The following is a 288,358-nucleotide window of genomic DNA, read 5'->3' as shown; positions in this document are numbered from 1 at the left end:
AAGTCTGCTCTCATGCATTCATGACGTATGCAGAGCTGACTTCACGGACCTCTGGATATCCGGCACGCCCCCGGTGTACTCACTGCACCTAGGGACGGGTGGGCTAGCAACCCTCCTCCTGAAATTACTTGCTACGAATGGAACTGAATATACAGCCTCTGATGCCCAACCTACTCTCCCAATTGGACCCATGCCTGCCAAAGGACGTACCCCTTTGAACATCGTTGACCAAGGTGGCATTAATTTTGCGACCTGGAATGTCCTGACGCTGTACCAGCCTCGTTCTAAGCTTCTTTTAGCAAAAGAACTAAGAAGTTTTACAAAGTGACGATCGCAGGAATAACAGAAACTCACCTTACGGGAAGTGGCGAAGAAGATATTGGAGAAGGGCGGACACTGCTTTGGTCTAGTGGACCCCAAAGAAGAGTTGGCCTTGTTCTCAACAATTTCGCTCGGAAAGCCTTTTTGTCATTTACGACTATCTATCATGTCTGAGAGCGAGAATTGAGGGCAGGCACGGGAAGATAACTGTTCTTACCTGCTATGCACCGACAAATGAGGCCCAAGATGAAGATAAGGCCGACTTCTATGCGCTAATGTCCTCTGAGCTCTCATCCTTACCACCACACGATTACCTCTACGTCCTATGAGACTTTGACAGTAATTTGGCTAACAGACTTTGTCTCTACGATGCTGCTGTTGGACCTGTGGTAGTTGACGATTTGAATGATAATGGTGAGCGGCTGCTTAATTGCTGCATCACCCATGCTCTATCAATCACAAATACCTGGCGTTTGAGAAAAAACGCTGCAAAGTACAAATGATAGGGCAATGGCGGCAGGGCAAAAAAGATGCTTGATTTCGTAACTGTTCAAAGACGCAGGCTTTCATCTGTCCCGAACTACCGCTCATACATAGATGCGAAGATTGGCAATGCCGACCATCGTCTCGTCTCTGCAAGGATAAAACTCCGGCTGAGAGTCAATAAGAGCAACTCCTCATCCACCTAGAAGATAGACACCTCTTGACTGAAGCAGGATCCCTCGGTTTATGAGCTGTTTATGGTAGAAGTCTCTAACCGCTTCGAGGCTCTCCAGCTATGTTCAGGTAGCGGGTCAGCATAAACCACTTTCAAAGACAATGTTCTCAGAGCAGCTATCGATGTTGTCGGCTCGAAGCCACGAAAGAAGAAAGAGTGGATTAGCAGCCACATGTTTGAAATAATTGAGCAGAGACGGACAGCGAGATTACTTGCTTACTTTTTACTTTTGGCGGGAACCAGACGATGAACTGTCCTGCCCGGCACCAAAGGATCTTGGGATGACTTCCGACGACCACTTGGACCTGTCGGCTGCAGCTTCTCCGGTGATTCTCAGCCAGTCTTTGTCCCATCTCCGACCGTGTCTCCTGAATCCTCTCGACGGTTCCAGGTCCTCCTTGAATTTTCGCCACAGGTTCTTCTTTTGTCCTCCTGGTTTACGTTTCCAGGAGGGGGCTTGTTTGCACACAAGGACTACTTGACACATCGTGCCTTCGGAACGGTGCAATGGGGGGCCGGGAAGCTTCAGGTGACATTTTTAACTTATAAGCGATAGCTCTTCTGATTGGTCAAAGCGACTCCTTACTTCATTATTGGAAATCATTTCCCATCGCTTAATGCGGAGGATGTAACGAAGGCAGCGGTGGTCGAACACGTCCAAAGTTCTCGCATCTTCAGTCTTGATCGGCCATGTCTCGCAAGTATACAGTAGTACTGCTCGAACAGTTGCACCATAGATTCTGACTTTGGTTTTGGTTGAGATCTCCCTTCTTGCCCATAGTGTTTTTTTCAGACTAGTAAAGACTCCCCAGGCTTTTGCTATGAGGGCAGAGATATCACTTTCAGCTCTGCCATCTGGTGTTATGATAGAGCCAAGATGCTTGAATTCCTCAACGCTTTCTATTGGCTCACCGTCGAGGGTAACTTGGCAAGGAGCAGGTTTGTTGAGAGCCAATACTTTAGTCTTTGCGCCGCTGATGGCCAGTCCGATGCGCTTTGAGACCTCATAGGTATCGTCGATCATGCCTTGTAAGCTGTCGGCGGTAGTTTCCAGCTCAGCAACGTCGTCTACGAAGTCCAGATCTGTCAGGGGCTTGAGGAAACCAGCTATTTGTCCGAAGACTATTCCGCTGTGGTTTCTCATTGCATTATACATGATCCAGTCTATTGCGTAGTTGAATAATATAGGCGAAAGGGGGCATCCCTGCTTTACCCCAAATTCCACTGGAAACTGAGGGGTGTCATTGCCGGAAACACGGACGCAAGTCTCAGTGTCCTTATACGCACTTCGGAGTATCTCAATGATCTCCTGTGGCGCACCGTCTTCAGCCATAATTCTCCATAGCTCCTCTCTGATGAAAGAGTCGAAGGCAGCTGCAAAGTCAATAAAGGCGATGGGAAGGGGTAGATGAAACCTGCTGTACTGCTGAAGGATGAGGCGAATCGTCAATATCTGTTCTGGACAGCCTTTCCCTGGTCTGAAGCCTGCTTGTTCAGGACGGGTTAACTTGTCTCGTGCGTCTTTGAATCGATTCAAAAGAATGACGCAGAAGATTTTCGTGGCATGGTCGATCAAGGAGGTACCTCTATAGTTTCCGCAAATGGCCATATCTCCTTTTTTGTATAGGGGAACGAGGATTGGTACTTTCTAGTCTTTTGGGAAGGTCTTCGTCACCCACACCTGGACAAAAAGGTCGGTTAGGCGGCATAGTAGAGTTGGTGAGGACTTGAACATTTCAGAAGGGATCCCATCCTCTCCAGGAGTTTTATTGTTTTTCATGCACTTCAGTGCTTTTTGTATGTCCACAATACTTGGCGGATCGATGTTTACTGCGTAGGGCTCTCTAGCAGCACTCGAGAAGGCAGGTAGATCGCACGGGGGTTTGACAGGGTTAAGTAGCTCAGAAAAATACTCTCGCAAGCGTTCCATGCATCCTTCTTCTGTTCGGATGAGTTCTCCGGACTTATCTTTCAGTGTGTCAACCGTTACAGGAGCTTTTCCAGTCGCTTCTTTTACGAGTTTGAACGTTTTCCTGCTGTTATGGCTCTTGGACACTTGTTCCAACTCAATCGCCAGATCTGACCAGTACTGTTGTCTGTCCCGTTTCAGTTACTGTTTAACTTCTTTGCGGGCTACTTTTAAGGGTTCTTTTACACCTCCCACGAGCGGTCGCTTCTTCTCAACTAGTTCTATGGTGTGGTCAGAGATCCAGGTTCGCTGTTTTCGTTTTGTGTGGCCAAGCACCTCCTCCGCTACGTCCTGTGTCGCAATTTTCATCTGCACCCATTCTTCATCGACGAGTGAGAGACGATTCAAGGCTTGGAACCGGTCGCTTAGCTTTAACTCGAAGTCGGCTTTGATTTATGGGCATCTTAGTTTCGAAACATCGAAGCGCATCCCAGCCTTCTGTCGCTTCTGCCTACTAAGGCAGTGACGGACTTTGCAAGTGAGGAGATAGTGGTCGGATCCATTTAAAGATCCTGTGTTTGCTCCTCTGTATACCCGGGCATCTGTGCAGGAGCTCCTCTATCTTCTGCTGACTAAGATGTGGTCGATCTGGGCTGTTGTTACACCGTCGTTCGAACGCCATGTAACGAGGTGGCGTCTTTTGTGCTCAAAGAGAGTGTTTGTGATGCATAGGTTGTTGTATCTGGCTAGCTGTAAAAGCCTTTCTCCATTGATGCATCTGTCACCAACGGTGTGGCGGTCAATAACTGCTGCTGTGTCGGGGTCTACTCTGCAAAGCCGGGCGTTCCAGTCTCCAGCTACAAAGAGCATGTCACGCCTTGGTTTCTTGTCGATGATTCTTTTTAGGTCATAATAAAAGGCATTTTTGACCACGTCACTACTGTCCCTTATCGGAGCGTACACGGCGATTATGGTTATTTGGCTAATGTGGCCTCTCAGTCTGATCATGGCGATCCTTGGTGCACTGGCTCCCAAGAGGAGACGCATGATGCAGTAGGACCGTCTATTAGGAAATCAACTCCTTGCTGGCCGCAACCATCATTGGGACCCGAGTTAGAGAACTGGAATGAGTCAGATTCGGAAACGGTAAACTTTTTGGACAGAACATCATTAAGTCTCGTTTCTGACAGACAATAAATGTTGATTTCATACTTCTGAAGCTCCCTTGCAAGGAGCAGTTGCGTGGATTCCAGCTTGCCGCTGCGAACATTCCACGCGCCAATATTCAGATGTTTTCTTGATCGGGCGGCTTGCATACTCTTCGGGCCAGGCACCACCCTGACCTGGTCCGCGTCGGCTACCGCGAACGCCGTAATAGTAATATCTCTCTGCATTTGATCTTCAATATCCATTGGTGTTTCATGGGAATTGCCTTGACCAAAGGCTCCCCAGACCCTTGGCACCCCGTTGCGTTAGCCATTCTATTTGTCGGGCTAGGCTACTAATAGAATGCTATACCACTCCACCACTGTGAGGTGCAACTTAGGGCTCTCCTCCCGGCTCGCTAGGGACGGGGGCGTGAATCCTCGCTCCGAGGCCCCAACCATAGCTTGGGAGCACTCGTGCTTATCAGGCCCTGATTCCCACTTAGGAGGTCGGGAGGTTGGAGCGAGATTACGAGGACATATGACACTCTACAGACAGCTCAACAAACTACAAAACTCCTTGCTCCACAAGAACAACAAAAACCTTATTGTGGGTAAAAGCCACTGAGCTTAATTCAGTTTCCAGAAGGAAAGACGTAGATGCATTATTCAAGACCCTATTAAAGCTGGATGGCCAAATCGTCATGACATACATAATCCTGAATTCAGCAAATGGAGAAATTATATACGATCATTCTCAATGTGTTGGTCTCTGGGAGAGACACTTTAATAAGCTGCTAAACTCAGATCCATCCGACAGCATTGACCCAGTGCTTAATGCCGCAGATGCAGAAGCTACCCCTGCCCGGCAGTGCCAAATTTTCTCCTGAGGAGATTAAATCGTCAGTGAGGAAACTGAAAAACAATAAAGCAGCTGACACCTGTGGCATTGCTTCAGAGCTACTTACTACGGGCGGCCCTGCAATGATACTTTGGCTGTAGATAGTGTGCAGCGTAATCTGGCGCACTGAAGTTCTTCCGTCAGACTGGAAGAAAGAAATAGTCGTGCCAGTGTTTAAGCGCAAGAACAGCGAGACAGGTTATAAGGCACAGTGACGTACCTCTACTCTCTGCTTCCTGAAAACCCTTTGTAATACACCGGATGGAAATAGCAACAAGTATTCTTCATGCTTTGCACCGCCCCCAGTAAGTCGGATTCATGCCAGGAAGACTGACGGCTGAGCAGGTTTACGCGACCAGAAAAATAGTTGAGACGGCGCTGGATTTCAGGATGAAGATTTGCTATGATTTTACTTGTTATTTGTCTGGCTTTGACAATGTCGATCGACAGTCTCTTTGGGTAATCTTGAAAGCTGTTTAAAATTCAGAGAAAGTGGCCAGTTTTTATAAAGAGCTCCCCCACAGTATCGAGAGCGTTGTCTTTGTTAATAGCAAGCTTTCTTCTTCCTTCCCCATTAAAAATGGTGTACGGCAAGGATGCGCTGCTGCACCTGAGCTGTTTAACTGCATCATCGATCACATTTTGAGCAAGATACAATTTGTATATCATTCTGGCATTAGTTATGCCGGGAGGACTTTGTCTAATGCTGGCTTTTCCGACAATTTAGCTGTCCTTACTAAATATATCGACCGATTATATCTTTAATTGCTATAATCTCGTCCACTTCCTTCGCAGTTGGGCTGCAAATCCAATGGAAGAAAACAAAGATCATGCCCATAGAAAAGACTGCATCCTGCCATTTACCCGTGCCCCAGTCATTTAAACATTTGCCTCTCAATTACTTGGACTATCTGTCTTGGCTTTTCTCTGTCTACAATTACCCAGCCCAGTCTTGATGCAACCTATGCAACATATTGCCCAAAATCAACAAGACCGAGTCCGTTGATATTGAATTGAAGTTATCAAGTATTTTGGGCAATAGGTTGCATAGGTTGCATAAATTAATAGCCGTACTAAAACCCATATCTACAACTCCACAGTCTTAAGCATCATGCTGTACTCTTCTGAGACATAGCCGATAACCCAAACACAGCTAAGAAAGGTTGATGCCATCCAAACTATACACCTTGCGTCGAGTTGAAGGCTTCAAATGGTATGACAAGATCCGCAATACTGAGATCCTGAGGACCTTCAAGTTGGTGAACCTCTCCTCCCATGTAGAAGCTCATTCTCTAAGAAGGTACGGCCAATTACTCCGCCTTCTGCCAACTACCCCTGCAAGGATCATATCGGACTTCAATCCCTCGATTGTCTGGAACCGTCCTCGAGGGAGGCCGCGCACCAGATGGGCTGATGTTATAAACCGACGCCTCCTCAACCGCAACATCGACCCAAATGAGGCCCCATCCTTAGCCCTGGACAGGGCTACTTGAAGAAGACTGACAGCGCTGTCAACCAGTTCCCTCTACGCTGGCGACCCTGCTGAGCAAGAGCGATAAGTCAAGTAAGTCAAAAAGTATAGTAAAGGACAAATGACGCTCTAGCCTTTGAAGAGCTGAGGAGTTTTAGCCTTGCGCATGTTTATGGTAATCTTCGTTCGTTTTAAGTTTGAATTGCTCATATGTTTTAATTAAAACTGTTCGTTTTTCGTCTCATTTATTTGTTTTGAAAAATATTTTTGTTTCTTATAAGCGTGAATTATCATTTGATTCTAATTATGTTCGTCCTTGGCTTAATGTAGCTATTTACTTTTATCTTAAGAGCTTCTTTAAAAAAAATGTTTAAATTAATTTCTGTTCGTATTTAATTGACTTTAGTTTTATATCAACAACCTTAACCGTTCCTGAGATATTGTAGATGCTTGCTTTTGACAACCTGGGTGCACACGAGTAGGTTTGATGTAGTTCAATAATCAAAATAAGTTCAATCCCATGAAGGATTAAACTTATCACCCTTAGCCTTTTCTTAGATATTAAAGATACGTCATTGTGACCATCTGCATTCACATATTATTTTGATCTAGTTCTACATGCCCTGGAAGTTTCAACTTAATACCCTTAATTCAGACGTTCCCAAGATGAAGCAGAAACGACCTTTTAACAACCTGGATGCACACAATGTCTTTTGATTTAGTCCTACGCTCTCGCTATTTCCTGAAGTTTCCGATGAAATACAGTTTACAGTTTTTGAGATATTGCAGATAAAGCCTTCAGACAAACTGCACGCAAATAGTCTCTTCTGATTTAGTTCAAAATACCCTGAAAGTTAGAACTTGAAACGTTTGTCAATTTCTGAGATTGTTCAGATGAACACTTTTGACATCCTGGATACACACAGTGTCTTTTGATTTATTTTGACATCTCCTGAATGTTTTAACTTGATACCCTTGGTTACTTTGGGTTATTATAGATACGTTCTTTTGACAACCTGAATATACATAATGTCTTTTGATTTGGTTTCTCCCCTCTCTCCCCCTCTCAAGGCTCCCTGAAAGTCTCAACTTATCTCCTAATCACTTATGAGACGTTACACTCACGTCTTTTTGACAACTTGGATGCACACGGTGTCTCTTGATTTAGTTTAATATCCCCCCAACATTCCGTGAAATTGTAATTTAACACCCTTACTTTTTCTGAGACATTGCAGATATGCCTTTTTGACAACCTGGATGTAGAAAATGTTCCTTCACACTGTTAAGCCATATCCCTTTGATAGCCTGGATAAATGTAGCATCTTTTGATTTAGTTAAGCATCCCCGTCAACATGAATTAAAATTTTCAGCTTAATGCCCTTAGCCATTCGTAAAATACTGGAGATAAAAAACTTTTAATCAACCTGGATGCACATTGTGGATTTTGATTTAGTTACACAACTCTCTCAACATTGAAGGTTTCATCTTAATACTCTTAGCCATCCCCGGGATATTACAGATCTGGTTTTTGACAATTTGGATGCACGCAATGTCATTTGTTTAGTTCGCAACATAATCTAAAACTTTCAACTCAATATCCGCAGTGGTTCCTGAGGTATTGTAGATAACGGTAACTCCTTTGGAAAACTCAGGTGCATATAGTGTTTTTTGATTTATTTCAGATTCCCCCTAAACTTGCCCTCAAAGCTCCAACTTAATATCCTCCGCCGTTTCAGAAGTTATTGCAGATACACTTTTGTGACTATCTGGATACACATAGGGTCTTTAGATTTAATTTAACTTTCTCCTCAGCCTGTCCTGAAAGTTTTAACTTAATGCCACTTAGCCATTCCAAAAACATTGGATATATGCACTTTTGACTAAATGGATGCAACTTCCGAATTTCCTGAAAGTTCCACCTTGATCCACTTAGTCATTCTTTAGATAATACAAATGCGCCTTTTTGACAGCCTAAATGCCTATAGTGCCTTTGAATTTAGTTCAATATTCCTCTGAACACTTCCTGAAAGTTTCATCTTAATACATTTAGACATTCCTGAAACATTGCAATTATACCCTTTTGACCTCACACATGCGTACAGTGTCTTTTGAGTCGGTTCAACATCCCCCTCAAATGACCTCATAGTTTCAACTGAGTACACTTGGTACATGTTGACTTTCGCTTTAGTAAAACATTCCCCTTAGCCGTTTATGAGGCATTTCTCAAACGGTGGCCGGCGTTTACCCCCCAGAAGAATACCCCCCTCCCCCTGAAAATACCCCCCACAGAAAATATCCCTTGGAAAATACCCCCTGTGGAATCCCCCCCCCCCCACGGAATATTCCCCCCCCCCCCAGAAAGTACTCCCCCCCGTTGAAAATAAGGCTTTCCAAATTTGAGAATTATATTTGAGTTTTTTTTTTAATTTCCTTAGGGGGAAGGAATTTTGGCACTTGTGTATTATGCGCCCCTCACTCAAGCTTACGCTGTATAAAATTCGATGACACACCGGTTTTTTCGTTAGTTTCTTCGTTACTTTAGAAATAAATTTGGGCTATAGATTTGCACATTAGGGGGGGGGGGGTTAAAGTATAACGGGTATGTATTTAAAATATGTTTGGTAGAATTATTATGTGTATTAGATATATAGATAGAGAAGTGTATTTCAAATTCAAATATATGACCATGAACACATTAAAATAATATAAATGAAAGGCAGAAACAACATAAACTTTGATCAGCGATCATCATAAAACACTTAAATGAAACACTACATTAGCCTAATAATAGTACTTAATACTTGGGATAACGGTCATTGGAAAAAACAAAACATTTAACACTTAGAAAAAACATTTAAATGACACATTACATTTACTTTATACTGTTTTTTTTTTTTTTTTTTTTTTTTTGTTAACAAAATTTCCAGATACCACGCTATTTTTCTGTAATTTTAGTGGCCATATACCTAGAAAGAATTGTTTTCTGACTTTAAACTGTCCGAATACTAAACCCCCGGTAAAAACACCCTCCCCCCCCCCCCGTAGAGAAGAAGGATTTCCAAATTTGAGAATTTCATTTGAGTTTTTTTTCTGAATTTCCGTAGGGAAAGGAGTTTAGTGACATAATATATGGGAAATATATCATTTGGGCTATATATTTGCAAATAAGGGGGGGGGGTAAATTATTTGTATAGTTTGAAGTCAGAAAACAATCATTACTTCATAATATGCAAGATAACTGTACCTACTTTATCCCTCCCCCCCCTAATGTGCAAATATGTAGCCCAAATTTGTTTCTAAAGTAACGAAGATACCAGTTTGTTCTCGAGTTTTACACATCGTAATCTTGAGTCAGTATCAAACAGTTCGTGGTAACGAACTGTAAGTAAGGAGCGACCCGGCTCAGTAGTAACCAAAACTCTAAGAAACGGAATTTTGATACCAATAGACACGTCAAAAGAATCAGACTTTAAGGCTGATTTCAGATATACAAGTTTCATCAAGTTTAATCCTACCCATCAAAAGTTACGCGCCTGAGGAAATTTGCCTAATTTTCGAAAAAAGGGGAAAACGCCCCCTAAACGCAATAGAACCTTAATGAAAATCACGCCGTCAGATTCAGCGCATCAGAGAACTCTACTGCAGATGTTTCAAGCTCCTTTCTGCAAAAATATGGCAATTTTATATTTTTTGCCAGAAGAAAGATCACGGATGCGTGTTAATTTGTTTTTTTGTTTTTTGTTGTTTTTTTCCCAGGGGTGATCGTATCGACCCAATGGTCCTAGAATATTGTGAGAGGGCTCGTTCAAACGGAATTAAAAGTTCTTATGCCCTTTTAAAGTTACCAAAAAAATCGGAGGCAACTGGGCCCCCTCCCACGGTCATTTTTTCGCAAAGTTACCCGATCAAAATTTTGAGATAACCATTTTGTTCAGCATGGTCAAAATTATACTAACTATGTCTTTTAGGATGACTTAATCCCTCAAACTCCCCGGGGAAAGGGCTAATCGTTATGAACTTTACCCAATGTTTACACACAGTATTGGTTATTGGGAAGTATACAGACGTTTTCAGGGGGGATTCTTTCTGGTTGTGGGGGGTAGGTGGGTGGGCCGGGGGTTATGTGGGAGGATTTTTCCATGGAGGAATTTTTCATGGGAGATGGGACATTGCTATGAAGGGGGGACGGATTTCCCAGTATTATTTAAAAAAACGATAAGAAATTAAATAAAAAAAAGTTTTTTTAACTGAAAGTAAGGAGCAACATCAAAACTTAAAACGAAGAGAAATTATTACGTATATGATTGGGACCGCCCCTTAGTCAATACCTCACTCTTTAAGCTAAATATTTTTTAGTATTTTAAGAGGTCATTTTTAAAGAATTGGAACAAAACTCTAACTTCAGCGTAAAGAGCGAGGTATTGACTAGGGGGCGAACCCCCTAATATACGTATTAAAATTATATGAACATAGAAGTTCATTACGTAAGTTAGTTCGTAAGTTACGTACATTTATTACTAATAAAAACGTTCGTAAATAAAATTAAACAAATTTTCGAGAAAGCTGTTTAACCAAATAAAAGTAAAATGAATATGCACATTTTTTTTTAAATTATTCATGTACGGTGAGCCAAAATAAAAACCTGCATTAATTCAAAAACGTTCAAAAATTAAATAAAAAAAATGAGGTTTTTTAACTGAAAGTAAAGAGCGACAATAAAACTTACAATGTACAGAAATTATTTCGTATATGAAAGGGGCTGTCCCATCCTCAACGCCTCACTCTTTACGCTATAGTTTTTATTGTTTTTTTTCTTTTTAAGGTTGTGAGAAAGAGTCTAATTTTAGCGTAAAGAGCGAGGCGTTCAGGAGGGGACAGCTTCTTTCATATACAGGATAATTTCTGTCCGTTTTAAGTTTTAATGTCGCTCTTTACTTTCAGTTAAAAAAACTTCGTTTTTTTTTGTTTAATAACTCACAAGTATCGAATATTTTCATGGAGAGATAACCTCGACGAAAAGAGTGAGGTCTTGAGGAGGAGGCCACACCTTTAATATATGTAATAATTTCAGTTCGTTTTAAGGTTTGATGCTGCTCCTCACTTTCAGTTGAAAAACTTGTTTTTTTTTTATTTAATTACTTACAGATAGTATTTTTTAAATGGGAAACATAAGTTTTTTAAAGAAAAGTAAAGAGCCTCATTAAAGCAAAAATGAGCCGAAATTAAGTCAAGTAATCTTCAAAGTAAAAAACTATGGAGCATAATTGAAAAAATAAAATAAAAAGATATAAAATATTTTTTATATGAAAAAGACTATGCCAATAAAAAATGAACGGAAATTAGTATAAATAACTTTTTCCACAAAACAAGTTTGTCAAAGAATAGTAAACAGCCTCGTTAAGCCAAAAATGAGTAGAAATAAATTCAAATAATTTTCCAAGCGTAAAACTATCACAAATCACCATAAATAAATGAATTAAACCCAAAAAGAACAGAAATTACAATAAATAACCCATTCAAACTCAAAATAGGAACAATTAGCATGAGTAGAGCTGACAAGCCCCACACCTCCTCAATACCAGAACATAATTTGCACTTTACTGAAAACAAAATATATTTTAAATGTTTTCACTTTTTCGACTTTAACAAATAAAGAAGTATTAAGACTATAAGGAATTTATATCAGAATATGTATATCAAACTGACAATACACGTTTTTATTTTATTTTTTTTTTTTTTTTTTTTTTTTTTTTTAAGTAAAGTGCAAATTATTTTCTGGTCTGAAGAAGACATGGGTGTTGTCAGCCATACTCCTTTTAATTTTTGCTCGTTTTGAGTTTGACTAGTCTATTTATTGTAATTTCTCTTAGTTTTGGGTTTCATTTACTTGCTAATGGTGATCTGTGGTAGTTTTACAATTGGAAGATAAGATAAAACAAACTCGTAGAATTTGAAAACGCTTTCGTCGGTAAAAACTTAAAAATTTAGAATTTGTTGGTTCCCAAAGCCAACTATCCTTTCAAAGGATAGCCAAACCTTCTTAAACTTTTTGGTGCCATATGTTTTAGCTTAATTTTGATGATTGTTCGCCTATATTTTTTTTCTTCTTCATTTTTTTTTTTAATTTGGCACCCGCTACTGCCAAAAACTGCAGAAGTTCATATGGAAGTCTTTTCAACACAAATGGATTTGTGTTTTTTTTTCTAAGTTTTTAAGATTCTTCCTGTGTATAAATTTCTCTTTTTCCCGTTCCTTAGCACTTTTCAACGAAACTAGAAAAAAAAGTTTCAAATTTAGAAATCTTATTTTCCACAGGGGGGAAGGGTATTTTCCGCGAGGGTGTTTTCTAAGGAGAGAGTATATTCTGCGGGGGTTACTTTCCGTGGGGTATTTTTCGTGAGGGGGACATTTTCCGGGGGGATTTTCCGCCTTGGGGTCTTTTCTGAGGGGTTAAACCCCCCTCCTCCACTCACTGTATTCATTTATGTTATTTTACTGTGTTCATGGCCATATATTTGACTTTAAAATACACTTATTTATCTATCCATCTAATATGCAGAATAATTGTACCAAATACATTTTGCATGCAGACCCGCTATACTTTATCCCCCCCCCTCTAATGTGCAAATCTATAGCCCAAATTTATTTCTAAAGTAACGAAGAAACTAACAAAAAACTGGTGTTTTCACGGGTATGTTCAGACACTGCCTAAACTTGAGTGAGTGGCGCATAATATACAAGTACCAAAACTCCTTCCCCCTACGGAAATTAAAAAATAAAACTCAAATAGAATCCACAAATTTGAAAAGCCATATTTTCCACGGGGGTATTTTCCAAGGGGGGTATTCACCAGGGGGTATTTTCCGCGGGGGAGGGGGTATTTTTCGCGGGGGTATTTTCCGGTGAGGTATTTTCTGGAGGAGGAATATTTTCCACGGGAGGGGGAATTTTCTGGGGCGTATTTTCCGGGGGGTATTTTCTGGGGGGGATTATTTTCCGTGGGGTACTTTCTGGGGGTATTTACGAGGTTTATTTTCCGCGGGGGAGCATTTTCCAGGGGAGTATTTTCTGAGGGGTAATCACCGGTGGGGGGGGGGGGTAAATGCCTAAAACCTGCTCAAAATCCTTTTGACGACAATCCGGATACACATACTGTCTTAATTTAGGTTAATATTCCATGAAATTTTTAACCTTAGTACCCTTAGTCTTTCTGGACACTAAGGATCAAATATGCCCTCTTTGCAATAATAAAACCCTTGGGGCTGTGGAGGTCATCTGTTCCCTGGTAGCATAGCCCTTTTGACTATTATGAACGAAATAGATATATAAAAATGTTGACTGGATGTCTTTGGGGCTCAAGGGGGGAAGAGATGGTAGCTAAAGAGGTATGGGACGGGGGATGGTTGCCGTCCAATTACTTTTGATCCTTAAAAAGGGCATTAGAACTTTCAATTTCCAGCTGAGTTAGCCTTCTCCAAAGTTTTGACGACAACTCCTGCCCCACAAAGTGGGACAGGAGAAATGGTGCAGGTCAAAAGAAAAAATAAAGTATACATAGAAGTCAGTCGCCCTTAACCTTCAACAGATTTTTCTTCTACGCTTTCTTCTTTTTTTCTAAGATTTAAGCAACGCTATTGTACTGCCTATGACCAGATGCGTTGAATCATCGGATCAGATGTCCGCGTCAGAGAGGCTGTAGCCTCTTGTGTATAGCAAATTGTGTTCTGGACTTGAGAAGGCATAGGGGTTATCAGACCTACTCATGTTAATTTTTGCTCGTTTTGACTTTGACTCGGCTATTCATCGTAATTTCTGTTCGTTTTGAGTTTCATTTATTTATTGATAGGTATTTGAGGTAGTTTTACGTTTGGAAGATTATTTTACTTTATTTTTGCTCATTCTTGGCTTAATGGAGCTCTTTATTTTTCTTTGAAAAAGTTGTCTTGTGAAAATTTTTTTCTAATTAATTTCTGTTCATTTTTTACTGACATAGTCTTTTTCATGGACAATCCGCAGCCATTTTTTTTCAGTAAATTTCAAATTATGTTCTAGACTTGAAAACGTATGGGGGTTGTCAAAGACATAATTTCAAGACCTTTCAACTACGCTGAACAAAATGGCTCAAAATTTCAAAATTTCAAATCTCAAAATTTTGATTTGATGTGTTAGGAATTGATGGGCTTAGTGGAGGGGGGTTGTTGCCCTCCAACCACTTTTGACTAATACAGAGCGCACTAGCCCTTTCAATTTCCAAGCAAATGAGCCTTTTTCAAAGTTTCTACGACAAAAAATTTCCATCTCAAAATTTTTATCAGATACATTTCTGGAAAATATGGAGTTTGGCGGTATCCACCCTTCGATCACTCTCAATCTTGAAAATAAAAACTAAGACTTCTGATTACCAATCCAACGAGCCCCCTCCGAAGTTTATACGATTACCCTTTCTATATAAGCCTTATATGCCCCTAGGGCATAACTTACAGCCCTTGAAAATACGATTATGATCGTGAAAATACAAGGACGTGAGGGGGGGGGGTGTATCATCACCTCCAAAGTTTATGCGATTATCCTTTCTATACAAGCCTTATATACCCCCAGGACATAACTTACAACCCTTGCTCTGAGGGCTGTGGGGTGAACCTCAAAGACATAATTTATGGACCTTTCAATTATGTTGAACAAAATGGCTATCTCCAAATTTTTATGGGATGTGTTTGGGGATGTGGAGGGCGTGGGAGGGGAGTTACTTGCCATCCAAACACTTTCAACTATTAAAAATGGCACTATCCCTTTCAATTTCCAATCGAATCAGCTCTTTTCGAAGTTTGTACGACAACAAATAGCCATCTCAGAATTTCTATCAGATACATTCCAGGAAAGTACGAGGTGTGGGGGGGATGGGGGTGGTATCCACCGTTAGATCACCCTCAATCCTAAAAAGGGCACCAGAACTTATAATCACCAATCCGTTGAGTTCGCTCCGAATATTACAAGATCACCCTTTCTATATATTAAATAAAAAAAAACAAGTTTTTTTAACTGAAAGTAAGGAGCGACATTAAAACTTAAAACGAACAGAAATTATTTCTTATATGAAAGGGGCTGTCCCCTCCTCAACGCCTCGCTCTTTACGCTAAAGTTTTTTATTGTTTTAAAAAATAAAGTTATGAGACAGGGTCAAACTTTAGCGTAAAGAGCGAGGCGTTGAGGAGGGGACAGCCCTTTCATATACGGAATAATTTCTGTTCGTTTTAAGTTTTAATGTCGCTCCTTACTTTCAGTTTAAAAAACTTGTTTTTTTTATTTAATTTCTGATCGTTTTTTAGTTAATGCAGCTTTTATTTGCATAAAAATTTTACTTTTCTTTTGCTAAATGGATGTCTTTACAAATTAACTTACGTAACTAACTTCTATACTCCTATATTTTTCTTCTGGCAAAAAATACAAAGTTGCAGATTTTTTCAGATATGAGCTTGAAACCTATGTAATAGAGTTTTCTGATACGTTGAATCTGACGGTGTGATTTTCATTAAAATTCTTTCACTTGTAGGGGATGTTTCCCCCCTCCTTAAAAAATCGAGTAAATGATCTCAGGCTCGTAGCCTTTGATGAGTAATACTAAACTTAATAAAATTTATATATTTAGAATCAGCATTATAAACACATTCTTTTGATACATTTATTGACATCAAAATTCCGTTTTTAAAAGTTTCGATTACTATTGAGCCGTATCGCTTGTTTTTTTATTGTTTTCTTTTATTACGTGTATGTTATTATGTATATGAGGGGGTTCTCCCCTTAGTCAATACCACGCTCTTTACGTTAAAAGTTAAAAAAAATTTTGATTAACAAACCCCTGAATCACAAAGGCCTTTTAATTAGAATAGATAGCCCTTTTGAAAGCAATAAAAAAAAATTGTAGCGTAAAGAGCGAGGTTTTGACTTGGGGGAGAACCCCCTCACATACGTTATAATTTCTGTTCTTTTTAAGTTCTAATATTCCTTCTTACATTTCAGTTGAAATTTAATTATTCCGTATATGAAAGGGGCTGTCCCCTCCTCAACGCCTCACTCTTTACGCTAAAGTTTTTTATTGTTTAAAAAAATAAAGTTGTGAGAAAGAGTCAAACTTTAGCGTAAAGAGCAAGGCGTTTAGGAGGGGAGAGCCCCAAACCCCTGAATCACAAAGGCCGTTTAGTTAGAATAGATAGCACTTTTGAAAGCACTAAAAAAAACTGTAGCGTAAAGAGCGAGGTATTGACTTGGGGGAGAACCCCCTCACATACGTTATAATTTCTGTTCGTTTTAAGTTCTAATATTCCTTCTTACATTTCAGTTGAAATGTAATTATTCCGTATAAAAAAGGGGCTGTCCCCTCCTCAACGCCTCGCTCTTTACGCTAAAGTTTTTATTTAAAAAAAAAATTAAGTTGTGAGACAGAGTCAAACTTTAGCATAAATAGCGAGGCGTTGAGGAGGGGACAGCCCCTTTCATATACGGAATAATTTCTGTTCATTTTAAGTTTTAATGTCGCTCCTTACTTTCAGTTTAAAAAACTTGTTTTTTTTATTTAATTTCTGATCGTTTTTTAGTTAATGCAGCTTTTGTTTGCATAAAAATTTTACTTTTCTTATGCTAAATGGATGTATTTACAAATTAACTTACGTAACGAACTTGTATATTCGTATATTTTTCTTTTGGCAAAAAATACAAAGTTGCAGATTTTTGCAGATATGAGCTTGAAACCTATGTAATATGGTTTTCTGATACGCTGAATCTGACGGTGGGATTTTCATTAAAATTCTTTCACTTGTAGGGGATGTTTCCCCACTCTTTAAAAAATCGAGTAAATCTTCTCAGGCTCGTAGCCTTTGATGAGTAATACTAAACTTAATAAAATTTATATATTTATAATCAGAATTATAAACACATTCTTTTTATACATTTATTTACATCAAAATTACGTTTTTAAAATTTTTGGTTACTATTGAGACGTATCGCTTGTTTTTTTATTGTTTTTTTTTATTACGTATATGTTATTACGTATATGAGGGGGTTCTCCCTTAGTCAATACCACGCTCTTTACGTTAAAAGTAAAAAAAAATTTTGATTCACAAACCCCTGAATCACAAAGGCCGTTTAATTACAATAGATAGCTCTTTTGAAAGCACTAAAAAAACTGTAGCGTAAAGAGCAAGGTATTGACTTGGGGGAAAACCCCCTCACATACGTTATAATTTCTGTTCGTTTTAAGTTCTAATATTCCTTCTTACATTTCAGTTTTAAAAACTTTTTTTTTTTTATTTAATTTCTGATCGTTTTTTAAATAATGCTTGGAAATCCGGCGCCCCCTTCATAGAAATGTACCTTACCCCAAAGGAACATCCTCCACGGAAATATTCTCCAGATTAACCCCCTCCTCTAGCCCCCCCCCTCCAGAAAAAATCCTTCCTGAAAATGGTTGTATACTTCCCAATAACCAATAAATAATGCTTGCAAGTCCGGCTCCCCCGTCAGGGCAATTTCCCTTCCCCCCTGACAACTTCCTTCATGCACAGCTCCTCCAACATAACCACCGACCCACCCTTCCCTCCCACTACCAGAAAAAAACCCTCCTGAAAACTTCTGTATACTTCCCAATAACCAATACTATATGTTAACATTGGGTATAGTTCATAACTTTAAGCCCTCCCTCTGGGAACTTCGGGGGATTAAGTAATCCTAAAAGACATATTTATCATAATTTTGACCATGCTGAAAAAAATGGCTATCTCAAAATTTTGATCGGGCGAAATTGGGAAAAAAATAAGCATGGGAGGGGATCTATCTGCCCTCCAATTTTTTCGTTATTTAAAAAAGGCACTCAAACTTTTAATTTCCGCTCGAATGAACCCTCTCCCAATATTCTAGGACCACTGGGTCCATACGATCACCCCTGGGGAAAAAACAAACAAACAAACAAACAAACAAATAAACACGCACCCGTGATCTTTCTTCTGGCAAAAAATGTAAAATTCCACATTTTTGTAGATAGGAGCTTGAAACCTCTACAGTAGGGTTATCTGATACGCTGAATATGATGGTGTGATTTTCATTAAGGTTCTATAATTTTTAGGGTGTCTTTCTTCCTTTTTTCGAAAATGAGCCAAATTTTCTCAGGCGCGTAACTTTTGATGGGTAGAACTAAACTTGATGAAAGTTATATATTTGAATTCAGCATTGAAATTTGATTCTTTTGATGTATTTATTGGTATCAAAAACCCGTTTTCTAGAGTTTCGGTTACCATTGAGCCGGGTCGCTCCTTACTTACAGTTCGTTACCACGAACTGTTTGATACCTTATATGGCATAACTTATAACCCTTGCCTTGAGGGCTGTGGGGGTTTTGTTGTCCTTGAAGACATCATTTTTGGACCTGTCAATTACGTTGAACAAAATAGATATGTCAAAATTTTGATTCGATGTGACTTTCGACTATTAAAAAGGGCACTAACCCTTTTAATTTCCAATTGAATGAGCTCTTTTCGAAGTTTTTATGACAACAAATGGTCATCTCTTAACTTCTATCAGACATATTTCAGGATAATACGAGGTGTGGGGGGGGTATCCACCATCTCATCACTCTGAATATTAAAAAGAGCACTAGAACCTCTGATTACCAATCCAATGTGCCCCGTTCAAAGGTTATACGATCACCCTTTCTATAGGTACTTTATATGCCCCTTGGGCATAACTTGCAACCCTTGTCCTCAGGGCTGTCATCCTCAAACCCTTAATTTCTAGACCTTTTAATTACATTGAACAAAATGGCTATCTCAAAATTTCTATTGGATGTGTTTTGGGAAATGGTGGGCGTGGAAGGGGGGCTTGTTGCCCTCCAATCACTTTTGACTATTAAAATGGGGACTGGCTCTTTCAATTTCCAATCGAATGAGCTGTTTTCGAAGGTTATTCAACAACAAATGGCTGTCTCAAAATTTTTATTAGGTATATTTCGGGAACATACGAGATGGAGGAGGGAAGGGTATCAGCCCTTTGATCACTTTGAATCTTAAAAAATGAATCTTAAAAAATGTCCTATCGAAATATATTGATAGGAACAAAATGCATCAGTGATTATTATTATTGTAATTATGTTCAATAAAATTGTTTCTAAATCAATGATATTTTTTTTTCTTTCTATAGTATACTAGCGTATATTTTTTTGAGTTGAAAAAAATTCTGGTTAGTCTGAAGTTGGTTGTGAGAGAGTTAGGACTCTAAAAAAAAAATGGATAGATTCGAGAAAGATCGAATCATGGTGAATCTAGTTCTTATGGAAAAACGTTTGGTTCTAGATGACAATTTTCTAGAGCTATCTATTCAAAGGAATATATTTTCTCGGGGAATGCTTGTCGATATAATGAAAACTGATTCTCCATCATTAGACTATTGTATGAAGCTTCTACGTCGTGGTCCAAATGCATTTACACAATTTATTGATATATTAATCACACCACGGCAAAATGATATTGTGTATATGCTTTTAAACATTAGTTTATAAATTTATGACTTTTTTTAATGAGAAAGATGGCGCTCAAGGATGATCTACTCCTCTCTCTCTCTTTCTATCTCAGAAAATTTTTGTTGTTACTAGCTCAGTTTCATTGTAGCAGTGAGAGTGTCAACACTTGACAAAATGTTCCATACATGTCCATTATGTATGTACACACAAGGCAGCAGGTCATGATGTGAGCATTGCACAATAATAGATCAGTATGATGAAAAGTGTAGATTATACAACTCGTGTAAATTGCATAGAGGATATGCTGTACAAATTAAAGGTTGTAATTCCTGTCTTGAAAAAGTGTGTGACTCTCATCCTAGAGGGCATCTATGCTCCAATTGTCACTATGATAAATGTAAGCAGTGGGAGAATACATATCCCGGTATGATTGGAAAGAATCCTAACCGTGATTTTAGTTTATTGCTACGAGATTGGTATCGTAATGGTTTTAGATTGTTCTGGGAGGAGGAACCGGGCCAACGATTCAACTGTTGGAACAACAAAAGAATATGGTTTCTACTTCATTGTTGTGAAGACAATGGGTGTTATGATTATAAGCCCACTGATTTTTATTTGGCTTTGACGGAATGTGATTCGACACTTAAGGACACTGTTTATGAAATTGCTTCAAATAATCAAATTGAAACATGTGAATTCTATAGAATGAATGAGAATAGTAACATTGACTATACAAAGAGCTATGACAAGAGTGAAGTCACATTCTACTGTAGAAAAGGTGACCCTGACATTGCAGTACATCAGAAACAGTACATTGTGAATTCAGATAATCTACCTGCACTAGTTGTTGTCGACAAATACCTAGTAGTGGATGAAATCTAAAGAGTAGAAAAGTCGTTTTATCATGTATATAATTTTTTTTTTTTCATTAAACAATTTCACATACATTTTTAGAACATTTTATTCGTAGGGCACTAGAATCAATATTAAATACACTTGTAAGTATATTCTCCACTAGAAAGTCATTCAATCGAAGTAAGTCAACGTAGATGTTGAGAAACTGCTTGTAGGTGTAGCCACGACATCTGAACATGAAAAAGAGTAGTGCATGAAAGCCACATGTCTTAGTCGTTAAATCCTGTACTCTTCGTTGATTTTGAATAATGGTTTTCCCACTGCTTTCAATAAAGTTGCTAATGTATGGAGCGTAGAATTTATGCGATAGGCCAAGAGGATCAAAAAATTCAATGTTCTTCACTGTTTGAAAGATGCATAGCCAATGAACGGTCTTCAAAGTCGATGGACTGCTATTAACAATGATAAGGGTATTGTTAACACTTGGAATTTTTTCAATGAAGTCCGAAGGTATGCAATAGGACTTGTACTGGGACATGTATGGGTCCATACTAAATACGTTGATTATTTGGTTTGTGTTCATGGTGCTAGGTCTAGTAGAACACTGCCGTCGGGTGTGATTTCCCAATAGGTTTCAAATTGGCTCAATGATATTAGTATGACACTTTTAGCCAAAGTATTGGAATCCATACACCATTAACGAGTATCTTTTGTTCTTGCAGAGCCCATGTTCTGTGTGCCTGGCAGGTCCATAGCAAATGATCCGTAATTTTTTGAGAAAATCGACTTGGTTCGACCGTTCTCAAATAATGGAGTTCCGTGATCTAGGGATGGCATGGTCAACTCGTACAGAGTTCTATAGGATTTTTTGTCAAATGATAGAGTGTACAGTGGAATACCATTCACTTTGCACACAAGGCTAGATAGACCGAAAAAATTAAAATCATGGGGGGATTCAGTCCAGGATCCAACAACACTGCCACTCTTCACAAAAGTAAAAGCCAATTTTGATGGGATTTCTCCATTGATAAATGATGAATCGCTATAGTTACGAGAGCCGGTGGCAATGTGACGTTGATTGGTGATCGTATGGGGGACAAGAAGTTTAATGTTGTTACCATTGGCTCTTAGCTTTTCCACTGCCAATGCAACAGAGCTCATAACCTGTTGTTTTCGGACGTGGAGAATTGCCAATGTGATAATGACATTTGCATCGGGTGCTGCAGGAAGTGTTTTTCTCAAAATGAAATTCGTGGGGCCCAGCTGTAGCTTTATGTCAATCTTGGGTGACATTGGGAGGTAACCATTGAGAAATATTGAATATCTCATAATTTAATATTACAACCAAATGATACTCTTGAGTAACTACGATAGTCAACTCACCGTCGATATCAATCAACACCTGTCCAAAATTCATAGACTAAAGATCGACATGTCATCTCTTTATATGCCTTTCACTTAATCATCAGGAATGGTATGTAACTTGCATAGGTGTATCGAATGTTGCTATTGCTCGCGAATGTTCATTTAATAAATACATTAATTTTTTGTAACAAATTTTTTAGAATGCATTTTTCAAAGGAGAGACCATTGCCGGCATTTGGAGTTGTATTACCTGACTTTTTTTTCACCACAACATTTAAATCAATAAATGTTGACGACAAATCAATGAAATAGTCTTCATTGGAAAATATTTGAAAGTGTATATGGTCTGAAATGGGCTGTTGGGGATGAAATTGTTCATAGTAGCCATACTTGACACTGACATCAACATTTTCAGCATCGAATAGATTTAATGAGGAAGTAATTGATGGATGTGCTTCTTGTGAGGGAGATGTCATCTTAATAGAAGAAATCCTTCTTTGATCTGACAATCTTTTTCTTTTTCTTCTTCTGCTTATTAGCCTTCCTTGTTTTATTCCTCAAAGTCCTTGTTGATTTCCTTTGGTTCCTGCCTGGGTGGAGACTGATGAGTGAATGACGCGAACGCATCCTTTTCAATCCCTCCCCATTTTGTCGAGATTTTAGTTGCTCACCAACGACTCTCGCTGAAGATCTAATATTTTCCTTACCACTCTCCTTGAAATTCTTGCCCGACCCCCAGTCCTGTAGTGTGGAGGCAGCAAAATTTGATGAAGTAGGCACAAAATATTCTCTGGCAAGAGGTAGTGCAGAACAAAATAGCCAAGAAAACCAGCTACCAAGACCGTAGCCAGCCATCGTAGTACGCCCCATGCAGTACTCCAATCCAATGCCGAAATCATATGGACTCAAAGCACCAACATAACAATCGATATCGGGGCAGACAAATGGAATTCTTCAATTGTTCATTCTAGGTGATTGTGCCTTCGTTGACAATGGGTCGAAAATGACATGTAATCACTGCTAAGCCTTTTGTTATTGCTAGAGGATCACCCAATTCACTTCTTAGTGTTAACTGGCAGAGTTCCAAATACGAAGTGTTTACAGGAACATACTGAAGATGCTTTATATTATAGTGATGAACAAGTTCATGAGTTGTTTTTCGTTCAAGAACACGTAGGAGGGGTACATTTGATTTACCGACTCTTGACGTTTCCACAAAGGATGCATAGAGAAATATGCAAGAGTCCGAGGTGAAACCAGTTGGATAATCAGCAAAAATAATTTGACCCATCCCGTAAACGGTGCCAGCATTTTTCCCATTGATCATATTCTGTTTAAAGCCAAGAACGTCTCTCAGATTATAATTGAGAATAATTATTTCAGTGTCAAAAGGTGTGCTAATGTAAATCCTATCATATTCCAATTAATAATTAAAAAAGAATGTACCATTTCTACGATATAAGATTTTTCTATTGATTTCACGACACAAATATCCCATATTATCATATTCAATATATTTCAATTTGGCATGTGGATATTCACTAGATTTAAGTGCTTCCACCCATTCATAGTCAACAGAGCCCAACCCATTCATAATCCCATCGAATTGTATAAGTTTCATTTCATGCACTCGATCCTTTCTCAGGATGTCATAGGTATTTTTGGGAATACAGTCAACAAGAGCCACTTCATACGCACCGTCAAAATTTGATGGCGGGGGAGAGTTTTGTCCAAAAATCACTTGTCGTATTCAAGTCATTGTAGAGAGGATCGGAAACGTTGGACATGAAAGTTACATAGAAATCATTGGGCATTGTCAATATCTTCAACACCGATCCAAGAATCAAAATCAGAGTTGTATCCTAGCCATCGAACAAGTAACTGTTTCTTACCCCTGCGAGTACGTGTTTTTAATATCTTTTTCAATTTGATAGATTTCAGTATCATTTTTAACATTTTCTAATTCATATTCAAAAAGAACGCAGAGAATCTCTTTATATTTTGTATAACACAGGTGAAAAGTATTGTTAATAGTGTCTAGGTGTGATGAAACTTATAAAAGGTTGGTAGACAACAAGTAATTCACATTTTCAAAAACATTAGTTGTTCTATTAATTCGAACAATATCACCAACATTAAATTTATTTTCCTTCTTGACAATCGATTCATTGGAATATTGTTTAAGAAAGGTGTCAATTGTATCATGATAAGAATGATGAACTTTCGTTGGTGTAGAGTTGGAAAATGATCGATGAGGTTGTTGATTATAAATTAACATGATTTTATCTAAATAATGAATAAAAGCCGATGTATTTTTTAATTCACAATATCTTGAAATTAAAAGTCAAATAGTTCTTATCAATAGTTCGGCCAATGCGACCTTTATAGGAGTGTGACGATGATATAGCAGCGTACTATACTTCTCTAGTACTTTTGCAACATGGGGATTAACAAATTCACTACCGCGATCCGTTTGAATTTTTTTTATATGAATCCTGTTCGAGAATACTTTCAATGGCCTGAGCAACTTCAACACCCCTCTTTGATCGCAATGGAATTGCATATGCATAGCGACTAAAAACACTGATTGCAAGTAGAATGTACTTGTACGGTGTATGGTGACGTCGTTGAAGCTCATCTAGAGTCAGGAGATCTGCTTGCATTATATGCAATGGGTAAAAGGCTTTAGTTTTTCGATATTGATAGGCATAAAGTCTATGATTTCTATGCATAGTGTAACTTGATTCATTTTGTAGATGGTATTGTACACTTTTAGTGTGAACACCAGTGACTTTGGAAAGAGTGGCGGGTGAAATTAGACTCCCGGCCTCACCTATTTTGTCATAATTACCTGTCAGAATCTCAACCATTTTAAACGTAAACACGTTGTTTAACGTCCGCCACCCTTTTGAATACTGGCGGTTGGTGGTGGTGGTGGTGGTAAAGGTGACGTTGACTTCATATGTCTTCGCTTTTGTCTAGCTATCAGTGCTAGTATTTTCCAAAATTGATTTAAAATCTTCTTCTTCTTCATATTTTAATGGTGTCAATGTTGATGATGATGATGTATGTTCATTTATTTTTTTAAGAATTTGTCTATTGCTAATAAGATTTTTGGGGAATCTTAATGTATTTCTAAAGTTGTATAGATGAGTGTCAAATGATAATAGTCCTTTACGATTTGTAACCATGTCATAGATCAAATCAGGTAGATTATATCTTTTGCCTTGAATTATAATCCCTTCCCCATTGCTCTCAAATTGAATATGATCTTGAACACTTTCCAAGAGATAGGTTAGGAGTCATGTAATTTTTTCACGATATTAGTGGGGCCGTTGATTTCCAATTTTCAATACAACTGAATCCAATTCCTCCTTCTTTAATTGTGCTCCAGCAGCAGCAGACTCTTAAGGAGATGATTCTTTTTTGTGATCAATACCAGCAGCATTCGGCTATAACCGATATGACCTGTGCTTGTCCACTCGGTGAAGTGCATCTTGAAGTAAAAGCAGATTTTTATCATCCTCAATATTTTAATTGTCAAGGAATTTACTCAGATTGTTCTCAAAGTGTTTCATGGGTGAGCGAGCGAGTTCTAATGGAGTCAAGTTATACTATTTTGCAATCTAGAAAAAACTGTTTACAATGCCTGAAATAATTGTCAGTATAAGTGTGAAAAATCAACCGCCCGCCTGAACGAGTCGTGTACATTTCAAAATATTTGTATTATGTTTATATTAAAAAGTAAGTAAACAGGAAAGATTTTTCGTTGACTGTTTATTAAAAACATATTGCAATGGAACAATTAACACGGTCATAATTAAAAAAAGTTAATATATTATATTAATTAAATCACTGACAATACCATGTTTGAGCATTGCTTTTCTAAGCAAAGGTTTTGAAGTGCTTAGAACTGACAACCAATGTGTTTTCTCATGTAGCCTCTTCAGTGTTATGATAGCGAGTACTAAGTCTTTTTAGCTTGCATAGGGAGATATACTGTTGTTTCATTGTCGAAAACATCTGTGACTACACGCATATCCTCCGGTTTATTTTGATTAAGATCCAATATGATATAACCGTGGGGTTTATTAGTTGCCTGATTGTATGCTGAGAGCAGAAATTTACGGGCACCTGGATAGATTTGTTTATTGAGAGTTATTAGCGAGCTAGAATCACAAACAACTCTGTAGATGATATAGTAGGTGCAGTTAAATGCAAGTGTTCGCAAACATTTGCTCTGATTAAAGAGATTGTGTAGAACCAGAGTAACGGAAATCTGATCATGATGAGAGTGAACAGTGAACAAGTGCAGCATTTCCTGGGACCATTGTTCAATAGATTCAGCCAGATCGTTAATGGTCAGCCAAGATTTTGGTTCAATAATGTTGAAAACATCAAGTCCCTGTATGAATTGTATCTGCACCAATCCCATGGTGGTGGCAATCTCTTTTATTTTATCATATGACTCCTGTCAAATACTGTATAGATTTTTTTCGGCTTTTCCACAAACATTTTATTGCAATTTTTAATTATTTTAATTAAGAGTGTTGTTTTGCCCGAAGTTGACGACCCCCGCGGAAGCAATCTGATTTGTGTTTTAAGTTCATGAATGGTCCCTTCAACAGTTCACATAGTCAACTAACTGCAGACCATTATTGTCGAATTACTAAATAATTTTCCCTACTACTCTGTTCAAGAATAATAATAAGAAGAAGAAGAAGACGAACAAAGAATCATATTTCCTTTTATTATATGCATAAAAAAAGTAACAATACATTGAAAAAAGCACATTAAACATGAAAAAATACACTTCTTTTTAAATTTATTTATAATAAAAAATACAACATTTACATAGGCACACAGAGAAAAAACACTTAAATAAAATTTTTTTTGTTTATTTATAGAGGAAAAATACAACATTAGAATAAAGCACTTGAAAAAATATCACTTTTTTGAATGAAACATTTACAAAAAAAAATCTGCTCTAAGTAAAAAAAAAAGATAACTTTGATAGTGGCTGTGCGCCCCCCACTGGAGGCCGCCCCCCCCCCCGGGCCACGAGCCCCCCCCCCCCCCAAAGGCCGTGAGGCCCCCCTCCAAAGGTTTTAGGAAATAATTTACAGGACTTTATTCAAACCGAGACTTTTCCTATGGATAACACATTCGGCCCGGTCTGAAGTTAAATAGTGTCCAAAGGGGAGGGTTGTCACACCATCTTGACAAACATAGACCTTGTCGGAGATGATACTCATGGCAATTTTTTCTACATTTACAGTAAAGTTCCTGTATTTGAGGGAACGAATTGCCAGGAATTTGGCTCTTTGAATTGTATTTTGAACAAAATATTTCCTATAAATGTTCATTTCAAAATTCGTATCCACATAGCGCTGGGGTAATACTTTACAACGTTTCTTGATTTCCTCGTCATGTGTCTGTATAAAGTACACCTTCGGATTTACAAACACACCAATGGAAATCATGTCGCTTCCAGCTTCTGATTTAAAAAATAAAAGCTGATTTGGTGCCCGACGTTTCACTAGCTCTACGTAAAGACCACCCCAATTGGTGTAGTCCATCCGTGAGCTGATAATTTCACCGTGCGCCAAATCATCAATTAGATTTGGGGTTTTTACTTTTAACAATAGAGAATCCCTGTCCCCTTAGCAGACCTCTACTTCCCCTTTTCCGGCCACTGTACCCTAGCCACATTGTAGTAGAATTTAAACATGAGCTTCTTAGAGATATCCAAGATGGCGCTGCCTGCAGCAATATTTTTATTCAAGACAATGCGTCTTTTTTTCCTATTCAATAGTACCATGTCCGGGCCAATGATTGTGAAGGAAGTGTAATTTGGATCGGCAATAATTCGAGCACATTGTTTGGGATTAGTCACAGCGTCACAACAAGTTCTAGTGCAAACATTCAAAAATTTTGTCGAAAACTTAATTCAAAATAAGTTTATAAAGTTATTTTTCATCTTTAATTTAGAATACTTATTGACACTGATGCCAACAAATATTTCTAAATAGGGTTTTTGACTTAATTGGAGTGTTCTGTGAACCTTTGTGACGTTGAAAGCGTTGTTGCACATCCATTTTAAATCTACATGATGTACAACTATGTTCTTTTTTGGCAGAAGATCAGCAATAAGTTTTTGTTTTGAAGGTGACCAATGCAATCCGTCCACCTCGACTAAACGCCTATTGCGAGGGCTCAAAGAGTCTTTAGTCACAGGTCTATTGATGCACAGGAAAACAAAATCCTTTACTGAATCTTGAAGCTCGACAGGTATCTCCCCATCAATTTCAAAAAACCATCCAACCGGTCCATTCTCCTCAACACTGTCGTCGTCAATGTTGGGGAAATGGGGAGCTTGAGGGTCATTGAGTCATTTATAGTCACCGCAAGGTAGCGCATAAATGGACATGGCCGAGGGGTAGAGAGAATTCATATCAAGGAAAACTGCATCCGATTTTGTCCCCGTCTTCTCTCCTGTTGGATCAGTTTCCACTATACGATCCTCATGAAAAACAAATCCACCCCCAATTGACCTATCTATGAACATCTGCTAATCAGTGTCCGTGATTAGTCCATTTTTTTCTCCAATAATTTTTAGGATGAGGTCCATCACTAGACGAGGAGATGAAAAATAATAGCCCAAATCAAGATTAAATTCCTCATAGATTTTGTACGTCTTTTTACACAAAATGTCTAACAGAGTTAACACGTCACTCGACAAATACAGCTTGCAGTAGTCAAACCCATTTTTACAACCTCCCTCTGCCAACACTTTTTTGGCAACACTGTATTCATCGAGGGTGCAACTACGATCGTGAAGACTGTCGTAAAACGATTCAATCAAATGAGTAATTTCCTCTGGGAATCTCGACATGGAACAATAATAGTGATCAAGGTTGTTGCTCTTTGCCATTAACAAAACGGCACAATAATATGGAAATTTTATTTTCAGATGGGTGGAAGTAGATCTACCGACGTCGTTTTACTGTTACTAACTATTTCGCTCAACGTGCTAGGGAAAAAACCGTATGTCACTAAAATGCAATTTTTATTCGTGTCCTTAACATTATCTTTAGTGAATGTTCACATAAATTACAAAACAAGCAAGTTTTCTGCCGATTTAGGTATGATTTTGTAGGAAAAGCTGTCTATCACCCACGCCTCATCCACTCTTCCATTTCTTTGAAGATGTGCCAATGCTGGTATCACCTACTTTAGATAGTAAATAGAGTTATTTATAAAAAAATGAAGAAAAAGGTGCCGTATGATTTTGAAATTACATGAATTTTCGGCCCACCTCCAGAATATACTTTTTCCCGTTTACATATGGTCAATAAGTTGATCGTGGTACAGCACTGTCTCTTTTGGGGTAAGAACATCCCTACAAACCCAACAAATCGTCTCCTTTTCTAGTGCCAGTTGCTCTTTATCTGACAATATCACGGGGTAGTTGGTGTGACGTAATCGTGAAATTGCGCCATTTGCTGTTTTTATTAAAGATACCAATAACTTTTCCATGCTACCCTCCTCATCCATAGACAAAAAAAAAACTCTTCCAACTGCATTTTATTGTTGGAATCGTGACGGGCGTGTGCGTAGGAACACGCAACTAGTTTGTGTTCTTTGACTATATTTGGCATTGATGGGTCTGATACCTCAACCAGACTTGTTTCACAATCTAAAGATATTTTATCAACTTGTAGCAGGGAATTTTGGAAATTTTTAAATTGTAAAATATCTTTGCCTTCTGCCGGCATTTCAATTCTTTGATTGCCATGAATTTTGCAATGGTTCATGTGGTCCGAGAATGTTCGCTCAGATCTAAAGGGGGAAAGGCACATGGGGCAATAGAGACGTTCCCCTTTCTGACTGCCTTGAGATAGGAGTCGACTTATTGCTGTAACGGGGAAAAAATGACCATAGGAATTTAAAATCTTTGGGAGGCTCATAAATAATCCATACCCAATTTTTAACATTTTCCACCATCAGTGTCCTCACTGAATACAAAACCACTTTTTTATTTGGTTTTTTCCCCCATCTAAAAATTCGGTGCCATACTGAAGAACGACACTCCCCACCTCCAGATTATAAGTTGCTTTCTATAATATGCTTATTTATTTAAAAGACACTGGTAACTTTCACTCTAAAAAGTCAAAATTTACTTTATGGAAATTTTTTCCACCGTTACGTGCAAGTCCGTCGAGATTTTTCATTGTTGAATCTTTGTTTAATGTTTTATGGGCTGCTGCTAAAAATGCATATTTAAAGCATTGCAGCCCTGTGTCAAATCTGAAACCTTGAACCCCTCTTGTAGCCGACAAAACTGGGTGGCAATTTATTCGTCGACTACCTCTCCCCGCCCCCCTTAAAATAAAGTTTTTTAAATCTACTGAGATTCAGATCCATGTGTTCAATGTATAAAATGGTGGACCCACTTCCCCTCTCATTAAACGTGTCCAAAGTTGATATCAATTTATTTACCCATTTGAAAAAGTAATCCTCAAATTCATTTAGACCTGGGTAAAAAGTCTGGTTGCCAGTTGAAAAATGAAAACAAAAAATATCCCCAGATGTTCCCTTTTGTAAATAAACTTTTTGATTCACTGATGCTTTAACTCCCCCTTGACCCCCCCATTTCTGAATCTGAATCTCAATTTGTGCTCTAATTCTGTCGATGTAGCTATGGACGACATTCACAGGGTCTGTTAAAATAATTCTCCCGTCAATCGCGTTTTCCTCGGGAGGGTTAAAATCTACCCTATATGTTTGTATGCGACTTAGAGTAGACTCTAAAAAATAAAATTAACGTAATTCCGAGAACATATCAATATTTTTATATCCTGCACCTGTTTGCACAGGACTCAATTCACTAATAGTAAAGTTGTCATCAAAAATGTCCCCGGAAGAATTAGGCCCAACAATTTGCATTGTTGTTGCTGTATCATTAAGCGAAATGGTGGGGGATGACATAGAATTGTCAATACCCCCCGTTTGTTCAACTGCAGTGGTTGGAGATGACATGAGGTCCCCTAGTACATATTCCAAGGTGTTTGGGGACAATTGATCGGGCCAGCCTGCATTGTCCTGTAACCTAATTTCTTTATGAGGACCCGGTTCGCTTGCACTAGTAACATCGCCTAAATGTTCATGCATAAATCTATCTACCCAATCCGAATCCTCTATTGTATCATTATCACAAGTTAAATCGTCTAGGCTAGCTATATCCCCAAAAAAAACATCGTTAATAAAACCCCCTTGCCATTCCTTATTATCTACAACTAATGTAGGTTCGTCTCTGAACTCAATTGGTGGTGATAAAATTGGTCCTGAAAATTCAGATGTTTCATCATCCAATAGCTATGCTATTTCATTAATTTGTCGAAAAAAGGTTTTATTTTATATGTGAAATAAGTATTATTTCATAAAGTTGAAAAAATAACGTTCATTTTAGTTGTATATTTAGTTGAATGAGAGCTGGATGATACTACTTAGTGCCCCGGGGAGGACCTTTGGGAATCTGGAGCTTCCTTTGGGGTAGGAAGATTGGAGCCCTTTCGACTTGGGGTAGAGGACTTCACAACACTGTTCAAATAGAACTTGTGTATTATAACGACCCTAGAGTTTCAGCCTCAAATCCTTTTCGAAAACATATTCTAAAATCATCTTTTAAAATGTCTCTAACTGTTTCGCTGAAATGTCCAAAACGGTGTCGCCCAAATGATGTTTTTGATAACACTGAATTGTCACATTTTAGATTGTTAAGAATCCTTTTTTCCTGTGTTAATATCTCTTCATCCAAGATAAAAACATCCGGTTATTTGAAACCTACTTTGTAACGAGCGATTAACATTCAAATTATACCTGTTGGATTAATATTCAACCTTCCCGATCGCTTATTTTGATAAAGGATTAAATACGCACAAAGCTAAGTGCAAAACACATCCCAGTTTAAGAAAGTTTGTTCAACCGTCAACTGTGAAATAGTGATTTGTTTATATAGAGTTTGTTTAATGAAATAATTGAATTTTTTCATTAGAAAACATCTTGCTTAAAAGGGAAATTATCGGTAAAGTTTATAAATCTTTAGATAAGTATGATAAGCTATTTGCTATTTGTGTTTAAAAGCAACTCTTTTAAATACTACTAATTCTTTTAATGCTAAGGACAAAAACTTAAATAGGATTATTACATAATAGATTATAAACAAATTTAAGTTTTACTCATCAAAAGTTACGAGCTTGAGAAAATTTGCCTAATTTTTGAAAATACGGAAAGTAAAAAAATTATGTACATTTACAAATTCTGACTGCACTTGTACATCGAAGTCCGTGGCAAAGCATGAAGAGGAGTGTCCCCCCATCTTGATTGGATGAGATTGACGCATTATATGAAAGCATCCATTCCCTCTTGAATTTCCTGCCAGGTTGCATAGAAGTTTGTGTAGAGCTGGCACTTGGCTTGATTACTCCTGTCTCAGCGTTGTCGTGGGCTTCATTCAATTTTGCACGTTTTTGCTGCGATGATTGATCAACGGCATTCTAAAATATAAAAATCATTTTCAGTTTTCAAACTATTTAGCTTACGGGAGGGTACTACCCCTTTAATATCAAACCCCCAAAAGTTGAAAAAATGATTAGCTAGCTCAATTCTTACTTATTCAGAATATTAACGGAGGGCGTTAGGCCTTCAATTCCGTAGTATCAAACACGAAAAGTTGACAATTATATATTTTTTTATATATGCAAAGTTTTTAAAACTTGTATATTTAAATTACGAATATCACAGTACTAAACCCCCAAAATTTGAAATAAAAAATGACAAAATTTAATTAGCTAGCTCAATTCTTACTTATTCAGAATATTAACGGAGGGCATTGGACCTTCAATTCCATAGTATCAAACACACAAAGTTGACAATTATATATTTTTTTTATATGCAAAGCTTTTAAAACTTATATACCTAAATTACGAAATACTTAAAATCACAGAAAAAGGAAGAAAAAGACTCCTGGACATAGCCTAAACTAAAAATTATTGAGTATATAAAGGGTTCGTCCTCTAGCCTATATATCACCCTATACGCTTAAGTTTTTTTTTTTTTTTAGCATTTTCAAAAGAGACAGAATATTAACGGAGGGCATTAGGCCTTCAATTTCATAGTATCAAACACGAAAATTTGACAATTATATATCTTTTTTTATATATGCAAAGTTTTTAAAACTTATATACCTAAATTACGAATATCACGGTACTAAACCCCCAAAATTTGAAATAAAAATGACAAATTTAATTAGCTAGCTCAATTCTTACTTATTCAGAATATTAACAGAGGACATTGGACCTTCAATTCCATAGTATCAAACACAAAAAGTTGACAATTATATATTTTTTCTTATGCAAAGCTTTTAAAACTTATATACCTAAATTACGAAATACTTAAAATCACCGAAAAAAGGAAGAAAAAGACTCTTGGACATAGCCTAAACTAAAAATTATTGAGTATATAAATGGTTCGTCCTCTAGCCTGTATCTCACCCTATACGCTTAAGTTTTTTTTTTTTTTTTAGCATTTTCAAAAGAGATATCTATTCTACCCCTCTTTTTTGAATATTTACTAAAATTTAAATACATGGACTGTTTAATATTTAAAAGAAGGAAGCTTTTTAAAAGAGCTAACAGCAGAGTGAAAAAAAAAGCGTAAGCAAGGAAATTCTTCCTTAACTTAATGGCGAGACAAAAAAATAGATTTCTTTTTATTATAATAATGAGACAATTTTACTCACCAGAAGTTGCTTAGAATATTCCATATCTATGTAAATGATTGCAAAAATATTGCTACTGGTAGAATGAATGAACTATTCAAACTGTAGAAAATTCTAATCTGAAACTTGAATATATACGAAAAAAAAAATAATTGAATATATTGGCAGCTAAACAAGACGCTCCGGTTTTCTGACACGGATTTACCCTAAAAGACATGTATATCATGAAATAGAAATCTAGTCTACGTAAATTATGTCAGAAAAACTTGTCCTTCATAACATATTATGCAAGGTCCTAACTAGCACAAGATGGAACATAGTATAATGCCATGTGAGGGAGCTCTGAATCTCTTTGAAAAGGTGTAGAACTTCTATAGAATAACGTTGAAATTCCTATATGTCTCCGCAAATAACATGGTCCTATGGCCGTACGCAAGTAACATAGAAATTGCTATGGGCGTACGCAAAATGGTACCTCTTACTCTACTTATGATCTGATTTCCAATCCAATGAGCCCATTCCGAAGTTTCTACGACCACTTTTTCTATACAAACTTTATATGCCCCCAGGGCATAACTTACAACCCTTGCTCTGAGGGCTGTGGGGGTTTTTCATTCTCAAAGACATAATTTCTGGTCCTTTTAACTACGCTAAACAAAATGGCTATCTCAAAAGATGATTGGATGTGTTTGGGGAAATAATGGGCGTAAGAGGAGGGTTATTTGCCCTCCAATCACTTTCGACTATTAAAAGGGACACTAGCCACTTCAATTTCCAATCTAATAAGCCCTTTTAGAAGTCTTGTGTAAATTCTCTTCCTGCTTCCTGCAAAGGTGTCCCAACGTTCTTCTTTTATTTCTGTATCAATATATGGTATATTTATAATAGGATCTGTTGTCAGTTCTTGTGGCATATCGTTTCCCCTTAAAGGGTCTTTTCTGGGCATATCTACGTCCTCTTTGCTCTATGGCAAAGTAAAAGCTGGATCCACTTCGTCAGCGTATCCTCCTTTTTCACTATTAAATTCAAATCTGATTGGTTCCATCCTTGGTATAATTTCTTCTCACTCTGAAATAACGTGGCATAATCAATAAAGGACATTGCTATGTACTATACGCGGGGGGGATGTAAATAGCAGGGGAGTACAAATGTATGTCTCACCTTGCAATATGTATTTAAAACTCGTCCCCCAACCGTAATCGGGTTAGAGGAAGAACCAAAACTGGGTTTAGAAGATATAACTCACTATTATTGACCAACATAAACTTAAACGTGAACTTGAACTTGAACTCTTAACTATCACACTTGAACCTTCACTCATTAAAATCTGACTTGCTTTTTTTTTACTAGCCATAAGACATATAAACCCACAAAAAGTAAAGTCACCTCTCTTGCGGGCGTTGGGGGACGGCAACAAATCAGGGGAAGCATCGATCAACCAAACCAAAAATGAGCAAAAATAAAATAAAATAATCTACCAAGCGTGAAATAATCTACCAATCAGCATCGATAGGAATTACAAAACGAACGAACAAAACGACCAGAAATTACAATAATTAACCGAGTCAAACTCAAAACGAGCAGAAATTAGCATAAGTTAGTCACAAAACCCCTATGCCTTCCCTAGGCCAGAACAAAATTAGCACTTTACTTAAAAAATATAAATGTTTTTACTTTTATAACTTAAATAAATAAATTAACACTTTGATTACTAAATATCAGTATATCTATATTAAACTGACAATGCACATTTATTTGTATTTTTTTAGTAAAGTGCAAATTTTGTTCTGGCCTTGGGAAGGCATAGGGGTTTTTTGACCAACTTATGTTAATTTCTGCTCGTTTTTAGTTTGAATCCGTTAATTATTGTAATTTCTGTTCATTTTTGGTTTCATTTATTTATCGATGCTGATTTGGGGTAATTTCACTCTTGATAAATTATTAGATTTTTATCTTCTCCGTTTTTTTTTTAATGTAGTTGTTTAATTTTTTTTGAAAAACACGGTTTTTGGAAAAGGTTTTCAAAGTTAATTTATAGTAATTTTATATTGACATATAGTCTATTAAGAGAAAAATAAAATAATACTCTAAATCTTCGTTTTTTAAGACTTTATAGTTTGGCCTGCTATTTGTATGCTGGAAAAAAATTTTCAGCAATTTTTAACAACATACACCCTTTTAAAAATCTGGACACAAATAGTACTGTTTAATTTAGTTTCATACCACTTCTGGTTGACCTGAAATGGTAAACTTGATACCATTCGCAAAAAAATTACTTTCTTTGATAGCTTGGATACCCTTACGCTATTTTGATTTGGTTAAATTTTAAGAGCAGAAATAGGAGGGTTGGTGTGGGAGGGTGGGCGTGGGAGGTTGGGAGTGGAAGGGGGGTTAGTTGCCCTCAAATCACTTTCGACTATTAAAAAGGGCATCAGCCCTTTCTATTTTCAATCGAATGAGCCCTTTTCGAAAATCCCACTTTCATTTATTTATCGATGCTGATTTGGGGTAGTTTCACACTTGGTAGATTATTTGATTTTATTTTTGCTCTTTTTTTGTTTAATGGAGCTCTTTACTTTTCTTTGAAAAACATATTTTATGGAAAAAGTTTTTTAAATTAATTTCTGTTCGTTTTATATTGACGTAGTCTTTTCAGAGAAAAAGAAAATAATAATTTAAATCTTTTCGTTTTTTAAGACTTTATAGTTTGGCCTGCTATTTGTATGCTGGAAAAAAAATTCTGCAATTTTAACAGCATACACCCTTTTAAAAATCTGGATAAAAATAGTACTGTTTAATTTGATAGCTTGGATACCTTTGATAGCTACTTTCTTTGATAGCTTGGATACCCTTACGCTATTTTGATTTGGTTAAATTTTAGGAGCAGAAATAGGAGGGTCGGTGAGGGAGGGTGGGCGTGGGAGGGTGGGAGTGAAAGGGGGGTTAGTTGCCCTCAAATCACTTTCGACTATTAAAAAGGGCATCAGCCCTTTCTATTTTCAATCGAATGAGGCATATCTGAAGTTCTCACGACAGCTCTTTCGATACAAAGTGCCGTGGTCAAAACAACAACAACAACAAAAAATAATACATTATACCCACATCGATCTTTACACTAAAAATGTCAATCCTTCCAATCCCTTTCGACTGTTAAAAAAGGCACAAAGCTTTTTAATTTCCAATCGAATGAGCCCTTTTGGAAACGACAATGCTTCCTATAAGCACCCAATATGCCCCAGGGCATAAATTACAATCCTTATCCTAAGGTCTTTTAGGGTGGTTGTCATCCTCTAAGACCGAATTTCCTGAACTTTCAACTACGTTAAACAACATGGCTATCTCAAAATTTTGATTGGATGTGTTTGGGGAAATGGTGGGTATGAGAGGGGTGTTAGTCACCTTCCAATCACTTTTGACTATTAAAAAGGGCACAAGCCACTCCAAATTCCAATTGAATGAGAAAATTTCGAAGTTTCTACGACAATTTCTTCAATACGAAGTGCCCAGCTCTAAAGGAAAAAATTAATAAATAATACGTTGTGCCAACATCGTTCTTATATCACCCCAGGGCATAACTAAATACCCTTGCCCTGAGGGTTTTGGGGGAGTGTCCTCCTCTTTACTTAGTCCCCGTTTCTTGTCTCGTTCTCGAGTGTCCCCGTTCTTTACTTAGGCAGCGCGATCGTGCTGCCTATAATTTATACAACAACTTACAATATAAACTTTATATGCCCCCGGGGCATAAATTACAACCCTTGCACTGAGGGCTCTGTGGGGGTTATCATCCTAAAACACCTAATTTCCAGAACGTTCAACTACGTTGAACAAAATGGATATAAAAAATTTTGATTGGACAAGATTTGGAAAATGGTAGGCGTGAAAGGGGCGTTAGTCGCTATCCAATCACTTTCAACTATTAAAAAAGGCACTAGCCCTTTCAATTTCCAATTGAATGTGCCCTTTTGAAGTTTCTACGACAACGCTTTCAATAAAAACTTTATATGCCCCAGGGCATAACTTACAACCCTTGCCCTGAGGGCTGTGGGGGGAGGATTTGTCATCCTTAAAGACCTAATTTCCAAAATTTTCAACAACGTTGAATAAAATGGCTATCTAAAAATTTTGATTGGAGGTGTTTGGGGAAAAGATGGGCGTCAGAGGGGGGCTAGTTGCCCTCAAATCACTTTCGAGACTATTAAAATTGGTAATAGCCCTTTGAATTTCTAATCGAATGAGCCCTTTTTCAAGTTTCTAAGATAAAGATTTCAATAAAACCCTTATATGCCCCCAGGGCATAACTTATAATACTTGGCCTGAGAGTTGTGGGGGAGTGTCCTCCTCAAAAATATATTTTCTATCTGGATATCAACTACGCTGAACAAAATGGCTATATCAAAATTTTATTCGATGTATTTGGGGGAAATGATGGGCGTGGGGGGGGGGGGGGCTAGTTGCCCTCCAATCACTTTCGACTCTTAAAAAGGGCACTAGTCCCTCGAATTTCCAATTGAAAGAGCCTGTTTTGAAGTTTCTACGACAACGCCTTCTATAAAAACCTTATATGCCCCCAGGGCACAACGTAAAACTCTTGCCCTGAGGGTTGTGGGGGAATGTCTTCCTCAAAAATATATTTTGTATCTGGAAATCAACTACGCTGAACAAAATGGCCATCTCAAGATTTTGATTGGATGTGTTTGGGGGAATGATGGGCGCGGGGGGGGGGGCTAGTTTCCTTCCAATCACTTTTGACTATTAAAAAGGCCACTAGAACTCTGGATTTGCACTTGAGCAAGCCCCTTTTAAAGTTTCTATGACTACCCCTTCCATATGAAGTGCTTTGCTGTAAAGGAAAAAAAAATAAAAAAATATAGTACTTTGTGCCAACTTCCTTCTTATATGCCCTCAGGGCATAACTTGAAACCCTTGCCCCGAGAGTTGTGGGGGAGTGTCCTCCTCAAAAATATATCTTCTATCTTGAAATCAACTTCGCTGAACAAAATGGCTATCTCAAAATTTTTATTGGATGTGTTTGCGAGAACAATAGGCGTGGTGGGGGGAGGGGGTTAGTTGCATCCTAATCACTTTCGATTATTAAAAAGGGCACTAGCCCTTTGAATTTCCAATCGAATGAGCCTTTTTGAAGTTTCTACGACAACGCCTTCTATAAAAACCTTATATGCCCCCAGGGCATAACTTAAACCCCTTGCGCTGAGGGTTGTGGGGGAGTGTCCTCCTCAAAAGCATATTTTCTATCTGGAAATAAACTACGCTGAACAAAATGGCTATCTCGAAATTTTGATTGCATGTGTTTGGGGAATGATGGGTGTGTGGGGGGGCTAGTTTCCCTCCAATCACTTTCGACTATTAAAAAGGGCACTAGCCCTTTCATTTTCCAATCAAATGAGCCTTTTTTGAAGTTTCTACGACAACGCCTTCTATAAAAACCTTATATGCCCTCAGGGCACAACTTAAAAACCTTGCCCCGAGGGCTGTGGGGGAGTGTCCTTCTCAAAAACATATTTTCTATCTGGAAATCAACTACGCTGAACAAAATGGTTATCTCAAAATTTTGATTGGTTGTGTTTGGGGGAATGAGGGGCGTGGGGGGGGGGCTAGGTGCCCTCCAGTCACTTTTGACTATTTAAAAGAACACTAGGTCCTCCAATTTGCAATCGAATGAACCCTTTTCGAAGTTTATACGACAACTCCTTCGATACAAAGTGCCTGTCGAAGAAAAAAAAAACACATTGTGACTACATCGTTATTTACTTAGGCAGCGATAGCGCGCTGCCTAAGATATCTGTTCGTTTTGCGTCTCATTTATTTATCGATGCTGATTTATGGTAGTTTCACGCTTGGTAGATTATTTGATTTTATTTTTGCGCATTTTTTGTTTAATGGAGTTCTTTACTTTTCTTTAAAAAACTTATTGTGGAAAAAGTTTTCTGTTCGTTTTATATTGACACAGTCTTTTCAGAGAAAAAGAAAATAATAATTTAGATCTTTTCGTTTTTTAAGACTTTGTAGTTTGGCCTGCTATTTTTATGCTGGAGAAAAATTTTCAGCAATTTTTAACAACATACAACCTTTTAAAAATCCGGACACAAATAGTAGTGTTTAATATAGTTTCATACCGCCTCTAGTTGACCTGAAATGGAAAACTTGATACCATTCCCAAAAAAATCTGTTTACTCTCTTTGATGAATTGCATACACTTACGTTATTTTGATTTGGTTAAATTTTAAGAGCAGAAGTAGCCCCAAGATTATGAACATAATACCCTCAGTTGTTCTTGGGATACTGCTGATATACCTTATCGGGAATTAGCATTAACACAGTGCATTTTGATTTAATCAATTTTAAGGCAACATTTAGTTTTTAAACATAATGGCCAAATGGAAAGGTGGGCGTGGGAGGGGGATTAGTCACCCTCCAATTATTTTCGACTATTAAAAAGGGCATCAGCCCTTTCCATTTTCAATCGAATGAGCCCTTTTTGAAGTTTCTAAGACAAATCCTTCAATACGAAGTGCCCTGGTAAAAAAAAAAAAAAAAAAAAAAAAAAAAAAAAAAAATTTATACATTGTACCCACATCGATCTTTACTATAAAAATGTCAAGCCTTCCAATCTCTTTCGACTATTACAAAGGGCACTAGGCCTTTCAATTTCCAATCGAATGAGCCCTTTTTGAGTTTCTACGACAACGTTTTCTATAAACACCTTATATGCCCCCAGGTCATAAATTACAACCCTTACCCTAAGGGCTGTGAGGGGGGTTGTCATCCTCAAAGACCTAATTTTCTAATTTTCAAGTACGTTAAACAAAATGGCTATCTCAAAATTTTTATGTGTTTGGGGAAATGGTGGGCGTGAGTGGTGGGCGTTAGTTGCTCTCCAATCGCTTTCAACTATTATAAAAAGGCACTAGCCCTCTCAATTTCCAATTGAATGAGCCCCTTTTGAAGTTTTTATGACAACGTTATTTTATAAAAACCTTACATGCCCCCTCGGCATAACTTACGGCATAACTAAAGCATAGTTTCCTGAACTTTAAACTGCGTGGAACAAAATCGATATCTTAAATTTTTTATTAGATATGTTTGGGGAAATGGTGGGCGTAGAAGCGGTGTTAGTTGCCTTCCAATCACTTTCGACTATTAAAAAGGGCACTGGCCATTTCAATTTTCAATCGAATGAGCCCTTTTTGAATTTTCTACGACGACGCTTTCTATAAAAACCATATATGCCCCCAGGGCATAACTTACAACCTTTGCCCTGGGGGATCTGGGGGGTTTGTCATCCTCAAATACATAATTTCCAGAACTTTCAACTACGTTGAACAAAATTGCTATCTATAAACTTTGATTGAATGTGTTGGGGGAAATGTTGGGCGTGGTTAATTACTCTCCATTCACTTTCGACTATTAAAAAAACCACAAGCCGTTTCAATTTAAAATCAAATGAGCCTTTTTTGAAATTTCTAATACAACCTTCTATATAAACCGCATATACCCCAAGGCATAACTTACAACCCTTGCACAGAGGGCTCTGAGGGGGTTATCATCCTAAAAGACCTGATTTCCAGAAATTTCAACTACGTTGAGCAAAATGGATATCTCAAAATTTTGATTGGATGTGTTTGGGGAAATGGTAGGCCTGAGAGGGAAGTTAGTTGCCCTTCAATCACTTTAGACTATCAAAAAGGGCACTAGCCCTTTCAATTTCCAATTTAATAAGCCCTTTATAAAGTTTCTACAATATCGCTTTCTATTAAAACCTTATATGTTCCAGGGTATAACTTACAACCCTTGCTCTGAGGGTTGTGAGGGGGAGGGGTTGTCATCCTTAAAGACATAATTTCCAAAACTTTCAACTACGTTGAATAAAATGGCTACCTAAAAATTTTGATTGGATGTATTTGGGGATAAGGTGGGCGGGAGAGGGGGGTTAGTTGCCTTCAAATCACTTTTGACTATTAAAAAGGGCACTAGCCTTTTGAATTTCCAATCGAATGAGCCCTTTTTCAGGTTTCTACGACAAAGATTTCAATAAAAACCTTATATACCCCCAGGGCAACATTTAGTTTTTAAACATACAGGCAAATGGAGAGGCGGGCGTGAGAGGGGGAATAGTTGCCCTCCAATCCCTTCGACTATTAAAACAGGCATCAGCCCTTTCTATTTTCAATCGAATGAGCCCTTTTCGAAGTTCCTACGACAGCTCCTTCGATACAAAATTCTCTTATCTAAACAACAACAAAAAATCAAACATTATGCCCACATCGATCTTTACTATAAAAATTTCAAGCCTTCCAATCATTTTTGACTATTAAAAAGGGCACTATGCCTTTCAATATTCAATCGAATGAGCCATTTTGAGTTTCTATGACAACGCTTTCTATAAACACCTTATATGCCCCCAGGGCATCAATTACAACCTTTCCCTAAGGGCTGTGAGGGCGGTTGTCATCCTGTAAGACCTAATTTCCAGAACTTTCAACTACGCTAAACAAAATGACTATCTCAAAGCTTTGATTGGATGTATTTGGGGATAAGGTGGGCGTGAGAGGGGGGTTAGTTGCCTTCAAATCACTTTTGACTATTAAAAAGGGCACTAGCCTTTTGAATTTCCAATCGAATGAGCCCTTTTTCAGGTTTCTACGACAAAGATTTCAATAAAACCCTTATATGCCCCCAGGGCATGACTTATAATCCTTGCCCTGAAGACTGTGGGGGGAGTGTCCTGCTCAAAAGTATAATTTTCAGAACTTTCAACTGCGTGGAACAAAATGACTATCTCAAAATTTTGATTGGATGTGTTTGGATAAATGGTGGGCGTGGAAGAGGTGTTAGTTGCCTTCCAATCACTTTTGACTATTAAAAAGTGCACTAGCCATTTCAATTTACAATCAAATGAGCCGTTTTTGAAGTTTCTATGACAACGCTTTCTATAAGAAACCTTATATGCCCCCTGGGCATAACTTATAACCCTTACCCTAAGGGCTGTGGGGGGGGGGGGGCTCATCCTCAAAGATTGAATTTTCAGAACTTTCAACTACGTTGAACAAAATGGCAATCTCAAAATTTTGATTGAATGTGTTTGGGGAAAGGTGGGCGTGAGAGGGGGTTGGTTGCCCTCCAATCACTTTCGACTATTAAAAATGGCACTATCCCTTTGAATTTCCAATTGAACTAGCCCTTTTTGAAGTTTCTACGACAACGCTTTCTATAAAAGCCTTATATGCCCCCAGGGCATAACTTACAACCTTCGCCCTGAGTGCTGTGGGGAGTGTCCTCCTCAAAAAACATATTTTCTGTTTGGAAATCAACTACGCTGAACAAAATGTCTCAAAATTTTGATTGGACGTGTTTTGGGAAATGGTGGGCGTGGAAGGGGTGTTAGTTGCCTTCGAATCACTTTCGACTATTAAAAAGGGCACTAGCCGTTCCAATTTCCAATCGAATGTGCCCTTTTCCAAGTTTTTACGACAATTCCTTCGATACTAAAAGCCCTGGTATGGAAGAAAAAAAATAATACATTGTGCCAACATCGTTCTTTATTTAGGCAGCGCTACTGCGCTGCCTATGATAAGCCAGTGTGTTTTGGTCATTTTTAATATTGAAAAATTAATAAGTTTATAATTATGGATTAAAACACTTTAAATATAGGAGAAACAGGACAGTTATTAAACACTTCGAAGTAACTATTGTAAGTAAGGAGCGACGTGGCTCATTAGTAACCAAGACTCTGAAAAAACGGAATTATGGTACCAATAGATAAATAAGAAAAAATCGGCTGATTATGGTGATTACAATATATTTAAGATTGTTTAAGTTTAGTTTTACCCATCAATGGCTACGAGCCTGAGAAAAATTGTCTGATTTTCGAAAAAGGTGACTAATAGTCAAGAAATCTTAATGACAACCAAATCGTCAGATTCATCGTATCAGAAAACCCTATTAAAAAGATTTCAAGCTTCCGTCTTCAAAAATGTGGAATTTGCAATTTTTTTTTGCCAGAAGAAACATTATGGATGCGTGTTTTTCCTCCCAGTTTTATAGTATTGAACTAGTAGTCCTGGAATATTGGAAGAGGGCTCATTGAACGGAAATCAAAAGTTCTAGTGCTCTTTTTAAATGACCAAAAATATTGGAGGGTAACTAGCCCCCTCTTACGCCCTTTATTCGCTAATGTCGTTTGATCATTATTTTTAGATAGCCATATTATTCAACATAGTTGAAAGGTCCAGTAACTATACATTTGGGTATAACATGACCCACAACAGCGTCTGGCAAAAGGTCTTAAATTTATCAAATTTAGGCTACCCATTGTTTACGTATAGCCTTTGTTATTGGGCAGTATGCATACATTTTTCGAGTGGAGGGAGGGTGAATTTTCTGCTCGATAATTTTCTATGGGGAGAATTTTCCATGGAGAGAAAAGTTTCCGGGGGGTTAAAGTTTCAGGGAAAGTTTTGTAACGGGGGGATTTGCCAGAATTCCTATATGAAATTATTTTTATTAGTATTACTTTCTCTTTGCCGGCGCAATTTGACATGTGGGGATGTTGATGGTAATTGACCGTTAAATTTTCACCACGATTTAATTGTTTAGAAGATTTTTGTGTGGAGGGGAGCAAGTTTTTTTCAACTGAAACTTAGAAGCAAAATTAAAACTTAAAGCGAACATAAATTGTTGCGTGTGTGAAGAGGGTTTCTCCCTCCTCAATACATCGTTTTTTACGCAAAAGTTTGACTTTTTGTCTTTTCTTTTAAACCAGGGCGTTAAGAGCGAGGTTATTGCGTTATATTTTAACATTATTGAGGAGTGGGCAACTCCTCTCATATACGTAATAATTTTATGTTTGTTTTAAGCTTTAACGTAGGTCCTTACTTTCTGTTGATTTTTTTTTATTTAATCTGCTAATTATGGCCATGGACACAACACTATGACTACTCATGTATTCTAAGACCACACTGGCTGTACATGACGCAGGACTAACAGAAAAAAGTACAATAATAAAAAAAAGAATAGCCGAGAAAACGAGGGTAATGTCAGACAGTGGAGAAAAGAAGCGAAATGTTTTGAAGTAACCTCGAACAGAGCAGAAAAAACACCGAAACAAACAAACAAAAAGCCAAGCCAGAATAAATGAGAAGAATTCTCTGCCTAATGTTTGACTTGGCTTGCCTACTGAGTTTTATTAGTAGTGCGGTCAAACGATCTTGATCTAAACTAATGAAAAACGTTATCTAAATCTCATAATGTTTAGTTATCGTAAATTGGGTTTATAGGAATATCTCCGCTATATCTGTTTAAAGCAATGTTTCTGTATTGTACTCTTTGATTTCAATTGCCTTCCTATAAGAGTGTGATAAGTCGTTAGCTGTGGATATTAAAGTTGACTCATCAAAAAGAGCTAAATGATCTGGAATTTAAAACATGTGGAGGGCCAAGGCAGAATCAAAATCATCATTCTTATTTTCACATCTCAGAGATTTGTATATTGAAATCTTGTGTTCATGCAGTCGTTCCCCCAGCTATTGACAGGTCCTACCAATGTAAAACCCTCCACAAGAGAACGGGACTCTGTAAACACCACTACCCAGTGTAGAGTTAGTTTTATCTTTTCCATAATTGAAAAAACGGTCAACCTTTAGTTGATTTTTGAAAGAAACAGAGAGATTGTATTTGTATAAACTCTTCCAAGTTTGTCGCCGAGTCTCAGGATATAGCCTATGGTAAAGTGATAAATAAAAGTTCAAATAGGAATAAAATCCTTTTAATAGACAGTGATAATTTTCACAAACAGTGATAAAATTTCACAAAAAAATACTAGGTATTTCGGTCACATAAGCAGTGACCGTCATCAGTAGTAAACCGAATCAGACCGAAATCCTCAGACCGAAATATCTAGTATTCTTTTGTGAAATTTTATCACTGTTTCTGAAAGTTATCACTGTCTATTAAAAGGATTTTTATCCCTATTTGAACTTTTATTTATTGTCATGGAAAGGCAGTGTGGTCTCCGAAATTATATATGGTGAAGTGGTATGGTAAAGCTGATTTTCATATTCAATTAAAGTTTTACTTGTTTTAAGATTTATTTATTCGTTTATATTAGTACCTGTTGTATGTTTGTTTGCTATGATTGTTTATTTAATTTCTGTTCGTTTTGAGTTTGAATTGTTATTGCAAATTTTTATTTTTATTTTGATTGATTTTTAAATTTAGATTCGTTTTTATTGCCAAATTTTCACTTTTTTCAACATTTCCCATTTCAAAATCAATCACATCAAAGTTTCATCAAAGTATTAAAACTAGTATCAAAGTAACAATATCAAAGTAACAAAGTACCAAAGTAAAGGAAGTGTGGAAGTAAACAGAGCATCAAAGTAAACAAAGTATCAAAGTAACAACAAGCAACGTGCATAATTTAAAGCCCTCGCCAGAAAAATCAAAATTCCCCCTAATTCAGTAAATCAAAGTATCAAAGAAAACAAATTATCAAAGTAGCAATAAGCAACTCGCATAACCTACAGCACTTGCACCGGAGGCTGGGGGGGGAGTGCGGAGGTTCGACCCAGGAGCAATAAATATTTAGCCTTTGAACTACTTTGAACGAAGTGGCTATCTCATAATTTTGACCAGATGTATTTTTGGGAAAAAGAAGTGAGGGCTTGTTGCCCTTTCATTACTTTTGACTCTTAAAAAAAAACAAGAATTTTCAATTTACAATCGAATGAGCCGCCTCCAAAGTTAATATAAACACTTCTTCCAAAATAATCCTATATGTTAACAATTGGCATCTTGCATAAGTTACAGCCAATGCCCTGGGAGCTGTCCTTAATCCTTAACAAACCACCCATTCCATAAAACCTTATATGGCCCTAGGGCACAACCTACAGCCCTTATCCCAGGGCTCTGGGGGGTTTTGTCAACACTGGAGGCATTGTTACATGTTTTTTGGATCATTTTGAACAAAATGGCTAACTCACAATTCCAATCAGATGCATTTGGTGAAAAGAGTGGCAGTTGGGGTAAAAGGGCTAGTTGTCCTCGATTACTTTTAACTCTTAAAAGGGAACTAGAATTTCAAATTTTCAACCAAATGAGCTACCTTTAAAGTTCATCCAACCATCCATTCCATAAAAACATCAAATGCCCCCGTAGCATAGTTTACAACCCTTGCCCTCAGGCTCGGATGATTTTTATGAACCCCAAATGCCTTATTACATGATCTATGGACTATTTTGAATAAAAGAATATCTGAAAATTTCATTCGGATGCATTTCGTGAAAACATAATGTGTAGAGGGGGGGGGGGCTGCCTTCTGATCACTTTGAATCTCAAAAAGGCACAAGAACCTCTGATTACCATTCCAATAAGCCCCTTCCAAAGAATGTACGACCACCTTTCTCTAAAAACCTTATATGCCCCATGGACATACCTTAAAACACTTACCCTGAGGGCTGTAAGGGGTTGTCATCCTAAGAGACATAATTTCTGGACCCTTCAACTACGCTGAACAAAATTGCTCTTTCAAATTTTGATTTGACGTGTTTGGGGAAATGATGGACGTTGGGGAAGGGGGAGGGATGATTGCTCTCAATTCACTTTTGACTCTTAAAAAGGGCTTTATAACTTCCGATTTCAAATCAAATGAGCCCCATTTGAAGTTTATGGGACCAACCATTCCATAAAAGCCTTATATCCCCCCACGGAATAACTTACAACCTTTGCTCCAGGGCTGAGGGGTTTGTGTCAACAATGAGGGGTAGTCGGGGGGGGGGATAGCTACCCTACATTACTTTCGACTCTTAAAAGGGAACTAGAACTTCTAATTTTCAACCAAATGAGCCTCCTCTAAAGTGTATACAACCATCCCTTCCATAAAAACCTGAAATGTCTCTGTGGCGTAAGATCCAGCCTTTTCATATCATCTTTGGACTATTTTGAATAAAATGGCTATCTCAAAATTTCTATTGGACTAGTTTTGGGAAAATATGACGTGCATATATGGGGGGGAGGTAACAGCCCTCCAATCACTTTAACTCTTAGAAAGAAGACTAGAACTTCTGATTTCCAATCCAATGAGCCCCCTCCAAAGTTTATACGACCACCCTTTCTTTAAAAAACTTTATATGTCCTCAGGGCATAACATAAAACCCTTGCCTTGAGGGTTTTAGAGGGTTGTCATCCTAAATTATATAGTTTCGGGACCCTTCTACTACGCTGAACAAAATTGCTCTCTCAAAATTGGGATTGGATGTGTATGGGGAAACGAGAGACGTGGGGGAGAGGGGCTGTTTGCCCTTCAATTGCTTTCGACTATTAAAAAAGGCACTAGCCTTCTCAATTTCCAATCGAATGAGCCCCTTTAAAAGTTTCTAAGACTACTCCTTCTGTAAGGAATGCTCTGGTCTAAAAATAGACAAACCGAAAAAAAAATATATTTTGTGCCAACATCGTTCTCTATTTAGGCATTGCTATTGCGCTGCCTATGATTATGTCAAACCAGTGAGGGCAAGGTATTACTCCAAACTGGAGTGACGTCAGACCACTTTCTATAACCCCACGCCTATTTCTAGTCCAATCAGAGAGCTACAATGCTAACCGGAGTGACATCAGACCTGACTTCCAGGAATTTTAGCAATGATCTGCGTAATAGGCCCGAGAGGTCTTAGCAATCGCTCATAGCAACCTTAACTTTTATAAGGAAGAATTATTAAAACCTAGATTTAAGATGTTTCTATGTTGTAGATTCTATAGATTCTATTTTATAAGTGATATATAATTTAAAATTCTTTAGGACGAAATATAAATTCAGGAATTTACACAACTCTATTTAAATGTGTCAGTGCACAGTTGTCGATACACAAAGGAAGAGTCAGAAATAACTAGACATTTTAGGGGATTATTTGCGCGAAACTAATTGAGTCATCTTAGGGGATTCTTAGGGCGAAACAGATTGAGACATTTTAGGGGACTATTTGGGTTAAACAGATTGAGACATTTTAGGGATTATTTGTGCGAAGCAGATTAAGAGACATTGAGAGAGATTATTTGGGCGAAACAGATTGAGACATATTAGGGGACTATTTGTGCGAAACAGATTGAGACATTTTAGGGGATTATTTGGGCGAAACAGACCGAGACATTTTAGCGGAATATTTGGGCGAAACAGATTGAGCCATTTTAGGAATTATTGGGACAGGAAAAAGTTAGAACTTCTAGGTTGTGGTCGCTTTAAATACACAAGTTCCAATTTTCAATATAGAGGTTCCATTAAGAGTTATAAATGTGTAAGAAAAAGTTACTAGAGCTTCTTTCAGACCTCATCTTTTGAGAGTTGGACAAGCGAACAAGTTAAACTTTCAATTCTGACACTTTTTTGCTTAAAAAATATCAAATATGACAATTTAGAATGTTATCGTTTTAAAAGTTCCCCATGGCCTAAATGTTTCCTGATTATGACTTCTTTATTTACTAACCTTAGATACTTCAACTTCAGCTTTTATTGCAAAAATCCAGCAACAAAATCAATATTAAGAAGAAAATTATCACCATCCTTCAATCACTTCATCTTTAAATCTATTCAATGCAGAAAAAGCGATGCAGACTGAAGACGTTCGTGAAACACTGAATTGTTCTTAAATAATGGATGAACTATAGACACAGAAAACATCAAATTATTTCTTCTGGAATTTGACACGACATTCTTGCGTGCAAATAGAATTTGAATAATTATTTAATTAAGGACCTATATAGCCTTTTTGTACCTACAATCTGTTTAGAATGAAGTATTTTTTTTATGATAGAAATAAAGATTTTTTGCAGTCCTTAGCCATTACGAGATAGCCAGACCCCTAAATTAGGGGTTTATAAATATTTTAGGGGACTTTTTGGGCGAAACAGATTGAGGCAGTTTAGGAGATTATTTGTGCGAAGAAGATTGAGAGAGATTGAGAGATCTATTTGGGCGAAACTGATTGAGACATTTAAGGGGACTATTTGGGTGAAACAGATTGAGACATTTTAGGGGACTGTTTGGGCGAAACAGATTGAGACATTTTCTGGATTATTTGAACAGGAAAAAGCTAGAACTTCTAGGTTGTGATCGTTTTAATGCACAAGTTCCAATTTTCAATATAAAGGCTCCATTAAGAGTTATAAATGTGTAAGCAAAAAGTTATCAGAACGTCTTTCAGACCTCATCTTTTGAGAGTCGGACGCACAAACAAATTAAAGGATGAATTCTAACACTTTTTTGCTTAAAATTATCAAATATGACAATTTAGAACTTTATCATTTAAAAGTTCACCATGGCCTAAATGTTCCCTGATTATGACTTCTTTATTTACTAGACTTAGATATTTTAACTTCAGCTTTTATAGCAAACATCCAGCAACAAAATAAAAATTAAGAAGAAAATTATCACCATCCTTCAATCCCTTCTTCTTTAAATCTACTCAATGTAGAAAATGCGATACTGACTGAAGACGTTCGTGAAAAGTTGAATTGTTCTTAAATAAAGGGCGAACTCTGGCTCAGGAAAGATTTTTTTCGCAGAGTGTGGTTAATTGTTCTTAAATAATGCACGAACTATAGACATAGAAATTAAATTTTAGGTGAATCTACAGGGGATTATTTGGACGAAACAGACTGATGGTTTCCTTTTCTTTAAATATTCTTACTTATATATTTAACCCATTTATAGGACTCATATATCCAAGAATAAAGCTTCAAGATACGTCGGCTTTTCACTATTTTATTCCCTTCTAGTTATACATGGAAAGGTGGGGTCTTCTTAGGAATTATCTGTGTATAGACTACAAGTGGTAAAAGACATACCTATATTTTTAATTTATTCTTTTTTAAATTTCGGATAAATATATTAAGATATTTAACCCTTTATAGGACTCATGTATCCAACAATAAATCTTCAAAATATGTCGGCTTTTCTGTATTTTATTTCTTTTCAGTTATACATGGAAAGATAGGGTGTCCTTAGGAATTATCTGTATATAGACTACGAGTGGTAAAAGAAAAACTTTATTTTTAATTTATTCTTTTTTAAACTTTGGAAAAAATATTAGGACATTTAACCCTTAGTAGGACTAATGTATCCAACAATAAAGCTTCAAGATATGTCGGCTTTTCAGTATTTTATTTCCTCCCAGTGAGGATGTTCTCATAGAAAGGTAGGATGTTCTCAGGAATTATCTGTGTATATGCTACAAGTGGTAAAAGACAAAATTTATTTTCAAATTATTCTTTTTGTGTTTTGAAAAAAATATTAGCATATTTAACCCTTTATTATTTCTTTTCATTTAGACATGTAAAGGTAGGGTGTTCTTAGGAATTATCTGTATATAGGCTACAAGTGGTAAAAGACAAATTTAATTTTTAATTTATTCTTTTTTGAATTATTCTTTCTTGAACATAAAGTGGTGTACCACTCTAAGTGAACCTAAATTAAACTAACTTTTGACACTCTGACACTTAGATTTCATCAATGTTATCCGTTGTGGCAAAAGATGTTGATAAAGAATTTATTCCATCTGATACTTAGACTTTGTCAATTTAATTTGACTTATCCGACAAAAGATATTGATAGCGAATTTATTCACTCTGATACTTAGATTGTGTCAATGTTCACTGACATATCCGACAAAATATGTTGATAAGGAATATATTCACTCTGATATTTAGATTTTGTCAACGTTATCTGATGTATCTGACAGAAGATGTTGATGAAGAATTTAATCACTCTGATACTTAGATTTTGATAATGTTATCCGATGTATTCGATAAGAGATCTGTATAATGAATTTATTCACTCTGATGCTTAGATTTTGTGAACTTTTTCAGACGTATTCATCAAAAGGATGTTGATAAGGAATTTATTTACTCTGATATTTAGATTTTGTCAATTTTATCAAACGTATCGGACAAATGAAGATAATAAAGAATTTATTCACTCTGATACTTAGATTTTGTGAATGTTATCCGATGTATCCAAGAAAAGACGTTGATAAATATTTAATCACTCTGATACTTAGATTTTGATAATATTATCTGACATATCTGACACTAGATGTTGATAAAGAATTTATTCACTGTGATACTTAGATTTTGTCAATCTTATCCAACGTATCGGACAAATGATATTGATAAACAATTCATTCAATCTTATACTTAGATTTTGTGAATGTTATCAAATACATCTGACAAAGGATGTTCATAAGGAATTTATTTGCTCTGATACTTAGATTTTGTGAATGCTATGTGATGTATCCGACAAAAGATGTTGACAACGCATCTATTCACTCTGATACTTAGATTTTGTCAATGTTATCCTATGTATTCGACAAAGGATGTTGATAAAGAATCTATTCAATCTGATTATTAGATTTTGTCAATTTTATCCGACGTATCCTACAACGGATGTTGATAAATGATTTATTCTCACTGATACTTAGATTTTGTCAATGTTATCCGATGTATCCAACAAAGACGTTGGTAAAGAATTAATCACTCTGAAACTTAGATTTTGATAATTTTATCAAACGTATCTGTCAAAGGACGTTGATAAATAATTTATTCATTCTGATACTTAGATTTTGTGATTGTTATGTGATGTATCCGACAAAAGATGTTGATAACTAAACTATTCACTCTGATACTTAGATTTTTTCAATGTTATCCTATGTATCCGACAAAAGATGTTGATAAAGAATTTATTAAATCTGATTCTTAGATTTTATGATTGTCATCTGATGTATCCGACAAAAGATGTTGATAAATGATTTATTTAGTCTGATACTTAGATTTTGTCAATATTATCCGTTATAAGTGACTAAAGATGTTCATGAAGAATTTAATCACTCTGATACATAGATTTTGATAATGTTATCTGACGTATCCGACAAAAGTTGTTGATAAAGAATTTATTCACTGTGATACTTAGATTTTTTCAATGTTATCCAAAGTATCCGACAAATGTTCTTGATGAAGGATTTATTCACTCTTATAATTGCATTTCGTGAATTCTATCAATCGTATCTGACAAATGACATTGATACAGAATCTATTCAATCTGATACTTATATTTTGCCGATGTTATCCTATGTATCCAACAAATGATGTTTGTAAAGGATTTATTCACTCTGATACTTAGATTTTGATAATGTTATCCATTTTATCCAATAAAAGATGTTTCTAATGAATTTATTCACCCTGATACTTAGATATTGTCAATTTTATCCGATGTATCTGACAAAGGATGTTGATAAATGATTTATTCACTCTGATACTTAGATTTTGATAATGTTATCCGATGTAACCAACAAAGGATGTTGATAAAGAATTTAATTACTCTGATATTTGGATTTGGATGATGTTATCTGACGTATCTGAGAAAAGATTTTAATAAAGGATTTATTCACTCTGATACTTAGATTTTGATAATGTTCTCGGATGTATCCAATAAATGATGTTGTTCGTAAATTTATTCACTTTGATACTTAGATTTTGTCAATTTTATCTGATAATCTAATTTTATCCGATTTATCAATATCCTGACAAAGGATGTTGATAAATGATTTGTTCACTCTGAAACTTATATTTTGATAATGTTATCTTAGGTATCCGTCAAAAAAGTGTGTGTGTGTGTGTGTGTGTGTGTGTGTGTGTGTGTGTGTGTGTGTGTGTGTGTGTTTGTATATCTATGTGTGTGTTTATGTGTGTTTGTAGTTGCGTTCGTGGTTTTGTTTTTGTGTCTGTGTGTTTTTTTTTGTTCTTTTTTTTTTTTTTGTTTGTTTTTTTTTGTGTGTGTGTTTGTTATTTTGTGTGAGATATTTTTATTTTTTTTATTTTTGTGTTTGTGTGTGTTTGTGTATTTGTGTCAATATGTGGGAGAAAGTCAGTGAGAGTGTGTATGTAAGTATTGGTGTGAATGTATGGTTAAGATATTGAGTGTGTTTGAGAGTGTGTGTGTTTTGGTGTGTGTGTGTGTGTATGTGTATGTGTGTGTGTGTTTGTGTGTGTGTATGTATGTATTTTCTCAATTTCATCCGATATAACCGACAAATGATGTTGATAACGGATTTATCCACTGTTATACTTGAATTTTGTGAATGTTATCAGACATATCCGGGAAAAAATGTTGGTACAGTATTTAGGGTCAAATATGCTAATATTTTTTTCCAAAATAGTAAAGAATAATTTATAAATAAAGTTTGTCTTTTACCACTTTCAGCCTGTACACAGATAATTCCTAAGACACCCTACCTTTCCATGTCTAACTGAAAGGAAGTAATAAAGGGTTAAATATGCTAATATTTTTTTTCCAAAATTCAAAAAAGAATAATTTAAAAATAAAGTATGTCTGTTACCACTTGTAGTCTATAGACAGATAATTCCGAAGAAACACCACGCATTTCCATGTATAACTAGAAGGGAATAAAATAGTGAAAAGCCGACATATCTTGAAGCTTTATTCTTGGATACATGAGTCCTATAAATTGGTTAAATATGTAAGCGAGAATATTCAAAGAAAAGAAAACCATCAGTCTGTTTCGTCCAAATAATCCCCTGTAGATTCACCTAAAATTTAATTTCTATGTCTATAGTTCGTGCATTATTTAAGAACAATTAACCATACTCTGCGAAAAAAAAAATTCCTGAGCCATTGTTCGTCCTTTATTTAAGAACAATTCAATGTTTCACGAAAGTCTTCAGTCAGCATCGCATTTCTGCATTGAATAGATTTAAAGATGAAGTGATTGAAGGATGGTGATAATTTTCTTCTTAATATTGATTTTATTGCTGGATGTTTGCAAGAAAAGCTGAAGTTGAAGTGTCTAAGGCTAGTAAATAAAGAAGTCATAATCAGGAAATATTTGGGCCATAGGGAACTTTTAAATTGATAACATTCTAAATTGTCATGTTTGATAATGTTAAGCAAAAAAGTTTCAGAATTGAACATTTAATTCGTTCACTTGTCCAACGCTCAAAAGGTTAGGTCTGAAAGACGTTCTGATAACTTTTTTCTTACACATTTATAACTCTTAATGGAGCCTCTATATTGAAAATTGGAACTTGTGTATTTAAAGCGACCACAACCTAGAAGTTCTAACTTTTTCCTGTCCAAATAATCCATAAAATGTCTCAATCTGTTTCGCCCAAATAGTCCCCTAAAATTTCTCAATCTGTTTCACCCAAATAGTCCCCTAAAATGTCTCAATCTTTTTATGTCTATAGTTCGTCCATTATTTAAGAGAAATCAACGTTTCACAACCGTCTACAGTCAGTATCGCATTTTCTACATTGAATAGATTTAAAGATGAAGTGATTGAAGGATGGTGATAATTTTCTTTTTAATATTGATTTTACTGCTGGATGTTTGCAAGAACAGCTGTAGTGGAAGTGTCTAAGGTTAGTAAAGAAAGAAGTCTTAATCAGGAAATATTTAGGCCATGGAGGACTTTTAAAATGATAACATTCTAAATTATCATATTTTATAGTGTTAAGCCATAAACTGTCAGAATTGAACGTTTAATTCGTTCGCTTGTCCAACCCTCAAAAGATGAGGTCTGGAAGACGTTCTGATAACTTTTTTTCTTACACATTTAGTACTCTTATTGGAGCATCTATATTTAAAATTGGAACTTGTGCATTAAAGCGACCACAACCTTGAAGTTCTAACTTTTTCCTGTCCATATAATCCATAAAATGTCTCAATCTGTTTTGCCCAAATAGCCCCCAAATATGTCTCAATCAGTTTCACTCAAATAGTCCCCTAAAATGTCTCAATCTGTGTCGCCCAAATAATCTTTCTCAATCTCTCTCAATCTGCTTCGCACAAATAATCCCCTAAGATGTCTCAATCTGTTTTGCCCAAATAGTCCCCTAAAATATTTATATACCCCTTATTTAGGGGTTTGGCTTTCTGGTAATGGCTAAGGACTGCTAAAAATCTTTATTACTATCATAAAAAACACTTCATTCTAATTACATTATAGGTACAAAAAGATGTATATGTTCTTAATTAAATAATTGCTCCAATTCTATGTGCACGCAAGAATCTCGTGTCAAATACCAGAAGAGACAATTCGATGTTTTCTGTGTCTATAGTTCGTCCATTATTTAAGAACAATTCAGCGTTTCACGACCGTCTTCAGTCTGTATCGCATTTTCTGCATTGAATAGATTTAAAGATGAAGTGATTGAAGGATAATGATAATTTTCTTTTTAATATTGATTTTACTGCTAGATGTTTGCAAGAACAGCTGTAGTGGAAGTGTCTAAGGTTAGTAAAGAAAGAAGTCTTAATCAGGAAATATTTAGGCCATGGAGGACTTTTAAAATGATAACATTCTAAATTATCATATTTTATAGTGTTAAGCAATAAACTGTCAGAATTGAACGTTTAATTCGTTCGCTTGTCCAACCCTCAAAAGATGAGGTCTGAACGACATTCTGATAACTTTTTTCCTACACATTTATAACTCTTAATGGAGCCTATATATTGAAAATTGGAACTTATGTATTAAAGCGACCACAACCTAAAAGTTCTAACTTTTTACTGTCCAAATAATCCCTAAAATGTCTTAATCTGTTTCTCCCAAATAGTCCCCTAAAATGTCTCAATCTGTTTCGCCAAAATAATCTCTCTGAAATGTCTCAATCTGTTTCATCCAAACAGTCCCCTAAAATGTTTTAATCTGTTTCGCCCAAATAATCTCTCTCAATCTGCTTTGCACAAATACTCTCCTAAAATATCTCACTCTGTTTCACACAAATAGTCCCCTAAAATGACTCAATCTGTTTTGCCCAAATAATCCCCTAAAATGATTCAATCTGTTTCGCCCAAATAATCCCCTAAAATGTCTAGTTATTTCTGACTCTTCCTTTGTGTGTCGACAACTGTGCATTGACAAATTTAAATAGAGTTGTGTAAATTCCTGAATTTATATCTCATCCTAAAGAATTTTAAATTACATATCACTTATACAATAGAATCTATAGGCTTCATCTCTCAGCTTAGGTGAAGCCATAATCATTCCCTTCTGTATCTATTACACTTAGAAACATCATAAATCTAGGTTTTAATAATTCTTCCTTATATTAGTTGTGGTTGCTATGAGCGGTTGATAAGACCTCTTGGGCCTATTAAGCAAGTCCATGCTAAAATTCCTCAGGCAGGTCTGGAAGTCTGGTCTGATATCACTCCAGTTAGTATTGTAGCTCTCTGATTGGCCTAGAAATAGGCGTGTGGTTGCAGAGAGTGGTCTGACGTCACTCCGGTACGGAGTAATACCTTGCCCTCTACTCCAGTGTAGTAAAATAACTTATTTACAAACAGAAACACATTTATTTTTCTCGTTTTAACTGATAATAAAAAATAATATAGCTTCCACAAATTTATATATGACGTACTATTCATTCCTACGAGATGTATTTTTAACCAGTCCTTGGTTTGCTGCGCTTTTTTGTCTTTTGGCTTCGTAATTACTTTCTATCATTTCACTTTCATTACTACTCATCATGTCTTCATCCAGTTCATCCTCATAGCCTCCACTTTCTCGTGTAAATTCTCTTCCTGCTTCCTGCAAAGGTGTCCCAACTAGTTCACGTTCTTCGTTTATTTCTGTATCAATATATGGTATATTTATAATAGGATCTGTTGTCAGTTCTTGTGGCATATCTTTTTCCCTTAAAGGGTCTTTTCTGGGCATTTCTACGTCCTCTGTACTCTCTGGCAAAGTAAAAGCTGGATCCACTTCGTCAGCGTATCCTCCTTTTTCACTATTAAATTCAACTCTGATTGGTTCCATCCTCGGTATAATTTCTTCTCACTCTGAAATAACGTGGCATAATCAATAAAGGACATTGCTATGTACTATATGCGGGGGGGGGGGATATATATAGCACGGGAGTATTAACGAAGGTCTCACTGCACAATATGTATTTAAAACTCGTTTAAAAATTCTCAGACAAACCGTAACCGGGTTAGAGGAAGAACCAAAACTGGGCTTAGAAGATATAACTCACTATTATTGACCAACATAAACTTAAACGTGAAATTGCACTCTTAACTAACTCACTTGAACCTTCATTCCCTAGAATCTGACTTGCTTTTTTTTTTAACTAGGCATAAGACATATAAACCCACAAAAAGTAAAGTCACCTCTCTTGCAGGCCTTGGGGGACGGCAAGAAATCAGGGGAAGCATCGGCCAATGACGGTCCAAAGCTCAATTTGACAGCATCCATAAAGCAAAATCAATAAAAAAAGATTGAGTCAGCTAGTATGATGACAACCAGATATATCAATGCTATTAATTAAAAAAAACTGTTTCCACAAAATAAGTTTTTCAAGGAAAAGTAAATAACTCCATTAAACCAACAATGAGTAAAAATAAAATCAAATAATCTAACAAGCGTCAAACTACCACAAATCAGCATCGATAGGAATTACAAAACGAACGAACAAAACTAACAGAAATTACAATAAATAGCCGAGTCAAACTCAAAAAGAGCAGAAATTAACATGAGTTGGGCGCAAAACCCCTATGGCTTCCCAATGCCAGAACAAAATTTGCACTTTACTGAAAAAATATAAATGTATTTACTTTTATAACTTCAATAAATCAAATAATATTAATATTTTGATCACTAAATATCAGTGTATGTATATTAAACTGACAATTCACATTCATTTGTGTTTTTTTCAGTAAAGCGCAAATTATGTTCTGGCCTTGGGAAGGCATAGGGGTTTTAAACCCATCTCATGTTAGTTTCTGCTGGTTTTGAGTTTGACTCGGTTATTTATTGTAATTTCTGTTCGTTTTGGTTTCATTTGTTTATCGATGTTGATTTGTGGTAGTTTCACGGTTGGTAGATTATTTGAGTTTGTTTTTGCTAATTTTTGGTTTACTGGAGTTCTTTACATTTCTTTGAAAAACTTACTGTGGAAAGTTTTTTAATTAAATTTCGTTCGTTTTATATTGACATAGTCTTTTCAGGGAAAAAGAAAATAATACTTTAAATCTTTTCGTTTTTTTAAGACTGTATAGTTTGGCCTGCTATTTGTATGCTGGAGAAAATTTTTCAGCAATTTTTAACAACATACACCCTTTTAAAATATCTGGACACAAATAGCAGTGTTTAATTTAGTTTCATACCTCCTCTAGTTGACCTGAAATGGAAAACTTGATACCATTCGTAAAAAAATGTGTTTACTTTCTTTGATAGCTTGCATACACTTACGCTATTTTGATTTGGGTAAATTTTAAGAGCAGAAGTAGCCCCGAAAGTTTTAACATAATACCCTCAGTCGTTCTTGGGATACTGCTGAGATGCCTTATTGAGGATTAGCATTAACACAGTTCATTTTAATTTAATCAAACTTAAGGCAACATTTAGCTTTTAAACATACTAGGCAAATGGAAGGGTGGGCGTAGAAGGGGGACAAGTTGCCCTCCAATCAGTTTTGACTATTAAAAAGGGCACCAGCCCTTTCTATTTTCAATCGAATGAGCCCTTTTCGAAGTTCCTACGACAAATCCTTCGATACGAAGTGCCCTGGTCTAAACAGAAAAAAATAAATAGAAAATTATACATTGTACCCACATCGATCTTTACTATAAAAATGTCAAGCCTTCCAATCTCTTTCGACAATTAAAAAGGGCACTAGGCCTTTCAGTTTCCAATCGAGTGAGTCCTTTTTGAGTTTCTACGACAACGCTTTCTATAAATACCTTATATGCCCAAAGGGAATACATTACAACCCTTATCCTAAGGGCTGCGAGGGGGGTTGTCATCCTCAAAGACCAATTTCCAGAACTTTCAACTACGTTAAACAAAATGGCTATCTCAAAATCTTGATGTGTTTGGGGAAAGGATGGGCGTGAGAAGGGCGTTAGTAGCTCTCCAATCACTTTCAACTATTAAAAAAGGCACTAGCCCTCTCAATTTTCAATTGAATGAGCCCCTTTTGAAGTTTTTACGACAACGCTATTTTATGAAAACCTTATATGCCCCCTGGGCATAACTTACAACCTTTGCCCCGGGGGTTCTGGGAGTTTGTCATCCTCAAATACATAATATCCAGAACTTTCAATTACGTTGAACAAAATGGCTATCTCTAACCTTTAATTGAATGTGTTTTGGGAAATGGTGGGCGTGAGAGGGGGGTTCATTACTCTCCATTCACTTTCGACTATAAAAAAGCGCAAGCCCTTTCAATTTATAATCAAATAAGGCTTTCACTTCCTCACTTCATTTCAATCACTTCATACCTAAGGGTATGAAGTTGAAATTATCAAGGAATTTTGAGGGGGAAGGTGAACTTAATCACAACACGCCGTTATTATGCAGGTTGTCCAAAGGGTGTAGCAAAAATATCTTAGGAACAGCTTTGTTTGTGAAGTCGAGACTAACAGGGCTTGTTGTGAGGGATGTTGAACTAACCGAAAGAAAATACTATCATCCTAATGCTGCTGCATCTACTCATACTACTACTACTGTTACTATTATTACTACTTCTATCACTACTATTACCACTAAAGCTTAGACTGCTACTATTAATTCTACTGCTACTACTACTACTACTGCTATTCAAAATAAGGGTATTAAGGAAAAAAATTGTGATATATAGAAAGTGTATGGAACTAATTCGAAACACACTATGCCCAAACAGGTTGTCAAGCGGATGCATGACAAAAATGCTTCAGGAACGGTTGATGGCATTAAGCGGAAACTCTCAGTGTGTGTTAAAGGGGATGTTGAAGAAACCAAAGGTGCTATACGTACACTCCTACTAATGCTTGTACAACTATTGATACTACGCAAGCTAAAGGTATAAGTTGAAGCTTTCAAGGAATATTTATGTGGATGTTGATATAAATCAAAAATAACTATGAGCATTTGGGCTTTCAAAAAGGTGACAAAGCAATATCTGAAGAACAGCTTATATTATTAAGTTAGACCTTTAAGGGTATGTGGGGGGGGATTTTGAACTAGCCAGAAGGCACTGTGTGTATACTTTTAATACTACCTTTACAGTTACTATAACTAATGACACCTGAGGGTAATACGGTGAAATTTTTAGTGAACGTTTAGGAGGAGCTTCAATTAAATGAAAAAACTGTATGCTTGTAGGTTTTCTGCAAAAATTATTTATAGAAATTAATTTAAAAAATTAATTTTTTATTAGATATTTATTTTTTAAGTTTTGAAAATTTTTATTTATGAAAATAAAAAAGTGAAAACATTTAAAAAGTAAAACGTAATTTAAAACGTTTTCATTAACGCACAAATTATATTCTGGTCTTGAGAAGGCATGGGGGTTATTAGCTCTATTCAAGTTAATTAATTAATACAACCTTTTCCACAAAATAAGTTTTTCAAAGAAAAGTAAAGAACTCCATTAAACAAAAAATTAGCAAAAATAAAATCAAATAATCTAACAAGCTTGAAACTACCACAAATCAGCATCGATAAATAAATGAAACCCAAAGCGAAGAGAAATTACAATAAATAACCGAGTCAAAATCCAAACGAGCAGAAATTAACATAAGTTGGGCGCTAAACCCCTATGCCTTCCCAAGGCCAGAAAATTTTTTTAACTTTACTGAAAAAAATATAAATGTTTTTACTTTTATAACTTTAATAAATCAAATAATTTTAACATTTTCATTACCGTACTAAATATCAGTATATGTATAATAAACTGACAATGCACATTCATTTGTATTTTGGCACATTCATTTGTATTTTTGGGGACTATCCTCCTAAAAAATATATTTTCTATCTGGAAATCAACTAGCCTACGCTGAAAAAAATGGCTATCTCAAAATTTTGATTGGATGTGTTTGGGGGAATGATGGGCGTTGGGGGCTAGTCGCCCTCCAATCACTTTCAACTATTAAAAAGGGCACTAGCCCTATGAATTCCAAATCGAAGGAGCCTATTTTGAAGTTTCTATGACAACGCCTTCTATAAAACACCTCATATGCCTCCAGGGCATAAGTTAAAACCTTTACCCTGAGGGTTGTGGGTGAGTGTCCTTCTCAAAAACATATTTTCTATCTGAAAATTGACTACGCTGAACAAAATGGCTATCTCAAAATTTTGATTGGATGTGTTTGAGGCAAGGATTGGCGTGGGGGGGATAGTTGCCCTCCAATCACATTCGACTGTTAAAAAGGGCACTAGCCCTTTGAATTTCCAATCGAATTTGCCTTTTTTGAAGTTTCTATGACAACGCCTTCTATAAAAACCTTATATACCCCAGGGCATAACTTAAAACCCTTGCCCTGAGGGTTGTGGGGGAGTTTCCTTCTCAAAAACATTTTTTCTATCTGGAAATCAACTAGCCTATGCTAAACAAAATGGCTATCTCAAAAGTTTGATTTGATGTGTATGGAAGACTGATGGACGTAGGGGGGGGGGCTAGTTGCCCTCCAATCACTTCCGACTATTAAAAAGGGCACTAGCCCTTTGAATTTCCAATCAAATGAGCCCTTTTTGAGTTTCTAAGACAACACCTTCTATAAAAACTTTATATACCCCAGGACATAACTTAAACCCTTGCCCTGAGGGTTGTTGGGGAGTGTCCTCCTCAAAACATATTTTCTATCTGGAAATCAACTGCGCTGAAACAAATGGCTATCTCAGAATGTTGATTGGATTTGTTTGGGGGAATGAAGGGCGTGGGGGAGGGGCTAGTTCCCCTCCAATCACTTTCAAATATTAAGAAGGCAACTAGCCCTTTAAATTTCCAATCGAATGAGCCTGTTTTGAAGTTTCTACGACAACGCGTTCTTATAAAAACCTTATATGCCTCCAAGGCATAACTTAAAACCCTTGCCCTGAGGGTTGTTGGGGAGTGACAAAGCCTTCTATAAAAACCTTAAAACCCTTAAGAACCTGGCCTTGAAGGTTGTGGGGGAGTGTCCTCCTCAAAAAGATATTTTCTATCTGGAACTCAGCTAGGCTGACAAAATGCCTATCTAAAATTCTGATTGGATGTGTTTGGGGGAATGATGGGTGTGGGGGGCTAGTTGCCCACCAATCACTTTCGACTATTAAAAAGGGCACTAGCCCTTTGAATTACCAATCGAATGAGCCTATTTTGAAGTTTCTACGACAACACCTTCTAAAAAAACCTTATATGCCCCCAGGGCATAACTTAAAACCTTTGCCCTGAGGGTTGTGGGGGAGTCTCCTCAAAAAGATATTTTCTATCTGGAAATCAACTACGCTGAACAAAATGGCTATCCTCCTCAAGTGTCCTCCTCAGAGTGTCCTCCTCAAAAAGATATTTTCTATCTGGAAATCAACTACGCTGAACAAAATGGTATAGTTTATTTTGATTTATTTTAACATCCGCATATGCGTTTGGGGGATTGATGGGCGTGGGGGGGGGGCAAGTTGCCCTCCATTCACTTTCGACTATTAAAAAGGGCACCAGCCCTTGGAATTTCAAATCGAATGAGCCTGTTTTGAAGTTTCTACGACAACGCCTTTTATAAAAGCCTTATATGCCCCAAGGGCATATAACTTAAAACCCTTGCCCTGAGGGTTGTGTGGGAGTGTCCTCCTCAAAAACCAATTTTCTATCTGGAAATCAAGTAGCTTTCAAATAGGAAATAAAGTTGAACAAAATGGCTATCTCACGATTTTGATTGGATATGTTTGGGGGAAAAATGGGTGTGTGAGGGGGGGGGGCGGGCTAGTTGCCCTCCAATCAATTTCGACTGTTAAAAAGGGCACTAGCCCTTTGAATTTACAATCGAATGAGGCTTTTTTGAAGTCTCTACGACAACACCTTCTATAAGAACCTTATACGCTCCCAGGATATAACTTAAAACCCCTGCTCTGAGGGTTGTGGGGGAGTCTCCTCCTCAAAAACACATTTTATATCTTGAAATCAACTACGCTGAACAAAATGGGTATCTCAAAATTTTGAATGGATGTGTTTGGGGGAATGATGGGCGTGGGGGGGGGGCTAGTTGTCTTCCAATCACTTTCGACTATGAAAATGGGCACTAGCTCTTTGAATTTCCAATCGAATGAGCCTGTTTTGAAGTTTCTATGACAACATCTTCTATAAAAACCTTATATGCCCCCAAGGGCATAACTTAATACCCTTGTCCTGAGGGTTGAGGGGGATTGTCCTCCTCAAAAACACATTTTCTATCTGGAAATCAACTACGCTGAACAAAATGGCTATCTCAGAATTTCGATTGGATGTGTTTGGGGGAATGATTGGCGTGAGGGGGGGGCGGCTAGTTGCCCTCCAGTCAATTTCGACTATTAAAAGGGCACTAGAACTCTCGATTTCCAATCGAATGGACCCTTTTTGAAGTCTTTATGACGACCCCTTCTATATGAAGTGCCCTGCTTTAAAGAAAACTAAGCTGTACATTGTGTCAACATTGATCTTATATGGCCTCAGGGAATAACTTAAAACCCTTGCCCCGGGGGTTGTGGGGGAGTTTCCTCCTCAAAAAGATACTTTCTATCAGGAAATCAACTACGCTGAACAAAATGGCTATCCTTCTCAAAAGTGTCCTCCTCAGAGTGTCCTCCTCAAAAAGATATTTTCTATCTGGAAATCAACTACAATGAACAAAATGGCATAGTTTATTTTGATTTATTTTAACATCCGCATAAATATTCCTTGAAAGCTTCAACCTTTAGCTTGCGCAGTAGCAATAGTTTTACAAGAATTAGTAGTAGTAGGCTATACGTATAGCACCTTTGGTTTCTTCAACATCCCCTTTAACACACACTGAATGTTTCCGCTTAATGCCATCAATCGTTTCTGAAGCATTTTTGTCACGAGTGATGCGTCCGCTTGAAAACCTGTGTTGGCATAGTGTGTTTTGAATTAGTTTCATACACTTTCTATAAATCTCAAATTTTTTGCCTTAATACCCTTAGTTTTAATAGCAGTAGTAGTAGTAGTGTCAGTAGAATTAATAGTAGTAGTCTAAGTTTTAGTGGCAGTAATAGTAATAGAAGTAGTAATAATAGTAACAGTAGCAGTAGTATGAGGAGATGCAGTAGCATTAGGTTGCAAATATTTTCTTTCGGTTAGTTTAACATCCCTCGCAACAAGCTCTGTTACTTTCAACTTCACACACGAAATTGTTCCTAAGATATTCCTGTTACACATTTTTGATAACCTGTACACATATGGCGTGTTTTGATTCCGTTTGCCCCTCTTCAAAATTCCTTAATAATTTCACCTTCATACCCTTAGGCATAGTTGTAATAGTAGTCACAGTAATAGTATTGATATCACAAGTAATACTTTCGAATAGCGGCGGTAGTACTACTAGCAGCAGTAGTATTGACATATTGCCTATTGTTTAGTAGAACATCCCTCTCATCAACTCCCGGAAGTTTCAACTTAATACAATTAGCCATTGCTATCCATTGCTGAAATGTCCTTTTGATAATCTGTATGTTCATATACTTATTGAAATTTTCATCTCAATACTCTTAGCCTTACAATTAGTTGCAATAGAAGTAGTTGTAGTAGTAGTAAATGTAGGAGTAACAGTAGAATTAGCAGTAATGTGCACATTGCCTTCTGGTGGGATGATCTTCCCCCTTAAGCATTCTTTGAAAGTTGCAACTTAATATCCAAATCAATTCTTGAGATACGATAGTAGAAGGCTATCTTATACTCGTGTCACCCACCCCTGCTGCCACCTACAACTTTTTTTAACACCATATATTGGCACGAGAACCACGTGGTTTATGGTTTTTGTCAGTGAGAATTTGAAAAACAGGAATTTTGTCACATTTATGTATGTTTTCTTGGATGGTTATGTGTGTTGGTCGATTTATTTGATGTTTTTCATGGATGTTTAATGGTTTTTGTCAGTGAGAATTTGAAAAACAGGAACTTTGTCACATTTATGGATGTCAACAGCAATTCATGTCTGTTTTATGGTTTTCTCAGTGAGAATGAAAAAACAGGAATTTGCCAAATGTTATGACATTCACGGAAACAGTTAGATCACGTGTTTCCTTCTCAGCCAATCAACGAGTCGGTTAAAAACCCCTTATAATCAAATCAGAGACATGATGACATAAGCTCGGTGGTGGGACTATAAGGAAAAGGTTTTTTTGATATAGTTTTATTAGTATGTGAATAGAATTAAAAGGGGTGAGAAGAAGAAGAAGAACAGTTTGACTTTACTCATTTTGGATATATATTTGTGTTGACGATGACAATGAGTGGAATATTTACCCTATTAGAAGTTGACAGTGGAGTTGATGATAAGAGTACAAGAGCACCAAACAATGCGGTGGAAATCACGAAAGGATCACTGCTTTGTCTGGAATGGGATGCAGTATATGCAAGATATGTGATATCCTTGAGCAAATTTAAAATGGAGGATCAATTATGTTTCGCCGCTAAAGTTGATATAGCACACGTGAATAGACTTCAATGTGCTTTAAGTGCATTGGTGAAACATATTGAAGACAATAAACAGTATCGATGATTGTACTTGCTCTGTATTATTGATGTTGTTGTTGTTGTTGTTGTTGTAATTATTCAATAAAATTGTTTCGAAATCGAAAATGTTCTCTTTCTTTTCTGGTTATGGCTAACGAATAAGGATCAGTCTAGAGTCAGCAGTCTGAGTTAAAGGAATTAAAAATGAATAAATTTGAGAAAGAGAGAATTATATCAAATCTAGTGTTTATGGAAAAACATTTGATTTTGTATGATGATTTTCTCGAGTTATCTCTTCAACGCAGGATAGTCTCTTGTCAAGGAACAATTGACAATATAATGAGGAGTGATTCTCCCCCATTGGACTATTGTATGAAGCTTTTAAAATGCGACTCAAATGCTTATAGTCAATTTATTGATATAATAATTGGAACAAAGCAGAATCATATTGTGGATACACTTTTGAAAACATTGTCAACAGATTCAATGTAGATGGCTCCCCCATCATTCGAAAGAGGTAACGTCACAGAGCTACTTCTCTCTCCCACCATTTCCCTCTCATTGAATTTATCGAGTGAGAACGATCAGTTTCGTTTTAGCTGTGAGTAAGTTGACATCAGAAACCGAAAAATGTTCTATATATTTCCATTGTGCATGTACACTCTTGGTAGTTGGAATCAATGTGAGAATTGTACAATTATTGATGACTATAGTGAAAAGTGTAAATTATGTAATCCTTGTAAATTACATAGAGGCTATGCAGTACAAATTAAAGGATGTAATTCATGTCTTGAAGTGGTATGTGACTCTCCTCCTAGATGACACCTGTGCTCTAAGAATCTTAATGATAAATGTGATCATTGGGCGAACACGGACCCAACTCTGAGAGGACAGAATCCCACATGTGATGTCATTTTATTTCTATGAGAGTGATCTCGCAGTGGGTTTAAATTATTCTGGGAAGAGGAATCTTGCCTACGATTCAACTGTTGGAACAACAAAAGAATTTGGTTTCTACGTCATCGCTGTGACGACACTGCCTACTATGACTATAAACCAAGTTATTTTTATTTGGCAGTTACCGAATGTGATTCACCATTTGAAAACACTGTTTGTGATATTGCTTCAAATAGACAGATTGAAACTTGTGAATTTCATAATATGACTGCAAATAGTATCATTGACTATACAAAGAGATATGACAAGAGTGAAGTTACATTGTACTGTAGAAAATGTGACCCTGACTTTGCAGTCAATCAAGATCAATATACAATGAATCCAAATGATTTACCAGCATTAGTGGTTCACGACAGTTGCCTATACATCGAAGATGAAGAAATATAAAAGTGAAGATTTAACGACATTGTTGTATATATACATTTTATTAATAAACAAATTCACAAACATTTTTTAAGCACTTTACTCTTAGGGCACTGAAATCAATACTGTATAGGTCTGAGAGGATATTTCCACTAGAAAGTCGTTCAGACGGGGATTGTCAATATAAATGTGGAGAAACTGCTTGTAAGTATAGCCACGACACCGGAACACAAAATATTGTAGTGTATGGAAGCCGCAGCTTCTAGTCGTTAGATCATGCACCCTCTTCCGATTTTGAATAATAGTTTTCCGACTGCTCTCAATATAGTTGTTGATGTGGGGTGTGTAGAAAGTGTAAGGTAGGCAAAGAGGATCAAAAAATTCGAACTTTTTCTCTGTTTGATAGATTCAAAGCCAATGACCCGACAGCACCGCCAATAGACTGATATTAACAATAATTAGGGTATTGTTGGCACCTTTAATTTTTCATAGGAAGTCCGAGAGCAGACACTAGGATTTGTATTGGGACATGTAGTGGTCCACATTAAGTACATTGATTATTTGACTGGTGTTCATGGCGCCAAGTCTAGTAGAACACTGCCTTCGGGAGTGATTTCCCAATAGGTTTCATATTGATTTAGTGAGATTAGGGCAATACTCTCCGCCAATGGGTCGGCAAATGTACACTCTAAACGCACACTCCCCGTACGTACTATACTCATATCCTGTGTACCAGACAAATCCAATACAATGATACCATGTGTTTTAGCAAACATATCTTCGGTTATACCATTTTCAAATAGTTGCGAATCATGATCTAGGGTTTGCATGGTCAACTTGTACAATGTTCTATAGGATTTATCAAAAGATAGATTGTAGAGTGGGATGCCGTTTACTTTGCACACAAGAGATGAAAGTCCAAACATCTCGAATTTATGTGGACATTCTGTCCATGATCCTATTGCACTGGCGCTTTTTACAAATGCCAAAGCCAATTTCGAGGGAATTTCGCCATTGATAAAGGATGAGTCGGTGAAGGTGCGTGACCCCACGGCAATATGACGTTGATTGGTGATTGTATGAGGAACAAGTAGTTTAATATTGTTGCCATTGGCTCTCAGTTTTTCCACGGCCAAAGCAACAGAACTCATAACCTGCTGTTTACGTACATGTAGTATTGCTGAGGTGAGGGTGAGACTTACATCGGGATTACCAGCAAGTTTCTTTCTCAATATGAAATTGGAGGGTGCAAGCGTCAATTTTATATCCACTGTAACATTTGGCGGCAACCATTGGGGTATATTAAATATGTCGTGATATATTTTTCCAACTAGATGTAATTCACTAGTTGTAGGATTTTTAAGTGCATCTGTACTATCAGTATTAGTAATATATTCATAAACATTGGAGACGCGTCTCAATTCCTTCTATTACATGGGTATCATCAGCATGAATTGCATATAGCTTGTATAGTTGGAGAGATTGTTGCTTGTGCTCACCAGCGTGCCATTGATGTAGACACTAATTTGACGAAATAAATTATGTAATATACAATTTTCATAGGATATCCCATCGGCCCGAATTGGCATTGAATTATTGGATTTCCGGACTTTCATTTGCAAATCTATAAATTTGGAAGATAAATCTATGAAATATTCTTCATTGGAATAAATTTGAAAGTGGATATTATCGGAGAGGAGCTGTTGTGGATAAAATTGTTCATAGTATCCATGATCGACACTCACATCAACATTTTCGGCATTGAATAGATTCAATGATGCGGTGATTGAAGGTTGGGAATCCTTCTGCGGTAGGTAGGACATTTTAGGAGAAGAAATCTTGTTTCGATCTGACAATTTTCTTCTTCCTGGGGCTTCTGGTTACACTAAGTGTCGGCTTTTTCCTTCTTTTCTTTGACAAAAGGGATGTCTTACGTTTCCGACCTGAGCGGAGACTGATGAGTGATGCAGTGTTTCGTGACCTTTTTAAGCCTTTACCATCCTGTTTTAATCTCTCGCCAAGGGTTCGCGCACTGGACCTAAGATTTTCCGAAGCACTTTTTTTTAAATCTTTGCCAGAACCCTAATAGTATAGTGTAGAGGATGCTAAGTCGGTTACAGGCAATACAAGATATTTTCTAGCCAGTAGTAATGAAGAGCGAAACCGCTTAGCAAACCAACTGCCAAGACCGTAGCCAGACATTGACGAGCAACCCTTACAATACTCCTTTCCATTGCCCTGTTGTCTTGAGCCAAGAGTATTAAAATAGCAGTCAATATCAGGACAAGTGAATACCACTTTTCTATTAGACATCTTGCAGTTGAACGATGGGTCGAAAATGGCATATAATCACAGCCAAACCTTTTGAAATTGCTATTGGATCACCCAATTCAGTTCTTAGTTTTAACTGACAGAGTTCCAAAGAGGAAGTGTTTACTGGAATATACTGAAGATGCTTTATATTGTAGTGATGAATATGTTCTTGATTGGTTTTTCGTTCAAGAGCTCGTAGGAGGGGACCATTTGAATTACCAACCCGAGATGTTTCCACAAATGAAGCGTAGAGAAATATACAAGTGTCAGTGGAGAAGGCAGGCGGGTAGTCAGCGAAAATGAAATTAGTGTTTCCTTCACTTTTACCAATAATATTATTGATTTTAAAGCAAAGAACATCCTTTAGAATATCATTGAGAATAACCTTTTCACTGGCAATAGGTGAACTAATGTAGATCTTGCCCTCCTCCTTTGAATAGTTGAAATGAAAAGCTCCCTTTTTACGAGCGGAAATTCTTTTATTGATAGTACGACATAAATCATTCATACAGGTGAGTTCCTCGTAGGGTAATTCAATATATGGATAATCCATCCAATTGATTTTTTGAATTTGTTCTTGATTACCTGGTGGTGGCGGCCAATCATAGGGTCTAATTTTTATTTCATATTTACGATCCTTTCTCAGGATGTAATAGGTATTTTTGAGAATACAGTCGACAAGAGCCAATTCATACTTTCTGTTGTCTAATTCGATGGTGGTTGAGAGTTTCGTCCAAAAATCACTTGTTCTATTCAGATCATCGTAGAGAGGATCAGAAACATTGGACATAAAATTCACATAGAAATCATTGGGCATTATCAATGTCTTCAGCAATGATCCAAGAATCAGAATCCGAGTTGTATCCTAGCCAGCGAACAAGCAACTGTTTCTTGCCCCTATGCGAACGTTTCTTAAATATCTTTTCAATTTGATAACTTTCACTAGTGTTTCGAACTTTTTGAGGTTCATATTCAGAAAAACCACCGAGAATCTCATCATCTTTGGTGTCTCGCAGTCGATAAGTTATGGGTATGGTGTCCAGGATTTTGGACACTTTAAAAAGTTCGGTGCTCCATAAATAATTCCCCTTTTCAAAAATATTGGTGGTTCTATTAATTCGAACAGTATCACCAACATTGAATATATTCTTTTTTTTCTCTTTTTCGTCATTGGAGTCTTGCTATTGAAAAGTATCAAATGCATTTTCATTGTAGTGAACATACGGTGGTGTAGATTTGGACTGTGATCATGGGGGTTAATAGTTGTATATATGCATGATTTTATCTAAATCATGAATAAAATCCGATGTATTTTTAAAAGTGCAATATCTTGAAATTAATAGACGAATCGTTCTTATTAATCGTTCAGCCAATGTAGCCTTTATCGAGCTGTGACTATGATAAAGTGTTGTATTATATTTCAAAAGAACCTTTTGCACATGGGGATTAACAAATTCACTGCCACGATCCGATTGAATTTTTCTATATGAATCCTGTTCGAGAATACTTTCAATGGCCTGTGCAACTTCAACACCTCTTTTTGATCGTAGTGGACTGGCATATGCATAGCGACTACCGATACCGATCGCAAGTAGAATATATTTGTAGGGCACATTGTAACGCCGTTGAAGCGCGTCTAAAGTTAACAGATTCATTTGCATTATATGCAGAGGGGAAATGGCTTTAGTTGGTCGAGAGTTTGTACTGCGAAGCCTTTGAGTACGATGTTGCGTTTATCTCGTTTAATGTTCTCTAGCATATTTTAAATTTTCATTGTGGTGGTGGTGGTGCAGGATACTGATTTATACATAGTGTCTTTAGACCTTAATCTCCACAACTCAACAATATTAATATAAACCTTTCAAAACTTCATCAATTTTGAGCGTAAACATGTAGTGTAATGTCCACTCCCCTTTTGCACACTGGCGGGCGAATCAATTCGTCTTCGCTTTTGACTAGCAGCCACAGGTGTTGTAAAATCATTGCTGCTGCTGATAGTATATTCAAATATTGAATCTTCTTCTTTTTTAAATGATGGTGTTGGTGGACTATATTCTCTTAGTTTCTTTAGAATTTGCTTATTGCCAATAAGACTTTTGGGGAAGTTTATTGCACACAGAAAGGTGTATAGATTATCGTCAAAGGGTAAGAGTCCTTTGCGATTCGTCACCATATCACAAATTAAATCAACTAGATTATAACTTTTTGCCTGAATTATAATTCGTTTCCCGGTGCCCTCGACTTGAACCTGATGCTCATCACCAGTTTCCAACATGAGATATGATAATACTCTTTTACTCTGTTCACGATAGGTGAGTGGCAATAGGTTTCCAATTTTCGATACAAATGAATTCAAGTCCCTCTCCTTTGGTGCTGCTACAAAATCTTGAGATGTCTCCTGTTTAGGGGGATCGACGACGATGGCAGGTCTCTCACGATAAGGTTTATGTTTTTCCACACGTCGCAGTGCATCTTGAAGTAAAAGCAGTTTTTTGTCATCGGCAATATTCTCATCGTTAATGAATTTGCTTAGATTGTCTTCAAAATGTTCGATGGGTGAGATAACAAGTTCAAATGGTGTCAATTTATAGGGTTTTGCTATTCTCTCACTAAAGAAAACTGTTTAAAAGTCATGCAATTATCGGTAGTACAAGTGTGAAAAAGCTACCGCTCGCCTGAAGGAGCCATGTTCTGTTAAATTGTTTTAACTTTTTTTTAAAAGCCCAGGCGCGTTCAGTGGTACGATGTTGCGTTTTCTGTTTTATAAAACCTTCTGGCAGTTGAACATTGCCATCAGTTAAATTTAAACAAAGTTCAGATATTAGATTAATGAAATCATTGTCAACACAATGCTTGAGTATAGCAGTCCTAAACAAGGGTTTTGAAGTGCTTAAAACGGAAAACATATGCCGTAGTTCATGTAGTTTCTTCAGTGTCATAATGTCAACTAATAGTCTTCTCTACTGTTAACTGGACGATATACTGTAATTTCATTGTTGAAAATGTCGGTGACTCCACGTAGATCCTCGGGCGTGCTCTGATTAAGATCCAGCAAAATGTAACCGTTGGGCTAGCTAGTCGCCTGAGTGTACGATGACAACAGACATTTAGGGGTGCGTGGTTATATCTGATTTTTGAGTGTTCGGCGCGCGATCGAAACCCGCACGACTCGATAGATAATATAGACGGTGCAATTCAAAGCAAGGGTTCGCATACATTTGCTCTGATGAAACAGATTGTGTAGAACTAGGGTAACGGAAATGCGTTCATGATGGGAGCGAACGGTGAACAGTTGTAGCATTTCCTGTGAGAACTGTTCAATGGATTCAGCCAAATCATCAATAATCAAATACGAGTTCGATTCAATACTATTGAAAACATCAAGTCCTCGTATGAATTGTATTGCTATGGTTGTGGCACTAGATTTTATTTTATCATAGGACTCCTGCCAAATACTATATCAATAGTAGATTTTTTTCGGCTTTTCCAAAAACATTTTATCGCAATTTTGAATTATTCGAGTTAAAAGTGTTGTTTTCCCCGACATTGACGGTCCACACAGAAACGATCTGAAGGGCGTTTTAAATTGATACATGCTGCTGTTGGGGGCAACAGTCGGACTGCAACTAACTGTAAATCATATGTGCTCAATTAATAAGTAGTAATTTCCCCCATGTATCTTTCTATTCAACAACAAAAAAAAAAATATTTCATGGTAGCATTTATTTCGACACTACATGAAAACAAATATTTGTTCAGTCAATATACACAACAATAAAAATAATAATAACACTTGTTCAACAAGAACAGTTGACAAAATTTCTCCGATGGTCAAAATGAAAACTCTATTTGCAGTCAACATGAACAGCACAGTGCAATGATAACACTTTATAAATAAGCAATTATTGTATTTAAAAAAACTTTATGTACAATAAAAAAAAACACTTTTTGTCAATCATCAACAACAATTTTATTTACAAAACTTTTTTTTCTTTTTTTTTGTCAACTTAAACACTTTTATATACAATAACACTTTTTTTATACAACAGAAAAAAAAAACACACTCACTTGGAACAATAGCACAGTTGAACTTGATGAATTTAAAGGTGTGGGCCCCCCCCCCCGGGGACTGCGGGGCCGGCCGGCCGCGGGCGGGACCCCCCCCCCCTGGGAGGCCACGGGAAGGGCCCCCCCCCCCCCCCCCCGGGGGCCTCGGGGTGTAAAAGAATAGTTGCCATCACTGCTACTGCCAACTGGTAGTGGGGGAGGGGAGGGTAGTGGTTGGGTTCGTGATGGGGGTATATGAAACGGGTAGTGAGGGGCAGTTCTGTCGAGGGTGAGGTTAGGTGATGATCGTTAGTCAGGTTAGGTTAATTTATCCAGACCAAGTTGATTGCGATATTCAATGCATTCAACTCGGTCTGAAATACGGTAGTGGCCGTGGGGTAGAACACTCACACCATTCTCGAGCACATAGACCTTGTCGGATATACATGACATTGCATTCTTCTCCACTCTCACAGTATAATTTCTATACTGTAGAGAGCGAATTGCAAGCACTTGTGCTCTCGGCACTAGGCTACTTTCTACACAGTCTCTGTACACACTCATGTTGAAATTGTTCTTTACAAAATGTGTAGGCACCCCTTTACACGCCTTCTGTTCTTCTCCACTATGAGTTTCAACGCAAGAGACTTTGGGACCCGGGAAGACCCCCCTGGATATCAAATCACTCCCCGTCTCTGATGTTAACATGGATAGTTGGTTGGGGGCTTGACGTTTCAGCAGCTTTGGGTAGAGTGATGGATTTCAGTTGGTGAAATCCATCCGCGAGCTGATGTGTTCCCCCTTTTGCAAATCACCCAATAAATCCAAATCTTCAGTCCCATTTACCTTTAACAGCAGAGAATCTGTATCACCATAGTAAACTTGAACCTCCCCCTCCCGTGGCCATTGCACCTTGCACACATTGTAAAAGAACGACAACAGGAGCTTTTTTGAAATTTCCAGTACTGAACTACCGCCTGCGATATTCTTGTTCAGTACTACATTTCGCTTTCGCCTGTGTAGAAGAACCATGCCGGCCTCTATGCTCGTGAACGATGTAAAATTGGGGTCGGCAATAATTCGTGCACACTCTAGAGGGTCAGTCACGACGTCGCAGCGAGATCTGTTCCGTACGCTCTCACACATTTTGCCAAACGCTGAATTTATAATGAGCTTATACATTTCCGTCTCCACCTTTGAATTTGCTCTAGATCGTTTAGCGACACAAGTGTCAACAAACGTTTTCAAGTAAGGTTGCTGATTGAACAGTAGGACCCTATGTATTTTAGTGATCTTGAAAACATTGCTCACCAACCAAAGCAAAAGCACATGGTGAACAACAACATTCTCCTTAGGGTCCAAATCAGCAATCAGTTTATGTTTGGAGGGGATCCAGTGCATCCCCATATCCTCAACCAATGAATGAGTGTAGTGGCTCAGAGAGTCCCTGCTCCCGGGTCGAGTGATACAGGGAAAGACAAAATCTTTGACTGAGTCGTGAAGTGCCAGTGGAATGTGACCGTCAATTTCAAAGAACCTTCCTTGTGACCCATTGTCCTCGATTGTATTAATGTCGGTTAACTCACAAGGATTCTATAGCCATTGATAGTTCCCACACGGCAAAGAGTAGTGGGACGTTGCCGAGGGGCCCAACGAGTTCATGTCCAAGAACACTGCATTTGACTTTGCATCGCTGCTGTTTTGACAGCTCGGATCGGTTGATAAGATACGGTCCCCGTGAAAAACATACCCTCCCCTCATTGAACGCTCTACAAAAAGGTGCTGATCTACATCTCTGATTAGGCCTATGTCCTCCCTGCTAATTTTTAAAATTAAATCCATTACTAAATGGGGTGTGGAAAAATAATATCCTATATCTAACCCGAACTCTGAATAGATCTGGTCTGTATTCTTACAGACTATATCCAACAGAGTTTGAATGTCACTGGTCAAGTATAGTCTACAATAATCTCACCCATTTTTACAACTCCCCTTAGACTACACCTTCTTGGCAAACTCATACTCCTCGGCTGTGCATTCACTGTTGGTCAGTGACTTGTAAAAAGCTTCAATTGGAGGTAGTTTCTCCTCACTTAAGCGTGCGCCAGAAGAGTAATAATCGTATGCATATATACCTTTGCAGGTCAACATATCATACATTTCACTGTCTGGAAAGTTCCGTTTAAGCAAGAGAAAGCTATAAAACTTTTGAATTGTATGCATTTGAATCATTTGTAAACATGTAGTGGGGAAAAAACGAAAATAATCGAAAAATCTAATTTTATTCCCGCACATACCTTCTATATACATTACCTGTCATTTAAGCTCGAGAAGCAACAGCTTCTCGGCTGATTTGGGAATAATGTTATAGGTAAATGAACTATTTACCCATGGACAATCTACTGCACCTCCCTCCCTGTGCATACGTGCCCGTGCCGGTAAAATAAATTTAAAATCATAATTGGAATTATGAATAAAAACAGGTATAAAAAACTGCTGGCTAACATTTAAATTACACGATCGATGCGCACCTCCTCTAACATTACTAGCCCCCGAGGCGCGGTGCTGCCCCCAAGGGTCTTGAGCTCGGCCGGTCGTCCGCCCCCCACGTTTCCCGTGAGTCCCCTTAGCCCCCTCCGCTGTAAACTCCCCCGTACAACCCCCACAAATTTTTTGATTTTTACTCGCGAGTCGATACTCTACAGACAAAACCAATGGATAATGGGTAGTTCTCAAACTAGAAATAGCACCATTAGCCGTGCCAATCAGTTTAGTCAATGCCTTGACCATGCACTCCCGCTCATCCAATGTTTCAACTATTTCTAACAACCGCATGGTGTTAGAACTGTCTCTTTGTGCGTGGGCGTAGGACACTGCAATAGCCAGATGTTCTTTGACTCGGTTTGGATATTTGGGGTCATTCACCTCCATCAGCTGAGCCTCACAGTCCAAAGATATTTTGTTGCATTGGAGACGGTTATTTTTAAAATTTTTGAAACGTAGAATTCCCCTATCCCCTGATACCGTTTCCACTGTCTGATAGCCGTGGCGGCTACAATGCTTCATGTGATTTTGGAACTTTAATTCAGTCCAAAATCTAGAGAGGCATGCTGGACAGTCGAAACGTACCCTCGGCTGCGGACCACCTCCCTGACCGCGACGACGGTCTGTGATCGGGGTACAATGTCCGATTGCGTTCGGGGGATTAGGTGGCGTGTAAAGCAACCAATCCTAGTGTTTAACCAACTCAACTGAGGGGCCCCTTACGGGGAAAACCATCCCCTTCTTTTTAGAACGAGTCCCATCTTCAAATTCAGTTTCGTATTGTACCACAGTAACGCCAATATTTAAATGGGCATTAGCCCTTTCAAACATATCAATAGATCGAAGCGTCACTGGGTATTTCCCTTCTAAGCAAGAAAAATCTACAATGGGAAAACTGGACCCTTCCTTCCCGTGTATAGTCCAATCGTCTAAATTCTTCTTGGTAGCGTCCCGAGCTAGAGGCTCGAATGCTGAGATGAGGACAGCATATCGGAAACACTTTTGATCTGTTTCAAAACAGATCTTCTGGACACCTTTACAACCCTCTAGATCAGGATTATAATTTAAAATAGTATCCCTTTCAGACCTAGCCCCCCCTCTTAAAATAAAATCTTTCTTAATTTTACATATATTTACGCTTAAATTTTCAACAAAAAGAACTATAGAGCCACTACCATATTCATTAAAGTTCTCGAGATGCGTTATAATTTGATCTACCCAATCCGTGAAAGCTCCCTCAAAATTTTCCAAATTCGAATAAACCAAACGCATCTCGGAATGTATAAAATGATAATAAACTTCACTTTTTCCCACATTTAAATAAAAAACCTTTAAAACAATGGAGACCTTAATTGAATCCCTACCTCCCCACAATTGAATTTGGTTCTCCAGAAGTGCACGAATTTTATCTACATAGTTGTTTACAATTTCTACAGGATCAAAGACAAAATTACCACACAAAAGCGAATTAAAGGGGTCACCAAACATTGCAGTGAAAACAACTATATTATTTAAAATTCTGTTGGACAGCTGAAAGTCTGGGAGAGTTGTACCCCCTCCCCCTCTTGTATATTACCCCCTCCCCCAAGCTGTTCAAAAATAACTGGTGAATGCTCCACTTCAGTTGTTCGAAGTGGAGTCGATAGGGTATCGGAGGTTGGTTGGTTACCTGTTAAGTCCCCGGTAAAAACATCTAAAAATTGCATATTGTTTGGACTTAGCAAAGGTAAGTCCCCCTGTTCAACTGTGCTATCATCTACTTTAAAAAAATCAGCAAAAAACTCATCAATATTAAAAGGAATTTGGTGTAAATCATCCCATAGTGAATTGTTGGGGAGCTCCACATGTGCATCTTCTTCTCCTTCTCCAACTGACGAGCAGGGGGGAGATGGGGAGTATGGAACCAGGACAACCTGCAAATGAAAAAATAGCTTATTTTCAAAGTGTTCAAATCATCCCTACTGTTTTTAAAATTTGGATTATTATTGCTTAATAACATTTGGTTAATTCAACTGAAGATAATCTAAGATATGACATAGAAGGCGACAATTTGTTCGTTTATTTTCAAAGTGTTAAAAAAAATTTTTTTTTTCGGCGCTCTCCCCCAACGCCCCCCCCCTAACCTTGCCCCACCGCGCTTCCCGGACCACCCGTGGCACTTCTTGGGGCCCGTGGCGCATCCTTTGGCGCTTCCCAGGCCCGTGGCGCATCCCTGTGGCACTTCCCTGACCCATGGCGCATCCCCCCCGGCGCTTCCCTAACCTTGCCCCACAGCACGTCCCGGTCCCCCCCCCGGCGCCCCGGCCTTAACATAATGTCCACCCAAAGGTGAAATATTCGCTTAGACTGCATAAGTCCAAGTTTCTATCTAATTCCGTTCTACAGGTTCGGTGAACTCTTCATAAGCTCACAATTATTGTAAGCCACCACGTGAGTGTTCCAATTTCCAGGATTTAACTTCAAAATGTTGGAAACCGTTAGCTTGATTCCCCCTCGCTAAAATCAATGCAATGGTTTGTAAGCTATTTTCAGTGCAAATTAGAACGTCAATATGTGCAATAGATAAAAGGAATAATCTCTCTTAAAACTATGTGAAGAATAGCATTCACGGAGTTTCAAAGGTACCTAAAAATATTTGCTTATGAGATGGTGGCGAAGAGATATGGGGAATACATTGAAAATAGTAAAGATTAGAAAAAATAGCATTTTGAGTTTCAAAGGCGGTGATTGTTAATTGAAATTAGCTAAAAATATTATTATGAGAAAGCGAAGATGTCTACAATGGAAAATTGGAAAGATTAGAAAAAGAGCGATTTCTTTGACATGCAAAAAATTACATTATATTTAGATATCTCCGAGGGAGGGGGGAGCAGAGAAATTTAAAACAATGGGTGTGGGATTATAGAGAAAATAATATTTTTTTTAATATCTCTGAGACAAACTTTTACAGTGTTGAAAAATAGTGAAAAAGAAAAGACTAAAAAAACATTGGTAGAAATAGAAAGGTAGGAAAAAATGCTTACATTTTTATATCCCGGCTGCACTTGGGCACCCGAAGGACCAGGTAGTGCATGCTGGAGGGCCACTTCCTGACCTTGCATAAGTGGGGCAGCTCTTGAAGGCCCAGGCAACGTATGATGGATGGTGGACGGGCCGGCGGCGTTGCATTCTTGTACAGATGATTGCACTTGTTTTGGAGGCTTCGACCAACTACCATATTGCCGGACAGTAACCTTCGCATGCCCCGCATTATTAACCCTCACTTTCTTGGAGGGAGGGTGCACGCATTCTTCACAATTTGCCTTAAAAAGAAGAGAAAAAATTAGTATCTAAATAATTTGCCCCTTTTTACAGAAAGAAAGTTAGTATCATCATCCATATAATTTTGTTTAGTTTATCACTAAGAAAGCACAACGTAAAAAATTTCGTGAAATATACTAATTGCATCCTTTTTGAATCTGAGAATTACGGCTCACTGAACCGTTCAAAGGCCGGCATATATAAGTCAGCCTAGTTTCTTATTTTTAGACGTTTCTGTTCTTTTCTGGTTTTAATCTGTATTGAGCATGCCTTGTTTAACGCATTTCAAGTATTAAAGCTATTTTTTATCTTTCCATATCCTTTTACAATAGCTGGTATTTATCACACCTCCAGAAAAAAAAACACCCCGAGGAAAATAACCCCCACGGAAAATATCCCTGAGAAAAGATATGTAAAAATCCCTCCTCCCCCCACCGAATGATATGGTCAAAATGCTATTCAAATTATGCATAATAGAGCAATGTATCTTTTTCTTAAACCCAATCCCCATTACTTTTCACGCGAAGAAACAGTTTGTTTTCACCTTACACTGGAGGTGTTAGACTTGACATTCTCTTTTCACGCGAAACTGCTTTTAATTTAACTGGGAAAAGTACCATTTTTTTCAGCGGAAGCTTTTGCTATCCTAATTCATATGGATTTAGCAAAGACGGATGTACTTTAAAGGGGTGTCAGTAATTATCATATATTTAAATCATTGCGAGAAATATGTAAGTCAAATCCATAGCGGTGAAAACACTATATTAAGTGATTGAAAGAAAGTTGACAACTGCTTTTAGATAAGATACGGAATTTATCAAAAACAGATTTGTGATCGTACACAGAGGGGGACGGAAGGATGGGTTTACATAACGAAAAAGAGCGTATTTTACACTTTTTATCGAGTATGAATATCATATAGGGGCGTGTGTATAGGGGTGGGGGGGGGGTTACCCGAATATAGTAGAGGGTTACCCCGGAAAACAATTTTATTTTTAAAATAAAAAATTAAAACATAACTTACATTGCTAATTGTGGCTGCCAAGACTTCAACTTCATCAAATTTATCCATTGTTGTTTACACAGCGTCAAAATACTTTCTGATAATTTAATCATATTGCATGCCCGTTATATACGAAATCTCAAGGGTGAATTGTTATGTAATGGGGAAAATCATATGTAAGCACGTCTCTGATTGGCTGAGAAGGAGGATGTATCCGACTCGCTGATTGGCTGAGAAGGAAACATGTGATCTAACTGTTTCCTGTTCCTGGACACCTTGACATTCACCCCTAGCATGCACTTGTCCAAAACAACAATAATAAATAAATCCCTCAGGCCTAAAGATTAAAGAAACCTTAATGTTTCTTAATTCCCCCACTCTTGAATCAATAATTCCCCCTAGCGATTATGTAAATCAATTTCTCAGGTTAAGCTAGCCAAACAACAATGAAGCCATGTTTGTTTCTTAATTCCCCCCTCGTGAATCAATAATTTCCCCTAGCGATTATGTAAATCCAAGTGAGAAAATTCCTGTTTTTTCGTTCTCACTGAGAAAACCATAAAACAGACATGAATTGCTGTTGACATCCATAAATGTGACAAAGCCCATGTTTTTCAAATTCTCACTGACAAAAACCATTAAACATCCATGAAAAACATCAAATAAATCGACCAACACACATAACCTTCCAAGAAAACATACATAAATGTGACAAAAGTCATTTTTTTCAAATTCTCACTGACAAAAACCATAAACCACGTGGTTCTCGTGCCAATATATGGTGTTAAAAAAAGTTGTAGGTGGCAGCAGGGGTGGGTGACACGAGTATAAGATAGCCTTCTACTTACGATGCGCATTATTTTGACAATGCGCATGCACATAGCGTCTTTTGATTTTGTTCAAATTTCACCGCAGAACTGTAAATGGAGTAATACGGAGTAGTACTGGTGGTAGTTGTAGTAGTATTGGTGGCTTGTAAATATTGCCTTTTTGATCATCTCCCTTATCATTTCCTGAATATTCCAAACTCATAAACTTAGTTATTCTTGTGTTAAACCCTTTTGAAGACCGTATAAACTTCTTTTTTTTCTTTTTATGGAAGAGGTGGTCCTATAAACTTCAGATGGGACTCAAATGATTAGAAGTTGAAACTTCTTATTCGCTTTTTCAGAGACGAAAGTGATGCGATGGCAACAATCCCCCCCCCCTCATCAACCCTCTTTTCCCCAAATGCTTCCGAAGGTAAGAATTGAAAAGAACTAGTAAAATTAAACTGAACATTTGATATATAATGATATAAATGGCTGAAAGTTCATCAGTTCAAAATTCAATTTTACTATAATTTTTATGTTTATTTTAAATGTTGTAATAAGTGCAAAAAAAAATATTTGTAATATAATTCGTTTTCAGTGAAGCGCGAATGACACAGTAGGTTCTAGACTTTTACTCTTAAGATAAGATAAGATAAGATAAGTTTTATTCTTAAATACACATATAATATTACATGTTATTAATCCCTCAAAGGCTCATTGGCCTGTACAAAGAGGGACGACATATGAATTACATACTCAGAGATAAAAAACAAAAGAAAATTTAAAATGACCACTTACTCACATATGAAGGAGAAGAAAAGAAAATATAGATAAACTGGAAACTATAGAAAAAATTAGAATAAATAAACTAAATTTATTAAGGAGGCAAAACCCAAACTCTTGTTTGTAGTGACTTTTGTTCGTTTTAAGCTTCATTTGCATATTAAATTTAAGCTTTACTCGTTTTAAGATTTACGTATTTATTTATGTTAGTACCTTTTGTATATTTTTTGCTATTATTGTTTCCAACTCAATATTAGTACTGCTGCAGACGTGGGGAACGCCAAGGGGAGGGTAGAGCAGCCGAGTCAAATGAGCTTAAAATAAGCAATGGAAAAGTACAAGAATTTAACTGATTTTATTAATTGGATAAAAAAGGGTTTTTCAAAAGTAAGTAAAGAGTGGTGATAAGTTAAAAATATATTTTAAGGCTTTTTTTTCTTTTAGAATTATCAGCATAAATAATAAAAATCATTAAGACTTCCAAGAAGTAATATCATTGTGTATTAAACAATCAGTCTACATGCATAGTTCTTTTCAGTAACCTTGATTATTACGGCAATTTCCTGACAAACAAAAACCCCACTATTCAAAATGCAGCCCAAGCCGTTTAGACTGTTTAAGAAGGTAAGATGGAGAGAGTGGTGGCACCAGTCTTCTTTATTAACTTGAGATGCTACTTTTTCATGGTGTTGTGACGACAAATCAAAAACACACTGTTCGAAATAAAAGCTGCTTTCATTAAAAAGCAAATAAAGATCTGACTTTTAGAAGGTTTGGGGGACTTTACCCCTACTCCTGTTTACGTTAATTTCTATTTATTTTAAGTTTGAATCAACTATCCATCATCTTTTGGATGATTCTTCTGTAAATCTGTTGTATAGTATATAGGGGCAGATCTAGAGCCAAGTCTGGGGGGAGCAATGTGACAAGGGTGCCAATAAGCGAAATCTTGGGGGGGGGGCATTGTGACAAGGGTGCCAAGGATTGACCGATTTGACAAATTTATTTAAAATAAAGAATGAAAAACAGAAAAAAATGAATGGGGGCACCAGAAAAATCTTTAGGGGCCAGATTCCCCCCGCCCCCTCCTGGATTTGCCACTGATAGTATCGTGCCAATGACGTCTATACCTACGAAAGTAACTAAGATAACAGTTTCGCTAATTGTTAGCATTTTTTCTTCTTTGCCAATCCTTTGCAGTTGTGTATTGGTAAGCGACGCTTCAGATCACTCCCCTATTTTTTCGGAGTTACCCCTTCCTGAACCTGCGTGTAGTAGAAATGTATCGCGGATGGGAATTTGTTATAGTCTGTCCGAAAGGTATTTGAGCGTTTATATGTATGTTTCAACGAAAAAGTGTGGTACCGAATTGAATCTGAGTCAGATTTCAACACAAGTGTTGATTTATTTTATAATTCGCTGAAAACTTTACTCCTCCAAATTCGGAACCCCTCATTTTTGCAGCAAATGCAAAAATTTGGAGCCTTTAAACCATTGAATGACTCTCTATTTGCTCAAGAGCTGGAGTAGAAAGGATGATCTGTGTTTAAAATGGATTTTTTTTTTCAAGTCCCTCACTTGGATGTATATGTATTACAGGAGCCAAGGTCGTATCCAGAGGGGGGGTTACCCGGTTTGAACCCCTCCCCCGAAATTTTTGACCGAGTCGAAAATTAGTCGAAAATTGGTAAAACCTTAGTAAAAATTAGTAAAATTAGTCGAAAACCGAGTCGAAAATTATTAAAGAGGAATCCAAAGAGCATCCAAAGAGGAATAAAAACATATGAAAACAGTTCTGTAGGAGAATCCAGGCAATTCTTTCCAAATTTTTGAAATGAAAACAAACTTAGTTTATAATACCATTAATTGTACCTACAGAAGAAATGATCATTTTTGAAATTTCGATTCATTTGTAAGTAATGAATGGCTTTTCCATTTAGGGAAAGGTCAAATAGCTCCCTAAGCCCAAAGGCATATTTCTGTTGAGCTAGCAAAATTGCCTTCAAGCATGTCGATATGCAAACCTGTCCGCTTAGTTAACCTTTTGTATCGAAGCTAGTTGCCTGGAGCTACTTTCTTAAGTGCTACTAAATAGCATGTTTTGATTTAGTTCAAATGCCCTTCGTCTTTTTGGAAAGTAAAGTTCAAACATGCATATCTTTCTCAATAACAAATACTATGTGTAAATAATGAACGAATTGCCTAATTTACCGCCCTTGTCCTGAGCACTGTGGGGAGGTTGACATCCCCAAAGATATAGTTACTAGACATTTCAACAATGCTGAACAAAATCGCTGTCTTAAAATTTTGATCGGATGTGTTTTCGGGAATGATAGGATGATTACCGTCCATCCACTTTTGACTCTTAAAAAGGGTACTAGAACTTCCGACTTCCAATCAAATGAGGTCCGTCTGATCCAAAGCTTATACGATATCCGTTCCATAAAAACTTTATGCCCCCGGGACATAGCTTATAACCCTTGCCCATGGGCTCCGGGGGATTGTGTCCAAACTAAACACATTGTGATATGATTTTTGGACTATTGGTAATAAAGTGGCTATATCACAATATCAATTGAATGCGTTTTGGGAAAAGAAGATGTCAGGGAGGGGGGCTAGTTGCTATCCATTATGTTTGACATTTAAAAGGGAACTAGAACTATATATCTTCAATCAAATGAACCTCTTCTAAAGCTACGTGACCACCCCTTCCATAAAAACTTTATATGCCCCTGGTGCATAACTTACAACCCTTATCTCCAGACTCTGGGGTATTCTGTCAACCCCAAAAGCCTTGTTGTATGATCTCTGGACTATTTTTGAACAAATAGCTGTCTCAAAATTCCTATCAGATGAATTTAAGGAAATTAAGACGGGGGTAGGCTTCCCTACCGATCACTTTGACTCTTAAAAAGGGCAATAGAATATCTGATCTCCAATCCAAAGAGCCCACTACGGAGTTTATACAACAAACTTGGAGGGTTATCATCCTTAAAAACATAATTTCCGGACCTGTTAACTATGCTGAACAAAATGGCTATCTTAAAAATTTGATTGGATCTGTTTGGGGAAATGGCGGGCGTGAGAGGGGGTTGGTTTCCCTCCAATCACTTTCAACTATTAAAAAAGGCAATAACCCTTTCAATTTTCAAATGAATGAGCCCTATTCGAAGTTTCTACGACAAAAATGGTCATCGCAAAATTTCTGATTTAAGGAAAAAACGAGGTGTGTCGGTGTGTTTGGGGGCTAATCCGCCCTCCAATCACTTTGAATCTTAAAAAGGGCACTAAAACTTCTAATTAACAATCCAATGAGCCCCCTCTGAAGTTCCTACGACCATCCCTTAGTAGAGTAGTAGGTTATACTTCTACGGGACGTATAGGAATTACCATGCTATTCTAAGGGACGTATAGGAATTACCATACTATTTGCTGGGACGTATAGGAAAAACATTTTCAGAGCATGTACTTATGGATTTGGGTGGATTATGTTCCCTCCCATGCTATTCTATAGTGCTATGTTCCCTCCCATGCTATTCTATAGTGCTATGTTCCTTCCTATGCTATTCTAAGGGTTTATGTTCTCTCCCCATACTATTCTAAGGGCTTAGGTTCCCTCCTATGCTATTCTAAGGATTTATGTTCCCTCCCATGCTATTCTAAGGGTTTATGTTCCCTCCCATGCTATTCTATAGTGCCATGTTCCTTCCTATGCTATTGTAAGGTTTATGTTCCTTTCTATGCTAGTCTAAGGGCTTATGGCCCCTCCTATGCTATTCTATAGCACCCAGTTCTTTCCTATGCTCTTATAAGAGCTTATGTTCCCTCCCATGCTATTCTATAGTGCTATGTTCCTTCCTATTTTATTCTATGAGTTTATGTTTCTTCCTATGTTATTCTATGGGACCTCTACACCTTTTCAAAGAGGGTGAGTATCCTCTCACATGGTCTTCCAGTTTGCTGGGACGCATAGGAATTTCCATGCTATTTTCTGGGACGTATAGGAAAAACTTTTCCAGAGCATATACTTATGGATTTGGGTGGATTATGTTCCTTCCAATGTTATTCTATAGGACCTCTACATGTGATTAAACACGTTTTGCTTGCCTTTTCTTGATACCTTTCCAAACGAGCGGGGATTCCCCTCCGGTTCCTAAACATTGCAAAAAAGAGTTAAACATGATTCTTCATTATGGCATGATTATAGGCGTTGACAGAAATGAAAATAGTAAACCATCTGAGGGAATGCTAACTCCTAATCAGACATACATACTTTTTTTTTTATTTGGGCGATTCTCAACTGTGTTAAGTATAATACACAACTACCATTTGAACAGTGTGGTTAGGTCCCCTACCCCAACCCCAAGGACCCCTCCCTCCCAACTTTTTGCCCCTCCACCTCCAACTTTTTGCCCCTCCCACCCCCAATTCCTGCTCCTAACTCACCCCCTCCCTCAACCCCCTCCCTCAACCCCCCTCCCTCCCCTCCCCCCAACTTTTTTTTTTTACGATATATTTTTTCAACTTTTTTTTACATGTCTTCGAATAAGATGAAACATACTTAAATTCAGTAGTGTTTTGTCGTGGTTTACCTTGTCAAAGTTACATTCTCTAGATTTTTCAAAGTTCATTTTGGATTTCTTTCATTGAAATGCAAGAGTTGGAATATTTCAGTAGTGTTTTGTTGTGCTTTACCTTGTCAAAGTTACACTCTCTTGATTTTTCAAAGTTCATTTTGTATTTCTTTCGTTGAAATGCAAGAGTTGGAATATTTCAGTAATGTTTTATCGTGGTTTACCTTATCACAGTTACATTCTCTTGATTTTTCAAAGTTCATTTTGGATTTTTACATTCTCTTGATTTTTCAAAGTTCATTTTGAATTTCTTTCGTGAAATGCAAGAGTTGGAATATTTCAGTAGTGTTTTGTCGTAGATTACCTTGTCAAAGTTACATTCTTTTGATTTTTCAGAGTTCATTTTGGATTTCTTTCATTGAAATGCAAGAGTTGGAATATTTCAGTAGTGTTTTGTTGTGCTTTACCTTGTCACAGTTACATTCTCTTGATTTTTCAAAGTTCATTTTAGAATTTTACATTCTCTTGATTTTTCAAAGTTGATTTTGAATTTCTTTCATTAAAATGCAAGAGTTGGATTATTTCAGTAGTGTTTTGTCGTGGTTTACCTTGTCACAGTTACATTCTCTTAATTTTTCAAAGTTCTTTTTGGATTTCTTTCCTTGAAATGCAAGAGTTGGAATATTTCAGTAGTGTCTTGTTGTTCTTTAGCTTGTCACAGTTACATTCTCTTGATTTTTCAAAGTTCATTTTGGATTTCTTTCCTTGAAATGCAAGAGTTGGAATATTTCAGTAGTGTTTTGTTGTGGTTTACCATGTCACAGTTACATTCTCTTGATTTTTGAAAGTTCATTTTGAATTTCTTTCATTGAAATGCAAGACTTGGACTATTTCAGTAGTGTTTTGTCGTGGTTTACCTTGTCACAGTTACATTCTCTTCATTTTTCAAAGTTCATTTTGGATTTCTTTCCTTGAAATGGAAGAGATGGAATATTTCAATAGTGTCTTGTTGTTCTTTACCTTGTCACATTTTCATTCTCTTGATTTTTCAAAGTTCATTTTGGATTTCTTTCGTTAAAATGCAAGAGTTGGAATATTTCAGTAATGCTTTGTTATGCTTTACCTTGTCACAGTTACATTCTTTTGATTTTTCAAAGTTCATTTTGAATTTCTTTCGTGAAATGCAAGAGTTGGAATATTTCAGTAGTGTTTTGTCGTGGTTTACCATGTCACAGTTACATTCTCTTGATTTTTCAATGTTCATTTTGAATTTCATTCAAATATTTCAAATAGTTATAAATAGTTGGAATATTTCAGTAGTGTTTTGTCGTGGTTTACCATGTCACAGTTACATTCTCTTGATTTTTCAAAGTTCATTTTGAATTTCATTCATGAAATGCAAGAGTTGGAATATTTCAGTAGTGTTTTATTGTGGTTTACCTTGTCACAGTTACATTCTCTTAATTTTTCAAAGTTCATTTTGGATTTCTTCCCTTGAAATGCAAGATTTGGAATATTTCAGTAGTGTTTTGTCGTGGTTTACCTTACCATAGTTACATTCTCTTGATTTTTCAAAGTTCATTTTGAATTTCTTTCCTTGAAATGCAAGAATTAGAATATTTAAGTAGTGTTTTGTCGTGGTTTACCTTGTCACAGTTACACTCTCTTGATTTTTCAAAGTTCATTTTTGAATTTCTTTCATTGAAATGCATTAGTTTGAATATTTCAGTAGTGTTTTGTCGTGGTTTATCCTTTCACAGTTACATTCTCTTTATTTTTCAAAGTTCATTTTTGATTTCTTTCCTTTAAATTAAAGAATTGGATTATATAAGTATTGTTTTATAGTTGTTTACATTGTCAAAGTTACATTTTATTTATTTTTCAATGTTCATTTTGTATTTCTTTCTTTGAAATTAAAGAGTTGTTATATTTCAGTAGTGTTTTGTCGTGGTTTACCCTGTCACAGTTACATTATCTTGATTTTTAAAAGTTCATTTTGGATTTTTACATTCTCTTGATTTTTCAAAGTTCATTTTGAATTGCTTTCGTGAAATGCAAGAGTTGGAATATTTCAGTAGTGTTTTGTCGTGGTTTACCATGTCACAGTTAAATTCTCTTGATTTTTCAAAGCTCATTTTGAATTTCTTTCGTGAAATGCAAGAGTTGGAATATTTCAATAGTGTTTTATCATGGTTTACCTTGTTTCAGTTACATTCTCATGATTTTTCAAAGTTCATTTTGGATTTCTTTCCTTGAAATGCCAGAGTTGGAATATTTCAGTAGTGTTTTGTCGTGGTTTACCTTGTCACAGTTAAATTCTCTTGATTATTCAAAGTTCATTTTGGATTTCTTTCCTTGAAATCCAAGAGTTGGAATATTTCAGTAGTGTTTTGTCAGGGTTTACCTTGTCACAGTTACATTCTCTTGATTTTTCAAAGTTCATTTTTGGATTTTTTTCATTGAAATACAAGAGTTGGAATATTTCAGTAGTGTTTTGTTGTGCTTTACCTTGTCACAGTTACATTCTCTTGATTTTTCAAAGTTCATTTTGGATTTCTTTCCTTGAAATGCAAGAGTTGTAATATTTAAGTAGAGTTTTGTCATGGTATACCTTGTCACAGTTACATTCTCTTGATTTTTCAAAGTTCATTTTGTATTTTTACATTCTCTTGACTTTTCAAAGTTCATTTTGAATTTCTTTCGTTGAAATGCAAGAGTTGGAATATTTCAGTAGTGTCTTGTTGTGCTTTACCTTGTCACTGTTACATTCTCTTGATTTTTCAAAATTCATTTTGGATTTCTTTCGTTGAAATGCAAGAGTTGGAATATTTCAGTAGTGTTTTGTTGTACTTTACCTTGTCACAGTTACATTCTCTTGATTTTTCAAAGTTCATTTTGAATTTCTTTCCTTGAAACAAAAGAGTTGGAATATTTCAGTAGTGTCTTGTTGTGCTTTACCTTGTCACTGTTACATTCTATTGATTTTTCAAAGTTCATTTTGAATTTCTTTCGTTGAAATGCAAGAGTTGGAATATTTCAGTAGTGTTTTGCTATACTTTACCTATTCACAGTTACATTCTCTTGATTTTTCAAAGTTTATTTTGAATTTCTTTCGTGAAATGCAAGAGTTGGAATATTTCAGTAGTGTTTTGTCGTGGTTTACCATATCACTGTTAAATGCTCTTGATTTTTCAAAGTTCATTTTGAATTTCTTTCGTGAAATGTAAGAGTTGGAATATTTCAGTAGTGTTTTGTCGTGGTTTACCTTGTCACAGTTACATACTCTTGTTTTTTCAAAGCTCATTTTTGGATTTCTATCGTTGAAATGCAAGAGTTGGAAAATTACAGTAGTGTTTTGCCAGGGTTTACCTTGTCACAGTTACATTCTCTTGATTTTTCAAAGCTCATTTATTGGATTTCTATCGTTGAAATGCAAGAGATGGAATATTTCAGTAGTTTTTTTTAGTGGTTTACCTTGTCAAAGTTACAGTCTCTTGATTTTTCAAATTTCATTTTTGGATTTCTTTCGTTGAAATGCAAGAGTTTGAATATTTTAGTAGTGTTTTTTTATGGTTTAGCTTGTCGCAGTTACATTATCTTGATTTTTTAAAGTTCATTTTGTATTTATTTCATTGAAATGCAAGAGTTGGATTATTTCAGTAGTGTTTTGTTATGGTTTACCTTGTCACAGTTACATTCTCTTGATTTTTCAAAGTTCATTTAGGATCATTACATTCCCTTGATTTTTCAAAGTTCATTTTGAACTTCTTTTGTGAAATGCAAGAGTGGGAATATTTCAGTAGTGTTCCGTCGTGGTTTACCATGTCACAGTTACATTCTCTTGATTTTTCAAAGTTCATTTTGAATTTTTTTCGTAAAATGCAAGAGTTGGAATATTTCAGAAGTGTTTTGTCATGGTTTACCTTGTCACAGTTACATTCTCTTGATTTTTCAAAGTTCATTCTGGATTTCTTTCCTTTAAATGCAAGAGTTGGAATATTTTCGGTAGTGTTTTGTTATGGTTTACCTTGTCTCAGTTATATTCTCTTGATTTTTCAAAGTTCATTTTTGGATTTCTTTCGTTGAAATGCAAGAGTTGGAATATTTCAGTAGTGTTTTGTTATGGTTTACCTTGTCACAGTTACATTCTCTTGATTTTTTAAAGTTCATTTCGGATTTTTTTCCTTGAAATGCAAGAGTTGGAATATTTCAGTAGTGTTTTGTCATGTTTTACCTTGTCACAGTTATATTCTCTTGATTTGTCAAAGTTCATTTTTTGATTTCTTTCGTTGAAATGCAAGATTTGGAATATTTCAGTAGTGTTTTGTAATGGTTTGCCTTCTCACAGTTACATTCTCTTGATTTTTCAAAGTTCATTTTGGATTTCTTTTGTTGAAATGCAAGAGTTGGAATATTTCAGTAGTGTTTCGTCATGGTTTACCTTGTCACAGTTAAATTCTCTAAATTTTTCAAAGTTCATTTTGAATTTCTTTCGTTGAAATGCAAGAGTTGGAATATTTCAATAGTGTCTTGTCGTGGTTTTCCTTGTCACAGTTACATTCTCTTAATTTTTCAAAGTTAATTTTAAAACGTTGAAATGCAAGAGTTGGAATATTTCAGTAGTGTTTTGTTGTGGTTTACCGTGTCACAGTTACATTCTCTTGATTTTTCAAAGTTCATTGTGGATTTCTTTTGATTGAAATGTGTTTTGTTGTGCTTTACCTTGTCACTGTTACATTCTCTTGATTTTTTAAAGTTCATTTTGGATTTCTTTCATTGAAATGCAAGAGTTGGAATATTTCAGTAGTGTTTTGTTATGCTTTACCTTGTCACAGTTACATTCTCTTCATTTTTCAAAGTTCATTTTGGATTTCTTCCCTTGAAATGCAAGAGTTGGAATATTTCAGTAGTGTTTTGTCGTGGTTTACCTTACCATAGTTACATTCTATTGATTTTTCAAAGTTCATTTTGAATTTCTTTCCTTGAAATGCAAGAATTGGAATATTTCAGTAGTGTTTTGTCGTGGTTTACCTTGTCACAGTTACACTCTCTTGATTTTTCAAAGTTCATTTTTGAATTTCTTTCATTTATATGCAAGAGTTTTAATAATTCAGTAGTGTTTTGTTTTGGATTAACATGTCACAGTTACTTTCACTTGATTTTTCAAAGTTCATTTTTTATTTCATTAGTTGAAATTCAAGAATTAGAATATTTAATTAGTGTTTTGTCGTGGTTTTGCTTGTCAAAGTTAAAGTCTCTTTATTTTTCTAATTTCTTTTTGTATTTCTTTCTTTGAAATTCTAGAGTTTGAATATTTAAGTATTGTTTTGTCGTGGTTTACCTTGTCACAGTTACATTCTCTTGATTTTTCAAAGTTCATTTTGGATTTTTACATTCTCTTGATTTTTCAAAGTTCATTTTGAATTCCTTTCGTGAAATGCAAGAGTTGGAATATTTCAGTAGTGTTTTGTCGTGGTTTACCATGTCACAGTAACATTCTCTTGATTTTTCAAAGTTCATTTTGAATTTCTTTCGTGAAATGCAAGAGTTGGAATATTTCAATAATGTTTTATCATGGCTTACCTTGTGACAGTTACATTCTCATGATTTTTCAAAGTTCATTTTGGATTTCTTTACTTGAAATGCCAGAGTTGGAATATTTCAGTAGTGTTTTGTAGTGGTTTACCTTGTCACAGTTAAATTCTCTTGATTATTCAAAGTTCATTTTGGATTTATTTCCTTGAAATGCAAGAGTTGGAATATTTCAGTAGTGTTTTGTCAGGGTTTACCTTGTCACAGTTACATTCTCTTGATTTTTCAAAGTTCATTTTTGGATTTATTTCATTGAAATGCAAGAGTTGGAATATTTCAGTAGTGTTTTGTTATGCTTTACCTTGTCACAGTTACATTCTCTTGATTTTTCAAAGTTCATTTTGGATTTCTTTCCTTTAAATACAAGAATTGGAATATTTCAGTAGTGTTTTGTCATGGTTTACCTTGTCACAGTTACATTATCTTGATTTTTCAAAGTTCATTTTGTATTTTTACATTATCTTGACTTTTCAAAGTTCATTTTGAATTTCTTTCGTTGAAATGCAAAAGTTGGAATATTTCAGTAGTGTCTTGTTGTGCTTTACCTTGTCACAGTTACATTCTCATGATTTTTCAAAATTCATTTTGGATTTCTTTCGTTGAAATGCAAGAGTTGGAATATTTCAGTAGTGTTTTGTTGTGCTTTACCTTGTCACAGTTACATTCTCTTGATTTTTCAAAGTTCATTTTGAATTTCTTTCCTTGAAACAAAAGAGTTGGAATATTTCAGTAGTGTCTTGTTGTGCTTTACCTTGTCACTGTTACATTCTATTGATTTTTCAAAGTTCATTTTGGATTTCTTTCGTTGAAATGCAAGAGTTGGAATATTTCAGTAGTGTTTTGCTATACTTTACCTATTCACAGTTACATTCTCTTGATTTTTCAAAGTTTATTTTGAATTTCTTTCGTGAAATGCAAGAGTTGGAATATTTCAGTAGTGTTTTGTCGTGGTTTACCATATCACTGTTAAATGCTCTTGATTTTTCAAAGTTCATTTTGAATTTCTTTCGTGAAATGTAAGAGTTGGAATATTTCAGTAGTGTTTTGTCGTGGTTTACCTTGTCACAGTTACATACTCTTGTTTTTTCAAAGCTCATTTTTGGATTTATATCGTTGAAATTCAAGAGTTGGAAAATTAAAGTAGTGTTTTGCCAGGGTTTACCTTGTCACAGTTACATTCTCTTGATTTTTCAAAGCTCATTTATTGGATTTCTATCGTTGAAATGCAAAAGATGGAATATTTCAGTAGTTTTTTGTCGTGGTTTACCTTGTCAAAGTTACATTCTCTTGATTTTTAAAAGTTCATTTTTTGGATTTCTTTCGTTGAAATGCAAGAGCTAGAATATTTCAATAGTGTTTTTTTATGATTTACCTTGTCACAGTTACATTCTCTTGATTTTTCAAAGTTCATTTTGGATTTCTTTAATTGAAAAGCAAGAGTTGGATTATTTCAGTAGTGTTTTGTTGTGGTTTACCTTGTCACAGTTACATTCTCTTAATTTTTCAAAGTTCATTTAGGATCATTACATTCCCTTGATTTTTCAAAGTTCATTTTGAACTTCTTTTGTGAAATGCAAGAGTGGGAATATTTCAGTAGTGTTCCGTCGTGGTTTACCATGTCACAGTTACATTCTCTTGATTTTTCACAGTTCATTTTGAATTTTTTTCGTAAAATGCAAGAGTTGGAATATTTCAGAAGTGTTTTGTCATGGTTTACCTTGTCACAGTTACATTCTCTTGATTTTTCATAGTTCATTCTGGATTTCTTTCCTTTAAATGCAAGAGTTGGAATATTTTCGATAGTGTTTTGTCATGGTTTACCTTGTCACAGTTATATTCTCTTGATTGTTCAAAGTTCATTTTTGTATTTCTTTCGTTGAAATGCAAGAGTTGGAATATTTCAGTAGTGTTTTGTTATGGTTTACCTTGTCACAGTTACATTCTCTTGATTTTTTAAAGTTCATTTCGTATTTTTTTCCTTGAAATGCAAGAGTTGGAATATTTCAGTAGTGTTTTGTCATGTTTTACCTTGTCACAGTTATATTCTCTTGATTTGTCAAAGTTCATTTTTTGATTTCTTTCGTTGAAATGCAAGATTTGGAATATTTCAGTAGTGTTTTGTAATGGTTTGCCTTCTCACAGTTACATTCTCTTGATTTTTCAAAGTTCATTTTGGATTTCTTTTGTTGAAATGCAAGAGTTGGAATATTTCAGTAGTGTTTCGTCATGGTTTACCTTGTCACAGTTAAATTCTCTAAATTTTTCAAAGTTCATTTTGAATTTCTTTCGTTGAAATGCAAGAGTTGGAATATTTCAATAGTGTCTTGTCGTGGTTTTCCTTGTCACAGTTACATTCTCTTAATTTTTCAAAGTTAATTTTAAAACGTTGAAATGCAAGAGTTGGAATATTTCAGTAGTGTTTTTTTGTGGTTTACCTTGTCAAAGTTACATTCTCTTGATTTTTCAAAGTTCATTGTGGATTTCTTTTGATTGAAATGTGTTTTGTTGTGCTTTACCTTGTCACTGTTACATTCTCTTGATTTTTTAAAGTTCATTTTGGATTTCTGTCGTTGAAATTCAAGAGTTGGAATATTTCAGTAGTGTTTTGTTATGCTTTACCTTGTCACAGTTACATTCTCTTGATTTTTCAAAGTTCAATTTTGATTTCTTCGGTTGAAATGCAGGAGTTGGAATATTTCAGTAGTGTTTTGTTGTGCTCTACCTTGTCACAGTTACATTCTCTTGATTTTTAAAAGTTCATTTTGGATTTCTTTCGTAAAATGCAAGAGTTGGAATAGTAGTGTTTTGTCGTGGTTTACCTTGTCAGAGTTACATACTCTTGATTTTTCAAAGTTCATTTTGGATTTCTTTTATTGAAATTCATGAGTTGGAATATTTCAGTAGTTTTTTTTCGTGGTTTACCTTGTAACAGTTACATTCTCTTGATTTTTCAAAGTTCAATTTGGATTTATTTCCTTGAAATGCAAGAGTTATAATATTTCAGTAGTGTTTTTTCGTGGTTTACCTTGTCAAAGTGACATTCTCTTGATTTTTCAAAGTTCATTTTGGGTTTCTTTCACTGAAATGCAAGAGTTGGAATATTTCAGAAGTGTTTGAAAAATCAAGAGAATGTAACTGTGACATGGTAAACCACGACAAAACACTACTGAAATATTCCAACTCTTGTATTTCACGAGAGAAATTCAAAATGAACTTTGAAAAATCAAGAGAATGTAACTGTGACAAGGTAAAGAACAACCAGACACTACTGAAATATTCCATCTCTTGCATTTCAAGGAAAGAAATTCAAAATGAACTTTGAAAAATGAAGAGAATGTAACTGTGACAAGGTAAACCACGACAAAACACTACTGAAATAATCCAAGTCTTGCATTTCAACGAAAGAAATTCAAAATGAACTTCAAAAAATCAAGAGAATGTAACTGTGACATGGTAAACCACCACAAAACACTACTGAAATATTCCAACTCTTGCATTTCAAGGAAAAAAATCGAAAATGAAATTTGAAAAATCAATATAATGTAACTGTGACAGGGTAAAGAACAACAAGACACTACTGAAATATTCCAACTCTTGCATTTCAAGGCAAGAAATTCAAATACAACTTTGAAAAATTAAGAGAATGTAACTGTGACAAGGTAAACCACGACAAAACACTACTGAAATAATCCAACTCTTGCATTTTAATGAAAGAAATTCAAAATCAACTTTGAAAAATCAAGAGAATGTAAAATTCTAAAATGAACTTTGAAAAATCAAGAGAATGTAACTGTGACAAGGTAAAGCACAACAAAACACTACTGAAATATTCCAACTCTTGAATTTCAATGAAAGAAATCCAAAATGAACTCTGAAAAATCAAGAGAATGTAACTGTGACAAGGTAAACCACGACAAAACACTACTGAAATATTCCAACTCTTGCATTTCTCGAAAGAAATTCAAAATGAACTTTGAAAAATCAAGAGAATGTAAAAATCCAAAATGAACTTTGAAAAATCAAGAGAATGTAACTGTGACAAGGTAAACAACGACAAAACACTACTGAAATATTCCAACTCTTGCATTTCAACGAAAGAAATCCAAAATGAACTTTGAAAAATCAAGAGAATGATTAAACGTGTTTTACATATTCCAAAATCAAGAGAAAATTAAAACGTGTTTAATCACGTGTAGAGGTCTTATAGAATAACATTGGAAGGAACATAATCCACCCAAATCCATAAGTACATGCTCTGGAAATGTTTTTCCTATACGTCCCAGTAAATAGCATAGAAATTCCTATGCGTCCCGGCAAAATGGAAGACCATGTGAGAGGATACTCACTCTCTTTGAAAAGGTGTAGAGGTCCCATAGAATAACATAGAAAAAAACATAAACTCCTAGAATAACATAGGAAGGAACATAGCGCTATAGAATAGTATGGGAGGGAACATAATCCCTTATAATAGCATAGGAAGGAAACTGGTGCTATATAATAGCATAGGAAGGAACATAAACCCTTAGAATAGCATAGGAAGGAACATAAACCCTTAGAATAGCATAGGAAGGAACATAGCACTATAGAATAGCATGGGAGGGAACATAAACCCTTAGAATAGCATGGGAGGGAACATAAACCCTTAGAATAGCATAGGAAGGAACAAAAACCCTTAGAATAGCATAGGAAGGAACATAAACCCTTAGAATAGCATAGGAAGGAACATAGCACTATAGAATAGCATGGGAGGGAACATAGCACTATAGAATAGCATGGGAGGGAACATAATCCACCCAAATCCATAAGTACATGCTCTGGAAATGTTTTTCCTATACGTCCCAGCAAATAGTATGGTAATTCCTATACGTCCCTTAGAATAGCATGGTAATTCCTATACGTCCCGTAGAAGTATAACCTACTACTCTACTTCCTTTCTATATGAACCTTATTATAGTCTTTAAACAGTTTTTAAATTTTGCACTTTACTGAAATAAATATAAATGTTATTACTTTTATAACTTTAATAAATCAAATAATATTAACATTTTGATTGCTAAATATCAGTATATGTATCTTACACTGACAATGCACATTCATTTGTATTTTTTTCAGTAAAGTGCAAATTATGTTCTGGCCTTGGGAAGGCATAGGGGTTTTGAGCCCAACTTATGTTAATTTCTGCTCGTTTTGAGTTTGACTCTGTTATTTATTGTAATTTCTGTTCGTTTTGGGTTTCATTTATTCATCGATGCTGATTTGTGGTAGTTTCACCCTTGGTAGATTATTTGATTTTAATTAATTTCTGTTCGCTTTATATTGACATAGTCTTTTCAGGGAAAAAGAAAATAATACTTTAAATCTTTTCGTTTTTTCAAGACTGTATAGTTTGGCCTGCTATTTGTATGCTGGAGAAAAGTTTTCAGCAATTTTAAACAACATACACCCTTTAAGAGATCTGGACACAAATAATAGTGTTTAATTTAGTTTCATACCTCCTCTAGTTGACCAGAAATTTAAAACTTGATACAATTCGCAAAAAATCCGTTTACTTTATTTGATAGCTTGGATACACATACGCTATTTTGATTTGATTAAATTTTAAGAGCAGAAGTAGCTCCGAAAGATTGAACATAGTACCCTTTGTCGTTCTTGGGATACTGCTGAGATGTCTTATTGGGAATTAGCAGCAACACAGTGGATTTTGATTTAATCTTAAGGCAACATTTAGTTTTTAAACATAATGGGCAAATGGGAGGGTGGGTGTGGGAGGGGGATTAGTTGCCCTCCAATCACTTTCGACTATTAAAAAGGGTATCAGTCCTTACTATTTTCAATGGAATGACCCCTTCTCGAAGGTCCTACGACAACTCCTTCGATACGAAGTGCCCTGGTCTAAACAACAACAACAAAAAATAATAATACATTATACCGACATCAATCTTTACTATAAAAATGTCAAGCCTTCCAATCACTTTCGATTATTTAAAAGGGCGCTAGGCCTTTCGATTTCCAATCGAATTAGACCTTTTTGAGTTTCTAAGACAACACTTTCTATAAACACCTTCAATGCCCCCAATGCATAAATTACAACCATTACTCTAGGGGCTGTTAGGGTGGTTGTCATCCACTAAGACCAAATTTCCAGAACTATCAACTACGTTAAACAAAATGACTATCTCAAAGCTTTGATTGGATGTGTTTGGGGAAAAGATGGGCGTGAGAGGAGCATTAGTTGCTCTCCAATCACTTTCAACTATTAAAAAGGCTCTAGCCCTTTCAATTTCCAATCAAATGAGCCCTTTTAAAGTTTAAAGAAAACAAAATGGATATCTTAAAATTTTGATTTGATGTGTTTGGGGAAAAGGTGGGTGTGAGAGGGCTGTTAGTCCTTTCCAATCACTTTCGACTATTAAAAAGGGCACTAGCCCTTTGAATTTCTAATGGAATGAGCCTTTTTTGAAGCTTCTACGACAACGCTTTCTATATAAAAAACCTAATATGCCCCCAGGGCATAACTTACAACCCTTGCCCTGAGGATTGTGGGGGATTGTTCTCCTCAAAAACGTGATTTCTATCTGGAAATCAAATACGCTGAACAAAATGACTATCTAAAAATTCTGATTGGATGTGTTTGGGGGAATGATGGGCGTGGGGGGCTAATTGCCCTCCAATCTTTTTCAACTATTAAAAACGGCACTAGCCCTATGAATTCAAATTGAAGGAGCCTGTTTTGAAGTTTCTACGAACACGCCTTCTATAAAAACCTTATATGCCCCCAGGGCATAACTTAAAAATTTTGCCCTGAGGGTTGTGGGTGAGTGTGCTCCTCAAAAACATATTTTCTATCTGAAAATCAACTACGCTGAACAAAATGGCTATCTCAAAATTTTGATTGGATGTGTTTGAGGGAAGCATGGGCGTGGGGAGGGATAGTTGCCCTCCAATTACTTTTGACTAATACAAAGGGCACTAGCCCTTTGAATTTCCAATCGAATTAGCCTTTTTTGAAGTTTCTACGACAACACCTTCTATAAAAACCTTATATGCCCTCAGGGCATAACTTAAAACCCTTTCCCTGAGGGTTGTGGGGGAGTTTCCTTCTCAAAAACGTATTTTTTTTTATCTGGAAATCAACTAGCCTACGCTAAACAAAATGGCTATCTCAAAATTTTGATTGGATGTTTGGAAGAATGATGGACGCGGGGGAAGGCTAGTTTCCCTCCAATCACTTTCGACTATTAAAAACGGCACTAACCCTTTGAGTTTCCAATCAAATGAGCCCCTTTTGAAGTTTCTATAACAACGCCTTCTATAAAAACTTTATATACCCCAGGACATAACTTAAAACCCTTGCCCTGAGGGTTGTTGGGGAGTGTCCTCCTCAAAAAAATATTTTTTATCTGAAAATCAACTACGCTGAACCAAATGGCTATCTCAAAATTTTAATTGGATGTGTTTGGGGAAATGGTGGGCGTGGAAGGGGTGTTAGGTGCCTTCCAATTACTTTTGACTATTATAAAGGACACTATGCATTTCAATTTCCAGTCGAATGAGCGCTTTTTGAAGTTTATACGACAACACTTTCTATAGAAACCTTACATGCCCCAAGGGCATAACTTACAACCCTTGTCCTGAGGGCTGTGGGGGGGGGGGGTTGTCACCCTAAAAGACCTAAATTCCAGAACTTTCAACTACGTTGAACAAAACGGATATCTCAAAATTTTGATTGGATGTGTTTGGGGAAAAGGAAGGTGTGAGAGGGGTGTTAGTTCCCCTCCAATAATTTTCGACTATTAAAAAGGGCACAAGCCCTTTTAATTTCCAATCGAATGAGCCTTTTTTGAAGCTTCTACGACAACGCTTTCTATAAAAACAAAAACCTTATATGCCCCCAGGGCATAACTTACAACCCTTGCCCTGAGGGTTGTGGGGGAGTGTCCTCCTCAAAAACATAATTTCTATTTGAAAATCAACTACGCTGAATAAAATGGCTATCTCAAAATTTTGATTGTATGTGTTTCGGGAAATAGTGGGCGTGGAAAGGGTGTTAGTTGCTTTCCAATCACTTTCGACTATCAAAAAGGGCGCAAGCCACTCCAATTTTTAGTTGAATGAGCCCTTTTTGAAGTTTCTACGACAATTTCTTCGATATGAAGTGCCCTGGTCTACAGGAAAAAAAGTAATAAATAATACATTCTGCCAACATCGTTCTTATATGCCCTCAGGGCATAACTTAAAACTTTTTCCCTGACGGTAGTGGGGGAGTGTCCTCCTCAAAAATATATTTTCTATCTGGAAATTAACTATGCTGAACAAAATGGCTATCTCAAAATTTTGATTGGATGTGTTTGGGGAAATGGTGGTCGTGGAATGGGTGTTAGTTGCCTTTCAATCACTTTTGAGTATCAAAAAGGGCACTATACATTTCAATTTCCAATCGAATGAGCTGTTTTTGAAGTTTCTACGACAACGCCTTCTATATAAACATTATAAGTCCCCTGGGCAAAACTTAAAACCCTAGCCCTGAGGGTTGTGGGGGAGTGTCCTCCTCAAAAACATATTTTCTATCTGTAAATCAACTACGCTGAACAAAATGGCTATATCAAAATTTTTAATAGATGTGTTTGGGGGAAGGAATGGCGCGGTTGGGGATAGTTGCCGTCCAATCACTTTCTACTATTAAAAAGGGCACTAACCCTTAGAATTTCAAATCGAATTAGCCTTTTTTGAAGTTTCTACGACAACACATTCTATAAAAACCTTATATGCCCCCAGGGCATAACGCAAAACCCTTGCCCCGAGGGTTGTGGGGGAGTGTCCTTCTCAAAAACATATTTTCTATCTGTAAATCAACTCCCCTGCGCTAAACAAAATGGCTATCTCAAAATTTTGATTGGATGTGCTTGGGTGAATGATGGACGGGGGGGGGGGGCTAGTTGCCCTACAATCACTTTCGACTATTAAAAAGGGCACTAGCCCTTTGAATTTCCAATCAAATTAGCCCCTTTTTGTTTCTATGACAACGCCTTCTATAGAAACTTTATATACCCCAGAACATAACTTAAAACCCTTGCCCTGAGGGTTGTTGGGGAGTGTCCTCCTGATAACATATTTTCTAATTGGAAAACAATTAGCCTACGCTGAACAAAATGGTTATCTCAAAATTTTGATTGTATGTGTTTGGGGGAATGATGGGCGTGGGGGAAGGGATAGTTCCCCTCCAATCTCTTTCGACTATTAAGAAGGGAACTAGCCCTTTGAATTTTTAATCTAATGAGCCTGTTTTGAAGTTTCTACGACAACGACTTCTTATAAAAACGTTATATGCCCCCAAGGCACAACTTAAAACCCTTGCCCTGAGGGTTGTGGGGGAGTGTCCTCCTAAAAAATATATTTTCAATCTGGAAATCAACTAGCCTACGCTGAAAAAATGGCTATCTCAAAATTCTGATTGGATGTTTTTGGGGGAATGATGGGCATTGGGGACTAGTTGCCCTCCAATCACTTTCGACTATTAAAAACGGTACTAGCCGTTTGAATTTCCAATCGAATGAGCCATTTTTGAAGTTTCTACGACAACACCTTTTATAAAATCCTTATATGCCCCCAGGGCATAACTTAAAACACTTTCCCTGAGAGGTTGTGGGGGAGTGTTCTCCTCAAAAACCTATTTTCTATCTGGAAATCAAATACGTTGAACAAAATGGCTATTCCACAATTTTGATTGGATGTGTTTTGGGGAAAGATGGGTGTGTGGGGGGGCTATTTGCCCTCCAATCACTTCGACTATTAAAAAGTGCACTAGCCCCATAATTTCTATTCGAATGAGGCTTTTTTGAAGTTTTTACTACAACGCCTTCTATAAAAACCTTATATGCCCCAGGGCATAACTTAAAACCCTTGCTCTGAGGGTTGTGAGGAAGTCTCCTCCTCAAAAACACATTTTCTATCTTGAAATCAACTACGCTGAACAAATGGCTATCTCAAAATTTCGATTGGATGTGTTTGGAGGAATGATTGGCGTGAGGGGCGGGGGGCTTGTTGCCCTTCAATCACTTTCGACTATTAAAAGGGCACCAGAACTCTTGATTTCCAATCGAATGAACCCCTTTTGAAGTCTCTACGATGACCCCTTCTATATGAAGTGCCCTGCTTTAAATAAAAAAAAATAATAAACTTTACAGTAGAAAGGCCTTATTGACTCCCGTACTAACCACGTGGTTTATGGTTTTTGTCAGTGAGAATGAAAAAACAGAATTTTTCTCACTTGAAAAAACAGGAATTTTCTCACTTTGATGGATGTTTTCTTGGACGGTTATGTGTGTTGGTCAATTTATTTTATGTTTTTCATGTCTTTTCATGTCAACAGCAATTCATGTCTGTTTTATGGTTTTTGTCAGTGAGAATAAAAAAACAGGAACTTTCTCACTTTAATGGATGTCAACATCAATTTATGTCTGTTTTATGGTTTTTGTCAGTGAGAATGGAAAAACAGGAACTTTCTCACTTTGATGGATTATTGAGTCTAGCGGGTGACACATGACACATGACACATGACACATGACATGTGACACATGACACATGACACATGACACATGACACAGGACACATGACACGAAACATGACACTTGACACATGACGAATGACACATGACACATGACATATGACACAAGAATGACGTAATCAACTAGGACAAATGGATTTTCTGAGAAATTGATTACATAATCGGTAGAACCATATCAGGAGGTCGTGACGGGGGTCCATATATGGACATAGAATGACGTAATCAACTAGGACAAATGGATTTTCTGAGAAATTGATTACATAATCGGTAAAACCCTATCAGAAGGTCATGACAGGAGTCCATACATGGGCATAGAATGACGTAATCGACTAGGACAGTAGGATCTCTGAGAAATTGATTAAATAATGGGTAGAACCCTATCAGAAGGTCATGACGGGAGTCCATACATGGGCATTGAATGACGTAATCGACTAGGACAGTTGGAATATTTCAGTAGTGGTATGTTGTGGTTTACTTTGTCACAGTTACATTCTCTTGATTTTTCAAAGTTCATTTTGAATTTCTTTCGTTGAAATGCAAGGGTTGGAATAATTCACTAGTGTTTTTTTGCGGCTTACTGTGTCAGAGTTACATTCTCTTGATTTTTCAAAGTTCATTATGAATTTCTTTCTTTGAAATGTAAGATTTGGAATGTTTCAGTAGTGGTTTGTTGTGGCTTACCTTGTCACGGTTACATTCTCTTGATTTTTCAAAGTTCATTTTGAATTTCTTTCATTGAAATGCAAGGGTTGGATTATTTCAGTACTGGTTTGTTGTGGTTTACCTTGTCAGAGTTACATTCTCTCGATTTCTCAAAGTTCATTTTGAATTTCTTTCATTGAAATGCAAGAGTTGGATTATTTCAGTACTGGTTTGTCGTGGTTTACCATTTCAAACTTACATTCTCTTGTTTTTTCAAAGTTCATTTTGAATTTCTTTCAGTGAAATGCAAGAGTTGGAATATTTCAGTAGTGTTTTGTCGTGGTTTACCTTGTCACAGTTACATTCTCTTGATTTTTCAAAGTTCATTTTGAATTTCATTCGTTGAAATGCAAGAGTTGGAATATTTCAGTAGTGTTATGTCGTGGTTTACTTTGTCACAGTTACATTTTCTTGATTTTTCAAAGTTCATTTGAATTTCTTTCATTAAAATGCAAGGGGTTGGAATATTTCAGCAGAGTTTTGCTGCGTTGTACATTTTCACAGTTACATTCTCTAAATTTTTAAAATTTCATTTTGAATGTATTTCATTGAAATGCAAGATTTTAAATATTTATGTAGTGGTTTTTCATGGTTTACCATTTCGAAGTTACATTTTCTCGATTTATCAAAGTTTGTTTTTAATATCGTTCATTCAAATTCAAGAGTTGGAATATTTAAGTAGTGTTTTGTTGTGGTTTACCATGTCACAATTACATTCGCTTGATTTTTCAAAGTTCATTTTGAATTTCTTTCGTTGAAATTTAAGAGTTGGAATATTTAAATAGTGTTTTGTTGTGCTTTACCTTGTCACAGTTATATTCTCTTAATTTTTCTAAGTTCATTTTGAATTTCTTTCGTTGAAATGTAAGAGTTGGATTATTTCAGTAGTGTTATGTTGTGGTTTACCGTGTCATACTTACATTCTCTCGATTTTTCAAAGTTCATTTTGAATTTCGTTCATTATAATGCAAGAGTTGGAATATTTCAGTAGTGTTTTGTTGCGGCTTACCTTGTCACAGTTACATTCTCTCGATTTTTCAATGTTCATTTTGAATTTCTTTCATTGAAATGCAAGAGTTGGAATATTTCAGTAGTGTTTTGTCGTGGTTTACCTTGTCACAGTTACATTCTCTCGATTTTTCAATGTTCATTTTGAATTTCTTTCATTGAAATGCAAGGGTTGGATTATTTCAGTAGTGTTTTGTCATGGTTTACCTTGTAACAGTTACATTCTCTTGATTTTTCAAAGGTCATTTTGAATTTCTTTCATTGAAATGCAAGAGTTGGAATATTTCAATAGTGTTTTGTTGTGGTTTACCTTGTCACAGTTACATTCTCGTGATTTTTCAAAGATCATTTTCGATTTCTTTCGTTGAAATGCAAGAGTTGGAATATTTCAGTAGTGTTATGTCGTGGTTTACTTTTTCACAATTACATTCTCTTGATTTTTCAAAGTTCATATTGAATTTCTTTCGTTGAAATGCAAGAGTTGGAATATTTCAGTAGTGTTTTGTCATGGTTTACCTTGTCACAGCTAAATTCTTTGATTTTTCAAAGTTCATTTTGAATTTCTTTCATTGAAATGCAAGAGTTGGAATATTTCAGTAGTGGTTTATCGGGGTTTACCTTGTCACAGTTACATTCTCTTAATTTTTCAAAGTTCATTTTGAATTTCTTTCGTTGAAATGCAAGAGTTGGATTATTTCAGTACTGGTTTGTTGTTGTTTACTTTGTCATAGTTACATTCTCTTGATTTATCAAAGTTTATTTTGAATTTCTTTCATTGAAATGCAAGAGTTGGATTATTTCAGTTGTGTTTTGTCGTGGTTTACCATTTCACAGTTACATTCTATTTTTTTTTCAAATTTCATTTTGAATTTCTTTCGTTGAAATACGAGAGTTATATTATTTCAGTAGTGTTTTGTCGTGGTTTACCTTGTCACACTTACATTTTCTCGATTTTTCAAAGTTCATTTTGAATTTCTTTCGTTGAAATGCAAGAGTAGGATTATTTCAGTAGTGATTTGTTGTGGTTTACTTTGTCACATTTACATTCTCTTGATTTTTCAAAGTTTATTTGAATTTCATTCCTTGAAATGCAAGGGTTGGATTATTTAAGTAGTGTTTTGTTGCGGCTTACCTAGTCACAGTTACATTGTCTTGATTTTTCAAAGTTCATTTTGAATTTCTTTCATTGAAATGCAAGAGTTGGATTATTTCACTAGTGTTTTGTCATGGTTTAACTTGTCACAGTTACATTCTATTGATTTTTAAAAGTTCATTTGAATTTCTTTCGCTGAAATGCAAGAGTTGGATTATTTCAGTAGTGTTTTGTTGTGGTTTACCGTGTCACAGTTACATTTTCTTGATTTTTCAAAGTTCATTTTGGATTTCTTTCCTTTAAATGCAAGAGTTGGAATATTTCAGTAGTGTTTTGTTGTGGCTTACATTTTCACAGTTAAATTCTCTAGTTTTTTAAAAGTTAATTTTGAAGTTCATTCTTTGAAATGCAATATTTGTAATATTTCAGTAGTGTTTTTTAGTGTTTTACGTTTTCACAGTTACATTATCTTGATTTTCCAAAGTTCATTTTGAATTTCTTTCATTGAAATGCAAGAGTTGGAATATTTCAGTAGGGTTTTGTTGTGGTTTACCTTGTCACAGTTACATTCTCTCGATTTTTCAAAGTTCATTTTGAATTTCTTTCATTGAAATGCAAGAGTTTGAATATTTCAATAGTGTTTTGTTGTGGTTTACCTTGTCACAGTTGCATTCTCTCGATTTTTCAAAGTTCATTTTGAATTTCTATCGTTGAAATGCAAGAGTTGGATTATTTCACTAGTGGTTTGTCGTGGTTTACCATTTCACAGTTACATTCTCTTGATTTTTCAAAGTTCATTTTGAATTTCTTTCATTAAAATGAAAGAGTTGGAATATTTCATTAGTGGTTTGTTGTGACTTACCTTGTCACAGTTACATTCTCTTGATTTTTCAAAGTTCATTTTGAATTTCATTCGTTGAAATGCGAGAGTTGGAATATTTCAGTAGTGTTAGGTCGTGGTTTACTTTGTCACAGTTACATTCTCTTGTTTTTTCAAAGTTCATTTTTAATTTATTTCATTGAAATGCAAGGGTTGGAATATTTCAGTAATGTTTTGTTGCGGCTTACCTAATCACAGTTACATTCTCTTTATTTTTCAAAGTTTATTTTGAATTTCTTTCGTTGAAATGCAAGAGTTGGAATATTTCAGTAGCGTTTCGTTGTGGTTTACCTGGTCACTGTTACATTCGCTTGATTTTTCAAATTCATTTTAGATTTCTTTCATTGAAATGCAAGAGTTGGAATATTTCAGTAGTGTTTTGTTGAGGTTTACCTTGTCACAGTTAAATTCTCTTGATTTTTCAAAGTTCATTTTGAATTTCTTTCATTGAAATGTAATATTTGGAATATTTAAGGTGTGCATTGTTGTTTTTGTACGCTTCACATATAAATTTTATTGATTTTCAAAGTTCATATTAGAGATCCTTCTGTGAAAAGCAGGAGTCAGAATATTTCAGTAGTGTCTTGTCTTGTTAAATATTGTCACCGTTACGTTATTTTTATTCATCTATTTATATTATCGATTTATTTCATTGAAATGCAAGAGTTGGAATATTTCAATAGTGTTTTTTCGTGGTTTACCTTGTCACAGTTAAATTCTCTTGATTTTTCAAAGTTCATTTTGGATTTCTTTCATTGAAATGCAAGAGTTGGAAAATTTCAGTAGTGTTTTGTTGTGCTTTACCTTGTCACAGTTACATTCTCTTGATTTTTCAAAGTTCATTTTGAATTTCTTTCATTGAAATGCAAGAGTTGGATTATTTCACTACTGGTTTGTTGTGGTTTACCTTGTCAGAGTTACATTCTCTCGATTTCTCAAAAGTTCATTTTGAATTTTTTTCATTGAGATGCAAGAGTTGGATTATTTCAGTACTGGTTTGTCGTGGTTTACCATTTCAAAGTTACATTCTCTTGTTTTTTCAAAGTTCATTTTGAATTTCTTTCATTGAAATGCAAGAGTTGGATTATTTCAGTACTGGTTTGTCGTGGTTTACCTTGTCACAGTTACATTCTCTCGATTTTTCAAAGTTCATTTTGAATTTCATTCGTTGAAATGCAAGAGTTGGAATATTTCAGTAGTGTTTTGTCGTGGTTTACGTTGTCACAGTTACATTCTCGTGATTTTTCAAAGATGATTTTCGATTTCTTTCGTTGAAATGCAAGAGTTGGAATATTTCAGTAGTGTTATGTCGTGGTTTACTTTGTCACAGTTACATTCTCTTGATTTTTCAAAGTTCATTTGAATTTCTTTCATTGAAATGCAAGGGTTTGATTATTTCAGTAGTGTTTTGTCATGGTTTACCTTGTCACAGTTACATTCTCTTAATTTTTCAAAGTTCATTTTGAATTTCTTTTATTGAAATGCAAGAGTTGGAATATTTCAGTAGTGTTTTGTTGTGGTTTACCTTGTCACAGTTACATTCTCGTGATTTTTCAAAGATGTTTTTCGATTTCTTTCGTTGAAATGCAAGAGTTGGAATATTTCAGTAGTGTTATGTCGTGGTTTAAATTATCACAATTACATTCTCTTGATTTTTCAAAGTTCATATTGAATTTCTTTCGTTGAAATGCAAGAGTTGGAATATTTCAGTAGTGTTTTGTCATGGTTCACAGCTACAATCTTTGATTTTTCAAAGTTCATTTTGAATTTCTTTCATTTAAATGCAAGAGTTGGAATATTTCAGTAGTGGTTTATCGTGGTTTACCTTGTCACAGTTACATTCTCTTGATTTTTCAAAGTTCATTTTGAATTTCTTTCGTTGAAATGCAAGAGTTGGAATATTTCAGTAGCGTTTCGTCGTGGTTTACCATTTCACAGTTACATTCTATTGATTTTTCAAAGTTCATTTTGAATTTCTTTCATTGAAATGCAAGAGTTGGAATATTTCAGTAGTGTTTTGTCGTGGTTTACCTTATCACAGTTACATTCTCTCGATTTTTCATAGTTCATTTTTAATTTCTTTCGTTGAAATGCAAGAGTTGGATTATTTCAGTACTGTTTTGTTATTGTTTACTTTTTCACATTAACATTCTCTAGATTTTTCAATGTTCATTTGAATTTCATTCATTGAAATGAAAGTGTTGGATTATTTCACTAGTGTTTCGTTGTGGCTTACCTATTCAAAGTTACATTCTCTTGATTTTTCAAAGTTCATTTTGAATTTCTTTCGTTGAAATGCAAGGGTTGGATTATTTCACTAGTGTTTTGTCGTGGTTTACTTTGTCACAGATACATTCTCTTGATTTTTCAAATTTCATTTTGAATTTCTTTCGTTGAAATGCAAGAGTTGGATTATTTCAGTAGTGTTTTGTTGTGGTTTACCGTGTCACAGTTACATTTTCTTGATTTTTCAAAGTTCATTTTGAATTTCGTTCATTGAAATGCAAGAGTTAGAATATTTCAGTAGGGTTTTGTTGTGGTTTACCTTGTCACAGTTACATTCTCTCGATTTTTCAAAGTTCATTTTGAATTTCTATCGTTGAAATGCAAGAGTTGGATTATTTCACTAGTGGTTTGTCGTGGTTTACCATTTCGCAGTTACATTCTCTTGATTTTTCAAAGTTCATTTTGAATTTCTTTCATTGAAATGCAAGAGTTGGAATATTTCATTAGTGGTTTGTTGTGACTTACCTTGTCACAGTTACATTTTCTTGCTTTTTCAAAGTTCATTTTGAATTTCATTCGTTGAAATGCAAGAGTTGGAGTATTTCAGTAGTGTTATGTCATGGTTTACTTTGTCACAGTTACATTCTCTTGTTTTTTCAAAGTTCATTTTTAATTTATTTCATTGAAATGCAAGGGTTTGAATATTTCAGTAATGTTTTGTTGCGGCTTACCTAATCACAGTTACATTCTCTTGATTTTTCAAAGTTCATTTTGAATTTCTTTCGTTGAAATGCAAAAGTTGGAATATTTCAGTAGAGTTTCGTTGTGGTTTACCTGGTCACTGTTACATTCGCTTGATTTTTCAAAGTTCATTTTGGATTTCTTTCTTTGAAATGTAAGGGTTGGAATATTTCAGAAGCGTTTTGTCGTGGTTTACCTTGTCACTGTTACATTCTCTTAATTTTTCAAATTCATTTTTGATTTCTTTCATTGAAATGCAAGAGTTGGAATATTTCAGTAGTGTTTTGTTGAGGTTTACCTTGTCACAGTTAAATTCTCTTGATTTTTCAAAGTTCATTTTGAATTTCTTTCATTGAAATGTAAGAGTTGGAATATTTCAATAGTGTTTTTTCGTGGTTTACCTTGTCACAGTTACATTCTCTTGATTTTTCAAAGTTCGTATTGGATTTCTTTCATTGAAATGCAAGAGTTCTTTCATTGAAATGCAAGAGTTTGAATATTTCAGTAGTTTTTTGTTGTGGTTTACCTTGTCACACTTACATTTTCTTGATTTTTCAAAGTTCATTTTGGATTTCTTTCATTGAAATGTAAGAGTTGGAATATTTCAATAGTGTTTTGTCGTGGTATACCTTGTCACAGTTACAATCTCTTGATTATTCAAAGTTCATTTTCGATTTCTTTCATTGAAATGCAAGAGTTGGAATATTTCAGTAGTGTTTTTTCGGGGTTTACCTTGTCACAGTTTCATTCTCTTGATTTTTCAAAGTTCGTATTGGATTTCTTTGCAATGCAAAGAGTTGGAACATTTCAGTAGTGTTTTGTTGTGCTTTACCTTGTCACAGTTACATTCTCTTGATTTTTCAAAGTTCATTTTGAATTTCTATCGGTGAAATGCAAGAGTTGGATTATTTCAGTAGTGTTTTGTCATGGTTTACCTTGTCACAGTTACATTCTCTTGATTTTTCAAAGTTCATTTTGGATTTTTTTCATTGAAATGCAAGAGTTGGAATATTTCAGTAGTGTTTTGTCGTGGTTTACCTTGTCACAGTTACATTTTCTTAATTTATCAAAGTTCATTCCGGTTTTCTTTCATTAAAATGCAAGAGTTGGAATATTTCAGTAGTGTTTTGTCGTGGTTTACATTGTCGCAGTTACATTCTCTTGATTTTTCAAAGTTCATTTTGAATTTATTTAGTTGAAATGCAAGAGTTGGAATATTTCAGAAGCGTTTTGTCGTGGTTTACCTTGTCACAGTTATATTCTCTTGATTTTGCAAAGTTCATTTTGAATTTCTTTCATTGAAATGAAAGAGTAGGATTATTTCAGTAGTGTTTTGTCGTGGTTTACCATGACACAGTTACATTCCCTTGATTTTTCAAAGTTCATTTTGAATTTCTCTCATTGAAATGCAAGAGTTGGAATATTTCAGTAGTGTTTTGTTGAGGTTTACTTTGTCACACATATATTTTCATGATTTTTCAAAGTTCATTTTGAATTTCTTTCATTGAAATAGAAGAGTCTGAATAGTTCAGTAGTCTTTTGTCGTGGTTTACCTTGTCATACATATATTCGCTCGATTTTTCAAAGTTCATTTTGAATTTCTTTCATTGAAATGCAAGAGTTTGAATATTTTAGTAATTTTTTGTTGTGGTTTACCTTGTCACACTTACATTGTCTTGATTTTTCAAAGTTCATTTTTGATTTCTTTCATTGAAATGCAAGAGTTGGAATATTTCAGTAGTGTTTTGTCGTGGTATACCTTGTCAAAGTTACAACCTCTTGATTTTTCAAAGTTCATTATGGATTTTTCTCGTTGAAATGTAAGGGTTGAATTATTTCAGTAGTGTTTTGTCGTGGTTTACCGTGTCACAGTTACATTCTCTAGATTTTTCAAAGTTCATTTTGGATTTCTTTCGTTGAAATGCAAGAGTTGGAATATTTCAGTAGAGTTTTGTCATGGTTTACCTTGTCACAGTTACATTCTCTTAATTTTTCAAAGTTCCTTTTGAATTTCTTTCGTTGAAAAGCAAGAGTTTGAATATTTCAGTAGTGTTTTGTCGTGGTTTACCTTGTCAAAGTTACATTCTCCTGATTTTTCAAAGTTCATTTTGAATTTCTTTCGTTGCAATGCAAGAGTTGAAATATTTCAGTAGTGTTTGGTTATGGTTTACCTTGTCACAGTTACATTTTCTTGATTTTTCAAAGTTCATTTTGAATTTCTTTCGTTGAAATGCAAGAGTTGGATTATTTCAGTAGTGTTTTGTCGTGGTTTACCTTGTCACAGTTACATTCTCTTGATTTTTCAAAGTTCATTTTGAATTTCTTTCTTTGAAATGCAAGAGTTGGAATATTTCAATAGTGTTTTGTTGTGCTTTACCTTATCACAGTTACATTCTCTCGATTTTTCAAAGTTCATTTTGAATTTCTTTCATTGAAATGCAAGAGTTGGATTATTTCAGTAGTGTTTTGTTTTGCTTTACCTTGTCACAGTTACATTCTCTTAATTTTTCAAAGTTCATTTTGAATTTCTTTCATTGAAATGCAAGAGTTGGATTATTTCAGTAGTGTTATGTTGTGGTTTACCGTGTCATACTTACATTCTCTCGATTTTTCAAAGTTCATTTTGAACTTCGTTCATTGAAATGCAAGAGTTGGAATATTTCAGTAGTGTTTTGTTGCGGCTTACCTTGTCACAGTTACATTCTCTCGATTTTTCAATGTTCATTTTGAATTTCTTTCATTGAAATGCAAGAGTTGGATTATTTCAGTACTGGTTTGTTGTGGTTTACTTTGTCACAATTACATTCTCTTGATTTTTCAAAGTTCATTTTGAATTTCTTTCGTTGAAATGCAAGAGTTGGATTATTTCAGTAGTGTTATGTTGTGTTTTACCGTGTCATACTTACATTCTCTAGATTTTTCAAAGTTCATTTTGAATTTCGTTCATTGAAATGCAAGAGTTGGAATATTTCAGTAGTGTTTTGTTGCGGCTTACCTTGTCACAGTTACATTCTCTTGATTTTCAATGTTCATTTTGAATATCTTTCATTGAAATGAAAGAGTTGGAATATTTCAGTAGTGTTTTGTCGCGGTTTACGTTGTCACAGTTACATTCTCGTGATTTTTCAAAGATCATTTTTGATTTCTTTCGTTGAAATGCAAGAGTTGGAATATTTCAGTAGTGTTATGTCGTGGTTTACTTTGCCACAGTTACATTCTCTTGATTTTTCAAAGTTCATTTGAATGTCTTTCATTGAAATGCAAGAGTTGGATTATTTCAGTAGTCTTTTGTCATGGTTTACCTTGTCACATTTACAATCTCTTGATTTTTCAAAGTTTATTTTGAATTTATTTCGTTGAAATGCAAGAGTTGGAATATTTCAGTAGTGTTTTGTTGTGGTTTACCATGTCACAGTTACATTCTCTTGATTTTTCAAAGTTCATTTTGAATTTCTTTCATTGAAAGGCAAGAGTTGGATTATTTCAGTAAGGTTTTGTCGTGGTATAACGTGTCGCGGTTACATTCTCTTGATTTTACAAAATTCAATTTGAATTTCTATCATTAAAATGCAAGAGTAGGATTATTTCAGTAGTGTTTTGTCATGGCCTACCATGTCACAGATAAATTTTAGTAATTTTTCAAAGTTCATTGTGGATTTCTTTCTTTGAAATGCACGAGTTGGAATATTTCAGTAGTGTTTTGTCGTGGTTTACTTTATCACAATTACATTCTCTTGATTTTTCAAAGTTCATATTGAATTTTTTTCGTTGAAATGCAAGAGTTGGAATATTTCAGTAGTGTTTTGTCTTGGTTTACCTTGTCACAGCTACATTCTTTTATTTTTCAAAGTTCATTTTGAATTTCTTTCATTGAAATGCAAGAGTTGGAATATTTCAGTACTGTTTTGTCGTGGTTTACTTTATCACAATTACATTCTCTTGATTTTTCAAAGTTCATATTGAATTTCTTTCGTTGAAATGCAAGAGTTGGAATATTTCAGTAGTGTTTTGTCTTGGTTTACCTTGTCACAGCTACATTCTTTTATTTTTCAAAGTTCATTTTGAATTTATTTCATTGAAATGCAAGAGTTGGAATATTTCAGTAGTTGTTTATCGTGGTTTACCTTGTCACAGTTACATTCTCTTAATTTTTCAAAGTTCATTTTGAATTTCTTTCGGTGAAATGCAAGAGTTGGATTATTTCAGTACTGGTTTGTTGTGGTTTACTTTGTCACAGTTACATTTTCTCGATTTATCAAAGTTCATTTTGAATTTCTTTCATTGAAATGCAAGAGTTGGGTTATTTCAGTAGTGTTTTGTCGTGGTATACCATTTCACAGTTACATTCTCTTGATTTTTCAAAGTTCATTTTGAATTTCATTCATTGAAATGCTAGAGTTGGATTATTTCAGTAGTGTTATGTCGTGGTTTAATTTGTCACAGTTACATTCTCTTGATTTTTCAAAGTTTATTTGAATTTCATTCCTTGAAATGCAAGGGTTGGAATATTTCAGTAGTGTTTTGTTGCGGCTTACCTAGTCACAGTTACATTCTCTTGATTTTTCAAAGTTCATTTTGAATTTCTTTCGTTGAAATGCAAGAGTTAGATTATTTCACTAGTGTTTGTCGTGGTTTACTTTGTCACAGATACATTCTCTTGATTTTTCAAAGTTCATTTTGAATTTCTTTCGTTGAAATGCAAGAGTTGGATTATTTCACTAGTGTTTTGTTGTGGTTTACCGTGTCACAGTTACATTTTCTTGATTTTTCAAAGTTCATTTTGAATTTCTTTCATTTAAATGCAAGAGTTGGAATATTTCAGTAGTGTTTTGTTATGGTTTACCTTGTCACAGTTACATTCTCTTAATTTTTCACAGTTCATTTTGAATTTCTTTCGTTGAAATGCAAGAGTTGGAATATTTCAGTAGTGTTTTGTCGTGGTTTACCTTGTCACAGTTACATTCTCTTAATTTTTCAAAGTTCATTTTGAATTTCTTTCATTTAAATGCAAGAGTTGGATTATTTCAGTACTGGTTTGTCGTGGTTTACCTTGTCACAGTTACATTCTCTTGATTTTTCAAAGTTCATTTTGAATTTTTTTCCTTGAAATGCAAGAGTGTGAATATTTCAATAGTGTTTGTTGTGGTTTACCTTTTCACAGTTACATTCTCTCGATTTTTAAAAGTTCATTTTGAATTTCTATCGTTGAAATGCAAGAGTTGGATTATTTCACTAGTGGTTTGTCGTGGTTTACCATTTCGCAGTTACATTCTCTTGATTTTTCAAAGTTCATTTTGAATTTCTTTCATTGAAATGCAAGAGTTGGAATATTTCACTAGTGGTTTGTTGTGACTTACCTTGTCACAGTTACATTATCTTGATTTTTCAAAGTTCATTTTGAATTTCATTCGTTGAAATGCAAGAGTTGGAATATTTCAGTAGTGTTATGTCGTGGTTTACTTTGTCACAGTTACATTCTCTTGTTTTTTCAAAGTTTATTTTTAATTTATTTCATTGAAATGCAAGGGTTGGAATATTTCAGTAATGTTTTGTTGCGGCTTACCTAATCACAGTTAAATTCTCTTGATTTTTCAAAGTTCATTTTGAATTTCTTTCGTTGAAATTCAAAAGTTGGAATATTTCAGTAGCGTTTCGTTGTGGTTTACCTGGTCACTGTTGCTTTCGCTTGATTTTTCAAAGTTCATTTTGGATTTCTTTCGTTGAAATGTAAGAGTTGGAATATTTCAGAAGCGTTTTGTCTTGGTTTACCTTGTCACTGTTACATTCTCTTGATTTTTCAAATTCATTTTCGATTTCTTTCTTTGAAATGCAAGAGTTTGAATATTTCAGTAGTGTTTTGTTGAGGTTTACCTTGTCACATTTAAATTCTCTTGATTTTTCAAAGTTCATTTTGAATTTCTTTCATTGAAATGTAAGAGTTGGAATATTTCAATAGTGTTTTTTCGTGGTTTACCTTGTCACAGTTACATTCTCTTAATTTTTCAAAGTTCGTATTGGATTTCTTTCATTGAAATGCAAGAGTTGGAATATTTCAGTAGTGTTTTGTCGTGGTATACCTTGTCACAGTTACAATCTCTTGATGTTTACCTTATCACAGATACATTCTCTTGATTTTTCAAAGTTCATTTTCGATTTCTTTCATTGAAATGCAAGAGTTGGAATATTTCAGTAGTGTTTTGTTGCGCTTTACCTTGTCACAGTTACATTCTCTTAATTTTTCAAAGTTCATTTTGAATTTCTATTGGTGAAATGCAAGAGTTGGATTATTTCAGTAGTGTTTTGTCATGGTTTACCTTGTCACAGTTACATTCTCTTGATTTTTCAAAGTTCATTTTGAATTTCTTTCATTGAAATGCAAGAGTTGGATTGTTTCAGTAGTGTTTTGTCATCGTTTACCTTGTCAAAGTTACATTCTCTTAATTTTCCAAAGTTCATTTCAGTTTTCTTTCATTAAAATGCAAGAGTTGGAATACTTCAGTAGTGTTTTGTCGTGGTTTACCTTGTCGCAGTTACATTCGCTTGATTTTTCAAAGTTCAATTTGGATTTCTTTAGTTGAAATGCAAGAGTTGGAATATTTCAGAAGTGTTTTGTCGTGGTTTACCTTGTCACAGTTACATTCTCTTGATTTTTCAAAGTTCATTTTGAATTTCTTTCATTGAAATGCAAGAGTGGGATTATTTCAGTAGAAATATTCCAACTCTTGCATTTCAATGAAAGAAATCGAAAATGAACTTTGAAAAATCAAGAGAATTTAACTGTGACAAGGTAAACCTCAACAAAACACTACTGAAATATTCCAACTCTTGCATTTCAATGAAAGAAATCGAAAATGAGTTTGAAAAATCAAGAGAATGTAACAGTGAATAGGTAAACCACGACAAAACGCTTCTGAAATATTCCAACTCTTACATTTCAACGAAAGAAATCCAAAATGAATTTTGAAAAATCAAGCGAATGTAACAGTGACCAGGTAAACCACAACGAAACGCTAATGAAATATTCCAACTCTTGCATTTCAACGAAAGAAATTCAAAATGAACTTTGAAAAATCAAGAGAATGTAACTGTGATTAGGTAAGCCGCAACAAAACATTACTGAAATATTCCAACCCTTGCATTTCAATGAAATAAATTAAAAATGAACTTAGAAAAAACAAGAGAATGTAACTGTGACAAAGTAAACCACGACATAACACTACTGAAATATTCCAACTCTTGCATTTCAACGAAAGAAATTCAAAATGAACTTTGAAAAATCAAGAGAATGTAACTGTGATAAGGTAAGTCACGACAAACCACTAGTGAAATAATCCAACTCTTGCATTTCAACGATAGAAATTCAAAATGAACTTTGAAAAATCGAGAGAATGTAACTGTGAAAAGGTAAACCACAACAAAACACTATTGAAATATTCAAACTCTTGCATTTCAATGAAAGAAATTCAAAATGAACTTTGAAAAATCGAGCGAATGTAACTGTGACAAGGTAAACCACAACAAAACCCTACTGAAATATTCCAACTCTTGCATTTCAACGAAAGAAATTCAAAATGGACTTTGAAAAATCAAGAGAATGTAACTGTGAAAAAGTAAACCACGACAGAACACTACTGAAATATTCCAACTCTTGCATTTCAACGAAAGAAATTCAAAATGAACTTTGAAAAATCAAGAGAATGTAACTGTGACAAAGTAAGCCATAACAAAACACTACTGAAATATTCCAACTCTTTCATTTAAATGAACGAAATTCAAAATGAAATTTGAAAAATCAAGAAAATGTAACTATGACACGGTAAACCACAACAAAACACTACTGAAATAATCCAACTCTTGCATTTCAACGAAAGAAATTCAAAATGAACTTTGAAAAATCAAGAGAATGTATCTGTGACAAGGTAAACCACGACAAAACACTAGTGAAATAATCAAACTCTTGCATTTCAACAAAAGAAATTCAAAATGAACTTTGAAAAATCAAGAGAATATAACTGTGACAAGGTAAGCCGCAACAAAACACTACTGAAATATTCCAACCCTTGCATTTCAATGAAAGAAATTCAATGAACTTTGAAAAATCAAGAGAATGTAACTGTGACAAAGTAAACCACGACATAACACTACTGAAATAATCCAACTCTTGCATTTCAATGAAAGAAATTCAAAATGAACTTTGAAAAATCGAGAGAATGTAAGTATCACAATGTAAACCACGACAAAACACTACTGAAATAATCCAACTCTTACATTTCAATGAAAGAAATTCAAAATGAACTTTGAAAAATCGAGAGAATGTAACTGTGACATGGTAAACCACAACAAAACACTACTGAAATAATCCAACTCTTTCATTTCAATGAAAGAAATTCAAAATGAACTTTGAAAAATCAAGAGAATATAACTGTGACAATGTAAACCAAGACAAAACGCTTCTCAAATATTCCAACTCTTTCATTTCAACTAAAGAAATTCAAAATTAACTTTGAAAAATCAAACGAATGTAACTGCGACAAGGTAAACCACGACAAAACACAACTGAAGTATTCCGACTCTTGCATTTTAATGAAAGAAAACCGAAATGAACTTTGAAAAATCAAGAAAATGTAACTGTGACAAGGTAAACCACAACAAAACACTACTGAAATATTCCAACTCTTGCATTTCAACTAAATAAATACAAAATTAACTTTGAAAAATCAAGAGAATGTAAGTATTACAAGGTAAACCACGACAAAACACTACTGAAATATTCCAACTCTTGCATTTCAATGAATGAAATTCAAAATGAACTTTGAAAGATTAACAGAATGTAGCTGTGACAGGGTAAAACACAACAAAACGCTCACGAAATATTTCAACTCTTGCATTTCAACGAAATAAATTCAAAATTAACTTTGAAAAATGGAGATAATGTAACTGTGACAAGGTATAGCTCAGAAAAACACTACTTAAATATGCCTACTCTTGCATTTCAATATAATAAATTGAAAATGTACTTTGAAAAATCAAGAGATTGTAACTGTGACAATGTATACAAGGTAAAGCACAACAAAACACTACTGAAATAATCCAACTCTTGCATTTCAATGAAAGAAATTCAAAATGAACTTTGAAAAATCAAGAGAATGTTACTGTGACACGGTAAACCACAACAAAACGCTATTGAAATATTCCAACTCTTGCATTTCAATGAAAGAAATTCAAAATGAACTTTGAAAAATCAAGAGAATGTAACTGTGACATGGTAAACCATGAAAAAACACTACTGAAATAATCAAACCCTTGCATTTCAATTAAAGAAATTCAAATGAACTTTGAAAAATCAAGAGAATGTAACTGTGACAAAGTAAACCACGACATAACACTACTGAAATACTCCAACTCTTGCATTTCAACGAAAGAAATCGAAAATGATCTTTGAAAAACACGAGAATGTAACTGTGACAAGGTAAACCACGACAAAACACTACTGAAATATTCCAACTCTTTCATTTCAATGAAAGAAATTCAAAATGAAAGGTAAACCACGATAAACCCCTACTGAAATATTCCAACTCTTGCATTTCAATGAAAGAAATTCAAAATGAAAGGTAAACCACGATAAACCCCTACTGAAATATTCCAACTCTTGCATTTCAATGAAAGAAATTCAAAATGAACTTTGAAAAATCAAAGAATGTAGCTGTGACAAGGTAAACCATGACAAAACACTACTGAAATATTCCAACTCTTGCATTTCAACGAAAGAAATTCAATATGAACTTTGAAAAATCAAGAGAATGTAATTGTGATAAAGTAAACCATGACAAAACAGTACTGAAATAATCCACCTCTTGCATTTCAATGAAAGAAATTCAAATGAACTTTGAAAAATCAATAGAATGTAACTGTGACAAGGTAAACTACGACAAAACACTACTGAAATAATCCAACTCTTGCATTTCAACGAAAGAAATCCACAATGAACTTTGAAAAATTAATAAAATGTATCTGTGACAAGGTAAGCCATGACAAAACACTACTGAAATAATCCAACTCTTGCATTTCAATAAAAGAAATTAAAAATCTACTTTGAAAAATCAAGAGAATGTAACTGTGACACGGTAAAGCACAACAAAACACTACTGAAATAATCCAACTCTTGCATTTCAATGAAAGAAATTCAAAATGAGCTTTGAAAAATCAAGAGAATGCAACTGTGACAAGGTAAAGCACAACAAAACACTATTGAAATATTCCAACTCTTGCATTTTAATGAAAGAAATTCAAAATGATCTTTGAAAAATCAAGAGAATGTAACTGTGACAAGGTAAACAATGACAAAACACTACTTAAATAATCCAACCCTTGCATTTCAATGAAAGAAATTCAAATGAACTTTGAAAAATCAAGAGAATGTAACTGTGACAAAGTAAACCACGACATAACACTACTGAAATATTCCAACTCTTGCATTTCAACGAAAGAAATCGAAAACGATCTTTGAAAAATCACGAGAATGTAACTGTGACAAGGTAAACCACGACAAAACACTACTGAAATATTCCAACTCTTGCATTTCAATGAAAGAAATTCAAAATGAATATTGAAAAATCGAGAGAATGTAACTGTGACAAGGTAAGCCGCAACAAAACACTACTGAAATATTCCAACTTTTGCATTTCAATGAAAGAAATTCAAAATGAACTTTGAAAAATCGAGAGAATGTAAGTATGACACGGTAAACCACAACAAAACACTACTGAAATAATCCAACTATTGCATTTCAACGAAAGAAATTCAAAATGAACTTTGAAAAATCAAAAGAATGTAACTGTGACATGGTAAACCACGACAAAACATTACTGAAATATTCCAACTCTTGCATTTAAAATAAAGAACTAAAAAATTAACTTTTAAAAATCGAGCGAATGTAATAGTGACAAGGTAAACCACAACAAAACACTACAGAAATAATCCAAATCTTGCATTTGAATGAAAGAAATTAAAAATAAACTGTGAAAAATCATGAAACTGTAACTGTGAAAAGGTCAACCACGACAAAACACTATTGAAATAATCCAACTCTTGCATTTCAATGAAAGAAATTCAAAATGAACTTTGAAAAATCAAGAAAATGTAACTGTGACAAGGTAAACCATAACAAAACACTACTGAAATATTTCAACTCTTGCATTGCAACGAAAGAAATTCAAAATGAACTTTGAAAAATCAGGAGAATGTAACTTTGACAAGGTAAACCACGACAAAACACTATTGAAATATTCAGACTCTTGCTTTTCAACGAAAGAAATTCAAAAGGAACTTTAAAAATTAAGAGAATGTAACTGTGACAAGGTAAACCATGACAAAACTCTACTGAAATATTCCAACTCTTGCATTTCAACGAAAGAAATCCAAACTGAACTTTGAAAAATCAAGAGAATGTAACTTTGACAAGGTAAACCACGACAAAACACTATTGAAATATTCAGACTCTTGCTTTTCAACGAAAGAAATTCAAAAGGAACTTTGAAAATTTAAGAGAATGTAACTGTGACAAGGTAAACCATGACAAAACTCTACTGAAATATTCCAACTCTTACATTTCAAAGAGATAAATTCATAATGAACTTTGAAAAATCAAGAGAATGTAACTGTGACAAGGTAAACCACGACAAAACACTACTGAAATATTCCAACTCTTGCATTTCAAAGAAAGAAATCTAAAATGAACTTTGAAAATCAAGAAAATGTAAGTGTGACAAGGTAAACCACAACAAAAAACTACTGAAATGTTAAACTCTTGCATTTCAATGAAAGAAATTCAAAATGAACTTTGAAAAATCGAGCGAATATATGTATGACAAGGTAAACCACGACAAAACACTGCTGAACTATTCAGACTCTTATATTTCAATGAAAGAAACTCAAAATGAACTTTGAAAAATCATGAAAATGTATGTGTGACAAAGTAAACCTCAACAAAACACTACTGAAATATTCCAACTCTTGCATTTCAATGAGAGAAATTCAAAATGAACTTTGAAAAATCAAGGGAATGTAACTGTGTCATGGTAAACCACGACAAAACACTACTGAAATAATCCTACTCTTTCATTTCAATGAAAGAAATTCAAAATGAACTTTGAAAAATAAAGAGAATATATCTGTGACAAGGTAAACCACGACAAAACGCTTCTGAAATATTCCAACTCTTGCATTTCAACTATATAAATCCAAAATGAACATTGAAAAATCAAGCGAATGTAACTGCGACAAGGTAAACCACGACAAAACACTACTGAAATATTCCAACTCTTGCATTTTAATGAAAGAAAACCTGAATGAACTTTGAGAAATCAAGAGAATGTAACTGTGACAAGGTAAACCATGACAAAACACTACTGAAATATTCCAACTCTTGCATTCCAATGAAAGAAATTCGAAATGAACTTTGAAAAATCAAGAGAATGTAACTGTGAGAAGGTAAACCATGACAAAACACTACTGAAATAATCCAACTCTTGCATTTCACCGATAGAAATTCAAAATGAACTTTGAAAAATTAAGAGAATGTAACTGTGACAAGGTAAAGCACAACAAAACACTACTGAAATGTTCCAACTCTTGCATTTCAATGAAAGAAATCCAATACGAACTTTGAAAAATCAAGAGAATGTAACTGTGACAAGGTAAACCACGAAAAAACACTATTGAAATATTCCAACTCTTGCATTTCAATGAAAGAAATTGAAAATGAACTTTGAAAAATCAAGAGATTGTAACTGTGACAAGGTATACCACGACAAAACACTACTGAAATATTCCAACTCTTGCATTTCAATGAAAGAAATCCAATACGAACTTTGAAAAATCAAGAGAATGTAACTGTGACAAGGTAAACCACGAAAAAACACTATTGAAATATTCCAACTCTTACATTTCAATGAAAGAAATTCAAAATGAACTTTGAAAAATCAAGAGAATTTAACTGTGACAAGGTAAAACTCAACAAAACACTACTGAAATATTCCAACTATTGCATTTCAATGAAAGAAATCCAATACGAAATTTGAAAAATCAAGAGAATGTAACTGTGACAAGGTAAACCAAGAAAAAACACTATTGAAATATTCCAACTCTTACATTTCAATGAAAGAAATCGAAAATGAATTTGAAAAATCAAGAGAATGTAACTGTGACAAGGTATACAACGACAAAACACTACTGAAATATTCCAACTCTTGCATTTCAATGAAAGAAATCCAATACGAACTTTTAAAAATCAAGAGAATGTAACTGTGACAAGGTAAACCACGAAAAAACACTATTGAAATATTCCAACTCTTACATTTCAATTAAAGAAATAAAAAATTAATTTGAAAAATCAAGAGAATGTAACAGTGACAAGCTAAACCAAGAAAAAACGCTTCTGAAATATTCCAACCCTTACATTTCAAAGACATAAATCCAAAATGAACTTTTAAAAATCAAGCGAAAGTAACAGTGACCAGGTAAACCACAACAAAACGCTACTGAATTATTCCAACTCTTGCATTTCAACGAAAGAAATTCAAAATGAACTTTGAAAAATAAAGAAGCTGTAACTGTGATTAGGTAAGCCGCAACAAAACATTACTGAAATATTCCAACCCTTGCATTATAATGAAATAAATTAAAAATGAACTTTGAAAAAACAAGAGAATGTAACTGTGACAAAGTAAACCACGACATACCACTACTGAAATATTCCAACTCTTGCATTTCAACGAATGAAATTCAAAATGAACTTTGAAAAATCAAGAGAATGTAACTGTTACAAGGTAAGTCACAACAAACCACTAGTGAAATATTCCAAGTCTTGCATTTCAACGATAGAAATTCAAAATGAACTTTGAAAAATCGAGAGAATGTAACTGTGACAAGGTAAACCACAACAAAACCCTACTGAAATATTCCAACTCTTGCATTTCAATGAAAGAAATTCAAAATGAACTATGAAAAATCAAGAGAATGTAACTGTGACAAAGTAAACCACGACAAAACACTACTGAAATGTTCCAACTCTTGCATTTCAACGAAAGAAATTCAAAATGAACTTTGAAAAATCAAGAGAATGTAACTGTGACAAAGTAAGCCACAACAAAACACAACTGAAATTTTCCAACTCTTGCATTTAAATGAACGAAATTCAAAATGAACTTTGAAAAATCAAGAAAATTTAACTGTGAGACGGTAAACCACAACAAAACACTACTGAAATAATCCAACTCTTGCATTTCAACGAAAGAAATTCAAAATGAACTTTGAAAAATCAAGAGAATGTATCTGTGACAAGGTAAACTACGACAAAACACTAGTGAAATAATCCAACTCTTGCATTTCAACGAAAGAAATTCAAAATGAACTTTGAAAAATCAAGAGAATGTAACTGTGACTAGGTAATCCGAAACAAAACACTACTGAAATATTCCAACACTTGCATTTCAAGTAAAGAAATTAAAATGAACTTTGAAAAATCAAGAGAATGTAACTGTGACAAAGTAAACCACGACATAACACTACTGAAATATTCCAACTCTTGCATTTCAATGAAATAAATTCAAAATGAACTTTGAAAAATCAAGAAAATGTAACTTTGATAAGGTAAACCAAGACAAAACACTACTGCAATAATACAACTCTTGAATTTCAATGAAATAAATTCAAAATGAACTTTGAAAAAACAATAGAATGTAAATGTGAAAATGTAAACCACGACAAAACACAACTGAAATAATCCAACTTTTGCATTTCAACGAAAGAAATTCAAAATGAACTTTGAAAAATCGAGAGAATATAACTATGACAAAGTAAACCACAACAAACCAGTACTGAAATAATCCAACTCTTGCATTTCAACAAAAGAAATTCAAATGAACTTTGAAAAATCAATAGAATGTAACTGTGACAAGGTAAACCACGATAAACCACTACTGAAATATTCCAACTCTTGCATTTCAATGAAAGAAATTCAATATGAACTTTGAAAAATCAAGAGAATGTAATTGTGATAAAGTAAATCACGACATAACACTACTGAAATATTCCAACTCTTGCATTTCAACGAAAGAAATCGAAAATGAACTTTGAAAAATCACGAGAATGTAACTGTGACAAGGTAAACCACAACAAATCACTACTGAAATATTCCAATTCTTGCATTTCAATGAAAGAAATTCAAAATGAACTTTGAAAAATTAAGAGAATGTAACTGTGACAAGGTAAACCATGACAAAACACTACTGAAATAATCCAACCCTTGCATTTCAATGAAAGAAATTCAAATGAACTTTGAAAAATCAAGAGAATGTAACTGTGACAAAGTAAACCACGACATAACACTACTGAAATATTCCAACTCTTGCATTTCAACGAAAGAAATCGAAAATCATCTTTGAAAAATCACGAGAATGTAACTGTGACAAGGTAAACCACGACAAAACACTACTGAAATATTCCAACTCTTGCATTTCAATGAAAGAAATTCAAAATGAACATTGAAAAATCGAGAGAATGTAACTGTGACAAGGTAAGCCGCAACAAAACACTACTGAAATATTCCAACTCTTGCATTATAATGAACGAAATTCAAAATGAACTTTGAAAAATCGAGAGAATGTAAGTATGACACGGTAAACCACAACATAACACTACTGAAATAATCCAACTCTTGCATTTCAACGAAAGAAATTCAAAATGAACTTTGAAAAATTAAGAGAATGTATTTGTGACAAAGTAAACCACGACAAAACACTACTGAAATAATTCAACTCTTGCATTTCAATGAAAGAAATTCAAAATGAACTTTGAAAAATCAAGAGAATGTAACTGTGACAAGGTAAGCCGCAACAAAACACTACTGAAATATTCCAACCCTTGCATTTCAAGGAAAGAAATTCAAATGAACTTTGAAAAATCAAGAGAATGTAACTTTGACAAAGTACACCACGACATAACAATACTGAAATATTCCAACTCTTGCATTTCAACGAAAGAAATTCAAAATGAACTTTGAAAAATCGAGAGAATATAACTGTGACAAGGTAAACCACAACAAAACGCTACTGAAATATTCCAACCCATGCATTTCAATGAAAGAAATTCAAAATGAACTTTGAAAAAACAAGAGAATGTAACAGTGAAATGGTAAACCACGACAAACCAGTACTGAAATAATCCAACTCTTGCATTTCAATGAAAGAAATTCAAAATGAACTTTTGAGAAATCGAGAGAATGTAACTCTGACAAGGTAAACCACAACAAACCAGTAGTGAAATAATCCAACTCTTGCATTTCAATGAAAGAAATTCAAAATGAACTTTGAAAAATTAAGAGAATGTAACTGTGACAAGGTAAAGCACAACAAAACACTACTGAAATGTTCCAACTCTTGCATTTCAATGAAAGAAATCCAATACGAACTTTGAAAAATCAAGAGAATGTAACTGTGACAAGGTAAACCACGAAAAAACACTATTGAAATATTCCAACTCTTGCATTTCAATGAAAGAAATCGAAAATGAACATTGAAAAATCAAGAGATTGTAACTGTGACAAGGTATACCACGACAAAACAATACTGAAATATTCCAACTCTTGCATTTCAAAGAAGTAAATCCATCACGAACTTTGAAAAATCAAGAGAATGTAACTGTGACAAGGTAAACCACGAAAAAACACTATTGAAATATTCCAACTCTTACATTTCAATGAAAGAAATTCAAAATGAACTTTGAAAAATCAAGAGAATTTAACTGTGACAAGGTAAACCACGACAAAACGCTTCTGAAATATTCCAACTCTTACATTTCAACGAAAGAAATCCAAAATGAACTTTGAAAAATCAAGCGAATGTAACAGTGACCAGGTAAACCACAACGAAACGCTACTGAAATATTCCAACTTGCATTTCAACGAAAGAAATTCAAAATAAACTTTGAAAAATAAAGAGAATGTAACTGTGATTAGGTAAGCCGCAACAAAACATTACTGAAATATTCCAACCCTTGCATTTCAATGAAATAAATTAAAAATGAACTTTGAAAAAACAAGAGAATGTAACTGTGACAAAGTAAACCACGACCTAACACTACTGAAATATTCCAACTCTCGCATTTCAACGAATGAAATTCAAAATGAACTTTGAAAAATCAAGAGAATGTAACTGTGACAAGGTAAGTCACAACAAACCACTAGTGAAATATTCCAACTCTTGCATTTCAATGAAAGAAATTCAAAATGAACTTTGAAAAATCGAGAGAATGTAACTGTGACAAAGTAAACCACGACATAACACTACTGAAATATTCCAACTCTCGCATTTCAACGAATGAAATTCACAATGAACTTTGAAAAATCAAGAGAATGTAACTGTGACAAGGTAAGTCACAACAAACCACTAGTGAAATAATCCAACTCTTGCATTTCAACGATAGAAATTCAAAATGAACTTTGAAAAATCGAGAGAATGTAACTGTGACAAGGTAAACCACAACAAAACACTATTGAAATATTCAAACTCTTGCATTTCAATGAAAGAAATTCAAAATGAACTTTGAAAAATCGAGAGAATGTAACAGTGCCAAGGCAAACCACAACAAACCCCTATTGAAATATTCCAACTCTTGCATTTAAATGAACGAAATTCAAAATGAACTTTGAAAGATCAAGAAAATGTAACTGTGACACGGTAAACCACAACAAAACACTACTGAAATAATCCAACTCTTGCGTTTCAATGAAAAAAATTCAAAATGAACTTTGAAAAATCAAATGAATGTATCTGTGACAAGGTAAACCACGACAAAACACTAGTGAAATAATCCAACTCTTGCATTTCAACGAAAGAAATTCAAAATGAACTTTGAAAAATCAAGAGAATGTAACTGTGACTAAGTAAGCCGCAACAAAACACTACTGAAATATTCCAACCCTTGCATTTCAAGGAAAGAAATTCAAATGAAGTTTGAAAAATCAAGAGAATGTAACTGTGACAAAGTAAACCACGACAAACACTACTGAAATAATCCAACTCTTGCATTTCAATGAAGGAAATTCAAAATGAACTTTGAAAAATCAAGAAAATGTAACTGTGATAAGGTAAACCAGGACAAAACACTACTGAAATATTCCAACTCTCGTATTTCAACGAAAGAAATCCAAAATGAACTTTGAAAAATCAAGAGAATGTAACTGTGAAATGGTAAACCACGACAAAACACTACTGAAATAATCCAACTTTTGCATTTCAATGAAAGAAATTCAAAATGAACTTTGAGAAATCGAGAGAATGTAACTATGACAAAGTAAACCACAACAAAACAGTACTGAAATAATCCAACTCTTGCATTTCACGAAAGAAATTCAAAATGAACTTTGAAAAATCAAGAGAATGTAACTGTGACAAGGTAAACCACGACAAAACACTACTGAAATATTCCAACTCTTGCATTTCAATGAAAGAAATTCAAAATGAACTTTGAAAAAACAATAGAATGTAACTGTGAAATGGTAAACCACGACAAAACACTACTGAAATAATCCAACTCTTGCATTTCAATGAAAGAAATTCAAAATGAACTTTGAGAAATCGAGAGAATGTAATTGTGACAAAGTAAACCACAACAAACCAGTACTGAAATAATCCAACTCTTGGATTTCAACGAAAGAAATTCAAAATGAACTTTTAAAAATTAAGAGAATGTAACTGTGACATGGTAAACCACGATAAACCACTACTGAAATATTCCAACTCTTGCATTTCAATGAAAGAAATTCAAAATGAACTTTGAAAATTCAAAGAATGTAGCTGTGACAAGGTAAACCATGACAAAACACTACTGAAATATTCCAACTCTTGCATTTCAACGAAAGAAATTCAAAATGAACTTTGAAAAATAAAGAGAATGTAATAGTGATAAAGTAAACCATGACAAAACAGTACTGAAATAATCCACCTCTTGCATTTCAATGAAAGAAATTCAAATGAACTTTGAAAAATCAATAGAATGTAACTGTGACAAGGTAAACTACGACAAAACACTACTGAAATAATCCAACTCTTGCATTTCAACGAAAGAAATACACTGTGAACTGTGAAAAATTACTAAAATGTATCTTTGACAAGGTAAGCCATGACAAAACACTACTGAAATAATCGAACTCTTGCATTTCAATGAAAGAAATTCAAAATGTACTTTGAAAAACCAAGAGAATGTAACTGCGACAAGGTAAACCACAACAAAACACTACTGAAATAATCCAACTCTTGCATTTCAATGAAAGAAATTCAAAATGAAGTTTGAAAAATATAGAGAATGTAACTCTGACATGGTAAAGCACAACAAAACACTACTGAAATGTTCCAACTCTTGCATTTCAATGAACGAAATACAAAATGAACTTTGAAAAATAAAGATAATGTAACTGTGACAAGATAAACCACGACAAACCACTACTGAAATAATCCAAGTCTTGCATTTCAATGAAAGACATTCAAATGAACTTTGAAAAATCAAGAGAATGTAACTGTGACAAAGTAAACCACGACATAACACTACTGAAATATTCCATCTCTTGCATTTCAACGAAAGAAATCGAAAATGATCTTTGAAAAATTACGAGAATGTAACTGTGACAAGGTAAACCACGACAAAACACTACTGAAATATTCCAACTCTTGCATTTCAATGAAAGAAATTCAAAATGAAAGGTAAACCACGATAAACCCCTACTGAAATATTCCAACTCTTGCATTTCAATGAAAGAAATTCAAAATGAACTTTGAAAAATCAAAGAATGTAGCTGTGACAAGGTAAACCATGACAAAACACTACTGAAATATTCCAACTCTTGCATTTCAACGAAAGAAATTCAAAATGAACTTTGAAAAATCAAGAGAATGTAATTGTGATAAAGTAAACCATGACAAAACAGTACTGAAATAATCCACCTCTTGCATTTCAATGAAAGAAATTCAAATGAACTTTGAAAAATCAATAGAATGTAACTGTGACAAGGTAACTACGACAAAACACTACTGAAATAATCCAAGTCTTGCGTTTCAACGAAAGAAATCCACAATGAACTTTTAAAATTTAATAAAATGTATCTTTGACAAGGTAAGCCATGACAAAACACTACTGAAATAATCCAACTCTTGCATTTCAATAAAAAAAATTAAAAATCTACTTTGAAAAATTAAGAGAATGTAACTGTTACACGGTAAAGCACAACAAAACACTACTGAAATAATCCAACTCTTGCATTTCAATGAAAGAAATTCAAAATGAAATTTGGAAAATCTAGAGAATGTAACTCTGACATGGTAAAGCACAACAAAACACTATTGAAATGTTCCAACTCTTGCATTTCAATGAACGCAATACAAAATGAACTTTAAAAAATCAAGAGAATGTAACTGTGACAAGGTAAACCATGACAAAAGACTACTGAAATAATCCAACCCTTGCATTTCAATGAAAGAAATTCAAATGAACTTTGAAAAATCAAGAGAATGTAACTGTGACAAAGTAAACCACGACATAACACTACTGAAATATTCTAACTCTTGCATATCAACGAAAGAAATCGAAAATGATCTTTGAAAAATCAAGAGAATGTAACTGTGACAAGGTAAACCACGACAAAACACTACTGAAATATTCCAACTCTTGCATTTCAATGAAAGAAATCCAAAATTAACTTTGAAAAATCGAGAGAATGTAACTGTGTCACGGTAAACTACGACAAAACACTACTGAAATATTCCAACTCTTGCATTTCAAAGAATGAAATTCAAAATGAACTTTGAAAAATCAAGAGAATGTAACTGTGACAAGGTAAAGCACAACAAAACACTACTGAAATAATCCAACTCTTGCATTTCAAAGAAAGAAATAAAAAATGAACTTTGAAAAATCGAGAGAATGTAACTGAGACAAGGTAAACCACAACCAAACACTATTGAAATATTCCAACTCTTGCATTTCAACGAAAGAAATTCAAAATGAACTTTGAAAAATCAAGAGAATGTAACTGTGACAAGGTAAACCACAACAAAACACTACTGAAATATTCCAACTCTTGCATTTCAACGAAAGAAATTCAAAATGAACTTTGAAAAATCAAGAAAATGTAACTGTGACAAGGTAAACCATAACCAAACACTACTGAAATATTCAGACTCTTGCTTTTCAATGAAAGAAATCCAAAATGAACTTTTAAAAATCAATAAAATGTAATTGTGAGATGGTAAACCACGACAAAACACTACTGAAATATTCCAATTCTTGTATTTCAGCGAATGAAATTGAAAATGAACTTTGAAAAATCAAGAGAATGTAACTGTGACAAGGTAAACTACGACAAAACACTACTGAAATAATTCAACTCTTGCATTTCAACGAGAGCAATCCAAAATTAACTTTGAAAAATCAAGAGAATGTAACTGTGACAAGGTAAACCACGACAAAACACTACTGAAATATTCCAACTCTTGCATTTCAATGAAAGAAATCTAAAATGAACCTTGAAAAATCAAGAAATTGTAAGTGTGACAAGGTAAACCACAACAAAAAACAACTGAAATATTCAAACTCTTGCATTTGAATGAAATAAATTCAAAATGAACTTTGAAAAATCTAGAGAATGTATGTATGACAAGGTAAACCACGACAAAACACTGCAGAAATATTCAATCTCTTTTATTTCAATGAAAAAAATTCAAAATGAACTTTGAAATATCATGAGAATGTAAGTGTGACAAAGTAAACCACAACAAAACACTACTGAAATATTCCAACTCTTGCATTTCAATGAGAGAAATTCAAAATGAACTTTGAAAAATCAAGGGAATGTAACTGTGTCATGGTAAACCACGACAAAACACTACTGAAATAATCCTACTCTTTCATTTCAATGAAAGAAATTCAAAATGAACTTTGAAAAATCAAGAGAATATAACTGTGACAAGGTAAACCACGACAAAAACGCTTCTGAAATATTCCAACTCTTGCATTTCAACTAAAGAAATTCAAAATGAACTTTGAAAAATCAAGCGAATGTAACTGCGACAATGTAAACCAAGACAAAATACTACTGAAATATTCCAACTCTTGCATTTTAATGAAAGAAAACCGGAATGAACTTTGATAAATCAAGAAAATGTAACTGTGACAAGGTAAACCACGACAAAACACTACTGAAATATTCTAACTCTTACATTTGAATGAAAGAAATTAAAAATGAACTTTGAAAAATAAAGAGAATGTAAATGTGAGACGGTAAACCATGACAAAAAACTACTGAAATAATCCAACTCTTGCATTTCACCGATAGCAATTCAAAATGAACTTTGAAAAATTAAGAGAATGTAACTTTGACAAGATATAACACAACAAAACACAACTGAAATGCTCCAACTCTTGCATTTCAATGAAAGAAATCGAACATGAACTTTGAAAAATTAAGAGAATGTAACTTTGACAAGGTAAACCACGAAAAAGCACTATTGAAATATTCAACTCTTACTTTTCAACGAAATAAATTCAAAATGAACTTTGTAAAATCATGAGAATGTAACTGTGAGAAGGTAAACTGCAACATAACACTACTGAAATATTCCAACTCTTGAATTTCAAAGAGAGAAATCGAAAACGGACTTTGGAAAATAAAGAGAATGTAACTGTGACAAGGTAAACCACGACAAAACACTAGTAAAATAATCCAACTCTTGCATTTCAATGAAAGAAATTCAAAATGAAAGGTAAACCACGATAAACCCCTACTGAAATATTCCAACTCTTGCATTTCAATGAAAGAAATTCAAAATGAACTTTGAAAAATCAAAGAATGTAGCTGTGCCAAGGTAAACCATGACAAAACACTACTGAAATATTCCAACTCTTGCATTTCAACGAAAGAAATTCAATATGAACTTTGAAAAATCAAGAGAATGTAATTGTGATAAAGTAAACCATGACAAAACAGTACTGAAATAATCCACCTCTTGCATTTCAATGAAAGAAATTCAAATGAACTTTGAAAAATCAATAGAATGTAACTGTGACGAGGTAAACTACGACAAAACACTACTGAAATAATCCAACTCTTGCATTTCAACGAAAGAAATCCACTATGAACTTTGAAAAATTAATAAAATGTAACATTGACAAGGTAAACCATGACAAAACACTACTGAAATAATCGAACTCTTGTATTTCAATGAAAGAAATTCAAAATGTACTTTGAAAAATCAAGAGAATGTAACCGTGACAAGGTAAAGCACAACAAAACATTACTGAAACATTCCAACTCTTGCATTTCAGTGAAAGAAATTCAAAATGAACTTTGAAAAATCAAGAGAATGTAACTGTGACAAGGTAAACCACGACAAAACACTACTGAAATAATCCAACCCTTGCATTTCAACGAAAGAAATTCAAATGAACTTTGAAAATCAAGAGAATGTAACTGTGAAAAAGTAAACCACGACATAACACTACTGAAATATTCCAACTCTTGCATTTCAACGAGAGAAATAGAAAATGATCTTTGAAAAATCACGAGAATGTAACTGTGACAACGTAAACCACGACAAAACACTACTGAAATATTCCAACTCTTTCATTTCAATGAAAGAAATTCAAAATGAACATTGAAAAATCGAGAGAATGTAACTGTGACACGGTAAACCACAACATAACACTACTGAAATAATCCAACTCTTGCATTTCAATGAAAGAAATTCAAGAGGAACTTTGAAAAATCAAGAGAATGTAACTGTGACAAGGTAAAGCACAACAAAACACTACTGAAATAATCCAACTCTTGCATTTTAATGAAAGAAATACAAAATAAACTTTGAAAAATCGAGAGAATGTAACTGTGACAAGGTAAACCACAACAAAACACTATTGAAATAATCCAACTCTTGCATTTCAACGAAAGAAATTCAAAATGAACTTTGAAAAATCGAGAGAATGTAACTGTGACAAGGTAAACCACAAAAAAACACTACTGAAATATTCCAACTCTTGCATTTCAACGAAAGAAATTCAAAATGAACTTTGAAAAATCAAGAAAATGTAACTGTGACAAGGTAAATCATAACCAAACACTACTGAAATATTCATACTCTTGCATTTCAACGAAAGAAATTCAAAAGGAACTTTGAAAAATTAAGAGAATGTAACTGTGACAAGGTAAACCATGACAAAACTCTACTGAAATATTCCAACTCTTGCATTTCAACGAAAGAAATCCAAAATGAACTTTGAAAAATCAAGAGAATGTAACTCTGACACGGTAAACCACGACAAAACACTACTGAAATAATTCAACTCTTGCATTTCAACGAAAGAAATCCATAATGAACTTTGAAAAATCAAGAGAATGTAACTTTGACAAGGTAAACCACGACAAAACACTACTGAAATATTCCAACTCTTGCTTTTCAACGAAAGAAATCCAAAATGAACTTTGAAAAATCAAGAAAATGTAAGTGTGACAAGGTAAACCACAACAAAAAACTACTGAAATATTCAAACTCTTGCATTTCAATGAAAAAAATTCAAAATGAACTTTGAAAAATCGAGAGAATGTAAGTATGACAAGGTAAACCACGACAAAACACTGCTGAAATATTCCAACTCTTACATTTCAATGAAAAAAATTCAAAATGAACTTTGAAAAATCATGAGAATGTAAGTGTGACAAAGTAAACCACAACAAAACACTACTGAAATATTCCAACTCTTGCATTTCAATGAGAGAAATTCAAAATGAACTTTGAAAAATCAAGTGAATGTAACTGTGACATGGTAAACCACGACAAAACACTACTGAAATAATTCTACTCTTGCATTTCAATGAAATAAATTCAAATGAACTTTGAAAAATCAAGAGAATGTAACTGTGACAAGGTAAACCACGACAAAACGCTTCTGAAATATTCCAACTCTTGCATTTCAACTAAAGAAATTCAAAATGAACTTTGAAAAATCAAGCGAATGTAACTGCGACAATGTAAACCACGACAAAATACTACTGAAATATTCCAACTCTTGCATTTTAATGAAAGAAAACCGGAATGAACTTTGAGAAATCAAGAGAATGTAACTGTGACAAGGTAAACCATAACAAGACAATACTGAAATATTCCAACTCTTACATTTAAATGAACGAAATTCAAAATGGACTTAGAAAAATCAAGAGAATATAAGTTTGACAAGTTATATCATAACAAAACACTACTGATATATTACAACTCTTGCATTTCACCGAAAGAAATTCAAAATGAACTTTGAAAAATTAAGAGAATGTAACTGTGACAAGGTATAGCACAACAAAACACTACTGAAATGTTCCAACTCTTGCATTTCAATGAAAGAAATCCAATATGAACTTTGAAAAATTAAGAGAATGTAACTGTGACAAGGTAAACCACGACAAAACACTACTGAAATATTCCAACTCTTGCATTTCAATGAAAGAAATTGAAAATGAACTTTGAAAAATCAAGAGATTGTAACTGTGACAAGGTATACCACGACAAAACACTACTGAAATATTCCAACTCCTGCATTTCAAAGAAAGAAATCCAATACGAACTTTGAAAAATCAAGAGAATGTAACTGTGACAAGGTAAACCACGAAAAAACACTATTGAAATATTTCAACTCTTACATTTCAATGAAAGAAATTAAAAATGAACTTTGAAAAATCGAGAGAATGTAACTGTGACAAGGTAAGTCACAACAAACCACTAGTGAAATATTCCAACTCTTGCATTTCAATGAAAGAAATTCAAAATGAACTTTGAAAAATCAAGAGAATGTAACTGTGAAATGGTAAACCACGACAAACCACTAGTGAAATAATCCAAGTCTTGCATTTCAACGATAGAAATTCAAAATGAACTTTGAAAAATCGAGAGAATGTAACTGTGACAAGGTAAACCACAACAAAACCCTACTGAAATATTCCAACTCTTGCATTTCAATGAAAGAAATTCAAAATGAACTTTGAAAAATCAAGAGAATGTAACTGTGACAAGGTAAACCACGAAAAAACACTATTGAAATATTCCAACTCTTGCATTTCAATGAAAGAAATCGAAAATGAACTTTGAAAAATCAAGAGATTGTAACTGTGACAAGGTATACCACGACAAAACACTACTGAAATATTCCAACTCTTGCATTTCAATGAAAGAAATCCAACACGTACTTTGAAAAATCAAGAGAATGTAACTGTGACAAGGTAAACCACGAAAAAACACTATTGAAATATTCCAACTCTTACATTTCGATAAAAGAAATTCAAAATGAACTTTGAAAAATCAAGAGAATTTAACTGTGACAAGGTAAACCTCAAAAAAACACTACTTAAATATTCCAACTCTTGAATTTCAATGAAATAAATCAAAAATGAATTTGAAAAATCACGAGAATGTAACAGTGACAAGCTAAACCACGACAAAAAGCTTCTGAAATATTCCAACTCTTACATTTCCACGAAAGAAATCCAAAATGAACTTTTAAAAATCAAGCGAATGTAACAGTGACCAGGTAAACCACAAAGAAACGCTACTGAAATATTCCAACTCTTGCATTTCAACGAAAGAAATTCAAAATGAACTTTGAAAAATAAAGAGAATGTAACTTTGATTAGGTAAGCCGCAACAAAACATTACTGAAATATTCCAACCCTTGCATTTCAATGAAATAAATTAAAAATGAACTTTGAAAAAACAAGAGAATGTAACTGTGACAAAGTAAACCACGACATAACACTACTGAAATATTCCAACTCTTGCATTTCAACGAATGAAATTCAAAATGAACTTTGAAAAATCAAGAGAATGTAACTGTGACAAGGTAAGTCACAACAAACCACTAGTGAAATATTCCAACTCTTGCATTTTAATGAAAGAAATTCAAAATGAACTTTGAAAAATCAAGAGAATGTAACTGTGAAATGGTAAACCACGACAAACCACTAGTGAAATAATCCAACTCTTGCATTTAAACGATAGAAATTCAAAATGAACTTTGAAAAATCAAGAGAATGTAACTGTGACAAGGTAAACCCCAACAAAACCCTACTGAAATATTCCAACTCTTGCATTTCAATGAAAGAAATTAAAAATGAACTTTGAAAAATTAAGAGAATGTAACTGTGACAAAGTAAACCACGACAAAACATTACTGAAATATTCCAACTCTTGCATTTCAACGAAAGAAATTCAAAATGAACTTTGAAAAATCAAGAGAATGTAACTGTGACAAAGTAAGCCACAACAAAACACTACTGAAATATTCCAACTCATGCATTTAAATGAACGAAATTCAAAATGAACTTTGAAAAATCAAGAAAATGTAACTGTGACACGGTAAACCACAACAAAACACTACTGGAATAATCCAACTCTTGCATTTCAACGAAAGAAATTCAAAATGAACTTTGAAAAATCAAGAGAATGTATCTGTGACAAGGTATACCACGACAAAACACTAGTGAAATAATCCAACTTTTGAATTTCAACGAAAGAAATTCAAATGAACTTTGAAAAATCAAGAGAATGTAACTGTGACTAGGTAAGCCGCAACAAAACACTACTGAAATATTCCAACCCTTGCATTTCAAGGAAAGAAATTCAAATGAACATTGAAAAATCAAGAGAATGTAACTGTGACAAAGTAAACCACAACATATCACTACTGAAATAATCCAACTCTTGCATTTCAATGAATGAAATTCAAAATGAACTTTGAAAAATCAAGAGAATGTAACTGTGATAAGGTAAACCACGACAAAACACTACTGAAATTTTCCAACTCTTGCATTTCAATGAAAGAAATTCAAAATGAACTTTGAAAAAACAAGAGAATGTAACTGTGAAATGGTAAACCACGACAAAACACTACTGAAATAATCCAACTCTTGCATTTCAATGAAAAGAAATTCAAAATGAACTTTGAGAAATCGAGAGAATGTAACTGTGACAAAGTCAACCACAACAAACCAGTACTGAAATAATCCAACTCTTGCATTTCAACGAAAGAAACTCAAAATGAACTTTGAAAAATTAAGAGAATGGAACGGTGACAAGGTAAACCACGATAAAACACTACTGAAATATTCCAACTCTTGCATTTCAATGAAAGAAAGTCAAAATGAACTTTGAAAAATCAAAGAATGTAGCTGTGAACCATGACAAAACACTACTGAAATATTCCAACTCTTGCATTTCAACGAAAGAAATTCAATATGAACTTTGAAAAATCAAGAGAATGTAATTGTGATAAAGTAAACCACGACATAACACTACTGAAATATTCCAACTCTTGCATTTCAACGAAAGAAATCGAAAAAGATCTTTGAAAAATCACGAGAATGTAACTGTGACAAGGTAAACCACAACAAAACGCTATTGAAATATTCCAACTCTTGCATTTAAATGAAAGAAATTCAAAATGAACTTTGAAAAATCAAGAGAATGTAACTGTGACAAGGTAAACCATGACAAAACACTACTGAAATAATCCAACCCTTGCATTTCAATAAAAGAAATTCAAATGAACTTTAAAAAATCAAGAGAATGTAACTGTGACAAAGTAAACCACGACATAACACTACTGAAATATTCCAACTCTTGCATTTCAACGAAAGAAATCGAAAATCAGCTTTGAAAAATCACGAGAATGTAACTGTGACAAGGTAAACCACGACAAAACACTACTGAAATATTCCAACTCTTGCATTTCAATGAAAGAAATTCAAAATGAACATTGAAAAATCGAGAGAATGTAACTGTGACAAGGTAAGCCGCAACAAAACACTACTGAAATATTCCAACTCTTGCATTATAATGAACGAAATTCAAAATGAACTTTGAAAAATCGAGAGAATGTAAGTATGACACGGTAAACCACAACATAACACTACTGAAATAATCCAACTCTTGCATTTCAACGAAAGAAATTCAAAATGAACTTTGAAAAATCAAGAGAATGTAACTGTGACAAGGTAAACCATGACAAAACACTACTGAAATAAACCAACTCTTGCATTTCAATGAAAGAAATTCAAAATGAACTTTGAAAAATCAAGAGAATGTATCTGTGACAAGGTAAACCACAACAAAACACTATTGAAATATTCCAAATCTTGTATTTCAATGAAAGAAATTCAAAATAAACTTTGAAAAATCAAGAGAATGTAACTGTGACAAGGTAAACCACGACAAAACACTAGTGAAATAATCCAACTCTTGCATTTCAACGAAAGAAATTCAAAATGAACTTTGAAAAATCAAGAGAATGTAACTGTGACAAGGTAAGCCGCAACAAAACAATACTGAAATATTCCAACCCTTGCATTTCAATGAAAGAAATTCAAATGAACTTTGAAAAATCAAGAGAATTTAACTGTGACAAAGTAAACCACGACATAACACTACAGAAATATTCCAACTCTTGCATTTCAACGAATGAAATTCAAAATGAACTTTGAAAAATCAAGAGAATGTAACTGTGACAAGGTAAACCACGACAAAACACTACTGAAATATTCCAACTCTTGCATTTCACTGAAAGAAATTCAAAATGAACTTTGAAAAATCAAGAGAATGTAAGATTGAAATGGTAAACCACGACAAACCAGTACTGAAATAATCCAACTCTTGCATTTCAATGAAAGAAATTCAAAATGAACTTTTGAGAAATCGAGAGAATGTAACTCTGACAAGGTAAACCACAACAAACCAGTAGTGAAATAATCCAACTCTTGCATTTCAATGAAAGAAATTCAAAATGAACTTTGAAAAATCAAGAGCATGTAACTGTGACAAGGTAAAGCACAACAAAACACTACTGAAATGTTCCAACTCTTGCATTTCAATGAAAGAAATCCAATACGAACTTTGAAAAATCAAGAGAATGTAACTGTGACAAGGTAAACCACGAAAAAACACTATTGAAATATTCCAACTCTTGCATTTCAATGAAAGAAATTGAAAATGAACTTTGAAAAATCAAGAGAATGTAACTGTGACAAGGTATACCACTACAAAACACTACTGAAATATTCCAACTCTTGCATTTCAAAGAAATAAATCCAACACGTACTTTGAAAAATCAAGAGAATGTAACTGTGACAAGGTAAACCACGAAAAAACACTACTGAAATATTCCAACTCTTACATTTCAATGAAAGAAATTCAAAATGAACTTTGAAAAATCAAGAGAATTTAACTGTGACAAGGTAAACCTCAACAAAACACTACTGAAATATTCCAACTCTTGCATTTCAATGAAAGAAGTCGAAAATGAATTTGAAAAATCAAAAGAATGTAACAGTGACAAGCTAAACCACGACAAAACGCTTCTGAAATATTCCAACTCTTACATTTCCACGAAAGAAATCCAAAATGAACTTTGAAAAATCAAGCGAATGTAACAGTGACCAGGTAAACCACAACGAAACGCTACTGAATTATTCCAACTCTTGCATTTCAACGAAAGAAATTCAAAATGAACTTTGAAAAATCAAGAGAATGTAACTTTGATTAGGTAAGCCGCAACAAAACATTACTGAAATATTCCAACCCTTGCATTTCAATGAAATAAATTAAAAATGAACTTTGAAAAAACAAGAGAATGTAACTGTGACAAAGTAAACCACGACATAACACTACTGAAATATTCCAACTCTCGCATTTCAACGAATGAAATTCAAAATGAACTTTGAAAAATCAAGAGAATGTAACTGTGACAAGGTAAGTCACAACAAACCACTAGTGAAATATTCCAACTCTTGCATTTCAATGAAAGAAATTCAAAATGAACTTTGAAAAATCAAGAGAATGTAACTGCGAAATGGTAAACCACGACAAAACACTAGTGAAATAATCAAACTCTTGGATTTCAACGATAGAAATTCAAAATGAACTTTGAAAAATCTAGAGAATGTAACTGTGAAAAGGTAAACCACAACAAAACACTATTGAAATATTCAAACTCTTGCATTTCAATGAAAGAAATTCAAAATGAACTTTGAAAAATCGAGAGAATGTAACTGTGAAAAGGTAAACCACAACAAAACCCTATTGAAATATTCCAACTCTTGCATTTCAATGAAAGAAATTCAAAATGAACTTTGGAAAATCAAGAGAATGTAACTGTGACAATGTAAACCACGACAAAACACTACTGAAATATTCCAACTATTTCATTTCAAAGAAAGAAATTCAAAATGAACTTTAAAAAATCAAGAGAATGTAACTGTGACAAAGTAAGTCACAAAAAAACACTACTGAAATATTCCAACTCTTGCATTTAAATGAACGAAATTCAAAATGAACTTTGAAAAATCAAGAAAATGTAACTGTGACACGGTAAACCACAACAAAACACTACTGAAATAATCCAACTCTTGCATTTCAACGAAAAAAATTCAAAATGAACTTTGAAAAATCAAGAGAATGTATCTGTGACAAGGTAAACCACGACAAAACACTAGTGAAATAATCCAGCTCTTGCATTTCAACGAAAGAAATTCAAAATGAACTTTGAAAAATCAAGAGAATGTAACTGTGACTAGGTAAGCCGCAACAAAACACTACTGAAATATTCCAACCCTTGCATTTCAAGGAAAGAAATTCAAATGAACTTTGTAAAATCAAGAGAATGTAACTGTGACAAAGTAAACCAAGACATAACACTACTGAAATAATCCAACTCTTGCATTTCAATGAATGAAATTCAAAATGAACTTTGAAAAATCAAGAGAATGTAACTGTGATAAGGTTAACTACGACAAAACACTACTGAAATATTCCAACTCTTGCATTTCAATGAATGAAATTCAAAATGAACTTTGAAAAAACAAGAGAATTTAACTTTGAAATGGTATACCACGACAAAACAATACTGAAATAACCCAACTCTTGCATTTCAATGAAAAATATTCAAGATGAACTTTGAGAAATCGAGAGAATGTAACTCTGACAAGGTAAACCACAACAAACCAGTACTGAAATAATCCAACTCTTGCATTTCAATGAAAGAAATTCAAAATGAACTTTCAAAAATAAAGAGAATGTAACTGTGACAAGGTAAACCACGATAAACCACTACTGAAATATTCCAACTCTTGCATTTCAATGAAAGAAATTCAAAATGAACTTTTGAGAAATCGAGAGAATGTAACTCTGACAAGGTAAACCACAACAAACCAGTAGTGAAATAATCCAACTCTTGCATTTCAATGAAAGAAATTCAAAATGAACTTTGAAAAATCAAGAGAATGTAACTGTGACAAGGTAAAGCACAACAAAACACTACTGAAATGTTCCAACTCTTGCATTTCAATGAAAGAAATCCAATACGAACTTTGAAAATTCAAGAGAATGTAACTGTGACAAGGTAAACCACGAAAAAACACTATTGAAATATTCCAACTCTTGCATTTCAATGAAAGAAATCGAAAATGAACTTTGAAAAATCAAGAGATTGTAACTGTGACAAGGTATACCACGACAAAACACTACTGAAATATTCCAACTCTTGCATTTCAATGAAAGAAATCCAATACAAACTTTGAAAAATCAAGAGAATGTAACTGTGACAAGGTAAACCACGAAAAAACACTATTGAAATATTCCAACTCTTACATTTCGATGAAAGAAATTCAAAATGAACTTTGAAAAATCAAGAGAATTTAACTGTGACAAGGTAAACCTCAACAAAACACTACTGAAATATTCCAACTCTTGCATTTAAATTAAATAAATCAAAAATTAATTTGAAAAATCAAGAGAATGTAACAGTGACAAGGTAAACCACGACAAAACGCTTCTGAAATATTCCAACTCTTACATTTCAAAGAAAGAAATACAAAATGAACTTTGAAAAATCAAGCGAATGTAACAGTGACCAGGTAAACCACAACGAAACGCTACTGAAATATTCCAACTCTTGCATTTCAACGAAAGAAATTCAAAATGAACTTTGAAAAATAAAGAGAATGTAACTTTGATTAGGTAAGCCGCAACAAAACATTACTGAAATATTCCAACCCTTGCATTTCAATGAAATAAATTAAAAATGAACTTTGAAAAAACAAGAGAATGTAACTGTGACAAAGTAAACCACGACATAACACTACTGAAATATTCCAACTCTCGCATTTCAACGAATGAAATTCAAAATGAACTTTGAAAAATCAAGAGAATGTAACTGTGACAAGGTAAGTCACAACAAACCACTAATGAAATATTCCAACTCTTGCATTTCAATGAAAGAAATTCAAAATGAACTTTGAAAAATCAAGAGAATGTAACTGCGACATGGTAAACCACGACAAACCACTAGTGAAATAATCCAACTCTTGCATTTCAACGATAGAAATTCAAAATGAACTTTAAAAAATCGAGAGAATGTAACTCTGACAAGGTAAACCACAACAAACCAGTAGTGAAATAATCCAACTCTTGCATTTCAATGAAAGAAATTCAAAATGAACTTTGAAAAATTAAGAGAATGTAACTGTGACAAGGTAAACCACAACAAAACACTACTGAAATGTTCCAACTCTTGCATTTCAATGAAAGAAATCCAATACGAACTTTGAAAAATCAAGAGAATGTAACTGTGACAAGGTAAACCACGAAAAAACACTACTGAAATATTCCAACTCTTGCATTTCAATGAAAGAAATCGAAAATGAACTTTTAAAAAATCAAGAGATTGTAACTGTGACAAGATATACCACTACAAAACACTACTGAAATATTCCAACTCTTGCATTTCAATGAAAGATATCCAATACGAACTTTGAAAAATCAAGAGAATGTAACTGTGACAAGGTAAACCACAAAAAACACTATTGAAATATTCCAACTCTTACATTTCAATGACAGATATACAAAATGAACTTTGAAAAATCAAGAGAATTTAACTGTGACAAGGTAAAACTCAACAAAACAATACTGAACTATTCAAACTCTTGCATTTCAATGAAATAAGTTGAAAATGAATTTTAAAAATCCAGAGAATGTAACAGAGACAAGGTAAACCACGACAAAACGCTTCTGAAATATTCCAACTCTTACATTTCAAAGAAAGAAATCCAAAATGAACTTTGAAAAATCAAGCGAATGTAACAGTGACCAGGTAAACCACAAAGAAACTCTACTGAAATATTCCAACTCTTGCATTTCAACGAAAGAAATTCAAAATAAACTTTGAAAAATCAAGAGAATGTAACTGTGATTAGGTAAGCCGCAACAAAACATTACTGAAATATTCCAACCCTTGCATTTCAATGAAATAAATTAAAAATGAACTTTGAAAAAACAAGAGAATGTAACTGTGACAAAGTAAACCACGACCTAACACTACTGAAATATTCCAACTCTCGCATTTCAACGAATGAAATTCAAAATGAACTTTGAAAAATCAAGAGAATGTAACTGTGACAAGGTAAGTCACAACAAACCACTAGTGAAATATTCCAACTCTTGCATTTCAATGAAAGAAATTTAAAATGAACTTTGAAAAATCAAGAGAATGTAACTGTGAAATGGTAAACCACGACAAACCACTAGTGAAATAATCCAACTCTTGGATTTCAACGATAGAAATTCAAAATGAACTTTGAAAAATCGAGAGAACTACTGAAATATTATAGAGGAAAATTCAGCTTGGTCGGATTACAAAACTTTGGAAATTGATACAATAATGACCCTTGTCCGTCTTTGCAACAAATACTCCTCGTATTTTAAATTCCGAAACTAATTTTTTCTTCAAATAATGGGCTTATCCATGGGCACTGTCTTGTCTCCTTATTTTGCAAATTTTTACATGGATTTCATAGAACAGTCTGCTTTGAATAGTTTCCACTTAAAACACTCCATCTGGTTTCGTTTTGTTGATGATATCGTTTCTATTTGGGAACATGGACAAGACTCTCTAAGAGATTTTTTGGCACATTTGAATTCTTTTGATTCTAATCTCCAGTTCACAATGGAACTCGAAGATTCAGGTAAGCTGCCTTTCTTAGATGTTTTGATTATAAAAACTAATCCTGGTCTTGAATTTTCTATATATAGAAAGCCGACTCATAATGATGGATATCTACATTTCTCTTCCCACCACCCTCCTTCTGTAAAAAGAGGTGTAATAATCTCTTTCGTCGACAGAGTTTTAAAAATTTGTTCCCGTAATTATATAAATTCTGAACTAAATTATGTCAAGGATATTCTTTTTTGAAATGGTTACCCAATCAAACTCATTGAAAATATAATAGATAGACGATTAAAAAAGATAAAAGAACAAAATAGGGAGCTTGTCCCCCTTGATTCAGTTACACCGGCAATTGAGAACAAAACTTTCATCGTTTTACCATACATCCCGAAACTTGGCGATAAACTTAGAAAAATTTTAAATAAACATAATCTCTCTGTTTCTTTCAGAACCGAACAAAAGGTTGAACATTTTTTTAACTCAGGAAAGGATAAAACAGACCCTCTACTGGGTAGTGGTGTCTACAGAATCCCGTTTTCTTGTTGAAAATTTTACATTGGTAGAACCCATCAACAACTAGGTGAACGTTTGCATGAGCACAAAATTTCAATAGACAAGTCCCTGAGATTAAAAAATAACAATGACAACTTTGATTCGGCATTGGCTTCGCATATTTTCGTAAACCCGACCCCTCTAGTTCTGTTTGACGAGGCAACTTTAATATCAACTGTTAATGGTGTAACACAAACTTTTAAGGAGGTAATTGAGATAAAAAAATATATGAACCAAAATTTAGCAATAAATAGAGATACTGGAGATATTTCATTAAGCCCAATTTACGACAGTTTAATCTTGAAGGACTCAATCAATATTTTCACCCGAAAAAACTTAAAAGAACCTATTTGCATATCTAATGAAAACCAAAATTGTAGACCAGCCAAAATTAATGCAAGACGAAAGATCCTTACACAATCATCTTGGTAAATTTCATTTTCATTGATTCCTGCCTGGTTTTTTATTCAGTGTCTATTCTGTCTTTGTACAGGAAACTTCGAAAGGTTAGATTCTCGTTTTTTTTATTCTCTTTTTTGTTTTTGTTTAGCACTGAGGACGACTTGGCGGAGGTCCTTGTCGAAATATTTGCTTATATTCTGTCATCTTCATGGTTCGCTGGCTGACAAAATCTTCGTTTTTTCACCCTCTTTAATTTTATTTTTCATTTTGTTACTTTCTCTCTTCTCTGAGTTTCGTTGGTCATGTATATCAAGTGTGGTCTAAGAATGTATTTGCGTCAACTGTCACGTGTCACGTGTCACGTGTCACGTGTCATGTGTCACGTGTCACGTGTCATGTGTCATGTGTCATGTGTCTTGTGTCATGTGTCATGTGTCACTTGTCACGTGGCACGTGTCACGTGTCTTGTGTCACGTATCATGTGTTTTGTGTCATGTGTCACCCGCTAGACTCATTAAACCATCAAAGTGAGAAAGTTACTGTTTTTCCATTCTCACTGACAAAAACCATAAAACAGACATATTTTGCTGTTGACATCCATTAAAGTGAGAAAGTTCCTGTTTTTTTATTCTCACTGACAAAAACCATAAAACAGACATGAATTGCTGTTGACATCCATGAAAAACATAAAATAAATTGACAAACACCCATAACCATCCAAGAAAACATCCATAAATGTGAGAAAATTCCTGTTTTTTCAAGTGAGAAAATTTCTGTTTTTTCTTTCTCACTGACAAAAACCATAAACCACGTGGTTAGTACGGGAGTCAATAAGGCCTTTCTACTCTGTACATTGTGTCAACATTGATCTTAAATGTCCTCAGGGCATAACTTAAACTCTTGCCCCGAGGGTTATGGGAGAGTGTCCTCCTCAAAAAGATATTCTCTATCTGGAAATCAACTACGCTGAACAAAATGGCTATCTCACAATTTTGATTGGAGGTGTTTGGGGGAATGATGGTCGTGGGGGGGGGCTAGTTGCCCTCCAATCACTTTCGACTATTAAAAAGGGCACTTGCCACTCCAATTTCCAATCGATTAATCCCTTTTCGAAGTTTTTACGACAACTCCTTCGATACGAAGTACCCAGGTATAGAGAAAAAAAACAAAAAAACACATTTTGCCCACATCGTTCTTTACTTAGGCAGCGCTGGCGCGGTGCCTATGATTTTTGCTCATTTTGAGTTTGGCTCGGTTATTTTTTGTAATCTCTGTTCGTTCTAAGTTTTATTTACTTATTGATAGTGATTTGCGGTAGTTTTACGTTTGGAAGATTATTTGACTTTACTTTTGCTCATTTTTGGCTTAAGGAGCTCTTTACTTTTCTTTGAAAAACTTAATTGTGGAAAAAGTTTTTTAAATTAATTTGCTTTAGATTTTATTGACATAGTCTTTTTCTTTTTTTTTATTTTTTATTTCTTTTCGGTTTTTTCAATAAAAATCCACAGTTTTGGTTGCTACAATTTTTAATCTTGACACGAAGAGTTTTTTTCAATTTTATAGAACCTCAGGTTAACTTGAAAAATAAAACTCGATGTTAATCCCGAAACCTTCAATCTCTGCTCTATGACAACCTGGATACACTTACACTCTTTTTATTTATTTAAATTGTAAGAGTAGAAGTAGCAATAGCAGCAAACCCAAAGGTTCCAACTTCATACACCCTGTCGTTCTCAATATATTGCTGATGTGTCTTATTGACAATCATACACACAATACCTTTTCATTTAGTTTAAAGCAACATTTAGTTTGAAAACATAATGGTCCAATTGAATAAATGTGGGGGGAGATGGACATGCCCAATATTCCTAGAGACATGGAATCGTTCTTCTGTCCTGCACATAATGGCTGTATCCAAATTTTGACTGGATGCGTTCGGAAAATAAATGAGTTTGAGGGAAGGGTTGCTTGCCCTCCAATCTCTTTTTACTCGTAAAAAGGGCACTAGAACTTTTAGTTTTGAATCAAATTGGCTTCTTTAAAAGTTTCAATGACATTTATGGCTATTATACAGTGGTGTTGCTTATGATATTGCTTATTTACCCTTTTGAAAACCTACAAGCATACAGTTTTTTTTGTTTAATTGAAACTCCTCCAAAACCTTCCCTAAAAATTTCACCTTATTACCCTTAGCGTCATTAGTCTTACCGTCTTAGCTTCTGGCTAGCTAAAAATCCCCCACAACTTACCCTTAAAATTAGACACTGAATTCTTTTAGTAGTTACGAAATAGTGAGAACGGTTTTACGTCTCATAAACTATTTAAATATTTATTCAGTATCTGTAACTTAGTGGAATGTGTGACGTCACTGGATAAATTGAATTGACTGGAGTTTTCTGTCCAATGCATTAATTGAACTTTTGGCTTTTTTAAATTGAGTTAATTTCATAAGATATCCATGTGCTGTACGCCAGTTTGGCAATAATAAGGATTATTATTCTTCATTAAGATTATTATTAGCCATTCTGTTCTTACTGAGTGAACATCAAACGTGGATTATAGCTATTTATGACAGAAACTAAGGAATAAAAGTTGACTGGAACGAGGTCGAGGCCGAAGGCCTCGACCGAGTCCGTTGATTTTGAATTGAAGTTATCAAGTATTTTACAATAGGTTTTTAAATTACATTTCAACGCTTGACTAATTGCATCTGTGTTACCTGTTTGTGGATATTTGCCAAGTGAAATTAAGGTAATCAGAGTACCATTTGTCATGGAATAAACTAAAGATTTCACTTCGCGGATTTTGTAGTATTTAAAGATGTCATATGTCAGTCAGTGGTCATTCGACAAATTTGTTAATTTATTCGGAGAAAAACTGGACGAAATAATTGCGTCTCAGGTGGAGTTTTCCAGCAAACTAGACTCAATTTCTGCGGAAGTTGTGTCGTTAAAAAGTGATGCAACAACCCGTGATTCACGAATAGTTGAACTAGAATCTACACTAGAGGAGCAGAAGCTTAAATCTGAAGCTCTAGAGAAACGATTGCTTGCTTTTGAAGTAAAAGACCGAAAGCATAACTTGTTGGTTCACGGATTACCGGAAGAAAAATCTAATGAAACGCCTGAAGCTAATGTGAAAAACCTTTTTGCGAATAAGCTAGGAATCGATGAGCCAGTAATGATAACGAAGTGCTATCGCATTACTTCTCGTTCGGCAAATATTACTGACTCCCGCCAACGCAAAAGTAAGCAAAGCAAGTGAAGCCTTTGCTTGTATCGTTAGGGTCCGAAAATGAGATTCAAGCTATAATGTCAGTAGAGGAGGGGGTACCAGCCCGGTACGAACACCATGCTGCCATCTACAATTTAGTTTAATGCTGACGGGACATAATTTATTCAAGGATTATCGAACGAGTCTAATGTGGGTGTGTCAATGTCAATCGATCTGTTGTTGTTGTTGTTTGGCCACGTGCGAATGACATGAGGAGTGATTTACATAATCGTTGGGGGACATAATTTATTCAAGGATTATCGATCGAGTCTAATGTGGGTGTGTCAAGGTCAATCGATCTGTTGTTGTTTGACCACGTGTGAATGACATGAGGGGTGATTTACATAATCGATGGGGGAATTATTGATTCACGGGCGTGGGGAATTATGAAACAATATGGTCATAGAGTCCCTAAGGGGAAAGATTACGTAATCGCTCAATGACCTCTTTTTCCAAGATCGCTTTATTTGTTGTTTCTATGTGTAATAACTCGGGGGGGGGGGGCGAAGGTTTCACCTGCGCCTTTACATATAAAGGGAACAGTGTCCTTGATATGGGACGCGAGGGGGCAGTGAATTTCCGTGGATTTACATAATCGCTAGGGGAAATTATTGATTCACGAAGGGGGGAATTAAGAAACAAACATGGCTTCATTGTTGTTTGGTTAGCTTAACCTGAGAACTTGATTTACATAATCGCTAGGGGAAATTATTGATTCACGATGGGGGAATTATGAAACAAACATGACTTCATTATTGTTTGGTTAGCTTAACCTGAGAACTTGATTTACATAATCACTAGGGGAAATTATTGATTCACGAAGGGGAGAATTAAGAAACATTAAGGCTTCCTTAATCTTTAGGCCTGAGGGATTTATTTATTATTGTTGTTTTTGGACAAATGCATGCTAGGGGTGAATGTCAAGGTGTCCTGGAATAGGAAACAGTTAGATCACATGTTTCCTTCTCAGCCGATCAGAGAGTCGGATACATCCTCCTTCTCAGCCAATCAGAGGCCTGCTTACATATGATTTCTCCGTTACACAACAATTCACCCTTGAGATTTCGTATATTACGGGCATGCAATGTGATTAAATTATCAGAATGTTTCAGAACACAATGGATAGAACATATGAAATTATTGATGAACTTGAAGCCTTGGCCGCCACAATTGGCAATGTAAGTTCTGTTTTCATTTTTTATTTTCAAAATAAAATTGTTTTCCGTGGTCACCCTCTACTATATTCGGGTAAACCCCCCCCCTATACAAACGTCCCTATATGATGTTTATACTCGATAAAAAGTGTAAAATACGCTCTTTTTTCGTTATGTAAACCCCATCCTTCCTTCCCCCCCCCCTGTTTACGACCTTAATTCTAGCAAAAAGAAATAATTTTCTTTCGTTAAATTTATGCAATTTTAAGTGTCTATATCCTAGCTAAAAGCGATCATTGACTTCCGTCACTGTTGTTATTAACCGAACCTGGTTTTGACACAAGGCTCTCTGGTGCGAGGCCTATAATTAGCTATCACCATTTCCGGCTTACAAACGCGGTCATCGGAACTATTCTTCCGTCAAATTAAAACACAATGATGCAATAATTAAGCTAAGACCTAAACAACCTGTGTGGAAGTAGAGAAACAAGTTATTTTCGAATTAGGGTCTAACAATATCCCCATCCATTCCCCCATTGTCTTACAACCCCAAATTCTCGCAAAAAGAAATACCATTTTGATAAATTGCGTCCCTCTATATTTCCCGCTAAATCCCCCCCCTCCCCCCACCTCCCACTCTAATACAAACTCCACTATGCTATCTTTATAGTCGTTAGAAGACTATAAAATATGCTCTGTTTAACCATCTAAACCCCCCACTCCTTACGATTTTAATTCTTGCAATAGAAATAATACTCTTTTTATCGATATTTCCAGCTAAAGTGACCACTGACTTCTGTCAATTTTTAGTGAAAATACCGTTCTGTTTTGACACAAGACTCCAGTGCGTGGCTATAATTAGCTGTCACCCCTTTTAGAGCACTTCTTGTAAAAGGTTCTCAGATCAAAAATGGGATGTTTTTCTCCTGTCAAATTAAAGCGGTTTCATGCAGACAATTGCAATTTATTAAGCGCAGGCATATACAAGCTCTTTTTGGAGAACCAGTGAAATCTAGTTATTTTCAAATTAAGATCTAACAATATATTTAGGACATTGGTGTTTGGGGCAGGGGGCCATGCCTCAATTCAATCGCCATCATTGTAGGGTGAAAACAAACTGTTTCTTTGCGTCAAAAGTAAGGGGGGTGAGTTTAAGAAAAAGATACATTGCTTTATTATGCGTAAATTGAATAGCATTTTTACCATATCTTTCGGTGGACGGAGGGGGTATTTTTCCATGTCTTTTCTCAGGGATATTTTCCGTGGGGGTTATTTTCCTCGGGGTGTTTTTTTTCTGGAGGTAGGGTAAATACCAGCTATCGTAAAAGGATATGGAAAGATAAAAAATAGCGTTAATACTTTAAATGCGTCAAACAAGGCATGCTCAATACAGATTAAAACCAGAAAAGAACAGAAACGCCTAAAAATAAGAAACTAGGCTGACTTATATAGCCCGGCTTTTGAATGGTTCAGTGAGCTGTAATTCTCAGATTCAAAAAAAGGATGCAATAAGTATATTTCACGAAATTTTTTACGTTGTGCTTTCTTAGTGATAAACTAAACCAAATTATAAGGATGAGGATACTAACTTTCTTTCTGTAAAAAAAGGGGCAAATTTTTTCAATACTAACTTTTTCACTTCCTTTTTAAGGCCAATTGTGAAGAATTTCAATCTCCTCCACTCAAGAAAGCAAGAGTGGACGAGACAAGACCTTCCATTATTAAGTACGTTGGCTCGACCCCAAAACAAGTGCAACCATCTGTGCAGACAACACTGCAATCAGGACAAAAACTAAAGAGTAAATGGACAGCTGCTTTCTATGGACTACCTGCCCCGACTACACAAAGCCCGCCACCAATGGTGCAACAAGTTTCGCCTGGACCTTCGGGCATTCAAATACTGCAGCCGGGATATGCAAATGTAAGCGTTTTTTTCCTACCTATTATATAGAAATATCTATCAATTTCATCCAACTTTTATAGGCCTTTTCCACATGCAACATTTTCGAACACTGCATAAAAGTATATCTCAGTGGGAATATTGAATGATTTTTTCTCCCCAAAGGAAATATAATGTTCTCCCTTTTGAATCACGTCAAGTGCATGCATTCGCCCTTTTGCTAAATTAGATTAGTGAAGACAAAAAAAAAAAAGACACTATATTCTGGTCATAGTAGGGTTTGGTAATTTCTATTGCGATATGAACGAATGGTTCACCTTGCCTCTACAAATATTAAAAAAAAAACTTTGTATCTGAATGAGTTGTGTATCATGATAGGAGATGGCTATCCTTTTCAAATCATGTGTTTTTTTCCAGAGCAGATAAATAGTATTAATATGAAAGTTTATTTGGAGGACTTGTTTGAACAAAATCAAAACCTACTATGTCATGTTTTAGATTGTAAATATCTTATACTAATATAAGATATGTCGCGGGTCCAAGAAGCGCTGTGGGGGCGGGGAAGCATCGCGGGAAGTGCTGCGGTCCCCGAGAAGCGCCACAGGGATGCGCTGTGGCTCCGAAAAGCGCCACGGGTCAGGGAAGCGCCAAAGGGATGCGCTGTGGCTCCGAAAAGCGCCACGGATGGTCCGGGAAGCGCTGTGGGGCAAGGTTAGGGGGGGCGTTGGGGGGGGGGGGGGAGAGCGCCGAAAAAAAAAAAAAAAAAAAATTTGAACACTTTGAAAATAAACTACAAAATTTTTTTCTTACATTTAAAATATTAATTTTGAAATTTAATTTTTATTAAACAAATTTTATTAAGAAAAAATAATACAAATTTTAAAAGCAGTAGGGAATGATTTGAACACTTTGAAAATAATCTATTTTTCATCTAGAGTGTCATATCTTAGATTATCTTAAGTTGTATTAACCATATGTTATTAATCAATAATAATACAAATTTAAAAAACAGTAGGGGTGATTTGAACACTTTGAAAATAAGATATTTTTCATTTGTAGGTTGTCCTGGTTCCATACTCCCCATCTCCCCCTGCTCGTCAGTTGGAGAAGGAGAAGAAGATGCACATGTGGAGCTCCCCAACAATTCACTATGGGGTGATTTACATCAAATTCCAGATAATATTGATGAGTTTCTAGATGATTTTTTAACTAATTTAGATAATAGCACAGTTGACCAGGGGGACTTACCTTTGCTAAGTCAAAACACATTGAAAATTTTAGACTATTTCACCCGGTACTTAACAGGCAACCCTCAAACCGCCTATACCATATCGACTCCACTTCGAACAACTGAAGTGGAGCTTTCACCTGTTTTTGTTGAACAGCTTGGGGGTGGGGGTAATATACGCGAGGGAGAGGGGGGTACAACTCTCCCAGACTTTCAGCTGTCCAACAGAATTTTAAATAATATAGTTGTTTTCACTGCAGTGTTTGGTGATCCTTTTAATTCGCTTTTGTCTGGTAATTTTGTTTATGACCCTATAGAAATTCTGTACACAACTATGTAGAAAAAATTCGTGCACGTCTGGAGAACCAAAGTCAGTTGTGGGGAGGGAGGGATTCAATTAAGGTCTCCATTGTTCTAAAGGTTTTTTATTTGAATGAGGGAAAAAGCGAGGTTTACTATCATTTTATACATTCCGAGATGCGTTTGGTTTATTCAAATTTAGAAAGTTTTTAGGGTGCTTTCTTGAAGTGAGTCGCTCAAATTATAGCGCATCTCGAGAACTTGAATGAAAATAGTAGTGGGCCTCTAGTTCTTTTTGTTGAAAATTTAAGTGTTAATATTTTTCAATTTAATACATATCTTATGTTCTATGTGGGGGCAGGGTCTGAGAGGTCAGTAGTTTTAAAATATAATTCAGATCTAGAAGGTTGTCAAGGTGTCCAGCGGATTTGTTTTGAAACAGATCAAAAGTGTTTCCAATATGCTTTCATCATCTCAGCATTCGAGCCTCTAGCTCGGGACGCTACCAAGACGAATTTAGACATTTGGGCTATGCATGGGAAGGAAGGGTCCAGTTTTCCCATAGTAGATTTTTCTTGTCTAGAGGGAAAATACCCAGTGACGCTTCGATCTATTGATATGTTTCAAAAGGCTAATGCTCACTTAAATATTGGCGTTACTGTGGTACAATATGAAACGGAATTTGAAGATGGGGTTCGTTTAAAAAAGAAGGGGGTGGTTTTTCCAGTATGGGGCCCGTCAGTTGATTTGGTTAAACACTGGGTTTGGTTGCTATACACGCCACCTAGACAACCGAACGCAATCGGTCATTTTAACCCTATCACTGACAGCAGTAGAGTTCTGGGGGGTGGTAAGGATCTAGGGGTACGTTTCTACTCTCCAACATGCCTGTCACAATTCCGTAGTGATATAAAACTACGGGATCATATGAAGCATTGTAGACGGCATGGCTACCAGACAGTGGAAACGGTTTCAGGGGATAGGTCCATTCTACGTTTTAAAAATTTTCAAAACACCCTTCTCCAGTGCAACAAAATATCTTTAGATTGTGAGGCTAAGCTGGTGGATGTGAATGACCCCTAATATCCAAACAGAGTCAAAGAACTTCAGGCTATAGCAGTGTCCTACGCCCACGCGCAAAGAGATAGTTCTAACACCATGCGGTTGTTAGAAATAGTTGAAACATTGGATGAGCGGGTGTGGATGGACAAGGCACTGACTAAACTGATTGGCACGGCTAATGGTGCTATTTCTCGTTTGAGAAATACCCATTATCCAGTGGTGCTGTCTGCAGAGGATCGTATCGCGATTAAAAATAAAAAAATATGTGGGGTTTGTAAGGGAGAGTTTGCAGAGGAGGATAAGGGGACAAAAGGGAAACGTGGGGGGAGGGGAAAAAGTTAGAGATCATGACCATTTGTGGCAGGAAAGATCCTCGGGGGGTAGTAATTTTAGAGGGGTTGCGCATCAATCGTGTAATTTAAATGTTAGCCAGCAGTTTTTTATCCCTGTTTTTATTCATAATTCCAATTATGATTTAAAATTTATTTTACCGGCACTGGCACGTATGCATAGGGAGGGAGGGGGAGTAGATTGTCAATGGGTAAATAGTTCATTTACCTACAACATAATTCCCAAATCAGCCGAGAAGTTATTGCGTCTCGAACTGAAATGGCAGGCAGTGGATAATGGGCATACGTGTTGTAATAAAATCAGGTTTTTAGATTCCTTTAGTTTTTTCCCCAAGGCATTGAGTCACTTGATTCAAGTGCAAAAAAGCGACAATTTTGATAGCTTTCCCTTGCTTAAACAGCACTTTCCAGACAGTGAAATGTATGACCTGTTGACCTGCAAAGGTATATATGCATACGATTATTACTGCTCTGGCGCACGCTTAAGCGAGGAGAAACTACCTCCAATTGAAGCTTTTTACAATTCACTGACCAACAGTGAATGCACAGCCGCAGAGTATGAGTTTGCCAAGAAGGTGTGGTCCAAGGGGGAGTGTAAAAATGGGTGGGAGTATTGTAGACTGTACTTGGCCAGTGACGTTCTAACTTTGTTGGATATAGTCTGTAAGAACACAGACCAGATCTATTCAGAGTTCGGGTTAGATATAGGCTATTATTTTTCTACACCCCATTTAGTAATGGATTTAATTTTAAAAATTAGCAGGGAGGAAATAGGTATAATCACTGACATAGATCAGCACCTTTTTGTAGAGAGTTCAATGAGGGGAGGGTATGTTTTTCATGGGGACCGTATCTTATCAACCGATCCGAGCGGACAAAGCAGCGGTGCAAAGTCAAATGCAGTGTTCTTGGATATGAACTCATTGTATCCCTCGGCAATGTCACACTACTCTTTGCCGTGTGGGAACTATCGAGGGATTGAGAATCCTTTTGAGGTCCCTGACATGAAAATCGTCGATTACCTCGGGGTACAAGTATTGTTCTTGTATATTGATAGTTTAAGTTCACGGGTGAGAACCGACTATTAAATATTGTGGTCTGTTCATGGAATCACTCAAATGTAGACTAGGGGATCGCTGATTCCCAATACTAGATCCGCGGGTGTGTCGATGGTGTATATTTGTACCTCCGCTCACGAAACCTGGAGTGCTGAGCTTTACACGCAAGAGAATCTTGTTTTTTACCATGTGCTTTTGCATTGGATGGTTAGGAACGGCTTCAAGATCACTAAAATACATGGGGTCCTGCAGTTCAATCAGCGACCCTACTTGAAAACGTTTATCGATACCTTTGTCGATAAACGCTCTAGGGCAAATTCAAAAGTGGAGAAGGAAATGTATAAGCTCATTCTAAATTCAGCGTTTGGCGAAATGTGGGAAAGCGTACGGAACAGATCTCGCTGCGACGTCGTGACTGACCCTCTAGAGTGTGCACGAATTATTGCCGACCCCAATTTTACATCGTTCACGAGCATAGAGGCCGGCATGGTTCTTCTACACAGGCGAAACCGAAATGTAGTACTGAACAAGAATATCGCAGGCGGCAGTTCAGTACTAGAAATTTCCAAATAGCTGATGTTGTCTTTCTTTTACAATGTGTGCAAGGTGCTATGGCCACGGGTGGGGGAGGTTCAAGTTTACTATGGGGATACAGAGTCTCTGCTGTTAAAGGTAAATGGGGCTGAAGATTTGGATTTATTGGGTGATGTTCAAAAGGGGGAATACCTCAGCTCGCGGATGGATTTCACCAACTGGAATCCATCACTCTACCCCGAGCTGGTGAAACGTCAAGCCCCCAACCAACTGTTAATGTTAAAATCAGAGACGGGGAGTGATTTGATATCCAGGGGGGTGTACCCGGGTCCCGAAGTCTAGTGCGTTGAACTTCATAGTAAGCACGCACAGAAAGCGTGTACAGGGGTGCCTACCCATCTTTTAAAGAACACTGCCAACAGGAGTGTGTACTAAGATTAAATATAAAGTAGACCAGGCCAAAGAGCACAAGTGCTTGTAATTTTCTTTCTACAGTATAGACATTATACTGTTAGAGTGGAAAAGAATGCAATGTCATGTATATCCGACAAGGTCTATGTGCTCGAGAATGGTGTGACTGTCCTACCCCACGGTCATTACCGTATTTCAGACCGAGTTGAATGCATTGACTATGGCAATCATCTTGGTCTGGATAAATTAACCTAACCCAAGCACTATCCACCCCTCAACCATACATAAATTAACCTAACTCAACTGTTCATCTAACCCAAGCACTAACCATCACTAACCCAACCTTAACTAACCTGTAGCAGTAGCAGTGATGACAACTATTCTTTTTCACCCCGCGGCTCCCGGGGGAGGGGGAGGGGGTCCGTCCCGCGGCCGCACAGGGGGGGGGGGTCCCGCCCGCGGCCGGCCGGCCTTCGGCCCCGCGGTCCCCGGGGGGGAGGACCCCATTTTTAAATTCACCGTAATCAAGTTCACCGGTGCTAGTTCATGTTCCCGTGTCTATTTTGTTGTATAGAAAGTTTTATTGTATAGAAAAGTGTTTAATTTGACAAAAAAAAAAGTGTTGTACAGAAAAGTGTTTTTGATGATGGACAAAAAAGTGTTTTTTTTTTTATTGTACATAAAGTGTTGTATAGAAAAGTGTTTTTTTTAAAAACAATAAGTGCTTATTTATAAAGTGTTATCATTGACCTCTGTTCCTGTTGAATGCAAATAGAGTTTTCATTTTGATAACCGGAGAAATTTTGTCAATTGTTCTTGTTGAACGAGTGTTATTATTTTTATTGTTGTTCATGTTGACTGAACAAATATTTGTTTTCATGCAGTGTCGAAATAAATGCTGCCATGAAATATTGTTTTTTTTTGTTGTTCTTGAATAGATAGATCTATGGGGAAAATTACTACTTATTCATTGAGCACATATGATTTACAGTTAGTTGCAGTCCGACTGTTGTCAGCAGCAGCATGTATCAATTTAAAACACCCTTCAGATCGTTTCTGTGTGGTCCGTCAATGTCGGGGAAAACAACACTTTTAACTATAATAATTCAAAATTGCGATAAAATTTTTTTGGAAAAGCATAAAAAAATATAATATTGATATATTATTTGGCATGAGTCCTATGATCAAATAAAAGCTATTGCAACAACTATACCAATACAATTCCTACTAGGAATTGCTGTTTTCAATATTATCGAACCGAACTCGTGGCTGATTATTGACGATTTGGCTGAATCCATTGAACAGTTCTGACAGGAAATGCTACAACTGTTCACCGTTCGCTCCCACCATGAACACATTTCCATAACCCTGGTTCTACACAATCTGTTTCATCAGAGCAAATGTATGCGAACCCTTGCTTTGAATTGCACCGTCTATATTATCTATCGAGTCATGCGTGATTCTAGCTAATTCATAACTCTCAATAAGCAGATATACCCCGGCGCCCCTAAATTTCTGTTGTCGGCTTACACTCAAGCAACTAGCAAACCCTATGTTTACTTTTTGTTGCATCTTAACCAGAGCATGCCCGAGGATCTAAGTGTAGTCGCCGACATTTTCAATAATTAAATTACATTAAATCTTCCAGTGAACAGTATAAAGTGCTATTAGTTGACATTATGACACTGAAGAAACTACTCGAACAACGGCATCTGTTTTCCGTTTTAAGCACTTCAAAACCATTGCTTAGGAAGGCTATACTCAAACATGGGGTTGGCAATGATTTCATTAATATAATATCAGAAATTTTTTTAAATTTACCTGTGGTTAATGTTCAACTGCCAGAAGGTTTTAGAAAACAGAAAACGCAATATCGTGCCACTGTACGTTCATGAGCTTGTAAAAAAAAGGGAAAAAATTTAAAAGAAAACGGCTCCTTCAGGTAGGTGATAGCTTTTTCACACTTTTACTACCAATAATTGCAGGACTTGTAAACAGTTTTCTCTAGTGAGAATGGCAAAACCCTATAAATTGACACCATTTGAACTTGTCCTCTCGCCCATCGAACATTTTGAAGACAATCTAAGCAAATTCATTAACGATGAGAATATTGCCGATGACAAAAAACTGCTTTTACTTCAAGATGCATTGCGACGTGTGGACAAACATAAACCATATCGTGAGAGACCCATCACTGATCCCTCTAAACAGGAAACATCTCCTCAAGATTCTGCAGCAGCATCAAAGGAGAAGGAATTGAATTCAATTGTATTGAAAATTGGAAACCTATTGCCTTTGACCTATCGAGAACAGAGTAAAAGAGTATTATCTTATCTCATGTTGGAAACTGGTGATGAGCATCAAGTTCAAGTCGAGAGCACCGGGAAACGAATTATGATACAGGCAAAAAGTTATAATCTAGTTGATTTAATTTGTGATATGGTGACGAATCGTAAAGGACTCTTATCCTTTGATGATAATCTATACACCTGTCTGTGTGCAATAAACTTTCCCAAAAGTCTTATTGGCAATAGGCAAATTCTAAAGAAACTAAGAGAATATAGTCCACCAACAACAATACCATCATTTAAAAAAGAAGAAGATTCAATATTTGAAGATACTATCAGCAGCAGCAATGATTTTACAACACTTGTGGTTGCGAGTTAAAAGCGAAGACGAGTTTATTTACCCGCCAGTGTGCAAAAGGGGAGTGGTCATTACACTACGTGTTTATGCTCAAAATAGATGAAGTTTTGAAAAATGTCTATGAAAATATTGGCGAGGTGGGGAGTTTAAGGTCTCCCACAACGCTTTCCAAAGCTGTCTCAGGCACCACCACCACCACCACATTGAAAAATGCAAAAGAGTCTCTAGAAAGTGAGGCGAATGACACGCTACATCGTAATCACAGGCTTCGCAGTAAACACTATCGACAAACTAAAGCCTTTTTCCCTCTTCATATAATGCAAATGGATCTTTTAACTTTAGACGCAGTTCAACGGCGTCACAATGTGCCCCAAAAATATATTCTGGTGACAATCAGTATCTTTAGTCACTATGCCTATGCCATTCCACTACGGTCAAAGAAAGGTGTTGAAGTTGCTCAGGCCATTGAAAGTATTCTAGAACAGGATTCATATAGAAAAATTCAATCGGATCGTGGCAGTGAATTTGTTAATTCCCATGTGCAAAAGGTTCTTTTGAAATATAATACAATACTTTATCATAGTCACAGTCCAATAAAGGCTGCATTGGCTGAACGATTAATAATAACTATTCGACTATTAATTTCAATATATTGCAAATTTAAAAATATACCGGCTTTTATTAATGATTGAGATAAAATATTGTTGATTTATAATCAACGACCTCATCGATCTCTGTCCAACTCAAGCCCTCGGGATGTTCACTACAGTGAAAATACATTTGATGCTTTTCTAAAGCAATAATCCAAGGGTGAAAAAGAGAAAAAAAAGAAGAAATTCAATGTTGGTGATACCGTTCGAATTAATAGAACCACCAATATTTTTGAAAAGGGGAATTATTTATGGAGCACCGAACTTTTTAAAGTGTCTAAAATCCTAGACACCATACCCACGACATATCGACTGCGAGACACCAAAGATGATGAGATTCTCGGTGGTTTTTATGAATATGAACTGCAAAAAGTTAGAAACACTAGTGAAAGGTAAGATATTGTAAAGATCTTAAAGAGTAGCACACATCAAGGCAAGAAGGAGGTGTTTGGTAGCTGGCTAGGATACAACTCGTATTTTAATATTTTTATCAGTGCTTAAGACATTATCAATGCCAAATGAATTCTATGTGACTTTCATGTCCAATGTTTCTGATCCTCTCTACAATGATCTGAATAGAACAAGTGATTTTTGGACGAAACTCTCCCCAACCATCAAATTCGACGACGGAAAGTATGAAGTGGCTCTTGTCGACTGTATTCTCAAAAACACCTATGACATCCTGAGAAAGGATGGTAAATATGAAATAAAAATTAGACCCTATGATTGGCCGCCACCACCAGGTGATCGAGAACAAATTCAAAAAATCAATTGGATGGATTATCCATATATTGAATTACCCTACGAGGAACTCACCTGTATGAATGATTTATGTCGTTCTATTAATAAAAGAATTTCCGCTCGTTAAAAAGGAGCTTTTCATTTCAACTATTCAAAGGAGGAGGGCAAGATCTACATTAGTTTACCCATTGCCAGTGAAAAGGTTATTCTCAATGATAATCTAAAGGATGTTCTTGGCTTTAAGCTCAATGTAATCAATGGTAAAATTACCAGAAACACTAATTTCATTTTTGCCGACTACCCACCTGCCTTCTCCACAGACACCTGTATATTTCTCTACGCTTCATTTGTGGAAACATCTCTAGTTGGTAATTCAAATGTCCCCCTCCTACGAGTTCTTGAACGAAAAACCAATCGAGAACACAGTCATCACTAAAATATAAAGCATCTTCAGTATATTCCCGTAAACACTTCCTATTTGGAACTCTGTCAGTTAACACTAAGAACCGAATTAGGTGACCCAATAGCAATTTCAAAAGGTTTGGCTGTGATTACATGCCATTTTCGGCCCCTCGTTCAACAACACGATGTCTAATAGAAAAGTGGTATTCACTTGTCCTGATAGTGACTGCTATGTTAATACTCTTGGCCCAAGACAACAGGGCAATGGAATGGACTACTACAAGGGTCGCTCGTCACTGTCTGGCTATGGTCTTGGCAGTTGGTGTGCTAAGCTGTTTTGCTCTTCATGACCAATGGACAGAAAATATCGTGGACCGGCTGTGACAGATTGTTCATCTTCGACGCGAGCTAAGTGGTTCTCTGTTATGAAGATTTAAAAAATTGTCACGTAAAATTACATGTCCAGTGAGTAAACACTTGGCGAGAAATAAAAAGAGAATCTTCATGTTTAACACCTGTAAAAAAAAACTGCATCCCTGAACAGTCATCTTTCAGGTCGGACACGAAAGACATCCCTCTTGTCAAAGAAAAGAAAGAAAAAGCCGACACGTAGTGTAACCAGAAGTCCCAGGAAGAATAGAATTGTCAGATCGAAACTAGATTTCTTCTCCTAAAATGTCCTACCTACATCATAATGATTCTCAACCTTCAATCACCGACTAATTGAATATATTCAATGCCTAAAATGTTGATTTTAGTGTCAAGCATTTATACTATGAACAATTTTATCCACAACAAACACTCTTAGATAATATCCACTTTCAAATTTATTCCAATGAAGACTACTTTATGGACATGTCTTCAACATTTATAGATTTGCAAATGAAAGTCCGGAAATCCGATAATTCAATGCCGATTCGGGCCGATGGAATATCCTATGAAAATTGTATACTACATAATTTATTTCGTCAAATCAGCGTCTACATCAATGGCACGCTGGTGAGCACAAGCAACAATCTCTCAAATTATACAAGCTATATGCACTTCATGCTGATGACACCCAAGTCATACAAGGAATTGAGAGGCACCTCCAATGGTTATGAATATATTACTAATACTGATAGTACAGATGCACTTAAAAATGTTACAACTAGTGAATTACATCTAGTCGGAAAAATGTATCATGAAATATTTAATTGACCCCAATGGCTGCCACCCAATGTTAAAGTGGATCTAAAACTAACGCTTGCACCATCCAATTTCATTTTGAGAAAAACACTTGCTGATAATCCCGATGTAAGTCTCTCCCTCACCTCAGCAATACTTCACGTACGCAAACAACAGGTTATGAGTTTTGTTGCTTTGGCCATGGAAAAACTGAGAACCAATGGCAACAATATTAAACTACTTGTTCCTCATACAATCACCAATCAGCGTCATATTGCAATGGGCTAACGCACCTTCACCGATTCATCCTTTCTCAATGGTTAAATTCCCTCTAAATGGGCTTTTGAATTTGTAAAAAGCGCCAGAACAATAGGATCATGGACTGGATGTCCACATAAATTCGAGGTTTTTGAACTTTCATCTCTTGTCTGTACAGTAAATGGTATCCATCCCTACAATCTGTATTTTGATGACTCCTCTAGAATATTGTATGAGTTAACCAAGCTAATCCTAGATCATAATTTACAAAAATTTTAAAATGGTATAACCGAAAAAATGTTTGCTAAAACACATGGTATCATTGTATTGGATTTGTTGGGTACACAGGATATGAGTATAGTACGCACGGGGAATGTGCGTTTAGAGTTCACATTTGCCGACCCATTGGCTGAGAGTATTGCCCTAATCTCACTAAACCAATATGAAACCTATTGGGAAATCACTCCCGAAGACAGTGTTCTACTAGACTTGGCGCCATGAACACCAGTCAAATAATCAATGTATTTAATATGGACCCCTACATGTCCCAGTACAAATCCTATTGTCTGCCCTCGGACTTTCTTGGAAAAATTTAACGTGTCAACAATACCTTGATTATTGTTAATAGCAGTCCGTCGACTGTGCTGACGGGTCATTGGCTGTGTATCTTTCAAACAATGAAGACGATTGAATTTTTTGATCCTCTTGGTCTACCCAATACATTCTACACACCTCACATCAGCAACTATATTGAGAGCAGTGGGAAAACTATTATTCAAAATCGGAAGAAGGTTCAGGATCTAACGACTAAAAGCTGTGGCTTCCATGCACTACTATATTTTGTGTTTCGATGTCGCGGCTATACTTACAAGCAGTTTCTCCACATTTACGTTGACAATCCTCGTCTGAATGACTTTCTAGTGGAAAATATCCTCTCAGACCTATATAGTATTGATTTCAGTGCCCTAAGAGTAAAGTGCTTAAAAAATGTTTGTGAATTTGTTTATTAATAAAATGCGTATATATATATATATACAACAATGTCTTTAAATCTTCACTTTAGATTTCTTCATCTTCGATGTATAGGCAACTGTCGTGAACCACTAATGTCGATAAATCATTTGGATTCACTATATATTGATCTTGATTGACTGCAAAGTCAGGGTCACATTTTCTACAGTACAATGTAACTTCACTCTTGTCATATCTCTTTGTATAGTCAATGATACTATTTGCATTCATATTATGAAATTCACGAGTTTCAATCTGTCTATTTGAAGCAATATCACATACAATGTTTTCAAGGGGTGAATCAAATTCCGTCACTGCCAAATAAAAACCACTTGGCTTATAGTCATAGTAGGTGGTGTCGTCACAGCGATGACGTAGAAACCAAATTGTCTTGTTACCCCAAAAGTTGAATCGTAGACCAGATCCCTCTTCCCAGAATAATTTAAATCCACGACGATACCAATCTCGTAGAAATAAACTAAACTCACGTTTGGGATTCTTTCCAATCATAGCGGGGTAAGTATTCTCCCACTGATCACATTTATCATAGTGACAATTGGAGCACAGGTGCCCTCTAGGATGTGAGTCACACACCTCCTCAAGACATGAATTACATCCTTTAATTTGTACTGCATAGCCTCTATGTAATTTACAAGGATTACATAATTTACACTTTTCACTATAGTCATCAATAATTGTACAATTCTCACATTGATTCCAACTGCCAAGAGTGTACATGTACAATGGACATATATAGAACATTTTTCGGTTTCCGATGTCAACTCACTCACAGCTAAAACAAAACTGATCCTCTTCGTTCGATAAATTCAACGAGATGGAAATGGTGGGAGAGAGGAGTAGCTCTGTGACGTTACCTCTTTCGAATGATGGGGGAGCCATCTACATTGAATCCATTGGCAATGATTTCAATAGTATATCCACAATATGATTCTGCTTTGTTCCAATTAATATATCAATAAATTGACTATAAGCATTTGAGTCACATTTTAAAAGCTTCATACAATAGTCTAATGGGGGAGAATCACTCCTCCTTATATTGTCAAGTGTTCCCCGACATGAGATTATCCTGCGTTTAAGTGATAACTCAAGAAAATCATCATCCAAAATCAAATGTTTTTCCATAAACATTAGATTTGATCTAATTCTCTCTTTCTCAAATTTATTCATTTTTCGGTCCTTTCACTCTGACTGCTGACTCTAGACTGACCCTGATTCGTTAGCCCTAACAAGAAAAGAAAGGGAACATTTTCGATTTCGAAACAATTTTATTGAATAATTACAACAACAACATCAATAATATAGAGCATGTACAATCAGCGATACTGTTTATTGTCTTCAATATTTTTTACCAATGCACTTAAAGCACATTGAAGTCTATTCACATGTGCTATATCAACTTTAGCGGCGAAACATAATTGATCCTCCATTTTAAATTTGCTCAAGGATATCACATATCTTGCATATACTGCATCCCATTCCAGACAAAGCCGTGATCCTTTCGTGATTTCCACCGCAACGTTTGATGCTCTTGTACTATTATCATCAACTCCACTCTCAACTTCTAATAGTGTAAACATCCCACTCATCTTCATCGTCAACACACACACAAATATATATCCAAATGATTAAAGTAAAACTGTTCTTCTTATTCTCACTCTTTTGAATTCTATTCACAGACTAATAAAACTATAGCAAAAATCCCTCCCTTATAAGCCCACCGCCGCTAATATGTAACCGACTCGCTAATTGGCTGAGAAGAGGGATGTAACCGACTCGCTGATTGGCTGAGAAGGAAACACGTGATCTAACTGTTTCCCGTTATCGGATCAATAAAATTCCCAATCGATTACGCAATCAAGTTCTCGGAAATTCACTTCCCCTTAGAGTCATATATAAATAACACTGTGCCCGTTCTAATTCAATGCGCATGTGTAACCTTCGCCCCCCCCGAGTTCTTACACATAGAAACAACAAATAAATCGACCTTGGAAAAAGAGGTCATTGAGCGATTACGTAATCTTTCCCCCTATGGACTCTATGACCATATTTTTTCATAATTCCCCACGCTCGTGAATCAATAATTCCCCCATCGATTATGTAAATCACCCCTCGTGTCATTACACGTGGTCAAACAACAACAGATCGATTGACCTTGACACACACACATTAGACTCGATCGATAATCCTTGAATAAATTATGTCCCCCATCGATTATGTAAATCACTCCTCATGTCATTCGCACGTGGCCAAACAACAACTACAACAGATCGATTGACCTTGACACACCCACATTAGACTCGATCGATAATCCTTGAATAAATTATGTCCCGTCAGCATTAAACTAAATTGTAGATGGCAGCATGGTGTTCGTACCGGGCTGGTACCCCCTCCTCTACTAATGTCAAACGTCGGTAAACTTAAGGCCAGTGGTATCGTTATTTGCACAGACTTGCCGCCTGAACTGAATATTCGAAGAAGTGAGCTATTGGCCAAAGCACGTGAGACGACAATGAAAGGCGAAATAACGTCTTCTCGGGTTCGTCAAAAAGGCATAGACATATGGCTTGAAATTAAAGGATCTGCTTCGTCTACGTGGTCTAGCGTCAAAATTAGTTAATGAATTAATTGTGACATCGATTTTGATTTATTATTATATTCCGCGAGTGAAAAAAGAGATTGGAATTGTTCTCGTCATAGTGTGTTTTTTGTGCCTTGTCATTATGTGTGATTATTTTCATGTTTTCCTTCTTTTCTGTCTAGCTCTAGTTGTGCAAAAAAAGTTCTCGTTCTGCTCGTTTTTTCAATCCTCGCATGCTGGGAATTATCCGAGGTACCACCTTTTACTCATTAGCCTATCATTTCATATTGATTTTGGTAAGTTTTATGTGTATGATATTATTATGATATAATTTATTTTAATGAGAGAACATCGGACCGGCTCCATGATTTTGAGAAAAAACAACTTGACCTAAATGAATTATTTAAATCGGTAGGATCAACTGGTGATGAATCTTCTGATCTTTTTATCCAGTCTTTTTCTCGTAGTAAATATATAAATAATGACAAAATCCCTCCATTTAATCAGTTAGAATCCTCCCGCATCGCGTTTTGGAATTGTACAGGAGTGCTTAGTAGTTTAGATTTTCTATCCAAATTCCTTTATAGTAATCGTATGGGTATTCTGGGACTATGTGAGACTTTTCTTAGTGATGGTAATAGTTCTTTGGTTGGTGTATCTGGGTAAAGGATAGTTGCTAGACACAGGTCTACCCGTTCAAAAGGTAGACTTGCCGTGTTTATTGAACAGAATCTCCCTATCCGTAAAATTACGGATTTTAGTGATTTGTATCAAGAGATGGAGTTTGAATTTTTAATGATTGAGATCAAGTCTGGTAAGGAGAAGCTACTCCTATGCTTATTTTATCGACCACCGGGATCAAGTGCGTCAAATGTTATATTTTATTGGTAAGTTAAATGATCTAACACAACGGATGAATTTTAAGAACCATCAAGTGGTTTTTATGGGTGATTTTAATATAGATTTGGGACTGGTGAGTTCGGAGACCCAAGAATTAAGATCTCTATATGTAGATTTACTAACTACTTGCTTTTCTGCCGGATTGGTTCCAACAACAAGAATACCAACACGTATTAGTGAACAGTCGGCATCAGTTATTGACAACATTTTTACGAATTTCAATCTACATTCGAGTTATGTCGTATTAACTGATAAATCGGATCACTCTATGTTACTTGGTGAATTTTTGATAAATAGACTGAAATCTAACCCGAATATAAATGTAAGAAGGACTATTGATGATAAATCATTACAAAATTTGAGAGCTAAATTGACTTGAAGCGACTGGACTTCAGTTTATGAAGAAACCAACCCAGATGCAATGGCTACCCTATTTATTGAGAAATTCTCTTCTGCCCTTGACTCTGCCTGCCCCTTTTCAAAAAAGGGCTCCAGGTATGCGACCCCGAAAAAGCCTTGGATCACCCAAGGCTTACTAACCAGTATTGAACATAAAAATATGCTATTCAGGCAATATATTGATAATCCTGATGCACATGGTACGCAATTCAAGAATTATAAAAACACTCTGACAACCCTGCTCAGGAAAGCTAAACAGGCTTACTACCATAAGCAATTTCAAGAAGCAGAAGGATCGCCAAAGAAGACATGGACACTGATAAATGAATGCCCGAATAAACAAAAAACTAATACGTTTCCTAAGACCATAGCCAAGCCTGATCGAACATCTTCAACATCCCAACAAGAAGTAGCCAACACGTTAAATGAATTTTTTGCATGCATTGGAGAAGCAACCGTAGAGGAAGCTTATGGCCTTTCAACTGTCGTCACGGATAATTACAGAAAATACCTACCTTCGCCGTCTTGCTCCTCTATGTTTCTGTCGCCAGTCACTGAAGACGAACTGCTAATGATTGTTCAAGCCATGAAAAACAGTCACTCCAAAGGTCCAGATGGGTCGTCAAATTACCTCATACAGAAGACCATTGATTGCTATGTCGGCGTTATCGCACACATCGTCAATTCTTCATTTAAAGATGGCATCTTTCTTACTGTCTTCAAGTCGGCGAAGATTTGACCCCTCCGCAAAAGTAGCAACCCCAAGCTGCCTTCAAACTACTACCCTATCTCTATTCTCTCTGCTTTTTAGAAAATTATGGAGTTCTGCATCTACTAGAGCCTTATAAATAATCTGACTAAGTCTAACTTCTTCAACAAGCATCAGTTTGGATTTAGGCCTGGGCACTCAACCGAACACTCTATAATGGTTTTGCTACAATTTTTGAATGATGCGATGGACCGTGATGTGATACCAGCTACAATATTTGTGGATGTAAAAAAAAGCGTTTGACACGATTTGTCATCTGATTCTGGATAAGCTTGACAACTGCGGAATAAGAGGTAATGCTCTCTTACTCATCCAGTCTTACCTCAGTGGTCAGAATCAATTTGTGGATGGAGGTGCAGTAAGATCGGTAAAACCAGCATGTTCTAAAAAGTTAGGAGTGAAACAAGTTTCAGTCCCTAGACCATTAACATTTTTTATATACGCCAGTGATATTTTGACACTAACAACAATAATGTACTTGCTGTGCTATTTACTGATGACGCAGCCAATTACGTCCCGGGTACAGATGTATAAACTGTCAGAAAGATACATCTGGTTCGCTCTTAAGAAGCTTTCACAGTGGTTTGCTGACAACCTCATTGTGTTAAACTCTTCGAAGACCCGTTTCATCATCTTTTCTCGAATTTCACTTGCTGTACCTCCGATTTCCCAAATATCTGTCTGTTTTAACGGAGAACTAGTTACCATTGCCAGGAAGAAGTCTTGTAAGTATCTAGGACTAACAGTTTATGAAAATTTATCTTGGAAACTCTATCTTGATAGGCTAAGGATACAGCTAGGAAGGAATGTGGGGTTACTGCGGTATCTAAAATTCCATCTCCCTTTCCCTGCTCTTAAGTTAGTTTATTATTCTCTAATCCATTCTTATTTTAATTATTGTCCAATTGCTTATTTAAATACTTTCAAATCTCTAATTAAGCCCATTCAACGTCTTCAAAATAATGCCCTTCGTACGTTAAAAGCACTCCTTCCTATCCCATCTTCCGTCCCCGATAAATCCCCTACTAAGAGCCTTTATACATTTTTAAGAATATTGCCAGTTGATCTAGTCCTTACTGCACATTGTGTCCTTTTCAGACTAAAACAAATAAAAGAATTTCTTCCATTGACTTTGAATTCTAGCAACTTCTCTTTATTTTTTTTGGTCGAGAATAATTATTGTTTAAGAAGATATTGAACCGAATTACCATAACCTATAATCTGAAATGAAAGATCTAGAGTTTCTCCTAAAAATTCCATAGTAAAGTTCTGGAACTTTTATGAAGGTAATCTTGATTCGCGTTTTTCTATTCCAGTTTCTAAAGCTAAATTCAAACTATATCTAATAAGTAATTATGGATAACTATTCATTTATTTGAAGTCATGTTGGCCGGTGCTATTGTTGATAAATATTTAATTATGTGGTAATTTATTGATTTGAGGTGTGGGCTGTGGTTCAGTTTGGTGTCTCATTTTCTTCCCAGTATATCTAGTGTATTATTATTTCTTTTCATCATTTGTTATTATTATTATTATTTCTTTCATTTTTTTTAGGGTGCCTGTTTTCGAGTATAACTCACTGTGTAGGCACCCTCTGTAAATATTTTGTTTTCCATTGATTCATATTGTAAAAGTGTTATTTTGTCTTGTAGTGATTTAATGAGAAATTAAATGAACTTGAACTTGAACTTAATAATATAAGCTGTTCTTCAGATATTTCTTTGTCACGTTTTTGAAAGCCCACATGCTCATAGTTTATTTTGATTTATTTTAACATACGCATAAATATTCCTTGAAAGCTTCAATCTTTAGCTTGCGCAGTAGCAATAGTTGTACAAGAATTAGTCGCAGTAGGCTATACGTATAGCACCTTTTGTTTCTTCAACATCCCCTTTAACACACACTGAATGTTTCCGCTTAATGTCATCAACCGTTTCTGAAGCATTTTTGTCATGAGTGATGCGTCCGCTTGAAAACCTGCGTGGGCATAGTGTGTTTTGAGTTAGTTTCTTGCACTTTCTATAAATGTCAAATTTTTTGCCTTAATAACCTTAGTTTTAATAGCAGTAGTAGCAGTGGAATGAATAGTAGTAGTCTAAGTTTTAGTGGCAGTAATAGTAATAGAAATAGTAATAATAGTAACAGTAGCAGTAGTATGAGGAGATGCAGTAGCATTAGGTTGCAAATATTTTCTTTTGGTTAGTTCAACATCCCTCACAACAAGCCCTATTAATTTTAACTTTACAAACGAAACTGTTCCTAAGATATTTCTGTTACACCCTTTTGACAACCTGCATAAAGACGGGGTGTTGTGATTCCGTTCGCCTTCCCTCTTCAAAATGCCTTAATAATTTCACCTTCATACCCTTAGGCATAGTTGTAATAGTAGTCACAGTTATAGTATTGATATTACTATAATAATATTGAATAGTGGAACTACTACTAGCAGCACTAGTATTAACATATTGGCTGTTGGTCAGTAGTAGCATGTTTTGATTTAGTTCAACACTTCCCTTAACATTCTCTGAAAGGTTCACCTGAATGCCCTTCGTCTTTTTAGAAAGTAGAGTTCCAACATGCGTATCTTTCTCAATCATATATACTATGTGTAAATAATGAACGAATTGCCTAATTTACCGCCCTTGCCCTGAGCACTGTGGTGAGGTTGACATCCCCAAAATTATAGTTACTAGACATTTCAACAATGCTGAACAAAATCGCTGTCTTAAAATTTTGATCGTATGTGTTTTCGGGAATGATAGGCTAATTACCCTCCATCCACTTTTGACTCTTAAAAAGGGTACTAGAACTTCCGACTTCCAATCAAATGAGCTCCGTCTGATCCAAAGCTTATACCCCCCGGGACATAGCTTATAACCCTTGCTCCATTACGTTTGACTTGTAAAAGGGACCTAGAACTATACATTTTGAATCAAATGAGCCTCTTCTAAAGCTACGTGACCACCCCTTCCATAAAAACTTTATATGCCCCTGGTGCATAACTTACAACCCTTATCTCCAGACTCTGGGGTATTCTGTCAACCCCAAAAGCCTTGTTGTATGATCTCTGGACTATTTTTGAACAAATAGCTGTCTCAAAATTCCTATCAGATGAATTTGGGGAAATTATGACGGGGGTAGGCTTCCCTATCGATCACTTTGACTCTTAAAAAGGGCAATAGAATATCTGATATCCAATCCAAAGAGCCCATTACGGAGTTAATACGACAAACCTGGGGGATTATCATCCTTAAAGACATAATTTCTGGACCTTTTAACTATGCTGAACAAAATCACTATCTTAAAATTTGATTGGATGTGTTTGGGAAAATGGTGGGCGTGATAGGGGGGGGGGTTGGTTTCCCTTCAATCACTTTCAACTATTAAAAAGGGCAATAACCCTTTCAATTTTCAAATGAATGAGCCCTATTCGAAGTTTCTACGACAAAAATGGTCATCGCAAAACTTCTAGTAGATGCATTTAAGAACAAATCGAGGTGTGTGTCTGTGTGTGTTTGGGGGCTCATCCGCCCTCCAATCACTTTGAATCTTAAAAGGGCACTAAAACTTCTTATTAACAATCCAATGAGCCCCCTCCGAAGTTCCTACGACCAACCTTTCTATATGAACCTTATTATAGTCTTTAAATAGTCTTTAAATTTGCACTGTACTGAAAAAAATATAAATGTTCTTGATCTCATAGCTAAGACATGTCAGATATTAGTAGCGTTCGAATTATCGATTATCATTATATGCATATTGAACTGAAAATGCACATTAATTTTTATTTTTTCAGTTAATGAAATAGTTTGTTCTGTCCGTTGGAAGGCATAAGAGTTTTGGACTCAACTTATGTTAATTTCTGCTCGTGTTGAGTTTGACTCGGTTATTTATTGTAATTTCTGTTCGTTTTGGGTTTCATTTATTTATCGATGCTGATTTGTGGTAGTTTCACGCTTGGTAGATTATTTGATTTTATTTTTTGCTCATTTTTGGTTTAATGGAGTTCTTTACTTTTTTTAAAAAAAAACTTAATTTGTGGAAAGTTTTTTTTAATTAATTTCTGTTCGATTTATATTGACATGGTCTTTTCAGGGAAAAAGAAAATAATACTTTAAATCTTTTCGTTTTTTTAAGACTTCATAGTTTGGCCTGCTATTTGTATGCTGGAGAAAAGTTTTCAGCAATTTTTAACAGCATACACCCTTTAAGAGATCTGGACACGAATAGTAGTGTTTAATTTAGTTTCATACCTCCTCTAGTTGACCTGAAATTGAAAACCTGATACAATTCGCAAAAAATCTGCTTGATTTCTTTGATAGCTTGGATACACTTACGCTATTTTGATTTGGTTAAATTTTAAGAGCAGAAGTAGCCCCGAAAGTTTGAACATAATACCCTTAGTCGTTCTTGGGATACTGCTGAGATGTCTTATTGGGAATTAGCAGCAACACAGTGCATTTTTATGTAATCTTAAGGCGACATTTAGTTTTTAAACATAATGGGCAAATGGGAAAGTGGGCGTGCGTGGGGGATTAGTTGCCCTCCAATCACTTTCGACTATTAAAAAGGGCATCAGCCCTTTCTATTTTCAATCGAATGACCCCTTCTCAAAGTTCCTACGACAACTCCTTCGATACGAAGTGCCCTGGTGTAAACATTAACAAAAAAAAATAATAATACATTATACCGACATCCATCTTTACTATAAAAATGTCAAGCCTTCAAATCACTTTCGACTATTAAAAAGGGAACTAGGCTTTTCGATTTCCAATCGAATGAGCCATTTTTGAGTTTCTACGACAACGCGTTCTATAAACATCTTATATGCGCCCAGGGCATAAATTACAACCCTTACCCTAAGGGCTGTTAGAGAGGTCGTCATCCTCTAGACCTAATTTCCAGAACTTTCAACTTCGTTAGACAAATGGCTATCTCAAAATTTTGATTGGATGTGTTTGGGGAAATGATGGGCGTGAGAGGGGCAATAGTCGCTCTCCAATCACTTTCAACTATTAAAAAGGCACTAGCCCTTTCAATTTACAATCAAATGGGCCCTTTTAAGCTGACTACGACAACACTTTCAATAAAAACCTTATAAGTTCCCAGGGCATAACTTACAACCCTTGCCCTGAGGGCTGGGGGGGTTGTCATCCTCAAAGACCAAATTTCCAGAACTTCCAACTACGTTGAACAAAATGACTATCTGAAAATTTTGATTGGATCTGTTTGGGGAATGGTGGGCGTGAGAGGGGAGTTACTTACCCTCCAATAACTTTCGACTATTAAAAAAGGCACAAGCCCTCTGAATTTTCAATTGAATAAGCCCCTTTTGAAGTTTTTACGACAACTCTATCTATATAAACCTTATATACCCCCAGGGCATAACTTAAAATCTTTTCCCTAGGGACTCTGGGGGGTTTATCATCCTTTTTCTAGAGCTTTCAACTACGTTGAAAAAAATGGCTATCTCTAAACTTTGATTGAATGTTTTTGGGGAAATGGTGGGCATAACGACAACTCTATCTATATAAACCTTATATGCCCCCAGGACATAACTTACAATCTTTGCCCTGGGGGCTCTGGGGGGCTTTTCATCCTTAAATACATAATTTCAAGAACTTTCCACTACGTTGAAAAAAAATGGCTATCTCTAAACTTTGATTGAATGTTTTTGGGGAAATGGTGGGCGTGAGAGGGGGGTTAATTACTCTCCAATCACTTTCGACTATTAAAAAGGGTATCATCCTAAAAGATCGAATTTCCAGAACTTTCAACTACGTTGAAAAAAGTGAATATCTAAAAAATATGATTGGATTTGTTTGGGGAAATGGTGGGCGTGTAAGAGAAATTAGCTGTCCTTCAATCACTTCCTTCTATTAAAAAGAGCACTAGCCCTTTCAATTCCGATTGAATGAAAACTTTTGAAGTTTCTACAATATCTCCTTCTATAAAAACCTTATATGCCCCAGGGCATAACTTACAACCCTTGCCCCGAGGGGTGGGGGGGGGGGGGCGGGGTTGTCATCCTTAAATACCTAATTTCCAAAAATTTTCAACTACGTTGAATAAAATGGCTATCTGAAAATTTTGATTGTATGTGTTTGAGGAAAAGGTGGGCGTAAGAGGGGTTTTAGTTGCCCTCAAATCACTTTCAACTGTTAAAAAGGGCACTAGCCCTTTGAATTTCCAATCGGAGCCCTTTTTCAAGTTTTTAAGACAAAGATTTCACTACAGATTGTATGCCCCCAGGGCATAACTTATAACCTTTGCCCTGAAGACTGTGGGGGGAGTTTCCTCCTCAAAGGTATAATATCCTGAACTTTAAACTGTGTGGAACAAAATAGCTCTCAAAATTTTGATTGGATGTGTTTGGGGAAATGGTGGGCGTGGAAGGGGTGTTAGTTGCCTTCCAATTACTTTCGACTATTAAAAAGGGCACTAGTCATTTCAATTTCAAATCGAATGAGCCCATTTTGAAGTTTCTAGGACAAAGCGTTCTATAAGAACCTCATATGCCCCCAGGGCTTAACTTACAACCCTTTCCCTGAGGGCTATGGGGGGGGGGTTATCCTCCTCAAATACCTAAATTCCAGAACTTTCAACTACGTTGAACAAAATGGATATCTTAAAATTTTGATTGGATGTTTTTGGGGAAAAGGTGGGTGTGAGAGGGGTGTTAGTTGCCCTCCAATAACTTTTGACTATTAAAAAGGGCACTAGCACTTTGAATTTCCAACGGAATGAGCCTTTTTTGATGTTTCTACGACAACGCTTTCTATGGAAAAAACCTTATATGTCCCCAGGGTATAACTTACAACCCTTGCCCTGAGAGCTGTGGGGGATTGTCCTACTCAAAAACATAATTTCTATTTGGAAATCAATTACGCTGAACAAAATAGTTATCTCAAAATTTTGATTGGATGTGTTTCGGGAAATGGTGGGCGTGGAAGGGGTGTTAGTTGCCTTCCAATCACTTTCGACTAATAAAAAGGGCACATGCCACTCCAATTTCCAATTGAATGAGCCCTTTTCAAAGTTTCTAGGACAACTTCTTCGACACGAAGTGCCCTGGTCTAAAGGAAAAAATAATAAATGATACATTATGCCAACATCGTTCTTATATGCCCCCAGGGCATAACTTAAAACCTTCTCCCTGACGGTTGTGGGGGAGTGTCCTCCTCAAAAATATATTTTCTATCTAGAAATCAACTACGTTGACAAAATGGCCATCTCAAAATTTTGATTGGATGTGTTTGGGGGAAATGGTGGGCGTGGAAGGGGTGTTAGTTGCCTTCCAATAACTTTAGACTATTAAAAAGGGCACAAGCCACTCCAATTTCCAATCGAATGAGCCCTTTTCGAAGTTTCTACGACAACTTCTTCGATACGAAGTGCCCTGGTACGGAAAAAGAAGAAAACAAAAAATAAATAATATATTGTGCCAACATCGTTCTTTACTTAGGCAACGCTATTGTGCTGCCTGTGATATAGTATTTGTTACTGGGAAGTACGCATACATTTTTTGGGGGAATTTTTTTTACTGGGGATACTTTCCACAGGGAGAATTTTCTATGGGGTAGGACGGTTCCGGGGGGACAACTTCTTCGATGCGAAATGCCCTTGTCTAAGACAAAAAAAAAACAAAAAATTAATAAATAATACATTGTGCCCATTTCACTCTAGGTAGCGCTAATGTGCTGCCTATGATTCCAAATGTATAGGATTTTTAAGTTTAGTGTTACCCATCAAAAGCTACGAGCCTGAGAAAATTTGCCTGATTTCCGAAAAAAGGGAAAACAACCCCTATAAAGTCAAAGAATCACACCAGCTTCAGTGTATCAATGAACCCTACTGTAGAGGTTTCAAACTCATATCTGAAAAAAATTCGAATTTCGTTTTTTTTTCTAGAAGAAAGATCACATATACGTGTTTATTTGGGGGTAGGGGTGAATTTTTATGCTGGGGGTACTTTCCACAGGGAGAATGTTCCATGGGATAGGACGTTTCCATGGGGTAAACTTTTCAGGGGAAATTTTACACGGGGGAATTTGCCAAAATTCCTATACGAAACTCTTTTTATTTGTCTTAGTTTCTCTTTGCCGACTCAATTTTACGCATGGAGATGTTAAAGGTAAATGCCCTGGTAAATTTTCACCGGGATTGAACTGCCTAGAAGATCTTTCCGTGGGAAGGGGGATTTTCCCGTGGAGATAGAGCCGAATTTCCTTGCATCATTTAGAATACGATCAGAAATCAAATAAAAAGAACAATGCTTTTCAACTGAAAGTAAGGACCAACATTAAAACTTAAAATGGAAAGAAAATATTACGTATATGAGGGGGTTACCCCCTCCTCAAAACCTTGCGTTTTACGCTAAAGTTTGAATTTTGTTCCAATTCTTTAATAACGACTCCTAAAACACAAGGGTCGTTTTAATTAGAACAATACGTAGCTTTGTTAAAAGTACTAAAAGACTTTAGCGTAAAGAGTGAGGTTTGAGGAGTGGGCAACCCCCCTCATATACGTAATAATTTCTGTTTGTTTTAAGTTTTAATGTTGCTCCTTACTTTCAGTTGAAAAAAACTTTATTTTTATTTAATCACATAGATAGGCTACTATAAACAGGCAATATTATTTTCAATTTCCCAGCTTAAGTTTTGTATGGGCCATTAGTTCGCGTTCAGCCTTTAGTACTTGTAAATTCAAGCTACGTTTGCTTATTTTTTTTTTTTTTTTCGTTCCAGAAATTAGTTAGGAATAAAATTTTTACAATTGATAATTTGTAGGAATTATTGAAATATTCTGGCTGTTTAGAAATTTTTCTTTAATCCCTCTTTCTTGGAATTGTTCGAAAATACATTTTTTCGAGGCAAAGTCTTATACTATTTCTAAAATTTACCAACTTATTATCCCCCGTCTGTGAAATATTTTTCCAATCGTATATTGAACACAGGTATTCCTGAAGCTTACAAACTAAAGATAAGAGCGTACTGTTCAATCCACTCCGAACTAAGAACTCGATTAGAAAATGCGTTTTTACTACGTTGATATTTTCTATTGCAATCCTGAATCAGTGCTGCCAGGTTGGGCCCGTTTCGACCAATTAGGCTAGTCAAAATTACATTTGGCAAATAAAATTTGCCAAAAAGACCCGAATTAAATACAAAATTAGGTAACAACTGGTTCAATGAAAAAATTTTAAATCAGCCCAGTAAGCATCAGACAGAAGTTGGTATGCAAGGCGAAGTCGTTGCCTGACATTTTCTGTTTTTTTTTTCTAAATTGCTTTTCTTCGGAGAGCTTCGAATGATTTCCTGAAAACAAGGATTACACGGAAAACAAAGGACTCCTCCCCTGCAGAAATTCAAAACTTGTTATCTTACATGGCAAAAATTTTACAGTAGCGACAAAAACCGGAAAATAAGCTTCAGATTGTTCCGCATTAGAGAGTATATATTCAGGCTTTATTATGAGGGGCCTAAACTATTGTAAATACAGCCCGCTCTTATGTTGTGAAACCCTCTAAATATCTCCGATGCTTATCTATCAACAAATGAAATGACGTCATTTTTATACAATCCTAAAAAGGGCTTACCCCAGATTTGCTTCTCAATCACTCGGACTATCTGTCTAGGCTTTTTCCACAATTAGCCATGCTTCAAAATTTATCTGACTGATAAAATTTATATAAGTTGAAATGAATTTTGTGGATTTAAATTAGAATGTAACCTCGTATTTGCAACCTTGGCAATTATTTTTCTACGACGATCCCTGCCTTCAAATTTTTACTTATTCCTACTTATTAAGTATTTCTACGAATTCTACTTTTGGGAAAAAAGGCAGCGTAAATTATAGTTTTTAAATTTACGCAGTTAGAAATGTTAATGGAATTTTCTGAGAGACCTAAACATGTCAATCTTACACACTTCAAAATTTCTAGCACCAGTCCTGTTTATCAGCAGCTAGTTGTCTTCGAAGGGGCTCCTTCGATTGAAAATAGAAAGGGCTGATGCCCTTTTTAATAGTTGAAAGTGATTAGAGCGCAACTAAAAAACGCTAAAAAAAAAAAAACGGGGACGGCTGCTCCCAATCCTTTTTGACTCTTAAAAAAGGAATTAGAACTTTCAATTTTCAAGGAAACGACCTTCCTCCAAAGTTTATAAGACCAAAACCCTTCCATAAAAACGTTATATGCCCCGGGGCATAACTTAAAACATTTATCTCCAGGCTAGGGGGGGTATGTCAACCCTGAAGTTTTTGCTATCTGATCTTTAGACTATTTTGAAAGAAATAACTATTTAAAAATTTTTATCTAATGCATTTGAGAAAAGAGGCCTTGGGAAATTGAGGCCTTGGGAGGCTATTTACCCTCCGATCACTTTTGGGTCTTAAAAGAGCACTAGAACTGTCGATTTCCATTTGAATAAGCCCCCTCCAAAGCTTATGCTATTATGCTTTTAGGCTATTATCGTTCATTGAGGGAAATTTAGAGTCGTCGTGTTGATTCTTCTCAGATGAAAGAGGGTATCATGAGAGTCGAATGAATGTCGAGTGTGCTGATTCAAAATATTTGCGCCTGAATGAGTTGAATTAATAGAAAGGTGTGCAGGAGCGGACAATATATGGTATGAATTGTCGTGGTTTAAATAGTGCGTTTAATGATCTTAATGAAGTTTCATCTAGGCTGGAACCTGATGTAATGGCTTTGACAGAAACTTGGCTAAATGACCATAACTCTTTATTATTGGATATACTAGGTTATAGGTTGTTTCTTCGGAATCGGGTGGAAAGACAGCATAGTGGCCTTGCAATTTGTGTGAAAAATGGACATAATGTTAAGCCAAGGCCGGATATTGCTGTATATCGAGAAATGATTTTTGAATCAATGGTGTTAGAGGTTTCATTGTCTGGGTGGAAAATATTTCTTGTTGTTGTTCAAAGCCCCCCTCAGGAAATGTGGATGAGTTTTTGGACATGATGGATAATATGTTGGATAAAATACCGGATTCCTGATTGCCTTACTTTATAAGTGGTGATTTTAATATTGATTTGAATAATGTGCAAGATGTGAATTCGAAGGCAAGAAGTTTTTTAATCTTATGTATAGTTATGGTCTTTCTCCTTCTGTTAACATTCCAACTAGAATATCTCGAGCTTCTGCATCTGTGATTGATAATCTGTTTCTGAATGTCAGTTACGACCTGTCGCGAGCGCTAGTGAACGATGTTTCCGATCACTGTGCTATTGCGACCCATGCAGCTCTTAGTTGTTGTTGTCAAGGAGATGGCACGACTGGAGTTAAACAGCCTATAATCGATAAGAAAGCTATAAATAAATATAGGACTAGACTTGCAAATGAACCGTTTGAATGTCTTGATGGCACTAATTCTGTTAATGACAAATTTGGTAGATGCTATGGAAAATTGATTCAGATCTTATATAAAAATCTACAGTTAAAAAAAAAGCGTACACGTTATGATGATGCTAAGAAACCATGGATATGAAAGAGTTACTTAAATCAATGGATAAAAGACAAGAGCTCTATCAAAGTCTGTTAAAAATGGATCCCAATCAGATAAAGATATTTATAAAAGTTATAACATAAATCTTAACAACCTTTTAAGACCGGCTAAAAAGCTCTACTTTGAAAATCAAACAGTTCGTGGTAACGAACTGTAAGTAAGGAGCGACCCGGCTCAATGGTAACCGAAACTCTAGAAAACGGATTTTTGATGCCAATAGATATATCAAAAGAATCAGATTTCAATGCTGATTTCAAATATATAACTTTCATCAAGTTTAGAGCTACCCATCAAAAGTTACGCGCCTGAGAAAATTTGGCTGATTTTCAAAAAAAGGGGGAAAGACCCCCTAAAAGTTATAGAACCTTAATGAAAATCACACCATCATATTCAGCGTATCAGAGAACCCTACTGTAGAGGTTTCAAGCTCCTATCTACAAAAATGTGGATTTTTGCATTTTTTGCCATAAGAAAGATCACGGATGCGTGTGTATTTGTTTGTTTGTTTTTTGTTTTTTTTTTTTTTTCCCCAGGGGTGATAGTATCGACCCAGTGGTCCTAGAATATCGTGGGAGGGCTCATTGGAATAGAAATTAAAAGCTATAGTGCCCTTTTTAAGTGACCAAAAAAAATGGAGGGCAACTAGGCCCCCTCCCACGCTTATTTTTTTACCAAAGTCACCCGATCAAAATTTTGAGATAGCCATTTTGTTCAGCATGGTCGAAAATATGATAAATATGTCTTTTGGGATGACTTAATCCCCCGAAGTACCCAGAGGGAGGGCTAAAAGATATGAACTTTACCCAATGTTAACATATAGTATTGGTTATTCGGAAGTATACAGAAGTTTACAGGAGGTTTTTTTTCTGGTAGTGGGAGGGAAGGGTGGGTCGGGGGTTATGTTGGAGGATCTGTTCATGAAGGAAGTTTTCATGGGGGAAGGAAATCGCCATGAAGGGGGCGCCGGACTTGCCAGCATTATTTATTGGTTATTGGGAAGTATACAACCATTTTCAGGAAGGATTTTTTCTGGAGGGGGGCTAGAGGAGGGAGTTACTCTGGAGAATATTTCCGTGGAGGATGTTTCTTTGGGGTAAGGGACATTTCTATGAAGGGGGCGCCGGATTTCCAAGCATTATTTAAAAAACGATCAGAAATTAAATAAAAAAAAACCAAGTTTTTTCAACTGAAATGTAAGAAGGAATATTAGAACTTAAAACGAACAGAAATTATAACGTATGTGAGGGGGTTCTCCTCCAAGTCAATACCTCGCTCTTTAAGCTACAGTTTTTTTTTAGTGCTTTCAAAAGAGCTATCTCTTCTAATTAAACGGCCTTTGTGATTCAGGGGTTTGTGAATCAAATTTTTTTTTAACTTTTAACGTAAAGAGCTTGGTATTGACTAAGGGCAGAACCCCCTCATATACGTAATAACATATACGTAATAAAAAAAAACAATAAAAAAACAAGCGATACGGCTCAATAGTAATCGAAACTTTTAAAAGCGGAATTTTGATGTCAATAAATGTATCAAAAGAATGTGTTTATAATGCTGATTCTAAATATATAAATTTTATTAAGTTTAGTATTACTCATCAAAGGCAACAAGCCTGAGGAAATTTACTTGATTTTTTAAAGAGGGGGGAAACATCCCCTACAAGTGAAAGAATTTTAATGAAAATCACAACGTCAGATTCAGCGTATCAGAAAACCCTATTAAATAGGTTTCAAGCTCATATCTGCAAAAATCTGCAACTTTGAATTTTTGCCAGAAGAAAAATATACGAATATAGAAGTTAGTTACGTAAGTTAATTTGTAAAGACATTCATTTAGCAAAAGAAAAGTAAAATTTTTATGCAAATTAAAGCTGCATTAACTAAAAAACGATCAGAAATTAAATAAAAAAAACAAGTTTTTTAAACTGAAAGTAGGGAGCGACATTAAAACTTAAAACGAACAGAAATTATTCCGTACATGAAAGGGGCTGTCCCCTCCTCAACGCCTCGCTCTTTATTCCGTATATGAAAGGGGCTGTCCCCTCCTCAACGCTTCGCTCTTTACGCTAAAGTTTTTTATTGTTTTAAAAAAAAAATTGTGAGACAGTCAAACTTTAGCGTAAAGAGCGAGGCGTTGAGGAGGGGACAGCCCCTTTCATATACGGAATAAAGAGTGAGACGTTGAGGAGGGGACAGCCCCTTTCATGTGCAGAATAATTTCTGTTCGTTTGAAGTTTTAATGTCGCTCCTTACTTTCAGTTTAAAAACCTTGTTTTTTTTATTTAATAAATTTAAAGAAGTAGACGGCAACCCTACAAAAACGTGGAGAATCATCAAGTCGGTAGTGTGCCCTCGTATTGCCCCGACTATTACTGACATTCCAGATGTTCAATCAGATAATCAGGTTGCTAATAATATGTGAGCACATTTTACAGATATTGGTGAGAGTGTATCTGATAGTGTTTTACAGTCACCAAGTGATGGCTCTTATAATGACTTTCTCGATGAGGCAGCTGAAGTCTCTATATTTTTAACACAAGTGACTCTTGCAATGCTTGAGACGACAGTGAAGTCAATAAAGAATTCGGCAGCTGGATCAGATTTTTTCAGTGTTTGAATTCTTCGTTCAATTTTCTCTACTATTTCAGGTCATCTGTTGTATTTGATTAACTCATGTTTTAAGAGTGGAGTTTACCCGAATTGTTTGAAAAGTGCTCATGCGGTACCGCTGTTTAAGAATGGTGATAAGAATGATACGAATAATTATAGACTTGTATCAATGCTCTCAATAATATCGCGTCTGTTTGAAATTAAATAAAAAAAAAAAGTTTTTTTTTAACTAAAAGTAAGAAGCGACGTTAAATCTTAAAACAAACAGAAATTAGTCCGGATACGAAAGAAGTTGTCTCCTCCTCGATGCCGTACTATTTAAACTAGTGTGTTTTATTGTTTTAAATAATAGAGTTGTGAGAAAGTCAAACTTTAGCGTAAAGAGCATGGTGTTGAGGAGGGGAAAACTCCTTTCACACACGGAATAAATTCTGTTCGTTTTAAGTTTTAATGTCGCTCCTTACTTTCCGTTAAAAAAACTAATTTTTTTTATTTAATTTTTGAACATTTTTTAATAAATGCAGGTTTTGATTTTGGCTCACAGTACATTAATAATTAAAACCAAATTTTCATATTAATTTACTTTTATCTAGTTAAATGGCTTTCTCGAAACTTGTTTCATTTTATTTACGAACGTTTTTATTAGTAATAAATATACATAACTTACGAATTAATTTACGTAACGAACTTCTATATTCATATATTTTTAATACCTATATTAGGGGGTTCGCCCCCTAGTCAATAGCCTGCTCTTTAAGCTAAAGTTCGAATTTCGTTCCAATTCTTTAAAAATGACCGCTTATTAAAAAGGCCGTTAATGAGAATAAATAGCTCTTATGAAAGTACTAAAAAATCTCTGGCTTAAAGAGTGAGGTCTTGACTAGGGGGTGAACCCAATCATATATGTAATATTTTCTGTTCGTTTAAAGTTTTGATGTTGCTGCTATTGCAGTTGAAAAATTTGTTTTTTTATATTTAATTTCTGATCTATTTGTAAGTAATGTTGGGAATTCCGGCATCCCCTTCATAGCAATGTCCCTTCCCCAATGAAAAATCCCTTCATGGAAAGATCCTCCTACATAACCCCCGACCCCAGGCACGTACGCAGGAATTTGTTTCGGGGGGGGCCAAATCCTTCAAACCCATTATTCTGTGAGAAAAATCAGAAAATTATGGGAAAATGAAAAAAAACGTGAGATTTTGGGGGGGCCCGGGCCCGGAGGCCCCCTCTACCGTACGTCCCTGACCGACCCCCCCCCCCTCACGACCCGGAAAAATCTCCCCTGAAAACGTCTGTACTGTATACTACCCAATAACCAATACTATATGTTAACATTAGGTAAAGTTCTTTACTTTCCGCCCTCCTCCCGGGACATTCGAGAGATAAAGTCATCCTAAAAGATTTAGTTATAATATTTTCGAAAATGCTGAACAAAATGGACATCTCAAAATTTTGATCAGGTGACTTAGGGAAAACAATTAGCATGGGAGGGGGCCTAGTTGCCCTCCATTTTTTTTGGTCACTTAAAAAGGGCACTAGAACTTTTAACTTCCATTCCAATGAGCCCTCCCATGATATTCTAGGACCACTGGGACGATACGATCACTCCTGGGGGAAAAAAAAATAATAATAAACACGCACCCGTGATCTTTCTTCTGGCAAGAAATGCAAAATTCCACATTTTTGTAGAAAGGAGCTTGAAACCTCTCCAGTAGGGTTCTCTTATACGCGGAATATGATGGTGTGATTTTCATTAAGGTTCTATAACTTTTAGGGGGTCTTTCCCCCTTTTTTCAAAAATCAGCCAAATTTTCTCTGGCGCGTAACTTTTGATGGGTAGGATTAAACTTGATGAAATTTATATATTTGAAATCAGCATTAAAATCCAATTCTTTTGATGTATCTATTTGTATCAAAATACCGTTTTCTAGAGTTTCGGTTAGTAAAGTTCATAACTTTCAGCCCTCCTCCTGGGGGCTTCGAGGGATTAAGTCATCCTAAAAGACATAGTTATACTATTTTCGACCATGCTGAACAAAATGGCTATCTCAAAATTTTGATCGGGTGACTTTGGGAAAAAAATGATCATGAGAGGGGGCCTAGATGCCTTCTATTTTTTTGGTCAATTAAAAAGAGCAGTAGAAATTTTAATATCCGTCGGAATGAAGCCTCCCACGAAATTCTAGGAACACTGGGTCGATATGATCACCCTCTGGGAAAAAGAAACAAAAAACAAATAAATAAATAAACACACCTCCGCGATCTTTCTCCTGGCAAAAAATGGAGAATTCTACATTTTTGTCGATAGGAGTTTGAAACCTCTACAGTAGGTTTCTCTTATACGCTGAATATGATGGTGGGATTTTCATTAAGGTTCTTTAATTTTTAGGGGGTCTTTTCCCCTTTTTTCGAAAATCAGCCAAATTTTCTCCGGCGCGTAACTTTTTATAGGTAATATTAAACTTGATGAAACTTATATATTTGAAATCAGAATTAAAATCTGATTCTTTTTATGTATGTATTGGTATCAAAATTCCGTTTTTTAGAGTTTCAGTTACCATTGAGCCAGGTCGCTCCTTACTTACAGTTCGTTACCACGAACTGTTTGAAACTGACTTATGTAAGAATAGTGGATTTTTTAAATAAAAATTCTTATTTTCAACCTACTCAATTCGGTTTTCATCATGGGATGTCAACAGAGCAAGCGTTGCTTTTCTTTACAACATTTGTCAATGATTCGTTGGATGCTGGGTTGAAAGTTGCGTCTATATATCTGGACATTATGAAAGCATTCGACTTTGTTGACCATAGTATATTATTATCAAAATGAGAGCATACTGGTATTCGTGGTAATTTTCACAGTTTGATTTTGTCTTTTTTGAGTAGAAGGCAACGGTGTGTTGAGGTTGGAAGTATTCATTCTGATTATATGAATGTGAGATGTGGAGTTTCAAGGGGTTCTATTCTTGGCCCATTGTTGTTTTTAATCTATATTAATGATCTGAATGCCTGTCTTAAAAGGATATTGAGTAATGTGAGACATGTATCTAGACGGTCAAAGATGATATTGCCTAGCTTCGCTGATGACACACAGTGTTCAGTGGCAGCTGTGACTGAGGCAGATTTATTTTTGCTGTTAAATACAGGAATGAGTTGTACTGAAAGATGAATGCGTCTAAATAAATTATGTTTGAATCATAGTAAAAGGAAACTTATTCTATATGAAAGAAGTACTAATCATTATCCTTGAATCCATGGTATTCAACTAGAGAGTGGATATCTCCAGAGATATAGATATGTCTAATATCTTAGTGTCCAAGTCGATGAGTGTCTTGTGTTTAAACCTCATATTGAATCACTGTGTACTAAAATTGGCAGGAATGTTGGAATGCTTTCATCAGTTTTTGTTATATTGTGTAAGTGTATGGTCAGCGCCATTTAATACTTGTCTACTGCCACTGAGAGTTCTAAAAAATCAAGCTGTACGTGTTTTATCAGGAAGGCGAGGCTCTGAATCGGTTCGAACGCAATACGACGATATTAAGATTCTGCCATTGTTCGGCCTAGTTAAGTTTTACATGGCATTATTCATATTTAAAAGTTTTAATAACCTACTACCTGCATTTTTCTCGACTGGATTTACTGAAGCTCAACATGGATATGAGACAAGGAATGCCCATTCAATACGAAGCCCGTTCCCTGTAACAGCAAGGTCTACATTTTCTATCCGTTTTTCTGGCCCGGCTGTCTAGAACAAATTTCCCGAGGAGGTAAAAAACAAGACAGATCTAGTTGAATTTGGAAGCTCCCTCAGGGTTAGTTGTTTTCTCAATATGTAAGATTTAGTGTTTGTGTGTAGAGAATGATTGGTTGATTGTTGTTGGTGAGATGATTGTTTGGGTTTTGAATGGATGAGTGATGTTGTGAGGTGTGTTGGGTTGTTTGTGTAGATGATTCTTAAGTTCCCACTTTTTGAATAGTGAGTGACCGTATGAGTGAGTGAATGAGTGAGCATGAGTGTGTGTGAGTCCCCTGTGAGTTTGAAAGTTTATAAAACTATCCCTTTCATAGAAACCTTTGAATTCCCTCCGGGCATAACTTACAACCCCTACCCCATCGTTCTGGGGGAATTCGTCAACCCTAGGGGTATAGTTATATGATATTTGGACTATTTTGAACAAGATGGCAGTCTCAAATTTTTATCGGATGCATTTGAGAAAAAGAGGGTGGGGGGATAGTTGCCCTCCGATCACTTTTGACCCTTAAAAAGTTCACCAGAACTTCCAATTTCTAATCAAATGAGCATCTTCCAAAATCTTTACGACAAACCTTTCCGTATGAAGTACCTCATGGTAATAAATAACAATAAAACATTTAAGCATTATGGCCTTTACTGTAGGCAACGCTATAGTGTTGCCTCTCAAATTCTATATTAGTTATAACTAGATTTTTATACTTAAAGAATACCGACTATCCTCCGACATAACCACAAGTACAAAACATTTAATTGATTCTGATCAATGATGGACCACCCGGTATCTCAACCCGGCCAGCTAAATGAAGGAGTCGGAAATGTACTATCTCACATATTTTCTATACGACCTATTTTTTTCCTCTGCGACCTACTTTCTATAGTACTTAGTATATAAAAGCAGTTCCATCTGTTTTCCGCACCCAAAATCTAGCACTTATGTAGTAGAGTTACAAAACCTAGTATATACGTCTAACGAAAAAGAGTTGGGGAAGACAGAAAGAAAAAAAATATTCGTATCTCCGTCTATTTCTCTTGTTCCAAAAATGAAAATAATTTCTAATTTGTAATTTACTCAACAAATAAAAAAATAAAGATGCTAGGTTTTGCAGAAGACACCCGATGTCATCAAAGTGTTAGTAATATATATCGATCAAAAATAACAGATCGTAATGTTTGTTTAAACTGATTAAAATCATAAAATTCCATAGTGATAAGAATTATGCATGATATAGCTAGCATTAGGGGCAGTTTAGTTTCAAAAATGAATGATGCAGAAATAAGATCATGGTTTTTTACCAGTTATTCGTATTGTGACGCAAAATTTGATGAGTGCTATAATTTACTATGTGACTGGATTGAATTTAGGACAAACTTAATACAAGACATAGAAGGAGTTACGAAAGATCTGGAATCAAATTTTCAAAGCACAAAAAAATCAAAAATTATAGGTAGGATTAATGGTTTTCATATTATTCTTCCGTTTATGAAGCAATGCGATCCTTGGAAGATTCATTTTAGGGGCGAAAGATCACAAGAATGTAGGGGGGAGCACAACGAGTTTTTAATTTTTTCAAAATATAGATAAAAAGAAAGACATTTTCAAAATCTAAGGGGGTGGCTATTTATTTTACATGAAAATACCAAAAACGGCACTTTTCTAGGGAGGGGGCAAAAAAATTTAGGGGAGAGTGAAAAAGAGAGAATGATGACCTCCCTTTCTTATTGGTACCCAGAATCTTACCTTGGTGTTTAAGCTACGGAAGGAATGGTCTAATTACTACTAAATTTAACACATTTTTAATAGGTATGTGACTGAACTGAATTAGCAATAAATTTATTGGGGAATGTAGAAGCAGTGAAAAAGAGCTAGAGTCAGAACATAGAAAGAAAAAAAGGAGAAAATTATATGCAAAATTACCAGTTTCTTTTTTTTAAAGTCAAGTTGATTAGTTAGTAGAAATGGGTCAGGAGGTCGTGACATGACCACGTGGCTTATGGTTTTTGTCAGTGAGAATGGAAAAACAGGATTTTTCTCACTTTGATGGATGTGTTTTGGATTATTGATTAATGTCTGACAGGAGATGTCAAGATTGATTGATTTGTCATGAAAAAGGAATGGGTGAAGTTTATTAATGTCTTTGATGTATTTCCAAGAGAATTGTTTCCGGGGCAAAGTTTATTAATATCTTTGGAGTTTGATCAGAAGAATTGTTTCCGGGGCGAAGTTTATTAATGGATTTGGTTTTCATCCAGAATTGTTTCTGGGTGAAGTTTTTTAATGTCTGACAGATGATATCATGGTTGATTGATTTGTCACGAAAGGGGAATTAATTTGTTGTTTCTAAGGGGAATTATTGATTCACGAAAGGGGAATTAATTTGTTGTTTCTAAGGGGAATTATAGTAGAAGTGACCCTATTGACCCCATTGCTCACCCCTGCTGCCAGCTATAACTTTTTTGCACCCCAAATAAGGGCATAGCCTCCCTAGGGAGAAAGATTGCGTAATCAGTCAATGACCTCTTTTTCCAAGCTCGATTTATTTGATGTTTCTATGTGTAATAACTCCGGAACGAAGGTTGCACATGCGCATTGAATTCTAACGGGAACAATGTTATTGATCTAGGACTCGAGGGGGAAGTGAATTTCCGAGAACTTGATTGCGTAATCGATCGTAAATGTCATGGTGTCCAGAAATAGTATTTGTTATTGTTGCTCGAGGCGAATGTTATGATCCAGAAATAGTATTTGTTGTTGTGGATAAAATTGTTCAATGTTATGAGTTCCCCGAAAACAGTTAGATCACGTGTTTCCTTCTCAGCCAATCAGCGAGTCGGTTACATAACCTTTCTCAGCCAATCAGAGGGCTTGTTTACATATTAGCGGCGGAGGGAATATAAGGAAAGGGTTTTTGCTATAGTTTTATTAGTCTTTGCATATAATTCAATGGAGTGAGAAGAAGAACAGTTTGACTTTACTCATTTGGATATATATTAATGTTGATGACGATAAGTGGAATGTTTACCCTATTAGAAGTTGATAGTGGAGTTGATGATAATAATACAAGAGCACCAAACATTGCAGTGGAAATCACGAAGGGATCACGGCTTTGTCTGGAATGGGATGCAGTATATGCAAGATATGTGATATCCTTGAGCAAATTTAAAATGGAGGATCAATTATTTTTCGCTGCAAAAGTTGATATAGCACATGTGAATAGACTTCAATGTGCTTTAAGTGCATTAGTGAAACATATCGAAGACAATAAACTCTATCGCTAATTGTATATGCATAGTATTATTGATGTTGTTGTTGTAATTATTCAATAAAATTGTTTCGAAATCGAAAATGTTCCCTTTATTTTCTGGTCAGGTTAGGCTAACGAATCAGGGTCAGTCTAGAGTGAATCCAAATGATTTACCAACACTAGTGGTTCACGTCAGATGCCTATACACCGAAGAAGAAGAAATCTAAAGTGTAGAATAAAGACACTGTTGTATACATTTTTTTTTATTAATAGACAAACTCACATACATTTTTTAAAGCACTTTACTCATAGGACACTAAAATCATTTTGATTTATTTTCAAAGACAGCACTTATCACAACTGTTCATTATTCATGTCAACTATGATGGGGGTTTTACATCTTCCACACTTAAAACGGAATACATTCGCATATGTGCTTATGGTCAACAATTCAAACATTGTAGACCTGCATTTACGACAAAATGGGCTATTCCAAGCCTGAGGGGTATATTCAATAGGAAATTTCAAAGATTTATCCTGAAAGAAGATAAAACATAATTAAAAACTATAGGTTCACACAAAGGGTGAAATAGTTTGAGACATTTTAGAGGATGATTTGGGGTGAAACTCTGTGGTCGTTATAATTGATTTTGAAATAAGAAATTTTTAAAAAAATGAAATTTTTTGCAATTAAAAACTAACAAAAATTAATTAAAAAACTTTACGAAAAATATGTTTTAAAAGAAAAGTAAAGGTCATTTTAAACTTAAGCTCAGCAGATACAAATACCTTTTAAAATTTAAACTCGAAACGACCAGAAATTACTATTAAAGAATAAATGAAACCAAAACGAACAGATATTAAATGAGCAACCATAGCAAAAAACAAACAACAAATAATAATATAAATGAATAAATAGATGTCAAAGCGAGTAATGCTTAGATTGAATATGAATATCAAGCTTAAAATGAAAAAATATTTTCCTATTGAACTATAAATGAAACTTAAAACGAACAGAAATAAAATAAAAAATAAATGCAAACAAACATACTATTGATATTAATGTAAATTAATAAATAAATCTTAAAACGAGTGAAACTTAAATTGAATATACAAATCAAGCTTGAAATGAACAAAAATCCCCTCAAATAAGTAAACTTGAACATCCCCCTCCCGTGGCCATAGAAGATAGAAAAGTTCAAGTTCTATTCTGAATTTTACCAAAGAACATAATTCAATTCTAATTTCTCCAGAGAAAATAGAAAGCTTCCATTTCAGGTTACAGATATCTATTTACAGATCTGGATATCTCGTAATGTCTAAGGACTGCTAAAAATATTTATTTTTCTAGCAAAAAATATAGTTTATTCTAAACAAATGAGACGCACAAATGGTTGCGGGCTCGGGGGGTATGAGTCACACATCTCTGATCGACCTAGACTTACGATGTAATTAGAGAGAGAGAGAGAGAGAGAGAGAGAGAGAGAGACACGGGAACCACAATTAAGATAGGGCGATGAAGAGGGGGGGGGATTATTTTTTAAATTAAAAAAATGTAATTTTAATTATAAAAAAATTTTAAGAGAAATTGTAAATTTTGCTCGAGTGTTACAAGTGTGTTTAAAGTTTAGTTCCATGAAGCTAAATCCATTTAACACTTCCTTGGATTTGAAATAAAAAGCTAGAAACGTAAAGTGGGATTTTTGAAAATGCACAAATGTAATTTTTATTTTCTACGACAAATTAGGAATTCTGATTGAATCTTATGATTATGCTTATACTTTAGTTCCATGAAGATAAAGCAAGTTGGCAATTCCTTAGAGACGACATGTAAACCTAGACATAAAGTAGGATTTTCAAAAAATTACAAAATATAATTTTTATTTTTGACTTAATTTTTTAAGAAAAGTCCTAAATTTTCATCGAAAGCTACGACTGAGTTTATATTTTAGTTTCAAGAAGCAAAGGCAGGTGACACTTCCCTGGATTTGACTTATAAAGCTCGAAACGTAAAGTGGGATTTTTGAAAATGCACAAATGTAATTTTTATTTTCTACGACAAATTAGGAATTCTGATCGAATCTTACGATTATGCTTATACTTTAGCTCCATGAAGGTAAAGCAAGTTGACATTTCCTTTAGAGTCGACATGTAAACCTAGACATAAAGCAGGATCTTCAAAAAATACAAAATATAATTTTTATTTTTGACTTAATTTTTTAAGAAAAGTGCTAAATTTTCATCGAAAGCTACGACTGAGTTTATATTTTAGTTTTCAAGAAGCTAAAGCAGTTAACACTTGCCTGGAAGCTCGAAACGTAAAGTGAGATTTTGGAAAATGCAGAAATTTAATTTTTATTTTATAAGACAAATTCGGAAATCTGATCGAATCTTACGATTATGCTTATACTTTAGCTCCATGAAGGTAAAGCAAGTTGACATTTCCTTTCGAGTCGACATGTAAACCTAGACATAAAGCAGGATTTTGAAAAAATCACAAATGTAATTTTAATTTTTGACACAATTTTTTAAGAAAAGTCCTAAATTTTGGTCGAAAGCTATGACTGAGTTTATATTTTAGTTTCAAGAAGCAAAAGTAGTTAATACTTCCCTGGATTTGACTTATAAAGCTGGAAACGTAAAGTGAGATTTTTGAAAATGCACAAATGTAATTTTTATTTTCTACGACAAATTCGGAATTCTGATCGAACCTTACGATTATGCTTATACTTTAGTTCCATTAAGAAAAAGAAAGTTTACTTTTTCTTAGAATCGACATGTAAACCTAGACATAAAGCAGGATTTTGAAAAAATCACAAATGTAATTTTAATTTTTGACACAATTTTTGAAGAAAAGTCCTAAATTTTGGTCGAAAGCTATGACTGAGTTTATATTTTAGTTTCAAGAAGCAAAAGAAGTTAAAACTTCCCTGGATTTGACTTATAAAGCTGGAAACGTAAAGTGAGATTTTTGAAAATGCACAAATGTAATTTTTATTTTCTACGACAAATACGGAATTATGCTCGAATCTTACGATTATTCTTATACTTTAGTTCCATGAAGAAAAAGCAAGTTGACATTTTCTTAGAATCGACATGTAAACCTAGACATAAAGCAGGATTTTGAAAAAATCACAAATGTAATTTAAATTTTTGACACAATTTTTGAAGAAAAGTCCTTAAGTTACATTTGCGTTTATATTTTAGTTCCAAGAAGCTATAGCCATTTAACACTTGCTTAAAGTGAACAGGTAAACCTAGAAGTTAAGTAAGATGTTTGAAAATGTACAAATATGATCTTTATTTTTGAAGAGACATTCTGAATTCTATTCGAGTCATGCGATTGTGTTCAAAGAGTTCGTGTTAACGAATTGTAAGTAAGGAGTGACCCGGCTCAATGATAACCGAAACTCTAGAAAACGGGTTTTTGATACCAATAGATACATCAAAAGAATCAGATTTCAATGCTGATTTTAAATATATAGTTTAGTCCTACCCATCAAAAGTTACGTGCCTGAGAAAATTTGGCTGATTTTCGGAAAAATGGGAGAAATACCCCTAAAAGTTATAAAACCTTAATGAAAATCACACCATCATATTCAGCGTATCACAGAACCCTACTATAGAGGTTTCAAGCTCCTATCTACAAAAATGTGGAATTTTGCTTTTTTTACCAGAAGAAAGATCACGGATGCATGTTTATTTTTATTTATTTATTTTTTTGTTCCATGGGTTTTCGTATCGACACAATGGTCATATAATATCGTTGGATGACTTATTGAAACGGAAATTAAAAGTTCTAGGTCTCTTTTTAAGTGACAAAAAAATGGATGGCAACTAGGCCCCCTCCCACGCTCATTTTTTTCCAAAAGTCACCTGATCAAAATTTTGAGATATCCATTTTGTTCAGCAGGGTTGAAATTATGATAACTATGTCAATTAGGATGACTTAATTCCCCCAGAGCTCTCGGGGGAAGGGCTGCAAGTTATAAAATTTGCCCATTGTTTACATATATGGGCCATTCTGTTGCGGAAAACACACAAAAGTTAGAAAAAATACAAAATCGTACATTATTACCTATTAAAAATCGCAAAAAATTAAGAATTCATACACAATTTCAACTAGATAAGGTCAAATGTTTCAAATATGAGCCATTCTATTGCACAAATAACCAATATTAAGAAAAAATGCAAAATATCCATCTATAACATCTACACTACGGTTAAAAATGAAGAATTCATACATATTTTCAACTAGCTAAGGTTAAGTGTTTTAAATATGAGCCATTCTATTGCGAAAACACGCAAAAGTTAGAAAAAATACAAATATTCCTTTATTACCTCTGCAATATGGGATAAAAATGAAGAATTCATACACATTTTCAACTAGCTAAGGGTATGTGTTTTAAATATGGGCCATTCTGTTGCGAAAACACACAAAAGTTAGAAAAAATGCAAAATGTTCCTTTATTACCTCTGCAAAACAGCTAAAAATGAAGAATTCATACACATTTTCAACTAGCTAAGGTTAAGTATTTTAAATATGAGCCATTCTGTTGCGAAAACACACAAAAGTGAGAAAAAATACAACCTGACCCCCTAATTGAAGGATATGAATTAGAACCAAGGGAAAGTATTTTCATCGTATTTTGCATTTCCCACAAGAGGACACTTTTCGAGTAAAAGTAAAGAGCTACCAGACTAAACCAAAGATATGATGAAATAATAACGAATAATTGGTCAAACTTAAATTTTCTGTATTACGGGAATAGTTTATTTTCGAACCATTATATCTACCAAAGGTTCAATACCTGAGTTAAACTAAGAGGTTTCAATTTCAGGAAAAAATTACATTTTGACAACATATGACAATTTACCAAATTTAAAGTTTTGTGTAGTTTCAAAATGTTTTCTGTCACTCATCTTCTTTTAATCATTCACAAACAATACTATAGAAAACCACTTCCCACGGTTTATTGATTTTAAATTATTAAGAAGGCTATTATTTCATTGAAATATACATTTTACATTTTTAATTTTCATGCTTTAGATAAGTATCTTGTCCTTTTGGTGTAAATTGCAGCTGAAGGTTTATTTCATCATATTTTGCTTATTTTCGTAGGAAAACACACTGAAAAGACATATTATTGAACTCACATCAAACATTGCCGGGCTTGCATTTGAAGAACCTTCCATTATTTTCTATCTTGTCCTCTATTTCAGCATACACTGACTTTTAAGGCTTTTCAACACTCTTAAATATACTATCCTAACGGTTATTTATTTACGAAATTGTGCAAACTGTTGATTTAGAACAATAATTACCTTTCTATATATCAATTAACACTCACTAGAACTGCCACTTTTCACTCGCGGAGAATGGTTTCAAAACAATACTTCTTACATCGCATAGACTATTTGTGTCAAACGAGACATCTTCAATGCAGATTAATTAATTGTTACGTTCGATTTTGTTTTGGACACAGGAGAGCATCAATGGGAAGTGAGAATTTCTGTAAAACTATCAAAGATTGATTAGGTGTATGGTGACTAGCTTAGCCTACGTACGAGAAAGAAAAGTTATTAGGTGTGGAGCTCCCCCACCACCTCAACCATCGCTCTTGAAATCCCTTGAATTAGGTTAGAGACAGACAAAAAGTTAGGTGTATGGTTAGGGTAGGTTAGATTATGTTAGGTTAGGTTAATTTAGGTTAGACTAGCTTAGCCTACGTAGCCCCCTCCCCACCTCCCCCACCGCCTCAACCATCGCTCTTGAAATCCCTTGAATTAGGTTAGAAACAGACAAAAAGTTAGGTGTATGGTTAGGTTAGGTTAGATTATGTTAGGTTAGGTTAATTAACGGCAGCCTCTTTTGTTAAGGTTTTTAATTTTTTTTTTTGGGGGGGGGCCCCGCCCCCTCAACAAAAAGTTAGGTGTATGGTTAGGTTAGGTTAGATTATGTTAGGTTAGGTTAATTTAGGTTAGACTAGCTCCCCCCCCCCCGGGGGCCACGGGGACTGAAAGCCTACCACGGGTGGGACCCCCACCACAAAGGTTTGGTTACCTAAAATTTCAAGGTGACCACCCCCCCCCCAACCCCGGGGCCACGGGGCCGAAAGCCTGACACGGGTAGGACCCTCACCACCAAGGTCAGGTTAGGTTAGATTAGGTTAAGTTACCTAACATTTCTAGGTTAACTTACATCAGGTTAAGTGGCCCGCCACTTAACCTGATGTAAGTTAACCTAGAAATGTTAGGCAACTTAACCTAATCTAACCTAACCTGACCTTGGTGGTGAGGGTTCTACCCGTGTCAGGCTTTCGGCCCCGTGGCCCCGGGGTTGGGGGGGGGGTGGTCACCTTGAAATGTAAGGTACCCTAACCTTTGTGGTGGGGGTCCCACCCGAGGTAGGCTTTCAGTCCCCGTGGCCCCCGGGGGGTGGGGGAGCTAGTCTAACCTAAAGTAACCTAACCTAACATAATCTAACCTAACCTAACCATAAACCTAACTTTTTGTTGAGGGGGGCGGGAGCCCCCCCCAAAAAAATAAACAACCTTAACAAAAGAGGCCGCCGTTAATTAACCTAACCTAACATAATCTAACCTAACCTAACCATACACCTAACTTTTTGTCTGTCTCTAACCTAATTCAAGGGATTTCAAGAGCGATGGTTGAGGCGGTGGGGGAGGTGGGGGAGGGGGCTACGTAGGCTAAGCTAGTCTAACCTAAATTAACCTAACCTAACATAATCTAACCTAACCTAACCATACACCTAACTTTTTGTCTGTCTCTAACCTAATTCAAGGGATTTCAAGAGCGATGGTTAAGGCGGTGGGGGAGCTCCACACCTAAGAACTTTTCTTTCTCGTACGTAGGCTAAGCTAGTCACCATACACCTAATCAATCTTTGATAGTTTTACAGAAATTCTCACTTCCCATTGATGCTCTCCTGTGTCCAAAACAAAATCGAACGTAACAATTAATTAATCTGCATTGAAGATGTCTCGTTTGACACAAATAGTCTATGCGATGTAAGAAGTATTGTTTTGAAACCATTCTCCGCGAGTGAATAGTGGCAATTCTAGTGAGTGTTAATTGATATATAGAAAGGTAATTATTGTTCTAAATCAACAGTTTGCACAATTTCGTAAATAAATAACCGTTAGGATAGTATATTTAAGAGTGTTGAAAAGCTTTAAAAGTCAGTATATGTTGAAATAGAGGACAAGATAGAAAATAATGGAAGGTTCTTCAAATGCAAGCCCGGCAATGTTTGATGTGAGTTCAATAATATGTCTTTTCAGTGTGTTTTCCTACGAAAATAAGCAAAATATGATGAAATAAGCCTTCAGCTGCAATTTACACCAAAAGGACAAGATACTTATCTAAAGCATGAAAATTAAAAATGTAAAATGTATATTTCAATGAAATAATAGCCTTCTTAATAATTTAAAATCAATAAACCGTGGGACGTGGTTTTCTATAGTATTGTTTGTGAATGATTAAAAGAAGATGAGTGACAGAAAATATTTTGAAACTAAACAAAACTTTAAATTTGGTAAATTGTAATATGTTGTCAAAATGTAATTTTTTCCTGAAATTGAAACCTCTTAGTTTAACTCAGGTATTGAACCTTTGGTAGATATAATGGTTCGAAAATAAACTATTCCCGTAATACAGAAAATTTAAGTTTGAACAATTATTCGTTATTATTTCATCATATCTGTGGTTTAGTCTGGTAGCTCTTTACTTTTACTTGAAAAGTGTCCTCTTGTGGGAAATGCAAAATACGATGAAATTACTTTCCCATGGTTCTAATTCATATCCTTCAATTCGGGGGTCAGGTTGTATTTTTTCTAACTTTTGTGTGTTTTCGCAACAGAATGGCTCATATTTAAAACACTTACCCTTAGCTAGTTGAAAATGTGAATGAATTCTTCATTTTTAGCAGTATTTCATAGTTAATATAGGAAAATTTTGCATTTTTTATAACTTTTGTGTGTTTTCGCAACAGAATGGCTTATATTTAAAACACTTAACCTTAGATAGTTGAAAATGTGTATGAATTCTTCATTTTTAGCCATATTGCAGAGGTAATAAAGGAATTTTTGCATTTTTTCTAACTTTGTGTGTTTTCGCATTAGAATGGCTCATATTTAAAACACTTACCCTTAGCTAGATTAAAATGTGTATTAATTCTTAATATTTAGCCGTATTGTAGAGGTAATATAGGAATATTTTTTATTTTTTATAAATTTTGTGTGTTTTCGCAACAGAATGGCTCATATTTAAAACACTTACAATAAGATATTTTAAAATGTGTATGAAATCTTAATTTTTTTCCATTTTTCAGATGTAATAAAGTTATATTTTTTATTTTTTCTAACTTTTGTGTGTTTTCGCAACAAAATGGTCCATATATGTAAACAATGGGCAAAGTTTATAACTTGCAACCCGTCCCCCGAGAGCTGTGGGGGAATTAAGTCATCCTAATGGACATAGTTATCATAATTTCAACCCTGCTGAACAAAATGGATATCTCAAAATTTGATCAGGTGACTTTTGGAAAAAATGAGCGTGGGAGGGGGGCCTAGTTGCCCTCCATTTTTGGTCACTTAAAAAGGGAACTAGAACTTTTAATTTCCGTTTCAATAAGTCCTCCAGCGATATTATAGGACCACTGGGTCGATACGAAAACCCCTGGAACAAAAAAAAAATAAATAAATAAAAATAAACACGCATCCGGGATCTTTCTTCTTGTAAAAAAAGCAAAATTCTACATTTTTGTAGATAGCAGCTTGAAACCTCTATAGTAGAGTTCTGTGATACGCTGAATATGATGGTGTGATTTTCATTAAGGTTTTATAACTTTTAGGGGTATTTCTCCCATTTTTCCGAAAATCAGCCAAATTTTCTCAGGCACGTAACTTTTGATGGGTAGGACTAAACTATATATTTAAAATCAGCATTGAAATCTGATTCTTTTGATGTATCTATTGGTATCAAAAACCCATTTTCTAGAGTTTCGGTTATCATTGAGCCGGGTCACTCCTTACTTACAATTCGTTAACACGAACTCTTTGAACACAATCGCATGACTCGAATAGAATTCAGAATGTCTCTTCAAAAATAAAGATCATATTTGTACATTTTCAAACATCTTACTTAACTTCTAGGTTTACCTGTTCACTTTAAGCAAGTGTCAAATGGCTATAGCTTCTTGGAACTAAAATATAAACGCAAATGTAACTTAAGGACTTTTCTTCAAAAATTGTGTCAAAAATTAAAATTACATTTGTGATTTTTTCAAAATCCTGCTTTATGTATAGGTTTACATGTCTATTCTAAGAAAATGTCAACTTGCTTTTTCTTCTTGGAACTAAAGTATAAGAATAATCGTAAGATTCGATCATAATTCCGTATTTGTCGTAGAAAACAAAAATTAAATTTGTGCATTTTCAAAAATCTCACTTAACTTTTCCAGCTTTATAAGTCAAATCCAAGGAAGTTTTAACTACTTTTGCTTCTTGAAACTAAAATATAAACTCAGTCATAGCTTTCGACCAAAATTTAGGACTTTTCTTCAAAAATTGTGTCAAAAATTAAAATTGCATTTGTGATTATTTCAAAATCCTGCTTTATGTCTAGGTTTACATGTCGATTCTAAGAAAATGTCTACTTGCTTTTCCTTCATGGAACTAAAGTATAAGCATAATCGTAAGGTTCGATCAGAATTCCGAATTTGTCGTAGAAAATAAAAATTACATTTGTGCATTTTCAAAAATCTCACTTTACGTTTCCAGCTTTATAAGTCAAATCCAGGGAAGTATTAACTACTTTTGCTTCTTGAAACTAAAATATAAACTCAGTCATAGCTTTCGACCAAAATTTAGGACTTTTCTTCAAAAATTGTGTCAAAAATAAAAATTACATTTGTGATTTTTTAAAAATCCTGCTTTATGTCTAGGTTTACATGTCGACTCTAAAGGAAATGTCAACTTGCTTTACCTTCATGGAGCTAAAGTATAAGCATAATCGTAAGGTTCGATCAGAATTCCGAATTTGTCTTATAAAATAAAAATTAAATTTCTGCATTTTCCAAAATCTCACTTTACGTTTCGAGCTTCCAGGCAAGTGTTAACTGCTTTAGCTTCTTGAAACTAAAATATAAACTCAGTCGTAGCTTTCGATGAAAATTTAGCACTTTTCTTAAAAAATTAAGTCAAAAATAAAAATTATATTTTGTATTTTTTGAAGATCCTACTTTATGTCTAGGTTTACATGTCGATTCTAAGAAAATGTCAACTTGCTTTTCCTTCATGGAACTAAAGTATAAGCATAATCTTAAGATTCAATCAGAATTCCTAATTTGTCGTAGAAAATAAAAATTACATTTGTGCATTTTCAAAAATCCCACTTTACGTTTCGAGCTTTATAAGTCAAATCCAGGGAAGTGTCACCTGCCTTAGCTTCTTGAAACTAAAATATAAACTCAGTCATAGATTTCGATGAAAATTTAGGACTTTTCTTAAAAAATTAAGTCAAAAATAAAAATTATATTTTGTAATTTTTTGAAAATCCTACTTTATGTCTAGGTTTACATGTCGTCTCTAAGGAATTGCCACATTGCTTTATCTTCATGGAACTAAAGTATAAGCATAATCATAAGATTCAATCAGAATTCCTAATTTGTCGTAGAAAATAAAAATTACATTTGTGCATTTTCAAAAATCCCACTTTACGTTTCTAGCTTTCTATTTCAAATCCAAGGAAGTGTTAAATGGATTTAGCTTCATGGAACTAAACTTTAAACACACTTGTAACACTCGACCAAAATTTACAATTTCTCGTAAAATTATGTTAGAATTAAAATTACATTTCTGTACTTTCCAAAATCCTGCCCCCCCCACCCCCCTCTTCATCGCCCTATCTTAATTGCGGTTCCCTTGTCTCTCTCTCTCTCTCTCTCTCTCTCTCTCTCTCTTTAATTACACCGAAAGTCTATGTCGATCAGAGATGTGGGACACATACCCCCCCGAGCCCTCAACCATTTGTGGGTATCATTTGTTTAGAATAAACTAAATATTTTGCTAGAAAAATAAATATTTTTAGCAGTCCTTAGACATTACGAGATATCCAGATCTGTAAATAGATATCTGTAACCTGAAATGGAAGCTTTTTATTTTCTCTGGAGAAATTAGAATTGAATTATGTTCTTTGGTAAAATTCAGAATAGAACTTGAACTTTTCTATCTTCTATGGCCACGGGAGGGGGATGTTCAAGTTTACTTGTTTGAAGGGGTTTTTGTTCATTTCAAGCTTGATTTGTATATTCAATTTAAGTTTCACTCGTTTTAAGATTTATTTATTAATTTACATTAATATCCATAGTATGTTTGTTTGCATTTATTTTTTATTTTATTTCTGTTCGTTTTAAGTTTCATTTATAGTTCAATAGGAAAATATTTTTTCATTTTAAGCTTGATATTCATATTCAATCTAAGCATTACTCGCTTTGAGATCTATTTATTCATTTATATTATTATTTGTTGTTTGTTTTTTGCTATGATTGCTCATTTAATTTCTGTTCGTTTTGGTTTCATTTATTCTTTAATAGTAATTTCTGGTCGTTTCGAGTTTAAATTTTAAAATGTATTTGTATCTGCTGAGCTTAAGTTTAAAATGACCTTTACTTTTCTTTGAAAACATATTTTTCGGAAAGTTTTTTAATTAATTTTTGTTCGTTTTTAATTGCAAAAAATTTCATCTTTTTAAAAATTTCTTATTTCAAAATCAATTATAACGACCACAGAGTTTCACCCCAAATCATCCTCTAAAATGTCTCAAACTATTTCACCCTTTGCGTGAACCTACAGTTTTTAATTATGTTTTATCTTCTTTCAGGATAAATCTTTGAAATTTCCTATTGAATATACCCCTCAGGCTTGGAATAGCCCATTTTGTCGTAAATGCAGGTCTACAATGTTTAAATTGTTGAGCATAAGCATATATGCGAATGTATTCCGTTTTAAGTGTGGAATATGTAAAACCCCCATCCTAGTTGACATGAATAATGAACAGTTGTGATAAGTCCTGTCTTTGAAAATAAATCAAAATGATTTTAGTGTCCTATGGGTAAAGTGCTTTAAAAAAATGTATGTGAGTTTGTCTATTAATAAAAAAAAATGTATACAACAGTGTCTTTATTCTACACTTTAGATTTCTTCTTCTTCGGTGTATAGGCATCTGACGTGAACCACTAGTGCTGGTAAATAATTTGGATTCACTCTAGACTGACCCTAATTCGTTAGCCTAACCTGACCAGAAAAGAAAGGGAACATTTTCGATTTCGAAACAATTTTATTGAATAATTACAACTACAACATCAATAATACTATGCATATACAATTAGCGATAGAGTTTATTGTCTTCGATATGTTTCACTAATGCACTTAAAGCACATTGAAGTCTATTCACATGTGCTATATCAACTTTTGCGGCGACACATAATTGATACTCCATTTTAAATTTGCTCATGGATATCACATATCTTGCATATACTGCATCCCATTCCAGACAAAGCCGTGATCCTTTCGTGATTTCCACTGCAATGCTTGGTGCTCTTGTATTATTATCATCAACTCCACTATCAACTTCTAATAGGGTAAACATTCCACTCATCGTCATCAACATTAATATATATCCAAATGAGTAAAGTCAAACTGTTCTTCTTCTCACTCCTTTGAATTCTATTCACAGACTAATAAACCTATACCAAAAACCCTTTCTTCATATTCACTCCGCCGCTACTATGTAAACAAGCCCTCTTATGGGCTGAGAAAGTTTATGTAACCGACTCGCTGATTGGCTGAGAAGGAAACACGTGATCTAACTGTTTCCGGGAAACTCATAACATTGAACAATTTTATCCACAACAACAATACTATTTCTGGATCATAACATTCGCCTCGAGCAACAATAACAAATACTATTTCTGGACACCATGACATTCACGATCAATTACGCAATCAAGTTCTCGGAAATTCACTTCCCCCTCGAGTCCTAGATCAATAACATTGTTCCCGTTAGAATTCAATGCGCATGTGCAACCTTCGTTCCGGAGTTATTACACATAGAAACATCAAATAAATCGACCTTGGAAAAAGAGGTCATTGACTGATTACGCAATCTTTCTCCCTAGGGAGGCTATGCCCTTATTTGGGGTGCAAAAAAGTTATAGGTGGCAGCAGGGGTGAGCAATGGGGTCAATAGGGTCACTTCTACTAATTATTGATTCACGAAAGGGTCTCCAAGTAATTTCAAATGTGACAGCGCAGGGATTCCAAAAACAAAAGGAACACGCAGAAATTACGTTTAGGGGTTATTTGGGCGAAACCGTTTTAGACATTTTAGGGAATTATTTCGGCGAAACAGTTAGAGACATTTTAAAAGATGATTTTCGAAGAGGTTTTTAGAAAAGGATTTGAGGGTGAAACTCTGTGGTCATTATAATACACAAGTTCCATTTGAACAGTATCGTAAGGTGCTCTCCTCCAACCCCGAAGGGCTACGATCCCCTTACCCCAACCCCGAAGGGCTACGATCCCCCTACCCCAACCCCGAAGGAAGCCCCCGGCGCCCCAAAGGCCCCTGAGCCCCCCTTTTTTAATACTTTTTTATGGCTTTATTATATCTTTTCAGAACAAGTTATTTTCCTAATGTCCATCCTAAACCCATTTTACAAGTTGAAGTACCCATCCTTTTTCACCCACAACTTTACTATACTGGTTTTTTGAATACTCCAACACCAAGCAATACTTTTCAAAGGCATTTCAGAACCAGTTCTTTTCTTAATGTCCCTCCTAAACCAATTTTACAAATTGAAGTACCCATCCTTTTTACACACAACTTTACTTTACAGCTTTTTGAATGTTCAACACCAAGAAATACTTTTCAAAAGGCATTTCAGAACAAGTTCTTTTCTTATTATCCCTCCTAAAACCATTTTACAAGTTGAAGTACCTATACTTTGCACCCACAACTTTACTTTACAGCTTTTGAATGCCCCAACACCAAGCAATACTATTCAAAAGGCATTTTAAAACAATGTCTTTTCTTAATGCCCTTCCTAAACCCATTTTACAAATTGAAGTACTCATCCTTTTCACCCCCAACTTTACTTTATAGCTTTTTTGAATGCTCCAACACCAAGCAATACTTTTCAAAAGGCACTTCAGAACAAGTTCTTTTCTTAATGTCCCTCCTACACCCATTTTACAAATTGAATTACCCATCCTTTTCACCCACAACTTTACTTTACAGCTTTTGAAAGCCACAACACCAATCAATACTTTTCAAAGGCATTTCAGAACAAGTTATTTTCTTAATGTCCCTCCTAAACCCATTTTGCAAATTGAACTATCCCATCCTTTTTACACACAACTTTACTTTAAAGCTTTTTGAATGCTCAACACCAAGAAATACTTTTCAAAAGGCATTTCAGAACCATTTATTTTCTTAATTTACCTAAATCATCTATTTTACACGTTGAAAGGTTCATCCTTTTAACACCAAAAGTTACTATACAAATTTTGGTATTCCCAACACCAAGCAATACAATTCAACAGGCATTTCAGAACAATGTATTTCATCAATGCTAGCCCCAACCACGTATGACAAGTTGAAGTACCCTTCCTTTTTTACACCCAACATTACTTTACAGCTTTCTTGAATGCTCCAACACCAAGCAAAACTTTTCAAAGGCATTTCAGAACCATTTCTTTTCTTAATGTCCTTCCTAAACCCATTTTACAAGTTGAAGTACCAATCCTTTTCACTCGCTACTTTACTTTAAAGCTCTTGAATGCCACAACACCAAGCAATACTTTTCAAAAGGCATTTCAGAACAAGTTCTTTTCTTAATGTCCCTCCTAAACCCATTTTACAAATTGAAGTACCCATCCTTTTCACACACAACTTTACTATACTGCTTTTTTGAATGCTCCAACACCAAGCAATAATTTTCAAAGGGCATTTCAGAACAAGTTCTTTTTTTAATGTCCTACCTAAACCCATTTTTACATGTTGAAGTACCCAACCTTTTCACCCAAAACTTTACTTTACAGCTTTTTGAATGCCCAACACCAAGCAATACTTTTCAAAAGGCATTTCAGAACAAGTTCTTTTCTTAGTGACCGTCCTAAACCCATTTTACAAATTGAAGTACCCATCCTTTTCATCCACAACTTAGTTATAGGTAAGAGTTTGAAGTTTTACCTTAGAGACTTAGCTTAGAGTTTTAGTTTGGTTTAGTTTTAGTCAAAAGTTTAGAGTTTCTTAGCTTAGAGTCTTACCCATTTTACAAATTGAAGTACCCATCCTTTTCACCCATAACTTAGTTATAGGTAATAGTTTGAAGTTTTACCTTAGAGACTTAGCTTAGAGTTTTAGTTTGGTTTAGTTTTAGTTAAAAGTTTAGAGTTTTTTAGCTTAGAGTCTTAGCCTAGAGTTTTTGTTACAGTTCTAGTTTAGTTTAGTTTTAGTTAAGAGTTTAGAGTTTTTAGCTTAGAGTCTTAGCTTAGAGTTTTATTTAGAGTTCTAGTTTACTTTAGTTTAGTTACAGTTAAGAATTTAGAGTTTTAGCTTAGAGTCTTAGCTTAGAATTTTACTTAAAGTTATAGTTTGGTTAAGTTAAGAGTTTTGAGTTTTAGCTTAAGAGTCTTAGCTTAGAGTTTTTGTTAGAGTTCTAGTTTAGTTTAGTTTTAGTTAAGAGTTTAGAGTTTTACCTTAGAGTCTTAGCTTAGAGTTTGATTTTTTAACTTTGAGTTTCAGTTGGAGTTCTAGTTTAGTTTAGTTTTAGTTAAGAGTTTGGTGTTTTACCTTAGAGTCTTAGCTTAGAGTTTTTGTTAGAGTTCTAGTTTAGTTTAGTTTTAGTTAAGAGTTTAGAATTTTAGCTTAGAGTCTTAGCTTAGAGTTTTTGTGAGAGTTCTAGTTTATTTTAGTTTTAGTTAAGAGTTTAGAGTTTTTAGCTTAGAGTCTTAGCTTAGAGTTTTGGTGAAGTTCTAGTTTATTATATTTTTAGTTAATAGTTTAGAGTTTTAGCTTAGATTCTTAGTGTAGAGTTTTTTTGTTAGAGTTATATTTTATTATAGTTTTAGTTAATAGTTTTGTGTTTTAAATTAGAGTCATATCTTATAGTTTTAGTTAGAATTCTAGTTTATTTTAGTTTTATTTAAGAGTTTAGAGTTTTTAGATTAGAGTTTTAGCTTAGAGTTTTTGTTGAAGTTTTAGTTTAGTTTTAGTTAATAGTTTAGAGTTTTAGCTTAGAGTCATAGCTTAGAGTTTTACTTAAAGTTATAGTTTGGTTTAGTAATAGTTAAGAGTTTAGAGTTTTAGCTTAGAGTCTTAGCTTAGAGTTTTTGTTAAAGTTGAAGTTTAGTTTAGTAATAGTTAAGAGTTTAGAGTCTTAGCTTAGAGTCTTAGATTAGAGTTCTAGTTTAGTTTAGTTTTATTTAAGAGTTTAGAGTTTTACCATATAGTCATAGCTTAGAGTTCTAGTTAGAGTTGAAGTTTAGTTTAGTTACAGTTATGAATTTAGAGTTTTAGCTTAGAGTAATAGCTTAGAGTTTTACTTAAAGTTATAGTTTGGTTAAGTTATAGTTAAGATTTTAGAGTTTTAGCCTAGAGTCTTAACTTAGAGTTTTTTGTTAGAGTTCTAGCTTACTTTAGTTTTAGTTAAGAGTTTAGAGTTTTACCTTAGAGTCTTACCTTAGAGTTTTAGTTAAAGTTCTAGTTTGGCTAAGTTTTATTTAAGAGTTTAGAGTTTTAGCTTAGAGTCATAGCTTATAGTTTGTGTTAGAGTTCTAGTTTAGTTTAGTTATAGTTAAGAGTCTCGAGTTTTTAGATTAGAGTCTTAGATTAGAGTTTCTGTTATAGTTCTAGTTTAGTTTAGTTCTAGTTAAGAGTTTATAGTTTTAGCTTAGAGTCTTAGCTTATCGTTTGTTTTAGAGCTCTAGTTTAGTTTGGTAATAGTTAAGAGATTAGATTTTTAGCTTAGAGTATAAGCTTAGAGTTTTTGTTATAGTTATAATTTAATTTAGTTTTATTTAATATTTTGGATTTTTAGCTTATAGTCTTAGATTAGAGTTTTTGTTTAGTTTAGTTTTAGTTAAGAGTTTAGAGTTTTAGCTTAGAGTCTTATCTTAGAGTTTTTGTTAGAGTTCTAGTTTAGTTTAGTTTTAGTTAAGAGTTTAGAGTTTTTAGCTTAGATTATTAGTTTATAGATTTTTTTTGAAGTTCTAGTTTAGTTTAGAGTTTTAGCTTAGACTTATAGTTTTAATTAGAGTTCTAGTTTAGTTTAGTTTTAGTTTTGAGTTTTGAGTTTTAGCTTAGAGTATTAGCTTAGAGTTTTTGTTAGATTTTTAGTTTAGTTTTGTTATAGTTTAGAATTTAAAGTTTGTAGCGTGGAGTATTAGTTTAGATTTTTTGTTGAAGCTATAGTTTACTTTATTTACAATTACTAGTTTAGAATTTAACCTTAGAGTCTTAGCTTAGAGTTTTAGTTACAGTTGAAGTTTAGTTTAGCTATAGTTAAGAATTTAGAGTTTTTAGCTTAAAGTCGTAGTTTAGAGTTTTTGTTAGAGTTCTAGTTTAGTTTAGTTAAGAGTTTAGAGTTTTATCATAGAGTCATAGCTTAGAGTTTTTGTTGAAGTTGAAGTTAGTTTAGTCATAGTTAAGAATTTAGAGTTTTTAGCTTAGAGTCTTAGCTCAGAGATTTACTTAGAGTTCTAGTTTAGTTTTAGTTAAGAGTTTAGAGTTTTGTCTTAGAGTCTTAGCTTAGAGTTTTTGTTGAAGTTCTAGTTTAGTTTAGTTAAGAGTTTAGTGTTCTACCTTAGAGTCATAGCTTAGAGTTTTACTTAGAGTTGAAGTTTAGTTTAGTTATAGTTAAGGGTTTAGAGTTTTAGCTTGGAGTCTTAGCTTAGAGTTTTAGTTAGAGTTCTATCTTAGTTTAGTTTTAGTTAAGAGTTTAGAGTTTTACCTTAAAGTCTTAGCTTAGAGTTTTATTTAGAGTTCTAGTTTATTTTAGTTTCTTTTAATATTTTTGAGTTTTAACTTAAAGCCTTATATTAGAGTTTTCTTTAGGGTTAAAGTTTAGTGTAGTTTATTTATATTTAATAGTTTATAGTTTTAGCTTCTTAGCTTATATTCTTAGTTAGATTTTGTTTTTAGTTTAGTTTTTGTTAAGAGTTAGAGCTTAGAGGTTTAACCTATAATATTATCTTATAGAGTTAGTTAGAGTTGAAGTTGATTCTAAACGATCATAACCCCCAAATTAAACAAAATTTCATATAAAGAGCACAACCAGAGTTTAGATTAGATTAGGTTCGGTTTCTCCCTGTTTAAGTTAGGTTAGAGTAGGTTTAGGTTAAGTTAGGTTAGCTAGTAAATATCTCTCCATGTTTAAGCTAGGTCAGGTTAGTCTAGATTAAGTTATGTTAGGTTAGGTTAAGTTAGGTTAGGTTAGGTTAGCCTACGTACGCGCGCGTACGTAGGCTAACCTAACCTAACTTAAACACGGAGAGATGTTTACTAGCTAACCTAACCTAACCTAAACCTAATCTAACCTAACTTAAACGTGGAGAAACCTAACCTCTCACCTAACCTAATCTAACCTATGGTTTTGGTATTTCTGTGCAATATTGTGTAATTTTGTGGTTATACTAGTTTAGACTAAACTTCATCTCTAACTAAATCTCTAAGCTAATATTCTAGGTTAAACCTCTAAGCTCTAACACTTAACTAAAACTAAACTAGAAAATAACTCTAATTGAAAACTCTAAGCTAAGACTCTAAGCTAAAACTATAAACTCTTAACTATAACTAAACTAAACGAAACTTCAACCCTAACTAAAACTCTAATCTAAGACTTTAATTTAAAACTCAAAACTCTTAACTAAAACTAAACTAAACTAGAACTCTAAATAAAACTCTAAGCTAAGACTTTAAGGTAAAACTCTAAACTCTTAACTAAAACTAAACTAAGCTAGAACTCTAACTGAAACTCTAAGCTAAGACTCTAAGGTAGAACTCTAAACTCTTAACTAAACTAAACTAGAACTTCAACAAAAACTATAAGATAAGACTCTAAGATAAAACTCTAAACTATTAACTAAAACTAAACTAAAATAGAACTCTAAGTAATACTCTAAGCTAAGACTCTAATCTAAAAACTATAAATACTTAACTATGACTAAACTAAACTTCAACTTCTACAAAAACTCTAAGCTATGACTCTATGATGAAACTCTAAACTCTTAACTAAATTAACTAGAACTCTAACAAAAACTCTAAACTACGACTCTAAGCTAAAAACTCTAAATTCTTAACTATAACTAAACTAAACTTCAACTATAACTCTAAGCTAAGACTCTAAGCTAAAACTCTTAACTAAAACTAAACTAAACTAAAACTCTAAGAAAAACTCTAAGCTAAGACTCTAAGCTAAAACTATAAACTCTTAACTAAAACTAAATTAAACTGGAACTTCTATAAAAACTCTAAGCTAAGACTCTAATATAAAAACTCTAAACTCTTAACTAAACTAAACTAGAACTCTAAAAAAAACTCTAAGCTACGACTCTAAGCTAAAATTCTAAACTCTTAACTAAAACTAAACTAAACTAGAACTCTAACTAAAACTCTAAGCTATGACTCTAAGGTAAAACACCAAAATCTTAACTAAACTAAACTAGAACTCTAACAAAAAAAATCTAAGCTAAGACTCTAAGCTAAAAAACTCTAAACTCTTAACTAAAACTAAACTAACTAAAACTCTAAGCTAAGTCTCGAAGGTAAAACTCTAAACGCTTAACTATATCTAAACTAAACTAGAACTCTAACAAAAACTCTAAGCTAAAACTCTAATCTAAAACTCTAAACTCTTAACTATTACGAAACTAAACTTCAACTCTAACAAAAACTCTAAGCTAAGACTCTAAGCTAAAACTCTAAACTATTAACCAAAACTAAACTAAACTAGAACTTCAGCAGAAACTCTAAGGTAAGACTCTAAGCTAAAATTCTAAACTCTTAACAAAAACTAAACTAAACTAGAACTCTAACTAAAACTCTAAGCTAAGACTCTAAGCTAAAAAACTCTAAACTCTTAACTAAAACTAAACGAAACTAAAACTCTAAGCTAAGCCTCGAAGGTAAAACTCCAAATGCTTAACTATATCTAAACTAAACTAGAACTCTAACAAAAACTCCAAGCTAAGACTCTAAGCTAAAACTCTAAAATCTTAATTATTACTAAACTAAACTTCAACTCTAAGCTAAGACTCTAAGCTAAAACTCTAAACTATTAACTAAAACTAAACTAAACTAGAACTTCAACAAAAACTCTAAGCTAAGACTCTAAGCTAAAATTCTAAACTCTTAACTAACAAATTCTCACCCAACAAAATCTTAAAATAGTGTAAGTGGTAGTAACCAAGAAACTACCATCATAGTGTCATTGTTCTCACTCAACTAAAACTCTAAGCTAAGACTATGAGGTAAAGCACTAAACTATTATCTAAAATTAAACTACGCTAGAGCTCTAACTGAAACTCAATGGTAAAAAAACACCCTCTTAACCAAAACTAAACTGAACTAGAACTCTAACAAAAACTTTAAGCTAAGACTCTATGGTAAAACTCTAAACTCTTAACTAAACCTTAACCAAACTATAACTTTAAGTAAAACTCTAAGCTCTGACTCTATGCTAAAAATCTAAATTCTTAACTGTAACTAAACTAAACTTTAACTCTAACTAAAACTCTAAGCTAAGACTCTATGGTAAAACTCTAAACTCTTAATTAAAACTAAATTAAACTAGAACTCTAAATAAAACTAAGCTAAGACTCTAAGCTAAAAACTCTAAACTCTTAACTAAAACTAAACTAAACTAGAACTCTAATTAAAACTCTAAGTCTAAGCTAAAAATCTAAACTAAAACTAAACTAAACTATAACTTCAACAAAAACTCTAAACTAATACTCTAAGCTAAAATCAGTAAACTAATAACTAAAACTAAACTAAACTAGAACTCTAACAAAAACTCTAAGCTGAAAATCTAAGCTAAAACTCTAAACTCTTAACTATAACTAAACTAAACTAAAACTCTAAGCTAAGACTCTAAGGTAAAACTCCAAACTCTTAACTATAACTAAACTAAACTCCAACTCTAACAAATACTCTTCGCTAAGACTCTAAGCTAAAACTCTAAACTCTTAACTAAAACTAAACTAAACTAGAACTCTAACAAAAACTCTAAGTTAAGACTAAGCTAAAACTCTAAACTCTTAACTAAACCTAAACTAAACTAGAACTCTAATTAAAATTCTAAGTCTAAGCTAAAACTCTAACTAAACTAGAACTTCAACAAAAAACTCTAAACTAAGACTCTAATCTAAAAACTCTAAACTCTTAACTAAAACTAAACTAAACTAGAACTCTAACAAAAACTCTAAGATAAGACTCTAAGCTAAAACTCTAAACTCTTAACTAAAACTAAACCAAACTAAAACTCTAAGCTAAGTCTCCAAGGTAAAACTCCAAACTCTTAACTATAACTAAACTAAACTAGAACTCTAACAAAAACTCTAAGTTAAGACTCTAAGCAAAAACTCTAAACTCTTAACTAAAACTAAACTAAACTAGAACTCTAATTAAAATTCTAAGTCTAAGCTAAAACTCTAAACTAAACTAACAGAAACTAAACTCTAAACTCTATGGTAAAACTCTAAACTCTTAACTAAAACTAAACTAAACTAGAACTCTAAGCTAAGACTCTAAGCTAAAACTCTAAACTCTTAACTATTACTAAACTAAACTTCAACTTTAAAAAACTTTTTTTTATTACTAAAAAAACTCTAAACTCTTAACTAAAACTAAACTAAGCTAGAACTTCAACAAAAACTCTAAGCTAAGACTCTAAGCAAAAAACTCTAAACTCATAACTAAAACTAAAATAAACTAGAATTCTAACAAAAACTCTAAGCTAAAACTCTAAACTCTTAACTAAAACTAAACTAAACTAGAACTCTAACTAAAACTCTAAACTAAGACTCTAAGGTAAAACACCATACTCTTAACTAAAACTAAACTAAACTAGAACTCTAACTGAAACTCAAAGGTAAAACATCAAACTCTAAGCTAAGAATCTAAGGTAAAACTTTAAACTCTTAACTAAAACTAAACTAGAACTCTAACAAAAACTCTAAGCTAGGACTCTAAACTAAAACTCGAAACTCTTAACTAAAACTTAACCAAACTATAACTTTAAGTATACTTCTAAGCTATGACTCTAAGCTAAAACTCTAAATTCTTAACTGTAACTAAACTAAACTAAACTAGAACTCTGAATAAAACTCTAAGCTAAGACTCTAAGCTAAAAACTCTAAACTCTTAACTAAAACTAAACTAAACAAGAAATCTAACAAAAACTCTAAGCTAAGACTCTAAGCTAAAAATCCCTAATTTTTAAACTAAAACTAAACCAAACTAAAACTCTAAGCTAAGTCTCTAAGGTAAAACTTCAAACTCTTACCTATAACTAAGTTGTGGGTGAAAAGGATGGGTACTTCAATTTGTAAAATGGGTAAGACTCTAAGCTAAAAAACTCTAAACTTTTGACTAAAACTAAACCAAACTAAAACTCTAAGCTAAGTCTCTAAGGTAAAACTTCAAACTCTTACCTATAACTAAGTTGTGGGTGAAAAGGTTGGGTATTTCAACATGTAAAAATGGGTTTAGGAAGGACATTACAAAAAGAACTTGTTCTGAAATGCCCTTTGAAAAGTATTTCTTGGTGTTGGAGCATTCAAAAAAGCAGTATAGTAAAGTTGTGTGTGAAAAGGATGGGTACTTCAATTTGTAAAATGGGTTTAGGAGGGATATTATGAAAAGAACTTGTTCTGAAATGCCTTTTGAAAAGTATTGCTTGGTGTTGTGGCATTCAAGAGCTGTAAAGTAAAGTTGTGGGTGAAAAGGATTGGTACTTCAACTTGTAAAATGGGTTTAGGAAGGACATTAAGAAAAGAACTTGTTATGAAATGCATTTGAAAAGTAGTGCTTGGTGTTGGAGTATTCAAAAAAGCTGCAAAGTAAAGTTGGGGGTGAAAAGGATGGGTACTTCAATTTATAAAATGGGTTTAGGATGGACATTGATAAAAGAACTTGTTCTGAAATGCCGTTTGAAAAGTATTACTTAGTGTTGGGCATTCTAATAGCCGTATAGTAAAGTTGTGGGGAAATGGATGGGTATTTCATATTGCAAAATGGGTCTAGGAGGGACATTAAGAAAAGAGCCTGTTCTGAAATGCCATTAGAAAAGTATTGCTTGGTGTTGGGCATTCAAAAAGCTGTAAAGTAAAGTTGTGTGTAAAAAGGATGGGATAGTTCAATTTGCAAAATGGGTTTAGGAGGGACATTAAGAAAAGAACTGGTTCTGAAATGCCTTTGAAAAGTATTGCTTGGTGTTGTGGCATTCAAGAGCTGTAAAGTAAAGTTGTGGGTGAAAAGGATGGGTACTTCAACTTGTAAAATGGGTTTAGGAAGGACATTAAGAAAAGAACTTGTTCTGAAATGCCTTTGAAAAGTTTTGCTTGGTGTTGGAGCATTCAAGAAAGCTGTAAAGTAAAGTTGGGGGTGAAAAGGATGGGTACTTCAATTTGTAAAATGGGTTTAGGAAGGGCATTAAGAAAAGAAATTGTTTTAAAATGCCCTTTGAAAAGTATTGCTTGGTGTTGGAGCATTCAAAAAGCTGTAATGTAAAGTTTTGGGTGCAAAGAATAGGTTCTTCAATTTGTAAAATGGGTTTAGGAGTGACATTAAGAAAAGAACTTGTTCTGAAATGCCTTTTGAAAATTATTGCTGGATGTTGAGCATTAAAAAAGCTGTAAAGTAAAGTTGTGTGTAAAAAGGATGGGATAGTTCAATTTTTAAAATGGGTTTAGGAGGGATATTAAGAAAAGAACTGGTTCTGAAATGCCTTTGAAAAGTATTGCTTGGTGTTGGAGCATTCAAAAAAGCAGTATAGTAAAATTGTGGGTGAAAAGGATGGGTACTTCAACTTGTAAAATGGGTTTAGGATGGACATTAAGAAAATAACTTGTTCTGAAAAGATATAATAAAGCCTTAAAAAAGTATTAAAAAAGGGGGGGCTCAGGGGCCTTTGGGGAGCCGGGGGCTCTTTGGGGGCCGGGGGCTTCCTTTGGGGTTGGGGTGGGGGGATCGGAGCCCTTTGGGGTTGGGGTAGGAGGATCGGAGCCCTTTGGGGTTGGAGTAGAGGACCTTACGACACTGTTCAAATAAAACTTGTGTATTATAATGACCATAGAGTTTCACCCTCAAATCCTTTTCTAAAACCTCTTCTAAAATCATCTTTTAAAACGTCTCTAACTGTCTTGACGAAATAACTCCCTACAATGTCTGAGACGGTTTTCCCCAAAAAACCCCTAAGCGGAATTTTTGCGTGTTCCTTTTGTTTTTGGTATCCCTGCCCTGTCATATTTGAAATTACTTATAAACCCTTTTGTGAATCAATAATTCCCCTAAGAAACAACAAATTAATTCCCTTTCGTGAATCAATAATTCCCCTTAGAAACAACAAATTAATTCCCCTTTCGTGACAAATCAATCAACCATGACATCATCTGTCAGACATTAAAAAACTTCACCCAGAAACAATTCTGGATGAAAACCAAAGACATTAATAAACTTCGCCCCGGAACAATTCTTCTGATCAAACTCCAAAGATATTAATAAACTTTGCCCCGGAAACAATTCTCTTGGAAATACATCAAAGACATTAATAAACTTCACCCATTCCTTTTTCATGACAAATCAATCAATCTTGACATCTCCTGTCAGACATTAATCAATAATCCAGAAAACATCCATCAAAGTGAGAAAAATCCTGTTTTTCCATTCTCACTGACAAAAACCATAAACCACGTGGTCATGTCACGACCTCCTGGCCCCTTTCTACTTTAGTTGCGGTTCTTATCAGAGGCAACGCTATAGCGTTGCCTATAGTAAAGGCCATACGGCTCCAATGTTTTATTATTTATTTATTATTATTATTTTTTTTCACAGAGACACTTCATATGGAAGGGGTCGTTGTAGAAAATTATATTACATTACATATTACATAACGAATTATATTACAAGTGTTTTCTTTTGTACTTAATATTGAAAATAAATATTAAAATTACTGTAAAATTTTGAACTGATGAGCTTCCAGCAATTAATATCATTATACATTAAATATTCAGTTTAATTTATTAGTTCTACCCAAGATTGGTCAAGACAAATATAGTTTCACTACAAACAAAATTTGGATACTGCCCCCTTCTTTAACTGTAAAAACATAAAGCCTACTGCGTCATTGGCTATTCACGAAAAACGAGTTACTCGTATATTACAAACTTACTCTTTTCCAGTTTTTACAGCATTGAAAATGAAAATAAAAATTACAGTGAAAAACAAATCATGAGCTGATGGATCTTTCAACAATTAATATCTTTATATATCTAATATTCAATTTAATTTTGTTTATACTTTCCAAGATTAATCAAGACTCATATAGTTTTCTGTTAGGCGCCAATGACGCAGTAGGTTTTAGGCTTCTGTAATGAGGCGATACCTAAATTCTTGTTTGTAGTTATTTTTATTCGATTCAAACTTGATTTGTATATTCAATTTAAGTTTCACTCGTTTTAAGATTTATTTATTCATTTACATTAATATCTATTGTATGTTTGTTCGCATTGATTGTTTAATTTAATTTCTGCTCGTTTTAAGTTTCATTTATACTTTAATAGTAAAATATTTTTTTTCGTTTCAAGCTTGATTTTATATTCAATCTATGCATTACTCGCTTTAAGATCTATTTATTCATTTATATTATTACTTGTTGTATGTTTTTTCCTAATCTTTTTTATTGAATTTCTGTTCATTTTAGGTTTCATTTATTCTTTAATAGTAATTTCTGGTCGTTTTGAGTTTCAATTTTAACAGGTATTTGTATCTGCTGAGCTTAAGTTTAAAATGGCCTTTTTTTTCTTTGAAAAACTTATTTTTCGGAAAGTTTTTTTTTAATTAATATTATGAAACAGTGATGTGTCCATGAGGATTCTTTGCTTGTTTTGTAAGCCGCAGTAGGTAATTGTTCAGTTACAACTAAACTTGACAAACTTGTCACATAATCTAAACAACTCTGTAACTGGACTGAATCTAGGACAAATTTAAAAGAGGATTTAGAAGCATAAACGAAAGAGCTAAAGTTAAATTCCCAAAACATCAAAATTATACGCATAATTAATGAAAACAGTCATAAAGTCACAAGGAATTAAAAAAAAAACTTTTCCCAAAAAGGTTTTTCAAAGAAGAGTAAAGAGCTATAGAGACGACATACGATCAGAAATAAAGTCATGTAATAATTCTAACTTCATATGAACAGGAATTAATGTCAAGTCATAAATGAGACCAAAAGAATATGAAATCACCTCAAACAGGAATGGAATTATTGTCTTTTTTTCAACTATAATTCATTATTTGTGGTGCCTTATATTATGAAGCAACGTTGTCTCCAGACAATTATCTTACGTTGAATCTAGTCATCATACAGAAAGTACGTTGTCCAAGTGTAATAAATTTGACAAAGACCAAATATATTGACCAAATATAAACAAATCACACAAGGACAGTAGCGCATAAACTAGATTCGAACTTCTAAAGCAGAGAATTATCAGCACGATTATTCGTTTTACTTTTAAACCTTAAATTAATTATCTGTAGTTCCTTATGTTATGAAGCAGTATTTTTGAAGGGGGAATCATGTTTTCTCTGCAAGTTACCTCAAGTAATTGTCTAAATACTAGTGAATTTGACAAACGACAAATTTGTCAAGTTCTTTTACTGACTGTGCGACTTGGGTTTTTTAAGATAAAATTCAGGGCACCGCGCCACTAAAATCTTCGGGGTTGATATGACACTAGTCGATCGTTTAACTCCCTAGAGCTAATTCTGTTGAACTTCATTTTAACTGAATCAACAGAACGTTTTGAGGGATAACATTCCTCAAGAGACCATTCACAATGATCGTACAGCGTCTTTTATTGTAATTAATTAAGAAAACTTTTTCCACAAAATCAGTTTTTCAAATAAAAGTAAAGAACTCCATTAAGCCAAAAATGAGTAAAAATTAAATCAAATAATCTACCAAGCGTGAAACTACCCCAAATCAGCATCGATATATCAATGAAACCCAAAACGAACAGAAAGTACAATAAATAGCCGAGTCAAACTCAAAACGAGCAGAAATTAATATAAGTTGGGCGCAAAATCCCTATGCCTTCCCAAGGCCAGAACAAAATTTGCACTTCATCATCAAATCAAGATTTTGATTGGATGTGTTTGGGGGAATGATAGGCGTGGGGGGGGCTAGTTGCCCTCCAATCACTTTCGACTATTAAAAAGGGCACTAGTCACTCCAATTTCCAACTGAATGAGCCCTTTTCGAAGTTTCTACGACAACTCCTTTGATACGAAGTGCCCGGGTATGGAGAAGAAAAAGAAGAAGAAAAAAGAAAAATAAATAATACATTGTGCCAACATCGTTCTTTACTTAGGCAGTGCTATCGCGCGGCCTAAGATTCTTCAAGTGCTCAGTTCAAAGTTTCTTCTTTTGCATGTAATCTGACCATATCCTGCTTTTACGTGTTTGTCATGTGGTCTTGGCAGATGGTAGTGCAAGTGGGACGGCTTGTCAGTGGGAAGAATGAATCAAATTGTTTGAAACAGCCATTGACGTACCATCAAATCTCACTTAGTGGCTGTATAGGTACCCGATGGGTGCTACAACTTGTCCTTGAGGCTCAATTTTGGATCATTTGGAGGGGTACCAGTAGGGTTTTAGGAGCCACTGCACAAAAGCAGGCATCCCTATTTAACAATAGGTCTAACGCACGACCTACATAGAAGAATAATCGAGCTCGACGGTAACAGGTTTTTTAGGACAGCAAATAATAATCATTTTTATCGTATAGGAGGATTGGGCCCGACCAACATCTGTGCTGTAAGAGATAGCCGAGGAAAAATAAGTCCAAGAAGACAAAGTTTGTCAAATCCATGAATTGCTTCACCATTGAAAATAAAATCAGTATGTTGACGCCAACCTTATATCAGGCTTTCAGATTTGAGATATTTAGGGGATGGGGAAGTATTTTTTCTTGGGATCCTTAAATATTCATCCTGGGAGACGATTATAGCAGTGACTGGATTTATAAAAGAGGGTTTAAAAAGATGTAAATAATGGGTTTAAGGTTTTTGTTTGTTGTTAGTAATTTTACCATTTATTTAAGTGTATGCTGGGTGTTGTCTTATATAATCATTGTAATGTTTGTGCATGGCCTAGCGGCTGAATAAATTATCTATCTATCTATCCTTTGTTCAGGTGATTAGTATCACCTGATCAGCATGTTGACACCAACCTTTGATCTGGTGATTAGTGTCTCCTTAATCTAGGATGCATTTATGTTTAACATTCAGGAATCAAGGCGCTTTTCTATCTCCAGAAGATCTTATTTTAGGTATAGGGGAGCTTGTTTAGGGCCATCATGTTTATGGATGGCACCAACTTATAGTAAAAAACAAAAGGTATAGGGTTTATCAGATTGTCCCCTATGCCTTTTATATACATAAAAAATGATCGGGCCCATAATGCTACTCTGAGGAGCCCCAGGCCTTATCAAATACTATTGGAAGTAAACCAATATGTTGTTGATCACCAAGATAATGGTGTTAACCAAGTAACTGGGTTGATTTAAAAACAGATTTGACACAATATATAATAGCAGTAACAAAAGAGCTGAGTTAAACTTTACCAAGCTCAAGAAGAAAACAATTATTTCATGAACAAGGGACATTAATTGGGGGAGGCGCATACCTCTCTTGCAAAACAACTTTTCTGGAGTCTTTTCATTGAAAAGTGCTTTTTTTTGCACATATTGAAAAACAAAACAACAAAATTGCCTTCCCTAGCTAAATAACAAAGCGAATGCTTTAGAAATAATTCTACTGTTAGTGGTCTAAATACAAGAATGGATTTTATGAATGATAAAAATTTTTGCACATTTTGTGCTATATTAATAATTCAATGCGTTTGGCACATTATCAGAATAAAAAGTTCTTCCCCAAAATGTGTCTGAATGAAAAGACATGTTGTCTTCAAATATAGCATTTCTGAAGCCTCAGAAAAGATCCTCTAATTTAGGAATCAATTTCAAATTTTAAGAACTTTGTTGTCGCGTCTTCAGTGGCTCATTAATTTGCACTATGTACTTTGATCTTGCATAATATTTACTATATTCCTGCATTTAGATGCACTAGAATCATTTGAGTGAGTTGTTTAGAGTAAAACAAATTTGAGTGTTTAATTAATTTTTAATGTTATGTTTTAAAGCTGGTTATAGTTTTTAATCGTATACATTTTTGCTATTTGATTTTATTAATTTAAAAAGATAAAACTTTCCGAAAAAAAAGTTTTTCAGAGAAAAGTCAAGGCCAGTTTAAACTTAAGATTAGCAAATACAAATACCTGTTAAAATTCATGCTCAAAACGACGAGAAACTACTATTAAAGAATAAAAGAAACCCAAAACGAATAGAAATTAAATAAACGATCATGGCAAAAAAAAACATACAACAAGTATTAGTATAAATGAATAAATAAATCTTAAAGCGAGTAATGCTTAAATTGAACATACAAATCAAGCTTAAAACGAAAAAAAAATATTTGGCATTGAAGTATAAACGAAACCCAAAACGAACAGAAGTTAGATGGAGAACCAATGCAAACAAACATACAATACATACCAATGTAAATGAATAAATTAATCTTAAAACGAGCAAAACTTAAACTGAATATGGAAATCAAGCTTGAAACGAACAAAAAGCACTACAAACATGAGTTTGGGTATCGTCTCCTTATCTCATTGTAAAAGTCTAAAAGCTAGTGCGTCAGTAGTATGTTACCTTATACTTTGCTTACGCCCCCGTACCAAACAGGTTTCTGGTGGGTATAATCTGGTTTGGTGAGTACAGTCTGGTTTGGTGGGTATAATTCCTCTCACATGGCATTATACTTCTAGGAGACACATAGTAATTTCAACGTTATTCTATAGAAGCTTTGCATAACATGTTATGAAGGACAAGTTTTTCTGACATAATTTACATTTGACATTTTTGCAAAAAGGGATAAGGAATTCGCAAATTGGACTCTATGAACGATATTAATTAATGTTTTGAATAATAGGAGTGTGAATAATTCTAATTAGTGATTGGATTGTTTGACAGTGGAGAAAAAAAAAGGATTAAACTGATTAACAGTTAAGGTAACCCCGAAGGGGTTGTTAACTCAGGTAATTTGTTACTTGACCTAGCTTTACCTCTCCGATGTGGTCTGTATAATACACAAGTAACTTTCGAAAAGTATTGTCAACTTAAAATAGGATCTAACGTTCCCTTCGTCCCCCCATTTCTGAGGGCAAGGGAGGGGGGGGGTCAATTTTGGAGGGAAAACCAAAAATGCTCATAATTGAAAATAAATGGGATCTGCCTCACGGCCAAGGCTCAGAGGCCCTTCGTTCCCCAATTTCTGCGGGCTGGGGAGGGGGGAGGGTCAATTTTGGAGGGAAAACCAAAAATGCTCAGAATCGAAAATAAATGGGATCTGCCTCAAGGGGAAGGCTCAGATGCCCTTTGTTCCCCAATTTCTGAGGGCAGGGGAGGGGGAGTCAATTTTGGATGGAAAACCAAAAATGCTAAGAATTGAAAATAAATGGGAGCCGCCTCAAGGGCAAGGCTCAGAGGCCCCTCCTTCCTCAATTTCTGAGGGCCGGGGGGAGGGGAGTCAATTTTGGAGGGAAAACCAAAAATACTCAGAATCGAAAATAAACGGGATCTGCCTCAAGGGGAAGGCTCAGAGGCCCCTCTTTCCTCAATGTCGGTGGGCCGGGGAGTAGGTGAGTCAATGTTGATGGGGCAACAAACAATGATAAGATATTCAAATCATGTGGCTTTGACTCAAGGAGTAGGCTCAGTGTCCCCTCAGTCAGCCCGTTACGTGCGCTGGGAGGAGGAGTAGTCATTTTTTGTGGGACAACTAAAAATACTCAGAATAGAAAATAAACGGGATTTGACTCAAGGGCAAGGCTCAGAGGCCCCTCCTTCCTCCATTTCTGAGGGCAGGGGGGAGGGGGAGTCAATTTTGGAGGGAAAACCAAAAATACTCAGAATCGAATGGTTTGTGCGTGTCTCTTTGGGCTGTGTGTCCCTTTGGAGTGTTTGAGTCTTTTTGATCTGTTTATGTTTCTTTGGGCTGTTTGAGTCTTTTTGGTCTGTATTTGTCTCTTTTGGATGCTTGTATCTCCATGGTACCGTGTGTTTATCTTTGGGCTATGTGTGTCTCTTTGGGCTTTTTGTGTCTTTTTGTTATGTGTGTCTTTCTTTTGGAGGTTTGTGTCTATTACTGAACGTGTGTGTGTCTTTGGGCTATGTGTGTCTCTGTGGGGCGTTCTTTGGGCTGTGTGTCCCTTTGGGGTGTTTGAGTCTTTTTGATCTGTTTATATTTCTTTGGGCTGTTTGAGTCTTTTTGGTCTGTGTTTGTCTCCTTGGGGTATTTGTGTCTCTTTGGGCTGTTTGTGTATCTTTGGGCTATGTGTGTCTCTTTGGGCTGTGTGTGTCAGTTTTATCTGTTTGTCTTTCTTTTGGATTCTTGTGTCTCTTAGGGACCATGTGTGTCTCTTTGGGCTATATGTGTCTCTTTGGGCTTTTTGTGTCATTTTGATCTGTGTGTCTTTCTTTTGGATGTTTGTGTCTCTTAGGGACCGTGTTTGTCTCTTTGGGCTATGTGTGTCTCTTTGGGGCGTGTGAATCTTTTGGTCTGTATGTGTCTGTATGGGCGTTTTTTGTATCTTTGGGCTGTGTGTGTGTCTTTTTGGGCTGTATGTGTCTCTTCGGGCTGTGTGTGTCTCTTTAGCCTGTGTGTGTGTCTCTTTGGGCTGTGTGTGTCTCTTTAGGCTGTGTGTCTCTTTGGGCAGTTTGAATCTTTTTTGTCTGTGTGTGTCTCTTTTGGCTTTTTTGTGTCGTTTTGGGCTTTGTGTGTCTCTGTTGGATGTGTGCGTCTCTTTGGGCCGTGTGCATCTCTTTGAGCTGTATGTCTCTCTTGGGCTGTTTGAGTCATTTTGGTTTGTGTGTGTTTCTTTTGGCTGTTTGTGTCTCTTAGAGGCCATGTGTGTCTCTTTGGGCAATGTCTGTCTCTTTGGGGATGTTTGAATCTTTTTGATATGTATATGTCTGTATGGGCGTTTTTTGTCTCTTTGGGCTGTGTTTGTTTCTATTTTGGCTTTTTGTTTCTATTCGGACGGTTTGTATGTCTATTTATCCTGTGTGTGTCTAGTTGGGCGGTGTTTGTCTCTTTAGGCTGTGTGTCTCTTTGGGCAGTTTGAATCTTTATGGTCTGTGTGTGTCTCTTTTGACTGTTTGTGTCGTTTTGGGCTTTGTGTCTCTCTGTTGGATGTGTGCATCTCTTTGGGCCGTGTACGTCTCTTTGTACTCTCTGTCGCTCTTGTGTCTCTCTTGTACGTCTCGTCGCTGTGTGTGTCTCATTGGACTGTGTGTCTTTTTTTGGGGTGTCTGAGTCTTTTTGGTCTGTAAGTGTCTCTTTGGGCTGTTTGAGTCTTTTAGGTCGGTGTTTGTCTCTTTGGGTTGTGTTTCTCTTTGGGCTGTCTGTGTCTCTTTGAACTGTTTGTGTCTCTTGAGGCTGTGTGTGTCCCTTTGGGCTGTGTGTCTCTTTGGACTGTTTGAGTCTTTTTGGTCTGTTTGTGTGTCTCTTTGGGCTGTTTGAGTCATTTTGGTCTGTGTTTACCTCTTTGGGCTGTTTGTGTCTCTTTGGGCTGTGTGTTTATCTCGGGTCTGTTTGGGTCTTTTGGGTTTGTGTGTTTCTTTGTAGTCATTGTTTCTGGTTGATCTGTGTGTGTCTGTTTTGGCTGTTTGTGTCTTTTTGGTCTGTTTTTGTCTCTTTGGGTTGTGTATGTCTCTTTGGGATGTTTGTGTTTCTGTGGGCTATGTGTGTCTCTTTGGGCTGTTTGAGTCATTTTGGTCTGTGTGTCTTTCTTTTGGCTGTCTGTGTCTCTTAGGGACCGTGTGTGTCTCTTTGGGCTTTGTGTGTCTCTTTGGGGCGTTTGTATCTTTTGGTCTGTTTGTGTCTTTATTGGCGTTTTTTTGTCTCTTGGGGGTGTGTGTGTGTATATTTGGGCTTTGTGTGTCTCTTTGGGCTTTGTGTGTCTCTTTAGCCTGTGTGTGTGTCTCTTTGGGCTGTGTGCGTCTCTTTAGGCTGATTGTCTCTTTGGGTAGTTTGAATCTTTTTGGTCTGTGTGTGTCTCTTTTGGCTTTTTGTGTCGTTTTGGGCTTTGTCTGACTCTGTTGGATGTGTGCGTCTCTTTGGGCCGTGTGCATCTCTTTGAGCTGTATGTGTCTCTTGGGCTGTTTGAGTCATTTTGGTCTGTGTGTGTTTCTTTTGGCTGTTTGTGTCTCTTAGAGGCCATGTGTGTCTCTTTGGGCAATGTGTGTCTCTTTGGAGTGTCTTTGAATCTTTTTGGTATGTATGTGTCTGTATGGGCGTTTTATGTCTCTTTGGACTGTGTGTGTGTCTCTTTGGGCTTTTTGTGTCTCCTCGACTGTGTGTATGTGTCTTGTGTCTGTGTATGTCTCTTTGGGATGTATGTGTCTCTTTATGCTGTGTGTGTCTTTGTGCACTTTGAATATTTATTGTCTGTGTGTGTGTCTCTTTTGACTGTTTGTGTTGTTTTGGGCTGTGTGTCGCTCTGTAGGATGCGTGCGTCTCTTTGGGCCGTGTACGTCTCTTTGAGCTGTATGTGTCTCTTTGAGCTGTTGGTGTCTCTTTGTGATGTGTGTCTCTTTTTGCTGTGTGTGTGTCTCGTTGGACTGTGTGTCTTTTTGGGGTGTCTGAGTCTTTTTGGTCTGTATGTGTGTCTCTTTGGGCTGTTTGAGTCTTTATGGTCTGTGTGTGTCTCTTTGGGCTGTGTGTGTCTCTGGTGGGTATGTGGTTTTGTTTGGGCTGTGTGGGTTTCTGGTGGATATGTGTCTCGATGGAGAGTTTTATTCCTTGTTATTTGTGTGTGTCTTTTTGGGCTGTTTCAGTTTTTTTGGGGCTGTGTGTGTCTTTTGGGTCAGTTTGTGTATATTAGGGCTGTTGGTGTGTCTTTTGACTATTTGTGTCTATTTGTTCTGTTTTAGTAATTTTTTTCTGTGTGTGTTTATTTTGACTGTTTGTGTCTCTTAGGGGTCATGTGTGTCTCTTTGAGCTATGTGTGTCTCTTTGGGGTGTTTGAATTTTTTTGGTCTGTATGTGTCTCTTTGGGATTTGTGTGTCTCTTCGGGCTGTGTGTGTCTCTTTAGCCCGTGTGTGTCTCTTTGGGCTGTGTGTGTCTCTTTAGGCTGTGTGTCTCTTTGGGCAGTTTGAATCAATTTGCTCTGTTTGTGTCTCTTTGGGCTGTTTGTGTTTCTTTGGGCTATGTGTGTCTCTTGGGACTGTTTGAGTCATTTTGATTTTTGTGTTTGTCTTTCGCTTTTTTGTGTCTCTTTGAACTATATGTGTCTCTTGGGGGTGTTTGAAACTTTTTGGCCTGTATGTGTGTGTTTGAGCGTTTTTTTTGTCTCTTCGGGCTGTGTGTGTCTCTTTGGGCTGTTTGTGTCTCTTCGGTCTGTGTGTGTCTCTTTGGGATGTGTGTCTCTTTGTTCAGTTTGAATCTTTTTGGTCTGTGTGTGTATTTTTAGTCTGTATGTGTCTCTTTGGGATATGTGTGTCTCTTTGGGCTGTTTTGAGTCTTTTTGGACTGTGTATGTCTCTTTCGGCTGTTTGTGTTTCTTTGGACAGTGGGTGACTCTTTGGGGTGCGGGTTGATTGACAGAAGTAAGTATTAGCGAAGTTATAGTGGAAGGCGAGTTTCTAGAGAAAAATCTAATCTAATAAGGGTTTTTGACCGTAAACTTTTGTAAGAAAATTATGGAAAATACAATTCGTCGGTTCATAGATGAAACTTAAGTCCAGGTATGGATCGAAAAATCAACTATTTCTGTAGAATCTGAGCTAATAAGGGTTTTTGATCATAAACTCTAGTTTCCTATAAGAAAATTATGGAAAATACAATTCTATCGTTCAAATGTGAAACTTTCTTCCAGTCTCTGGTTCAAATGTAGAAAAACCTGTGTGAGTGGGTTGAAATAAAAAAAAATTGACAAGAAATGACTTAAAAGTATGTTGAGGGAGATGGCTGGATTGACAGAAGGATGTATTAGCGAAGTTATAGTGGAGGGCGACAAAGTCTTCAAAGTTAAGGCCATAAGAAAAAAAAAAGTTCTGGATATTTTTGTAAGTTTGTAGTTTACGCACTAATATCATATCAGTAACGATTCTATTTGAACTTTCTCCAAGTTGATCAATCAAATGTGAAACTTAGGTCCATTCTCTGGTTCAAATGTAGAAAAACCCATGTGAGTGAGTTGAAATAAAAAAAATTTTTAACAAGAAATGACTGAAAAGTGTTTTGGAGGAAATGGCTTGATTGACAAAAGGATGTATTAGCGAAGTTATAGTGGAGGGGCGACAATGTCTTCAAAGTCAAGGCTAATAGAAAAAAAAAGTTCCGAATATTTTTGTCGGTTTGTAGTTTACGCACTAATATCAATATCAGTAATGATTCTATTTGAACTTTCTCCAAGTTGATCAAATTGGTCTCTAAACGGTTCATGATAAAAAAATAGTTTGGGACAAGAAAAAAAAAACTAAAATAATGTCATGAAATCGTTTTAAGCACTCAGAGAATTTCTTTTTTGTGTGTGTAAGTTTTTGTGTGTGTATCTGTAAGTTTTGTGGGTGGGGGGGTTTATTTTTTTTTGTGTGTGTAATTGTTTTTTTTGTTGTTTATTTTTTTTTTTTGTGTGTTTAAGTTTTTTTTTTTGTGTGTTTAAGTTTTTTTTTTGTGTGTGTAAGTTTTTTTTTGTGTGTGTAAGTTTTTTGTGTGTGTGTAAAGTTTTCTGTGTGTGTGTGTAAGTTTTTTGCGTGTGTGTGTAAGTTTTTGTGTGTGTGTGTAAGATTTTTTGTGTGTCAAAAAAATAAAATAATGTCGTGAAATCATTTTCAACAATCAGAACAGGGGGGGGGGTGTTGGGATTTAATCATAGAGAAACAACAAAGTTAATTTTTTAAAAAGTGTGACTCAAAGACGTTTCGTTCTTTTCACTGGTTTAAAATTGCATACAAACGGGCCAATACAGTGTTACAATCCTTTCTTTTGCTCAAAATCGTGCAAGTTTCTGCGTGTGGATCAATTTTTTGTGTATGTATAAGTTTGTATGAGTGTGTAAGATTTTTTCGCGTGTGTGTGTGTAAGTTTTTCTGCGTGTGTGTAAATTTTTTTTATGGGTGTAAGTTTTTGTTTGTGTGTAAGTTTTTGTGTGTGTAAGTTCATGATAAAAAAAAGATAGTTTCGGGGAAGAAACGAGATTAAACAGGTTTTGAAACTACAAATTATTTGCTTGCCTTTCCTTGGTACCTTTCCAAACGAGCGGGGATTCCCCACTGGTTCCTACACATTGCAAAAAGTGAGCAATACAAAAACTCCACGTTTTCAACCAGACTGGTTTTTTAGACAACACTCATTTTTTAGGGACCAATCAGAGACAGCGGAGGTACACGCACAGACACGACACACAAACAGAGTCATAGTGATAGAGATATCCAAAAAGTTGGGTTGATCTAGGTTCACTTAGAGTGGCGCGCCACTCTAAGTGAAAATTTTTTTTTATTTCAACTCACCCACACGGGTTTTTCTACATTTGAACCAGAGAGTGGAACTAAGTTTCACATTTGAACGATATAATTGTATTTTCCATAATTTTCTTATAGGAAACTAGAGTTTATGATCAAAAACCCTTATTAGCTCAGATTCTACAGAAATAGTTGATTTTTCGATCCATACCTGGACTTAAGTTTCATCTATGAACCGACGAATAGTATTTTCCATAATTTTCTTACAAAAGTTTACGGTCAAAAACCCTTATTAGATTAGATTTTTCTCTAGAAAATCGCCCTCCACTATAACTTCGCTAATACATACTTCTGCCAATCAACTCGCACCCCAAAGAGTCACCCACTGTCCAAAGAAACACAAACAACCGAAAGAGACATACACAGTCCAAAAAGACTCAAAACAGCCCAAAGAGACACACATATCCCAAAGAGACACATACAGACCAAAAAGACAAACACAGACCAAAAAGATTCAAACTGACCAAAGAGACACACAGCCCAAAGAGACACACACACAGGCTAAAGAGACACACACAGCCCGAAGAGACACACAAAGCCCAAAGAGACACACACACACCCCAAATACACAAAAAAAAACGCTCATACAGACACATACAGGCCAAAAAGATTCAAACACCCCAAAGAGACACACATATCCCAAAGAGACAAAACAGCCGAAAGAAAAACACAAAGAGCAAAAAGACTCAAACAGTCCAAAGAGACACACATAGCCCAAAGAAACACAAACAGCCCAAAGAGACACAAACAGATCAAAAAGATTCAAACTGCCCAAAGAGACACACAGCCTAAAGAGACACACACAGCCCAAAGAGACACACACGGGCTAAAGAGACACACACAGCCCGAAGAGACACACAAATCCCAAAGAGACACATACAGACCAAAAAAATTCAAACACCCCAAAGAGACACACATAGCTAAAAGAGACACACATGACCCCTAAGAGACACAAACAGTCAAAAGAAACAAACACAGACCAAAATGACTCAAACAGCCCAAAGAGACATACATAGCCCAAAGAAACACAAACAGCCCAAAGAGACACAAACAGCCCAAAGAGACAAACACAGCCCAAAAAGACTCAAACAGCCCAAAGAGACACAAACAGATCAAAAAGACTCAAACAGTCAAACGAGACACACAGCCCAAAGAGACGCACAAAGCCCAAAGAAACACACACAGCCCAAAGAGACACAAACAGCCCAAAGAGACAAACACAGACCAAAAAGACTCAAAAAGCCCCAAGAGACACACATACAGACCAAAAAGACTCAGACACCTCAAAAAGACACACAGTCCAACGAGACACACACACAGCCTAAAGAGACACACATCACAAAGAGACACCAACAGCTCAAAGAGACACATACAGCTCAAAGAGACGTACACGGCCCAAAGAGACGCACACATCCTACAGAGCGACATAAAGCCCAAAACGACACAAACAGCCAAAAGTGACACACACAAAGACCATAAAGATTCAAACTGCCCAAAGAGACACACAGCCTAAAGAGACACACACAGCACAAAGAGACACACACCGGATAAAGAGACATACACACAGTCCGAATATAAACACAAAGCCCAAAGATACACACACACAGCACAAAGATACAAAAAACGCCCATACAGACACATACATACCAAAAAGATTCAAACACCCCAAAGAGACAGACATTGTCCAAAGAGACACACATGGCCTCTAAGAGACACAAACAGCCAAAAGAAACATACACAGACCAAAATGACTCAAACAGCCCAAGAGACACAAACAGCTCAAAGAGATGCACACGGCCCAAAGAGACGCACACATCCAACAGAGTCACACAAAGCCCAAAACGACACAAAAAGCCAAAAGAGACACACACAGACCAAAAAGATTCAAACTGCCCAAAGAGACAATCAGCCTAAAGAGACACACACAGCCCAAAGAGACACACACACAGGATAAAGAGACACACACAGCCCGAAGAGACACACAAAGCCCAAAGAGACACACACACAGCCAAAAGAGACAAAAAAACGCCCATACAGACACATCTAAACCAAAAGATTCAAACGCCCCAAAGAGACACACATAGCCCAAAGAGACACACACGGTCCCTAAGAGACACAGACAGCCAAAAGAAAGACACACAGACCAAAATGACTCAAACAGCCCAAAGAGACACACATAGCCCAAAGAAAGACAAACAGCACAAAGAGACACAAACAGCCCAAAGAGACAAACACAGCCCAAAAAGACTCAAACAGCCCAAAGAGACACACACAGATCAAAAAGACTCAAACAGTCCAACGAGACACACAGCCTAAAGAGACGCACAAAGCCACAAGAAACACACACAGCCCAAAGAGACACAAACAGCCCAAAGAGGTAAACACAGACCAAAAGGACTCAAACAGCCCAAAGAGACACACAAACAGACCAAAAAGTCTCAAACAGTCCAAAGAGACACACAGCCCAAAGTGACACCCACAGCCTCAAGAGACACAAACAGCTCAAAGAGACACAGACAGCCCAAAGAGAAACACAACCCAAAGAGACAAACACCGACCTAAAAGACTCAAACAGCCCAAAGAGACACTTACAGACCAAAAAGACTCAGACACCCCAAAAAAAGACACACAGTCCAACGAGACACACACAGCCTAAAGAGACACACATCACAAAGAGACACCCACAGCCCAAAGAGACAAATACAGCTCAAAGAGACGTACACGGCCCAAAGAGATGCACACATCCACAGAGAGACACAAAGCCCAAAACGACACAAACAGTCAAAATAGACACACACAGACCATAAAGAGTCACACTGCCCAAAGATACACAATCCCAAAGAGACACACACAGCACAAAAAAGACTCAAACAGTCAAAAGAGACAAAAACAGGAAAAAGATAAATACACACAGATCTAAGAGAAACAAAACCCGCAAATACACACAAATACACTTAAAACAGAAACAACACGTCCATACAGACATATACAGACCAAAAAGATTCAAACATCCCCAAAGAGACAGACATTGCCCAAAGAGACACACATGGCCTCTAAGAGACAAAAAAAGCCAAAAGAAACACACACCAACCAAAATGACTCAAACAGCCCAAGAGACACATACAGCTCAAAGAGATGCACACGGCCCAAAGAGATGCACACATCCAACAGAGACACACAAAGCCCAAAACGACACAAAAAAGCCAAAAGAGACACACACAGACCAAAAAGATTCAAACTGCCCAAAGAGACACACAGCCTAAAGAGACACACACACAGGCTAAAGAGACACACACAGCCCGAAGAGACACACAAAGCCCAAAGAGACACACACACAGCCCAAAGAGACAAAAAACGCCCATACAGACACATACAGACCAAAAGATTCAAACGCCCCAAAGAGACACACATAGCCCAAAGAGACACACACGGTCCCTAAGAGACACAAACATCCAAAAGAAAAACACACAGATCAAAATGACACAAACAGCTCAAAGAGACACACATATCCCAAAGAGACACACACGGTCCCTAAGAGACACAAACATCAAAAAGAAATACACACAGATCAAACTGACACAAACAGCCCAAAGAGACACACATAGCCCAAAGAAACACAAACAGCCCAAAGAGACACAAAGACCCCAAGGAGACAAACACAGACCAAAAAGACTCAAACAGCCCAAAGAAACATAAACAGATCAAAAAGACTCAAACACCCCAAAGGGACACACAGTCCAAAGAACGCCCCAAAGAGACACACATAGCCCAAAGAGACACACACTCCCCTAAGAGACACAAACATCCAAAAGAAAGACACACAGATCAAAATGACACAAACAGCCCAAAGAGACACACATAGCCCAAAGAGACACAGACGGTCCCTAAGAGACACAAACATCCAAAAGAGACAAATACAGACCAAAAAGACTCAAACAGCCCAAAGAAACATAAACAGATCAAAAAGACTCAAACACTCCAAAGGGACACACAGCCCAAAGAGACACGCACAGCCCATTCGATTCTGAGTATTTTTGGTTTTCCCTCCAAAATTGACTCCCCCTCTCCCCTGCCCTCAGAAATGGAGGAAGGAGGGGCCTCTGAGCCTTCCCCTTGAGGCAGATCCCCTTTATTTTTGTTTCTGAGTATTTTTGGTTTTCCCTCCAAAATTGACTCCTCCTCCTCCCTGCCCTCGGAAATAGAGGAAGGAGGGGCCTCTGAGCCTTGCTCTTGAGGCAGATCCCCTTTATTTTCAATTCTGATCATTTTTGGTTTTGCCTACGAAATTGACTCCCCTACTCCCCTGCCCACAGAAATTGAGGAACGAGGGACCTCTGAGCCTTCCCCTTGAGACAGATCCCGTTTATTTTTTATTCTGAGAATTTTTGGTTTTCCCTCCAAAATTGACTCCCCCTCCCCCTGCCCTCAGAAATGGAGGAAGGAGGGGCCCCTGAGCCTTGCTCTTGAGTCCGATCCCCTTTATTGTCTTGTCTGAGCATTTTTTGTTTTCCCTCCAAAATTGTCCCCCCCGCCCCTTTCCACAGAAATGGTTGAACCAAGGGTCTCGGTGACGTCCACGTTAGTCAGCTACCGTGTATGTACGAGGCTTATCCAAAGTTGTTTTCCTACCAATATTAAATAACCCTCCCCCCTGTAATAAAAACTGTATGAACAAGGGGGTTCGTTGAAGAGACAGTGAGGCCGATCCCCTTTATGTTCATGTATTAGCCATTATGGTTTTCCCTCCCATCTTGACCCTCCCCTGCCCTCAGAACTGGGGGTACGAAGGGCCTCTGAGCCTTGGCCTTGAGGCAGATCCCATTTATTTTCGATTCTGAGCATTTTTGGTTTTCCCTCCAAAATTGGCCCCTCCACCTCCCTTGCCCTCAGAAATGGGGGGACGAAGGGAACGTTAGATCCTATTTTAAATTGACAATACTTTTCGAACGTTACTTGTGTATTATACAGACCACATCGGAGAGGTAAAGCTAGGTCAAGTAACAAATTACCTGAGTTAACAACCCCTTCAGGGTTACCTTAACTGTTAATCAGTTTAATCCTTTTTTTTCTCCACTGTCAAACAATCCAATCACTAATTAGAATCATTCACACTCCTATTATTCAAAACATTAATTAATATCGTTCATAGAGTCCAATTTGCGAATTCCTTATCCCTTTTTGCAAAAATGTCAAATGTAAATTATGTCAAAAAAACTTGTCCTTCATAACATGTTATGCAAAGCTTCTATAGAATAACGTTGAAATTGCTATGTGTCTCCTAGAAGTATAATGCCATGTGAGAGGAATTATACCCACCAAACCAGACTGTACTCACCAAACCAGATTATACCCACCAGAAACCTGTTTGGTACGGGGGCGTAGGCAAAGTATAAGGTAACATACTACTTGCGTCATATCGCTTTACTGAAAACGAACTGTATTACAAATATTTTCTTTTGTACTTAATATTGAAAATAAACATTAAATTTACAGTAAAATTTTGAACTGATGAGCTTTCAGCAATTAATATTATTACGCATCAAATATTCAGTTTAATTTAATAGTTCTTTCTAGAATTGTTAAAGACCCCTAAAATTGTCCCCTTCCTTAACTGTAAAAACCTAAATCCTGCTGCGTCATTTGCGCTTCACTAAAAATGAATTATATTGCAAATATTTTCTTTTCCAGTTCTTACAGCAATAAAAAAGGAAAAGAAAATTACAGTGAAATAAAATTTTGAACTGATGGATCTTTAAACAATTAGTATCAGTATATATCAAATATTCAATTTGATCCTGTCTATACTTTCCGAGACTGTTCAAGACATATATAGTTTTCAGTAAAGCTCTATGACATAGTAGGTTTTAGACTTCTGTAGTGAGAGAAGGAGGCGATACCCAGACTCTTCAAGTTCAGAATCTTCGTTTCAAGTTTGATTTGCATATTAAATTTAAGTTTCACTCGTTTTAAGATTTATTGATTCATTTACAATAGTATCTATTGTATGTTTGTTCGCATTGATTCTTTATTTAATTTCTGTTGGTCATGGGTTTCATTATACTTCAATACCAAATATTTTTTTGTTTTAAGCTTGATTTGCATATTCGATTTAAGCATTACTCGCTTTAAGATTTATTTATTTATTTGTATTATTACTTGTTGTATGTTTTTTGCTATGACTGTTTATTTAATTTCTGTTCGTTTTGGGTTTCATTTATTCATTAATAGTAATTTCTCTCCGATTTGAGTTGGAATTTTAACAGGTATTTGTATCTGCTGATCTCAAGTTTAAAATGGCCTTTGAAAAACTTCTTATTCGGAAAGTTTTTTTTTTAATTTTTGTTCGTTTTTGATTGCAAAAAGTTTCAAGTTTTTAGAAATACTTAATTTCAAAATCAATTTTTTTTTTTCAAAATAAAATGTTCATCAAAGTATTAAAACTAGTATCAAAGTAACAATATCAAAGTAAAAAATGGGTTTGTGTCCACCTCGGAGTTTTATTATCTAAAGTTTGAACTATTTTTAACAAAATGGCTATCTAAAATTTTTTATCGGATGGCTTAGGGAAAAAGGGCGTCGTGGTAAGAGGGGGGGGCTAATTGCCCTTCGATCTCTGTAAAAGTGAACTTGAACTTTCCATTTTCAATCAAGTGAGCCCTCTCTGAAGTTCATACGAGCATCCCTTCTATAAGAACAATATATGCACCTAGGGCATAACTTACAACGCCTGTCCCATGGCCCGGGGGGTCTATTTCAACCCCAAAGTTTTAATGTCTGACCTTTGAAACTATTTTTAACAATATAGTAGCCTCAAGATTTTTCTGATGGATTTGGAGAAGAAAAAGGCGTGGACGGGCAAGGGACTAGTTGCCCTCCGATCTGTTTTGACTCTGAGAAAGTGAACTAGAACTTTTAATCTCAAATCAAACGAGCCCTCTCTGATGTTTATACGAGTATCCCTTTCATAAGAACCATATACGGCCCCAGGACATAACTTACAACGCCTGCCCCCGGGCCCCTTTTTGTTATCTGACCTTTGAACTATTTTAAAAAATGCCCATCTAAAAATTTGTATCTGATATGTTTGCGGAAAAAATGGCGTGGGGTGGGGCTATTTTCCCTCCGATCTATTTTGACTCCCGAAAACTTTCAATTTCCATTCAAATGAGCCCTCTCTGAAGTTTTCCCTTTCGTAACAAGCAAATATGCCACCAGGGAATAGGTTGCAGCGCCTGCTCCCGGGCCCTGAGAGGTTGTGTCGACATCGGAGTTTTTGTTATCTGACCTTTGAACAACTTTTAAAAAAATAGCTATTTCAAAATTTTTAGCAAATGCATTTGGGGGAAAAGAGGCGTGGGAGGATAGTTGCTCTCCGATCTCTTTTGACTCTTAAAAAATGAACTAAAACTTTCAATTTCCAATAAAATGAGCCCTGTATGAAGTTTATACGATCATCCCTTCCACAACAGCTATATATACCCGCCGGGTTTAACTTTCAACACCTACCAGAGGCCCTGAAGGATCGTGTCGACCCCGGAGTTTTCGTTATATGATCTTTGAACCATTTTGAAAAAATAGCTCTCTCAAAGTTCTTATCGGATGGGTTTGAGAAAAATAGGGCGTGCGGGGGGGGGGGGGTCTAGTTGCCCAACGATCTTTTTTTACTCTAAAAAAGTGAACGAGAACTTTCAATTTCGAATCAAATGAGCCCTCTCTAAAGTTTATACGAGCATCCCTTCCATAAGAACCATGCATACCCCCAGAGCATTACTAATGACGCCTGTCCCTGGGCCACGGGGGATTGCGTCGACACAAGAGTTTTTCTTATCTGACCTTAGAACTATTTTGACCGAAATGGCTATCTCAAATTTTTTATCGGATGGGTTTGGGGGGAAAAGGGTATGAGAGGGGGCGCTAGTTGCCCTCGAATATCTTTTGACTCTTAAAAAGTGAACTAGAAATTTCAATTTCTAATTAAATGAGTCCTCTCTGAAGTTTATACGAGCATCCCTTTCATAAGAACCATATAAGCAGTAGAGATGGGGGTCCGACTCCCATGTGGCACCCCTGCTGCCACCTACAACTTTTTTTAACACCATATATTGGCACGAGAACCACGTGGTTTATGGTTTTTTGTCAATGAGAATTTGAAAAACAGAAATTTTGTCACATTTATGTATGTTTTCTTGGATGGTTATGTGTGTTGGTCGATTTATTTGATGTTTTTCATGGATGTTTAATGGTTTTTGTCAGTGAGAATTTTGTCACAAAAACAGGAACTTTGTCACATTTATGGATGTCAACAGCAATTCATGTCTGTTATATGGTTTTCTCAGTGAGAATGAAAAACAGGAATTTTCTCACTTGGAAAAACAGTAATATTGTCACATTTATGGTTGTTTTCATGGATGGTTATGTGTGTTGTTAGATTTATTTGATGTTTTTCTCGGATGTCAACATCAAATTATGGATGTTTTATGGTTTTTGTCAGTGAGAATGAAAAAACATGAATTTTCTCACTTAAAAAAACAGGAACTTTCTCACTTGGAAAACCATAAACCACGTGGTCCTGTCACGAGTAGCACATGTGAACTTGATTTACATAATCGCTAGGGGACATTATTGATTCACGAAGGGGAGAATTAAGAAACATTAAGGCTTCTTTAATCTTAGGTCTGAGGGATAAACGTTCTTTAGGTCAGAGAGAAAAATTAATATTCTATTTTTAAATAGGGCTTCATTGATCTTTAGTGTCAGGAATTATAATTGACATCACTTGTTATCTTGGAATTATGCGGGAGTCTAAAGAGATAGAAATTCTATTTTTAAATACGGCTTCACGGAGCTTTAAGTCGGAGAGATAAATTGATATTCTAACGAAACCCTAATAGTTTAGCTAGGAAAATTTATGAGATGAAGAGATTAACGTAGGAAAGGGTTTCCTAGAAATTTGAAATGCGTTAGCGCAGAGATGCCAAACAAAAGGAACACGCTGAAATTACGTTTAGGGATTATTTGGGCGAAACCGTTTTATCCATTTTATGGGATTATTTCGGCGAAACAGTTAGAGACATTTTGAAAAAAGATTTTAGGAAAGGTTTTAGAAGGGAATTTGAGGGTGAAACTCTGTGGTCGTTATAATACACAAGTTCCATTTGAACAGTGTTGTGAGGTCCTCTACCCCAACCCCAAAGGGGTCTGCTCCCCCCCCCCAACCCCGAAGGAAGCCCCCGGTACTCAAAGGTCCCCCAAGCTCACATAGAGCCCCCACCCCCCAAACGCCCTCCTCAGACCCTCAAAGGCCCTCCTCTGGTCCTCAAAGGGCCCCCGGACCACCAAAGGGCACCCCGGACCCCAAAGGCCCTCCCCCGGTCCTCAAAGGTCCCCTGGGCTCCCAAAGAGCCACCGATGCCCCCGAAGGCCCACCCAGACCCACAAAGGCCATCCCCGGGCCCCCCAAAGGCCCATCGAGCTCCCAAAGGACCAACGGGGTCCCAAAGGCCCTACACCGGTCCCCAAATGTCCCCCAGGCCCCCAACTGTCCTCCCGGACCCCCAAAGGCCCGCCCCTGGCCCCCAAAGGGCCCACCGGCGCCCAAAAGACCAATCGGTCCTCCAGTGTCCCCCCGCCTCCCAAAGGCCCCCCTGGGCCCCAACGGCCCTCCCCCGGGCCCCCACGGTCCCCTGGCCCCGTCGCGCCAGAACATAGCGACGCCGCCCCGCCCCCCCTCCAAACCGCACAACCCCGGCCCACTGGCACCCCACTGCCGCCGGGCTATAAAAAAGTAAGCATTTTTTCCGACCGTTCTATTTATTCCAATTTTTAGTCCTTTTCAATCCCAATATAAATTTATATCTGTGAGATATTAACCCCATATTACATGTCTAAATATAATGTAATTTTTTTTGCAAGGAAACCACACTTTTCTAATCTTTGCTATCGCTAAGATATCTCATAAGCGAATATTTTTAGTTAATTTCAATTAATAATCATTGCCATTGAAACTCTCAATGTAATTTTTTCTAATCTTTGCTATTTTCTATGAATTCACCCCTCTCTCGTCGCCGCTATCTCATAAGCGAATATTTTTATGTAATTTTAATTAATGCTCACAATTTGAAACTCAAAATCCCCATATTTTTAAAAATTGATTATCACAAAGTTTTAAGAGAAAGGAACTGAGAGATTATTTCCATTTATCAATCTGTCACATATAGATCCTGTAATTTGCGCAAGGATATTTTAAAATAGCTTCCAATCTTAAAAAACCTTGCCAATATTTTAGTGATGGGGAAACATTGTTGACAATGTACTGATTTAACGGTTTACAGCATTTAATTGTACTGTTTCCTTGTCTGAAGTTCAGGCTTGGAAATCGGAACACTAGCGCGGTGGCCTACAATAATTGTGAGCTAATGAAGAGTTCACCGAGCCTGTAGAACGGAATTAGAGAGAAACTTGGACTTATGCAGTCTAACAATTTGGTTTATGGCACACATTATGTAAACGGCGGGGAGCCGCGGAGTTCGGAATGTGCCGATGGGTCCGCGGAGTGCTGTGGAGCACGGTTAGGGACGTGCCGGGGGAAGTGCCGCGGGCCAGGGACGTGACAAGGGCCCGAGAAACATCGTAGGAAGCGATGCGGGCCCCGAGAAGCGCCACAGGGATGCACTATGGCTCCAAAAAGCGCCGAAAAAAAAAATTTTAGGGGGGGGGGAGTTAGCACTTTTAATAGTGACAAAATAGAAATGAAAAGATAATTGTTTCTTACTTCAGTGTCTAACCAGTTCTCTTCGAACTTTAGCGAAAAGAGCTATACCCAGGGCACTACCGGTAGGGGAGGGGGCGTGAAACCGGGATTATTTTTGAGCACCGGGGTAGCACTTTTAATAGTGACAAAAAATAAATGAAATATAATTCAAGCACTTTTTTTTAAGATATAATAATGTTTGTTGTGATTGAAACAGAATATATTGGTCTGAAATATTCCGCAACTGGAATTATATTCGAAGCAGCTTTCTTACTCCTAGACAATCAACGACGTGAAATTCATTGCTATAAATGGAACATCAGATACAATATGTATAAGTAGGAGAAAAACAGATGGAGTCCAACACTAAATTTTATAAATCGAAATGGCTTTTACGCTAAAACCATACGACCACATAATGAAAATGGCTATGAAATAAAACATGTACAAGAGGAAATTCAGGAAATATACAGTTTTTTCAGTGTGCAAGCTGTTTATGTTAAGGGAAACGTTCCAACTGATAAACTCTTACTAGAAAAATGTGATAAAAACATAGTATTATTCAATTTAGAAGACTTCAAATGTGAGAAATACCTGCATTCAGTCCATGACCCAGAAGATGAAGTTAGATATTTCGCTAAATGGATACCGGAAAAGATACCTGACATGGAAAAATGCATAAGATATCCAAAGTCCTAAACTTGCTCCTCCTAATATCAAATGGATTAAGCTTCTTTTTTTTTAAATATGTCATTATTTTTTTTCAAATGTTTTAAATATGTTTAAGCAATAAATATCTTAAGCCTCAACCGTTTTTATTCTTTAGAATAGTCCATCGCCATGAAAATTATACATTCAGATTCAACATGCCAGGGAACACACTTTCAAGTTCAGCATGTTGGAGAACCCTAAATAGTCACCCCTAAAAAGGTAAGTTAACTCTAAAAGGTTAAAGAATTTTTCTTAAATTATCTTAAGCCTGAGACGTTTTTATTCTTTAGAATAGTCCTTCGCCACGAAAATTAGACTTTCAGATTCAACATGCCAGGGAACACACTTTCAAGTTCAGCATGTTGGAGAACCCTAAATAGTTATCCATAAATAGGTAAGTTAACTCTAAAAGTTTAAAGAATTTTTCTGAAATTATCTTAAGCCTGAGACGTTTATATTATTTAGAATAGTACATCGACACAAAAATTAGACTTTCAGATTCAACATGCCAGGGAACACACATTCAAGTTCAGCATGTTGGAGAACCCTAAATAGTCAACCCTGAAAAGGTAAGTTAACACTAAAAGGTTAAAGAATTTTTCTGAAATTATCTTAAGCCTGAGACGTTTTTATTCTTTAGAATAGTCCATCCCCACGAAAATTAGACATTCAAATTCAACATGCCAGGGAACACACTTTCTAGTTCAGCATGTTGGAGAACCCTATATAGTCATCCATAAAAAGGTAAGTTAACTCTAAAAGGTTAAAGAATTTTTCTGAAATTACACTTTCAGATCCAGTATGTCAGTAAACACACTTTCAGGTTCAGCATGTTTGATAACCCTAAATGCTCATCCATAAAAAGGAATGTTAACAAATGGTTAAAGAATTTCTCTATTTATGTAGAGTTTCAACTAGCTATGGCTAAGTTTGTTAAAGACAAACTATTTTCTTGCGAAAACACACAAAATCAGAAAAAATATTCAATGTTCCTTTACTAACTACTAAATGAGGATTAAACTTATATATTTATGTAGTGTTTCAAATAGCTATTGTTAAGTTTACTAAAGAAAAGCTATTTTCTTGCGAAAACACTCAAAATCAGAAAAAATGTTCAATGTTCATGTAGTAACCACGCACTTAGTCTAAAATGAAGATATTTATTAAGAGTTTAAACTAGCTATGGCTAAGTTTGCTAAAGACAAGCTATTTTCTTGCGAAAACACACAAAATCAGAAAAAAATGTTCAATGTTCCTTTAGTACCTACGCAATTAGGCCTAAATGAAGATATTTATGCAGAGTTTCAACTAGCTATGGCTAAGTTTGCTAAAGACAAGCTATTTTCTTGCGAAAACACACAAAATCAGAAAAAATGTTCAATGATACTTTAGTACCATCACAATTAGACTAAAAATTAATATATATATGCAGAGTTTCAACTATCTATGGCTAAGTTTGCTAAAGACAAGCTATTTTCTTGCGAAAACACACAAAATCAGAAAAAAATTTTCAATGTTCCTTTAGTACATACGCAATTAGGATGAAATGAATATATTTATGAAGTGTTTCAACTAGATATGGCTAATTTTGATAAAGACAAGATATTTTATTGTGAAAACAAAAAAAATAATAAAAAATTTTCAATGTTCATTTAGTAACTACGCAATTATACTAAAAATGAAGATATCTATGCAGAGTTTCAACTATCTATGGCTATGTTTGCTAAAGACAAGCTATTTTCTTGCGAAAACACACAAAATCAGAAAAAATGTTCAATGTTCCTTTAGTACCTACACAATTAGACTAAATATGAAGATATCTATGCAGAGTTTCAACTATCTATGGCTAAGTTTGCTAAAGACAAGCTATTTTCTTTTGAAAACACACAAAATCATAAAAAATGTTCAATGTTCCTTTAGTACCTACGCAATTAGACTAAAAATGAAGATATTTATGCAGTGTTTCAACTAGCTATGGCTAAGTTTGCTAAAGAAAAGCTATTTTATTGCGAAAACACACAAAAATAGAAAAAAATGTTCAATGTTCCTTTAGTACCTACGCAATTAGACTAAAAATGAAGATATATATGCAGAGTTTCAACTATCTATGGCTAAGTTTGCTAAAGACAAGCTATTTTCTTGTGAAAAAACACAAAATCAGAAAAAATGTTCAATGTTCCTTTAGTACCTACGCAATTAGACTAAAAATGAAGATATTTATGCAGAGTTTCAACTATCTATGGCTAAGTTTGCTAAAGACAAGCTATTTTCTTGAGAAAACCCACAAACTCAGAAAAAATGTTCAATGTTCCTTTAGTACCTACGCAATTAGACTAAAAATGAAGATATTTATGCAGAGTTTCAACTAGCTATGGCTATGTCTACTAAAGACAAGCTATTTTCTTGCGAAAACCCACAAAATCAGAAAAATGTTCAATGTTCCTTTAGTACCTACGCAATTAGACGAAAAATGAATATATTTATGCAGATCTTCAACTATCTATGGATAAGTATGATAAAGACAAGCTATTATCTGGTGAAAACCCACAAACTCAAAAACATTTTAAATAGTGCATTAGCACCTAAAAAATTAGGATTAAATTTATATATTTCTGAAAAGTTTCTAGTATCTATGGCTAAGTTTGATAAAGACAATCTATTTTCTTGCGAAAACACACAAAATCAGAAAAAATGTTCAATGTTCCTTTAGTACCTACGCAATTATACTAAAAATGATGATATTTATTCAGAGTTTCAACTATCTGTGGCTAAGTTTGCTTAAGACAATCTATTTTCTTGCGAAAACACACAAAATCAGAAAAAATGTTCAATGTTCCTTTAGTACCTACACAATTAGACTAAAAATGAAGTTATTTATGCAGAGTTTCAACTAGCTATGGCTAAGTTTGCTAAAGACAAGCTATTTTCTTGCGAAAACACACATAATCAGAAAAAATGTTCAATGTTCCTTTAGTACATACACAATTAGGCTAAAAATGTAGATATTTATGCAGAGTTTCAACTATCTATGGTTAAGTTTTCTAAAGACAATCTATTTTCTTGCGAAAACACACAAAATCAGAAAAAATGTTCAATGTTCCTTTAGTACCTACGCAATTAGGCTGAAATGAAGATATTTATGCAGAGTTTCAACTATCTATGGCTAAGTTTGCTAAAGAAAAGCTATTATCTTGCGAAAACACACAAACTCAGAAAAAATGGTCAATGTTCCTTTAATACCTACTCTATTAGGCTTAAATGAAGATATTTATGCAGAGTTTCAACTAGCTATGGCTAAGTTTGCTAAAGACAAGCTATTTTCTTGCGAAAACACACAAACTCAGAAAAAATATTGCTAGGTTAGGTTAAGTTAGATTAGGTTAGGTTAGCCTACGTACGGGTGCATATAGGTTAGGTTAGGTTAGTTTGGATTAAGTTAAGTTAGGTTAGGTTAGATTAAGTTAGGTTAGGTTAGGTTAGGTTAGGATAGATTAGATTAAGTTAGGATAGGCTAAGTTAGGTTAGGCTAGGTTAGCCTACGTACAAGCGCGTACGTAGGCTAACCTAGCCTAACCTAACTTAGCCTAACCTAACTTAATCTAACCTATCCTAACCTAACCTAACTTAACCTAACTTAATCTAACCTAACCTAACTTAACCTAACCTAACTTAATCTAACCTAACCTATATGGGCGCGTACGTAGGCTAACCTAACCTAATCTAACTTAATCTAACCTAACAATATTTTTTCTGATTTTGTGTGTTTTCGCAAGAAAATAGCTTGTCTTTAGCAAACTTAGCCATAGCTAGTTGAAACTCTGCATAAATATCTTCATTTCAGCCTAATTGCATAGGTACTAGAGGAACATTGAAAATTTTTTTTCTGATTTTGTTTGTGTTTTCGCAAGAAAATAGCTTGTCTTTAGCAAACTTACCCATAGCTAGTTGAAACTCTGCATAAATATATTCATTTCATACTAATTGCGTAGGTACTAAAGTAACATAGAAAATTTTTTCTGATTTTGTGTGTTTTCGCAACAAAATGGCTTGTCTTTAGCAAACTTAGCCATAGATAGTTGAAACTCTGCATAAATATTTTCATTTCAGCCTAATTGCGTAGGTACTAAAGGAACATTGAACATTTTTTCTGATTTGTGTGTTTTCACAAGAAAATAGCTTGTCTTTAGCAAACTTAGCCATAGCTAGTTGAAACTCTGCATAAATAACTTCATTTTTAGACTAATTGTGTAGGTCCTAAAGGAAAATTGAACATTTTTTCTGATTTTGTGTGTTTTCCCAAGAAAATAGCTTGTCTTTAGCAAACTTAGCCATAGCTAGTTGAAACTCTGAATAAATATCTTCATTTTTTTACTATTTGCTTTGTTACTACATGAAAATCGCAAATTTTTTCTGATTTTGTGTGTTTTCGCAAGAAAATAGATTGTCTTTATCATACTTATCCATAGCTAGTTGAAACTGCGCATAAATATCTTCATTTTTAATCTAATTGCGTAGGTACTAAAGGAACATTGAACATTTTTTCTGATTTTGTGTGTTTTCACAAGAAAATAGGTTGTATTTAGCAAACTTAGCCATAGCTAGTTGAATCTTTTCATAAATCTCTTCATTTAATCCGAATTTCGTTGGTGCTACAGCACCATTTGAATTGTTTTTGATTTTGTGTTTTCTCAAGACAATAGATCGTCTTTAGCATATTTGGCCATATATAGTTGAAGATCTGCATAAATATCTTCCATTTACTTCTATTTTCTTATTTACTCAGGTACCATATAACATTTTTCTGAGGTTTTTGGGTTTCTCAAGAAAATAGCTTGTCTTTAGCAAACATAGCCATAGCTAGTTGAAACTCTGCATAAATATCTTCATTTTTAGTCTAATTGCGTAGGTACTAAAGGAACATTGAACATTTTTTCTGAGTTTGTGGGTTTTCACAAGAAAATAGCTTGTCCTTAGCAAACTTAGCCATAGATAGTTAAAACTCGGCATAAACATCTTCATTTTTGGTCTAATTGTGTGGGTACTAAAGGAAAATTGAAAATTTTTTCTGATTTTGTGTGTTTTAGCAAGAAAATATCTTGTCTATATCATAATTATTCATAGATGGTTTTAAACTCTGAATATATATCTTCATTTTTAGTCTAATTGCGTAGGTACTAAAGGAACATTTTAAATTTTTTTCTGTTTTTGTGTGTTTTCACAAGAAAATAGCTTGTCGTTATCAAACTTAGCCATAGCTACTTGAAACTCTGCATAAATATCTTCATTTTTAGTCTAATTGCGTAGGTACTAAAGGAACATTGAACATTTTTTCTGATTTTGTGTGTTTTCATAAGAAAATAGCTTGTCTTTAGCAAACTTAGCCATAGATAGTTGAAACTCTGCATAGATATCTTCATATTTAGTCTAATTGTGTAGGTACTAAAGGAACATTGAACATTTTTTCTGATTTTGTGTGTTTTCGCAAGAAAATAGCTTGTCTTTAGCAAACTTAGCCATAGCTAGTTGAAACTCTGCATAAATATCTTAATTTTTAGTATAATTGCGTAGGTAATAAAGGAAAATTGAACATTTTTTCTGATTTTGTGTGTTTTCACAAGAAAATAGCTTGTCTTTATAAAAATTATCAATCTATAGTTTAAACTCTGAATAAATATCTTCATTTTAGCCTAATTGCGTAGGTACTAAATGAACATTGTACATTTTTTCTGATTTTGTGTTTTTTCGCAATAAAATGGCTTGTCTTTATCAAACTTAGCCATAGCTAGTTGAAACTCTGCATATATATCTTCATTTTTAGTTTAATTGGGAGCGTACTAAAGGAACATTTTGGACATTTTTTCTGATTTTGTGTGTTTTCGCAAGAAAATAGCTTGTCTTTAGCAAACTTAGCCATAGCTAGTTGAAACTCTGCATAAATATCTTCATTTAAGCCTAATTGCGTAGGTACTAATATCTTCATTTTTAGTCTAATTGCGTAGGTACTAAAGGAACATTGGACATTTTTTCTGATTTTGTGTGTTTTCACAAGAAAATAGCTTGTCTTTATCAAACTTAGCCATAGCTAGTTGAAACTCTGCATAAATATCTTCATTTCAGCCTAATTGCGTAGGTACTAAAGGAACATTGAACATTTTTTTTTTCTGATTTTGTGTGTTTTTGCAAGAAAATAGCTTGTCTTTAGCAAACTTAGGCATAGCTAGTTGAAACTCTGCATAAATATCTTCATTTCAGTCCAATTTCGTATTTAATAAAGGAACCGATAAAATTTTTTCTGATTTTGTGTGTTTTCGCAAGAATATAGCTTGTCTTTAATAAACTTAGCCATAGCTATTTGAAACTCTGCATAAATATATTAATTTAATCATCATTTAGTATGTTCAAAAATCTTCATTTTTAGTCTAATTGCGTAGGTACTAAAGGAACATTGGACATTTTTTCTGATTTTGTGTGTTTTCACAAGAAAATAGCTTGTCTTTATCAAACTTAGCCATAGCTAGTTGAAACTCTGCATAAATATCTTCATTTCAGCCTAATTGCGTAGGTACTAAAGGAACATTGAACATTTTTTTGTGATTTTGTGTGTTTACGAACGAAATTAGATGGTATTTAGAAAAATAAGCCATAGATAGTTGAAACTCTGAATAAATATCTTCATTTAAGCCCAATTGCGTAGTTACTAAAGGAACATTGAACATTTTTTCTGAGTTTGTGTGTTTTCGCAAGAAAATAGCTTGTCTTTATCAAACTTAGCCATAGCTTGTTGAAACTCTGCATAAATATCTTCATTTAAGCCTAATTGCGTAGGTACTAAAGAAACATTGAACATATTTTCTGAGTTTGTGTTTTTTCTCAAGAAAATAGTTTGTCTTTAACAAACTTAGTCATAGCTAGTTGAAACTCTATATAAATAGATAAATTCTTTATCCATTTAGTGTTAACTTCTATTTTTAGGGGTGATCGTTTATTGTTCTCCTAGATTCTGAACCTGAAAGTTTGTTCCCTGACATCTTGGATCTAACAGTGTCATTTCAGGAAAATTCTTTAACCTTTTAGTGTTAACTTACCTTTTTATGTATGAATATTTTGGTTTCTCAAAAATGTTTAACTTTAAAGTGTGTTCCGTGTATTTTTGATTTTTAATTTATATTTTTCGTGGGTATGTAATATTGTAAAGAATAAAAACGTCTCAGGCTTAATTTAATTTCAGAAAAATTCTTTAACCTTTTAGGGTTAACTTGCCTTTTTAGTGGTGACTATTTATGGTTCTCCAACATGCTGAACTTGAAAGTGTGTTCCCTGACATGTTGAATCTGAAAGTCTAATTTTCGTGGCGATGGACTATTCTAAAGAATAAAAACGTCTCAGGCTTAAGATAATTTCAGAAAAATTCTTTAACCTTTTAGAGTTAACTTACCTATTTATGGATAACTATTTAGGGTTCTCCAACATGCTGAACTTGAAAGTGTGTTCCCTGGCATGTTGAATCTGAAAGTCTAATTTTCGTGGCGAAGGTCTATTCTAAAGAATAAAAACGTCTCAGGCTTAAGATAATTTCAGAAAAATTCTTTAACCTTTTAGGGTTAACTTACTTTTTAGGGGTGACTATTTAGGGTTCTCCAACATGCTGAACTTGAAAGTGTGTTCCCTGGCATGTTGAATCTGAAAGTATAATTTTCATGGTGATGGACTATTCTAAAGAATAAAAAAGGTTGTGGCTTAAGATATTTATTGATTAAACATATTTAAAAAATTTTAAAAAAAATAATGACATATTTAAAAAAAAAAGAAGCTTAATCCATTTGATATGAGGAGGAGCAAGTTTAGGACTTTGGATATCTGATGCATTTTTCCATGTCAGGTATCTTTTCCGGTATCCATTTAGCGAAATATCTAACTTCATCTTCTGGGTCATGTACTGAATGTAGGTATTTTTCACATTTGAAGTCTTCTAAATTCAAGAATGCTATGTTTTTATCAAATTTTTCTAGTAAGAGTTTATCAGTTGGCACGTTTCCCTTAACATAAACAGCTTGCACACCGAAAAAACTGCATATTTCCTGAATTTCCTCTTGTACATGTTTTATTTCATGGCCATTTTCATTATGTGGTCGTATGGTTTTAACGTAAAAGCCATTTCGATTTATAAAATTTAGTGTTGGACTCCATCTGTTTTTCTCGTACTTATACATATTGTATCTGATGTTCCATTTATAGCAATGAATTTCACGTCGTTGATTGTCTAGGAGTAAGAAAGCTGCTTCGAATATAATGCCAGTTGCGGAATATTTCAGACCAATATATTCTGTGTCAATCCAACAAACATTATTATATCTGAAAAAAAAAGTGTTTAAATTAAATTTCATTTCTATTTTGTCACTATTAAAAGTGCTAACCCCGTCCCCAACAAAAATCATGGATTCACGCCCCCTCCCCTAAATTTAGGAAAATTGTTATAGCTAAAATCGCTAAATTTCGAAGAGAAATGGTTAGACACTGAAGTAAGAAACAATTATCTTTTCATTTCTATTTTGTCACTATTAAAAGTGCTCACTCGCCCCCCCGCCATTTTTTTTTTTTCGGCGCTTTTCGGAGCCACAGCGCATCCCCGTGGCGCTTCACGGGGCCCGCATCGCTTCCTACGATGTTTCTCGAGCCCTGGGCGCGTCCCAGACCCGCGGCACTTCCCCCGGCGCGTCCCGAACCTTGCCCCACAGCACGCCGCGGACCCATCGGCGCATTCCGGGCTCCGCGGCTCCCAGCCGTTTACATAATGTCTGCCAAAAACCATATTGTTAGACTACATCAGACCAAGCTTCTCTCTAAGTCCGTTCTACAGGCTCGGTGAACTCTTCATTAGCTCACAATTATTGTAAACCACCGTGCTAGTGTTCCAATTTCCAAGCCTGAACTTCAGACAAGGAAACAATACAATTAAATGCTGTAAACCGTTAACTCAGTATATTGTCAACAATGTTTCCCCATCACTAAAATATTGGCAAGGATTTGTAAGATTGAAGGCTATTTTAAAATATCCTTGCGCAAATTACGGGATCCATATGTGACAAATTGATAAATGTGAATAATCTCTCAGTTTCTTTCTCTTGAAACTTTGTGATATTCAATTTTGAAAAATAGGGGATTTTGAGTTTCAAATGGTGAGTATTAATTGAAATTACACATGAAAAATATTCGCTTATGAGATAGCGGCGAAGAAATAGGGGTGAAAGCATAGAAATTAGTAAGGATTAGAAAAAATAGTATTTAGAGTTCAATGGCAATGATTATTAATAGAAATTACCTAAAAATATTCGATTATGAGATATCGAAGAGATATCAAAGATTAGAAAAGAGTGGTTTCCATGCAAAAAATTATATTTAGATATGTACTAGAAGTTAATATCTCACAGATATTTATTTATATTGGGATTGAAATGGACTAAAGTTTGTAAAAAATAGACAGTTAGTAAAAAATGTATACATTTTTATATCCCAAAGGCACTTGGGTGCCTGAGGGTCCAGAGAGTGCTGTTTGGAGGGTGGAGGGGGCGGCGTCGCTGTGTTCTTGCGCGACTGGGCCGGGGGCCCGTGGGGGCCCAGGGAAGGGCCTTTGGGGCACTGGGGGGGCCGTTGGGCGTCTGGGGGACACTTGAGGACCGAGTGGTCTTTTGGGAGCCGGTTGGCCCTGTGGGGGCCGGGGGAGGGCCGTTGGGGGTCCGGGAGGACAGCTGGGGGCCTGGGGGACATTTGGGGACCGGTATAGGGCCTTTGGGACCTCGTTGGTCCTTTGGGAGCTTGATGGGCCTTTGGGGGGCCCGGGAATGGCCTTTGGGGGTCTGGGTGGGCCTTTGGGGGCATCGGTGGCTCTTTGGGAGTCTGGGGGACCTTGGCGGCCTGGGGGGAGGGCCTTGGGGGTCCGGGGTGCCCTTTGGTGGTCCGGGGGGCCCTTTGAGGACCAGAGGAGGGCCTTTGAGGGTCTGAGGAGGGCGTTTGGGGGGTTGGGGCTCTATGGGAGCTTGGGGGACCTTTGAGTACCGGGGGCTTCCTTCGGGGTTGGGGTGGGGGATCGGAACCCTTTGGGGTTGGGGTAGAGGACCTCACAACACTGTTCAAATGCAACTTGTGTATTATAACGACCACAGAGTTTCACCCTCAAATTCCCTTCTAAAACCTTTCCTAAAATCTTCTTTCAAAATGTCTCTAACTGTTTCGCCGAAATAATCCCATAAAATGGATAAAACAGTTTCGCCCAAATAATCCCTAAACGTAATTTCAGCGTGTTTCTTTTGTTTGGCATCTCTGCGCTAACGCATTTCAAATTTCTAGGAAACCCTTTCCTACGTTAATCTCTTCATCTCATAAATTTTCCTAGCTAAACTATTAGGGTTTCGTTAGAATATCAATTTATCTCTCCGACTTAAAGCTCCGTGAAGCCGTATTTAAAAATAGAATTTCTATCTCTTTAGACTCCCGCATAATTCCAAGATAACAAGTGATGTCAATTATAATTCCTGACACTAAAGATCAATGAAGCCCTATTTAAAAATAGAATATTAATTTTTCTCTCTGACCTAAAGAACGTTTATCCCTCAGACCTAAGATTAAAGAAGCCTTAATGTTTCTTAATTCTCCCCTTCGTGAATCAATAATTTCCCCTAGCGATTATGTAAATCAAGTTCACATGTGCTACTCGTGACAGGACCACGTGGTTTATGGTTTTACAAGTGAGAAAGTTACTGTTTTTCTAAGTGAGAAAATTACTGTTTTTTCATTCTCACTGACAAAAACCATAAAACATCCATAATTTGATGTTGACATCCGAGAAAAACATCAAATAAATCTAACAACACACATAACCATCCATGAAAACAACCATAAATGTGACAATATTACTGTTTTTTCAAGTGAGAAAATTCCTGTTTTTTCATTCTCACTGAGAAAACCATATAACAGACATGAATTGCTGTTGACATCCATAAATGTGACAAAGTCCCTGTTTTTGAAATTTTCACTGACAAAAACCATTAAAAATCCATGAAAACATCAAATAAATCGACCAACACACATAACCATCCAAGAAAACATACATAAATGTGACAAAATTCCTGTTTTTCAAATTCTCAGTGACAAAAAACCATAAACCACGTGGTTCTCGTGCCAATATATGGTGTTAAAAAAAGTTGTAGGTGGCAGCAGGGGTGCCACATGGGAGTCGGACCCCCATCTCTACTATAAGCACCCAGGACAATAACACTTACAACCCCTATGCCCCGGGCCCTGGGGGGTTGTGTCGACACCGAAGTTTTTGCTATCTAATTTTTGAACAATTTTTAAGAAAATGGGTATCTCAAAATTTGTAGCGGATGGGTTTGGGGAAAAAATTACGTGAGGGGCTTGTTGCCCTTCAATCTTGTGACTCTTAAAAAGTGAACTAAAATTTTCAATTTCCAACCAAATGAGCTCTCTATGAAATTTGTACGAGCATCCGTTTCATAAAAACCATGCATACCTTCAGGGCATAACTTAGAACGCCATCCTCTGGGCCCTGGAGGCTATATTGACATCGGAGTTTTCTTATCCGACCTTTGAACTATTTTTAACAAAATGTTTATTTCAAAGTTTTCATCAGATGGGTTTGGAAATAGAAGGGGTGGGGGGGGGGGGCTAGTTGCCCTCGGATCTCTTATGAATTTCGAAAGTGAACACGAACTTCCAATTTCCAATCAAATGAGCCCTCTCTGAAGTTCACACGAGCATCCCTTTCATAAGAACCATATATGTCCCCAGGGCGTAACTTACAACGCCTGTCCCCGGGCCCTGGGGGGTTTTGTCGACACCTGAGTTTTTGTTATCTGACTTTTGAACAATTTTTATCAAAATGGCTATCTCAAAATTTTCATCGGATGCATTTGGGGAAAAACAGGCATGGGAAGGCTACTTGCCCTCCAATCTCTTTTGACTCTCAAGACCTGAACTAGAACTCTCAGTTTCCAATCAAATAAGCCGTTTCTGAATTACTACGAGCATCTCTTCCATAAGAACCATATATGCCCCCAGGGCATAACTTACAACGCCTGCCCTCGGGCCTTGGAGGGCTGTGTCGACCCCGGAGTTTTCGTTACATGATATTTGATCTATTTTTTGTTTAAATGGCGATCTTAAAGTTCTTATCGGATGGGTTTGAGGAAGAAAGGGCGTGGCGGGGGGCGAGTGGGGGGCTAGGTGCCCTCCGATCTCTTTTGGCTTAAAAAGTGAGCTAGAATTTTCAATTTCCATTCAAATGAGCCCTCTTTGAAATTTATACGAGCATCCCTTCCATAAGAACCAGATATGCCCCCAGGGTATAATTTACAACGCCTGCCCCCAAACTCTGGGGGGGGGGGGTGTCGACACCAGAGTTTTTGTTATATGATCTTTGAACTATATTTAACAAAATGGTTATCTAAAAAATTTTATCGGATGCATTTCGGAAAAAGGGCGTGGGGGCCTGTCTAACCTCTGATATCTTTTGACTCTTAAAAAGTGAACTAGAAATTTCCGTTTCCAATCAAATGAGCCGTCTCTGAAGTTTATACGAGCATTCCTTCCATAAGAACCATATATGTCCCCAGGACATAACTTGCAACGCCTGCCCCCGGGCCCTTGAGAGTTGTGTCGACCCTGGAATTTTCGTTATGTAAACATAGAACTATTTTTAACAAAATGGCTATCTAAATTTTTTTATCAGATTCATTTGGGAACAAAAGGGCGCGGGGGGGGGGGCTAGTTGCCCTCCGTTCACTTTTGACTCTTAAAAAGGGCAATAGAACTTTAGATTTTAAATCGGATGAGCCTCCTTTGTAGTTTATACGACGACCCCCTTCCATATGAATTGCCTCTGGGAAAAAAAAATAATGATAGGCAGCGCAATAGCACTGTCCAAGTAAAGAACGATGTTGGAACAATTTATTAGTTTTTTTCTTGGTCTTAGACCAGGGCACTTCGTATCGAAGGAGTTGTCGTAGAAACTTTGAAACGAGCTCATTCGATTGGAAATTTGACTGGCTAGTGCCCTTTTTAATAGTCGAAAGTGATTGGAGGGAAACTAGCCTCTTACCCACGCCCATTATTCGACCAAACACATCCAATGAAAATTTTAAGATAGCCATTTTGTTCAGCGTAGTTGATTTCCCGATAGAAAATATATTTTTGAGGAGGTCACTCCCCCACAACCCTCAGGGCAAGGGTTGTAAGTTATGCCCTGGGGGCATATAAGGTTTTTTATAGAAAGCGTTGTCGTAGAAACTTCAAAAAAGGCTCATTCGATTGGAAATTCAAAGGGATAGTGCCCTTTTTAATAGTCGAAAGTGATTGGAGGGTAACTGACCCCCCTCTCGCGCCCACCTTTTCCCCAAACACATCCAATCCAAATTTTGAGATAGTCATTTTGTTGAACGTAGTTGAAAGATCTGGAAATTATGTCTTTGAGGATGACACCCCACCCACAGCCCTCAGGACAAGGGTTGTAAGTTATACCCTGGGGGCATATAAGGTTTTTATAGAAAGTGTTTTCGTAGAAACTTCAAAAAGTGCTCATTCAATTGAAAATTGAAAGGGATAGTGACCTTTTTATAGTCGAAAGTGATTGGAAGGCAACTAGCACCCGTTGCACGGCCACCAGTTCCCCAAACTCATCCAATCAAAATTTTGAGATAGCCTTTTTGTTCCACGCAGTTTAAAGTTCAGGAAATTATACCTTTGAGCAGGACACTCCCCCCACAGTCTTAAGGATGCAAGTTAGAAATTATGCCCAAGGGGCACATAAGTTTTTATTGAAATATGTGTCATAGAAACTTGAAAAGGGCTCATTCGATTGGAAATTCAAAGGTCTAGTACCCTTTTTAATAGTCAAAAGTGATTTGAGGGCAACTAACCCCCCTCTCACGCCCACCTTTTCCCCAAACATATCCAATCAAAGTTCTTATATAGCCATTTTGTTCAGCGTACCTGTTTTCCAGATAGAAATTATGTTTTTGAGGAGGACACACCTCCACAGCCCTCAGGGCAAGGGTTGTAAGTATGCCCTGGGGGCAAATAAGGTTTTTATAGAAAGCGTTGTCGTAGAAACTTCAAAACTGGCTCATTTGATTGGAAATTCAAAGGGCTAGTGCCCTTTTTAATAGTCGAAAGTGATAGTAGGGAAACTAACCCCCCTCTCACGCACACTCTTTCCCCAAACACGTCCAATCAAATTTTTAAGATAGCTATTTTGTTCAACGTAGTTGAAAGTTCTAGAAATTAGGTGTTAGAGGATGACAACCCCTCCCCCCCCCCCACAGCCCCCAGGGCAACGGTTATAAATTATGTCCTTGGGGCCTATAAGGTTTTCATAGAACACTTTGTCGTAGAAACTTCAAAAAGGACTCATTCAATTGGAAATTGAAATGACTAGGGCCTTTCTCAACAATCAAGAGTGATTGGAAGGTAACCATCACTACTTCCACTCACACCAGTTCACCAAAAACATCCAATAGAAATTTTAAGATAGCAATTTTGATCCACGTAGTTTAAACTTCATGAAATTATACCTTTGATTAGAACACTCCCCCCACAGTCTTCAGGGCAGGGGTTATAAGTTATGCCCCGGGGGCATATAAGTTTTTATTGAAATCTTAGTCGTAGAAACTTGAAGAAGCGCTCATTTGATTGAAAATTCAAAGGGATAGTGCCCTTTTTAATAGTCTCGAAAGTGATTTGAGGGCAACTACCCCCCCCCCTCCCCCCTCACGCCCACCTTTTCCCCAAACACATTTAATCCAAATTTATAGATAGCCATTTTATTCAAAGTAGTTGAAAGCTTTGGAAATTAGGTCTTTAAGGATGACAACCTCTCCACCCCCACAGCCCTCGGGGCAATGGTCGTCAGTTATGCCCTGGGGGCATATAAGGTTTCTTATAGAAAGTGATGTTGTAGAAACTTCAAAAAGGGCTCATTCAATTGGAAATTGAAATGGCTATTGCCATTTTAATAGTCGAAAGTGATTGAAGGACAACTAACCCTCTTCTTCCGCCCATAATTTCCCCAAACATATCCAATCAAAAGTTTGAGATATCCATTTTGTTAAACGTAGTCGAAAGTTCTAGAAATTAGGTCTTTTAGGATGATAACCCCTTCAGAGCCCTCAGTACAAGGGTTGTAAGTTATCTCCTGGGGACATATAAGGTTTATATAGAAAGTTGTTGTAGAAATTTCAAAAAGGGCTCATTTGATTGGAAATTGAAATTGCCCTTTTTAATAGTCGAAAGTGAGTGGAGAGTAATTAACCCCCCTCTCAGGCCCACCATTTCCCCAGTCACATTCAATCAAAGTTTAGAGATAGCCATTTTAGAGATAGCCATATTCAACGCAGTTTAAAGTTCTAGAGATTATTTATTTAAGGTTGACAAACCCCCCAGAGTCCCCAGGGCGAAGGTTGCAAGTTATGCCCTAGGGGTATATAAGGTTTTTATAGATAGAGTTGTCGTAAAAACTTCAAAAGGTGCTCATTCAATTGGAAATTGAGAGGGCTAGTGCCCTTTTTAAAAGTGATTGGAAGTTATTGTTGAAAGTGATTGGAGGGTAACTAACCCCCCTGTCACGCCCACCATTCCCCCAAACACATCCAATCAAAGTTTTCAGATAGCCATTTTGTTTCACGTTGCAGAAAGTTCTGGAAATTAGGTCTTTGAGGATGACAAACCCCCTTCCCCAGCCCTCGGGGCAAGGGTTGTAAGTTATGCCCTGGGGGCATATAAGGTTTTTATTGAAAGCGTTGTCGTAGAAACTTCAAAAGGGCTCATTTGATTGGAAATTGAAAGGGCTAGTGCCTTTTTTAATAGTTGAAAGTTACTGGAGAGCGACTAAAAACCCTTTCAAGCCCACCATTTTCCCAGACACATCTAATTAAAATTTTGAGATAGCCATTTTGTTTAACGTAGTTAAAGGTTCTGGAAATTAGGTCTTAGAGGATGACAACCACCCTCAAAGCCCTTAGGGAAAGGGTTGTAATTTATGCCCTGGGGGCATATAAGGTGTTTATCGAAAGGGTTGTCGTAGAAACTCAAAAAAGGGCTCATTCGATTGGAAATTGAAAGGCCTAGTGCCCTTGTTAATAGTCGAAAGAGATTAGGAGGCTTGACATTTTTATAGTAAAGATCGATGTGGGAATAATGTATTATTTTGTTGTTGTTGTTGTTGTTTAGATCAGGGCGCTTCGTATAGAAGGAGTCGTCTTAGGAACTTCAAAAAGGGCTCATTCGATTGAAAATAGAAAGGATTGAGGCCCTTTTTAATAGTCGAAAGTGATTGGAGGGAAACTAATCCCCCTCCCACGTCCACCCTCCCATTTACCTTTATGTTTAAAAATTAAATGTTGCCTTAAAATTAAATCAAAATGCACTCTATTAATGTTTATTCCCAATAAGGCATCTCAGCAGTATCCCAAGAACAACTGAGGGTATTATGTTCAAACTTTCGGGGCTACTTCTGCTCTTCAAAATAGCGTAAGTGTATCCAAGCTATGAAAGAAAGTAAACAGATTTTTTTGTGAATGGTATCAAATCTTCTATTCCAGGTCAACTAGAGGAGGTATGAAACTAAATTAAACACTAGTATTTTTGTCCAGATTTTTAATTTTTTCTCCAGCATAACACTAGTCTCCAAACACTAGTATTTTTGCCCAGATCCTGAAATTTTTTCTCCAGCATACAAATAGCAGGCCAAACTATAAAGTCTTAAAAAAAGCGAAAAGATTTATTTTCTTTTTCCCTGAAAAGAAAATGTCAATATAAAACGAAAAGAAATTAATTTAAAAAAAATTTCCACAAAATAAGTTTTCAAAGAAAAGGAAAGAATTCGATTAAACCAAAAATGAGCAAAGATAAAATCAAACAATCTACCAAGCGTGAAACTACCACAAATCAGCATCGATAAATAAATGAAACCAGGCCTAGGAGCCTTTGGGGGATTAGCATAATGTATTTTCTTGTATGATTAATTGATTATGAATAAATCTTATCTTATCTTAAACCCAAAACGAACAGAAATTACAATAAATAACCGAGTCAAAGTCAAAACGAACAGAAATTAACATAAGTAGGACATAAGTAGGACTGAAAAACTTATTTTGTAGAAAAAGTTTTTTTTTAATAATTTGAGAAAAGGCCAAGACAGGTAGTTTGAGTGAGAGGCAAAGCTGGCATAAACCTTTATCAAATTATCAAATCTTGCATAACAGTGATTTTTATACTTTTTGCTATGCCCAGTTTATTGTTCAATGCCACTCTGATACATCAAATAAATCTAGCAGCAAAAGAAGTGTAGTCATGCGATTTTAAACTGCGTCTAGTTAGCCTATGCTCAGGACTTTTACAAGTCTCCAATTTCAGTCAGTAGACGTTTCATTATAAATATCAAGAGGGCTAGGAGGAGGAGTATGCAAGAGAGGGTGGATTTTGATGTTGTATTATTGCAATCCCATCAGAAGTGCATACATTGATAAAATTTGGAGTTAGTTGAGCATTTAAAAGTGGTCTTAAAATAGCTTACAACTTCAACAAACTTATGCGACAAACACAAAAACAAAAAATATATTTGGGTCTGTGAGTTGAGAAAAACGAGCTAATTATAAGACGATACCATTTCTTCTTCGCAATCTGAGCCAACAGCCATTCGGGATCTATAACTGGGTAGGCCTACTAAGATAAACAAGAATAATAGAACTCAGTTCTAATTCAGCGCTGTTGGTGCTACTTGATTTATTCACATCACTGCCCGAAAATGAAAGATCCTTATTACCACTATTTTTTTACTAAGACAAACAACTATGCCAAATAAGACAGGGCCTTAGATAATAAAGGAAAGAAAAACTTCTGGCAAATTTTATTGTCTTTGTAGTTGTAAATGTTCTGTATATGCAGAAAAAAAAATTAATTTGGTTTATATTTTACAGGCTCCTCGGCGGGAGTTGTCGGAGGCACTCTAAGCTTAACTGGAATTGTTCTGGCACCAGTAACTGCAGCCACATCTTTACTTTTAACAGCCTTTGGAACAGTCGTTTCAGGAGCAGGAATGATAGCAATGGGTAGCTCAGTCCTGAAAAATGGATCTTCAACAAAAAAGATATGTGCTGGAGTTCAAGCAAAACTTGATGATGATATTGAAATGAGCAGGGAGCTCAAGACTTCAATGGTAGAAATTTCAGCGTTTTGTAAAGAATTTTTTGATCTTCTTGAAAACAATGAACAACTAAGTGATGGTTATACACAATTAATGGAAAGTAAATCTGGTTCAGAAGCTCTGATAAAAATGAAAATGTGGATACTTCTTACTCAGCTGTACGAAGAAAATGAGGAGGGAATAAATGGAATTGATCGTGACTTTAAAATTGATCCTATTTTGATGAGTCGACTTACTCGAACAATATTAGTCACTGCATCACAAGAATTTATTGCAGCTCAAGCATCTCTTGGATTGATTGGTATTGGAATTAACATAGCTGATATTATCGTCTCTAGTAAAGACTTAAAAGATGACTCACAAAATGAAAGCTTAATGGCCATGGAGAATTTGCTGGTTGAGTTGAAAAAGGAGCTTAGATCAATAAAAGTCTTAAAAAATTATCTTGACGAAGCAATAGAGAGAGAAATCATCCGATTCAATACACTTTTATAAGGGTATTCCAAGTTCGTCATATTCTTTTTCAGCACCAGCACATGAATTATTTCCTGATAGTACCTCTTTTCCTCACCATCACCAGTGAGTATAATATGACGCTTGGTGACGTTATTATATGGCTTTATTGTAGCTCAAGTACCGCTTGGATTGATTGGCAATACCAGGACTGATGTCATGGTTGACGTAAATAATTATGTGACATATGGTCAAATACACTGATTATATGACGTGTGGTGGCGTTATTATCGGATTTTATTGCAGCTTAAGCATCGCTTAAATTGATCGGCATTGGTATTAACATAGATGACTTACAAAATTAAAGCTTAATAGCCATGGAAATGTGCTGGTTAACTTGAAAAAAAAGCTTTGATCAATACAAATCTTGAAAAAGTAGCAGCTTGATGTGATCTTGATGAAGTAGCAGCGCGTGCAATTATTATGACTTGACACAGTTTTATGAGGTTATCCAATTTCAACAATACGGGTCATTTCCTATTAGTTTCTCTTCTCCTCGCAATCATCCGTGATTGTATGACGTATGGTGTATTTATTGTGACATTACAGACGTTCCTGTAGCTTCAAGTATTGCTTGGATTGATCTGCACTGGCATTAACATAGCTGATATCATGGTTGACGGACATAATTATATGACGCATGCTCATAGAGTCGTCTAGTGATTATATGATATGTGGTGCCGTTATTGCAGCCTAAGCATCACTTGAATTGGTCAGCATTGGTATTAACATGGCTGATATCACTGTTTTCGATAAAGGTTTAAAAGATGGCTAGCAAAAGGAAAGTTTAAAGGCTACGGAACATGTTCTGGTTGACTTAAAAAAAAGAGCTTTGATCAATACAAATCTTGAAAAACAATCTTGACGAAGCAACAGAGCGCGCAATCATTAGGATTTGACACAGATTTATGGGGCTATTACAACTCCATCATATTCTTGTTCTGCACCACCATACCAGTTATTTCCTGTTAGTCCCTCTTTTCTTGCAATCATCAGTGATCATGCGACGCATAATTAATCATAGATGCGTTGAATTAATATAGATGGTCAATGTATGGACACCTGTAAAACCTATTACCCATCTTAATAAAATACTAATAAAGTAAACAAAACGAAAGATAAAAACGAAGACATTCCAGAGATATTGCAGATGCCGTATTTCGATAACCTGGATGAACATAGTGTATTTTGATTCATCTACCCTCTCTATGTAAAAGTCCAATGCCCAGCCACCCCCCCAACCATCTTCCATAAGTCATGGGTTTCATGAAAAGGTACAAGATAATGGGAGCTAGGGTTCCCTGTTGGTCCATGAATTGGTCCCCCGAGCAGGGTTGCTAACTTTTTAGTCCATGAATGTGTCCCCTGAGCATTCAAAAATGTGTCATTTTTTAGGCAAATACAATTACATAATCATAAATTCATCTTTTATCATTAGCGGGCTTTGAAACTCATTTTTTTTTTCTGGCTCAGATTATTATTGAACATGGCTATCACTAAAGTAGAGTAGTACCTACCATTTCTGAGCCTCCTATGTACCAAACAGGTTTTTCTAGTAGTTACGGGTCATCACACTCTTTGCCAAGAGGAACGTGTATAACTTGATTGGCGATTAGGATTTGAATATAATGAACAGTTTTCACTACAATTCATATGAGTAAGATAATTAAATTCAAAGATAATAGTTTTTTATTTGAAAGGATATTAGTTGATAAAAAAAATGAGTGGTGCATTTACGTTATTGGAGATTAACGATGGAACCGACAGCAGCAGTAGCAATAATATACGAGCAACCAATGAAGCTGTGGAAATAGCTGTTGGTTGTAGACTATGTCTTGAATGGGACACTATGTATGCTAGATACGTGATATCATTAAGCAAATTTAAGCAGGAGGAACAGCTGTGTTTTGCTGGAAAAGTAAATATTCTCCATATAAACAAACTTCGATCATCATTATATGGTATATATAAATATTTCTAACATAACAAAACTCATAATTTAATATTATTATTATTGTAAGTTGGTTAAATAAAAATGTTTATAAATCACTTGTATTTTTTCTTCTTTTTTTTTCTATAGTATTAAATCATATATTTTTATTACAAAAAGAGATTCTGATTATTCTGAAGTTGGTTGTGAGAGAGTTAGGACTCTAAAAAATGGATAGATTCGAGAAAGATCGAATCATGAGGAATCTAATTATTATGGACAAACGTTTGATTCTAGATGATGATTTTCTAGAGTTGTCTATTCAAAGTAAGATATTTTCTCGGGGAATGCTTGTCGATATAATGAAAACTGATTCTCCATCATTAGACTATTGTATGAAGATTCTACATCGTGGTCCAAATGCATTTACACAATTTATTGATATATTGATCACGACACAGCAAAATGATATTGTGGATATTATTTTAAAAATTAGTTTTTAGAAATTTATGTCTTTTTTTTTTCATAAGAAAGATGGTGCTCAAGGATGATTTACTCCTCTCTCTCTCTCTCTATCTCAGACAATTTTTTGATGTTGCTAGCTCAGTTTCATTGTGGCAGTGAGAGCGTCAACACATGACAAAATGTTTCATACATGTCCGCTATGTATGTACTCACTGGGTAGTTGGTCATCATGTGAGACTTGCACAATGATTGAGGAGTATGATGAAAAGTGTAGATTATGCAACCCGTGTAAATTGCATAGAGGATATGCTGTACAAATTAAAGGTTGTAATTCCTGTCTTGAAGAGGTGTGTGACTCTCATCCTAGAGGCCACCTATGTTCCAATTGTCATTATGAAAAATGTAAGCAATGGGAGAGTACATATCCCGGTATGATTGGAAAGAATCCTAACCGGGATTTTAGTTTATTGCTACGAGATTGGTATCGTCGTGGTTTTAGATTGTTCTGGGAGGAGGAACCTGGTCAACGATTCAACTGTTGGAACAACAATAGAATATGGTTTCTAAGTCATTGTTGTGAAGACACTGGGTGTTATGATTATAATCCCACTGATTTTTATTTGGCAGTGACAGAATGTGATTCGACATTTGAGGACACTGTTTGTGAAATTGCTTCAAATACGCAAATTGAAACATGTGAATTCTATAGAATGAATGCGAATAGTATCATTGATTATACAAAGAGATATGACAAGAGTGAAGTCACACTTTACTGTAGAAATAGGGACACCTGATGGTAACTACATCAGACTCATGACAATTTTATTTCAGAGAATCGACAAGAACTTGTCTTTGTCTAAAAATACATATTATTTGATTGATTTTAAAAGAGTAGACTAGTCGTTTTTATCTGGGCTATCATTTTTTTTTTATTAATAAACAATTTAAAAAACAACTTTAGAAAAATTTATTATTATGGCACAAAAATAAATATTAAATAAGCTTGTAAGTATATTATCCACAAGAAAGTCGTTCAATTGAGGTAAGTCAACGTAGATGTTGAGAAACTGCTTGTAGGTGTAGCCACGACATCTGAACATGAAAAAGAGTAGTGCATGAAAGCCGCATGTCTTAGTTGTTAAATCCTGTACTCTTCGTTGATTTTGAATAATGGTTTTCCCACTGCTTTCAATAAAGTTGCTGATGTATGGAACATAGGATTTATACGATATACCAAGAGGATCAAAAAATTCAATATTCTTCGCTGTTTGAAATATGCATAGCCAATGACCGGTCTTCAAAGTCGATGGACTGCTATTAACAATGATTAGGGTATTGTTAACAATTGGAATTTTTTCAATGAAGTCCGAGGGTATGCAATAGGACATGTATTGGGACATGTATGGGTCCATACTAAATACATTGATTATTTGATTTGTGTTCATGGTGCAAGGTCTAGTAGAACACTGCCGTCGGGTGTGATTTCCCAATAGGTTTCAAATTGACTCAGTGATATTAGATTGATACTCTCAGTCAGAGCATCGGAAAATGTACACTCTAAAAGTACATTCCCAGTTCGTACTATGCTCATATCCTGTGTGCCTGACAAGTCCAAAACAATAACCCCATGATTTTTTGAAAACATTGATTTGGTTATTCCATTTTCAAATAGTTGAGAGTCATGATCTAGGGATTGCATGGTCAACTCGTACAGAGTTCTATAGGATTTTTTATCAAATGATAGAGTGTACAGTGGAATACCATTCACTTTGCACACAAGGCTAGATAAACTGAAAAAATTAAAATCATGGGGGGATTCAGTCCAGGATCCAACAGCACTGCCACTCTTCACAAAGGCCAAAGCCAATTTTGATGGGATTTCTCCATTGATAAACGATGAATCGCTATAGCTACGAGAACCGGTGGCACTGTGACGTTGATTATCGAGCTGATGAGGGACAGGACGTTTGATGTTGTTGCCAGTTGCTCTGATATTCTCCACAGCGCCTGCAACCGATCTAATTATTTTTTTTTTCCGAAAGTTGAGTCGGGCCGATGTTATAACGACATACGAATCTTGAGATGATAGACGTGTTTTTCTTACACTGAAATTCGATGGGGCCATCTGTAACTTTATGTCAATCTAGACATTGGGGGGTAGCTATTGGGATATATTGAATATCTCATGATTTAATTTTCCAACTATATGATACTCCTGGGTAACTGCAGTAGTCAAATCACCGTCAGTATCAACACCTGTTCGATATTCATAACCCAATGATTGTCCTCTCATCTCCTTGTACACCTTTGGCGTCATCATCATAAATTGTAAGTAGCTTGCATAGTTGGATAAATTATTGCTAGTGCTCACCAATGTTCCATTAATAAATAGATAAATTTGTTTGAATAGATTGTGTAGAATACATTTTTCGTAGGAGAGATCATCAACAGTATTTGGGGTTGTTTTGTCTGACTTTTCCTTCGCCGCAACATTTAAATCAATAAACGTTGATGACAAATAAATTAAAAAGTCTTCATTGGAAAATATCTGAAAGTGAATATTTTACGAGAGGGGCTGTTGGGGATGAAATTGTTCATAGTAGCTATACTTGACACTGACATCAACATTTTTAGCATTGAATAGATTCAATGAGGAACCGATTGATGGATATGATTCCTTGTGAGGGAGATAAGTCATCTTAAGAGAAGAAATCCTTCTTTGATCTAACAATCTTTTTCTTCTTCTTCTTCTGCTGCTTATTGGTCTTTGTCGTTTTATTTCTCACAGTCCTTGTTGATGTCCTGTGCTTCCTGCCTGGCTGGAGACTGATGAGTGAATGACGCAAACGCATCCTTTTCAATCCCTCCCCATTTTGTCGAGATTTTAATTGTTTGCCAACGGCTCTTGCTGAAGATCTAATATTTTCTTTAACACTCTCCTTGAGATTCGTGCCCGACCCCCAGTCCTGTCGTGTGGAGGCTGCGAAATTTGATGCAGCAGGTACAAGATATTTTCTGGCAAGGGGTAGTGCAGAACGAAATAGCTTAGCAAACCAGCTACCCAGACAATAGCCAGACATTGTAGTACGACCCTTGTAATAGTCCAATCAATTTCCTATTTGACGTGGACTCATAGCACCGAGATAACAATCTATATCGGGACAGACAAATGGAATTCTTCTATTGTTCATTTTTTTAGGTGATTTTACCGTCGTTTACAATGGATCGAAAATGACATGTAATCACTGCTAGGCCTTTTGTTATTGCTATAGGATCACCCAAATTAATTCTTATTGTTAACTGACAGAGTTACAAATAGGAAGTGTTTACAGGAACATACTGAAGATGCTTTATATTATAGTGATGAACAAGTTCATGAGTTGTTTTTAGTTCAAGAACACGTAGGAGGGGGACATTTGAATTACCGACTCTCGACGTTTCCACAAAGGATGCATAGAGAAATATTCAAGAGTCCGAGGCAAAACCAGGTGGATAATCAGCAAAAATAACTTGATCCATCCCGTAAACAGCGCCAGCATTTTTCCCATGTATCATATTCTGTTTAAAGCCAAGAACATCTCTCAAATTGTCATTGAGAATAATTATTTCAGTGTCAACAGGTGAGCTAATGTAAATCCTATCATGTTCCAATGAATAATTAAAATGGAATGTACCATTCTGACGATATGAGATTTTTCTATTGATTGTACGACACAAATCCCTCATATTATCATATTCAATATATTTCAATCCGACATGTGGATAGTCACTAGATTTAAGTGCTTCAACCCATTCATAGTCGGCATAGCCCAACCCATTCATAGGCCAATCGAATGGTATAACTTTTATATCATACACGCGATCCTTTCTCAGGATGTCATAGGTATTTTTGAGGATACAGTCGACAAGGGCCACTTCATATGCACCGTCAAATTTGATGGCGGGTGAGAGTTTTGTCCAAAAATCACTTGTCTTATTCAAGTCATTGTAGAGAGGATCAGAAACGTTGGACATGAAAGTTACATAGAAATCATTGGGCATTGTCAATATCTTCAACACCAATCAAAGAATCAAAATCAGAGTTGTATCCTAGCCAGCGAACAAGTAACTGTTTCTTACCCCCGCGAGTATGTGACTTTAATATCTTTTCAATTTGATAGATTTCACTAGCATTTTTAACTTTTTGCAATTCATAGTCATAAAAGCCGCCGAGAATCTCTTCATCTTTGGTATCACGCAGGCGATAAGTTATGGGTTTAGTGTCTATTATTTTTGACACTTTAAAAAGTTCAGTGGACCACAAGTAAGTCCCCTTTTCAAAAACATTAGTTGTTCTATTAATTCAAACCGTATCACCAACATTGAATTTGTTTTTCTTCTTCTTCTTCTTGAACATTGATTCATTGTAATATTGTTTAATAAAGGTGTCAATTGTGTCATGATCAGAATGATGAACTTCCGTTGGCGTAGAGTTGGACAATGATTGAGGAGGTCGTTGATTATAAATCAACATGATTTTATCTAAATCACGAATAAAAGCCGACGTATTTTTCAATGTAAAGGATCTTGAAAGTATAATTCGAAGAATTCTGATCAGTCTCTCAGACACTAAAGCAGTTTTAGGACTGTGACTCTGATTGTGCAATTTACCATATTTCTCTACTACAGCCGTAAGTTTAGAAGCAAGAGATTCACTACCATAAACTGGTTGGATTTTTTATATGAATCCTGTTCAAAACTAATCTAAATGGCACGGTCAACTTCAAAACCTCTCTTTGATCGCACTGGACTTGCATATGCATAGCGACTAAAAACACTGATTGCATGTAGAATATACTTGTACGGTGTATTGTGACGTCTTTGAAGGTCATATAGAGTCAAGAGATCTGCTTGCATTATATACTTTGTGTAAAACGATTGAGTGTTTTGAGATTCAGCGGCCTGAAGTTTTTGAGTCATATGCAAAGAGTTACTTGGCTAACCTTGAAGACATTCGCGTATAATTATACGGTAAAAACCTTTAACCTCATAATGAGGGTTGGAGAGACTTATGCTCACAACTTCAAAAATATTTTCATAAACACCTTTCAGAACTTCAGCCATTTTGAACGTAAACACGTTGTGTAACGTCCGCTACCCTTTTGTATACTGGCTGCTGCTGGTGACGGAGACGTTGACTTGATACGTCTTCGCTTTTGTCTAGCTCTCAGTGGTGTGCTAGTTTTTTCCAAAATGGATTTAAAAGCTTCTTCTTCTTCAAGTTCATATTTTAATGTTGATGATGATGATGCATGTTCATTTAATTTTTTTAGAATTTTTCTATTGACAATAAGACTTTTGGGGAAGTTTAATGTATTTAGAAATTTGTATAGACGAGTGTCAAATGATAAGAGTCCTTTACGATTTGTAACCATGTCATACATTAAATCAAGTAGATTATAGCTCGTGCCCTGAATTATAATCCTTTCACCATTGCTCTCAACTTGAATTTGATCACTTTCCAAGAGATAGATTAGGAGTCGTGTTATTTTTTCAAGAGATTTTTTGGGCCTTATTTTTACAAATGTAAATAAAAATTAATACAAATACTCCTTTTTTAATTTTTTTCCAGCAGCAGCAGCTGATTCTTGAGAAGATGATTTTTTTTTAGGATCAGCAGCAGCAATGGACTTTGATCGATAGTTTGTGCCCACTTACTGAAGTTCATCTTGACGTAATATCAGTTTTTATCATCATCAATAGTTTCAATGTAAAGAAATTGACTCGGATTGTTCTCAAAGCGTTTCGTAGATGAGAAGGCAAGTTCTAACATAGTCAATTTATAGCGTTTTGCCATTCTCACTATAGTAAACTGTTTAAAAGTCCTGCAATTATTGGCAGGAAAAGTGTGAAAAAGCTACCACCTGTCTGAAGAAGTTGTGTCTTTTTAAAATTATTTCCCTTCTTTTTAGAGGCCAATGTACGTACAATGGAACGATGTTGCTTTGCCTGTTTCTTAAATACTTCTGGTAGTTGAACATTACCCTCGGTCAAATTCAAACAAAGTTCAGATATTATGTTAATGAAATCATTGCCAATACCATGTTTGAGTATTACTTTTCTAAGCTGATGTTTTGAAGTGCTTAGATCTGAAAACAAATATCTATTTTCATGTAGTTTCTTCAGTGTCATGACAGCGAATAATAGGTCTTTTTAGTGGTCACCGGGAGATATACTGTAATTTCATTGTCGAAAATATCTGTGACTACACGCAGATCCTCGGTTGTATTTTGATTAAGATCCAGCAGGATATAACCATGGGGTTTATTAGTTGCCTGATTGTATGCTGAGAGCAGAAATTTAGGGGCTCCTGGATAGATTTGTTTATTGAGGGTTATTAGCGAGCTAGAATCACGAACAACTCTGTAGATAATATAGTAGGTACAGTTCAAAGCAAGTGTTCTCATACATTTGCTCTGATGAAAGAGATTGTGTAGAACTAGAGTAACGGAAATCTGTTCATGATGTGAGCGAACAGTAAACAATTGCAACATTTGCTGGGACCAGTGTTCAATGGATTCAGCCAGATCGTCAATGATCAGCCAAGAGTTTGGTTCAATAATGTTGAAAACATCAAGTCCCTGTATGAACTGTATCTGCATCATCGATCCCATGGCACCAGCAATTGCTTTTATTTTATTGTATGACTCCTGCCAAATACTATATCAATAGTATATTTTTTTAGGCTTTTCTGCAAACATTTTATAAAAATTTTTAATTATTTTAGTTAATAGTGTTGTTTTGCCCGACATTGAGGGACCACACAGAAACGATCTGAATGGTGTTTTAAATTGATACATGCTCCTTTCAACAGTTCACCTGGAGAACAACTAACTGAAGACTCCAATTGTCTAATGACTAAATAATTTTTTTTTTTTCCCTACTACTCTGTTCTTCCAGAAGACAAAAAGACAGAATCATATTTTTTTCTTTTATTATATGCAGATAAAAAAAAGTAACAATAAATTGAAAAAATAAACTTTTTTTTTTAAATTTATTCATAATAAAAAAATACAACAACAACAACAACATTACACACTTTACACACATATAAAAAACACTTTTTTTTTTACATAGAAAAAAAAAACATTAAATTATATATATATCACTTGAAAAAATAAATTTTTTTTTTTAATTTATTTATAATAATAAAATACAACAACAAAATCATTTACATGGGTACAGAGAGAGAAAAAACATTTTTTTTTTTTTACAGAGAAAAAAATATTAAATTAGAGATGGCACTTGAAAAAAAAAAAATCTGCTCTAAGTCCAAAAAAAAGAGAGATAACTTTGGTGACGGTGCGCCTCCCGCGCTGGCGGCGGCCGCCCCCCCGGGCCGCGAGGCCCCCCCCCCCCCGGGCCGCGAGGCCCCCCCCCCCAAAGGTTTTTATGAAATTAGTTACAGGACTTTATTTAAACCGAGACTTTCACGGTGGGCAATACATTCGATCCGGTCTGAAGTTAAATAGTGACCAAGGGGGAGGGTGGTCACACCATCTTGACAAACATAGACCTTGTCGGAAATGGTACTCATGGCTATTTTTTCTATATTTACAGTATAGTTCTTGTACTTCAACGAACGAATTGCCAACAATTTGACTCGTGGAATTGCATTTTCAGTAATACAATTCCTCTAACTGTCCATGTCGAAATTCTTATCCACATCGTGCTTGTGTCCTCCTTTGAAACTTTTCTTGATTTCCTCATCGTGTGTCTGTATAAAGTACACCTTCGGACCGACAAACATACCATGGGACATCAAGTCACTACCCGTTTCAGATTTTAAAAATAAAGGTTGAGTGGGAGCCAGACGTTTTACTAGCTCAGGGTAAGGACCAACATTCCAATGGGTTTAGTCCATCCGTGAACTGATAATTTCACAGTGCGCAAAATCATCACGTAGATTTGATGTTTTTACTTTGAGCAGTAGAGAATCCGTGTCACCGTAGCAGACCTCTACTTGCCCCTTTTCCGGCCACTGTACCCTAGCCACATTGTAGTAGAATTCCAACATGAGCTTTTTTGAGATCTCTAAGATAGCACTGCCTGCAGCAATATTTTTATTTAGGACAATGTATCTTTTTTTCATATTCAAAAGTACCATGTCCGGGCAAAGGATTGTAAAGGAAGTTTAATTGGGATCGGCAATAATTCGAGCACATTGTTCTGGATCGGTCACAACGTCACAACGATTCCTATTACGAACACTCTCACACATTTTGCCGAAAGCTGAATTTAAAATGAGTTTATAAATTTCTTTTTCAGCTTTCGTCTGCGCTTCAGAACGTTTGCTGACAAAAGTGTCAACAAACATTTTCAAATAGGGTTTTTGACTAAACTCGAGTGCTCGGTAAACCCTTGTGACCTTGAAACCATTGTTGCACATACATTTTAACTATAAATTATTTACAACTATGTTTTTTTCTGCAGAAGGTCGGCAATAAGTTTTTGTTTTGAAGGCGTCCAATGCAATCCGTCCACCTCGACTAAACGCCTATTGCGATGACTCAAAGAGTCCTTATTCACAGGTCTATTGATACACGGGAAAACAAAATCCTTTACTGAATCGTGAAGCTCGACTGGTATCTCTCCATCAATTTCAAAAAACCATCCAACCGGTCCATTCTCCTCAACACTGTCATCGCCAATGTTGGGGACATGGGGAGCTTGAGGGTCATTGAGCCATTTAGAGTCACCACTTGGGAGTTCACAGTGGCACATGGCTGAGGTGTAGAGAGTAGTCAGATCGAGGAAACTGCATTCGATTCTGTCCCTGTCTTTTACTCCGTATGCGAGGTGTCGCCGTTCCGGTCCCCGTTCCCATCAAAACCCCCCCTCATGGATCTCTTAATGACCAGAGAACGTGCACTTTCCGTAAGCAGCCCAATATTTTCCCCACTAATTTTCAGGATGAGGTCCATCACTAGATGAGGCGAAGAAAAATAATACACCCAATCAAGATTAAACTACTCATAGATTTTATCTGTATTTTTACACATATTATCTAAAAAAGTTAACACGTCACTCGACAAATACAGCTTGCAGTAGTCAAATCCATTTTTACACCCTCCCGCTGCCCAAACTTTTTTAGCAAAACTGTATTCCTCGGGGGTGCAACTACGATCGTGAAGACTGTCGTAAAACGATTCAATACAAGGAATAGCCTCCTCGGCGAATCTCGACATGGAACAATAAAAGTCATAAGGATAGATGCCCTTGACCGTTAACAAATCATATAAATCATTTGGAAATTGTTGCTTGAGAAGGGGGAAAGCGTTGCTGCCGTCATCGTTTTTCTGCACTTGAATTAATTCGCTCAATGATTTGGGAAACAAACTGTAGGAATCTAAAAAGCGAATTTTATTCGTGTACTCAACACCGGCTTCAACAAATTTCCACATAAATTCCAAAACAAGCAACTTTTCCGATGATTTAGGTATGATTTTGTACGTAAAGCTGTCTATCACCCATGCATCATCATCCACTGTTCCATTTCTTTGAAGATGTGCCAATGCGGGTAGCACAAACTTCAGATCGTAGTTAGAGTTATGTATAAAAACCGGTAGAAAAAGTTGTTGTTTAATTTTTAAATTACACGAATTATGAGCCCACCCCCGAAAGTTACTTTGTCCCGTTGAATTGGGGTCAATAAGGTGAGTGTGGTCCTGCACCGCGTCTTTTGGGGCAAGGGCCCCCCTACACACCCAGAAAATTGTTCCCTTTTCCAACGCCAAATGCTCTTTATCCGACTATGTCATCGGATAATTGGTATGACGTAATCGTGAAATTGCTTTGTTTGCTGTTTTTATTAGTGAAAACAATAACTTTTCTATACTGCCCTCCTCGTCCATAGTAAAAAAAAAACTTTCCAATTGCATGTTATTTTTATCGTTGCGACGGGCATGCGCGTAGGAACATGCCACAAGTTTGTGTTACTTGACGATATTCGACCTTGATGGGTCTGATATCTCAACCAGTCTTGTTTCACAATCCAAAGACATTTTATCAGATTGCAGAAGAGAATTTTGAAAATTTTTAAATTGTAAAATGTCTTTGCCTTCTACCGGCATTTCAATTCTTTGATTTCCGTGAATTTTGCAATGCCCCATGTGATCTGAAAACGTTCGTTCAGATGTGAATGGGGAGAGGCACATGGGACAATAGAAACGTTATCCTTTCTGAATGCCTTGACATAGGAGTCAACTTATCGCAGTAACGGTGAAAAAATGACCATAAGTATGTACATCTTTGGGAGATTCGTAAATAATACATACAAAATTTCTCACATTTTCCACCATCGGTGTCCTCACTGAGTACAAAACCCCTTTTTTATTCGGTTTTTTCCCCCCATCTACAAATTCTGTGTCGTACTGGAGAACAACTACCCCCACCCCAAGATTTTCATTTGCTTTCTCGAATATGCTTATTTCTTTAAAGGACACCGGATATTTTCCCTCTAAACAATCAAAATTTACTTTAGGGAAATTTTTCCCGCCGTTATGTGCAAGTTTGTCGAGATTTTTCATTATTGATTCATCTTTTATTGTCCTATGGGCTGCCACTAAAAATGCGTACTTAAAACATTGCAGTCCAGTGTCAAAATAGAAACCCTGAACTCCTTTGGTAGTCGACAAATCCGGGTGACATTTTATTTTTAGATTACCTGCCCCTCTTAAAATAAAGTTTTTTTTAAAACTACTGAGATTCAGATCCATTCGTTCAATGTATAAAATGGTGGAACCACTTCCCCTCTCTCTAAATGTATCCAAAGTTGAAATTAGTTTATTTACCCAGTTGAAAAAATTGTCTTCAAATTCGTTTAGACCTGGGTAAAAAGTCTGGTTCCCCGTCGAAAAATGAAAATAAAAAACGTCCCCAGATGTCCCCTTTTGCAAAAAAACTTTTTGGTTGACTGATGCTTTAATTGCCCCCCGCCCCCCCCCAATTCTGGATCTGAATCTCAATAAGTGCTCGAATTTTGTCGATATAGCTATGGAGATTTTTAACGGGGTCAGTTAAAATATCGCCAGCGTTTTCCTCAGGAAGGCTAAAATCTACCCTGTATGTTTGCAAAGGACCTAGAGCAGATTCTAACAGATAAAAATCAGGCAATTCCAGGGACGTAGCACTTTTTTGATGTCCTGACCCTGTTTGTTCAATCACATTGGAGGGATGTGACATGAGGTCCCCTAGCACATATTCTAAGGTGTTTGGGGACAATTGGTCAAGCCAGCCTGCATTGTCCTCTGATGGAATTTCGTTATGAGGACCCAGTTCAGATTTACATGTAGCATCATCATCTAAATATTCACGCATGAAACTATCTGCCCACTCTGGGTCCTCAAGCATGTCAATATCACAAGTTAAGTCCTCCAGGCTGGCCATTTCCCCAAAAACATCATTAAGGAATCCCTCATGCCACTCCATATTCTCTAGAACCAGTGTAGGTTCATCCCTGAACTCTGCTGGTGGTGACAGAATTGGTTCTGTAAATATACTTGCATCATCACTCAATGGTGCTGCCGCTGGGGGTGCTATATTTTTAATCTGTAGAAAAAAAAGTTTTTTTATTTTTTTATGTAAAATAATCATTATTTTTTTTTATAGTTAATAAAATTTTGTCAATTTCTCATAGTCATTGTCCCACCACCTGAAAAATTAAAAGAAGAAAAAAATTTAAATAGCCTTCTGTCTTTCATAATGTCAACTGAAAATGTTAAAAAAAAAAATATTTTTTTTTGTCGGGACATCTTATTCTTATTATTATTAGGCGGGTACGTTAGACAAAGAGACTGATATAAAAAGTTAATGGTTTTATTCCAATTTTTTTTTTTTTAAATAAAAACGCAAAATATGGGTCCAAGTCAATTCTTTGAGCCTCTTCATTGTAACTGTCGATGAAATTTGACCATTGTTCGACTGATGCAGTATGTTGTACGAGCAGTTGCTCCTCGACTTCGGTTAAAGCAAACGAACTCCATATGTCGGAGCTCAGTGGTGTTGTTGTTACTTTCTCAATAATCCGTATTTTCATCTGTCTTTTGCCAATGGATTTTTTCGACCTGGGCTAAATAAATAATGGTATGAGAGAAGAACTTTTTTCTCCATCCATATCAACAATTAAAAATGTTGGATGGCCCCCCCCCCCAAACCCCACCCAGGGAGAACCCATGGGAACCCGGGGGGCTTACATAGAGGTAGGAGGATAGATACCCATTACGAGTTGGAGGGGTATCGGATTTCACAACACTGTTCAAATAGAATAGTCTCAAATTCTTTTCTTGAAAACACCTAAGTGTTTCAATGAACTGGCCAAAAACAGCTTCATTCAAATAATGTTTCTTAACATTACCGCGAAGACATATTTTGGAAATTATCAAAAAAACCTTTTTCCCTGTGTAAATTGCTTATTGAAGATATACATCTTGCTATTTAAAGTCCGATTTGCATGCGACCCTACTTAGAATTCAAGTTGGATTAAAAAGCAGTGGTAGATCTGATAAGTATAGCGGATGTATTCAAATACATTAGGGATGAAAATACCAGTCTAAAAGTGCGCGTTCAAATAGTTAGTTTTTTTGTCTAAAAGGAATATTGCATTAGAACGCATCTTAGTTATAAGTTACGAGGTAAGTTTTTTTTGTTATAGAAATGCATGATAAGCACTCCTTTATATATCGCTAATTTGGTTAATGAAAGAAAATTAAATAGCTTAAAAACAAATTTTAAGTTTTTAAAAAGCTATGCGCCTGAGAAAATTTTGTCTTATTTTTGAAAATAAGGATAGAAAAAAATTATGTATATACTTACAAATTCTGATTGGACTTCTATATCTGAACTCCTTTGTAATACTTGAGGGGGGTTTGCCATGGAGCCAACGCGGGAGTCAGAGGGTTCTGTCACTATAAGCTGAGTGTTCGATGGATGGTCCGGATCGAGTGTAACTTGTCTATAGAATTTTTACCAAGCTTATAGTTGAGTCTTTTTTTTTTAATGGTAGTAGTTTCTTTAATTTGTATACGACTTTTTTTTTTGTCAATGAAATTAGTAATTTAAAAAAAAAAAAAAAAAATTAGCATGTATAACACTTTAATTTTGGGTTTTTGGAAATAAAAACAGTTTATTTTCTAAAAATTTTTTTAAAAATAATAGGGTTTTATAGTGTGATGGAGGCCCTTTTATAAACTGCTCCTCCCCCCTCCACCCTCCCCCCTCCTATGTCCATGCGTCCGTGACTGTATTTGTACATTCAAACTTAAAAAGCAGTATTTGCGTTCCTTATTAAACAATATGGAGAAGAATTGCATATGACAGTCAAGTAAAACTATCAGATTTCAATCAAATGTAGACATAAATAGAAATTTAAGAAGTGGAAAAGTTAATTAGCACAGCTCAGTCAATCCCTCTTATGAGATAATTAGGTCCGTTAAATAAAATGGATAGCTAACAATTTTATTTATTAAATAGGGTTATAAGGTAACAAATTTTATTTTTGAGGAAATGGGGGGGGGGGGGGGGGTTTTTAACGAATTAAATTTAATGACGCTTTTATTCAACGCATAATGGTCGTTAAATATTTGAAAAAAAAAACATCCATAAAAAACCACTGATCGTGATAAAAAAAAAAAAATCACACTGTAATAAAAAGTAAGCTTTTGTAAAAATTAATAAATTAAAATAATCAAAATTTTATTATAATCCAAAATTAACGATCGAAAGCTAATCACTTTTTCAAAAAAATCATTAAAAAAGGCCGCTTATATTGAAAAAAAAAAAAACAGAAAAGCCCGCCGGCCCTTTAATTTTTTTAAAAAAAAACCCTAAAGAAAAAAGAACAGTAAATTGATAAAAAAAAAAAAAAAAAAAAGCCACTGAAATTTTTAAAAAAGGAAGCTTTTTTAAAAAAAAAAAAAAAAAAAAAAAAAAAATTTATTATAATAACAAAAGAAAAGAAATAAAACAAAAGAAATTTTTTCAAAAAAAAAACATTCCATAAAAAGACCACTGATCTTGATAAAAAATCACACCGTAAATTTCAACCTATAAGAGAATTAGAGGTTTTTTTCAACTCCTAAAAACAACAAGCTTCTAAGTACATAAGTACCCTTAGTTCTAGTGTAAGGAAAGAATTTCTTCCTTAACTTAATGACAATTTCTTTTTAATAATGCGAATATTTTTTACTCACCAGAAAAAGGTTAGAATTATCCATTTTTTCTATGTAATTACAAAAAATTCTATCTCGAGTATAAACGATTCGAAACTGATGGAGAATCAAATATGGAACCTGAATATATACAAAAATAATTGCATAACAATGAAACAAGACGTGCTGGTTTTTTTTGAGCTTATCACCAAAATGGCAGTGAACTTTGAAACTGCGTCATGACCTGTAATTACTAGAAAAACCTGTAACTACTAGAAAAACCTGTTTGGTACATAGGAGTCCCAGAAATGGTAGGTACTACTCTACTCACTAATTGTTATGGGGTTAATAATATTGATAATCATATTATTTTGGTGTCACATAACACGAAGCTAAGTCCTAAAAACTCTCGTCTATGTATGAATATTTAATATATATTATAAATTAATATGTACTGTAGTTAATATATAATGTTATTCATAATTTAGTAAGATTTTATTACTTAATCTAATCTATTTTATATGTAAATATATTTCATACTTATCTCGTATGACAAGAGGTAAATTGCGCTTATGACGGTTTAAAAACCACCTTTTTTTTAATGACAAATAAATTTAATTATCTTAATTTAACAGATACTGCAAATCCTGTTCAAACAATTTTACAATTATATATTGCGGTGGTTATAGATGGGGCACTCATCCAAATTATTCTGCAACAGTTGCTGATCTAAAATCTATACATTATTTTATTTGTGCTTACAATTCAATTTTATTGAACTTACCTTTTGGTGTTTGTATTTATATCGTAATTTATTCAGCCTATAAAAATTCTTAATAATCGTTATTTTGCAAATTGATATTGTAATGATACACTTATAATTATATGGAACCAGTAGTATCAAACAGTTCGTGGTAACGAACTGTAAGTAAGGAGCGACCCGGCTCAATAGTAACCGAAACTCTAAAAACTGAATTTTGACACTAATAGATACATCAAAAGAATCAGATTTTGTATGCTGATTTTTGAGAAAATTTGCTCTATTTTTGAAAAAAGGGGAAAAAAAAACCCTAAAGATCATAGAATTTTAATGAAAATCAAACCATCAGAGTCAGCGTATGAGAGAACCCAGCTATAGATATTTCAAACTCCTTTCTGCAAAAATGTAGAATTTTGTATTTTTTGCAAGAAGGAAGATCACGAATGCGTGTTTATTTGTTTGTTTGTGTTTTTTTTTCAGGGGTGATCGTATCGATCCAGTAGTCCTAGAATATCATGAGAAGGCTCATTCAAACCGAAATTAAGAGTTTTAGTGCCCTTTTTAAGTGACCAAAAAATTGGAGGGCAACTTGTCCCCCTCCCACTCTCATTTTCTTCCCGAAGTCGCCCAATCAAAATTGATAGCCATTTTGTTCAGCATAATCGAAAATCTAATAAATATGTCTTTGAGGATGACTTAATCCCCCGCAGTTCCCGGGGGAAGGGCTGCAAGTTATGAACTTTGCCCATTGTTTATACCACAGTTTATATAATTAGCAGTATGATCATTCTCTATCTCACCCATTATAAAAACCCGGACCGGGGTGCGAGTGCTCCGGAGAACGTTTTTGCAGATATAAACATAAGCGAAGTCAGATCTTTTCATGGGTAGACAAGTCAGATTTCTCTTGGACGCGAAACTTGGCTTCAACGTTGGAACACTAATGTTGAAGAAACTAATTTTAAATTAATTTATTCCAATACATACATGAAAACCGGTAGTTAGTAGTGTAATATTATTATTAGATGTTTTTAGGAATTAAAAATAGGTTTCGAAGTCTCAAGTTGGTTTCAAAGGCATTTTGAGAAAGTTTCTGCCAAAATACGTGTTCTAGGGTAATTGGACCGCTGATGGCAGATCAAATGAGAGGAGCTGTTTGTACGCGGCGATGTAAATATATATATATATATATATATATATATATATATATATATATATATATATATATATATATATATATATATATATATATATACTACGAAAACTTTACGAAAAAGAAAGTTTTTTTTAAAGAAAAGTAAACGCCATATTAAACTTAAGATCAGTAGAAATAGAAGCCTACAATAATTCAAACTCAAAACGACCAGAAATTATTATTAAAGAATAAAAAAGGAAAGGAGAATAATTGGTATGGCGGTAACACTGCATATAAATTTACATGAATGTATATATAGTGGGCTGTAATAATGCAAAAGGTAAATATATCATTGGTTTAAGAATGGAAAGAAAGACAAGGAATAAATTTACGACGATAATCAAGTAAAAAATAGTTTTATTTGAACAATCAAACAGTTCGTGGTAACGAACTGTAAGTAAGGAGCGACCCGGCTCAATGGTAACCGAAACTCTAGAAAACGGGTTTTTGATGCCAATAGATATATCAAAAGAATCAGATTTCAATGCTGATTTCAAATATATAACTTTCATCAAGTTTAGAGCTACACATCAAAAGTTAAGCGCCTGAGAAAATTTGGCTGATTTTCAAAAAAAGGGGGAAAGACCCCATAAAAGTTATAGAACCTTAATGAAAATCACACCATCATATTCAGCGTATCAGAGAACCCTACTGTAGAGGTTTCAAGCTCCTATCTACAAAAATGCGGAATTTTGCATTTTTTGCCAGAAGAAAGATCACGGATGTGTGTTTATTGTTTTTTTTTTTTTGTTTTTTTCCCCAGGGGTGATCGTATCGACCCAGTAGGCCTAGAATATCATGGGAGGGCTCATTGGAACGGAAATTAAAAATTCTAGTGCCCTTTTTTAATTGACCAAAAAAAATGGAGGGCAACTAGGCCCCCTCCCACGCTTATGTTTTTACCAAAGTCACCCGATCAAAATTTTGAGATAGCCATTTTGTTCAGCATGGTCGAAAATATGATAAATATGTCTTTTGGGATGACTTAATCCCCCGAAGTACCCAGAGGGAGGGCTAAAAGATATGAACTTTACCCAATGTTAACATATAGTATTGGTTATTCGGAAGTATACAGAAGTTTACAGGAGTTTTTTTTTCTGGTAGTGGGAGGGAAGGGTGGGTCGGGGGTTATGTTGGAGGATCTGTTCATGAAGGAAGTTTTCATGGGGGAAGGGAAATCGCCAAGAAGGGGGCGCCGGACTTGCCAGCATTATTTATTGGTTATTGGGAAGTATACAACCATTTTCAGGAAGGATTTTTTCTGGAGGGGGGCTAGAGGAGGGAGTTACTCTGGAGAATATTTCCGTGGAGGATGTTTCTTTGGGGTAAGGGACATTTCTATGAAGGGGGCGCCGGATTTCCAAGCATTATTTAAAAAACGATCAGAAATTAAATAAAAAAAAACCAAGTTTTTTCAACTGAAATGTAAGAAGGAATATTAGAACTTAAAACGAACAGAAATTATAACGTATGTGAGGGGGTTCTCCTCCAAGTCAATACCTCACTCTTTAAGCTACAGTTTTTTTTTTAGTGCTTTCAAAAGAGCTATCTATTCTAATTAAACGGCCTTTGTGATTCAGGGGTTTGTGAATAAAATTTTTTTTTTACTTTTAACGTAAAGAGCTTGGTATTGACTAAGGGCAGAACCCCCTCATATACGTAATAACATATACGTAATAAAAAAAAAACAATAAAAAAACAAGCGATACGGCTCAATAGTAATCGAAACTTTTAAAAACGGAATTTTGATGTCAATAAATGTATCAAAAGAATGTGTTTATAATGCTGATTCTAAATATATAAATTTTATTAAGTTTAGTATTACTCATCAAAGGCAACAAGCCTGAGGAAATTTACTCGATTTTTTAAAGAGGGGGAAACATCCCCTACAAGTGGAAGAATTTTAATGAAAATCACAACGTCAGATTCAGCGTATCAGAAAACCCTATTACATAGGTTTCAAGCTCATATCTGCAAAAATCTGCAACTTTGAATTTTTGCCAGAAGAAAAATATACGAATATAGAAGTTAGTTACGTAAGTTAATTTGTAAAGACATTCATTTAGCAAAAGAAAAGTAAAATTTTTATGCAAATAAAAGCTGCATTAACTAAAAAACGATCAGAAATTAAATAAAAAAAACAAGTTTTTTAAACTGAAAGTAAGGAGCGACATTAAAACTTAAAACGAACAGAAATTATTCCGTACATGAAAGGGGCTGTCCCCTCCTCAACGCCTCGCTCTTTATTCCGTATATGAAAGGGGCTGTCCCCTCCTCAACGCCTCGCTCTTTACGCTAAAGTTTTTTATTGTTTTAAAAAAAAAATTGTGAGACAGTCAAACTTTAGCGTAAAGAGCGAGGCGTTGAGAGGGGACAGCCCTTTCATATACGGAATAAAGAGCGATGCGTTGAAGAGGGGACAGCCCTTTCATATACGGCATAATTTCTGTTCGTTTTAAGTTTTAACGTCGTTCCTTACTTTCATTTGAAAAAACTTTTTTTTTATTTAATGCCATAAAGCGATGACATTTGATTATGATATTTGGTGCTTTGCATTGATATTTCAGTTTTGAAAGTTTTATCAATTTTTTCTCAAAGGGAAATTACGTGGTGGGCATGAATGTAGACTTGCAGCTAAATTAATTATAGTCACTACCACTTTTCATATCTATTTATTGATATTGGTTTTATTTTTATTATCTGTATTACTGAGGAGCTCATTAAGGATATAATCAAACATAAATTTTTAAAAACTTTACCCCTTTTTTCAAAAAAAGAGATAATCAAATATTTAAACTACTAAAACTAAAATAATTACTTGCTAGTTTATTTTCCTTGATAGGTACGTCTCTCGATTTCCCGATTCTTAAATTTTACTTCGTAATATGCGAAATAAAATCTTAAAATCTTATAAACTGTTGAAGGGGGAAGTCCTCGCAGCCAGTTTCCCAATTCAGGTCTTTGCACTTAAGCCATATTCGATTGATTATTGACACTTGACATTGACGATTGACACTTGCAAACCACTTGGCTGGCTCACCAAGTTTTTTTCTGCTTTTGCAATTACGAATAATGTACTTGGTAACCATTTCTCAGTGATTGACGAAAACAGACTAATCCGCTAATGCAGAAATAAGTGGGAGGAGCTTTTTGTTCGGACCGAGAATGAAGACCAGAAATGATCTGCGATAAGCTTACTGTCTATAAACTGTGGTTTATACATAATATTGGTTATTTGGAAGTATACAGATGTTTTCAGAATGGACTTTTTTCTGGTGGAGGAGGGTCGGAGGAGGGGCTATCAGGGGAGGAATTTTTCATAGAGAATGTTTCCTTTGGGGAAGGGACATTTCTATGAAGGGGGCACCGGATTTCCCAGCATTATTTAAAAAACTACTACTACTACTACTAACAACTTACCGCAGCACCAAGCCGCCTGAGGCCAACACAGCTAGGCACGATCCTCCTCCACCCCAATCTATTCAAAGCCTCCCTTTTTACTGCCCCCCAGGAAGTTCCAATTTCCTTTAAATCTTTCTTTATGACGTCCTCCCACGCCAGACAGGGAAGACCTGAGTAGTAAGCACCCAATTAGTTAAAAACCTAAATTCAAACCTACACCTGAGGCATGGATATGTGTGTAAATTTTCAAGTAATTGGGTTACCAGGGTCATTTGCTTATTACAATGACCTTCCGGTTTTTCTGGTAGGTAATTCTAATCTAGAGGTCAATACATCTTTCAAAGAGGAACGAGTACGCACTACCGGTCCTAGTGTGATTGATTTTTTGGACAATTGCCTTTAGTCAAGAATAGTTTGTTAGGAGCGTGTCGTTGCTAAAGCTAACTCTCATTGGAAAAAAGGGGTATAAAGCTTTTTTGTTTTTGATAAGAATTGCACAATGAATGTATCGTTTGACGTGGGCATTTTTTATGAGCCAATCAGATGTTGTTTAATATACGGTAACTTGATTCGCTGTTGGGGTTTGAATAACAGAAATGGTTATGTTATTTGCTTGCGTGTATAGGAATTCCCTTCTTATTTGCTTGCGTGTATAGGAATTCCCTAGTTATTTGCTTGCGTGTATAGGAATTAACAAGTTATTTGCTTGCGTGTATAGGAATACCATTGTTATTTGCTTGCTTGTATAGGAAGTCCCATGTTATTTGCGTGCGTGTATAGCAATTTACATGTTATTTTCTTTCATGAATAGGAAATACCAAGTTATTTGATAGCAGGTATAGGAATTCACATGTTATTTTATAGCTTGTATAGTAAGTCCTATGTTATTTGCTTGCGTGTATAGGAATTCCCTTGTTATTTGCTTGCGTGTATAGGAATTCCCTTGTTATTTGCTTGCATATATAGGAATAGCCAAGTTATTTTCATGCGTGAATATGATTTCCCATGATATTTGCTTGCATGTATAGGAATTCCCATGTTATTTTCTTGAGTGTATAGGAATTCACATGATATTTGATTGCATGTATAGAAATTCCCATGTTATTTGCTTGAGTGTATAGGAATTCCCATGTTATTTGCGTGAATAGATTGGGATCCCCATGTGAGTTGAGTGCATTTTGTGGCATTGCCACGGTATTTTGCGTGTGGGTTCAGGATTTCTAAGTGTATTTGCTGGAGTGTCTAGTAATTCCCAGGGAATTTGCGTTCGTGTAAATGTCAAAAAAGGATATATAATTGAATGTATAATACCTACATTGTTATTTGCTTGCTTGTATAGGAATTCACATGTTATATGATTGAATGTATAGGAATTCCCATGTTATTTGATTGCATGTATAGGAATTCCCATGTTAGTTGCTTGCTTGTATAGGAATTCCCGAGGTATTTGCTTGCATGTATATGAATTCCCTTGATTTTTGCTTGCGTGTATAGGAATTCCCAAGTTATTTGCTTGCTTGTATAGGAATTCCCATGTTATTTGCTTGCGTGTATAGGAATTCCCATGTTATTTGCTTGCATGTATAGGAATTCCCATGTTATTTGCTTGCGTGTAACTTGATAGGTGATTTGAATAAAAGGAATTCAAATATTTTGTCTACGAAATAGAAGCTAACTCAATTTGCGAAAGAAACGTTTGATTAACATTTGGAAAAAAGGGGTAATGGTATTTTTTGATAACTTGATAAGTGATTTGAATAAAAGGAATTCAAATATTTTGTCTATGAAATATAAGCTAACTCAATTTGCGAAAGAAAATGTTTGATTAACATTTGCAAAAAAGGGGTAATGGTATTTTTTGATAACTTGATAGGTGATTTGAATAAAAGGAATTCAAATATTTTGTCTATGAAATAGAAGCTAACTCAATTTGCGAAAGAAACGTTTGATTAACATTTGCAAAAAAGGGGTAATGGTATTTTTTGATAACTTGATAAGTGATTTGAATAAAAGGAATTTAAATATTTTGTCTTTGAAATAGAATCTAACTCAATTTGCGAAAGAAAATGTTTGATTAACATTTGCAAAAAATGGGTAATTGTATTTTTTGATAACTTTATAGGTGATTTTAATAAAAGGAATTCAAATATTTTTTCTATGAAATAGAAGCTAACTCAATTTGAGAAAGAAACGTTTGATTAACATTTGCAAAAAAGGGGTAATGGTATTTTTTGATAACTTGATAAGTGATTTTAATAAAAGGAATTCAAAGATTTTGTCTATGAAATAGAAGCTAACTCAATTTGCAAAATAAAACGATTTATTAACATTTGCAAAAAAGGGGGTAATGATATTTTTTGATAACTTGATAGGTGATTTGAATAAAAGGAATTCAAATATTTTGTCTATGAAATAGAAGCTAACTCAATTTGCGAAAGAAACGTTTGATTAACATTTGCAAAAAAAAGGGGTAATGGTATTTTTGATAACTTGATAGGTGATTTGAATAAAAGGAATTCAAATATTTCGTCTATGAAATAGAAGCTAACTCAATTTGCGAAATAAAATGTTTGATTAACATTTGCAAAAAAAAGGGGTAATGGTATTTTTTGATAACTTGATAGGTGATTTGAATAAAAGAAATTCAAATATTTTGTCTATGAAATAGAAGCTAAATCAATTTGCGAAATAAAATGTTTGATTAACGTTTGCAAAAAAAAGGGGTAATGGTATTTTTCGATAACTTGATAGGTGATTTGAATAAAAGGAATTCAAATATTTTGTCTATGCGATGGACATGAACTCGATTGGGAACCCATTGTGAAAATGGAAAAACAAAAAACAAAATATATTGTTTGTATGTGTGTAGAGCATGGCATGGTTACCGGTAGGGCAACAGTCTAACCGTTGACGGTTTTAGGTATCCGTGAATAAGTTCTAAGGTGAGAGTGGAAGTTGGGACAAATTTTTGGAAGTGCCCGCCTCACCTGCCCAGAGTCTCAGGCAAGTGACTCTAAATTTGAAAAAAATGGAAATTGGCTCAGATTTTCCTGAGCTGAGACAATGAATAGATACTATTGGGAAAGTGATTGGAGACGCTGGACATCCGTGAACAAGTGCTAAATTGAGAGAGGAATTTGGGACAATATTTGGGGTGCCCACCCACCCAGAGTCTCCGGCAGGTGACCCAAAATTTTAAAAAAAAACACACAGAGACGACAGACACAAAGAGACGAATCGCACACAGAGACTACAAACACACAGAAACGACACATAGAGACGGCACATGCACAGAGACGATACACACACACAGAGTCAACACACACACACACACACACACACACACACAGATACGAAACACACATACAGACGACACACACATAGAGACAACATGCCCACACAGAGACAACATCCACACAGAGACGACACACACACACAGAGACGACACACACAAAGAGACGACTAACACATAGAGACGATACACACACAGAGACGACAAACACACAGACACGACACACATAGAGAGACGACACACTCAAAGTGACGACTTACACATAGAGACAACACACACACACACACAGAGAGACGACAAAACACACAGAGACGACACACATAGAGAGACGACACGCACAAAGAAACGACAAACACACAGAGATAACACGCACACAGATACGAAACACAAAAATAGACGACACACACACAGAGAGGACAAACACACAGAAACGACACAAACACACAGAGACGACACACAAATAGAGACAACACAGACATAGAGATGACAGACACGCATATATGAAACACCCACAGATACTACAATTTAACAGAGACGACACACACACACACAGAGTCCACTCACACACAGAGAGGACAAACACACAGAAATGACATACACACACAGAGCCGACACACACAAAGAGCTGTCAGACACACAGATACGACACCCCCACCGATACTACACATGCACAGAGACGACACACACACAGAGTCCACTCACACACAGAGAGGACAAACACACAGAGACGACAGACACAAACAGACCAATCACACACAGAAAGGAAAAACGCACAGAAACGACACATAGAGACGATACATGTACAGAGACGATACACACACACACGGAGTCAACACACACACAGAGAGACGAGACACACACACAGAAATGACAAACACACATAGAGACGACACACACTAAGAGACGTCACACGCACACAGATACGAAACAAACATAGAGACGACAAACACTTAAAGACAACACACACACCCATAGAGACAAGGCACAAACACACAGAGACGACAAACACAAAGAGACAACACAGACATAGAGATGACAGACACACAGATACGAAACACACACAGAGACGACACAAGCACAGAGACGAAACACACACACAGAGTCCACTCACACACAGAGACGAAAGACACAAAGAGACGACAAACACAAAGAGACGAATCACACACAGAGAGGAAAAACACACAGAAACGACACATAGAGACGATACAAGTACAGAGACGATACACACACACACACGGAGTCAACCCACACACAGAGAGACGAGACACACACACACACACACACAGAAATAACAAACACACATAGAGACGAAACACACAAAGAGACGTCACACGCACACAGATATGAAACAAACATAGAGACGACACAAACATAGAGGCAACACACACACACATAGAGACAACAACACATAGAGAGACGACACGCACACAGAGACGACAAACACACAGAGACAATACACACACACACACAGATATGAAACACCCACAGTGTCGTCACATGCACAGAGACGACACACACACACAGAGTCCACTCACACACAGAGAGGACAAACACACAGAGACGACAGACAAAAAGAGACGAATCACGCACAAAGAGGACAAACACACAGAAACGACATATAGAGACGACACATGCACAGACACGATACACACACACACAGAGTCAACACACAGAGAGAGACGATACACACACACGCACACAGAAATGACAAACACACATAGAGACGACACACACAAAGAGACGTCACACACACACACACAGATACGAAACACACATAGATACAAAATCCACACAGAGACCACACACACACACACACAGAAACGACACACATACAGAGACGACAAACTCAAAGTGACGACTTACACATAGAGATGACACACACACAGAGACGACAAACACACAGAGATGACACGCACACAGTTCACTAGCTCAGAATTGGGGTCATAGTCCAACCAGCCTGAATCGTGGAAATTCACTAGCTCAGAATTGGAGTCTTAGTCCACCAGCCTGAATGATTGAAATTCACTAGCTCAGAATTGGGGTCTTAGTCAGTGTTCAGATTGGAACGTTGGGGATGCGACTATCTGGGCTTTATTTGTCAAGACCTGAGACGACAAACACACAGAGACAACACACACACACACAAAGAGACGACACACACACATAGACACACACACACAGATACGAAACACACAAAGAGACGACACCCGCATAGAGACAACACACACACACAGAACCAACTCGCGCAGATAGAGGACAAACATACAGAGACGACAGACACAAAGAGACGAAAACACACAGAAACGACACACACAGAGACGACACATACACAGACACGACACACAAACAGAGTCATAGTGAGATAAATATCCAAAATGTTGGGTTGATCTAGGTTCACTTAGAGTGGCGCGCCACTCTAAGTGAACCTAGATCAACCCAACTTTTTGGATATTTCTCTCACTATGAGTCTGTTTGTGTGTCGTGTCTGTGTATGTGTCGTCTCTGTGTGTGTCGTTTCTGTGTGTTTTCGTATCTTTGTGTCTGTCGTCTCTGTATGTTTGTCCTCTCTCTGCGCGAGTTGGTTCTGTGTGTGTGTGTTGTCTCTATGCGGGTGTCGTCTCTTTGTGTGTTTCGTATCTGTGTGTGTGTGTCTGTGTGTGTGTCGTCTCTTTGTGTGTGTGTGTGTTGTCTCTGTGTGTTTGTCGTTTCAGGTCTTGACAAATAAAGCCCAGATAGTCGCATCCCCAACGCTCCAATCTGAACACTGACTAAGACCCAAATTCTGAGCTAGTGAATTTCAATCATTCAGGCTGGTGGACTAAGACTCCAATTCTGAGCTAGTGAATTTCCACGATTCAGGCTGGTGGACTATGACCTCAATTCTGAGCTAGTGAACTGTGTGCGTGTCGTCTCTGTGTGTTTGTCGTCTCTGTGTGTGTGTGTGTCATCTCTATGTGTAAGTCGTCACTTTGAGTTTGTCGTCTCTGTTTGTGTGTCGTTTCTGTGTGTGTGTGTGTTTGTGTGTCGTCTCTGTGTGGATTTTGTCTCTATGTGTGTTTAGTATCTGTGTGTATGTGTGACGTCTCTTTGTGTGTGTCGTCTCTATGTGTGTTTGTCATTTCTGTGTGCGTGTGTGTGTGTCGTCTCTCTGTGTGTGTAGACTCTGTGTGTGTGTATCGTCTCTGTGTATGTGTCGTCTCTATATGTCGTTTCTGTGTGTGTCGTGTCTGTGTATGTGTCGTCTCTGTGTGTGTCGTTTCTGTGTGTTTTTACTCTCTCTGTGTGAGTCCTCTCTTTTTGTATGTCATCTATGTATGTTTGTCCTCTCTCTGCGCGAGTTGGTTCTGTGTGTGTGTGTGTGTTGTCTCTATGCGGGTGTCGTCTCTTTGTGTGTTTCGTATCTGTGTGTGTGTGTCGTCTCTTTGTGTGTGTGTGTGTGTGTGTGTTGTCTCTGTGTGTTTGTAGTCTCAGGTCTTGCCAAATAAAGCCCAGATAGTCGCAGCCCCAACGCTCCAATCTGAACACTGACTAAGACCCCAATTCTGAGCTAGTGAATTTCAATCATTCAGGCTGGTGGACTAAGACTCCAATTCTGAGCTAGTGATTTTCCACGATTCAGGCTGGTGGACTATGACCCCCATTCTGAGCTAGTGAACTGTGTGCGTGTTGTCTGTGTGTGTTTGTCGTCTCTGTGTGTGTGTCATCTCTATGTGTAAGTCGTCACTTTGAGTTTGTCGTCTCTGTATGTGTGTCGTTTCTGTGTGTGTGTGTGTGTCGTCTCTGTGTGGATTTTGTCTCTATGTGTGTTTCGTATCTGTGTGTGTGTGTGTGACGTCTCTTTGTGTGTGTCGTCTCTATGTGTATTTGTCATTTCTGTGTGCGTGTGTGTGTGTCGTCTCTCTGTGTGTGTTGACTCTGTGTGTGCGTGTATCGTCTCTGTGCATGTGTCGTCTCTGTGTGTGTCGTGTCTGTGTATGTGTCGTCTCTGTGTGTGTCGTTTCTGTGTGTTTGTCCTCTCTGTGTGTGAGTCATCTCTTTGTGTCTGTCATCTCTGTATGTTTGTCCTCTCTCTGCGCGAGTTGGTTCTGTGTGTGTGTGTTGTCTCTATGCGGGTGTCGTCTCTTTGTGTGTTTCGTATCTGTGTGTGTGTGTCTATGTGTGTGTGTCGTCTCTTTGTGTGTGTGTGTGTTGTCTCTGTGTGTTTGTCGTCTCAGGTCTTGACAAATAAAGCCCAGATAGTCGCAGCCCCAACGCTCCAATCTGAACACTGACTAAGACCCCAATTCTGAGCTAGTGAATTTCAATCATTCAGGCTGGTGGACTAAGACTCAAATTCTGAGCTAGTGAATTTCCACGATTCAGGCTGGTTGGACTATGACTCCAATTCTGAGCTAGTGAACTGTGTGCGTGTCGTCTCTGTGTGTTTGTCGTCTCTGTGTGTGTGTCATCTCTATGTGTAAGTCGTCACTTTGAGTTTGTCGTCTCTGTATGTGTGTCGTTTCTGTGTGTGTGTGTGTGTGTGTGTCGTCTCTGTGTGGATTTTGTCTCTATGTGTGTTTCATATCTGTGTGTGTGTGTGTGACGTATCTTTGTGTGTGTCGTCTCTATGTGTATTTGTCATTTCTGTGTGCGTGTGTGTGTATCGTCTCTCTCTGTGTGTTGACTCTGTGTGTGTGTGTATCGTCTCTGTGCATGTGTCGTCTCTATATGTAGTTTCTGTGTGTTTGTCCTCTTTGTGCGTGATTCGTCTCTTTTTGTCTGTCGTCTCTGTGTGTTTGTCCTCTCGGTTTGTGAGTGGACTCTGTGTGTGTGTGTCGTCTCTGTGCATGTGACGACTCTGTGGGTGTTTCATATCTGTGTGTGTGTGTGTATTGTCTCTGTGTGTTTGTCGTCTCTGTGTGCGTGTCGTCTCTCTATGTGTTGTTGTCTCTATGTCTGTGTGTGTTGTCTCTATGTGTGTGTCGTCTCTATGTTTGTTTCGTATCTGTGTGCGTGTGACGTCTCTTTGTGTGTTTCGTCTCTATGTGTGTTTGTTATTTCTGTGTGTGTGTGTGTGTGTGTGTCTAGTCTCTCTGTGTGTGTGTTGACTCAGTGTTGGTGTATATCGTCTCTGTACATGTATCGTCTCTATGTGTCGTTTCTGTGTGTTTTTCCTCTCTGTGTGTGATTCGTCTCTTTGTGTTTGTCGTCTCTGTGTGTTTGTCCTCTCTGTGTGTGAGTGGACTCTGTGTGTGTGTTTCGTCTCTGTGCATGTGTCGTCTCTGTGGGTGTTTCGTATCTGTGTGTCTGTCATCTCTATGTCTGTGTTGTCTCTATGTGTGTGTCGTCTCTGTGTGTTTGTGCCGTTTCTCTATGTGTGTGTGTGTTGTCTTTATGTGTGTGTCGTCTCTATGTTTGTTTCGTATCTGTGTGCGTTTGACGTCTCTTTGTGTGTGTCGTCTCTATGTGTGTTTGTTATGTCTGTGTGTGTGTGTCTCGTCTCTGTGTGTTTGTGTGGACGCCGTGTGTGTGTGTATCGTCTCTGTACATGTATAGTCTCTCTGTGTAGTTTATGTTCGTTTGTCATCTCTGTGTTTGATTATTATCTTTGTGTCTGTCATCTCTGTGTGTTTTTCCTCTCTGTGTGTGAGTGGACTCTGTATGTGTGTGTGGTATCTGTGCATGTGTATTCTCTGTGGGTGTTTCGTATCTGTGTGTCTGTCATCTCTATGTCTGTTTTGTCTCTATGTGTGTGTCGTCTCTGTGTGTTTGTGTCGTTTCTGTGTGTTTGTCCTCTCTGTGTGTGAGTGGACTATGTGTGTGTTTGTGTGTCGTCTATGTGCAATTGTCGTCTCTGTGGGTGTTTCGTATCTGTGTGTCTGTAATCTCTTTGTGTGTGTTGTCTCTATGTGTGTGTCGTCTCTGTGTGTTTGTGTCGTTTCTGTGTGTTTGTCCTCTCTGTGTGTGTGTCGTCTATTTTTGTGTTTCGTATCTGTGTGCGTGTTATCTCGGTGTGTTTGTCGTTTCTTTGTGCGTGTCGTCTCTCTATGTGTGTCGTCTCTGTGTGT

The 288,358-nt window shown here is 35.6% G+C and overlaps 5 protein-coding genes across 7 annotated transcripts; 2 read left to right on the top strand and 3 right to left on the bottom strand.

The window, feature by feature from the left end:
* Positions 1–3,566: 3,566 nt before the first annotated feature.
* LOC148954149 (protein CFDP2-like) lies at positions 3,567–3,956 on the bottom strand. The gene has a single exon (XM_089086173.1). The coding sequence runs from the start codon at positions 3,954–3,956 to the stop codon at positions 3,567–3,569; it is 390 nt and encodes a 129-aa protein (XP_088942299.1).
* A 53,384-nt stretch (positions 3,957–57,340) lies between these two features.
* Positions 57,341–177,806, bottom strand: LOC148954147 (uncharacterized). 3 transcript variants are annotated; one of them, XM_089086942.1, is made up of 2 exons: positions 177,779–177,806; positions 57,341–57,837 (listed from the first exon to the last, which is right to left on the bottom strand). In XM_089086942.1, the coding sequence occupies exon 2, from the start codon at positions 57,812–57,814 to the stop codon at positions 57,416–57,418; it is 399 nt and encodes a 132-aa protein (XP_088943068.1). In that variant the 5' UTR covers positions 57,815–57,837; positions 177,779–177,806; the 3' UTR covers positions 57,341–57,415. The 3 variants fall into 3 exon arrangements, with proteins under 3 accessions (XP_088943068.1, XP_088943067.1, XP_088943066.1); XM_089086941.1 differs by having other exon boundaries at positions 177,712–177,799; XM_089086940.1 differs by having other exon boundaries at positions 177,708–177,792.
* LOC148954148 (uncharacterized) lies at positions 168,059–168,775 on the top strand. Its single transcript, XM_089086172.1, has one exon. The coding sequence runs from the start codon at positions 168,059–168,061 to the stop codon at positions 168,773–168,775; it is 717 nt and encodes a 238-aa protein (XP_088942298.1).
* A 10,104-nt stretch (positions 177,807–187,910) lies between the features above and the next one.
* Positions 187,911–258,575, top strand: LOC148954146 (apolipoprotein L3-like). Its single transcript, XM_089086939.1, has 2 exons — positions 187,911–188,139; positions 256,342–258,575. The coding sequence occupies exons 1-2, from the start codon at positions 187,911–187,913 to the stop codon at positions 257,061–257,063; spliced, it is 951 nt and encodes a 316-aa protein (XP_088943065.1). The 3' UTR covers positions 257,064–258,575.
* On the bottom strand, positions 257,625–272,444 carry LOC148954145 (uncharacterized). Its single transcript, XM_089086171.1, has 3 exons — positions 272,329–272,444; positions 270,753–271,065; positions 257,625–257,737 (listed from the first exon to the last, which is right to left on the bottom strand). Exons 1-3 carry the CDS (start codon positions 272,386–272,388, stop codon positions 257,625–257,627), a joined length of 486 nt encoding a protein of 161 aa, XP_088942297.1. The 5' UTR covers positions 272,389–272,444.
* Positions 272,445–288,358: the final 15,914 nt, after the last annotated feature.

The sequence above is a fragment of the Artemia sp. Qi Xiang Cuo genome, chromosome 3 (genome assembly GCF_049724085.1).
Source record: "Artemia sp. Qi Xiang Cuo chromosome 3, ASM4972408v1, whole genome shotgun sequence".
Taxonomy (NCBI): domain Eukaryota; kingdom Metazoa; phylum Arthropoda; class Branchiopoda; order Anostraca; family Artemiidae; genus Artemia; species Artemia sp. Qi Xiang Cuo.
Note: the sequence above shows the minus strand (reverse complement) of the source record. Positions and strands in the feature narration are given on the sequence as shown.

What these genes read in the sequence shown, in the direction of transcription:
- LOC148954149 (XM_089086173.1), bottom strand. Translation starts at nt 3,956, where the DNA reads ATGATCAGACTGAGAGGCCACATTAGCCAAATAACCATAATCGCCGTG.
- LOC148954147 (XM_089086942.1), bottom strand. Translation starts at nt 57,814, where the DNA reads ATGGAACCAATCAGAGTTGAATTTAATAGTGAAAAAGGAGGATACGCT.
- LOC148954148 (XM_089086172.1), top strand. Translation starts at nt 168,059, where the DNA reads ATGGCTACCCTATTTATTGAGAAATTCTCTTCTGCCCTTGACTCTGCC.
- LOC148954146 (XM_089086939.1), top strand. Translation starts at nt 187,911, where the DNA reads ATGCATGATATAGCTAGCATTAGGGGCAGTTTAGTTTCAAAAATGAAT. An exon ending in AAAAAAATCAAAAATTATAG is followed by an intron (nt 188,140 to 256,341) that starts GTAGGATTAATG and finishes TATATTTTACAG; the next exon opens with GCTCCTCGGCGGGAGTTGTC.
- LOC148954145 (XM_089086171.1), bottom strand. Translation starts at nt 272,388, where the DNA reads ATGGCAAACCCCCCTCAAGTATTACAAAGGAGTTCAGATATAGAAGTC. An exon ending in TAGAAGTCCAATCAGAATTT is followed by an intron (nt 271,066 to 272,328) that starts GTAAGTATATAC and finishes TTTTTTCTACAG; the next exon opens with ATTAAAAATATAGCACCCCC. An exon ending in TCCATCAGAGGACAATGCAG is followed by an intron (nt 257,738 to 270,752) that starts GCTGGCTTGACC and finishes TATAATCACTAG; the next exon opens with ACGACTCTATGAGCATGCGT.